The sequence below is a fragment of the Pholcus phalangioides genome, unplaced genomic scaffold, assembly GCF_987345545.1.
Source record: "Pholcus phalangioides strain wild (caught in Gottingen) unplaced genomic scaffold, Ppha-v1.0 ptg000009l_1, whole genome shotgun sequence".
Lineage (NCBI taxonomy): Eukaryota > Metazoa > Arthropoda > Arachnida > Araneae > Pholcidae > Pholcus > Pholcus phalangioides.
This window is the reverse complement of record NW_028301602.1, coordinates 35,154,722-35,443,079: the sequence shown is the minus strand read 5'-3', so window position 1 is coordinate 35,443,079 and position 288,358 is coordinate 35,154,722. Positions and strand designations below refer to the sequence as shown.

General features: G+C 36.0%; 2 protein-coding genes and 5 non-coding genes across 7 annotated transcripts; 4 read left to right on the top strand and 3 right to left on the bottom strand.

Annotated features, from left to right (window-relative positions):
* Nucleotides 1-56,942: 56,942 nt before the first annotated feature.
* On the bottom strand, nt 56,943-242,611 carry LOC149082971 (tyrosine-protein kinase receptor-like). The gene is made up of 30 exons (XM_089236778.1): nt 241,043-242,611; nt 188,043-188,253; nt 171,506-171,639; nt 169,467-169,595; nt 169,193-169,348; nt 168,919-169,049; nt 166,651-166,823; nt 165,769-165,860; nt 165,623-165,664; nt 164,106-164,144; nt 162,863-163,022; nt 158,239-158,395; nt 156,794-156,808; nt 150,093-150,281; nt 146,449-146,605; nt 146,040-146,213; nt 136,075-136,326; nt 130,885-130,983; nt 119,400-119,595; nt 118,442-118,529; nt 114,046-114,110; nt 112,061-112,190; nt 110,139-110,236; nt 107,120-107,212; nt 76,143-76,244; nt 67,921-68,055; nt 66,954-67,044; nt 66,689-66,799; nt 62,291-62,662; nt 56,943-58,560 (listed from the first exon to the last, which is right to left on the bottom strand). Exons 1-30 carry the CDS (start codon nt 241,260-241,262, stop codon nt 58,144-58,146), a joined length of 4,428 nt encoding a protein of 1,475 aa, XP_089092904.1. The 5' UTR covers nt 241,263-242,611; the 3' UTR covers nt 56,943-58,143.
* On the top strand, nt 137,655-137,726 carry TRNAH-GUG (transfer RNA histidin (anticodon GUG)). Its single transcript has one exon. It is a non-coding gene; the product is annotated as a tRNA-His (tRNA).
* Nucleotides 140,715-140,786, top strand: TRNAH-GUG (transfer RNA histidin (anticodon GUG)). Its single transcript has one exon. It is a non-coding gene; the product is annotated as a tRNA-His (tRNA).
* TRNAH-GUG (transfer RNA histidin (anticodon GUG)) lies at nt 198,521-198,592 on the bottom strand. Its single transcript has one exon. It is a non-coding gene; the product is annotated as a tRNA-His (tRNA).
* Nucleotides 212,212-212,283, top strand: TRNAH-GUG (transfer RNA histidin (anticodon GUG)). The gene has a single exon. It is a non-coding gene; the product is annotated as a tRNA-His (tRNA).
* Nucleotides 214,157-214,228, top strand: TRNAH-GUG (transfer RNA histidin (anticodon GUG)). Its single transcript has one exon. It is a non-coding gene; the product is annotated as a tRNA-His (tRNA).
* Nucleotides 242,612-266,235: 23,624 nt separating the features above from the next.
* Nucleotides 266,236-284,078, bottom strand: LOC149082970 (CB1 cannabinoid receptor-interacting protein 1-like). Its single transcript, XM_089236018.1, has 4 exons — nt 283,881-284,078; nt 279,978-280,075; nt 271,305-271,455; nt 266,236-266,495 (listed from the first exon to the last, which is right to left on the bottom strand). The coding sequence occupies exons 1-4, from the start codon at nt 283,956-283,958 to the stop codon at nt 266,331-266,333; spliced, it is 492 nt and encodes a 163-aa protein (XP_089092144.1). The 5' UTR covers nt 283,959-284,078; the 3' UTR covers nt 266,236-266,330.
* Nucleotides 284,079-288,358: the final 4,280 nt, after the last annotated feature.

The following is a 288,358-nucleotide window of genomic DNA, read 5'->3' as shown; positions in this document are numbered from 1 at the left end:
GGTCAGATTTTTCGCGGGTCTCTCAATAGTGAATTTCTTGTGAAAATGCAAAAAAATGATCAGAATCGTCTCAGGCCACCAGACCAGAGCCCTGTCAGCCGCCCCACCTTTATGGGAGCCATAAAGCCAGTGTTCCTAACCGATTCATGGATTATAATTTGTTTATTAGAAGAATTGTCTCTTAAGATGAATCGAAACGATGAGAGAAAAAAAATTATATATAATTTTGATGCCGTGTCAAAACTTTTTCTTTCGACTTTCGAACATGACAAGCGTCGTTGTTGAATTCGATAAATTTCCCTACATATTAATCACTTTTATCGGTGATTATGCATAGCACCTAATCGTCGTTGGCAAATTTAGTAAGTACTAAAATATTAAAACTGAAAAAATTATCACTTTTACCGGTGATTACGCATAATACTCAAGCGATGCGTCATTGGTAAACATTAGAAATCGTACTATATATGCATTATATATAGTACCATACATGATAACTCATACATGTGTGTTATATCGGGAATACTATCGTAAAATTTGTTATCATTATATTGGGGTCCGACAATATATTTATCACACATACTAGACTCATTTGGAATTTTTTCATATTTATCTAATTCACCAATTACGCTAGGGTATTATGCATAATCACAGATAAAGCCAATAAATTTTAAGCATTTATCAATTACCAAATTTACCAACGACACTTGAGTATTATGCATATTCACGGGTAAAAGTGATACATTTATCCAACTCACCGAAACGATTGGTGATATGCAATTATATTATTATAATAACCGGTTATTATGCATACCAACAGATTATTATGTATAATAACCGATTTTACCGATTTACCGTAATGTATGTATTTAATTTATCAGACTGATAAGTTTTTGAAGGAAATGGAGCTGAGAGAGGACGGACAAAATTTAGACAAAATCAATCTTTGGCTTTACATTATCACCGAAGAAATCGGATATCTCGTGCGTATATTACTTCTGGGTACCCACCATTGGGTATTCTTTCCAAATTACGCTTTCATGGGTCCATGGACAGTAATCGAATTATTTCTGCTACGTTTTCTCCCTTCTTTATATATATATATACATGTATGTATGCTCTGTTTTTATTTCTCCTATGGCTTCAGATAGAAACCAAGGAAGCGAAAAATTTTCTGGGTGGCTGATGAAAGCAAAAGATTTTTCTGTACATTGAGAGGGAGAAAAAAAATTCTATTCCCGGTCATTGAAACCGAACATTTCATTGGAATTTTAAATGAATGCGATTCATTTTTGCTTTCGCACGTGTATCTCATGCTAACAAATCTTTCAGATCATGGATAGCAAATCTTCCAGGTTTTTCAATGATAATACCAATCTTGAGAGGAAAACATAAAATAATTTCACCGCACTATATGCTCATGAGCAGAGCCTGAATTATAATATACTGAAAAAAAGTTGATAAATATGCTCTAAAAATACGCAAATATGCACTTGAAAATGTCAAAATATACATTTAAAATGTCAAATATACATTTAAAATGTCAAATATACATTTAAAATGTCAAATATACATTTAAAATGTCAAATATACATTTAAAATGTCAAATATACATTTAAAATGTCAAATATACATTTAAAATGTCAAATATACATTTAAAATGTCAAATATACATTTAAAATGTCAAATATACATTTAAAATGTCAAATATACATTTAAAATGTCAAATATTCATTAAAAAACTCAAAATATCCACTAAAAATCTCAAAGAAGTTAAAAATTCCAAAATGAGCCCAAAAAAATCAGAAAATATACGTTAAAGAAAATCAACATTCAAGGAAAAGCAGATATGTTTAAAAAAAATGCATATTTTACATTTCTTAGTGAATAAAGATATCCCCACATATGTATATTCATGCATATGTGAATAACTTCTACATATTTTTTATATAAGCATTTTTAATTTCTAGTTGGTCATAGCAAAACGAAATACCAGTAACAACAGAATTTATAAGGTATTTCTGAAAAAAAAAATTGAACACTTTTGACACATATCTAGAAATAGCGTTACAGTAAAACGGTTGATATTTGAAAATTATTGCAAACATCTCTATTAATTCACTACAGCCCACCTGCGGAAAAAAAACCAATGCCATGAAAATATTATAAGCAATATTCATTCGAAAAATTATAAAAAAAATAATAATTGATCTTTATTAAACCTTCAAAAATACGCACGTATTCTGAAAATTCTTTCATTTTCTGCATCTATCTGCATTAATGCTACAAAAAGACCAAAATATGCAAACGCATGTATGCATATGCCTTTGCATGTGATCCTGGCTCTACCCATGAAATTTGAGTACATGATAATAAAAGATGGATTAGATTACGTTAGAAGAAATAACTGAAATGCTATGAGCTTTGACTTAACTGGAAGGATCGAAAATATAATTAACCCTTTTCGGAGAATGTTTTTCAATTATGGAGTGTTTTCTATATGAGAATTTTTGTAAGAATCAATGGTTGATGCTTCTTCTATGTTTGAAGTGAACTTAATTTTATCTTTTAAGAAGTATCTTAATTTTCACCATGAAGTGTTCCATATTGAAATATTTGCATTTTAGTTACTAATATTTCAATATGAAACACTTAATGGTGGAAATCAAGATAATTCTCAAAAGATCAAATTGAATTCACTTCAAACAAAGAAGTATTAATCACAGTAATTAAAATGCATCTCTCTGAGACATGCGAAGTGGGGTGTGCTCGGTCCTTGAATGTTTCGTAACTTAAATGCATATTATATATATTCACAAAAACACTATATTTATCCCTAGACCCCGGATTATGCAAATGCATATGTGAATGTGCATACGGACAGCTTAATGGACAGTAATGTGAGTTCTGATAAAAACTTGTCATATAAAAATTTCCAATGTGATTTCAGTGAAATTTATCAATGAAAAGCACGGTAGAAAACACTAATATATTTTGATCATAACAATATGATTTTTCTGTATTATCAGAAAGATGCACACACAGAAAAATCTGTGAAAAGTAGATCTTATAGTAATAACAATGATTCTGTACTTAGAACTGAGAAAATACATCAAAATGCCTCATTCACTGGAGACATATTGTAACGAAATAAATCTTCATCAACAACAAATAAAGTACATTTTGTGTCTTAAAAACTTAAGTTCTGAATTAAACAAAAAATAATTGCAAGGAACCTTCTGGAAAGAACTTATGTTAATTTGTTTAAACCCACTTAATGTAATAATCGATGAAAAATCTTCCCAACTCGAGAAAATCGAAATTTTCTTCTAGTAAATGTCTAATGAATAAAATTCGAGAAATTGTAACAAATTCGTATTTGTCATTAAATAAGAAATTTACTTCTTTTGGCGGTATTTTATTTTTCTTTTGGGTAAATCAGAGGCAATGAAATATTAATTTAAATATGTATGAGATCAAAGAATTTGTAGAAGAAATTATCTCAAAACACAAATTTTTTATGTATAAGGAGTTTTTTAATTTATATAATATTTTCTCCAAAAATTTCTTTAAAAATTTCTTTCTCATTAGAAAGATAGTCTGGGTGGCGGTCAATGAAACCTAACATTTCACTAGAAATATTAAAAATAATTTCGCTGCCTTTGAATGAAGTATTTATTATTCGCACCAATTGGTTAATAAAATCAAATGAAATTTTGTTTCTAAATATTTTCTAAAATTCCAATAATTATATTTAATAAAAAAAGCTTTTCTTTCTTTTATCAAAGATTTAATACAATTATCATTAAACATTCGCAGTTTTCAACGCTGCTAAATGATGTACAAATCACAGTAATTTTTGAAAATTTCGGGTTTAAGAAATTAATCACTTAATGAACATTAGTCAACGAAAATGTTAAAACAAAAAATTGATCGCGGAAATACCCTCCAAGATTGAAGAAATTCTTCGTGAAGAATTAAGACAAGACACATGATAAAATAAATTCAAGCGTTTGTTAAGGCTTACAAATGAACTTTTAATTCGTCTTCAATGGATTAATTACGAAACTTTCCGTTGGATAATAAATTTTTAAATAATTTATCATGATGCCTTACACTTTTCTCGAATGTTCTGGTATTCCCTAAGCGAAAAGATGATGATAATCAAGCAATGAGTTCGAAAATAATTAATAGTAGCCAGTGACGTCAAGATATGCAAATGGTATAAAAGCATATAGGTCCTTTTTACAACCTTTTTGACTTATTTATCACCTGATATTAATGTTGCATAATGAGTAATAAATTCGACGATAACGCCATCACGGTCGCAAGTTCAAACCCGGGGAAGAATATCGGTAAGGTATTTTCCCTAACGAGCTTGAGGTGATTGCCGATAGATGGCACTTTCATTTTTCATCCCAACTCATTAAGGCTAGCCAGTAAATTGCAGCATAGCGATATGGCCGTAGTTGGTGAAGTAGTTGTTGCACGGTATCGGTCGCTATATAACGCATGTTAATTATAACGAGCGTTGACTGCATAAATGTATTTTATTTGATAATTTTAAGGAACTAACATAAAATAATTTTATAATTGAGAATAATAATTCATATTTCTGGAAAGTGAAGAATTTACAAAAACAATTTCTTCCCCAAACGCGACTTTAGGTTTTAGTTGTAATAAATATCCCTACAGTTTTTATTGCATGTTCTTGGTGTATATATAGGGTGATGCCTTGAAGTGGTGAAAAAGTTAGAGGGGTGATATTAGGCATCAAGAGGAACAGAAATTGCAATAGAGCATGGTATCGCAAACTACGTTTACTTGGTGAAAATCACAAGTCGAGTGTGACAAAAAAACCACTATAATGAGTAGGGAAAAAAACATTTAATATATTTGACAGCATGATTACAACACAGCCTGTGATGTAGAAAATAGAATACAATAATAAGTACTTATTACTTAATTATTATTATACCCTGTATTATTATTAGTACATCCCTCTGAATTTGTCGTCACTTCAAGGCAAAACCCTGTATATCTGTTCACGCTCTGATATTTATCCTCATGTTTATGCTCATACATGCACGCTCACATATATACACATATATCAATGAAATATATCTTTATAACACATATGAAATACAACATATCCATGAAAAAATGATAATATTCAAGCAATGAGTTTTGATGAGAGCAATTAATAGCTGATCATGTCGAGTGATACAAATGCAATAAAAGTACAGTATAGGCCTATTGTAAAAATAAGTAATGGATATTATATGCAACCTAATTAAACGTATTTATCACCTGATATTAATTCCACACAATAAGTAATATAAATGTATTTTATTTTAGAAATATTATATAGTACATTCAGGTAATATGGAATGAATTTTTATTTATTTATTATTATTATTTTTTATTATTGCAATTTCAAACATAATAGAAGCCTGAAACTTGTTTCTATAAAATTCAGTTTCTTTTCTTTACATTGACAAGTGTGTCGTATTTAAGAATAAATATTATATTCGAGAAAAAAAGACATTAAAAAATAATAATTTTTGTCATGTAATATAAAATAGTCTGATAATATTGAATAGGAGATTCAAAATGAAGAAAACAAATTTGAATAGATTAAAAACAACATTTAACGAGTCCATGACAATAAAAAATGAAAATTTCATCGTATGTTTCTTGTAGTTGATGTCATAGTCCTATTTACACAGTAATAATAGGGATAGTTATTGCAATTAACAAAATGCGATATCAGACACACAAAAAGTTGTTTATTTAAAAAGATAGAATAAAATTAGTATTTTCTGGAAAGAAGTAGTCACACACACACACACACACACACACACACACACACACACACACACACACACCATGTGTGAAAAAATACAAGAACCCGAAAGCGCAAAGAAAAAAACCAGTAATTACGATAAAATATGAATATACTGCCCATAAAAAATTATGGTTGATCTAAGTATGGAATGTAATATATAAAATGAATTAGAGCCAAAATAATTAAAATAAAATTATCATACACTACACAACAGAAGCAGAGAGCGAGCACAACATAAAAATCAAGTAATTGAATATTGAACTGAAATGCAAATTCGAAAAAAAATTGAAATGATTTATGTGTTATTGAAAAAAATGGAAAAAAAAAATTTTCGCTTCGGTATAAATTTATATAAATTTGATTTTAAATGAATATTTTTTTTATAATTGATAATTAAAATTTACAACATTTCTAGAAAGTGCGAAATGCAAATATAATTTATAAGAGTATCGAAGAAAAGATTTATTCTTCAAATGTGACTTAAGGTTTTTGGTTGTTATAAATATCTGTATTGTTTTTTTATTGCATGTCTGGGTGTATATATATCTTTTCATGTTCTCATATTTATCCGCATGCTTATACATGCACACTCATACTCACATCTATGTAATAGGTATGAGATGGTAGAGATTACAAGCGTGGGAGTTAAGCGATCGACCAATCGGTGAACACATCTCCAGTGACGTCAACCTGATCTAACTCCCACGCCCATCTGCAGTGGATGGAAATCCTCTGCATACTTTGCCTCTCTTCTTCGGAGATATTCCTTCAAGTTTGCCTTCTCTTTTTCTACGAGCAAAAGAATTGCCGCTTTGTGAGTTTCATAAAGGCGTGGGAGGCGAAAGACCATCAACAACTTCCAAAGGAATGGGTGCCTTTTTCATTTTCATTATATCGCTGACATGAATTATTTAGATACCTCTCTCGCATTTACACGTCATACCTCGAATAACTTATACGTAGCACGGATCCTATAAGTCGAGTTGGAATTCCTCTATATCTTTTCTTTCTTTATCCACTTAAATCAATTGCATCATCATTGAACCAAAAAAAAAAAGTTTTCGGAAGAAAAATAAAAATTGTGTATATTGTGCATCGATTTTAAAAGTTTTAAAATCTTTAACTGTAAGACTTGTCACGAATTAAGGGATGTCACCTATTTTAACGTGGTGAAAGCAGAAATGTAAGTAGAAATGTAACTACAAATATTAATTAACAATTGATTTGTTTCAAATTCCTTACACATTTTTGAATTTTTATGCCAGGGGTGGCCAACTTCTCACTTTTCAAGGGCTGACATAATGGTCAGCTGCATCTTCGCGGGCCGCACCAGGAACAACACTCCGGTGTATAAGCCGCACCAGTAAAATGACCCAGAAAACTCGCAGATTCGTGTCCGCCATAAGTGTTATGGTAAGAAACGGGCAACTTGTCATTAAAATTTTACCCTGGGCTCCACTTCATAAATTGACACATATCCATTGTTTACTGGATCCCAGCGAGTAAATGCATAAATGCATAAAAAAATTACTGCTTCTTTTGCAAATTATAGTCCATCCAATTGCTTCCGCAGTTTCAATTTTAGAAGCAAAACATTTTTTCTGCCATTATTTTCATCCCTTAGGGGTCATTCAAGTATTACGTCAGCATCGAGGGGGGCAGGGGTTTCGGATTTGCTGATTTTTGATGACAAGGGGGGGGGGTTTGAAGGTTGCTTACGTCATCAACCACCTTACAAGGGGGGGGGAGGGGGTCAAAAATTACTAAAAATTTGCTTACGTAATACTTGAATGGCCCCTGACGGGGGGGGGATCAGTGTTTTGCTAACTTTTGCTGATAACGGGGGTGGGGTGGGAGTCAAAAATGGCTGAAAATCTGCTTACGTAATAATTGAATGGCCTCTTACTCCTGATTTAGCAACCGGTGGAGCCGCACGGGTCAAATAGACGCTCAAGGAATTGATTCACGCACCGGTAGAGTTCGAATGAAGTTTTGGTATTGGGATGAAAAACGTGCCAAAAGCCAGATGGATAATTTTTACTATCCCACGCGTAAACCCACGGGATAATTAACTCAAGGAAAAATGGACTTGCTTCCTATGGACTAGGCAGACTATCTGTAGATTCGATAGGATGTGTGCACACGCACCATTATCTGGCACTCCTGTATGTCCATGAGATTATACGGAACGATATTTGCGATGCACGTATTCTTATTTCTTGAGTTACCTTCTTGGACAGATTATCGGTATTTTTGTTTGAGAAAGTGTTAGTCTGCTTTAACATGGAATGCCACCAACCTGCTAAGTCGAAATTATGAGTACATATTCTATCTCTATATTAGAGATTTCTATGTTTTCGACACAAAAAAAAAGAATAATCGTGTCTGGGTGTGAAACTGCCTTGTTCAACGGCACAATATGAACCTAATCATCCCATATGATCACATTTTTACTCTTTGGTATCAGGGTCTGCGTAGCCGAGTCGGTTTACAAATACGGAGGCCATGAAAAGGCAACTTTGCCCAATTAGGTGTCGGAAGGAAATGGGATAAAAATAACCATAACAAACTTTAGGGGCGATTCGTGTGTACGAAAAGGCAGTGTGATGAGTATATAGCTAATTACTATCGTAACTACATATAATTAGGAAGCCAATTGACGTAAATAATCTGTTAATTAGATCTGCCGTGGAAAATATTGGCTTAAATAATTATAAGAAAATCAATTTACTACACAGTGATTTTACCCAGTTGTGGGAAGCACAAAATCACCTAACGGGCAGAATGCTGCCAGCTGTAGGCCACCTCTGGTATATGCTACTCTACGCTAGTATAAAGTTTTACATAACTCTAATATGCATTGGAAACAGCTTGCGTTTATGATCAAATAGCATAACATCAATGTAATTGAATAAGAATTGATGCAAAATAAAGGAAGCAGTTTATTTCATGACATGAAGCAAAAAATTGGGATTTCGTTGACTGAACGTTTGCTGAAATTAAATTTTAAAGATAAATTTTTTTAGATTTTTGAGTTTAAAATTTAAAATTTTACTTCAAGTAAGACTAAGTGAATGAAATTTCAATCTGGTGCTTTATTTTAAGAACTGAACAGTTTCCTTTATTTTGAATCAATTTTTATTGAATTACGTTGATGTCATGCTATTTTATCATGCGCGCAGGAAGTTTTTAATGCATTTCTTTGAAAATTTGCAAGAGATTTGTAAAACTTTATACTGACACATAGCATAACTTATAAAATGGAAAATATGTGTGAACAATTTGAAATAACTCAGTGGTTAAAGAGTATTGTTAATGCTATACCTACTAGAGCATATTTTCCCAACCTTTTTTGTCCCATCGCTCCCTTCTTTAGAATTTCTTTTCTTCCATCGCCCCCCAACGCAATCTAAACCATAGGATCATATGTTATACTCGTAGCTTCTACCACCCCCTGGAACATTCCAACGCCCACGTTGGGAATCACTGTACTAGAGCATAGTTTTTCACCTGCTGAAAGGTATGAGACCCCTTAAGATAGCGAATCAATGACGTTAATGCATAAATATGTTTTAGGGATAAAATATTTGATTTTTTTTTTCGGATGGTAAAGATATGATATATTTACATTAATTAAAGTTCAAACTATAATTATATTCATAGAAATTATTTTAATTATTACGCATATCAATGGTGTTCCAGAAGCCAGTTTAAATGCATTTGTTAGTTAAAATTAAGCACCGTATTACGGCGGGGCGGAAAGGATCCGGGGGGGGGTCATTCCCTACCTCCCCCACCCGAAATATTAGAAAGTGACTAATGTATATATTGGTCTCTCCGAAATAAATTAATGGCTACGGCCCGAGCGTTACGTTTCAATAATTACAATTCTGGAGGCTTCATGTGCTTGCGTTGATGTGGTCCCTACGTTCATTTTTATTTAAAAAAAAACGGAAATCGGTCACAGGAAATGACTACAACATTATCGCATGACATTCAAATATCGATACATATGTTATCGACAATAACATAGTTGTTTTCATCCTGGAATCGTCACTTACACTGAACAAAATTTATAAAAATGTTTTTTATATTTTAATTTCGACTGTCGTCTTAGAAAAACGGTATGTAAAATATTGAAACTGAGTCGAGAGATGAGAGATTTATCAGAATGAAATCGGAAACAAATGTTGATATTTAGAATTAGAATTTAGTGTTTCTTTTTGATTGTAGGCATTTTTTATAAGATTAAAATTTACAGACTTTTATAATGCACTTTGATGATGTATTGTGAAATTTCGGGGGGGGTGCATGGGGATAAATATTTATGAACCAAAAGACTAGCACTTTGTAGAGTAATTCGAGATTATTTTAATATGTAAGAGACGAGCGCTATCTTGACCATCAATAAAATGATAAAGATGTCATTAAGGTAATTTTTGAGGGTAATATTTTCTGATAGAGTATTAAGTTCCTTACATTTTGTATTACTTAGTAGTTTTTGATCGCATGGTGTTATCAACGTGATTGATCTGAAATTGATTAGGTCACATAATAATTGATTGAAAATTGAAATATAGTTGGATACATTTAACGTGTGAATGATGATTCAGAATTTGATGAATGCGAATGCCCAGATTTATGATAGAGGCTCGAGGTATTGGGAAATACGTGAATTATGTTTTTCATTTCTTCCTTTTTCATTTGTTAGATCGTCATTTCCGACACACAATACATATCATATCCCAAGAGGCAAGCAGTGTCCAATGCTGGGGGTTAAATTATAAGAACTTAAGAAAACTGTTACACACATTTAATGAAACAAAGATACAAAAATAAAAACGGAAAATAATCACAATATAAATTCGAGTTGAATTAGTAGAAGAAAAAAAAGTTAATAAAAACATCATGAAATTATCAAAAATAATTATGATATGTCTGTTATGTTGAAAAAATATATACATGGGGTGGTTGGCTATCGGAGTGCTTCTTAAATTAGATATCAAAACGCAAATTAGTAGGTAAAGCGGTTATGATAATATGCGAAAATAAATTTCAATATCATTTATTGTGAAAATGTATTTCTTGAGTTTTCTTTTGAAATGGGACAGCTTTGCGATGATTTGTATTTCACACGGTATTGAATTGAAAAATCTAGGTGCTAGGAAAAAATAAAATGTTCGTGTAAAATATCTTTGTGTATATGTGGCATATTTTAAATACGATTTGGTCTACGGGGATTTACTGAGATGCGCATGGGGAAATGGTATCGTTTTTTGTACAAAGTTATTGCAGTTTTGAATAAATATAATTGTCGAACTTTTAAAACGTCATTATTTTGGAAGAGAGTTTGAGACGGGGTGTTATAGTCATTTATATATTAATCGAATTATTATTATTTTTTTTTGTAGGTTAGTTATAGGACGAATATTGTTATTGTAATCAAGCGTAAATGCAAAGGCCGTATAAAATATGTGATTGAAACCACGAAAAATATAAATTTTTAATGAATGCTCTACTAACGTGATTTTTGAGATGATAAAACTTGAAAATCATGTACCTCAATTTATTATGCAAATGTTTTATGTGTGATTTCCATTTTAAATTATTATCGATGTACAAATCAATATATTTAATGCTTTTTATGTTCTCGATACAACTACATAAACAGGTGGTAAGATCACATTGGTTAATATGGAATTTCAATTGAATAGGGCCAAAAGAATAATCTCGTAGGGAAAATTCCATGCATTTATTCTCTTCAACATTAATTTCCATATCATTCTTTATGAACCAGTTCCGAATATTTGAAAGATCGCCATTAATTTTTCCTTTCAATACCTCTATTGGATCATTAATTGCATACATAACCACTATATCATCGGCAAAACAAGCAATTTTACGAAAAATATTAATATCAAAGAAGTCATTAATGAATATTTGAAACCAATAGGAGGAGGGGCTAAAAAAAGACCCCTACACAATTACAGCAGAGTAAATTCGAGTATGAGAAGTTAAGCCGAAGTTTCGATCAGATTTAAAAGAAAGAAAAACACATCTAACGTATTGTTTTATTTCAAGGTCCATTGGAACAATGGGATGCTTTTGAGTTTAATTTATGAAGCCTTTACCAACCTCGTTAAAAATGCTATTGGAGATCGGAAGGTTTCAAGTAACATTGAAGATAGACTTTCATGATGAAAGTGCTCCAAAAAGAATTTCCACGAGGATGTCAGGGGAGAAGCTACTATTTTTAGCTACATTCTGCGACTCGTATTCCGACGGTATACACGAGTACTGTTACAGATATAATTGAAGGATATATGCCCATTGTACCACCATTATTGCCGAGCTATATACTGTAGTTACAATGTCTACTGCCGCCGGAAAAGCATTAAGCAATGTCTCTGAATGATATTCGAGCACCGTGGATCTACCTCCACATTTATGTGTATGCTTAAAAAATGTTTTAGAGATTTTCGCAAATTTTCGCTGCGGGAGGGGGATGTCCTGTAGAAAGTCTGGCTTCGGAAAACGCTTAAGACCCAATCCTAATGGCCCCCGCACCGTGATATAGGGGCTACATTAAGTAACATACAGGGTGTTTGCACGAAGGAATGACACGATTTAAAAAAAATTATATTTTCAAAACTATTTCGCATCTGTGATACATAAAAATGAAGAGAAAAAACATTTAAAGGTTTTTTAAACATGGGCTCAATAGATGACAGCAGTTCTGTAGGACACAGTGTCAGAAATTAAAAATAGTGACAATGAGAGGAAAAAAGTTTTGTGTATTAGAATATGCAGGGGTGTTCCCGCTACTTCTGTGTAGCGTGCATTTAAAAATTTGTAACTGAAAAAAAGCAAAAGAATGAATCAGTCAATTTCGGTCATTGCGTTTTACGGAAGTGCTGCCGTCTATTTAGCGAAAGTTAAAAAAACACGAATGTTTTTATTTTTATGTATCTCAGATTATATTATGTGCAATAGTTTTGAAAATACAAATTTTTTAAACTCGTATCATTCATTTACGCAAACCCTGTATGTCTGGCATCCCATTCCGTTTTGACATCCACATGCGGTAAATGTTTCCATGTTTAACATATTGAAGATAAAAAAAATAAAACAAGAAAATCAATGTACGGAACACAGATGACAGTACGGGCAAGCATTAAGTCCGATAGCATAAACACGTTAGGGCCACGAATATCCACAAACACCCACAACGCGTTCGTGCATGTAACCGGTTCGTTATAAATTCCGCAGGGGAATGTGTACCAAGTGAATGTATACGATCAAGTAGTAGTAAATGCTAACATGCTGACACAATATGGCTATAATATCAGAGACAGGTTTTTTAGTTTTTTTATAATAAAAAATTTAATTGTGTACTTAGAAAAAAATGTATAATTATCATGAAAAATATGTATGTAGTAAAGTAATGCTACAGTATCAGTTCAATAAATATCATACGTTCATGTTTTCAGCATTTGTTATATTAATCAGGTATAAAGTTTTTTGTATCAGCTCCATTCCAAGTTAGGAATGATATTACTTAAGTGCCACGTCACTTTATCCTTTGAGGGACGCTTTTTATTTTATTCTGTATTTAATAAAATAATTTGATAAATGAAATGTCTGGGCCTTATGATGGGGTAAGATGGTGAGAAATTATTTCTTGCGTATCCCCGAGAGGGACAGTAAGTAATGGTAGAGAGATTTATAAAATTAAAAAAAATAATAAAAAAGTTCAATTTTTGACCACCAGGTGAAAAGGTGGCACTTTTTTTTTTATTGAATTTTCCTTTTCTCCCCATGAACCACATAGCGTATATACCAAGTTTAAATGGAATATGACTTCCAGAACGGGCGCTGCATAGTTCTGAGCAGCGTCAGTCTACTGAAACTACTTAGACCTATGTAATGCCCGCTCTGGTGGACGTATTACATTGAAACTTGGTATATACGCTATATAGACCATGGAAAAAAATGGAAATCCAATAAAAGAACGCCGTTTATTCACCCGGTAGAAAAAATAAACTATTTTTTAATGCATAAATCTCTTTCTATGGTCTCATTAAGATATCCTAAATATTGGGTTGCATTCGGATAAGCAAGTTTGAAAAAAATTACTCAGAGTACGGGAAGTTTAAGTATAATCACCCTGTACTTTTTAAAAAATGAAAATTTTCTAAAACTTTTAGGTTCTTAAAAAAATTAATGACAAATCTTTTTTTTCCGATTGTTTATTCTGATTCTATTTCGTAGGATTTTGTATGAACACAAAAAAAATAATAATAAAAAAATACAGAAATGCTATCTAGAAATTATTTAATAAAATTTGCGTATACAAAAGTCTTTCATATTATTCATTTTTTTAAACTTACTTTTGCAAATCATCAAATTTCTGAAAACATGCGGCATCCTTCTGATAAGATCACAGTTGCAGTTTACAAGTGTTACACATACATGTAGTAATTGTTCAGTGGGGATTTTTTTCTTTGGTACTACGAAAGGCATATTCTTATGATGTACACTTTACTGGTACGTGGGTGATACGTTTTGTCCTTTTCTTCAAAAAGGGGGAAGAAAATAAACCTTCCAAAAAACACATAATTCAGTCTCCTCACTTGCAAGCGTTTGATATTATGGCCTTACAACAAAAAAATGTCACAATTCTTAGCTCTTAGTAGGCGGGGGTTTACGCATGAAATCACGTAAAACTTTTTGATTTTAGCAAATAAGGGATATGTAACTGATAAATTTATAAGTTCTGTCCAGGTTATTGAACACATTTTTTGCGATTAAATGAAAAAAAAATCACATTTTTTTCATCTTCCTGTAGCTAAAATTTGTCGATAAGAAGGAAAAGTAAATAATTTTGTGTTGCCATGTAACAGCTTTATTGAATCTTAGAGAACATATATTTCCAAATCAACCACTCCTAAACCACTACCAGACAAAGGAAAAAAATAATTGAACAGGTGGTTTCGTATCAAAACCTCCACCCCTCAAGGGGTTAAGCACGAAAAAACTGCACTGTAAAGTCTTGTTACTTGGATAGCGATCCCTGCGATTGAGACGATGCAAGCAAAAACAGACGTGCACCTTTTTGTCACGTAATAAATAATTGGCTAAAACTTTTTTTTTTTGTCTCAAAACAATCCTAACATGAAACTTTCGCATAAAGTTAGGTTAAAGAGTGTAAAGGAACAAAAATGTGATAGTAACCGGTGAAATTGCTTCGCTTGAGGAACAAAACAATCAACCAGCAAAAGAGAGAAAACTACGGAAACGCCACGTACGGAATGAGAAATCTTGGATTTGTATCTCTCCTTCGTAAATGAAAAATTTTCTCATTTCATTGACATAGTACCAGTCAAAATAAATTATGCAGGAATTTAAGGTATCACTATAGCATTGTTATCATGTATGTTTCATCTTGTTCAGTTTACTCAGAAAAATGACGTTATGCGCATAAAACATGAAAATTATTTAGAAAAAGTTTAAAAATATTAGCAATAACGTTACGTGATACATTATAAAAAGTGAACATAGAACTTAATTTGATAAAATTTGATCTGAAATGATGCTAATCTCCACACTTTAACGTAAAATGGCTGATGACTGATAGTTAACGGTAATAAACTATCATGCAAATACAGAAGTTTTTATTTTTCTGGATTATTTTATTTATTCATTTTAGTTTGTTTTTTCTTTATTTACAAATTTTTTTCGATCAAAAATGAATGAAAAACAGGAGAATTTTTGAAAACATTATTTTTCCCCTTTTTAATTAGAGTTAGTCTTAAAGAGAAATTACTTTCAAGAACTTCTCAGTATGTTGGTTTCTTAGCATCTATCATATTCTTGCAAAGAAACTAGACAAACGGAAACGATTGAAAGAGGTGTCATAATGTCTCATTCCAGACATATAATCCCACCAAACCATAATCCCACGAGGTCATGTTGACAGTTATCGTAAGACTGTATTAACATTAAGATACTAAGAAACCTATACGGTTTGAGACTGGCTGATGCGAAGATGAATCCAGGAAAGAAAATTTGACTGCATCTGCGGGAAATCGAACCATTTCAGAACACAGTCGAATGTGCTAGACAATTTCGCTACTAAAGCAACGAGAATTTTTCTTTCCTTAGAGCAGTCGTTCTGAAAATTTTGCCATTCGCGACTCCGTAGCCTTATTCGCGGTTCATCTCCGGCTTCCCAAAATAGTTTAGCATTCATAAAACAATCCCTTCAAAAACCTAAATAGGCGCACACTTCAGTATTTTCAGATCGTCGCGACGCCCCTGACAAGGGTGACGCACACTCTTAAAAAAAACCACTGATTTTTCTAACAGCTGGCTGATAAGATGAATTTAGAAAAGAAAGAAAATTAATCTGCTCTTTGCGGGGAATCGAACCCACATCCTCTCACTTGTCGGGTGAATGTGCACTAAACTACAAGGGCAACGAATCTCAGTTTTTCCTTAGAGTTCGTGTGCACTGAACGGGATCGTACATGGACGGTCGGACCTATCTCAGACCAAAGCTCGCAATTGCTGACACTCCCACCAGATGGCAACTTATCTGAGGATGATTCCACTCTCTGATGATTCCACTATCCGTACAAAGGTTTTCTAACCGCTGGCTGATGCGAAGATGAATTTAAGAAAGAAAGAAACAATTCCACTGCCCTTTCCTAAATTCATCTTCGCATGAGCCAGCTTTTAAAAACCTTCACATGTTTAATATTCAAATTTTTATAATGCAATAAATTACCATGAGTAATTTTATAATTTCTAATTCCATAGAAATTTCAAGTCACAACTTGAACTTATAATTAAAAATATCACGATTGAAAAGTCTATTATATTATTTGCACGTGTCTGAGTCCGATTAAATGCCAGTTTAAAAGGTCACAGTGAGTGGCAGAAAACGGAAGATGTACTAGATTTTAATTTCCTATTTTAAAGTTCGCAACCATAGAAACACCTTGACAGTGGCATTTACTTTCGGAATGTTTAAATTTAAATGCGTTGCTGTTTTCATTCTTTCCCGTTCAGTTCTTAAATATCCGGACCATCGTAATTAAGTCACAAAAATTCCATATTAGGGAAAAAAGAAGAAGAGATGACATTTTTGTCGCTTGGCAACACGCTAAACACAAAAAGCAACCAAATATTCATTTACATCAGCATGTCAAAAGAAACGAAAGACAGGAATCTTTTGTATTTTTAGATTAAGGAGTTCATCATAAAAACCAAAAAGGAAAAAAGTTGTGCCGCTTCATTAAAATGCATAGAAAAGAGAAATTGGAGGAAAAATAAGAATTGCTCTAAATATATGTTTGTTCCCTTCTTGTTATTTTTTCCTGCAATTTAAAAGAGAAATACGAATAAGAATGAGTAGTTAATGGGAAATTTTACGCCACCGTTGCAACATTGGTGGTTTGCATGAATAACTGAAGGGTTTTCTTTTACTATTATCTTGACGTTGTTCGTGGAAACTCTTGAGATATACAGATATTTTTTTGCACGGAATCTTTTGAATGGTGGCTATTTTATGACTTTTTTTTTATGATTATGTTTTTCTATTGAAGAAATATCAAATATGCATATACTCAATTGTGCAATGTCAGGACAGCATTCACTAGTCCAAGAAAACTTAAAAAGAGTCACATTATCCAATTCATCAATACAGGATAGATAAACTAACTACAAATCGCAACTTCATCATTAATATTTATGTAGGATCCATAAATATATGGGTCTAATATTCGGAGAGATATTAGAATTCAAAATAGAGAGAAAAGTTGGGAAAGAACAGAATAAATAAGAGAAAGAAGCATTGTCAGTTAGTCTCTGCTGTTTCTTGCTAACTTTCCTCCGATTTTATATATAATATCTCAATGAATATTGCACTTAGAAACGTGGAAGTAGTTTGTCTCTGGAGAGACAGGAAAACCACTTACTTTCTAATGAGGTTTTAGAGACAGAATGGCCGTATAATTTTCATTTTATATCACTAATACCTATACAACTCCTTGTAACATTAATGACGTATCTCAGTTCTACACGTTATTTGGATAATTTTTCTAACTGGAAGTATGCTTTTAGGATCAATGGTTTGCTAATAAAATGTGGCTAGGGGAATTAAGTGATCACTTTGTATACAATGAAATAAATCCTATATATCTTATACAAAATACGTATAACATATCACGAAAACCTAATAATAATCGAGGAATGAGTTTGAAAACAATTGATAACTAATCACTATACAAATAAAAGTGCTGCATAGGTCTCCTGCACAATCTGAGTCTTATCGAATTGCAGGAGGATCAGCATCACATTTCCGGTGAATGTAACAAAATTTTGTTTCCAAGCTTTATCTTAGCATTAAAACTGATAATGTTTCCTTTATTGATGTGTTATAGTCTGAGAAATTTCATGATCTGTTTACGAAACATTTTCCGAAATCTTTAAAATCCTTTTAGAGAAGATCTAGTTTCATTTGCATATTAGAATTTATGATATTTTAGATATTTACTATTATACACTTTTCAAATTGAAATTAAAGTTAATTTAACCCTTTATATCCAACATTATGAAGAGTAGAATAAGAAGAAAATTATATGAAATTAAAATAAAAGTATAAATGTAATGATAATAATAAATAGCTATCATGTAAATTATTTTGAAGGTCATTTTAGTTCTAATTAAAGACAAAAAAAAAATCAAATTTCCGAATTTCGACGTATTTTTTTGGCACCTAATGGGTGCCATTGTAAAAGAGGGAATCTAATTGAAAATTAATCATCTACTTTTGGGCACCTCTAGAACCATCTTTAAATTCATGTCACATAAATAAGAAAATTTCATCATAATCAACGAATCAGTGTCATCATATATCAACTGCAATATTCTCATGATGAACGGACATGTCAATCATTATTCAATTATTTTTAGCATGATGCTCTATATAGATCAACTAAAGGCTATACAATAAGATTAATGATGTTACACGAGAATAAAGCAAAATAGAAGAAAATTATAAGAATTAAACTACTTTCCCGTGAAGATTAGAGTTAATTATTCCAAAGAGTGGAATTTTCGCTGAATCATTCGAAACGCTGCATTAATTGAACAAAGGAGGATATATTATGAGGATTATCATAACTTTATATTTTAAGTTAATCGAAAACAAGGAACAATAGAACTTTTTTGTGCGGAAAATGAATTTATTCGAGCGCAGTTAAATGAAAAGTTCCTAAATATCTTACTACCCAGGCGGGGTAGTTAATTTTAAATCATGTAAAAAAATCTATATGAATATTCAGAAGTGGAAAAACTCATTCATTATCTTGGTTTTGTTTGTAATTTCTTTCCAATTTCGTGAGCTTCATTCTATTCATTATTTTCTGCATGGTAAGTGGAAAGCATACTTGACAAGATTTAGGCTTGAGTTTGATAAAACATGCATATAGGTTATATGATCGTTCATAAATTTCAAGGAAAAATTGGAAGGAAATTATTTATTATAACTAAGCGTAGAGAAGTTTCAAGTGGTGAGAAATAAAACTTTTCTCTGTTCCCGTATTATTGTAAAACGCAAGTACAGTAGAACCTCAATTTTCTGAACAACTCGGTCAACCTTTTCAACCTAACTAATTTTCTATAGTCAATGATGCTCAACAGTTGGTATTTTCTTGGAATTTGAATCCTCTTTTCTCCCATTTCGATAGCTTCGCTCTATTGTACTTGTATTTCACTTCCAAGCAATTGTACATACCGTACCTGTGAGCTATAGATGTAACTAAGGGCGGATCCGCGTACAGTTTATGTAGTTATAAACGATTGACAAGCAAACAAACGTGTGAATGGGAGCAGATTTTTAGCTGTCATCTTTTTTTTTTGTCTCTGACGAATTCACCTAAAATTGAATTTAATTCTTTGCATCATCGAATTAGTTTCGAAATCGATTTTCCGAACTTTTCACTTTTCCGAACACCCTTCGGTCCCGATGTGTTCGGATAATCGAGGTTCTACTGTATTTGGGTTAATCAGTACGCTTATCATTGATTTGAGTTCATGTAATTCCGGAAAAGATTTTTATTGAACAATTTTTTTGATTTCAAGTATAAAAATCAAAGGTTTTAAAGTGCTATAAATTTCTTCTCAGCATGTGGAGTTCCGCAATTTGAATGAGATTCCCGTGAGATATATTTCAACTTGAAACATGAAAAAAATTGTATTTTAAACCTTGAAATCAGTTTAAAGCCTAAAAATAAAACAATGGTTACGTGAAAAATTATACATATAAATGCTGAAGAAAATGACTACATTAAAAAAAAGACTACGAAAAAAACTTTGTTAATTTTGTAGCTTGAAATTTCTATTATAGGGAAGAATATGGATACATTAAAAGGTCTAAGAAGAAATGAACCAATTTTATCACATTTCTCAACATACGATCTGATTCTCCTTTAAAACTAGATATACACTTGATGTAAACATTTCTATATTTTTGATCTTATATATTTTAAATAGTATAATTCATTAATTATATTATTTTTTTTGATAGTGGATTGTACATTTAATTAAGAAAAATTTATAAGAGATGCAAGAAAAAAGTATAAGGCTGTTGAATACTAAAAAAAAGATAGATAAAGAATAAATATTAAAAAATAAGATGAGTAATATATATGATAATAAATAACTCGAGACATAATTTAATTGGTTACAAGGGGGAAAAAAATGCTGTTTTTTGTTGTACGTACGTCATTGCATCAGAACATGGTACGCTGCTGCCACCTGCGCAGCTTTTTCTGATATAGAAGTTTTTACTATTTCGAAGATCAATAATATTTATACTTATGTTTATTAGGTACGCTAATTTCCGATTATGTACGCATTCATACCTCATTGTATAATTAACACAAATCTAAAAGAAAATTTTCAAATTACCTGTCATCAGATGAAATAGTTAGCTTTAAAAAGTCTCAAAAGGCAACGAAAAAAAACAACCAGATAACTGAATTCTTTAGTTGTGTTATTTTGACTAGAAAGCACAATTTAACTACCAAACAAAAATATCAGAATCTATAACCCTTTCAGACCCGAGCATTCACTTTTTGGAATTTTTAATTTTCTTTTTTGAATTTTTGATACTCAAAAAATACATTAAAACATAAATATGAGCAAATTTTCATTTTTTCAATTTTTTGTCTTCAAATTTTCAATTTTTCTGTAGAGAAACAAAAAATTCACTTCGTTCAAATTTTTTTCAGCCAAATGATGCAAGGTATAATTATATTAACATACAGTTTTTCCAGGATTTGATGTAATGAGTTACACTTTCAAATCTCCTGGAAGCGATCTTAAAAACACTCTAGAAGTTCAACTTCAAGTGCTGCCCTCTGTTGAAAGCCCCCAAAGATAATATTCACCATAGTACTATCTCAAAACTTACACAATCCTTCAAAAGTTAGGGCTTAACTTCCTGAGTTCAAAAGAAAAAAAATTCTACAGTGAGAAAAAGCAACCCACACATTTTTGGCACCAGGGTCTGAAAGGGTTTATATTTCATTATCATTAATAACTTATTAAATACTTGAAAATCATGAACCTACACGCTATTATACGTACTTAAATATTCATACTTAGCATTTTCAATGTTACTTTATCACTCAAAAAAGCACTTGAGGGATAGAAGGGAAGCAATTATGGCCATTGTCTGATTATAAAATGTTATTCCTCGTTATATCACGAAATAATCTCATGGAAATAAATCAACATAACATTTTTGGGTTTTAAAAAACACGAAGGTCAAACGAGATGTGTTGGAAACTAAAACAAGGGTTTATGAAGGTTTTTCTCTAATTATGACGCTAGTTAAAATGATGCAGAGTCGTTATAGTTATTATCAGTAATTAAATCTATTACCTGCGTTAAACGCTACCATTTAGTCTCGCCTGGTTTTGGCCACAATTTCCTTACTTTAAGAAAGTTTTTAGTGATATATAACTACTTCCTCTTTTCAAACTTCCGTAATATGAAGAAGAGCGTTCATTTATCATAATATTGGAAAGCGAAAGTTCACAAGACTTTTTTAATGATCGATTTTTAATGATTTAATGGTAATTTTAATGATTCAGATTTTTTGAGTGGCGTTCTTGTCCAAATTTTTTGAAAATGATATTTTAGTTGAAATTGCTTGAAATGATATTTTAGTTGAAATTGCTTGAAATGATATTTTAGTTGAAATTGCTTGAAATGATATTTTAGTTGAAATTGCTTGAAATGATATTTTAGTTGAAATTGCTTGAAATGATATTTTAGTTGAAATTGCTTGAAATGATATTTTAGTTGAAATTGCTTGAAATGATATTTTAGTTGAAATTGCTTGAAATGATATTTTAGTTGAAATTTCTTGAACCATTTTAGTTGAGATTGCTTTTGAATAAAGATTTTTTGAATGTGACATTTTTGTTGAGATTTTTTGAATGTGACATTTTAGTCGAGATTTTTTGAATGACATTTTAGTCGAGATTTTTTGAATGTCATTTTAGTCGAGATTTTTTGAATGCCATTTTAATCGAGATTTTCGAATCACATTTTAGTCGAGATTTTTGAATGCCATTTTAGTCGAGATTTTTGAATGCCATTTTAGTCGAGATTTTTGAATGCCATTTTAGTCGAGATTTTTGAATGCCATTTTAGTCGAGATTTTTGAATGCCATTTTAGTCGAGATTTTTGAATACCATTTTCGTTTGAAAATGCAATTTTTTGAATGAGCTTGAAAATGCGAGTCCTTGAATGACATTTCAGCTTCAAAATGCGATCTTGAAATGACAGTTTAGTACAGATTTTTTAAGGATATTTTCGATGAGTGCTTTCGAACGATATTTTAGTCTGGAAAGGAGATTTTTGGAATGCTATTAGAATTCAAAAATGTGATTTTTCATCAGTGATATTTGTATTTTACAAGCGCTTAGAATAAATACAATAATAACTCTATATCCCACACATATGTACGGTAAAGGAAGTGAGTGAAGCACTATACATAATAAAAAAAACCCGATTCAGTTTTTTTTTTCCCGAATGAATACGAGCATTCTTTAGTATATTAATATTGAATGCTGATTTTACTTTACGCTGAATTCTTATTTTTGGAACGAATGTCCATAGCTTTTGAGCGAATTTTAGTCAGCTGCTTGAATTTTTGAATGCATTTATTGGAAAATTTAAAAGCGTGGTTCGAAGAAATCAGATTGATATTAATTAGGTTGATAATAAATATGATATATTTTTTACTAATTTTCTAGGGATGTACGCAATAATATGATTGAAATAAAATTGAAAATAAATGACATTATTTTTTGTGTTTCTTAAATTATTTTACAAATACTAACGCAAAGGCTTTCTAGAAGAAAATGCCCATTGAGTTTTTCATATAAGAAAATGACCGTACAGTATATGGTTTTGAAAATCAGAATAAAAACATCTTATAAATTCACATTTAAAATCCACGAAATTCCGCGAATAATAATGCTGTATTTGCACATTTTTTTAAAAAAACTAAAAATAATCAAATAATCAGATTTTTTCAAGTATTTCAACAACAACAAAAAAATATTCTGTGAAGTCATAATTTCTTAAAAATTCAAATTGACTTGTCAATGCAATTAATTCATTATCGGCAATCTAGGTCCCATGCATATTTGATTATATACGACAAATAAATGATCAAAACACATTATAGCTATTTCTACACTGTTTTTGGTATTCCAGAAAGTACATATTTTAATGCCATTTCAATTCAAAATACTTTTCTATCTAGAAAGGGTTGACTCCTTGTCGGTGTCATTTTTTAAGAGCTCTTGAAATTATATGTGTTGAGAAAATTATAAAATCGCACAGAATTGAGAAAATCGGAGATGAAATTCATGGTAAAACTATTCAACTTTGCTGAGCAAGATTTAATCTGCTTATAAATAACATTAAAATCACGGCAAATTGTATATTTGACTCTAAATTAACCATTTCAGCCGATTAAAAATCCACTCTAATTAATTTAACTGCTTTGATGATGACGCATTGTTTCGATTAAAAATATGCTAACACAACTGCATCAATTTACATCAAGATTTTCTAAATTTTTCTTTTTTCAATACGTTTTTATGGGAGTGCCCTCTAGAGGGTTAAAATAAGAATTAAATGTATTAATATTTTTCTTGCAAACGTTTAAAAATTTGGCATTCATTATAAGAACAAAAAAAAGAAGGTTGAAAAAGTTATGTCACATGTTTGCTCTCGAAACTACGCCATCATCAAACGGATGTAGAAAATCAATACAAAATGAATATGCAGATTTGATTAATCATATTTGATAGTGCATTCCAGTATGGTTGTTGTCAAGCAATACGCGTATATGAAGCTATAAATTCCCCGAATGAACTTGATTGAAAAGATTTATTTATAACTGTCAGTTAGATATTTATAGCCGTTAAGCATGACATGTGAATAATGATATTAATTGTTTAAGTATTTTTACCTGGTTCTTTTTGCGTGCTCCCGTGAAGCTGAGAGCATCTTTCTTGTACCCGGAGTAGCCCGGTACAGCATTGGGGTATGACGAGGAGGTAGCCACGGTGGCACTACAGTTGGGCGGGAGGGATAAGAGCAAGTGTCGAAATTCCAAAACCAACACACAAAACAATTTTTTTCCCAAACAACACCGAGCACACAAAACAAGATCGCTTTTTTTCGCGTCCCGCGGGACGAGAATCCGGTGTTTGCTGGACTGTCCAGGGACAGAGGACAGATTTATTTATTTATTTTTCTTCCCTTCAGGAATTTCTCGAAGAAAGTTTCTTGTGTCCAGAAATATATATAAGCCGACCGAACTTTTCCGGAATGTGATGGGAACCGATCAGCGTCGAGATAAGTTATGAAAGGTTCGGCTGGATGATGCTCTGGGTAGAATCTTGCACCCGGATGCGCTTGCGTTTCGGACGCCTTATTGCGTCACCGGTTACTATGGCGATGCTAAAACATCTCATCTCATCTCTCTCTTTTGCTCTTTATTTTCTTGCTCTTCGATATCTTTCCTCCAGGAGCAGAGGAGATAAATAAATAAATAAATAAAATGATGGAGAGAAGATTCATAGCTTGATTCTACTTTCCGCGATTTTTGAGCGCTCCGCACAAAAAAACTATGGTTTTGATGTTGTTATGGAAATTATGAACAGAAAAATAAGAATAAAAATGACCCGACACACACCATAATAAAAAGAAAAATAAGATTACATTTTTCGGGTGGTTTCAAACTTTTTATCTGTTAATAGATATATCCACCTGTTGGATTTTATAGAGAGGATTCGACGCATTGCAAATGCGCAATGAAAATGAGCAATCGATATTTGGAATTTTAACATGTGTACAGTTTTTCCTTTTGCTGTATTTTATCCAAAAAAAAAATCTGGCTGTTTTCTGATTTTTTCAAATGGAAAACTGGAAAAAAAAGCTATATCAGGGTTTTCTAACTTTTTGTGTTCCACGAACCCTTTACTCTAAAGAAGCGAAGGCCAGGGCCTCTTCTGTCAATAAGATGAATGCCAACGGACCCGAGTACAGAATAATATTCAGCGCATAATAATGTGAAAACAGTAATATAGAGAGACGATGACAACTTACATTGGGAAAGATATATTTCTTCTTCCCGGTTGTTATGTCGATACGAAAGTTAGGAATGAAAAGTTAGGTGACTATCCCGGAATGCAAGAGGACCCGGATTCGATTCCCTGAGGAGACAGCTAACTTCTCTTTCCAGAAGGTTCGTATCGGCATAACAACCAGAAAAATCTCTTTTCCCAAGTAAATTTAATCCTCCGATTTACCCCTAGAAAGACGTATTGAAAAAAAGTATTTCAATACAGAAATGGCTGTAAATGGGTGCTGTTAGCATATTTTTAATTAATTTAGTGGATTTTTTTATTAGCTAAAATGGTTAATTAAGGGTTAAATATGCAGTTTGCCTTCATTTCAATGTTATCTATAAACAGATAAAATCCTGCTTAGTTGAATAGTTTTTACCTTGAGGATTTTATTTCCAATTTCCCTCAATGTCATGTAATTTTATAATTCTCTGAACATGTTAATACAAATACAAGGCCACAACAGGCAAAATGTTCCACGAGCTGGCTGAGTTACTAAAATTTGACTCTAAAAAAATGACACCAACAAGGAGAATCAACTCTTTCTAGTTAAAAAAAAAAGAAGAAGAAAGTACTCGTATAGCCGTATTCTGTACTGAAATGAAAGGTCAGGATTACACTATAAAAGTTTTCTAAAAGTTCTTTTATAAAATTGGAAAAATTCAACCAGTAAGATTATTAGTTGCATTTGCTTGAATGTAACCTATAAGCTTATTGCTAGGATATTTGGAGTTTTATAAAAAGGATTTTATGAAGCTTTTATAGTGTAATCCCGGCCTAAAAGATGTACTCCCTAAAATATCAAAAAAATTGAGAAAATAACATGAGTATGATGGTTTTTTTTACCATGCATATTCAAATACACGCGGGACCGTAGAATATAAATTGTTTTCTTATGCAAGCTCATGTGGACCTCTTAAAACCTCTTCAAGCATCCCTGGTTAAGAACCACTGTTCCATATGAATCATAGAAAAGAAAAGACGCAACGAAAACCCTAGCAAAAACATTACAGTGCTTTAGATTAACTAATTTTCTAAGTTTCTAGTATAGCAATAAACGTCGAATACCTAGAATATTGCCGAAAGATTTTCTACTTTTCTCAATACACCTTGAATAATTTTCACACAAATTGAAAAAGTTTTGGTTTTTTTTTTAAATTCTTGAAATTTATTCCTTGACTATTTATTTTCATACATTGAAAGTTATTTTTTACTTTGAAAGTTAATGAAATGAAATAAAAATTTCCTACTCGTCGTTATTCCCAGGTTCCTAAGTTGCGATGTTTTGCTTGCCGCGATTTTATTGTGGTAATGATAGGTAGTCTAACTTAATGCTAGAATTAAGGAAGTTTAACATCTATTTGGTTCAAACATGCGAGAAAAGTTTTTTAGGAAAAAGAGCAGCGTGATCAGCTGCCGTGTCTGTAGCCGTTGATCAAAAACGATGTGGAAAAAATCAATCGCGCTTCATTCATGTCGAACTGCAGATGATTGTAAAGATTAATTACAAATTTTGATTCGTTCATTTGATCATTTTTGTCACACCACGGTCATTTTCTGCACACGAGGGCTAATTAGACTGGGGCCTACAGTTTATTGCCGGTTCCGAACGACAGGCTTGTTTTTTTATACTCATCGAGAGGTTGGTGCGCTAACCCCTCAACGGGGGACTCCCTGCGGTAGAAATTTTTTCTGCGGTCAAATCGCCGTTAAATTTTTTTTTTTTTGATCAGTTATGACGCATTTCAGAAGTAGGTAGTGTACGCAAAACACAGTACTTCTGCCTTTATGAATGGAAATTTCAATCATTTTTAATTCACGGTGCTGAAATCACGACACCAAACTTCATAAAACGCTTTTTCACGCTTCTTTGAACTTTTTATGCAAAAAGATTCTTAAAGTCACGAATTTCTGAAGTTTGAATAATTTTTTTTTTGAGTGCACATAGCCATTGTGAGAAAACAAGTTTTTAATATCTGAAGATTCAGTTCAAAACGTCAGACAACCACTTTTACTCAAGAAATCATGAAATCAACACGCTGTGTGCGACTTCTTTCATGAAAGCACACTTTCACTAAGATGAATTTGATGATGATTTTTTTCACTGGATTATTGCTGATTAAGTAACTATAATATTATATGTATTCACGACGAAACATTCAAATTCGATTTGTGAATGTTTTCTCAGAATTATAATGCACGATTTTTTCTCAGAAATATTAATGAATGGTTTTCTAAGAATAATTATTCACTAAAATGATATTTTCAGTTCACCGTATCTACCTAAATCCGACATTGTATTTATAGCATGTAGAATAACCGGCAGCGCAAAGTTTTAATGAAAAATATTCCCCATTGATATCCTCCTACATTTTTTTTTGTAGCTCTTTTAATCCATCTTTTAATTTCTCAATTTCTCTAAGAATTTATTAGAAGCTCTTAAGACCCTTTCATCAATGAACTTTTTTAAAAACATCAATTGTAACACAAAAAATTTAGTTCTCATGAAAGCACCTTTTTATTCTAACCCCTTTACACTTCTAGCGAACCATTTTACTTAGTGATTCATTTATTCTATCGTCTATTTTGGCAGAGACTGTTGGACATTTTGCGGATGAATTCCGATATTTTAAAAAAATTGAGGCTTGAAAAAACGTAAAGATTGCAGGTCTGACCTTGGAAACTTTTTTTTTTCTAATATTAAGAATGGTTTTAGGTCTCGTGATTTTGCTTCCTTATAGGGCGCGGTAGCCCAGGTCGATAAGATACTCGCCTAAAGTACCAAAGGATGTTTAGAGGTGTCGCGAGTTCGATACACGGTTCGTTCTTGTCAGTAAACTTTCCTAACACACAGGGGTACAACAGAAACGGAGACATGACCGCAGAACAAGATTGCTACCGTAGCGAGTTCCCATCAGGGGGTTTGCGCCCCAACCTCTCGATGAGTATAAAAAAAAACAAGCCTGCCGTTCAGAATCGGCAATAAACTATAGGTCCCGGTGTAATTAGCCCTCGTGTGCAGGAAATGACCATGGTGTGACAAAAATGATCATATGCTTCCTTATATGAATGCTTATTCTTAGGGCTCGGATTTTTTTCTGACCTAAAAATCTTGGAAATATGCAAGTATTTCTGACGTGAAAACATTAAAATATGACCTTAAAATTTTACCCATTAATTTTATGCCTTCTTTTTCAGTTAACGTTTCATCTCTTATTAAATTAACCTCCCACACTCACGCACGCAGTGTAAATGCAAGTGCATCAATATTTACCTAGTTTAAAAAATTCAAATGATTTCACTGCTAAACAACAATTTCTTAATAAACATAACATAACTTAATAACATCCTTAAATAAATTTGAAAGTTTTTAGAATATAGTGGGACTGCTGATTCCGAATCTGGCATTGGTTTTATCAGACTGGCTCTAGTTTTCGAAACAAGGCGTTATAAATAAGTACAGTAAATCATTGGTAAAGATATTTCAGTGATTTTAGAGTAATGTCGGGACTCTTATTTCGAATTTGGCATTCATTTTGTCAGATTAGCTCCAGTTTTTAGATGAAGTGAAAATTAAATTTGAATTGTAATACATAAGCAACATACAAATGACATTGTTGAGAGTACACATTATCTCCAAAACTGGAGCTAATTCGGCAAAACCAATGCCACATTCAAAATCGGTGCCCTAAAATCACTGAAATATCTTTGCCCATGATTTACTGTATTTATTTATAACGCCCAGTTTCCACGTGATTTGTACGCTGATTGTTTGTATTAGCATTTAAATTTAATTTTCACTTTTGAATGCTTCCATTTTCATCTGGCTGATGCTTTGTCATCTACAGATGTCTCTGGCTTTACGCGATTAATTGATTCCACAAATCCCGTAAGATGAAATCGCTTAACGCTAGTTAAGTTTAACGTGTGTATGATATGGACAGGGCTTTGCTTCAGCAGGATAAGAAAAAATAAACCAAACTTTCTACAGCAAAATAAAATTTTTTGAATGCATTTATTATCCAAACCTATAAATAAATCTTGTCAATTTTAGATATACGAATTTATTTTATTAATACTTTTTGCTTCTGTCTTCACTACTCTATATTGCTTCTAGTGAGAGTGTGGATATTTTATTTCCCGAATAACCCGATATGATAGGCTGATAACATTTTTAATGAAAGCAGTCAAGATTCAGCTGGCAAGGAACATTCTTCTTCTCTTTATAAAAACTTCGGAAGCAAAGATAGAGAATTATGAGCATTCCCTGCAAATATGTGACAATTATAGATTTATTGGGATCGATTGCAATTAAAATCCTGATGGTGTTGCTGATGTGTTACCAAAAGATGCTCATTACTGGGATCCGGCGAGATGGATTTCATCGTTTCTTCCATACAAGGTCTCGTTTACATCAACAAATCTAATGGATTTTGTTATTTTAATTACGTCATATTCCTAATTTGCAAGCCCATTTTCAGGTTTAAAACCAAACTATAGGCCAAATTTTGCTGATTGTTTCTAAAACTAACTTTTCAAACTCGCGTTATAGTGAAATCGCGTAAAGCGGGGGATGCCTGCATTTAACTCCACCATATCTTCGGATCTCATCGTTTTATCTTATTTGGAAACGCCTTCTCGAATGTTTAACATGCCACGAAATCATGTCAGAAAGTTTGTTGCCCATCTGTTGTTCTGTCTTACAGAGACATGTCCAGCCCACTTTCATTTAAACCGTTTTATTTTCTCCATGAACCTTTGCTTCTTGTCCGTATGATTTGTTTTCTATCTAGTCTTGTAATGCCTGACATATATCTTTCGAAGATCTTTTGCGGTCTCTTCAGTGTTTTGCTTGTAAGCATCTATGTTTACGCTCCATAAACCATTGGTGGTGTACCAGGTTGGATACTTTTTTCGGTTTAGTGGCACATGATGCTTTTCAAAATTACACTATTTTCACTGAAAATACTCCAACCAATCATGATTATTCCATCTATTTCGTTCCTGATATTATAGTCCAGAGCTATTTATTGCCTCAGTTGAACGTAGCATTGTATTTCTACCGTCTCTGAGGTGCTGAATAAAATATTTCCCTCAAGACAAAACTGTTGAAAATAATTTTTTGCATGTCTAAGTCCATTTTCTAACCTAGTTTAATATAAGTTCTTCTAATTCGTCAGGATTACTGCTGAGTAAGTAATTACGGTATTATGTATTCAAAATATTACATTGGAATTTAAATTGCGAATGATTTTCTCAGAATAACTCTGAGAAAATCATTAATTATTATTATTAATGATTAATAATAATAATTAAATCAGGAAATCATAAGAAGAAAGTTCTTTACCTACCGAGCCTGGGGTGACCACCGATATATAGATGGCGCCTTTATTTCCCACCCAACTCCACTGGTTGGAAATTGCCGTGTGGCGATATATGACCGGAGTTGGTGTGCGGCAAAGTAGTCTGTACCAGTTCTTGCGTGTGTGTGTGTGTATATATTATGTAAATTCACAATGTAACATTCGAATTGCGAATGTTTTCTCGGAATAGTTATGTACTGAAATGGTATTTTCAGTTCACCTTATATCTACTCCATATAATCCATCTCTATACCTCCGTATAATCCATCATTTCATTTACATAGGAATGCATATTAATATAACGGTATCATGATATTTTTAACTTGAATTAACTGTTAACGAATGGTTTCCATGAAAAATATTTTCTCGACGAAATATTCTCTTAGAATAAAATTTTTTATCTTCCAATAAGTACTTTTAATAATTATTTTTTAAGCATTTACTAGAAGTTCTTACGTCTCTTTCATCAATGAAATTTTCAAAAATATCAAAGGTAACACAAAAAATTGTTTTGGAAATTATCTAATTTAAAAAAAAAAAAGCGAACAAAAATAAAGTTTGATATTTATTTCGGCAGGAAAAACACTTCAGCTTTTTTCGCAAATATTTGAGGTTTTATACAGAGAGAAGAAAGAAAGAGAGAGAGAGAGAGAGAGAGAGAGAGGGGAAGAGTTTTTTTCCAAAAATAATCTTGTTATGTACACATGAAAATGTCGAAAAATTAAAGGGAATGGGAAAAAAATGAGCCAAAAAAAAAATATTTTGAAACATGAAAATCTGCAGGAGACGAAAAAAAATAAAAATAATTTCTGTTTTTTTCGGGTAGATTCCGAAAGCTAATTCAATACCAGTTCACCAGTTCTTGTATCATTTCTTCCTAAAAACCTGGATTATTGCTGATTAAGTAACTATAGTATTATACGTATTCAAGATGCAACATTCAAATTCGATTTGTGAATGTTTTCTCAGAATTATAATGAACGTTTTTTTCTCAGAAATATTAATGAATGGTTTTCTAAGAATAATTATTCACTAAAATGATACTTTCAGTTCACCGTATCTACCTAAATCCAACATTCTATTTATAGCATGCAGAATAACCGTCAGCGCAAAGTTTTAATGAAAAATATTCCCCATTGATATCCTCCTACATTTTTTTTGTATCTCTTTTAATCCATCTTTTAATTTCTCAATTTCTCTAAGAATTTATTAGAAGCTCTTAAGACCCTTTCATCAATGAACTTTTTTTAAAAACATCAATTGTAACACAAAATTTTTTTTTGGGAACTATTTAATTTAAAAGCAAATGGAATTATAGTTTGACATTTACTTCTCGAAGGAAAAACACTTCATCTTTTCACAAACATTTAGGGTTTTAGAAAGAGAGGAACGAAGAAAAACTTGATATTTTATGTAATAATCTTGTTATATATTGGTCTACACAGTAAAATGTCAAAAGTTGAAGGGAGAGGGAGTAGAAAAAAAATGAGTGAAAAAAGAAAAATGTCGAAACATATGGTAACCTGCAAAAGACAAAGGAAAAGAACAATTTTCTTAGGTCGATTTCGAAGCTAACTGAATGCTAGTTCACCAGTTCTTGTATTATTTTTTATAATTCATCTGGATTATTGCTGATTAAGTAACTCTAGCATTGTACAGGGTGCATAGATAATAGGGCGCATGACATTTTACTGGCGAACCGCTGATCATAGAGACATACTTCCAATTACAAAAAGTATCCAAATAACGTGTAGTACTCAAAATAGTTTACCCGCATTTACGTATTATATATAATGCTGGTTTTTTTTCCCAACTTTCCTCCGTTTTCTGAATTTGAATATGTCAGCGAGTATTGTACTTTGAAACGGGGAATGTTGTTTTTTGTTGGCATCGTGAGACAGGGCAACAGTAATTGGGTCTTTAAGCGCAGAGAATCCGTATAAAAAGTTAACTGTTCAACTCCTTGCAACATGAATGACATATCTGACTACTACATGATGTTTGGATAGGGTGACCAGATGAGGTACCTGCGAAATCGGGGTGATCCCGATTGTTGTTAAAAATCCGAAAATTTTTGTTAAAAACCAGAACATCCATTAATAATAACCGAGACAAAACTGGGAAATTTTCAAAACTCTCATTTGGTGAGCATTACAGTGTAAAACTTCAAACTAACAATGTATTACGAAAATATTATTACACTACTTCTACACAGAGGCACAAAAACGAGTAAAATATCGGGATGGAAGCCATGATTGTCAGACGTCCCGTATATATGTGATAGAAGGGCGTATGCCATGAAGGGTGAGATGAGTTACGTTATATACTATATAGTAAATTAGACACTTGGAGGAAGGCAAGTGCTCTTAGTATCACATTATAACCTCTATGCTTCTACGAACAGTCGACCCTCGGTTTACGAACTTACTACATGTAATCCGTTACGGAAGTCAGTTGGTAAACCGAATTCTTGAGAAACCGGAATAGTTTTTTCCCCATAGGACTCTCAATGTAAATTTGATTAATTCACTCCAAGGACTCCGAATATTTTTAGCGTGAATTTTCACAGCAGTGCTTTGCGCTCAAGTGCATAACGTAAAATCGATTGAAATCATTTGATTTACCCTGAAAACGCTTTTCCCTAGAAGCGACAATCTCAAACTTAGGAGATAACGGGCTTATATCCCATATCGGAGAAAAATCGGGGCCATGTCTGGTTTCCTCTAACACAGTAAAATCTGTCTTTTGTGGACACTGGCGGAGAAAAAAAATTGTCCGTAGAAAGGGGGAGTCCGTTAAGAGGAGTTTTACTGTGTGTGTATCATCTATAATCTCAGTGTCGACGTTCTCGAAATTTCTGCCCGCAAAGCAATCTGGCCACAATTCCATCAAAACTGAATTCATATTTCTGCTGCCAATCGGTATAATCGATGTAATCAAAAGTTATATTGGAAAAATATTGTGAGAATCATTGTATATTTCATTGCGCAAGAAAAAAACGGGTTAAGCAGGCGTCCCGAAAGCCGTTTTCGGGACAGGGAGAAAAACAGAAAAAAACCGGGATATCTGGCTGCAATATGTGTAAATACTTCTAATTGGAAGTGTGCGTCTAGGATCAACGTTTCGACAGTAAAATATCGTACGCCCCGTTACCTATGCACCCTGTATGTATTCACAATGTAATATTGAAATTCGAATTGTGAGAATGTTTTCTCAGTATTATAATAAACGATTTGCTCAGAATCATTAATTAGTGTTTTTTCTCAGAACTATTAATGAATGAGATTTTCTAAGAATGTTCACTAAAACGATACTTTCAGTTCCGCGTTTCTTTTCCATCATTTCATATGTACCACGTAAAATAACCATTAACGAAGAGTTTAATGAAAAAATATTCCCCAACAATTTTTCTCCACGATATCCTCCTACAACATCAGTTTCCATTTTTTAATCGAGAGTTTTTAATTTTTTCAGAACATTTATAGAAGCTCTGTCCCTTTCATCAATGAACTTTTTTTGAAAAACACCAAGGGTAACAAAAAAAAATTGTTTTGGAAACTGTCTAATTTGAAAAACAAATAAAATTAAAGTTTGACATTTACTTCTGAAAAGAAAAGCACTTCAGCTTTTTCCCAAATATTTGGGGTTTTTATAGAGAGAGGGGGAAAAAAACCTTAATATTTTTATGTAATAATCTTGTTACACACACACACACACACACACACACGCACGCACATACACGCGTCAAAAAGTAAAGGAAACGGGAGTGGAAGAAAATAAGCGAAAAAAATAAGAGAAATGTCGTAACATGAAAAGTGAAATAATGAACAGGAAGAGAAGGAAGAAAAGACATCATCATTATAAGGGAAAATTTTTTTATTTTTGAAGGAAAAATCTTGTTATCTATTCAGATAAAATTCTATTAATAGCTTCAAGAAAATGATGACATTTCATGATATATAATGAAGGGCACAGGTTATGGCTACCGTATGCATTCTTTGAAGGATATCGAGATAACCTCTTAGTAAAAGAGAAGAAGAAGCAAAAACTAATAATCATTTATATTTGCTCAACGTAGATTCGCATCTGAAATACAATTCCTGCGGGGATTTCCTTGAAAAATAGAAAAACAAATATTAGGATTTTGGTATATATCAGTGACACGATGATTTCCATTCCGATCTCGTCTATTTCGTATTTATTTGCGATGCGGTGTTATGACATATGAGGCAGTATGTGTAACTTACCTCCGCTGTCTTATAAGAATTATTTCAATTATATATTTATTTATATTATAACGTATCGGGAAATTGAAATGCGGATGATATTATTGCTAAATATGTACATTGTGCATGAATGGAAACTTCGTTCATTTGATCGTCGGTGTTTCTGAGCTTCGGAAACCGAAAAATAGTTATTAATTTTTAATCAAAAAATATAACTCAAGGATGGAATTTTGTTGGATCGAAATTCTTAGAAACTGAATTTATTTTTGGTCTCCTTCGGGTTCGATTCCCGGAGGAGACAAATCACTCTTCTGTCCGAATATAAGTTTCGGCATAACATCCAGAAAATTCAATTTCTAAGTACGTAATTCAAGGAGTGTTTTACTCTTTTTCTTTTAGTAATAGATTAACATTACATTTTAAATTTGATTTATTGAAATGATATGCATTGTGAATTATCTAAGAAATAATATGCAACGTAACCGAATTTAAATATTATGCAGCGTAACTTTATTAAAATATGCATTTTAAATTTAATTTATTGGAATAATATGCACGCATAGTTATTACACATGGTAAGTATTTTAAGATACTTTGTGTGCGTGCGTGTGTGTGTGCAATAAAAGTTTTGATAAAATCATATGCATAGGGGCATATTATCAAAATCATATTCAATAGTGAGTTAATTTTAAATTTATTTATCGAAACACAATATCCATATTAAGTTCTTTAAAAAATAATATCCAACACAATTTTTTATAAATTTGATTTGTAAATTTATTTAAATAATATGCATAGTGAATTTAGCAAAATCATATTCATTATAAGTTCTTTTGAAATACCATATGCATCTGAAATTTCTATTAAAATACATTCATTTTGAATTTATTGGAATAATGTACATAGTGTATTTATCAAAATCATAGTATATATATAACTTTTATTCAATATACTATGCAGTACAATTTTTTTCTATTTAAATAAGCATCAAAAATTTAATAATATAATTTTCACAGATTTACCAAAATTATGTCCATAGTAAATTCTTTTTAAAAACTATTCAACATGAATTTTAATATGCATAGTATATTTACGAAAGTTAAACAATAGTTTATTATTTTTTAGATGCTATGCGATATAAATTTTTATCGAAATATTAACCCCAATTTCTTTTAAACAACATGAATACTTTATTTATGAAAAAAAAAAATGTGTATATAATATATAGAGTAAGTTGTTTTTAAAATGCTATGAAACACAAATGCTTTATTGAAATACGGATTGATTATGCAACCAAAAATTTTTTTATGAAAATATATATTGTAAATTTATTGAATATTATATGGACAGCAAGAGAGAGAATGGGTAAATCTCCAAAAATTTACATTTTTGGTTGCGCATGTAACTTAAAGTAATAGATACCAGAATCAATGTTTCATATGCCCGAAAAATATTATTTTTGGATTTACTCACTTGAAAAAATTTAAAAATATATTGACTTATTTGCATAAAAAAATATTGAATGCAAATTATTCAAATAATTTAAATTTTGAGAGGAATACGAAAGTTTTAAAAAAGAATCTACTCAATAGGTGGGAATCTGAAATTGGTCAAATCGCTAATTGTAATTTTTCACGCTATTAGTGTCGGATATGATGTCACCAAGTTGTAATTCACCTCGCTCAAGCCAGGGCCACACTCATGTTAAGGCTGCCCAATACGTACACGGAGAAGTGTCGTGGCCACTCTACTATTGGTAAATAATTGTCAAATGTTGGAGGCTTTGAACTTTGAAGGACCGGACACACCCCACTTCACATCTCTCAGAGAGATATCTAAGTGTTCCCGAAGGGTGGGTGTGTCCGGAAATTTTATTAAATAACGAGTAACATAGAGATAGGATTTAGGGAAATCGGGCCCAATAACGATGATTAATTTAGAAATCTCGCATATAACATCCGACGATGATTAATTTAGAAATCTCGCATATAACATCCGTCGATCGTCTCTTGGCACCAGGAGCGTCCTTGAGGTTCGGCGAGTGTCTTCTGTTACCTAGTATGTCGACATTCCGCTCATGTTTACATAGCCAGTTCAGATTCTTGCTCTGCAGCTTACGCTGCTGAGGGCACTGGACTTCCAGACGTCATAGTCTTCGTCCTCGTTTAGATGAAAGGTCTTCATTCCTCTATTCATGCCCAAATGTTGGAGGCTGGAATGTATTAGAAAGGTAGTCAAACAGAATGACCAGTACCTTCCAGCTTCCAACATAAGTCAAAGGCAGCGCTTTCCTTCCCGATCTTCCGATCCGTCTGGCGACATGTGGTCAAGGAGCGCCGACTGTCACTTCACGGATAGTGTTCTGGAAGTAAATAGTCACCAAAGAAGGAGGAAGATGGAGGAAGTGTTTAATATGTCACCAGGGATAGGGATGATATTCTGTACGGATCTGATCTGCCACTCTTCGCTCTGAGGATATAAGGATACAGATTCCAGAGTAAGATCACTACAGGCGAACTGGGCCAGGGTGTAGCCAGCCCTAGTCGCTTCTTTGAATCAGGGGAACGCGAATATTGGAAGCAAATATTTGCCAATGACTTTTGGGCCAGGCTTGACAAGAGTGTGGCCCTGGCTTTATACGTAGAATCATAACCTAGTTTATGGTTACGGGGCCGGACGACAGACGCGGGTTCAAGATAGAGTGGGCCAGGTTATGCGACTAAGAAACCGGGACAAATCCTAGTGTAACTGGGATATAACACAAATTCACTGATGAAAACCACGACATTTTGAAAAAAATTTTCAGAGATCATTACAGTGTCAAATTGTAAGGCAGTGGATTTTGAGATGTCATCCCAGTATAAGGCAATGGATTTTGGGATGTCATCCCAGTGTAAGGCAATGGATGAAATTATCTATTAGCACTAAACCTTTGAACCTGTACGGTTTAGTGTAGTGTTCTTCAATCTTTGTCTTGTTGTAGACCGCTGAAATTAAGTGCACACATTTTCACGAACTGGCATAAATGAAAGAAGCAATTTGCGAATCGGTGGAAAACAAATCGGGGAATAAATTCCTATTTCCTTCTGACTAAATACATTTAATATTTTTATTTTGAATTTTTTATTTTTGAAATATATGGCATCCATATTTATTATGGGCATCTTTTTTTCTCCGTGTCCGGAAAATTCACCGCCAGCAATTCACCGACAACAATTCACCGCCGGAAAATTCACCGACTGACAATTCACCGCTAGGAAAATTCACCGACCGACAATTCACCGCCATGCAATTCACCACTAGGAAAATTCACCGCTAGGAAAATTCACCAACCGACAATTCACCGCCATGCAATTCACCACTAGGAAAATTCACCGCTAGGAAAATTCGCCGACTAGCAATTCACCGACAACAGTTCAATGTGAGGGAGTGAGCGATTGAGTTACTGAGTGAGTGACTGAGTGACCGAGTGAGTAAATGATTGAGTGGCCGAGTGAGTGAATGAGTGACCGAGTGAATGAGTGACCCAGTGAGTGACTGAGTGACCGAGTAAGTAAGTGATTGAGTGACCGAGTAAGTGAGTGATTGAGTGACCCAGTGAGTGACTGAGTGACCCAGTGAGTGACTGAGTGACCGAGTCAGTGATTGAGTGACCGAGTAAGTAAGTGATTGAGTGACCGAGTGAGTGAGTGACCCAGTGAGTGACTGAGTGACCGAGTCAGTGATTGAGTGACCGAGTAAGTAAGTGATTGAGTGACCGAGTGAGTGAGTGACCCAGTGAGTGACTGAGTGACCGAGTAAGTAAGTGATTGAGTGACCGAGTGAGTGACTGAGTGAGTGACTGAGTGACCGAGTAAGTAAGTGATTGAGTGACCGAGTGAGTGAGTGACCCAGTGAGTGACTGAGTGACCGAGTAAGTGATTGAGTGACCCAGTGAGTGACTGAGTGACCGAGTAAGTAAGTGATTGAGTGACCGTGTGAGTGAGTGACCCAGTGAGTGACTGAGTGACCGAGTAAGTAAGTGATTGAGTGACCGTGTGAGTGAGTGACCCAGTGAGTGACTGAGTGACCGAGTAAGTGATTGAAGGACCCAGTGAGTGACTGAGTGACCGAGTAAGTAAGTGATTGAGTGACCGAGTGAGTGAGTGATCCAGTAGTGACTGAGTGGCCCAGTGAGTGACTGAGTGACCGAGTAAGTGATTGAGCGAGCGAGTAAATTGGTTAGTGAGTGAGGGAGTGAGTGAATGGTCAATAAGTGAGTGAATGGTCAGTAAGTGAGTGAATGGTCAGTAAGTGAGTGAGGGTGTGAGTGAATTGGTAAGTCAGGGAGTGAGTGAATGGTCAGTAGGTGAGTGAGGGAGTGAGTGAATTGGTAAGTGAGGGAGTGAGTGAATTGGTAAGTCAGGGAGTGAGTGAATGGTCAGTAGGTGAGTGAGGGAGTGAGTGAATTGGTAAGTGAGGGAGTGAGTGAATTGGTAAGTCAGGGAGTGAGTGAATGGTCAGTAGGTGAGTGAGGGAGTGAGTGAATTGGTTAGTTAGTTAGTTTTTAACCTAGTAGTGTCACAAATGATTAAAAAATCAGATTGTTCCGATAACGAATTTATGATGAAGTATAGATTTGAAGACACTTGGATCGGGCGTCCTCTTCGTCGTCAGCCGCGCTTTGACATCGACATTTGGAACTGCTTTCAAGGAACGCGTAACGATTTACCAACAATTTTATAGAAGGATGGCATCGAGCGTTCCAACAGCAATTATCTGCTCACCACCCAGATATATGGAAGTTCATCGGTGCCATAAAAAGAGAACAGAGTTTGAATGAAGTTCGGATGGAGCAAATTGTAAGTGGACAAAACCATCACATTAGGAGAAAGAAATACCGGGACTCTGCGCAGAGATTAACATACCCCCTGTGAGTGGCCACGAAAATTTTTAATTTTTATCAATTTTAAAACGAATAAAATCCAGGGCCCACATCCAGTAACGGGGACCCAATACGCAGATATTTAGTGGGGCACCCATACACTGGATTTATCTCGGACTTCCGCTGTTGAAAATTCTACAATGTTAAACGACAGAAAAGAATGAGATTCATCCAAAATGAAACGAGACCCCTGACTCGGAAGCCAATCGGGCATCCCCCTGTGAGGGCCACTGCAAATATTAATTTTACCAACGAATAAAATCCAGCCCCTCCCCCCTCACGCAATTACCCTTGACCGAATTCGCAAATTTTATGGGGTCCCAGACTGGATATACCTTGGGCTTCCACTATCGCAAGGACCCCTGGAAATGAAACCTTTTAACTTCCCCATGAAGGTATATGTGCAATCCCCCGGGTACCCCGACCCTGTGTGTTGGGAGCACTGGTGATACATGTATATTTTACGTATACATACCTCTCGGCATGACCCCCACGAGGGCAGGGCTGGCAGGGGCAGGAACGTTTCTTATCGCTTTTTGATATTTTCACACTATAAATTAAGCACAGAGGGGCCCGTGAAAAAGCTGGTTTGGGGGCCGCCATCTATTTCAGCTTAGGGGACCTGCTGTAGGATGTGGGAAACTCGGGGTATATGCACATTACTTGGTCCCGATGTGTCAAATGGGTCCCGATATATCCAAGAGTTAAATGAAAACTTGATCCCAAAATCGTAACCGACTTCCGTAACACAAAAACGTAACAGATTTCCATCACTCAAAAAATCACCGACTCCCGTAATAAAAAAATCGTCACTAATTTCCGTTGCATAGGAAGTATATATATACGTATATAGTAAATATAGAGTACATATAGATACGCACTAAGGCGGGATTCCTGAAAGTTCATCACGTGAAATCGCGGGTAACAGCTAGTTCATCATAAAAAAAAATCCATTGGTTACTGATGATCAGCGATGTTTTTTATAATATCAAAGTGATAACAGGAGATGATTTTAAGCATTTTTAGGAAGTTGATTCATCGCGTATCCACTTACTTTATTATCTTTTAATTCTGTTATTATCTCTTTTAACATTTCATTAGAAGTTTCTGAGTAAAACAGAGTTAATGGAATTTTGTTGAATATACTATCTTGTATTGGGCAACAGCAATTTGTCATTTATACAAATACAAGGCCACAACAGGCAAAACGCCCAGCGAGAAAAAGATGCCCACAATAAATATGGATGTCATATATTTCAAAAATACAGCAACCCGAATCCGTATCATCTGAATTTCTTCTCATAAAGTCAGTATTTAAACTTTCCGCCATGTCTTTATGATATGGCACTTATTCACTCAATAGATCACTCACTTACTAGATCGCTCACTCACTTAGCAGCTCGCTCGCTCGCTCGCTCACGGACTGACTTACTCGCTCATTGAATCAGTAACCCACTCGGTCACTCAGGGCCGTATTCACCGACATGGTTTAAACAGTAGTCACAATTTTTGGATAAGAGATCACCATAGATTGGTTAAAAACCTGAATTTAACCAATCCGTGTCGATCTCTTATCCAAAAATTGTGTGTGTGTGTGACTACAGTTTAAACCATGTCGGTGAATACGGCCATCAGTCACTCACTGGGTCACTCAGTCACTCATTCACTCACTGGGTGACTCAGTCACTCACTCACTCACTGGATCACTCACTCACTCAGTAACTCAATCGCTCATTCCCTCGCTAACTGACTCGCATCGAACTGTCTTCGGTGAATTGCATGGCGGTGAATTGTTGGTCGGTGAATTTTCCTAGCGGTGAATTGCATGGCGGTGAATTGTTGGTCGGTGAATTTTCCTAGTGGTAAATTGCATGGCGGTGAATTGTTGGTCGGTGAATTTTCCTAGCGGTGAATTGCATGGCGGTGAATTGTTGGGCGGTGAATTTTCCTAGCGGTGAATTGCATGGCGGTGAATTGTTGGTCGGTGAATTTTCCTAGCGGTGAATTGTTGTCGGTGAATTTTCCGGCGGTGAATTGTTGGCGGTGAATTTTCCGTAAACCCTTTTTCTCAGCCACCTCGTTGAGCATTTTGTCTGTTGTGGCGTTGTATTTGTATAAGTTACTTTGTTATTATGATTACGAAAAACCGCTTTAATTTAGAAACCTCTGCTTTCACCTATTGAATGAAAACAAAACTATATCTGTTTTAATTTTAAAAATTAAATTGCTGCATGTTTTTAAACCAATATGCAGAATTAAAATGAACAACATGTGATATGAAACTTCAGCAAACCTAAATACATAGTAACCGATATTTTGGAGCATGAGATTTCACCACTATGCAGCATAAGTATAAAGAATATATCGGAGAATAATTTCCTATATATATATATGCAATTTATTAATGCGTTCATTTTTCTGCTGCACATCGATTTAAAATGAACAACCATTTTATTTGAAGAAACATAATAGGTAGTTTTGTATTTAGCCAATAGGTAGCAGCAAGCTTCACAGAGTTCAAGCAGTAATGAATTTTGCCCTTCCACTCACACACACAAATTACAGTTACGGGAACCCCCCTCATCCCGATATTTGCTATAATTTTTGCTTTTTTTTTTCTTAAAAATAATCTGATTTTATTGAATCTTCGATTAGCGGTGAAAAGAACCAAGACAAACAACTGTCCATTTAAAGCAGTGCATTTATTGTTGGAAAACCAGGGCGTCTGACCAACCTAGTCTAGGATGAATCTAATTATTTTTTCGAAAGAGATTTAGTAAAGAGTTAAATAAACCTAGAAAAACTCCATAAAAAAAATCCTGGACTGGGGAACTGCCAGATTCCAGCCTATGAGCCCAGTTGCAGTATATTAGGGCCCATGTGTCCACACCATGCTGTAAAATGTTAGGACCGTAAAAATAGATCAAAATACGTTGACTACATATTTGCATCATGGCTGCCAAAGAAAGCATTTCTGTGGAATTTCACATATGTGTGTAGGAACCACTTGCATCATCGTCGATGAAAAAAATAAAAAAAACCGAACGTTTTTAAATTTTCTATGTATTTTTGTACAAGCCCACGTCGGAAGCGTGATCGACAAAAATACATGCCCGGTCGAAATTTTTACATGCTGCATCTCGGGCGATATTTGTCCAGCCTTGATGCATGGTGCATTTTTTAGAATCAATTTCCTAGTACTTTCTTTTGAAAATACTATGCAATACATTTTTATTAAAAATGCATTAATACCAGCTGATTTGAGTGGGGGTGAAGGGAATGCTTCCTTTTTTTTTTTTTTTTTTTAAATAAATCAACATTTTTTTTTTATCGATTTGTTTTCAATCTTCTTCAGGTAAAGAAATTTCTCGGAAAAAAAAAATAAGGAAACTGAAGAATGTTTCGGATTTTTTTTCTCTTTTTTCAGCTTCTTCTAGCTGTTTGAAAAATTCACAGTTGAATAAGATAGAAAAGAATCTCCTGCGTGTTGTTCATTCATCAATGCCAAAATAGTAAGTCGGATTCTCATGGGAGAGTTGGAACAAAACGCAAGACGTATATTTCCTGTTGGTGTTTCTGGAATTTTTTCTTTTTTTAACTTTTATATATAGTCATTTGTGAACAAAAACATTCGGGGCCTGAATTCCCAAATGAGCAGCTTCTCATAGCATTAAAAATAATTCCTTTTCCGATAAAAAAGATTAAAGTGACTCGTGAAATTAATTTTTAATAGAAAATTCTATGATAGTGAGCAAATAGAGCGATTTCACGTCAACCAATTGCTATTCTTCAAATCATTTTTTTCTCCTCCATAAATCAACAAAGTTTAATTAGTTATTTCAACATTGGATAAATTCTAACCTCCTCTATTGGATAAGTTCTATTTCAGAAAAAGAACGTTGTTCAAAATTTATCCTGACACTATAATCTCAGTGAGAGACAGAAAAAAAAAAACATTTATGTTTCTTTTCCGCTGTTTATAAGGTTAACCTTTTAACGGTCAATGTTCCCAATCGGGAACATCGTTGTTATATTAATCAGAAAAAAAATATTTTCTATTCGTGAAAGCACTTATTTTTTTCCCATGAAAGTGTGAGATAACAACCTTAATTTACAAAACAAAAAATTCAATCATTTCAACACATATGCTATCAATTTAATTTTTTTTAATTACCTATTTTTAAAGAAGAATAAAATTTAATTTTTTTTATGTAGCTTCTATGCACATGGGTATGTTCAGAAAACATACGGGGACATGTTTTTTCATCAATTTTTTTATTGTTATGTCTAAACTGATGGATCAGAAGGGGGAAATAAAAGGCAAAAATTATAATAATCAATATCAATCTAAATCTGAATTCGGCCGGTAAAAAGTTAAATAATTCAGAATGTGCTGTATAAAGTGTAGGTAGAGAAATGACTGTGAGATGAATAAAAATGATCGAATGAATCGGAATTTAGACGTTTTGGTACCTTAGCTTGTATGTGCAAGCAAAGCACCAGGACCAGATGATATCTATCCCAGGGTCCTCAGGGAATGTGCTAATTAATTGTTGGGGCCAGAAGCACAGATATACAGGAGTAGTGTTGCTGAGGGGTATCGTCCCAAGGGATTGGAAACTTGCTAATGTGGTTCCGATATTTAAGAAGGGTAGTAGAGAAGCGGTGTTCAGTTACCGTCAAGTGAGTTTGACGAGCTCCATCTCGAAAATTTTGGAAATTATCATCAAAAGGCAGTTTGTGAAGGGGATAAACGAGAATAATGTATTGTCGGATAACCAGCATGGGTTCAGGAAGGGAAAGTCACGTGTAAATAACCTCCTTTGCTTCTACGATCACGTGACTAAGGCTTTGGGTAAAAGCAAAAATGTAGATGTTGTTTACCTTGATTTCCAGAAGGCATTCGATCGGGTCCAACATGGTAAGCTCTTGAAGCGTTTTCACGAGATTGGCATTGGAGGCAACTCGCTGAATTGGATAGAATCGTGGTTAAGAGATAGGTCGCAACGAGTTATGGTGAACGGGGAATTCTCTGGTTGGACAGGCGTCACAAGTGGAGTTCCTCAAGGAAGTTTCCTTGGCCCCATACTTTTTTCACTTTTTATCGATAAACTCGATCAGGGTATCGATGGGATTACTAGCAAATTCGCAGATGATGTGAAGCTAATGGGGTTAATCGGGAATCAATGCGATAGGCAGTTGCTCCAGACCAACTTAAACAAGATTGCAGCATGGGCAAATAAATGGAGCATGACGTTTAGCGTTGATAAGTGCATGGTCGCTCATTTTGGTTCGAACAACCCACGGGTTTCTTACGAGTTGAATGGTGTCACTATCCCGGATGCAACTAGGGTCACCGATTTGGGAATTCTCATTGACGAGCGGCTTAGGATTTCTGAACATCGTTCAGCGGTGGTCAAAAAAGCGAATAGAATGCTCGGTTTCATTTTCAAAAAGATCTCTTCGCGTTCTCCTAAAAGCATTCTTCCGCTTTTTCGAGGCTTAGTTCGTCCTGGATTGGAGTATGCTGTAAGGTTTTGGAGACCATACCTACAGATGGACATAGACTTGGTTGAAGGGGTGCAGAGAAGAGCTACGCGTGTCCTTATTGGCACACGGGACTTGAGTTATGAAGAGAGACTTCATTTTTTGAATATGTTTACATTGGAGGAGATATCGAAGATGATCGAAGTGTTCAAAAATTACAATGGGATGGATAGGATGGACCATGAACTTTTAGTACACCACCAATCGACTGCTTTTACAAGGGGACTTCAGTATCGATTGGTGAAAGACAATGCAAGGTTATGGTGTCGCAGGTAATTTTTCTCTAATAGGGTTGTTAATAAATGGAATAGCTTACCCCCGGAGGTAGGTTAACGAATTAGTAGGTTCGTATTAGTTAACGACGTAGGTTCTAACGAATCGGCACACGTTTAAAAAGAAATACGATAAACATGTTGGGGTAAATCGAGAAGCTATACATACTTAGATTAAGACAACCATAAGTATTCTTTATGGGCATTGTATAATATTTTATCACGTGTATATATTGTTTTTAATTTTTGTTAATTGCATTTTTAATTGGGTTGCTGTATTTTAGAAATATATGACATCCATATTTTTATGGGCATCTTTTTTTCAGCCACCTCGTTGGGCATTTTGCCTGTTGTGGCGTTTTATTTGTATTTGTGTTTATCTTCCTAGATTTCGTTATATTATAATAATAGTATCGATACTGCTCCAACGAGGTAGCTACTACTACTGATACTTAACCGTACATGCACCTCGTACACATTCCTCTTCGGAATTTCTAACGAATCGGCACATGCCGGAATGTGTGTTCTGAGTGGGTGGATCGAAAGGGGTAGAAAAAAAAACATTTTTTTCGAAATTGCTTTTGGCATGGGGTGGGAAAGTGGTGTCTTGGGTGTATTAGTCTGCATAATTGTTTTTATTGAAATCCATTCATATCTTCCGGTGCCCCAAGCGCCCCAAAAATAGTTGAAAATTGGCATTTTAATAAAAATTTATAAAAAAGAATTTTTTTCCAAATTACTTTTGGCGTGGGGTAGGAAAGTTGTGTCTTGGATATATATATATATATATGTTGCATAATTTTTTTATTGAAATCTATTCATATCTTCTGGTGTGGCCAAGCGCCCCAAAAATAGTTAAAAATTGGCATTTTCATAAAATTTAGAAAAAAAATTTGAAATTACTTTTGACGTGGGGTGGGAATGTTCGGTCTTGGGAATATTAGTTTGCATAATTTTTTTATTGAAATCCATTCACATCTTCTGGCGGTCCAAGTGCCCCAAAAATAGTTAAAAATTCACTTTTCTGAAAATGTATTAAAAATTGTAAATTAATGAAAAATGATTATAAATTTTGCAGAGTATTCAGGTATTAAAGTATAAACTTATAAATGATAATAATTTTATAATAATACATGAAGTATAAATTTAAAAATCGAAGCAATAAATCATAAAACTTATAAAAGTTAAGTTGAACTTATATAATGGCTTTTTTAATTACATTAATTTTAAGATTTACATATTTCTAAATGTTGTAATGCTTTTGGTATTGAAATTTTTGATATGGCTTCTTGATTTTATCCTATTGAATATGAAGCCGTGTCTCTTCTCTTCTCCACACACACATTCCAACGCCTCAGGCACTAGGCGAATGCATGGCATGAATATGTTCACCATTCCTTCCAACTTTAAATGTACTAAATAATTTTACACATTTAATAATAAACAATAAATTATTTTTCATTCTCTGCCTACGCTATTTTCCTTGTGAAATCGATTATTTAACTCATTTTTCATTTTTTATTCAAAATTTGCATAAAAATCGATTTTTGGCAAATATTTAAGTGTCTTGGGGCACGGAAGAAATTAATTGACGTTAAAAAATTTTTGCATTAATGCTAGTATGCTTAAAAGACAACTTTTGCACCAAAGTCGATTCTTTTATCCACATTTTGATTTTTCGATCCACCCTAACCACGGTCGTCTTAAGAGCATCATGGGCCCCCGGGTTAAGTGATTTTTCTGAGGCCCTACCTGCCAAATTCTCGAAAATTTCAAAGGGTTCTGATTTTTATGAGGCCCTCTACTCTTGAGGCCCCCGGGCCGTGCTCGGGTGGGCCCATGCGTTAAGACAGCACTGACCCTATTGTATTTTTGTTGTCGAGCTGCGCTTGTTTGAAGTTTGTGCTGCCATATGTCACCTATTTTCTGAAGTAAAGTTGAAAATGCATGAGTTTTCCTCTTATAAGAGTATCGTGTTATACAACGAGATGATTGTGAAAAAAACCAGGAAAAAGAACAATTATTGTGCAAGAATAAGAGTTGATCAATGTGAATAAAGTTATTCAATTAGTAAATTTTCAAAATTACCTAATTTAACAGAAGTTGAAAGTAAACAAATTACTTCAAGTTGGTTACAACTACTAGCTTTTTGATAGCTAGCTACTTTTGTAAATTCGCATTTAGCGCATTAAGGGTTTTTTTTAAAATTATATTTTCTTAAATTTTAATCATTACACTTGCATTAAGGTCGAATCTTGTCTTTCAAATGTCTGATTATTTACAATATCGAGTCATCAAAGTGTCAAAACCAAAAAGAAAGTATCCTTCAAGGCATAATAACACAATGTTCTTTAAATTTCTTTAAACTGTGTACCGATGAAAACAATTGAAAAATATCACGGAAAGGTGGAAATGGGTAAAAAAACTTGAGCACCTGCAAAAAAAAGTAGATAAATAGCAGAAATAATTTGACGAACGGCAAAAAAACAACATAAATAGGAAAAATCTAGTGGTCCGAAAAATATATAAATAAGAGAAACAGTTTGTGGAGCGGCGAAAAATGTATTTAAATAGGAGAAACAGTGGAGCACAGGAAAAAATAAATAGAAGAAATTCTGTAGCTTACCAGCCGGCAAAAATATATAAAAAGAAGAAATAGTTTGCGGGTCAGCAAAAAAAAAGTTTCAGACCAAAAAGACACATACTGTATATGGGGGTAATAAATTTGTGGACCACTAAAAAACAGGCATAAACAGAAGAATTTGCGAACAGGCAAAAAATAAAGTTATGTGGTGAACATTGTATTTTATTTTGGTTAAATCTAAAATTATGAACAGCTACATGAATTAGGCTAAACTGTTCACGGACCAGCTGTTGAAGAACACCGACAAAAACATATTCAGTATGGAATGCATTGTTCAGAATATTAAATCGAGAAAAGAGCTAGTCTTATCATATTAAATTATTTAATAAATTTATTATAATTTAACAAATTTCACGATTAGAATCTGAGTTGAAAAATTTAGTTAACAAGACACATATTCACGTCCCATAAAATAATAATACATTTCCCTTCTTTCTATACCTCAAATGATTTTCTTCCTTATTTTGGGAAATGTTCTTTATCACGAACAATGAATCTGAACAGAAATCGTTTAAGAACGATCATAAAAGATAATGTGTTGGGGTAAAATGGGAAAAATGATCATATATAGATCTTTCATTTACTTTCGGAATCACCTGTTCGCAGTTTTTCGTTTAACGCCAAAGCCGTAAATGAAAGAATTACCATGAAATCATTTTCCTGAATCATTCGTTATGCTGCGATATTCACAGCAATTTTCTCACGCATTTCCACTGAAAGAGATTAAAACATCATCTGTCAGAGTAATCGATATCGGATATTTTCTTTTTAAATCGATCCAACGCTACCAAAAAGGAAAAACGTTCCTTTTCTTTCTATAAATACATTCGAATTTATTTATTTATTTGAGGGGTGAAGCCTATCCAAACATATCCATATTGATTTCTTTAAGGACAATACCAATTGTTTGGTTTTTCTATTTGAATAGCAAAAACAAAAATATTTTCCTCTTGACCTATTTCCGGGTGTAAACATCCATTTGTCTTCTGAAAAAATCGAAGAATAAAACCATTTTTTTATGGTTTTTGTAAAAAAAGAAAACTACTTTTTTTATGAAAAATTTTCGAAAAACAATTCATTATATTTACTTTAATAGTTTGATAATAATTTGTTTGTCTTAACAATTGATATTAATGATAAGAAATATTTGTAAAGATATATATATATATATATATTGCTCTTCATTAATCAAAAATGAATAGTTATTGAAAATCTTTGTAGTATTTTGATAATTTTTAACGGATAGTTGAATGGTTTAGGCCGGTATTACACTATAAAAGTTTGATAAAAGTCCTTTTATAAAACTTGAAAAATGCAGCCAATAAGGTCAACGGTTGCATTTTCTAGAATGTAACCAATAATCTTATTGGTTAGATTTTTCAACTTTTATAAAAGGGATTTTATCAAACTTTTACAGTGTAATACCGGCCTTAGTCTGATTTTTATTAAATGTTTCATGTCATTATCAATAACCAACAGTTTTCCGAAAATATGCAACGTTTAATTTTAGTTATTACACCAGATATTTCACATATCTCTATCCTGTTGCCGACAATATACCGGATTTTTGTTATTAAAGTTCCCGTACTCTCAGTAGTTTCTCTCATAAAATACTCATCCGAATACAGCCAAATTTTCAGGTTATCTTAATGAGACCATGGGAGAGAGATTTATGGATGAAAAACACAGTTCATTTGTTGACCATCAGGTGGAAAGTGGTGCTTTTTTATCGCACTTCGCTTTTTTCTCTTGGTTCATACAGTGTATATACTAAGTTTCAATGGAATGGTCCATCAGAATGGGCGTTACATAGGTCTTTCAAAGAAAGTGTCCCAAGGTGACGTCTTCAAAAAGTTTTGAAAAAAATTACCCCACTAATTTTACTCTTTTAAATACGTACAAAAAAATATAAAACTCCAGTGGAATAATTACAGTTAAAAAAAAGTTGTAATTATTAATATTTTTTGTTACACCAACAGAGAATTTAAAAACCCACAACCCTAGTGTGTTTGAGTGACGTCATCCTCAAATAACATGATCACGTACAGCACAAACAAACAAAAAAAGAGAACAAAAAGAGAAATAACCAGTTTCTAGAACAGAGAAGCTATGGAAAAAAAGGAAAAAAAAGTGAAAAGAAGTTTTTTTTATAGATATTTCCAAGAAGCGCAACAGGCGATGAGTAGCCAACCGTTATCATTTTTAATAATTTTATGCGGCTTTAATTATTGCATTCCGATATTTTGTTTTTATGTGTTTCGATGTGAGACGAATGTGCTTAAATATTTTCGTAATTTTTTGAGGACGTCTCTTTGAGGAAATTTCCTTGTGAGTAGTTTCAGTATACTGACACTGCTCAGACCTATGTTGCACCCGTTCTGGTGGACGTATTCCATTCAAACTTGGTATACACGCTACATGAACCATGGGGGGAATAAATAAATCACTCTCCATGGACTCATTAACATATTCTGAAAATTTGGGTGCATTCGGATAAGCAGGTTTTGAAAAAAGAACTACTTGGAGTATGGGAACTTCAATTATAATCCTTTCAGACCCTGGTGCTACAAACGTGGTGGTTGGTTTTTCTCACTGTAGATTTTTTTTTTCAACCTCGAGGTGTTAAGCCCTGACTTAAAGGATTGTGTCTGTTTTGTGTTAGAAATATGATGAATATGAGCTTTGGGAGGTTTCATTAGAGGGCAGCACTTAAGGTTGAATAAAGTGTGTTTTCAAGAAAGTGCGATGTTTTACATAAAATTTAGCAGCAAAACTGGAAAAAAAACTGTATATGAATATAAATGTACTCATATTATCTTGGCTGAAAAAAATTGAATGAGGTGAATTATATCTTTACTTATTCACTCCAAAATTTTACAAAAAAATTTTGAAAATTAAAAAAAATATTTGCTGTCATTCATGTTTTTTTCAATGTATTATTTGAATATCTAGAATGCAAAAACATCTTGAAAATTCCCAAAAATCCATACTCGTGTAGCAAGCCAAAAATCAAGTGTTTCTCTGCACAACTGTAATTATCATAATAATTTCAGAATTATGGAAAAAAAGTATTTTTTAAATATCTATTCATTAAAATTCATAACAAATGAAAAATAATTCCAGAATTATTGAAAGGAATATTTCCAGATCTAATGGAAACTCATATTTAATATTTTAAAAAAATCAAGATTATAGAAAATTTATATTTGGTGAAATTTTTTTTTGAGAATTTTAAAGAAAATTCATATTTGTTCAAAAAATAATTAATTTCAGAACAGATAGAGAAATTGATATTTAATGAAAAAATGATTTCTGAGCCAATGAAACTCATATTAAATGCAAAGGTAATTTCAGAATTGATGGAAATTCATTATTTAATGGAAAAATAGTATTCAAAATTATTTCTTTTTTTCTGCTCCAACTGGGAACCACTAAACAGCCACGTTCTGAGAGACATGTACTCAGTGTTGTCTTTGAGATTTTATTACGAAGTTATGTCCTGCAAGTCCTAATTCTCCCTTTATCTCATTTCATGAACGTTCTCTTTCTTGCCTTTTTTCTCCGATTTTTGAATTCAAATACCTCATTGAATATCACGGTTAAAACATGGGATTATTTTTTGTTAGACTCAGAAGAGGTAGGGAAACAAACAACTTTCTAATTGGAAGTTAGGGAACAGGGGGACCTACAAAAGTTTACGTATCTTTATTTTGCAACACGCTGTATTTGCACTGCATATCTGAACATATTTTGCGCATTTTTCCCGTTGAGGAGAGTTTAACATTATGATGAGGAGTTTAACATTAGAAATATCATTGTAAAGGAATGTATCGTTACATCGAGTATCGTTGTAGCGAGATTTCACTGCATTTCTTTTTGTATTAAATTTTCAATTGAAAGTACGCTTAGTTGAATAACTTTTTTAAATTAATAAGTTCTCGTGAAAATGCTTGTTAATTTGTTGAGATATGTACGTACATTGGCAATATTATCATTATCTGTGGGGGAACATGGCCAAGAGGTAGTTTCTTTGGAGTGAGACAGGCGGCTTTTTTCTCAGTCCAATATATCAAGGCAACAGTTATTTTCTAGATATTGTGCCGAGATGAACTTGGAAAGGAAAGTAATCTGGTCTTCACCGGGGCTAGAATCCAGGCTCTCTTGCGAACCGAGCGAGCATGCTACCATCTAGAAATGAATTACCTTTTGGGTTTGGTAATAAATTGAATAATCGACGTTAGATATACCCAAAATTCCAAAACGAACACGGCCATACGTCTTTCGGAACTATATGAAGTTCCGAAATGCGTATAGCTGTGTTCGTTTTGGAATTTTGGGTATATCTAACACGTCGATTATTCAATTTACTATGTTACCATCTAAGCCACTGGAGGAAAAATTATTAATTGAATATAATTGATCAAAAATTACAGGAAGCCACGACTCTGCTTTCTTTATTTCACGCACCTTGGCGTGAGGCGCTGAAATTGAAATTTGGTGTTTTTGAAACATAAATTATTTGTTTCATAAACACCAAAAAACAATAGAATTTCCTATAGTTATATAATTTCTTTTCTCCTATTCAACTAAGCTTTCCCGAAAGATTTTCAACTGTATCCCCCGTATCTCATATGTTGCCTAAGGAAAAGTACTCAGTAGCCAAAAAAAAAAAAAACGTTTCTCAAAACAACTGGCTATAAATATTTAGTAATAGAAAAGTCTAAAATAAATTTCTAATTATTAAGACTCCAAATTAGTGAGATTTAGAACCTAATGAGGGATTTACTTGCGTGTTGTAAGAAGTATGTGTGTGATGTTCCAAAGTAATTGCTCTGTCTAGCATGCGACGTGGAGATGTTAAAATAATTAGTCGCAAAAATATTTTTAGAAGAATAAAAAAACAGCAAAAGATATATAAGCAGTTTAGAAGAATAATTATTTCAAAATAACAATGAAAGACAAGAAGTTGTTTTTTGCTTTGATGCCATTTATTATGTAACAATCAATAAAGTTTCACTCACAAAAAACAGAAACAAAAACAACAAATAAAAATGAGGAAACAACAAAACGCAAATGACAACAAATTGCGATTCACACATTACTCTTCTTGTTTTTTTTTTTCTCCTTTGGTCAAGGATTTCAACATTTAATACACAAATTTATATAGTATGTATATAATATTCTCATCATTTCTACAAACTATATTTTCTTTGGCACAAAGTACTGGAAAAAATGTTTTTCTTTCTTAAATATTTCCAAATTAAACTTAAAACAACACGTTTTAAATATTGATAAAAAAACATAAAATATAACTATGATAATAATATTGTTTTGTATATTGTCCGTAGTTTTCTTGATTTGTTTAAGAATTTTCAAGAACTGCTGATTCAACAGTACAGAATGATATACCAGTTTCGTTGTGTGTTTAGAGTGGTGATAGATCGTTGATATAGAAAGTCTCAGGTTGAATTTTCTCTCAGTCATTAAATATTTCGGAATTTTTATCATGATTATTATTTTGATGACTTTTCTAATAAATCTAGAATTATCTTCTTTAAAAAAAGTGTTTTATAAATTTTATAATTCACATTGAAGAAAAAAACTTGATGTGATAATTACTTATATTTCAGTCTGGGTCTGATTTCTGTTTGGGCTGTTGGACATTCCTCCAGAGATCCCAGAATTAAATATATACGCTGACTGTGACAGAAAATCTTTGACCCCCAGTAACAGAAAACCAGGTCCTCTAAGATATGCTTTTCCTAAGCCCCCCTCAAGTAAAACTAAAGCTCTTCTTAAACTCTAGAAATATCTGCAAAATTTATTAATAGAATAGACTTTATTTTAGATTGTAATCAAGTTTTTCAACTGATGCTTAAATGATACCCATAAGATTTACCATATGTATTCGCGTATAGCAGGACGTTTTTATTCAATTTTCACTGCTTTAAAACCCTATATGTGCGAAGGAATATCTGACAAAACGTATCACTAAAAGAAAAAAAAAATGCGACTGAAAAACTAAGAGATTAATTTAAGAAATAACTCTAGAACAAATGATTATTCTGGCTAATTGAAAACGATAATTCGGGATTGAATGAAAATTCAGTATTGATTGAAAATTCAGTATTGATTGAAAATTCAGTATTGATGAAAATATCTAAGTGAGAATCGGGGTGTAATATAATTGAAAAAAAATTAATTTTTAAAATAATCGAAATTTGATGAATGAAAACGAACGAGAGAAATAGTTCTATGGGTAATGAAAATTCAGAATATATGAAAGACATAATTTCAGAATTTGTGGAACTTTTCAATACTTGTTTGTAAAACCATTATTTAGTGCCCCCAGAATTTATTTATTTATACAATATTGTAGGCCGAGGTCTATACATACAATCTGTAAGTTATTTAGCAATCCCTCTCCCCTATAAAATAATACCCCGACTTACGTCACCCTGCATTTACGTCGTGTAACTTAAAAATCCTGTCATTATCCGTAAATAAATGAAATAAGAGGAGGAAATAAATCATTCCTCGTTCTATATGCGAGTAAATACGGTATTTCGGAAGCATGAATCCATAACACACTCGAATACTTTTATATTTCCAATTAGATTATGAAATTGATAGATTTCTGTAATTTTCATCATCATGTGAAAAACAAATGAGTGTTGCGAATCTTTAAGCTGATGAAATTGGCATACCCATGTGATATTAAATCTATTTCTCAAACTTCAACGATTGAATATGAATCAAAATTTAATTTTATACTAATTTTTTTGTTTAAAGTTACACATTTATTGACGTTTTACGTGTAATTTTTTTCTTGAAAATGTTTCTTTTCTGTACACATATAAACGTAGGCCAATACAACGCAGTGCCTATCTAGAAATCAAGAATAACAGCGCCATCCAGTGGTCAAAGTTTATCCTAAATTCCTTGTGATTAGATAATCCGGTAAACACTAAAAATTTCTGAAGATTGAAAAGAAACGGAAAAATCGATTAAAATTTTTTTACCGATATATACAAACAGGTTTTAGAAACAATGTTCGTAATTCACAATTGGAATAAATCTAAAATTTTGATTAAAATAATCCAAAAAAATATAAATAAATTTCCGAAAACACACCAGAATATTCTACTGTGTAGAGACTATTTTTTCAATGTTATATTAATGATCAATTATTATATTTTCATGCATATACATAAACAATGAAAAAATCATATATGTACTGCAATTATCTTTCTGGTATTCTGGAAATTCGAACGAAATCCGATAAAAAAAAAATGAAAATTCTAATTAAATAGAAAATTGAGAAGCAAAATTACACAAAAAATTTGAATGAAATCAAATAAAAACATTTAAACTGAACAAAAAAAATTGATTTATACCTTGATAAAAATTTTAAAGAAATTAAGAAAAATATAAAAATTCAAATGAAGTAAAAAATGAGAATTCGAATCAATTAAAAATTCAAGTTGTATTGAAAATAAATTCAATTACACCGAAAATTGAAAATTTCAATTGAATTAAAAATTACAAATGATTCAAAAAAATCTCTAGGTGCTTTTATCAATTAAAAACAATCTTATATATTTCCCCGTTTTACTGTTTTATTTAAAAAAAAAACACAAATTGTGAATAGTCTACAAGTTGAAACTTCAACATCAATTAATTATTCTCTAAATGAACATGACAAGTCACGATTGAAACACCCAACATGCTAAGACAATGCGAGGTCTTACGTATAAATGAATAAATTTCATTTTCATGAGAGGAAAAAAAAAAAAACCAAAATTAAAAAAATATATAAAATATTATTATTTTTAAAATAAAAGACTAAAACTCCATAAATTGAAGCAATAAATATTTTTTGTACAGCATTAAACGTAATTAAAACCTGTTAAGAAAATCGAATAGACACAACAACAATTCACAAACTGTGCGGTTTCAAATTTTTAACAAGCATGACTCCGGATATTATTTGTACAGCAAACAGCGCTGCTGTTAAACGAAAAAAATTATATTCAAATAAATTATAATTTAAAATAAAAAGCATTACGAAGGGTATATAAGAACACAACAAACACTACAACAACGACGATGAAGACGACAACATTTCAATAATAAACACACTTTTTGTCTGTATGTACAAATTACAACTCATGAGAGAGAGAGAGAAAGTTAAGTGCAATATCTTTATCAGAAGCTCGTTCCGTCCAAAAAAGAAACCAGAAAAAAACGTTCCATGGACAATTATTTTTTTCCCCCTCTCTTTTTATGTAATACTTCGAAAAATATTTTACATCCTCGTCATTTTTTCCAATTCAAATTTTATGCATAAACTAATTCAAAATAAAACAATTTTAAATTCAGAGAAGAAATTGTCTGTTTCCGAAACAGTTTTTTTGAAACATTCCAAGTTTTTTCTCCGTGTCTTTATCTTCTCATTATTACATTTCTTCACCGGGAAACGTAACATATACGTGCTGTGTATATATGTGTGTATATATTTCAAGAGAGATCCATTCTGAATATAGTCTGTATAGTACAAAGCATTCCCCCAAAAGAAAAAAATCGACAACTTTTCCATTGTCTTTCTAAAAATAGCACCGTTCTCAAAATAGACATTTTTTTTTGTTTGTTTTTCTCAGATATCTTTCGCTATACGGCGGGTCTCAGTAGACAATACCATCTTCTTCGATATTATCAATTACATATTATTTCCATTATGGATCCAATTACGAATATTTTGAGCAAATAACATCCTTTCCATCTGTTAAATGGGAAGAAATGAATGAAGCAAAATCAAAGAAATAACACCAGAAAATTTTTTTTATGTACATTTTTTTCGATAAAAAATTATTATAAGATCAAAAACAAAGGGAAAACTCTAAGAAATTCCTCTTCGTTTCCATAATTATGCTCATCTTTAGAGAGTTTTTTTTTCCCGGGAAAATCCCGTTTTTTAATGGTATGATCCTATAAGAGAACAACTGTACATAACCTTTTTGGCATACGAGTATTTATTTATAATTCGCAATTGTTGTATTGCGCGATTTTTTTTTTTAAACAAATAGTTTACAGCCACATGATACCACATGAACATGCAACAACGATATTACCTTCCATCAATGAATGGCTAAATAGGTTTTAAACTATGAAGTTGTTAATATTATTTTAATAATTGGTGCGAATTGCCCCTTCTAAGGGAGTTTTCCCCCTCCAATTCCGTACACAAAATTGGTACAATAACGATCTATTTGGTTCCTCAAGAGGTACATATATAGAGTATACGCGTGTGTAACGTAAATAATAAGGGTAATTAATTTTGCGCATCAACTACATTTTTTTGGTTGGTTAATTGATCGGTAATTTCGGTACTTTTGTCATGTTTGGAGTGTCCGATAATGTTTATTTCAAGTTTTTATATGTATACGCATTATATACGTCGTCGGCGTATTAAATTAGTCCATCGGAATGTGTAAAGTGCGGAAAAAAAGAAAGCTCTGGAGAGAATTTTTTTTTTTTTTATGTATTATATAGCTGCTGCCATTTTTGCGTGTTTGTATATGTGTGTGTGGTTTACGCCACTGGGTTGACTCCCCCGTAGCCGTCTACGGCTCCTACTAAGTTGTTTCGGTTCTGTATGTTTTCATCCATCATCCTCGTGGTGTTGCTGCTGCTGCTGTCACCGGTGTTGTAGTTGACGTCGACGTTGATGTAACGTCTGGGGTTGTTGTCACCGGCCTGTTGTGCCAGAGCCGAAGCATCCAGCGGGAGACTAGACTGGCCGTCGGGTGACGACGAGCGCTGCGGTACGCCACTGCTGCTGCTGCACGACGTCGTCGTCGTCTCGTTATCGTTAACGATCTCCGGAGCCATCGGTAAATTATCGACGGAGTGGATGCTGGATTTCCTGGTAGCTTCTTGGCGTCTCGGTCCGTTCGGGGTCGCTGTTTTGGTGCTCGTCGGAGACGCTTCTTCCGCTTTATCTGGTACCTTTGTTTTTGAGAAAATTTGGGAGAGAAAACAACATTTACATAGAATTTGATATAAATACTGTTTCTTCATTTTTTCTTTCATAAGAACTGTAATTAATTAAAAAAAAAATTGAAATAATGAAACTTGATTTCCTTATTTCATTCATTTCATTTGCAATCGTTTTACTTGCACAGACAGTATAGGAAGTGTGGGCAATATGGAAGAACATTCTTATTTTTTCCGGTTACTTCTAATTGAAACATGATAGAAAAACCCGAAACCTGTATTTTGAAAGAACTTATTTTCTTGTCTTTAGATTGACAAGTAGATCGTATTTAAAAATGAGTATTATAACTAAGAAAAAAGTCATTAAAATTATTTTCGTTTGGTTATGTAAAATAATCGGGTAATAAGGAATAGGGGTGTTCAAAATGAAGGAAAAACTAATTTTAAAATTGATCAAAAAAAAGATCTGATGAGTCTATGACAATGAAGAATGAAAATCCAACATATGTTTTTGTAGTCGATGATGAGAGGGGAGTGTCATAGTCTATTTACAAGTCACACAAATGAAATCTTCCTTGTATGCTCTAAAAATGTCAGGATGATCCCATAGAGAACAGAGTGCACATTATTTCTATAGAATTTTACTCTTCTGCGTTCCTAAACTTTCCCCCTCGAAAACGTATTCTAGCCTAACTCAGATGATGTTTTTTTATGTTTCATATATTAACCTACAACACACCATCTTTAAAAACGTAGCGTCCCATTTAACTGGAAGAATTTCTGGCTAAAAAATTAGCACAGTCAAATATAATGCCGAACTTTTGATGTGCATCGTCGTGCTTAGTTTCAAATTATTCGGCACATTTCTAATAATTAATGAACAGTTTTGTAAACTTGCTGAAGTAAGTTTCCAGAAGAAAAAACAAATGCCCTACTATAGAAGCCGTAGTAATGGTGACGACCGAGCGACATTTACTCTATAGAATCATTGGGTATTTTGAAGTACTAGTTCATCCCCGGTATTACACCAGTTGGCAGCCATCCCTGAAGGTGGAGAAAACCTGGTATATATATTCCATATTATCTGACTCTTCCATAATTCCCCACTCTTCCTATATATGTGTTCACGGTAATTTCAGTTAATTAAGAAAATCAAAATTTTCACTATTTCATTGCTTTTTCTCGCGGAAGGGGACAAGCTTGTGTCACTCAAGTTAGAAAGTTAGCCCTTTATTAAATAAAGATATATAAGGTGGAAACTGGCAATCTTATATTATCCAAGTAATCTTGACATTTTAAATTACTCAAGGGAGTTAACATTTCAGTATTACTCACGTAAGTTGATTATTTTTGCTTCCCGTAACTTGATAATTTTGATTCTTAATAATTTTTCTATTATATGTCACTTTTGTTATAAGTTATTTAAAAGAACGTACTATGATTATTCTATTTTCTGATTTTTCAACTTGAAAGTTGTATTAAAAACGTTATTTATCATGAAAAAAAGCAAGATACAGTCGGTCTCGCTTATAACAAACACGAATATTACAAATTTTTGCATATAACGACGTTTTCCCATGTCCCGTGAATTTCGCATTGATTCCCGTGAATTTGATTAACCATGCTATTTTGACTGCGTACACTGATTTCAGCAAAGTACGCTTATAACGAATTTTCAGAGAAGAATTTCGGCGAATTTCTTTGCAATCTTATGTAATTTTTCTTATCGGTAAATTTACCTCTGTGCAATGTGTAGGTACAACTAATAATGCCCCCCTTTAAATTCCCTGGCATTCGATATAGCGTTTTTGTGAGCACTGTGAATCCTCCTCTATCTCAAGCTTCACTTTTTTTTAAACTTTTCTCTGTTAAATCTCGTTTTGCTCGCAGAAAACATTGTTAGAAAGAAAAGACTGAGGTTATATTCCCAAAAATCGAACTTCCCCAAAACACATTCAGTGCGTATTTACCAATCTTTAGCTAGATTCGGACATTATTTGTGACGAGTGGATTTTTGTGGATTTCTAGCCTCAAAAACGCTGTGCGTTACTTCAAAAATCGAAGCTGCACAGTTGCTTGAAAGCCAAAAAAGGGAGATATCAAAGCGATTCACGATTCCTCGAAGTTTGCTATCAATGATTTTGAAGAGTAAAGGGGAATCGAAGGAAAAGGTATTCGGCTGGTACTGAAAATCTACGAGGAGAGATTCAAAGAGGAAGTCTTTAAATGGTTCGAAAATAAATAATGAAAAAGTTCCAGAAACTAGACTCTTGGCAGAAGGAAAAGCGTTATATCTTGCTTGTTTATTAGGAAAATATTATTTTAACCGGAAATGCTCAACGTCCATGTCATTATCATGAAGGGGAAAAACCTCAATTTTCATTTATGTATTTGCTTACATAAAATTTTGACTCTTTGTATCCTGACGGTACTTGAAAATACAGCTTTAGCTTTATATATATATATAATCACTACCTTATATCTTCGTAATATGGCCACTTTTACTGACGGTATCTACAAGAACACGATGAGTGTAGTTCCGACAGCAGGCAATGGATGGCAGCTAAAGGCAGAAATCCTTTTCTTTTTTTTTTGCTGTGATAATTTTATCTTTGCCATGTAGCATCAGGAAGAAGTTTTGCAGCAGAGCTGATTTGCGCGTAGTTTATTTGAATGAATTTAGTGACTAATTACCAGTTTGTTTTGGTGCTATTATTCTTTATTCTCTTCTATACTGTACAGGTAAGCATTCCGTACATTTTATTTGAAAATTATTATTTTATTTCCTATCATAGGGAAGATTATTATAAATTTTCTATCACATGAAGAAGACTATCATAGGGAGAGCCAAAGAAGAGAAGGAAGAGTAAAGGCTGAAACACAATACACACACACACTGACGTGACGTGATTATCATGTAATGTCAGAGAAGTTGGGATTTCTGATTCGTGGAAAACTTGTGACGTGGAAATTATGTTACGTGCAATTACCACTTCACAGAATTTAAACGAATCAGAATTCACAATGTTTCCGACATTACGTGAAATCACGTCACGTCACAGCAGTGTGTTTCAGCTTTTACTTTTCTATGTCCAAAGACATCAGGAAACAAAATTTGGGAGCTCATTGGCCTACATTTGTTCAAGAGAAGGGAAGATGTGAAATGTGCTCCATTAGAGAGGTACAGTCCAAACGTCACTCAAAATGTTCATTTCGAAGTGTATTTCTCTGTTGTAATGAAAAAAAAACTGTTTTTTTTTTCAGAAGTATCATCTCGAGTAGTGTAAATATATGTGTTTGAATTTTTTTCCCTTACATTTTATCCATATTTCAATTGGCATTTCTGAGTATCAGCTGCATAATTAATCACTATATAAAACACTGTAAAAAATATTTTACTCTTTCCTTGGGTTATTTTGCGCTGAAATTTATCTAATTATGTGAAAATACAATTAAAAAGTTACTGATAAATTAATTCAGGATATAAAGGGGGACCTCTTCTGATTAATTTAATGTCTATTCATTTCAAGAATGCTCAGCATTTAAATTGTGTTTCATTTCGCTCAAACGCATAATTCGTTGATACGGATATAATGAAGTTCGCTCATAACGAACAGTTTCGCTATTTTTTCCGACTCCGTTATAAGCGTGTTCGACTGTATGTTGATGTAACTGGTGGCTTTATAGCTCTTTTTCGTAGTTGTTGTTACGTGAGAATAGCTTTGTGTTACGTGACACTCACCTGAGTGTAACCACCGGATTTTGTCTTGAATATTCCGCTGGTCGATGGTTTGGGTCCGTTCGGTTCGAGTTGTTGTTGTTGCTGCTGCTGCTGCTTTTCATTAACAGCATTTGTTTGTTTCTTGGTTGCGTTCTGTTTCGAGTCGCTGTTCATGAAATTCGTTTCCCAAGTCGATGGTGGTTTCGAGGACGGCGAGGCGATGTCGCCGTTTCGACGGTCTGTCATCTCGAGAAGCTGGTCAGCCGATCCGAGACTCGGACTCGATTGCAAGTCGGAGCGCTCCGTGGTCAAGCTGTAAGTGGAATGCGGCGTTGGAATCATGTAATCTTCTGACCCTGGTGAGAGTAAAGAACTCGGGTCCGGCCGTTGAACCTGCGGAGGAAATGGATGTTATTCTCTCTGCAGTGGTGCTGCATTTAGGGCATTTGACATTTTCACTTCTAAATAAGGGAGACAGATGACAGCACCAGTAAAACACGAAACGAGCATATTTTTGATAGCATAAATACGTTAGAGTCTCGCTTGTACACACACAACGCGTAAACAATTCATTAAAAAAATTCCAGAGAATATTTACGTGGTGCATGTACGGTTGAGTAGTAGTGCTGGCGCTGTATTGTGCATTATTTATGGAATGATCCTCGTATATTGGTTGACATGATATTTTTTCATTGTGAAGGAGGGGGAAATTACAAACAAAGTTCACATTCCTAGATGTATAAGAGTTTATCAGGCAACATTTGATAGTAATATTTTTTATGTAAAAAAAATTATTTTCTTAGAGAAACGAATTTCCGTTTTTTTTTTCTAATTCTTTTTTTCAGCTACTATGCACGTGGTTAGCACTGACAGTTGTATTAATTTAAATTTCAATAGAAATTGTAATTCGCCGTAATAATTTGTAATAATCCTTCAAAAAGTTCGAAGATACGAATTTCACTTTTTTGAAAAAAAAACTTGTTCATCACATAATCCACACATGCAAATATCATTTACAAGTAATGCCCCATTTTAGGGAATGGAAGAAGTATTTGGTCACATGTTTTTTTACAGAGAAAAATATGTGTGTTGATTGTTCCACAGGAATTTGATTTTTCTTTGTTTATTAAATCATCGTTGAGTATTCGTATAAATACACTCATGTCCATAAAATAAGGATAATTCAGAATCACACGGAAATCGAAATCTAAAGTAAAAATTTCACCTGTAGAATTATCACACACATCTGCAAGAATGATATGCAAATTTCAGGAAGCCACCAGATGATGCCGATAGTACGTCACAATGACGAGAGTGTAAGAGGGGGGGGGGTATATAAGGAATGGTGGCAAAGAAGTAAAATTGTTCCCAAGAGTTCTGTAAGGCGCTCAGTGCCATAAGCGAATAGTTATGACACAGAGGACGCATGTGGATGATTTTTTACGTGATAGAATTATCGGCCGCCTGGAATGTGGGCGTACTCAGATGGAAGTATCCGAGGAACTTGGAATTGCCCAAAGTGTCATCTCTAGGCTTTGGCAACGATTCCAAGATAACGGAAATGTCAGTAGACGTTACAGTACAGGTCGCCCCCGAGTTACAACGCCGAATGAAGACCGGTATTTGGCAGTAACTGCCAAAAGAAGCAGACGGAGCACAGCATCCGACCTGTCTCGTCAGCTATCTGCAGCCACGGGTACCACAGTTTCAAGGCAAACCGTGTACAGACGTTTGGGAGATATTGGTCTATACGCTCGCAGGCCTGTCAGATGTGTTCCACTCACGGCAACTCACTGTCGGCAGCGATTAGCCTGGAGTAGAGAACATGCAATGTGGACATCGTCACAGTGGGCTTGTGTGATGTTTTCCGACGAGTCCAGATTTAGCTTGCAGTCTGATTCACGTCGGACTTTCATATGGAGAATGCCAGGTACCCGTTACCACCAAGACAACATCATGGAACGACACCGTTACGGTGGTGCAACATTGCTCGTTTCGGGTGGAATTATACTGGGTTCCAGAACAGATCTGCATGTTCAAACCGGAACCATGAAAGCCCAAATTTATCGGGACATCATTCTGGAACAACATGTACGTTTGTTTAGGGGTGCCATGGGCGCAGAATTTGTGTTTATGGATGACAACGCCCGTCCTCACCGAGCAAACATCGTAAACGAATGCCTTGAATCTGAGGATATAACCCGTATGGAATGGCCAGCATTCTCACCTGACTTGAATCCGGTACAGCATGTGTGGGCATGCTTGGCCGACGAGTTGCAGCCCGTCAACCACCTCCTACATGTGTACCGGAACTTCGGAGAGCATTGCTTGCTGAGTGGAGTGATCTTCCCCAAGATCAGATCGATAATTTGATACTCAGCATGCCTAGGCGTTGTACGGACTGTATTTCATCACATGGGAGACATACAATGTATTAACCATCATGCCAACCATGTAATAGTAAGTTTTTGTAAAAGAGATATTTTTTACAATTGCTCCAGGGAGCAAAAATCGTAGTTTTTATGAATGGTATCATACATACACCATCGTTTTTGTTCTTTATCTTTTGTTTAATAAATGGGCTTTAAGAATAAGTAACGTTTGTTTTGTTTCTGAATATTTATTTGCCGGAACTGGCATTATCCTTAAGTTATGGACATGAGTGTATATATTTTCTTAAATACTATATTTCTCTCTCAACCTCTCAGAGGAAAAAAAACGCGCGCAGAAAACGGGCAGCGGTACTTAATCCACATCAAGAAATCGAGATATTTTTCTAACGTATAAAAGTTTATTAAAGTGAAGAATGTATTGCTGTATTGTTGAAAAAAATGTTTCATATACGCAAGATTTTTCAGCCTCACAGTATCAAAGTTGGCTAGTTATTTGGCGGAACGCAGTTGAAATCGACGTCCCTCATGATATTTTGCTATCTTCTTAACCAATATCTACTTGCTGACTCCTCTAGTGCAGTAGTTCTCAACCATTCGAAGCCTGCGGCCCAGTTGATTTGATTCTGTTAATAGAGTGTACATTAGATCAGTGGTTTTGACCTATGGTCCGGGACCCCCGCGGGGTCCATGGGTACCCTGTAAGGGGTCCGCGAATCACTTTCATTTACTATTATTACATGAAGGATACATAGTATTACGAAATTTAATTTATTACGTCATTTTTTACGATATTCAAATTCATAAAAACAATACACATGGGATTTTATGGAGAGGTCGCGTGGAAATTGATCTTCTCTTCAGGGAAGGGGAAGTTCGTGGTGCCTAGACCTTCACATCATAAAGGTTGGAAAACACTGCACTAGAGATTAATGAGAAGTAAATGAGAAAAATTGAAAATAGCGAGTCACTCACTGTTCACTTTGACCAATGTCAGTTTCCGGTTGAGAAACACTGCTCTAGTAGAACTACAAATGTAAGCTTTGTAATTACGCAACTTTGACGGGGGATACTACTATGATAGTGATAGTGATAGGAACCGAGAGACACCCAGGCTCTGTCACACTCGGTGATATAGGCACATTGTCCCTGGGGACTCGGATGCCTCCGGGGAACCTAACCATTTATTGAGCTTGAGAAAGATATATTACATACATGGGCAGGTGCCATTACGCACCTCGCCAGTAAAAAAGTATAAAATTTATGATCGATTTTGAATGAAATCAATCATGAAATGGTGATTCATGTAAATAAATCACAATTATAAATCACAGGTTATTATAAATCATGAAATCACCATAATAATCGTCATATAATCGAGGATAGTTCTTGATAAAATTTGATTCTCTTCAGGGATTTTTATTGAATCAGTAACTATATCACATCAATGAAAGCTGTCAATCTGCTGCTGGGTTGATCTAATCGCTGCACCGTGGGGTTTGATTTGGTCCAAAGTCATTCGTGAGTAATTGCTGCCTGTATCCAGTTTTTCGATAAGCCCGCGTGGATCAAACTATTCTCGACTACTCAGGCTCCTCTTCTCTAAACAGATGTACGAGATCGCTGTCTGGGTGTAGTTGACGTCGGATTCTAGTGGATCTCCTAACTGGCATAGGTGACTCTCTAATTGGTTCTGACTCCTGGACTGTAGCTCTGATATCCTCAGGGTGCTACTATAGAAAGCGGACCAGTTTACGTATTTTACTTTTCGAATCTTCCCGCTTCAGGATGCACTCAAGCCAAAGTATTCGCAGATGTTCAGCTGGCTCTCTGAAGTGGAAAGCCGTTGTATAGGGCATAGAGTTGCGTAGTGAAGAGGCGTGCCTATGGCCGAACATGCACATTTATCACTGGGGATTGATTTGAACCTATGAAGGTTAGCCGGAAACGGACCATGGCCCGTTACGAACATTAAATACGTTTCATTTGCGTTTTGGGATACTACTATGGGTTGATGAAAGCTTTTTACCTGTAAGCAAGCGCTGTTTTCTTCATCGCTAGGTCTCATTACGGTAGCGTCTCTTTCCATCGATGGCGGCCGATTGAACACTGGCAGAGGAGCATTTATAACATCAGGATCCTAAAACAAACAGAACATAGTCCGCCATTTACAGTGAAATCGCATTTAAATGTCACACCAGGATCACTTGATTCATCAAACAACCTAAGCATTTGCATTTCCCTTCTCAAAATATCACCGAAATATGGCCCAACCAATTGAGCGTTAAACTTACTTGCAAACAGTATCCAAGTCTCTCGATTATAGTTATAAAATTTGGTCTCTCGTTCGGTATCGGGTGCCAGCATTGCATCATGATGTGATACCTGGAAGAAGCCATTAAAAAAAAAAGGTGCAGAATTATTAATGAAATTTGCGTTTTGACAGGAAACGCCCAAGACAAAACTGCGGTCAAACTCGGTTATAAAAATTTAATGACCCCCTGGTTATAACGTCAATAATTAGCGATCTGGGCTAATCCCCATACAGAAAAATGTTAATGAATCTTGTTTATAACTTCGATGAAATGCCACAAACTCGGATATAACAACACATTTTTCATTTTCTGGCGTTTTTAACAAGTTCGGGGCTCCGAAGTGCCTCCGGTGCTTGTACATGGGACATTACTGTATCCGTATTTTCCCGCAATTTCGCCTTTTCCGACTCTTTCCATTGAAAAAAATATCCCGTTTTCTCTCGGTTTTTTTTTTTCGACGAAATTTATTTTAATTACTAACCTTTACTAGAATCAGAGATGAAGATATTTTGCACAATTCTACTTGCGTAAAAATTAACATGACTATAAACATTCACCCAACTTATTTATCATGTTAATTTTCTCCCCGTGAAATGCAGTTTAAATCACTTTCTAGTACAGTATTTCTCGCCAAAGATTGTTCGTTAGTCATGTTTGGCGATTTCTCTGACTGACAATAATGCTTTTCTGCTAGAATTAGTGATTTCTCGTATCTCAGACCCCAATTACTCGTTTTCTATCTATCAAATATGGTCACAAATCATAATGAAATTCAGCAATACAGTTTTTCACAGCCTATGATTGCATCCGATTTCATTTTATGCCAAAGAAAGGGCCCGAAATCGACCATTTCGATTATAACGACAAAAATTCACGGAATCTCTGATGCCGTTACAATCAAGTTTGAGCATATTACGAAATATAAATGAGCATAATATCAACTTACACAGGACTCGGGCAGTTTGTCGGCGGTTCGAGTCGTCCTCCTGAAGTTATCAACTGCATAACCTCTTGGTTACCACGTCCAGGATACGGCATATATCCCATCGAAATTACTTCCCAAAGTAATACTCCGAAAGACCTACGATGAAAGAGAAACATCTTCAAAGAAATATCTTGAAACCAACATTTACGACCTGCCATTAAATTTTTAATCAGTGCGACAAGTGCGTAATGAACACGTGAATACGAAGACGCGCATTCACATTTAACACATCTTCCATGTATTCATTGGTGAATAACTTATTCGTAGAAATTCAAACCACCACCCCCACTCCTTGAATTTCTAGTAAATATCCATTCGCCTCCCGGTAACGGATTCTTAATTGCCATTTCCCCGGCTGCTGACACAGTTAATGAAGCCACGCACTTTCCTAGTCGACGTCCAGAGTTAACACTTGACTTCACCTGGTTCAATTTATCTGTGCCAAAATGCTTTTCCGTATGATGGGAGGGGGGGGGGGTTCAGGGTAAATAACATACATCGAAAGTGCGTAAGATGATTAACCCTCTCTCTGTCTCTCTTTCCCGGATGTAATCTCCATATCTCCCATCGTGTAAAACTCATACGCCCTGAGGCAGTAAATATTTTGACCGTCTTCAGTCTGCGTGTTGGACAACAGAGTTCAATTTATCAGCTCTGTAACTTCCGTCCGTGCAATGTTCGAATTCCATCGATCAACAAACGCGATCTCATTAATTATTTCGGAATTGGAGCATTAATTTCGGAGAAATAGCAGATGACCGAACACACATTCGGCTATAACGCCGTGGTTGTAACGACACCTCGTTTATGGCATCAATAATTAGCGGCCCAATGATTCCCGTAGATCTTTTCGATTCTCATAGAGCAGCTCAACCTTTTCAGTTCTTGGGCCAGAGATACACGGTATTTCTGCCCAGAGCCGCCCTTGGAGGTGTGTGACAGATGTTTTCACACCGGCCCCGCATATTGAGGGACCCCCCGAACTTATGATAATAATTTTTTTTATCAATTCTGGAATTATTTCTTTCAGAAATATCGAAATTTTCATCAATACTGAAGTTATTTCTTTTTTTAAAAAAACTCGATTTGCCCGTATTTTTTTTTATGTAGGAGATATGATCAGCCTACGCATTTATCGAGTTGTGATATGTTGATACTCGATAATTTTCTCGCCAAGTTGACATATTTTTTCAGTGATAATTATGTCCACGTCAGTTATGGAAACCCATTAAACCGCAGTCATGATGTGGGGTAATCAGTTTTTGTCTCCAAAACTTGGCGGAAAAAACTATATGGTTATATAATTATTTTCGTAGGTTTTTCTATCAAATTTCACTTTTTTCTCTCTCGTCACATGGAGCTAATTCAATACAGCTGCTATATATATATATATAGACATGTATCACGCGTTGGCGATTCAAAAAAAAAAAAAAAAAGGATTTGGCTCCTACCGGGCTAAATTAATTTTTTCCAATCATGTTGTTTTAATGATCGGAAATCAGCAAAACCACATGATCTAAATTCGTACAGAGATTATCCGAGCTGAATTAATTCGCCAAAATTGTTTTGATGACCAATGAGCAATTTCAGAAACGGCTGTCCGTCTGGAAAAAATTCAAAATGCCAATTTCAAAATTTTTAGAGTTTTTTTCTTAGTTTGATGACTATTGCAACACTGTGTTCAGTTGGAATGAATCGAAATTGTGTACCATTCGATATGAATGATAGAAATACGAACTGAAACATGAACGATGTATCTGAGTTTTTCTAATTGGAAGTACGCCTCTAGGATCAACAGTTCGCCAGTAAAATGCGGCAGGGGAAACTAAGTAATCATCATTGTAAATATTGATTATCAAGTTGCAATTTGTAGTACTTTTTTACGGATCCAGTATAGATTAATTGGATAATTCGAACTTTTTTTGCTGTCCCCTTGGGCTACGAATTAACAAAGTTCGACTACTACACCGTACATGCACCTCGTGCACATTCCTCTACGGGATTTCCAACGAATTGGTATACGCCGGAATGTGCGCGTACTTGTAGTGAACCTAACGTGAAGTTTGTTTCTGCTTTTTTTTTTTTAAATCATGTTCGACTATAGTATATGATTGCATCCGCCATCAACGGAACTTTGATTATCGAGTCTAGACGTGCCAAGGACGCTATAATATCAATTTAGTTTTCGATTCTTAGATCATGATTTATCATAATTATTCCGTTGATTTATATACTCCTGTAATTGGACTTGTTATTCTGTTATACAAATTTATATAGATATATATACACATATGCATATTTAATAAAATTCCGGATGCACCCATCTTTCGGGAACGCTTCGATATCTCCTTGAGATGAGAAGCCGGGTGTGTCCTGTCCTTCAATGTTCAATATGATTGCACCTGATTATATTTTTGATACCTAAATGGTTTTAAAATCGCCAACCTTGGTTATAACGATAAAATGTCATGAAATCTTCGATGCCGTTATAACCGAGTTAAACAGTAGGCCTATTTACATTCCACTTTTGTACTGAGAATTCTGAAATATCCGTCCGATTTATAGAAGGAAAAAAGTAACAATAAAATGTTTTATTATATTTTCCCCGAAAAGAGTAAGTTATCCTCACTTATTCTTACGCTATTTGCGTTGTATTTATCGAAGATCTTTCGACCAACCTTGGGAGTTCTTTAGATGAAGAGGATTATAGTTTCCTGAAATAGCGGAGAATTGGATTTCCGTGACTTGAATATACGACTCGAATTTTCTCTTTTCATATTTCTTTGTTTCCCCCCCTTAGGACTTGAGGAACATGGATGGTCGTCTAGGTCACTAATTCGATTTTCAAGACGTTTCCCGAGATTAATACCATCTAAATGGGTTAAATCGTGTCAAATGGAACAGGTAATGGAACTAAAAACCTTTCAGTCAGAATCGATAGTTATTAAGCTGAGAGAGCAGTTCGATGATGAGACAATTGACAACGCGTCCACGTACCGGATGGGATTATTTATCAATTCATTTACTGTACGGTGAGGAACAAAAAAAAAAAATTATATGCTACGGATAATGTCGAAGTCTGGAAGATTCCGGATTGGGGTAAGCTTCGGACACTGGGACAAACACGCTCCCTATATCTCAATACTTTTCGAATAACTTTAAATGAAACTTTTTATGATAAATAAAATGAATTTAAAACGGATGAAAGACTGTATTTTTTGCATCGATGAGATAGAAATTCGAATTTTTATTGGGAAAAGCAACGTTTTCTCTTATCATTTTTTACCTGCGCGGAACTTTTCCTCTGTGCGGGCCTGATACTATGCCTTGTTATACACCAGCGGCGTATTAAGTGATTTTTCGTGCATGCTCGTGCACGCTCTCACCTTATAGAGAGAGAACATTGTTAAAAAAAACAACTATTGCATGCGTTTGACTTGTGAAAATTCGCATATTCGGGGCATATTTTAAAATTTGAAGCATACATTTTATTCGTTAACTGTATGGTGTGGTTAATAATTATAAGGTTTTATTGGGCAGTTTTTTCTTTCTCTCTATCTCTCTTTCTTTTCTTTTTTAAATACACAGGTTATTAAATACAAGTATATTTTAATATGTGATTTGATCTGAGAACATTCTGCACACGACTGTTTCGAGCACCAAAAATATGGTGCTGTACCCCACTTCTATCGAGGATCATAAAATTACGCGAAACTATACCTCACAAGGAAAGGATGGCAGCGTTTCACCCTCAAAAGATTATGAAAAGTTTTAATGAAATTCATCTCACCCAGAAACAGATAAAAAATAAAAATTAAAAAAAATCCCCCCCCGGCAGCGGTGTGCAATCATTAAAGCCGCAGAAAATTATTAAAACTGACAACAGTTGGCAGCTCATCGCCTCTCGTGCTTCTTGACGATATCTATAGAAAAAACTTCTTTTCATTTTCTTTTCCTTTCTTCCCTCCAGCTTCTCTGTTTTAGAAAACCCATTATTTCCATTTTCTTCTTCTTTTTCTGTCTGTGTTGTATTTGATCACTTGTCATTTGAATGACGTCACTTTAACACTCCAGGGCTGCGGGATTTTTAAATTCATTCTTGGTCTCCATTGACGTTCCGAATATTTATTATTTGCATTTTTTGAGTGACCCACAATAATTCCCCCCTGATTTTTATAAATTTTTGTCCATTTAAAGTGAGTAGAATCAGTGGTAGTTTTTTAAAAGTTTTTGACGACGTTACCTTGGGACTCTTTCCTTGTCAGTGTTTTGAATTTTGTGTTTTTACGTCGTAGCACATATAAAATTGTAGTTGAACTTTTCCCGCGGTACACTGGCATCAAGACATTTACAAATTCACAATTTAAATGATTTAATTACAATAATTAATAATTAATATAAACACAACAACCTATCACTATTTTCAGTAAAAAGATGATGAAAATTCTGAAAATAAAACTTCTACTCATCTTACCGGTCAATCAGTTATCTGAGCTTTCGAGAAAACATCGAAATATCACGTGTTACTATCACTCTGGACACATCATAGGACGTAGTTGCTAATAGCAGAAACTTCGGGCATCCACTTTGATTTCGGAATTCAAGGGCAAAGAAGTTCCTCTGAAGGTTAGAAATTAGAACCTCCCACGCAAATTTTAATTTTCGTAAAAGTACAATAGTTACGAACGATATTGAGAAGACACCAACGAATAAGGCAAATACACGAAAAATAATTAAAATGATATTAATATAATAATAAATAATAATATAAATAATATTTCGTGTATTGGCCTTATTCGTTGGTGTCTTCTCAATATTCTTGGGCAAAGTTGACCAACTCTTCTAAGTTGCGAACGACCTCAAAGTAATTATTTGTGATACAAGCGTTTTTGAGATTCCTCCGTATGTTATGGCCGAGAATAATTTCGCAGCAGGCCGGGACGCATCTCCAAAAATGTACATGCCTGACCGGCAGAAGTTTGTCATGGGACAAGTTTGTCGCATGAGCTTAGAATCACCCTGTATAAGTTATTTCGTATCTACTTATACTGAGAAAATACTATAAAAATTTTAATTATTAAAATGGTTATAATATTATAACCATTGTGTTATTCAAGTTGTGAAACATCTCGTGTGTACTAATGAATAAATAGACATAATGTACATGAATATGACCTACTACGAACTCGGCAAAGCTGTCGCAAAACGTCTCGAATTATTCCTCTGTCTAGCAGCAAATTCTACGATAACACGAGCTGTCCTCATCCCTGTGGCCGCTGACCCAACTCGACGCGTTCCTCATACAACTCCCAACAAAAGCTGGAGTTAGGTTCGGAAGTCATTGCCGCAGCTGTTATTGTGCGACCCGAATGCACAATCCATTAACGATAAGCCTTAATATGCGGGGATTTGCAAACTACTGCAGTATTAGATATTTCACACAAACATAGTGTCTCTCTCTACTGACGTGGGTTTCCATTCAAGCCCTCGAGATAAAGCTCGAATCTTCCTGTTTGAAAGCACCGAGTTAGTACTACGATAACACCTCTTTCTTTTGAAAATTACATCAAAGATCCAAGTTGACTCTAGTTACGGGGGCGGAACATTTGACAGCGAATATAATTCGCCTCGAGCCATTATTTGGCGATAATATCATCATAAACACTATCAGTTTACAAACGTTCCCAAGGTCAAATTTGATTTCACGGAGTCGTAGACTATCTTAGGAATGAAGGATTCAAAACTCATTAATTTTCGAGTGGATTTATTTTGATCGGTGATTCGGAATATTTTCTATTTGAACACGGATTTATTTTTTGCCTTGTAACTCATGAGTTTTCTTGGAAATTCGTGGCTTCATTACATCCTTATCCGGCCGTAGTAACGACTATAAAACACCCTACGACGTTTCTCAAAAGAATCCGAAAACTTCAAAGGATTCTTTGGGACTAGGAATTTCCAACGCTAAAAGTAAACACGAGAGGCAAAATGTTTTATTTACGTAGACGAAATTCCGATACATTCTTATGTATAAGACCTAGTTCGGAGAATCTGTTTATGAATTGGCATTGCGCCTCATGAAAAAAGGGCTTCCTTTGATGTTTTCGCCAAATCATACAGAGCGTGTTTGAATCACTTTTATCCTTTTATGCACACTTTTGCCAACAGTTCAAATATTTCAACAATTTATATGCAGTTATTCCGTGAGAAAAGTCACTTCCCTTAGATCGACATTCGCTGTGCACAAAACTCGTGTCACACGATTGCTTAACATAGTACTTACGCACACGCTTTTTTTGCAACAAATTTCAGTGACTTGCAGTTGAACTATCAGAAATAAATCTCAAAAAACTGGTATCATCGTTTTCACGTGGGAAATGAAGGAAAATAAAGTGAGAGAAGAACAGAGTTTTCTGTTTTTTCACGTCTCCACACAGCTAATCTTTCTCTAGGCATGCCATACCATACGTTTTTTTAAATCGTCAAACCGCATCGACGAACAGAAGATTAAAAAGATGATGCTGAGGTCAGGGGGAAAAAAAGACAATTCGATTTTTCAGGACTGCCGATAAAGCATCCCAGAGGAAGGGAGAGAGAGAGAGAGTTCGAATGTATTTCCTTCATTTATACAGGGCCGTGCTATTTCGTCCCTGATCGTCAAGGGGTTAATAATTGAAAGTTTACATCATCTAGTAGTACGTGGTTTCCTAAAATTTATTGTTCCATCACCCTCTTCTTCAATTTCTTTGTCTGATTCCCCCCCCCCCCCAACTGAAGGCAACCTATAAGATCCTTTCTGAACTTATAGTTCCAACTACCCTCCTGGACAATCACCCATCACCTCCAGTGGGTGGTATATACAGCGTAGTCCAACCCCTTGGGGTAAAAGGCGTATATCCCTCTTGGGACAGAGCCTGGGTCACGACAACTGGTCCTACAGTGGGTGGTATTGCCCACTTTGAGGAAAAACTGGCCTAGTACAGTCGACGTTCGATTTTACGAGAACCTCCAATTTACCAACACGCTCTTTTCTTACGAACTAGTCCACTGTCTCGAACAGCATTCTATAGAGCTAATGTTAAAATCCGCTCCATTTTATGAACTCTCATTTCTATCAACTCTATGTTTCACGAACTTCGTTTTTCTCTCGCTATTTTTTTTTTTCGACTACGAATGTATTTTATTTGTGACCGAAGACTATGTAGATTTCGGTTCTTTACAGTCCTTTTGCAATCAAAAGGATTGAAGTTATTTTCCTGACTTATTAATTTCATAATTTTATGATTAAAAATATAAATATTCATCTCTCACATTTGTTATTTCTAACGTTTTTTTCCACGAAATACATTTTAGTCCACTGCAGGTTTGAGTAGCGCTTCATTTCCCACCATTTGCAGTTTTTCAGTGATTTCAGTGTCAAATTGGCATTTTTGCTTAATTTTGGCATCCTGTTTGGTGAAAATAGCTGATTTCACATATTTTCCCGTGTTTGTAATACAATATCTCCGTATTTTGTTTTTCAAAGAAATGGGGTCAATTAATATGGCAGGATGTTAATATTGGCTAACCACATTTCATCGAGAAAAATACGGGACGTCAGTGAGGAACTTGCGAAATGTTGACGAAATTGTCATTTATAGCTAAATCCTGACGTCCCCAAGAAAAGTATAGTTTGTCGGGAGATAAAAGGCGAAACTACAGAAAATTTGCAGTGAAATAAAATTTTGTTTAAAGAAAAGAAGTAAATCATGACGGATATAAGTTTAATATTTTTATGAACCAATTTCCGCCACGATGTGTTAGTTAAAATAACTAATCAAAAAATTTCATCGAAAAAACGGGACATACAATCAAATAAAAAGAAGCCAAAAATACGGGTCATATAGCCACTCTATGCCTAAACATTTTCATAATTCATTTCACTAATGAACTTTGACGTTCACTTTTTTACATGCTTTCCTGGTTGAATTCTTTTCAGATTTTTCCGCACCAGAGACGCCTTGCGGACATTGTCAGTCTTCTAAATTCTCCCTAATCCTTTCGTTAAGATGTCCCCACTGTTGTTAAGCTGTCTGATGAATAATTACTGCTGCAGGGCATCTCAGAGCATCGAAGTTACGTTACGTCACTGAAAAATATCTTATTCAGTATTTGATAAAACGAAAATAGAAACTAATGCTTACCATACATCGGTTTTCGAGGTGAATATACCGTCCAGGAAAGCTTCAGGTGGCATCCATTTCACTGGGAGCATAGCTTTTCCGCCTTTTCTGTAATAATCAGACCTAAGAGAAAATTAGCTAAATTTTAACGGAAAACACATCGACGTTCGTATATAACATCCGAATAAAACTGCACTCGAACGGTATTTAAATCTGACCGCGTTTCGACTAACTCTCTATGGTACGGTATATATTTGAATATACCTTTGTAAATATACCGTCAAAAGACCCATAAATTATACTGATTTATTCCCTCTCTTTTTTCCTTTTTTGTACGTATATTAAAAAGTATATCTTTTTGCGCTGCATGTTGTTGCATACACAGTGACCAAAAAATTTGGAACACACCTCACTCAAATTAGCACGTGCGCTGACGCAATAAGAGCTATATCATAAGACACGTAATATATATATACATATATGTGTGTGTGTGTGTGTGTGTGTGTGAAGAATCTAGTGATATGAAGATATATAGAGTAAAGAAATAGCTAAAACCGCTTTTTTAAATGGCAAAAGCGCTAATGCTGCCCACTTGTTCTGTATCTATATATTTTCAAACATTGTATTTCTTCAATATTTTTTACTCATTTCTATTCCATTTTTTTTCTCGTCCAGTGTGTTTTTGAGAAGGCAGGCGTCGGGGAACAAAGGTTGTCATTTTTAGTGGGATCAGGCATAGCCACCCTTCAGAAACGCCTACCATTTTTCGAACCATATATGAGGTCCCTCCTCGATGACGACCCACTGCATAGGTTTTATTTCAATCTTGCATAAATTCCATTTCGCATTTTTTTAAATAATTACCTTTTGTTTGTATATATCACACAATATACATATATATATATATCGCAACACATTATACATTCAAGACAAGTGTATATGTCACGGTAAAAGTGATAAATCCGGTTATTATGTATAATCGTGGAACATTTTGGTAAGTTTGATAAGTTTCTCTAAATTTATCAATTTCACAGGCGGCTATTTACAGCATCCAAGCGTCGTTGGTAAATTTAATAAGTAATAATCACGGCAATTATGCATAATACCCAAGCATCGCGTCCTTAGTAAGCATGATAAATCGTACTATATGATATAAGCCTACATGATATCATGTAGGGTATATCATATAGTATGAATATTGCATCATTACATCGGGGTACGATCGTAAAATTTTCTATCATCATATTGGAGTACGATCGTAAAATTTGGTATCATTATATAGAGGTCAGATTATATTCATTACACATACTAGATTCATTTGGATTTTTTTTAGTATTTATCAAGCTCACCAAATACACTAAGGTAATACGCATAATCACAGATAAAGGCAATAAATTTCGAGTATTTATCAGACTTACAAATACTTGGTTATTATGCTATTATACATATTCTCCAGTAAAAGTGATAAATTTATCAAACTTACCAAGATGTTTGGTAAGTATGCATAATTACCGGTTATTATGTATAATAACCGATTTATATAAATATATCACATTTATCATAGTATATCACCATCAAAGAAGAGAGAAGACAAAAAAAGAGGAAACAGAAAGCACAAAATGACAAACATGACGGTAATACATACACTACGACCGCCAAGGAACAATAATCATTACATTCAGTACATAATAATGTAAAAAAGTCAATTGTAATCTCCCCCAAAAACTCACAGACCCCTCTGAAACCTCTCTAACAACTCCTATCCTAGACACAAATCAGCTGTACGTGTCATAATTTTGTCTTAATTAAGAATAACAGAGCTAAGCACAAAAATCGTCAGATTTCCGACTCAAGCACAATCTGTTGTCCAAATCTTAAGTTGGAAACTGCAATTATGTGAAGGGGATTTATTTATTTATTTTCTCTAGATGCATTCAAAAAAAACATACGAGAAAAATGAATGATATTTATTTTATTCAACTCTTCACAAAAAAGCCTCGAAATTCGCCATTTTTATTTTTTCAATACACATTTCCACTTGCAAATTTCCTATTCTGGTAATGCCATATTCAAATTAATTTCCTCATTTCCTTAAAAATATATATATATATAAAACATGGTGATTTTCTCATTTTATTCCCCCCGTGAGCTTTATTCCAGATTCGTGTATTCATTGTTATTCTAATGTTCAAAACGCAATAAAGAACGGGAAAAAGTCGGTAAATGAATTCCGGAAAACCCTTCAAAAACGCATAATAAGCAGGAAGGAGGAAGGGGAGGGTGTGAAAGAGCACTTTTTCATTTGCAAAACATCATCGATCTTTTTTTTTTGTCGTCGTCGACGACTTATGAAATGCAATCCTTTACAAAAGATCTCGCGAGAGTATGTGAGAGAGAGATAGGATTTATGTATTTGTATCTTTTTTTTTTTATCCGCTATTTTGAGATAGATTCTGGCATTCCTAGGCACCATCAAGATTTGTTCGGAATTGAGCACGGTCATGCATACATATGAGGAGTCGGAATGGATTCTGACTTTTCACTTAAAATACGGATATCCCACCGCCATCGTAAATTCACGTTCCGAAACGAAATTCCAAGTCGTGTTCGATGGTTTATGAAGGACTTCGTTCTAGTTGCGTTTGCATTTCACGTAGTCGCCAAAGAATTATATCGATCTGGAATTATCGTAATAAATTTTATAACTTATAAGATAATCATAATAATACGAATACGCAGCTGCTTTTTTTTATTGTTATGTCGTCTTTTATGTTCGAATTTATTGGGATGCGGAATGTTCTGCAAAGAGCGTACAATGTCCAACATGTGTGCATATGGGGGCACACGTGCATTCTCGTCACGAAGTTTTCTTTTTATGAGGAATAAAAAGTTAGTTTGAGTGGTGACCTTTATTACCCTTGAGGTCATTTATTGCCATTTTGCCCACCGAAGGGTAGCGTCTTAGGATTTGTCATGGAAGAAGGTTCCAGCTGGCATTTTATTAATCGTGAATATTTGGCTTCAAATGAGATTCGTAGCTGAATCGGATGAAAAGTTAGCCACATTGACACGACGTTGGCGACATTGGTGGACAGACTCGTTCAGAAATTGGAGAATAGAAACGAATTTAGTGAGATTTGAGAATGGAAAACGATTTGGTGAAATTTCAGAACAGAAAATAATCTGGTTAATTGAAGAATATAAACCGATTTCGCGAGAAGAATGGGAACAAATTTGATGAGATTTCAGAATGGAAACCGATTTCGAGAGACTAATGAATAAAATCTATTCTGAAGAGATTGTAAAGTGGAAACCAATTTGGGGAGATTTTAGAATAGAAACCAATTTGGTAAGATTTGAGAATGAAAACCAATTTTGCGAGATTGTGGGCTGGATACCAAATTGATTAGATTGCAGCATAGGTACCAATTCGATGAGGTTGAAAAGTGGAAACCTATTTGGCGAGATTTTAGAATAGAAAATAATTTGATTAGTTGGAGAATGGAACCCGATTTCGCGAGACTGATGAATAGAAACCAATTTGAAGAGATTGTAGTTTGGAAACCAATTTAGTAGCGAGATTGGAGATAGAAACCGATTTGGTAAGATTGGTGAACAGATACTCACTTTTCACCGAATGAAATTTTTCTTCGCGATTTGACGCAATGGCGACCGGCAGCAGGAATCCATGTCCAAAAACCTAACTATTATGCGTTTTTCGGGTACTGGTGTGCGTGACAAGTCTTCCGTGGGTGCTGCCATCTATCATCCGAATAACAATAATAATGGATGCATTTTTTTTTAATACTAGGATTTTGCTGCTCAATGTGACGAGCTCAGCTTCAGCAGACCAACAAAGAACGACATTAGCAATCGATGCTCGCTAAGCCACCACCTCTCGCATGCTTCATCGATCACAAACCGGTATATCGACATCGGGGTCAATTTATCACCGTTTTACTCCGTTTTCAAGGGTAAGTTACGAAGGAAATGTGCATGTGTACCTAATAGTCTACATGCGTCTAACGTCTTGTCAGTGAAGCTAGTGATGCCATTTAAATTTCGAATTGTGTGCGAAGTGTAATGTTGACTATTCATATTGTTGTACAGTATGTGGAGGGACAACAAGGAAGATCGGCTCGAATTTGAAAACTACAAAGAACTAACTTCAGTCATCTATAGTGGGAAGCTAGCAACAATCCGTCATGGGGAGGGGGGAGGGGGTTGGAATCTACCTTATTATTTGCACCAGAAAAGTGCCGTGAAACTAATCCTGGATGGGAGCTCAACTTGAGAGGAGGAGGAAGCCTATGAAGGCTTTCATGAATGGAATTCATTCCTTGATTAAAAAAACTCTAACAAAGCTTAGATCATTTACTTATTTGGTTTCATTCGGAAGTTCAAAGCATACATTTTCGAATGAGAAAAGAAAAAATTAATCCCGTCCACGCTCAAAATTCATAAATCAGATGGATTTAATATATTGTATTAAACTTCTAATAGAGATTATTCTCGAAAGTAAGATAAACAATACATCTCCTTGTTTTTCTTTTGAGAAAAATGTATAACGCATCGATGATTTATGATGGTTTATAACGAAATTGCTGCTGCTCCGTAAACAAAGAATCAGCTCGATCATTCATTCGCTGTATACCTGTAACATGTATACACTTGGATCGATGATATTCTCCTGAGAGGAGGGTTTCATTTTTCGAGAGTGCGCCGAACTTATAGTAGTACTTGTGAGAGACTCTTGATGATGCCATGATCCAGAAAATCTATCGATTTGGCATCGATTTCCACCGAAATTCTCCAGTTTTTCGTACCTCCCTCTTTCTTTCTTTCTAACAACATCTCTCTTATGATGTTTGAAGAAAAACGCTACGAACGTTTGCGGATAATATACAAGAATAAGTGATGAAAATTTGAGTTCTTTTGAATTATAATTACGGCTTTCCGCAAAATGAATTACATTTTTTTTGTGATTACTGAACATGATGTTCATGTCAAAAGTGTTCAAGCATTCAACAATACATCCTGCTGCTACTTGTCGTACACGGAAATCATAAAAAAATTCCTCTGGAAAATTTCTTACGAATTGGTACATGCTGGAATGCAAGTTCTGAGTATAAACGTGATCCTAACAAATTTAAGTTTCCATAGTCATGAGTTTTCTTGTTCTAAACGTGTTGCCATCTGTCTTCCGTATTTTGAAGTGAAAATGGCAAGTACTATAATTTTCATATTATGTAAATATAACGTTGAAGATCTGCGCTGCTTACTTTCTGCGTAGAGACTTATCCAATGGGAGAAAGGCTCGCATTTGCGACTCGGGCGGTGAGATTCGATCAATTTCCGGCGGCTGCAAAACTGAAAAAATCAGTGTAATCGGTCTTACTCCTAAATGCCTATATTTCGAGAATTATGCGATTCAGATAAGCGTTGATAGTGTGTGTGGTCCGATTTTTTTTTAGACAAAACCAACGATAATTCATGGGAATGCTCCTTGAAGTTCGAGTACTAGAATGATTACACTGTTATACCATGAAAACACGTTAGAGTTTGGCCACTTTGCAAGACTGAGTTAATTCACCCTGTTTGGAGTGAATTCATTCTAATATATTTACCTTATGTTAGTTATCTATAGTCTTATTTAAAAGGGAAATAAGAATAACTGGGGGGTATATTTAAGAACCAAGAACATGATAGACACGTTATTCCCAGGAGATCTTTACGATCTGTCCAGGGAATTTGTCAATGTGTTAGTAGCCATCCATGCCCGAACCGGGATTCAAACCCAGACTTCCACAGTCCGAAGCTAGTTCCCTAACCACTGAACTGCCAGGTGGTAAGTTCATTGAAAAACCATTTTAAGTAAACATTATTTAGTCTCTAGGCTATACAAAAAAACGACATTCGTCATACTGGATATGTGGGTGTGAACAAGATAGAGAGAGAGAGAGAGGGAGAGAGACGCATACGTCTAAAGTAATAAAAATTATTCCATCATTTGTTCATGGTATCGTTCCCAATTTATACCCTGCACTCTTTCATCCAATTAAAGTAAATAAATCCCCGCCCCCGCCAAAAAAATGTGCTTATTTTCCATTAAAATCCACTTTTTTTTCCGAATTCAAAGCTGTTTAAACATGAAAAAACTGTTTTTTAATAATTACAAGCCAACATCGAGGGAAAATAAAGTGGAAACAAATACGTTTTTTGTTCGATATCATTTTTGTAGAGCCTTTAATCCCTGTTTCATTTCATTAACTTCTCTCATGACAAGTTGATAATATTGTTTGGTATGTAATGAGTTTTTCCTAGAGAAGTAAATGAGGAAAAATGGGAACAAATAATTTATAAAATAAAAGGCGACGAAAGAAGGCACGTCATAGGGAGTGTAAACATTAATTTATTTTCTGTATAGATATTCAGGTGGAAATTTCTCTTTATGAATGTCAAATTACGTGATAGCTTATGTGACAGGTGAAAAATTAAAGAAAAATGCATATTTGGGCACATTGGTTTTGTAAAAATAATGAATATATACAGAAGTTTTTTTTGTTTTTTGTCATAACTGCCACGATATTTGACAGAAAAATTCTTTTTATAAATAGATATATAAATAATCCTAATGATATAAAAAATCCTAATGATATAAATAATTAGTTTCATAAATAGATCATGAAATTACTAATATTATAAGAACATATATATGAGAGACTTGATGAAAGAAATTTGATAGCACTACGGTATTCACTGCATTTCATGCTGAAATTTTTCCGTATATAGATTCACTAGTAATAATTTAACCTACTGCTTCGTATGCAGCGTAGGGTCAGCAAATTTGTATCGGCAATTCCATGCTGATTTTACGGCAGTCACCTGTTCACTTCATAGGTGAGTCACCCATGGATGTCATTGGAGTCATCACCTATCGACGTCATTAAAAAGTCACCCTTGGATGTCATTGGAGTCGTCACCTATCGACGTCATTAGAAAGTCACCCATGGGTGTCATTGGAGTCGTCATCTATGGATGTCATTGGAGTCGTCATCTATGGATGTCATTGGAGTCGTCATCTATGGATGTCATTGGAGTCGTCATCTATGGATGTCATTGGAGTCGTCATCTATGGATGTCATTGGAGTCGTCATCTATGGATGTCATTGGAGTCGTCATCTATGGATGTCATTGGAGTCGTCATCTATGGATGTCATTGGAGTCGTCATCTATGGATGTCATTGGAGTCGTCACGTAGCGACGTCATCTGAACGTCACCTCTGCACATCATAGAAGAGTCATCTATGGACGTCATTAAAACGCCACAGAATGGACGTCATAGAATCTTCACTATTGGACTATTATTTATTTCTTAATATAACTTGACATTATTTCTTTCAATAAATTTTGAAATTATTTACTTCGAAAAGTCTTTAAATTTTTTTGTTTCTATAAGTCTTAAAATTATTTCTTACAATCTTGAAATTATTCAATTTTCAATTATGCCTCAATATAATTCTCAGTGTTTGTGTCGTCTGATCGCTTAAACAAATCATTTTTTTTTTTTTAAATTGATCGTCTTTTAATGTTTTTAGCCATTGTTTAAAAATAGTCAGCGGGCCACGATAAAAAAGCTCCACATGTGGCCTGTGGGCCATACGTTAAAGGCCTCCGGCCTACAGAAAGCTTCCGTTAAACTTCATAGGACCGTTTATACTAGGAGGTATGGACCCATACCTTTGTCGTATTTTTTCAAGAATAATAATTATGTAAATAATGGTCTTCGCGTAATGAGAGTGTTTCGGAGTATTAAAATAAAATATATTAGTTTTTCCTGGAAGTTCAGTGTTGTGTGTATAGCTACACGAAGAAACAGAAATAGATCATCACTCATTTCCAGGAACAGGGGGGAGGGAGAGATGCAATAGCTTTCACAAACCACTGTGTAATAGGGTCATTTGATACAGTTAAAGATTACATAATTAGCTATTCATCAGTGTTAATGAGCTCTTTTTGTTTTTTGATTGCCTTTTCGTGCCGTGATTATTCCTTTTTTGTTACAGAAATGATACACGAAGTTGATTTATTGGAAAACCATTAACCTTGATCTTTTAACCCATATATTTCAGTTTAGTTTGAGCTAAACAGAAAGGTCACATCGTTGTTTTCCATTTTTGATCTCATCTTTCATTTACATAGCTATGCAAAACAGAAAGGGATCGAGACAGGCTCGAAAAGCCATTGAAATAGGCTTGAAATATTAATAAATATCACTTAAAAAAATGTCAATTGAAACTGGTTCCTTTTTAGCATTTTTTAGATTTTCTTTTTAACACTAGAGTGCACGAAAATTTCGAAACACCTAAAGGTCCTAGAACGGTGGGTAGCTGTCATTTTGACCGCAATATAGGGGGGAAAATCCAATCTAAATTATTTTTCTTTTTTACCGAAACTTCTTGAAACATTATCTATTCAGTATCTGCAATAAGACCTTGTCAATGTACCAATTTTTTTGAAATTTTGGATGAAAGGTCTTGTAATGACAAAGGCTGTCGTGCTACTTTAAAAAGAGATTAGACTACGGGGGTTTTTTTTAGCTTTTGCAATTCGTGGCACCATTTCCGCTTGGCAGTCCGCTGACAAGGTTTGAAATATAATACGCTTGAGGGATTTTCGAAGAGATTGCATGTGAAAAAACTGTGAGCAAGGTAAAATGCATACATAAGACAGCTTTTCGGTATGAATTCGGTATGAAAACATCAACGACACTCATTAGTAGAACAATAAAATTTCATAATTTCTGGCAGGAATTTCCTTTGTCCGCCATTTTAATTTTGTATGTAAATGGTACTCAAGACCTTTATTTTCTCTGCTTGCCAACTGTGTAATTATATTTTTGCTCCGTTGAAAACATTATATGTTAATGACTCCCCACATGATACAGCAGGGCCCCCATGCTGGGATCTTTGGTGGGGGCCATTGGAATATATATACAGGATGATTCAGAAAAGATGGGAAAAACTTTAAGAGGTGACAGTACACACCAATACAAACAATTGTCATCAAAGAATGCATGGGTCTAACATGAAACGCATACGCTTTATCACGTTTCGAAACGGCAGCTCCGCAAACGTTAAAACGACATTCCTGTTGAAATTTATCGGGAGAAAACTAACACCACACACATGCATGCAAATATAACCTAGGGAAGAAGAAGAAACTGTAAGCAGGCATGCATTTTACACCCTGTGAAATGCATGTCTGCGTTTTCAGTATTACTAAAGTGCGCCATTATCCCGTATCCAGCGCGCCTACCAACTGTTGGTGGTTGAATGGTTTTTCACGCTGGAATAGCTTCACGGAACTTTCGTCCTTGCCTTTTATTAACTGTGACGCAGATTTACATACGGTTTCTTTTTCTTTCCAGGTTACATTTGCATGCACGCGGTGTTCTTTTTCTCCCGATAAATTTCAACAGGAATGCCGTTTTAACGTTTGTGGAGCGGCCGTTTCGAAACGCACTGGGGCGTTTGCGTTTCATGTCAGACCCCGCATTCTTTGATGACAATTGCTTGTATTGGTGTGCTAACACTCCCTTAAAGCTTTTCTTATCTTTTCTGAATCACCCTGTATATCCTTTGTAGTGAATTTATTGTGTGAAGAAACAAAAAATGGTAAGGATCGTCTATTCCCTGGGTAAAACCGTAAAAAATGAAGATTCCTCATTTCGACATCGTAACAGCAAATGCAGTGCGGTAAAACTGCAAAGATCCATTGGAACGCTTAATGAATTGAATAACGTACGACGACGAGCTTCAAAAGTGTACCTTTGAATGGTGCATATTGGTACTGGAGAGAAGCAAAACCCTATGATAGTAGAACATCTGTTTTCGCTCTCTTTCTTTCCCCTTGATATTAATGTTCGCATAAAAAGACGCCATTTTTCAGCCTTCAATAAACTCAACAAAAACTCTTCATAATTCTCTTCGCGCCAATATTAGGCAACAGGAACCTTCCAGAACAAGCTTTACGATTCTTGCGAGATCTTTACACTTCTCTTGGCCCAATGATATCGAGAAATCACTGGACCTGCCGCCAGACATGCCAAGTTTGTCGTTAATTTGGCGAGATTTGCAAAGATATGCCTAATTTTTATTTTTTATGTAAGATAATGACTATTCGCAGATGGGTATGACACAATAAGTGATAAATAAGAACTATTCACATAATTTTCATAACAATAGTACTGAATTTTACAATTAATATCTTCTGAATATTTAATGATTGAATATCTGAACAATTCATTCATTTTATATTCATAATGATTTATCTTGAATAATTATGAATATTTAATATATTGATATAAAGATTAAATGCCAATATTTTTTTGCCCTAAATCAGCAAAGTACTCTCGAACACTTGCGAAAACATTCTCATAGAAATATATATATATATAATATATATAAGTTTCCTGATTGGACCGAATAGATACAGAATAAAAATGATTCAGTGAAATTTCTATCATGTCCTAATTTTTCTCCGCGCACACACACTATTGATAATTTAATATATATTGTAGAATGTAGTAGAAATTTGGAGTTTTTTGTGCAGTGATTTGTATTGGTACCATTGTCAATACCAACATTGTCCAATTTATCGTCAGGAACAGAACACTGGCCGTTTAGTAGTATAGAGATAATATCTCAAGATCGTTCCTTGCGCAGCAGTAATGATAGATGATTTAGATTTCGTTGTCTATAATCACAGACCTCATCAAGTTCTCCTGTAGAAAACTCCCCGAATCCCCCTAGAGAGGTCCAACCAGAGGAGTAATCAACAATCACAAACTACACCAAGATTGTGTGGGACATTCTAGGAAGACTAATTGCGTACCAATTACCACCTCCATAGATGGCCCAAATGGTGGAAATTTCTCCTTTTGCAGGAGTTGGAACAATATCTCTCAATCCCTCTCATTGAAACCATCATCAATTCCATGTCTCGCAGTTGTGGATAATTGCTGTATACCAGAGGAAATAAATTACCCGATTCGGTGAGTTATCAGTCAAAAAATGACTTTATACAGTGTTCTCAAGTCCTAGGCCTTTATTTCATCAACCGTTCGTCGTAGAGGTATGGTTCTGATTTAAAAAATGCTCAAAATATATTCAGGAATCACCCTGTATCAGTTTCTAGAGTAAAAAAAAAAAAATCTACATTTTTATACGGTGCCCCTCCCTGTCTTCTTACATTCAATTAAAAAGTTGCAGCCCTGTCTCTTCTGAGTCCAATAAAAAAAATTTTTTTTACGTTTCTAAGTGCAATCTTCACTGAAGTATTGGCATTAAAAAAATCGGAGAAAATGTGGGAAAGAACAGCAACTCTTTTCCTTGATTTATGCTGTTCTTACCGCACTTTTCTCTGATTTTCAATTCAAATATCTCCGCGAATATGACAATCAGAACGCTGGGATTTTTTTGTTGGCCTCAAAAAAAATAGGGCAACAACTTTATAATTGGAAATTGGAGGACAGAAGGGGCTATACAAAAAAAAAATTTATTTGATTTTTTCCACTTTGTGAAACACTATATTTTTACTCTTGAAACTGGCACAAAAAGATTTATGAGCAACCAACTTGCCTTGGTAAAATCTAGGTTTTACCACTCTTCGGGCTTTTACCGTAACATGTACATGTCACTTTCCACTCCTGTATACGAGATTTAAAAAAACAAAACAAAATTTAAAAATGTGTTTAGATAGTGCTATCTTCATTTAACTTTGTTTATCTCGTAGCTGATGCCCTCTATAGTAAGAGTGCTGAAAATTACGAGTTTTTAATTCAAATATATCGACGAATATTTCACTTGAAAACATAAGTTTCTTGTTTAACTCATTAAATGCAGAAGTTAAATGCATTTAATGAGTTAAACAAGAAATTTATGCTGAAGCTTATATTTTAATGCGCATATAACTCTCAATGAGAAATCCATCATGCTTTTTGAATCCTTTTTCCTACTTGGAAGTACAGGGTGTTCGATAAATTCTTAAATAGTTTGAAAATTCATAAAAATTTGAAAGAATTTTTTTTTTATGCAGTTTGCGTAAAATTTATTCTCACAAAGGTTTTTTTATACAGAAAAAAAATTCCAAAAGAGAGCGCTGCATGAAAGCAAATCGCTGTTAATATGTAAATGAGAGTCCTGTAAAACGTAGGGTGTACAATTAACAGCTTATTTGTGAACTTTTCTGTTACTGACGCTTACGTGAGGTTCTCATTGTGATGTTGACATTGGTGGGTGTGCTATCGGTAAAATTGTTTTACCTCAGCCCCGAACCCTGTACTACTATGTTTGTAGTTCATATTTCATCGTAACGGTTCAATTCATAAATATAACCAAATGCTTCCTTGTTTTTCTCAGCAATCAGTTACTATCAATTGAGTTCAAAGATATAATTAATCATGAAAATCGACGAATTCTTCGCTTGTTTTCACAAATTGTTTACTTAAAGCTTTTTAGTTTTCAAACAATCTTGGCACGAGTTTTAAATTTGCTCGAAAAAGAAAATTGATAATTACGGGATTTTGTTCTAAGCGGAAAAGGAATTCACCAAACTTCAAATAATACCTTTAAAAATTAATTTCGTTAATGCTGTAAGAATTAAAGACGAGCGAGACTTTAAGACCTCATTATAAATCGAAAAAATATATATATATTTAAATTTCCTAGAAATAATTCCCATTTTAATTCCAATTCGTTAATAATTCCAAATAACAGAAACCCACGCTTTATAAATATTCGAATGCAATTATCGGTGTTTCCAAAACCAGGGAGAGAAAACAAGGAAAATGGCAAAGTGCATTTTGATTAGTATTTTGCCGTGGAAAATTTTCGATTCTCCGAGGCTGATAGATAATTAATTCTGATCTAAAATTACTTTATCGATAATTGGATTTTACTGCTTCAGACCGTGCTCTGAGCTACCAGTGAGAAACGTGCTCTGAGTGACCAATCACAAGCATGCTCTGAGGAACAAGAGAAACACCGCTCTCTGTGATCTAAGAAACGAGCTCTGAGCGACCAAGATAAATATCGCCACACTACGATCCAACAAAGAAAAACGTGCTCTGTGAGACCATGGTATTTATCATCGTGCACTCTACATGGTCAATATAACTATCATCGTGCTCTGAGCAACCAAGATGAACATCGTCGTTCTCTGAGCGACCAAGACAAATATCGTTGTGCTCTGACCAAGCAAAGAAAAACATGCTTTTCAGTTTTCAGCCTGGCACGTGTTTAGATCTGCTCGCGAAAAAGAAATCTGATAATTGATGGATTTTTTTTTGTTCAAAGCGGAAAAGAATTCACCAACCTTCAAATAAAATCGTATATAATTAGGGGAAAACCCCAATTTATTTCAATTTCCAAGAAATAATTTTCATCATTTCAGTTTGTTAATAATTCGAAATAACAAAAACCTAGAAACCTGTGTTTTAATGCTTTTATGAACATTCAAATGCTCGTTCTAGTGTTTTTGAAACGAAAAGGGGAGAAACAGAGGACAAAAAAATTATATTGTTTAATATCTTGCCGGAGAAATTTTTTTCATTCTCAAAAGCTGAAAACCAATTGATTCTGATGTAAAATTAAATAATCGATAATTTTTGTCCAATAATTGGATTTTACTGCCCCACACAGGGCTCTGACCGACCAGGTAGAAACAAACTCTGCGCGAACGTTCTCTGAGCGACAAAGGAGAATCATACTCTGTGTGACTGTGCTCTGAGCGACATAGAAAAATATCGTCGTACAAAGAAAAACGTGATCTGAGCGAACAAAGAAAGTGTGCTATGCAAAGAAACCATGCTCTGTGCAACCAAGATAATCATTGTCGTATTCGGAGAGAGCAAAGAAAAACGCGCGTGATCTGAGCGAACAAAGAAAAAAGTGCTCTGTGCAAACTAAGGAAAACCATGCTCTGTGCAACCAAGGGAAACCTTGTTCTCTGCGACCGAAGAGAAACGTGCTCTGAGCGAGCAAACAAAAAAGTGCTCTGTGTGACTAAGAAAAAACCAAGCCTGAACAAGATATTTATACTATCGTGCTCTGAGCGACCAATACAAATATCGTAGTGCTCTAACCGGACAAAGAAAAACACGCTTTTCAGTTTTTACCTTGACACGTGTTATAGATCTGCTTACAAAAAAAATAAATCTGATAATTGAAGGTTATTTTTAAGCGGAAAAGAATTCACCAACCTTCAAAGAGAAGCTCCTTTAAGAATTAATTCCGCTAATGCAAGAATTAAATACGAGTGATTTTAAGAATCCATTAGTAATTGAAAAAAAAAAAACCACTCTATTTCAATTTCCAAGAAATAATTCCAATTTTTAATTCCAATTCGCTAATAATTCAAAATAACAGAAACCCGTGTTCTAATGCCTTTATAAATATCCCAATGTATCCCATATTCGGTGTTTTCAAAACTAGAACGAGAGAAACCAGTGGATGGCAAAGTGCACTAATTAATCCCTTTAAAGGGGAATTCTTAGAATCCCGGAAGCTGATAACCAATTAATTCCTATCTAAAATTAGATTATCGATAACTTGTCTGATAATTGGATTTTTCCGCCTACACTGGAACGAGTCGCCAGATTATAAAGCACGAGATTCGCCCGAATGAACTTATAATTGAATATGAGCCTGGATCCCGTGGAAGAAGATTTCAGGGACCAAACGAAACAATTCGGAAAACAAACTGAAAGCAAAAGTTATTTATCCTGTTAATGAATCAAAAATCACTGCAACAGAGAAAAGAGGGTTTTCTACTCGGATTATTGTGACTAGGATTGACAACTCTCGCAATACTAGTCACATCCTACACTCGAGGGAACCGTCTTATAAAAATAGTAATTATATATACTACACTAAGTAAAATGGAAATATTAGATGCGTCTTACTGTATATATCTTTTGCGTGTACGTTTATGCGCATTTTTCGAGCCTCGAGCACTAGGAAAGATAAACAGCAGTTCACTGCTCTCCTCCGCGAGATTAAGCGGAATTCCGCGAAAAACACTGCGTTCTATTTTAGGGAGTAGCGCTAAGCTTTATTGATTCGGAATTTCGCCATACATTTAAAATACGCACGCTATTCATATGAGTACTTAGAGATAATGTTATTACTTTATAACGGTATTTCCACACACAAGCACGTCACTTCCATTAGTTGATGGGAGGAGTAGGAGGATTAAAGGGTAAGTACTTCGTTCGATACGGCACGAGTGCGTACAAATGTCAGTCATTGTATATAATAATAACTATCTTAAATAATATATAGTACAGCGTTTCTCAACCTTTCTCAACCCAAGTACCAGTAAAATGTCTGAAACAATTCGACGGACCACTTGTGCCCCGTTTATAATTAATTATGATAATTATATCTGTAAATACAAATATTCATCTTACATATTTTTCAGGTATAACGTTTTTTTCTCAAATGATTTTAACTAAGCAGGGGATTTTGTCAACTAAGTAGCAACGTTTTTGATGGCAATTGGCAACGGCAACGCCCCGTATTTTTACCGTATTTAAGATCCCACAATTCCCCTTATTCTTCTCAATGAAATACGGTCACCTAGTCGTTTGAATGAATGGACAAATAATAAATTCTTGTTCACTGCGATTTGTAGCAGCCCTTTATTTCCCCCACCTTCCATCCATTTAGCAGTAATTAGCCAACTTGTAAATTGCATCTTTTGACCACAATCAGTTATATCCCATGTTTAGGATCACAATTTTTCGCATTTTCCTTGTTCATGTTGATTGAACATAATAATATGAAGGTGCAATTTTTTTATTTGAACCCATATGGGTATTATTAATATCACAATTAAAACAAATGAATGATTTTTCATTCAGTATGATCGAGTTTTCAAGTTTACCGGTGGACTACTTATGCCGTCACCGTGGGCCATAGGTTGATAAACGCTAATATAGTAGAATCAACTACAGTAGAACCTCGATAACTCGACCTGTGGATAACTTGACGTTTATTATTCTCATGGTTGGCATAATACTAAGTATTTATACACTTTTATATTTATACTAATTAATACTACTTATATTTATACTAAGTTTTATACAGTCTCTCTATCCTCCAGTTTCCAACTGGAAAGTTTTTGCCCTGTATCTCCTGAGGCCAAGGAAAAAAAATTCTGCAATAAATTCTGTCTATTCTGCAATAGTCGTTAACATATTTGAATTCAAAAATTAGAGAAAAGGCATGAAAGAACAGCGGAAACTAGCGGACAACGCACCTTTCCCCTTATTTATGCTGTCCTTTCCCCTGTATTTTCATTCTCAAAACTGGTACAAGGTAATTTTTGAATGTCTTTTGAGCATTTTCCAAATTAAAACTACTCCTCTACAACAGACGGTTGATTAGATAAAAGTCGCATTAGCACTTACAGGACACCCTATATACTTCAAAATACCAACACCCAACAACGTATGTAATGGATATAACGGTGGTTAAAAATTTGGTGTTACTTTTCCGTTAGCAGTCAAAATGTTATAACGAAGGGAAAGAGTTGCAGATAGAAATACAACATGAACAATCTTTTTTTTTTTTCATAAGATACAATGATGACAAAAAACGATGTGACCGTGCTGTGAGTGACGAAGGAGAAATGCTCTTTGTGCGATCAAGATGAATATCGTCAGGCTCTGACTAACCAAGAAGAATATCGCCGTGCTCTGTGCGAAGAAACATAAACGTGCATAAAGGTTGCAGTGAAAAATTCCACTATAACTTCGAGATTAAAAAAAAAATGGAAGAACACTGACAAGGGAAGGGTCCCAAGGCGACGTCTTCAAAAAGTTTTGAAAAAATTGCCACCGTTTCTACTCCTTTAAATATGCACAAAAATATTTTTTAAAAAATCTGGCGGAATTATTATGGGTCACTCAAAACACCTGTAAATGTTGATATCTTGAATGCCAAAAGAGGCCAAGAATGAAATCCCGCAAACCCAGAGTCAGAAAGACGTCATTCGAACACATGAATCAGGTACAGTACAGAAGAAGTGGGGGGGGGGGGAGGAAACAGTTTCTCTAGAAGTGAGAAGCTTGGGGAGAAAAGGGGAGGGAAAAACTAGAGTTAGAGTGTACGAGAGAGAATGAAAAGCGTTTTTTTTTATAGATTATCGCCAAAAAAAGCGAGAGGTGATGAGTAGGCAACTTTTGTCATATTTAATAATTTTTTGCGACACAACGCCGTTTATTTCTTTGTTTTTATGTGTTTCTGGGTGAGGTGAATGTACTTAAATTGTTTCATACACCAATGAAGCCGACACCTTGGGACCCTTTTCCTTTACAAGATAAATATCATCGTACTATGAGTGACCAATATGAATATTGTCGGACTCTGAGCGTACAATAAAAAACGTGCTCTGTGCGAGCAAGATAGAAATCACGTGCTCTGATCATAGATCATTGAAAATTTGGTTTGGCAGAGCACGACTAGATTTATGTTGGATGCACAGAGCGGGGTTCACTCGGAGCACGAAACCGGAAAAAACGGAAAGATGAAAAATTATTTTAAAGGGAAGAAAGCTCATAATTTTTCAACTTTTTTTCAGAGATGATCGACATGATGAGATATAATAACATCTGGGAAAAACAAAAACTATTAAAAAAAATTATCAACATTTTTTCAGTAAATCTTTTTCCCCATCATTCGTGTAAGAAAGTTTAAAAAAATATCAAAACCACAACTCCCCTAATGTTAAAGAATAAACGTTTGCCATTTTATGTAGTCTTTTACTTTTCAATATGGGTTATAATCTGAAAAAAAAAATTAGCGTTTCGTCGTTTCGTAGTCCTAAACTTATCAAATTAGCCGCCGTCAAAATGATGAGACAACTACCTATCTTGGCCGTTTATGGAGAGTTTTTATCTTGGCCAACAACGAGTATACTTGACTGTAATAAAGTCATCTACTCATCTTAAACTATATTTTTTCTCAGTGGGTAATTGAAAAGCTAATTCACCAATCAAATGATTAAAATTTTGTATTTAGATAATTATATTATATTTTTACTGACTTATAGCTAAATAGCTAGGACATAAATACATATGATGGACATTTGTGTGTTTATCAATTAAATTTTAAATGCGATGTGATGTAATTCATCTAAGCTTATTCGCAGAAATTTTCTAAATATTTTATAACTACCTTAAACTAAAAAAAAAGCTCTTTATTAAATCTGAATAATTTCTTTTGTACTATGATTGACCTGTTTACATCGATCATAAATTTTTTCATAAGATGTAAAAATCGAAAAAATATCTATTATTTATATATTTGTTTTAACTAAAAATAAACTATATATTTTTTGAAAATATTATCTTTTAATCTCACGAGAAAACATTTATTCAAACGAAAACACATCGCAATCAAGGAATAATGCATTTATCTTGTTTACATGGTTTCGACGAAAACATCAATCCGTATTTCAAATAAGCGATAAACAACGCGTTTGAAAGACTAATCTCTCACGCAAAGCTAATGGATCCAAACGGAGACTTCCATCAAAACTTCTCTCGAATTGAAATTTGAAACTCCTCACTCTATCCAAAATTTTTATAAATGTCAAATTTTTTACCCATCCCGGAACCCGTTTTTGAACGGATCTCGAGTTTCATTTGTTACCTCAATCGAAATGATAAATGGTTGCTCTTGAGATATAGCAATACATAAATTTCGACTCTTTTCTAAAAAACAAGAATTTCCATTTACAAAATAAGAAATATGTAGCCATAGAGATCGGAAAAATAATAACAGTAATGGTAAAAATCGGTATGGATTTTAAGGATTTTATTTACAAACCCGCACGAAATATTCATTTAAAAGACTGAAACTGTTTGTATCTGACGCTTGTAAACAAACTGTTTTGTTTCATGCTTGAATTGTTCGTCCGAAAGAACCACCATGAATTTTTCATTTTTAAAAATTTGGAAGAAAAAATACAAAAAAAAAATATATAAGTTTTCTTCTCTCTCTTAGAGCGCGAGAAAGGATAAAGTCTTAGAGACGATAAGTTTTGATTTATGACTGAAGTCAAAATTGCTTTTGGGTCCACCCTTACCCATAAGAAACAGCTGCGGTGTGCTGTAGGATACTTATGCGTGCGTGTGTGTATGGTATAAAATATGGAGAAGTTCTCTTTCCAATATATATATTTTTAAATAAATTTATATTTGATTGGTTTATGAAGGAGAAACGCAACGCAAAAAATATATAGAAAAGTCGGTATTTTCATGTCCGCTTAAACAAAGACCTTTTCAGTAGAGGTTGTTTGTTCGTGAGTTGTATCGGATAGTTTCTGTGCTGTCATAACTGCATATATCCGATGCAGTATTTTTCTTTTTATTTCTCAAACACCAAGGTTACAAGATTTCAAACTCGAAATTGTTCCCATTAAGGTAAAAATGGGAGAAACGATTGACTCTAAGAAGTTTGTCAAACTCTTATCCTGCTCATATCTCTTCATTGAGATAGAGCGGTGGGTGGTGATCTGGTTAGGAGGAGGTCAAACTACTATCACTGAAACAATAAGTTGGCAATTCAGGGTCCAAAACGTGACGATGGATGGGTCTTTAGAAAATTAGGAAGGAACCGACGTCAGTAAGGCTGAATCAGGATATTTTGCCGATTATTTTAAATATACCACCGATTCTCGCCAAATGCCATCAATTCACGATCAAGATATACATTTGGTCGAAAACGCCTCTACTATAAGTGAGCGTGGCTTATAACTAACTTCCGGATATAACAAATGAAACTTTTGATTCTTTTTCGATACGATGTATTGTTATTCGATCTGATGTTGCAAAGTAAATCTTCGGTTAGTTGAATTTCGTCATTACGGGGTTTGACTATATATAGTAGTTTTAAATACAAATTTTTACAGATTCCCCTCGCTCGATCTTGAGGCATTTCTGTGGTACCCCGAACGTTTGCTGTAAATGTACATTCCATGTTCGAAGTCCATCGTATTCATTTATACACACACACACACACACACTTCGCACATAGCTCAGACATCAACAGCGTTGCCAACTTAGTTATTTTCTAACTAGATCTGGTCTATTTTCCCATTTAGCAGGAGAAAAATACCATTCTAGTTGCAAAGCAAAGTAAGTTACGTAATTAATATATTACTGACAAAAAAAAATTCTCTACATTTTTTAATTATGATTTTGGATTTTAAAAATTCTAGTTCAATTTTTTTAATGTTGGCAACACTGGATAATGGCGACTTCACGAAGACACGGAAATGGACAGTAAAATATACGTATGAAAAAAAATGGAAGTGCCTTTTTCTCTCTCAAAGGAGCTGAATTGTTGTGAGGTGAGAAGGAATGTGCTTTAATTTATGTGAAAAAAATGTTCAGCCGTATCGATAATAAAAACCAAAGAGAGGACTCGAATGGAAGTTAATGCAATGCTTCATATCTCAGAAACAACGCTGAAGCAACGCATGGAATTTTTTTTAAGTTGAAGAAGTTGATGCAATATGATGAAAAAGTGAACGATGTCGATGATATATGATGCTAATGTAACTATATGAATAAGATGCATAATACGTTGCAATTAGGAAGTAGAAGAATACGAGTGGAGAACTTTTGCCAAAGATTGCTCCAAAAGATTTGAGTTCGGATAAATTATGTTGCCTTGAACATTGATGAGAGAGTTTGATTTCTATTCCGTTTTCCTATTGCGAAAATTTTTTTACAGAAGGGAATTCGTATAAATATTGCTCAAAATAGAAAATTGTTTTCGATGGGACTCCTGCTGTCACTTATTAAATAAAAAACAAAATTATATGTTATAAATTGTTCAAGTAAATTGAATGTTGATTTTAAACCAGTGTGTAGCATGGAAATGAGCTCAATATGTGAAATAATACAATATTTTTTTTTATTTTTATGCTGCATAGTTATATAAATTTCATGCACCAAAATATTGATAAAAATTTTTTTTTTAATCTCTTGCAAAATAATTCTGCAAAAAACATAAAATAAACAGTAACCAGTATTTTGACGCAAAAAAATTGGTCTTCAGCATTTAAAATAAATAAATATATGTATATTACCGTACCATACACTGTTTATTTTCGTGCTGCATGCCAGTGTTTCAAAATCAATGAGGCTTTTTTGAATAGACGTAATAATCATCATCAGCATCACTTTGAGGGATAAACACAGGATGTTCCCCCACAGAAATCAATGTTAAAATTGCCGATTTTACCGTAGAAATGAAGAAATTAGTGGGGTTTTCCGCCATATCAACAATTTTAAAAATTGAATTGAAATTTCGATTTTAGAAATATTGAGTTCGATTAGAGATACGAAGCCCAGAAAATTAAATATAAAACAATTAGCCGGACCTACTTTTGAGATGGGTAATCATACAATAACATCGATTTCTACTTTTTATTTATATCTTCTTAAGCACGAAAATGAAAATTAATGTCTCCGTGTCTTAATGATATCCAACTGCATCAATGCATATAGTTTAGAATATTTTGAGATTAATTAAGGGCTCATAAATTACATTGAAGAAATTCCGCGGCTTTAATCAAGCATTTTTTGAAGCAAAAGCAGGCAGATCGATAAGTTGAAGAAAATTTTCGAATCACCTAGCACCCATCAAAAAGAAAAAAAACCGATTCATTTCTACTTTTCTTTAATTTAGATTTGTTTCTTTCATGAGTCGCCATATTGGTTACTTTGTCCACGGTTTGTATGTCCCTCAAGAAAGAGGGAAATATTACGTGATCCAAAAAGCCTCATAACTACTTTTACTTTTAAGAAAACAGGTACAGTAAAACCTCTGTTTTACGGGCACCAACGGGACAAAAAAATTGTCCGTAAGACAGTTAATCAGGGGTTTGAAATGCGTACTTTTATTGCACAAGAGAGGAAATATTATTTGGCCGTGAAAGAGGAGGTTGTCCGTTAATAAAGGGTTTTGTTGTCGTTTTATTTTTATTCAATAGGTGGCACGCAGGAGCCCCAGCGTAACGCTGTTTTTCGGATTTATAATAACAGTATTGAGGATTACAATAGATAATAAATATGAAATGTAATAAGTCAGCGGTGTCAAGAAATTTTCCTCATATTATTATTTCTTTTTTTTGGTTCATAAAATATTTCTCCCATTAATGCCGGTTCGAAAAATTGTTCACTTAATTTTACCGGTCTGCGGTAGTCTGACAAAAATGGTCACAATAAACAATTTCATTTGTACTACAAGCAATATGCGTCCAAGAGTGACTTCTTTCCTTCTTATACATTTTGCGCCATCTTCAAATGCTTATCGTCTCTATTTGCTCTAATGAAACTTTTTTATTTTTTCCATGTACGTCATTCAATTCTTATATGATATGGATTCGTTACTTAGAAACGAAATATTAAGATCTCTCTTAGCTTGGAATTACAAAAAGAAAGTTTTTAATATGTGAATGCTTTTATATCTCAAGCTTTGAACACGTTTGTTTGCGTGAAGAAAAAAATTTGATCTCAGAGAGACATTTCAATCTATACATTCCAAAGTCTATTTCCATCTCTTGAAAGTGGAATGATCTCGTTCAGTCTTGCTGAGGAGAAATTATTTTGATTATTGGACCGAAAATTTGTCCTAAACGGAACTCTTGAAAGTTTTTTAACAACTGAAGCGAAGATGAATTTAGGTAAAAGGGAAAGTTCAACTGCCCTTGCGGGGAATCGAACCCACGTCCTCTCACTCTCCGTGTGAGCGCCGTAGACAACTAGACTACAAAGGCAACGAATATCTAAATCTTTCCTTAGAGTTTGAATGTTATTTCTTCCAGAAAAAATACAACCTACGATGAAGATTTCTTTCAATATGAAATATGTAAAGATTTGTGGTGATGCACGTGCTCTAGTAACAAAATTACGAGGGTATTCGTTTGTGATTATTGGATATCCCTTCTCGCAGGTCATATTAATGCGAACCAGCGTATTGATGATATTGTTTCAAAAGCATCAAAAAATATCGGTTTTATAATCCGATAAAAGTAAATTTCTTCAAAATCCGGAAACATTTCTGCTTTAAAATTCTTATGTCAAGTCTGTTCTAGAATATTGTTCCATAATTTTCTTTATTATTCATTAAATAATATTAGGATTGAACGCGTGCAAAATAGGCTTTTGCGCTTTGTCGATTAAAAAAAATTTCACATTTTTTATATTCGTTGTTGCTTGGGACCATCGAATCGATTCCGACTCTTTGTGACTCTATAGAAGCTAGCATAGCTCTCCAAGCTGGTCTATCATTCACAGCATGTCTCAATTGTGCTAGCTTCATTTCGGTGCTTCCCAACACCTCTTCTGTCCATCTGGAGCTCGCTCTGCCTCTTCTTCGTTTTCCTTCCATTCCTCCAAGCATCATTTTTTCTAGTGAGCCTTCTGTACGCATTATATGACCAAAGTGAGATAGTTTCTGTTTTGTGACTTTTACTTCTAGAGAGTGGTCAGCTTTGACTTGCTCCGATAACTTATATTTGCATCCCAACCGAAATACCCAGATCTGCTTTCAACTACGAATCACTTGAAGTCTCCCCTCAGAATGCATTGATCACCTTTTTGTGGGAAAATTCTGCTCTTCGACTTGGCTGTACCAATCATTTTAGCTCAAATCAGTTTTCACTGGAATGACATGAATTTTCGAAAAACCGCAATTTCTTTTATGTCCCACCATGCTAAACAAACTTATTGAGAAATTCTCCGCCTTTTCGCTTACTCCGGTGTGGAAGTTCTCGTGCGTTTTTTCGAGATGATACTTCCCCCGCCCCCTAGAAGTGAACCTGAAAATTATGTACATAATATTTTGTTTATTATTGTTATTATTCCTTTTTTTTTATTGTTATTATTTCTTATTGTTATTATTATTTGTGCATTATTCCTTGCTTGTTTGTATTGTGACATGCTGTTTATGCTCATTTTTTTATTCACTTCATTGTAATTGGCATATGCCTGTTGTGTGAGATAAAAAATAAATAAATCAAAATCCACTAGTTACGCATTCCTTCACATGTCATCCAGTTCTTTGATTTTATAGTAAGAAATTAAATATCCAGACATTTCAACTTGGAATTATAAGAAAAGTTGTTAATGTGAATACGTCAATCATAATCGTCTTCGCCGTCGTTGGGAACGGACGTGCTATTATCGCGCTCCGCTCACCGACCAATAGAAGAAGTTTTATCCGAAACCGTTGCCGGGGGATTACCGAAGGATTATCCGTCACGCCAGTGCGCCATTTTGTGTCTTTCTTTGTCTTTTTCTTCGTTCTCGTGAGTTTTACTTAGCGTGTTGTTTATTTTTGGGTCATATTCTGCGGTGATTTTCTTTTTTTTTTTAGCGCACGTTGGATTGTGAGATAAGTGGTTTTTTTTTTATTATATTGCTCTCATTTTTTTTAAATTTTCGTTGTGTATTTTCGATCGACTTATATTTATTTTTCTCGTTCGCATTTCATTTTCATTGTTTTTTCGCCAGGTTCGCTCGCTTCTTTGATATAAGTTCGTAGGTTTTTGGACGTTAGTGTTAGCAAACAGTGTATACTTTTTCCCGGGTACTCTCAATAACTTTGTTTTCCTTCCATTTGGGCCTATTGTTGTAGTGTTAGTGTTTTGGGATAGTTAGCTAATTCTAATAAGTATAAATTGTACTTCGTAGCTTAATACTTTTTTTAGAGGGTGTTGTATTCTTTATATACATATTTATTTTTTTCTTCGTGATTTAGTGCTGAGCATTCTACTTTACGTAATTTTTTCGTATAGTCTCTTACGTATATTTTGCATAGTAATGTATTTCACATTATTTTAATTTCCAGTTAACGTTTCTCATTTTCCTATTGTTAAGTATTATTATCTAGCTTTAGCAATAGTGTTAGTATGCCTCGACCTCGACTAGTGTTGTGTAGAGCTTGCGACGGGAGGTTTCCCTGGTCTAGGGGTATAGTAGCTGATAGTTTCAATTGTAAAGGGTGCTTGGATAGAAAAAGGCTGGAACTCGAGGTCGAAGCTTTACGGGAAAAAGTTAGGGTGCTAGAGGGCCCGGTTATAACGGACCCTCTGGTCGTCGAGCCACCTGTTGATGAAGAAGCAATCTCCACGAACAACGACATTTTAGAGCGCGAATGGGTGGTCGTGGATGAGGTAGAGGGGGATAGTGATAGGGGTTTAATCATCGGCGATTCTATGGTTAGGGAACTTGGGAACCGAGTGTGTAGGGATTTTCGGGGTTTCAAGCGCTGTTGTCTTCCTGGGGGGAAGATTGGCAACGTTCGAGACGTTTTTCATCGCCGAAAGTTGCCCTTGCGGGTGATTCTGTGGGTGGGAACAAATCAGGTAGGAGCGAATATTAGTGCGTCTCTGTCAGAATACCGGGATTTACTATTATCCGCTAGGGAGGGGGGTTCAGATGTGGCAGTGATTCCAGTGCTGCCAAGGGGTAGTAGGGGATATAGGAGTAGGATCCACCAATTCAATATAGGCCTGAAGGACATTTGCTCCTCACTTGGGGTCACGTTCTTGGAGCTTCCCACATTTACCGATAGGTGGTTTCGTTCGGATGGGATCCATCTAAATAAGAGAGGGGTCTGGGAGGTTTACGATAGTCTTAGGTCAGGTTTTTTACTCCCAGACCACGTAGTCGGGAATGCGGGTTAGTTAATGATAATCACAACAGTACTGACGGGGAATTACCCACCTCTGACTTGGATGGCTTCTCGATTGACAACAAACCACCGGGCAAATTAAAATGTGTGTTAATAAATGCCAGGAGCTTGGGTAACAAGAAAGATTTTTTAGAAACTATGATAGTTGTGGAGGACTTGGATCTTATAGCCATTACAGAATCTTGGGCAAACGATGGGGATGAATCTTTCTTACACATCTCCGGATACGATACTTTTTTGAGAAATAGATCTGATAGGAAAGGGGGTGGAGTGTTGATATACGTGAAATCATGTTTGAAGGCTAGAGAGTGTAACGTGCAGAGAAGTGATATTGAAACCATATGGGTTGAACTTGAGAACAAAAGACGTCATAAGCTTATTGTTGGGGTTTGTTACAATCCACCGAATAGGGATCAAAATTATATCGCCAAAATGCATGATGAAATTTCCTACATGTGTAAGCGAAAGAGGGTTCTCATACTAGGGGATTTCAATTACCCGGGTATTGATTGGGAGAACCTTTCATCTGGAAATCAGTATGAAAGAGACTTTCTTAAGTTGGTGCTCGAAAATTTTTTGTATCAGCATGTATCAGAAGCCACTAGGGGTACTGCTATTTTGGATTTAGTTCTTACTAGTTCTGAGGATCTAGTTGAACATGTTTCGGTGGGGGAAGAGTTTTCTTCCAGTGATCATCGTATCGTCAGATTTCTCTGTAACTTTTCCTCGGGTAAGGTTGATAACAAAAGACTGGTTCCTTGTTTTCGGAGAACTAACTTTGATGTTTTGCGAAGAAGGTTAGCGGAAGTTTTCAAAGACCGGTTGGAATCAGTAGGGGTGGTAAGTCAATGGGAAGAATTTAGTACGAAGCTGTCCTCTGTTTTGCACGACGTCATACCCTTTGTTCGAAAAAAGCGTGTTTGTACATCACACCCTCTATGGTTCACGGATAGCGTGCGGAACCTTTATCTTGAAAAGAAAAGAGCATTCAGAGAGTATAAAAGTGGACGAGGTGACCTATCATTGTTTACTGATAAAAGAAGACTGTTGAAGAAAGCGATAAGGGATAGTAAAAAGCAAGTTGAATCTAGGTTGGCAGATAACATTGGCTCTGACCCAAAATCATTTTTTCGATACGTCAATAATGGATGTAAGGGGACAGTTGGCCCCCTCTCGATAGGAGGCTCAAAAGTAGAGAGCAATGTAGGCATGTGTAGTGCTTTCAATGACTTTTTCGCGTCGGTGTTTAATGGAGATAATGATATTCGATATACGGGTGTTGCATGGGGTAATAAAACGCTCAACGATATTCAAGTGGAAGACGTGGAGGTCCTAAATCTTCTAAGAAATGTATGTGCAAGCAAAGCACCAGGACCAGATGATATCTATCCCAGGGTTCTCAGGGAAGGTGCTAATGAATTGTTGGGGCCAGTCGCACAGATATACAGGAGTAGTGTTGCTGAGGGTATCGTCCCGAGAGATTGGAAACTGGCTAACGTTGTTCCGATATTTAAGAAGGGTAGTAGAGAAGTGGTGTCTAATTATCGTCCAGTGAGTTTGACGAGCTCCCTCTCGAAAATTTTGGAAATTATCATCAAAAGGCAGTTTGTGAAGTGGATAGCCGAGAATAATGTATTGTCGGATAATCAGCATGGATTCAGGAAGGGGAAGTCATGTGTAACTAACCTCCTTTGCTTCTATGATTACGTGACTAAGGCTTTGGGTAAGAGCAAAAATGTCGACGTTGTTTACCTTGATTTCCAGAAGGCATTCGATCGGGTCCAACATGGCAAACTCTTGAAGCGTTTACACGAGATTGGAATAGGGGGCAACTTGCTGAATTGGATAGAATCGTGGTTAAGAGATAGGTCGCAACGAGTTATGGTGAACGGGGAATTCTCTGGTTGGACAGACGTCACAAGTGGAGTTCCTCAGGGAAGTGTCCTTGGCCCCATACTTTTTTCACTTTTTATCGACAAACTCGATCAGGGTATCGATGGAATTACTAGCAAATTCGCAGATGATGTGAAGCTAATGGGGGTAATCGGAAATGAAAGCGATAGGGAGTTGCTCCAGACCAACTTAAACAAGATTGCAGCATGGGCAAATGAATGGAGCATGACGTTTAGCGTAGGTAAGTGCATGGTCGCTCATTTTGGTTCGAACAACCCACGGTTCTCTTACGAGTTGAATGGTGTCACTATCCCGGATGCAACTAGAGTCACCGATTTGGGAATTCTCATTGACGAGCGACTTAAGTTTTCTGAACATTGTTCAGCGGTTGTCAAAAAATCGAATAGAATGCTTGGTCTCATTTTCAAAAAGGTCTCTTCGCGTTCTCCTAAAGTCATTCTTCCGCTTTTTCGAGGCTTAGTTCGTCCTGGACTGGAGTATGCTGTAAGGTTTTGGAGACCATACCTACAGAGGGACATAGACTTGGTTGAAGGGGTGCAGAGAAGAGCTACGCGTGTCCTTATTGGCACACAGGGCTTGAGTTATGAAGAAAGACTTCATTTTTTGAATATGTTTACATTGGATGAACGCAGGTGTCGAGGAGATATGATCGAAGTGTTCAAAATTTTCAATGGGATGGATAGGATGGACCATGAACTTTTAGTACACCGCCAATCGACTGCTTTTACAAGGGGACACCAGTGTCGATTGGTGAGGGACAATGCAAGGTTATGGTGTCGCAGGGAATTTTTCTCCAATAGGATTGTTAATAAATGGAATAGCTTACCCCCGGAGGTAGTAAATTGTAACACAATTGACACGTTTAAAAAGAAATACGATAAACATGTTGGGGTAAATCGAGAAGCTATCCATTCTTAGAATAAGACAACCATAAGTATTCTTTATGGGCATTGTATAATATTTTATCATGTGTATATATTGTTTGTAATTTGTGTTAATTGCATTTTTAATTGGGTTGCTGTATTTTTGAAACATATGACATCCATATTTTTATGGGCATCTTTTTATCAGCCACCTCGTTGGGCATTTTGCCTGTTGTGGCGTTGTATTTGTATTTGTATTTGTATTTGAATGCTTTTATCTCAAGCTTTGATCACGTTTGTTCGTGCGAAGGAAAAGAAAACTGATCAGACATTTCAGTCTGTACATTCTAGAGTCTATAAATCTGTTTCCGTCTCTTTAAAGTGTCTTGTCAGTCTTGCTGAAGAGAAATTCTTTTGATTATTGGATTGAAAATTCCTACACTACGGAACGTTATCTCTTCCGGGGAAAAATACAAATTTCATTGGTTTTTATTTCTATTTCTTTACGGAGAAATCATCAAGACAAAGTAGAGAAAAGTCGATCATTCATACGAAGTAAAAAACAAAGTAGCTGCAATGGAATGAAATAGAGACATATGGAGTCCGTAATTGTACAAACAATCTTCGATCCCCGGATTTTTATATATTTTTATTTTCTGCTCTTGTCGGTGCTTTTTCCAAGAACTGTTGAAAGCATTCGCTGAGAGAATGATGGCGTCTCTTATGTCTCCTTTCTGAAGACCGAGAGAGAGAAATTCACTTAAAATACTTTGAGCAAACAGATTAATTTTATGAAATGGGAACGTCCCGATCCCTTCTGGGATAATTTATTTAGAGATTTGACTTTTAGAATTTTTTTTCTGTCCCTCCTTTTTATTTTAAATTAATGTTTACTGGAGTCCTTAAGAGCGTGTGTCCCGTTCATTTCTCGTCCCTGAGTGGAGAAAGGATTTGTATATGCACGATAATATCGCTTGTATTTTGGTGGAATCGCAGTTTCTTTTTAAGCGAGCGAAATTTATTGCAATGAATAAGTAATTAAGGTAAGAGTTTGTTCGTGAGCAGTCTTCAGATTTTTTTTTGAAAGATTCACTTTTGTTGTGGATCAAAGGATTCTCGGAAAGAAGAAAAATTAATGTAAATGGTCTTTCAAATTCAAAAAACAGTGATTTTTACTATTTAAATATTTATATGTATGCAGAGAGGGCTGATCTGAAGAAGGTTAAGGACTCCCTTCTTATCAGTATGTTAAGTAGCGGTATTAGCTGATCTCTCCGTAAAAAGAGTCTCGCCACAACCGCCAGAACGGTACAAATATTCAATCATTACAATTCTCTCACAGGTAGAAATATACATGGTAGCACTGAAAAATTATTAGACAAGACACTAGATACGCACTCAGACTGGTAGGTACACATTCTCACTTCCGTTACAATTCATTCGGTAGTAAATTGCTCATGGCGATAGACCGGAGTTGCTTTTGATGTCGTTTTAGCTCAGTTACCAGTCCATTAAAAAGCGATACGTGTCCATTGAACGGTGATTACAAATTCTACGAACAAATCTTGCGAGTCAGTACTAATTCTCATGGCAGCGGTGTTGTCTCTCTCGCAATTGGCAATGGCTGTCTACGGTATTAAAAGCAAGTACTACTACTCACATACAGTGAAACTCCTATATAATACTCGAGGGATCGAAGAAACGTATTGTTATATAAATAATTTACAGTCGAATCCCGCTATAACGAACTCTAAACGAATGAAGAAATCACTTCGTTACAACGGAATTTCGTTACAAAGGAATTGCAAATTTTACGAATTTTACGAAGCTCTAAAGTATACGCGTGCAATACTCGAAAAAATAGTGCTTGAAAGATTTCGCGCATCCAAAAGTACATACAAATTAACATTCGTTAAAAAAAATTTCGTTGTAGTGGAATTTGACTCCAGGAAAAAAAAATACTTATTTACTTTCCAGACAATAAAATAAATCAGTGAATCTAATAAAAAGAAAGGAAGAGGCTTCGGGGTTCCGCCATAGAAATTACTTTATATACTAAGAAGGGCACGAAAAAAGTGATAATTTTTTTTGCGAACCGTATATTTAAATATACTCGGGAATCTTGCGTAACCGCCGCTTCTTGAATCTGATACCGGAAAAAAATTCTTTAATTTAACACTTTTTGCGTGGGTGAATTCCAGTTCTAAGACGCGAAAGAATGTTTCACCGATTTCTTGGGCGTTATTGCCAACACTGTAAGGTTTCTGTATACGTTCTCGTTAATTTTTATTCTTATCTTTTTTTTCTTTTGCGATTAATTGAATCGTGCACCATTTTCCAAAACACTCCAGTGTTAAGGTGTAGGATTGTAATAATTTCACGCTCCTGTTTGCAATAAGAGAGATCGTAACAACATTGAATCACGTACGTAGTAATCACGTACCTGTAAATATCTCTAGCCATTCCAAAATCGGCAATTTTCACGATCCGGTTGACATCTTTAGTTGTTAGAAGACAGTTCCTTGCAGCAATGTCACTACAAATGTAAATATTAAAGAAAAAAAAAAGACACCAAAACAACATCAATTTTACTAGACTTACCAAAATACAGTAAACATAAATTGCATCAATTGCAAAAACTCAACAGCATTTGAATACATTTTCTATCAGAGCATCAATCTAAGCCCTGTTTGGATAAAATTTCGTCCCTGAAATACATGTAGCAACCCAATCAAGCATGTGAATGATATCACATGCCCCCAAGAATCAACATTCCAACCTTTCTATGGTTCATCCCGTAAAAACGTACTGGAATTTTTTTTTTTTTTACATATGCAGGTGTTGGCATATTTTTAATTGATACAGTACACAACATGACAATTTAATCAGTTATAGTGGATTAATCAGCTAAAATGGTTAATGAATGGTAAAAAAATGGTTTGCTTTTATTTTAGTGTTATCAATGAACTGATAATATCTTGCTAAGTGAAGTTGGAGAGATATTTCCTCTAATTTTATTTTTTCCACCTATTTAATAATTGCATTTCCATAATATTTTAGGAACTTTATCTACAAGGGGGTTAAATAATTCCTCTTGCTGCATTATACTGGTGAACCGTTGATCCTAGAGGAATACCTCCAATTAGAAAACAGTTATCTAAATAAAGAGAGTGTGTAGTACTCTCTCAAATACATCATTGATGTTGCAAGTGGTTGGATAGTTATCAAAATATAAAAGTTAACATTTTAATGCGGACACCGCTATCTTCAAGAACTCAATTAGAAGATTGTTACCTTGCCTCTACTGAGGCCAACAATAAACTCCACGATTCTAAATGCAATATTCACGGAGATATTTGAATTAAAAAATTGACGAAAAGTTAGAAAAAATGCTTAAATGAGAGGGAAAAAAGCGTTTTTCGTGAGTTTATGCTGTTCTTTTCCAACTTTTCTCCGATTTTTGAAATCGAATATCTCAGCGAGTATTGCACGTAGAAACGGGGAATTTTTTTTCGTTAACCTCAGGTGAGACCAGGCAATGAATTTTTAATTAACCTAATTTTCTAATTGGGTTTTTGAGGTGAGGGTGTCATTCTAAAATGTTTTTTTTTTTTTAAATTTCAATAACTGTACAATCCCTTGCAGTATGAATAAGCATCTGAGTTCTACAATTGGAAGTATAATATATACTGAAAAACTGGCTAATTTTGTAGACATACTGATTTTTTTGGAAAAATCTCATCTCTGCCACTACCGCGACTCGAACCCGGGTCCATCGAAGGTCAATCGAGTGCTCTACCGGCTAGGGACCCGGATTCGTGTCCCGGTAGCGGTGGAGATGAAATTTTTCAACAAAAAAAAATCAGTACCTACAAAATTAGCCAGTTTTTCAGTATATCTTGTAATAACAAGTGAAGAGTACATCTTTCTCTAAATATGTGTCCATATCATCCGGTGGTCTGATGCCATTTACGAGCCATTACTAGCTGATTGCTGTCACCGGCCATTGCACGGTAAGCATATATGTATGGGCTCCATTAGTTAAATGCTTTGTCTGTCACCATAGTTAGTTGGTAGGGGAGTCGACTGGCATTGGAAGGGTCTCGGCTAGCGGCAGTGACTACAAAATCAGCCAGTTTTTCCGTATATCTCGTAAAAAAAGTCTCGCCACAGAGAGCAACAGGCCTACAACGATACAATTATCCAATCATTACACTTCATTCATAATTAGGAAAACTAGTGGCAGATGGCACCACTACACATAACAAACATTACACAGAAACAAACTTCACGTCCGGTTTCACTACACGTACATTCCGGCATGTACCAGTTCGTTAGGGGTTCCGCAGAGGAACATAGACAAGGTGCACGTATGGTTTAGTAGTAGTAGTAGTATTTATCTTGTATTAAGAAGTGGAGAGTACATTTTTCCCTGCATTGTAAGTATTCTTCTAGGATCCGGTTCACCAGTAAACTGTGGCAAAAAGAATTATGGAATAATTGGCAGTTTTTTCGACGTTTAACCTTTTTAAGGCGAGAATCGGTGACGATAAGGCGCCTCGCATTTTTCCGTATTCAAGATCTCATTTTTTCACATTTTTCCAAATTAAATATGGTCAAAACCTTCAAAAATTCCCCTTAAAATACGAGACACATAGTCTTTTCCCCCATAGTCTTTTTATCTAATATGAAATTCGATAAGCTTCTCGTGGTGCCCCCTAGTCAAAATTAACCTACAACATCGTTGACACGTCTATTAGCATCAGTAGCAAGGAGTAACAGAAATTAAGCAAAATAAATTCCATTTTTAACGGAAAATGGAACCAAACTCGTAAACACTGATTTATTCTAATATATCTGACATCTTTTTTTTTTATGAACAATAATAATTATTATTTCCGAAAGAAGAAAAAATACCGGTATTTTGTTTGTTTCGCGCTCCGTCGCGTGATAATCTAATTATCTCCAATCGCATCTCATTTATTCAATGCTTAGAAGAAGAAAAAATGCTAATAATGAGATGGCGTTTCTCTCTGAATGGGGAGCAAATGGCTCGGAGTAATTTCCACTCATAACTTGGGAAATGATTCGATTCAATATTTGTGGTGTTTATTTATTCTCACAAATGGCTTTTCATTATTTCTCCCCCCATGATCTTTTGTTCGGAGCTTTCTTTAACTTTTTTTTCGGGATAAAAAACGGGAAAGGAAACATATAATCGCTCGGGGCAACAAACATTTTGCCATGATTAAAAATACTCTAACAAAATAGTTAATTGACTGGGAGGTTATTGCGTGTGAGGTCTCGAGTACGACATTAATGACCATTCCAATGGGACATTTTCTTGATAACTAACTACGTTGAACCCGAGTTTTTTGTTGGGTTTTTTTTTTTTTCCAAAGTGCTGATTACGAGCTGTACCATAATTTTCTCGTTTTATAAAATAGCTTATTTCCAATTACCGATGGATGAAATGATTATCCTCCAAATACTGGCATCCCTTCGCAACGTCCATCGCAAGTTTCAGCAAGTCGGAGATGGTCAAAGGTGTCGGACGTTGCTGTAAAACGATAAACGATGAGATATGAGTTATAGGTGGCAACATGAGATCAATGGATATACGAGGGCTATTTTCTGTAAGTAAGGATTATTTGGTGAGATTTAATTACAATAATGTTGGACGGGAGCAGTGTTAAGGGGACAACCTTCGCATGCAAATTCCATCGTAGGTTAAAACTGATGTCCCCGGAGCCTGCGTGGTTCATCGTGCACATTCTCCTGGCGTTCCTTGAACAGTCTCATCTATTAATGAACATCGCTATTACCAGTAATGGCCCATTACTCCTGAAATTTTATTTTATGCTATACACCTGACAGATCTTTTAACAACAAGTATCCCATTCAAAAACCTTGCCGTCTCACATAGGCGTACGCAGGTCTTTCTCGGAGGTGGGAGGGAGGGAGGGAGGGATTTCCATCATTGCTTTCTCTTCCGTGAGGTGGGGAGGGGACGCTCACTGCAAAATAACACTTTAATCTCGGCTCCCCCCTCCCCCCACTCGCATACACCAACTGCTATCACACATGGTGTCTGGACCATACTCGAAAGGATCGGCAAACTTTTTTGGCTGAGGGTCAAAAATCAACAAAATGTGTGCATTAATAAGACGTTTTGAGCACACACACACACACATATACTTTATATGCCCGAATATATTTTATTATTTTCGGAAATCAAGTGGGCACTTTAAATTATGAAATGGGATACTCGGTGACCCACGGATCATAGGTTGCAGAGGCCTGCTCTATACCATAGTTTCCCAAACCTTTCGTTTCATCGCCTCCCCCCCCCCCCCACACTTTCAAAAAAATGTTCTTCTCATCCCCCCCCCAACTCAAGTCAATCTATAGGATACTGTACTAAACCTTACGCTTCTACCCCCCCCCCCCGGTCCTTTCATACCGCCCCCCAGGAGGCAGTATTGCCCACTCTGGGAAACACAGCTCTATGAGTATATAGAGGTGTATAGTTAGAGATTTTTTTTTTTTTGTTGCGGGGAATATAAGCAGAATTGAGCACCTCCGTATGTTTGAGTACTTAACTGACATTTCTAGAAGTTCTCTGGTTGTTTTCATCTGGAGATGTTTTTCGGTCTTCAGACTTTTGCAAAAACAAAGAGAGCAAAATTTAGAAATCTTTGCCGAAGTTGCATTATTCGGAAACATTTCTTGATGATGATAAATACCAGATTTGGAGAGGCATCGAGTTTATATATAAACATACGATGACCTTTTAGCCAGTTTTTGGCTGTTTGGTTTTTATGAAATGAGTTACCATATAGTAGCATTCTTGCTTTCGCAAGAGGGCCAAAGTTCGAATCCCGGCGTTGACCAAATAGATGACTTCTCTTTCCAAGTTCCCCTCGGCATAAAATCCAGAAAATATCTGTTTCCTTGAAATATTGGGCTGCGAAAACAAAAAAAACGCCGTCTAAAACCCACACCCACACCTTCGAGATTATTCAAAATGGCGTCAACGTGTAAAAATAATGGTGGACACTGCTCCTATCCAAAAATGAAAAGGTGCGTGTTTTAGAGAGATATTTCTAAACGCTTCTTACTTGAAAAATAGCCATCGTATGTGAACAGTAAAACCCTTCTTAACGGACACTCTTCATATGCAGTTACCCCTCTTTTACAGCCAAATAATAATTTCACCTTATATAATAAAAGTAAAAGCACTTCAAATCCCTGATTAACGATCACTCCTCTTTTACGGACGAATTTTCTTTGTACCGCCCATGACGGGAGGACCGCATAAGAGAAGAAGTTTTACTGCGTTTAAACGTTTATAGGAACATTAGAATATAATTTTAATAATTACCGGTTTTGGCCGATGCTCTCTCAGGAAAGATTTGAGATCACCTCCAGGTAAAAGCTCCAACACGATAAAACGGGGCATTTTCTCGAAACAAACACCGACGAAAGTCACTATATTCGGATGGTTGAACTTACTAAAATATAATAATAATAATAACAATAATAAATCAAAAAAAATTTCCATCTACGCAATCGAAATAAACCCTCCAGGGACATAAAAACTTCAGAAATTAATTTTTTAAAAAAAGACACAGGACATTTCGTAGAATTAATGCGATGAATTCGATCCGTTACTCGGATAAGGAAAAGGTGTTTTTTTTTACAAGATGATGCTCGAAAGGGATTGAATTCTAGTAATTATCGTCTCGATCATAAGCGGAAAAGTTACTCGAATAATCATTTAAAAATTCTTATGTATTATATACAGTATACATATATATTTTTTTTTAAATAGCTTCGTACTGACGTCAAGCGTACTGAAGTATTTCGCAGATAATCTGTAGCTCCATAAACTATTTCCGGATCTTTAATTTGAAATTTAATCCTCTGTTTTTTTTCTGATCAGCAATCGCTGTTGCAGCCGTAGGAGAGAGATAGAGAGGGGAGATGAAGTGATTGCGAGAGATGGAGAGATACAGAGAGGGATAAGAATGTGTAAGAATGGAGCGAGTTCTCGGGATAATTCCAGAAAAAACAGAGAAATCGGACATTCTCGCTCACATTGGAACCGAAAAATCCCTTTCACGGAAAAATCACTACATTTCAGATAATGATTATCATTATTTAATTAATTATTTTCCGCGGATATATGCAGAATTTATTTTTTGCTGCATTTTCCCGTGTTTTTTTTCCCCCTTCTCATCCAGTAAATCTAATCATTTTTAAATTATGGAAAACTATTATATTAGTTTTTAAATATTCCATGTTCGATTTTTTTTTCACTGCAGGGAAATTAAATTAGATATCTGATACTCATTACAAATGAAATATTTATACGAAAAATTCGTATTCTCGGATATAATTACATGGGTTTTTAGATTAAACAAAATGGTTATTAAGAAGTCACCAACGAAGTCACCATACGAAAAATACAAAAAAATATATTTATTTTTCATATTTGTTGAAATTAGATTTGTATTTTTCGCATGTATTTGTGTTATTCGTCGATGACTTTTTAAGGCAACTGACTACGTGTGGGGTACTTTTTTCGGAAACTTTGTGACTTTCACAAAACAAGTGGGGTTTGAATCAAAATACTGTATGAAGTAAGGAAATCCAGTGAAATTTCTGAAATATCTCTAAAACCTTTTGAGATATTCTAAATTGCGTCCTCGAAATTGGCTCATTTTCAGTACTTACGCTAGACATTGTACACTGGAAACCAAGCAATTTATTTGATTAGTTTTGATACTGTATGTTTCTATGACTGTTATCTGTGCAATAAACTAAAAGTTTTAAGACATACAAAATATATTCTCTGAGATATGGCAGTTTTCGTGAAACAATACGTGAATTTTCACGAAAAGTTCAATTTTTTTCATTCAAATAGCTATAAAATAATAAATTCTAAACACATGGCCGAGATCCTAGTTCATTGTACAGGTAACGTCATCTGGAGTACTGTTGAAAAGTTTCATGAGGATATCATGCATATTTTTTTAGAAATTTGGTTTCGCGTGGAATGAAGTAACGAAAAAAATGTATCTTCAAGAAACGCGTTTAAATATTGTTTGTTGCCTTCGAAATCGTTGTTTCAGATGATTTAAATCAGCCATAACTTTATTGTTACTTATTTCATGTACAGGAATAAAATAGTTTTGAATTCTGTGTAAAACATTCTTCCAAATGAATTTACGCCATTTTGGAAAAAATCGTCATTTGAACGTAATCAGTTGCCTTAATATTCTTGCGCGAAGCTAATCTATTCCTACTACTATATATTCTAGAAACCTTGAATCTACTCTTCCATGAAAAAAATAGTTCTCTTACCTCATGATTAGGGCCTCCAGTGAGAAATCGTTCTCTGCCAGGTTGGTGGAACATTCTGGTAATGTCTGTTTGGAATTGAGATTGGTGTTAGATAAATATCCTAGGTTAAGCTAAATGTACAGGGTTTCCCATAAATTTTGTGAATAGTTTAAAAATTGAAGGAAATCAGTATATTTGAATGCGGTTTGCGGAAAAACGCATTCTCCTGAAAGGGGGAATTTTTTGTATCAAAGAAGAATATAGTTAAAATTTCTGTCGATAGAGGTTCCACGTTACTCGCAGTGTTTTGGGGGCATTTTCTTTCTAATGAATTTCGGCTTTTAGTTGAATTAAGAATAGAAAATACATGCAATTGCGCCAGAAAGTGAAAACATTGGCAGGTGAAATGGGGGAAGAATCTCACCATTCTTCTTCAACTTTGGAAAGAGCATCGCCAAAAAACAAAGGCATATCATTCTCTCCTTCGTCACTCCTTGCGACCGATAAAGTGACGTTTATTTTTCTCCTATATTCGTATCAATGTAAGGTTTGTTAATATGCGACTTGAACATTTTTCAGATCCCTTCTGTGTCCCCAACGTTCGTACAGTTTCAGTTGGCGATTCTTGACTGAGGTAAAACAACTTCACCAATAGTTCTTTATCAATCAATGTAAACATCACAATGAGAATTTTAATGCAAGCGCCAGTGACACAAAAAATTCATAACTGAGCAGTTGATCGTACAACCTGCATTTTATAGAACTCCGATTTGCATATTTTCAGTGGTTTGCTTTCGTGCAAGACCCTCTATCGACGAAAATTTAAACTAATTTTTTTCCTGCACAAAAACAACCCGTTTCACGAGAACAACTTTTTCTCAAGCAACATTTACATTTACCAATTCCTTCGATTTTTTATGAATTTTTACACTATTTATCAATTCATGGGACACCCTGTATGTATGTGTACAGAGTATTTCACGAACAATACCATGAGAGAAAAAATTCTGTACTTGAAGTAAAATATGAAGAAAATAATATGGAGTGAAATTTGATAGTTTTACTCACTGATCAAACCGAAATCCGTAGGAATGTGAAAATTAAAATGTTTTTATACTCCTTCCTAATTGTGAAACTGCCAATTAGGGAAATTTGCGAATCTCCAGTCATAACGAAACCAATTATAAATATTAACATTAATTTAAACCACAAATAATAAACCATAACATTTAAAATAACTAATTTAATTTAATTGAAATAATTAGTGATTATGATATTGGGAAACCTCGGGTATCATATTTAAGAAAAATAAATTGGGAAAAGATATTTTTGCTATTTTAAAAAAAATCATTTCTTTTTATGGTCATGGGAAAAAAATTCTAGGCCGAAAATTAGGATAAAATTTCCATAAATTTCATTTGTGAAAAGCCATAAAAAATTTAATTTCTTATCAATTTTCTAAAGTTTCAAATTTTTTAAAAATACTATGACAAACTCATTGAACCTTTTAATTTCCAAAAATGTTTATTCCGTTCGAAAATTTGGATAAAAATTAATTTAAAAAATTTCTTTTTAACAAAGCATTGCGCAAATGCAACCTCAGTGAAAAATGGGTTATGCGTTGATGTAAAGTCTAAAAAGAAGTATTCATATAGCCGTTAACAGTTTTACACAAATTAAGAATTTTCATCTCGGCGAGATTTTTATCGCCTTTTTTGTCAAAAAAAAGAAACAACTTCGAAATTTAACTTTTTCTTTTAATATATGGTCGTACCTTACAGTTTTTTTCCCCCCATGGAATTATTGGTTTACGGGGGATGAAATTATCACAGTTAAATTTCGTTCTGTAAGTGGTTCATTTTTCTTTTCCTCTTCCAATTACAGAACCAACCATATTGTTTATTCGGACATTCTTCGTGAAAAGCCCTGTTTGTGATGACATTCATTAGTTAGAAATTTAAAAGAATTATCAGATTTTCAGTATCAATCAAAAGCCGGAAAAGTTGCATAAATAAAAAAATATCGAAAATTTTCTTCTAACATTAAACGATGCGTTGTCACAAACTCTGCTAAATTTTTCTCTCTGCTTTCGATTTTTGCTCAGTAATATCAAAATTGAATCAAATTAACGCAAATCGAGTGTTGTATGCTCAATTATACTCTCAGCGGGTCTTTGAGTTTTCAAGCTGTCTTAGACGGCCAAACTTCCCCAAAGTTCTATACTGCCTTATTAGACGCATGCATAATGCCAGGTTTTAGCAACCAAATATTCCGCGGTGATCCACAATGGTGGCTTTATATTGCATCGGGTGATCAAAAAAGTCACAAATGGTGGAGGGTGTAGAAAATCTGTTTAGACATTGCATTGTGTATCCAGATAACTTTCGAAGACAAACCGCACTCGCATTTAAACTCATTGAAAGTCTATCACAAATGATTTCACATTCGGAAATAATTGTGTAGGTGTCTCAGACTACTTCCGCCAGTCAAGACCCACGATTTAGACAATAAATTCAAAAGAAATCCGAAAAATTAAAGCGTGACTTATAGCTTGCTTACACCTACTCATCGATCATAACACTAAAATTTGTCCTTGAAGGTTGAAGACGGAGAAAACTTTAAAAAATAATAATAAAAATTGAATGTTTTCACGAATTATCACCCGGAAAAATGCCGACGCGTCTTGACATTTGCATTTCTCCGAAGTTCAAAACAATCGAATCCATCGAGTGGGTGAATGATAAATTGCGGGCGTCAGACATCACAAACACGCATTCATCGCCATAAACCCAGAGGAATCGCATCTCTGGAGAAAACTAATTACCATAGCTTAATTGTGCCCTAATTAAGCGACTCGAATCACGACCAGAAGTGGGATGGGCAGAAGCGGGCAAATTAATCTATCGCCGGAGACACCAGTCCTCTGTCATCGACATTTCCTCAGATGCTTTTGTTATGCCCACATCGATTCTCCTTATTTCCGATATAAATACTCAGAAAAATCAATACATTAACTACGTAGATATCGATTTTATATGAATTTCAAATTTGAATAAACAATTATCTCTTATGGTAAGCCATATGGAGAAAGTCGATTATAATCCAATTCCAATTAAAAAATCTACAATGAATTCTATAATGGCGAATGCGTTCGCGATTCATTGAAACAGTATGAAAAAATTTAAGGTCATGTTGAAAGTTTTCTAAGTTTTCCGTTAGGTTACGTATTTCAGCACTTGTCGCTTTTTATTTGAATATTAACGTGGAGGCGTGTCTGGTTTTTCTGCCCCTTTTTACCATGTTAAACTAAACATTTTGTGGAAACCTTTGCCTACTGAAAGCAGGGCCACCTTTACCAGACGCAGGGCCACTCAACTCGGCAGTAGCATCTCAGCAGGTTGACCAACACCATCTTTCAAACCAGACTCTGTCCCTTCCGGGATGTAAGCCTTTTACCCGTGTGGGTTGGGTCGTGCTGGGGAAAAATAGTTGCATGTCAGAAGTGGGATGCCAGATGGACCAACATCATAAACTCATGGTCACCAAATAAACTATTGCTCTCAAATTATTGAAGGTTTTCCACCCGAATTCTGAAATTATGTTTTTCTAGAGTTCTGGAATTATTTCTCTCGGTAATTTTTAACAATTTATTTTATCAGTGCCGAAAATATTTATTTTTTCCAAATTTTAATTAGTTCTGGGGAATTACTTCTTTCAATAAATTTGGAGTTTCGTCATTTTCTGAATTATCGTAGAGAGTTCAGAAATTATTTTTTCCTAATTTAAAATTTTCGTCAATGCTGAGTTTCCCTTCATTTCAATGATTATTTTCACTTTTGTATAGGAATTACATTGGAGTCGGCGTACCAAACCGAATTTCATGGGAAAACTCGGGAATATTTTACAACTTTCATAATATTGACCGTATATTACACCAGTGTTTCCCAACTGTGGTCCGTGGACACCCGGTGGATCCGTGAGCACTTAGTAAGGGGTGATCTTTGCTATCATTGCAATGAATGACACATTTTGTACCGTGGAATTACAATTTGTTCAATTTTTATGGTATGCAAATTATAAAAAAAAAAAATACATTTTGCATTTTATAGAGGGTGGTGGTGTCAAATTGTCCGCCTTTCTGAAATTACAGGCGGTCCGAGGAGCATTTATGTCTACTACGAGGGGTCCACAGAGTATTGGCCTTCACTACATGGAATCCACGTTATATAAAAAGGTTGGGATACATTGCATCGCACCATCTCACTTTAATTCGTTCAACTCCTATCAACAGTTTTTACATGGGAAGTTTATCAGTGATGTAGAGCTGTTGGAAGTCAAATAAATTGGTTTTGCCTTCAAACCAGTTCATTTATACAAAGATAGAATTTTGAAACTGCTCAAATTACTATAAACTTACTTTCACTGCAACTGGTACTTCAGAATGGTCTGATGGGTTCGTGAGATAACCCTGATAGACTTCACCGAAAGCACCTTGACCTAATGCTCTGAAAAATTTCACATAATCAAATAAAAAGTTCATTGCATCATATTTATTACATTTTAACATAAGTGAAGTACGCGGTGTCTGTAACTGAAGTTCTGTTTCATGCTGTCTACAGCTATAAATATCTATCAGAGAAAGTGCTATGAAACTTACGAAGCGTCGTAATGACGAAATAAAGAAATTAATCGAGAGAGAGGAAACAAAGCAACAATTCCTATATTGAGTACTATTGTCTTTTTGCCAGTGTTTCTCAACCTATGGTCCGTGGGCCAAAGGTGGTCAAAAATTCTCCACATTCCCTTTATCACGGCATTCCGAAAATGCCATGGTCTTCTACAGAACAATTACGGCTGTTGGACAAAAGGAAATGAGAATACAAAAGGAAACTGGGATAAAATTTTCAGTTCGAGAATGCAACTGCGTCCCGACTTACGGATATTTCGTGTTACGAACTGAAGTACTTGGCGCTCTTGTTGAATCACAAAGGGGGGGGGTGTATTTGACAAAAAAATTCTTTTATCAGAACGTCTCTCTTTTCATCATCACGGCTTCACTTCCAGAATCATGGATATGCATAGGTTATAAAATGTATTAATTTACCAGGTTTGAAACACTTTTGCGTAAAAACATTTATAGTTCTTGCTTGTAAAAAAAACATGAAGACCCATAGATGAGAAGAAAGACCCAGTATACCTCCCCATCCCCCTCAGATTTGATCCTAAATTAACACGATTCCGACTTACGGACGATGCTCGAATGGAGACCATTTCCGTTAATCGGAGAACAGCTATCTAGTTATGTATATTCTTGATCGCATATGTATATACATTTTATTTAGGAGAGCTATTTCAAACAAACTGAATCGACTCACTTCACTAGAGTCAAGTGCTCCCTCGGTATTTCTCGCAGGTCCTGCGCCGAGCAAGTGCTACCGCCGAATTCGTAATTCGGATTATATTCCGTGACCATGCCTCCGGCGTTCCTCAGCCTACTCAGCTGAACTTCTGGGTTGTTAAGTGGCTCGTGGCTGAGATCCCTGTAATTCCTGTCTTTTCGGATGTAAACTCCTAGTTAGTCGACAAGATACAAGAGAAGAAAAATGAAAACTCAAGTTTTTCTATACATATCATTCAAATGTCAAATTTCAAAAAAAGTTAATTCTAATAATTTAATTTTCTGACGCCAACCTGGATACCGAGTTTGATTGGCAGGGGGAAAAAATTGAATTGGCTTCGGGGGAAATATTCTTTTGATGCAGAGGTGAAACGACGAAAAAGAAATTCTGGTATTAATATTTCTTTTTAAAAAGCGACTTTTATCTCAAAATAGCTCCATTTACGTCAGGAGTGAGCAGAGAACGTGCTCTCTTCATACGGATTGGTAAAATTATTTTTACTTTTCAAACTGGAAATTTCTGGAACTGCGTCACGAGTTTTCTTGGAGATTTATTTATTTTTTTGATGCCTTTATTTATTTATTTTTATACATAGAAAAGAAAACGAGTATCTTTGACTTTCTCCACGCGATGAACTGAATATAGATTCGAAAGTGAAGATTATCTTTCAATTTTTTCGATTCCGTAGTTTGGCATTTTCCATGGGAATTTTTGAAAATTCATATATATCCCTTACATACAATTTTATTTCAACTTTAATTGAAATACCTGGTGATTCTTGAGTTTCGTATGTATTTGGAGCATTTAAAGAAGAATAATGGAGAGATAAAAATATTTATTATTATATTATTATTGTTTTTTATTTATTTATATAATTAAACCATGAAAGACAAGGTATGAGTCGATATTCTTAGAATACGCGCTGTTGAGAATCATTGTAATCAAATATATATTGCGAAATTCACTATTGAAGTATGGAATTGAATTAATATATAAGTGTATATATCTCGAGCATTATGAAACATTTTTGAAGTAATAAATTGCGTCTTTGCTTTGAATGTAATATGATAACCAAAGTGAAATTCAAGTCTCGTTGAAGCTGAGGGACCTATTGAGTGAAAAGTATTGCCCATGGGTCGTTTTTTTTTGTCCATTTCTGGCATTTTTTGAGCAGTAAAAAGCTTTAAAATTGTTTATTTTCAGAATATGTAAAAATAAGGAAGGATTGATCGAAGATTTTTTAGATTGGTATTAGGGACGTATGGGATTTTAAAAATCCTGTCATAATTATCACTATTTTATGATTTCCTGTCTTATGAATATAATAGAAGAAATATACCAAACACAACAATTATAAAGAAACAATGCCCCGGTGTTTATTTTTTCATTGTTGGAGAAATCACTGTTTAGTAGCCTTAGAGTAATAATGGCTTAACAATCCGGAAGATAATTTTTGAAATTGAGAAACGATTTTTTTTAGCAATTTTGAATATTTTTTGATCGCTGTGAAAGTTTTAAATCAACCTATCGCTTATACATGTATATATATGTACATATATATCGCTTATATGTGGGGTCCTGTTTCGGATGCGAATTTTGCGGAGATTAAGTCGATTGTTGGCAGTATTGACAACAGAACTCCAATACTGCTTCGTCAGCGAATGGAAAATTGATTTTACATTCCTGTGTATGCTCTCGGAGCAAACAAACAATCTTTGACCGATATTCATCAAACGTAGCATTATTGATATGGACACCACTTTGAAATTTATACGGCATCAATAGTTTTTCAGCTGCAACAATGGTTTTCGGAATGTTTACTTGGGTTACGATGGTTCCAACAATGCAGAGACTAATTATCTCTTTGCAACGGTGTGTTCTTCTTTGATGGTTTTCAAATATAGAGAAGACCTGGGTATTTATTATTATTGTCATTAATAGTTGGCGCGAAGTAAAGAGCATTACCAAGTCTTTTCAGGTAAGTACACACTGTTCTACCTAAGTAAAAAACCGTAATGAAGAACAGAGCTCAAGGCTCGATACTTCGCGCCAACTTTCAACGCCAATAATAAATACCCGAAAATACTCAGTGTTACTCAAGTTTATTATGTATCGAAAAAAATGATAGTTGACACACATTTTATTTATATTATTTTATTATACATTTATACTGTATATTTACAATAAATATTATACTTATTACTCTTTACTAAGTATTCATAATTTATAATTAGTATTATATAGTATTATTAGTATTATTAGTATTTTGGGTATTTATTACTACGGCCTGCAGCATTTAAGAATTCACGCATAATGTAACACCCAAATTAATGTAACGACATGTTTACTTCCAAATTTGAGAAACAGATGGCAGCATCTCTCAAATGCATAACAAGCATTCCTCAGAAACAAATTTCACGTTACATACAGAACACTTACACGGCACATTCCGACGTGTACCAATTCGTTAGAAGTTCCTCGGAAGAATATTTACGAATTGCATGTATGGTGTAGTAGTAGTAGTAGTTTATTATTTACCAATTTCGTATTGCAAACCAAATTTATCCAGAAACACGCTTATTTGAGGAAAAAAAGTTTTCCTATATAAACTTCATTGGTTTAAAACCAGTCTTCTTGTTTCTTTGGTAATTACCTTGAGATATCAAGATAATGATAGAAATTCTCATTCAAAAAAAAAATACATGATATTCTTCTTGAAATACGATATTGTGTTTTAAAAAAATTTTGTATAAGTTTTCATGACATAATTTTCATCTTGTTTTAATACCGACACGTGTAACACCATGAAAATACTTCTCTCATGAATGAAAAAACTCCAGTAAAATGAAACCTTCAAAAAAACCGCAATTTTCCGGAGATATCGTGATCTTGTTTAAAACTCGTGCCATCTACTCGGGAAGACATTAATGGCAAGATTAATCTCCGTGAAACGTTCCCACGAATACCGTATATTCTTTCTCTTCTAAAAAGACTTTGAAAGTTGTTGTTGTTGGTGTTTTTTAATCACGAAAGTAGAAAATTAAACAATTTGTTTTTTCCACGTGTATTTTTCAAGGAAAAACCAAATTCTTGGTAAAATAGAAAATTCTAAAACAAGAGAAGACGAGAATTCTTGTAAAATTGTTCTTGAGAGAAGTCTTCTCTTTGTATATAATTTTTTTTTAATGTAACTCTGACAATGGCTTTTCAAGGAAATAGCACAACGTTTCTCCCTATTTTATGTGCGATAATTTGTCTCTTCTTTTCTTAACATTTCACGCTTCTAATTAAGAGCGAAGTGAATTCATTTATCACTTTGTTTTTTTGCTGTTTTTTATTTTATTTACTTTTTTGGCATTTCCCAAGAGTCCATTTACTTTGAAATTCATTCACTGGTACGTCTAGTTAATTGGCCATCTTCCTCTCAACCTGGTATATCATCCACTCAAGAAAACGCTCTCGCTACTTTTTTTTTTTTCTGTCTTGAAACTGCGTTAATACGTTCTGGTATGTTCTAAAACGAAAATAAAGTGTGCGTGTGTCGTTTATTTTTATTTTTATAACGCGATGAGATATTTACTTGTTTCCTAGCAAATTGCTCTTTATTAGATACCGAAAGAAAAAGGGAAACAACTCGTATACAAAGATATCAACTCGAGATTATTTTGGATCTTATAAATTTGTCCTTGACAGGAAATAATTTTTGAGCTTAAAATTAGATACTTTATAGGTGCTAAATTTCAGATTTTTATATTGCACACATTTTTCAAATTATTGGACATTTTCTTAAATATTTAAAAATCCAAATGAAGATTGTTTAACAATCCTTAAGGTAATATTAACTTAATCCCGAAAAAAAATACAGAAACACATTCAAAATTGATGGTACATTTCCCTTTCGATGCTTTTGTTAAATAGGAATCACTTTGTATGTTTTTAGAATCTCTCCGCTAGATGACGTAATAAACAAGGTGCGTTCTATAACAACTTAGATTAAAATGATAAAAAAAACTAAGAAACATAGGTACAGCAAAAAAAAATTATTTATTCTTTTCAAAATGTCTTCCCTGAGATGATAAGGAATGGTCCTGTGGGGAATCGGTCAAAGCCGTCCACGGAGAGAAGGTCGTCAAGGATACATAGTTAGTTGGTTTTGGAACGAAGAGACGATAAAAATTGAGGAGGGCCAAAAATCGATCACAAACCGATTCCCCCACTGTCCCTTCGTTCAATTCACTTTTTAAAGCAATTAGAGAAGGCATTGTCTAGAAGTTGCTTGAGTGAATCCAGCTCAGCTGAAATAACTAACAATTCTTCCACTTCTCCTTCAAAGTCGGAAACACTCAGAATTCGCAAGGTGTAAGATCCGGACTGGAAGAAGATTGTGGTATGACTTTAATATTGCATAAACAATAATGTGGTTATAAATGCATTACTCGGACGAATATAGTGCCCATTCCAATAAAGGTATTTTGATGAAACTTGGTACATATAGGATTGTGCCATGGTACAGTACCATTGTAGGCCTGTTGCTCTTTGCGGCGAAACTTTTTGACGGAGAGCCGATCTTCACGTTACAAAAATCTAGCCACATAGAGCAACAATCCTACAATAATACAAATATTCAATCATTACACTTCACCCACAATCGAAATGTAAATGGCAGCACAAAAAAAAGAAAAAAAAATTCACGCACAGCACTAGATACGCACTCAGACTGTTAGGTAACCACACACACACACACACTTCCGGCACAACTAAATCGGTAGCAAATTGCCCACAGCGGTAAACCGGAGTTGGGCTCGGTTAAAAAGAAAGAAAACGGTACATATAGGATACATGTACCATAGGAGAGGGGGGAAAGAAGATTCAATATAAAAATAGTTCAATTTTTGACCACCAGATTAAAAAATGGCACTTTTAGATCACAGTTATTTTTTACCATGTTCTAAATAATGCATATACAAAGTTTCAATGAAATACCTCAACCACAACGGGCGCTACATAGGTCGGAATAGTGTATCAGTATAACTAAAATGACACTACTCCGACCTATGTAGCTCCCGTTGTGGTGGACGTATTTCACTGAAACTTGATACATACGTTATTCACACCATAGGAAAAAGATAACTGCTATAAAAAAAGTGCCAATTTTTTTACCTGGTGGTCAAAAATCGAACTATTTTTTTTTTATTTAATCCTTTTTATCCCCATGGTAAACATATACTATTAGGCAAGTTTCTTTAATAGTAGATGACTGCCTAATAATACTCGAAAAAAATTCTCAACGAATAACGCATAAGGAAGATTTCTTTTATTTTTGCCTTATTTGTTGGGGATTTTTTGAGTATACCAAGTTTCTCTCATCAAAATACCACCATCAGAATGAACGCTACATACGTCTGAGTAGTGTCAGTTTATTTATAACCACCCTGTATTATGTTTCAGTTCTGAAAATGTGGCAACACATATCGTAGAATTATCGTCTTGAACTGGTAGAAATCTCAGTTTTGCAGTGTTCACTGAGACAGCTTAAAGAATAGAGCTTTCACTACTTGCTTTAAAAAGTGGATTGAACGATGGGGGCCCATTAGATATCATCTGAGGGACGACATTTTGAAAAATAATAAGTTAATTTTCGCTGAAACCTACGTATATTTCTTGATTTTCTTTTTCTTATGATTTTATTTTATGAGTTCCCACCTAGAAAATTAAGATGAGTACAGTGTCCGTGCAAGGGTGTTTCGTGAGGATTTGAGAACTTTCGTGTTTCAATCCGCGGTCAGCTGCCAGACTACTACTTCACCAAACACCAACTCTGGCCATATCGCTATATTGCAATTTACTGCCATTAGTGAGATGGGTTAGAAGTGAAGGTGCTGTCTATCGGTGGTCGCCTCGAGTTCGCCTCGTTAGGGAAAATATCTTATCGATATCCTCCCTTGGGTTTGAACCCGGGACCCTGACGACATCCTTCACGATGGTAGACGAGCATCTTACCACCAAGCCACTCGGGCAGCAACCATACTGTCACTTTGACCTCCAACATGATCGTAACATAACATTAAAATTCCAACAGTTACCGTCTTCACTTCAAAATATCAGAGACAGATGGCAGAAGCAGCAAGAACACGAAATAAGCACAACTTTGACAACATAAATAACAGTAGGGGGGGGGGTCACACACACGCTCAGAACACGCATTCTAGCATGTACCGATTCGTTAGAAATTCCGAAGTAGAATGTGTACAAGGTGCATGTTCGATTGAGTGGAGGTGGTAGTAGTAGTAGTCTGTCCACAGAAATTGAATGTCAATCTGTTTGAAAAAAAGTCTCTCCCCAGAGAGCAGGTAAATCTTCAACACTACACTTACGTAACAGTTAGAAGGAATGAGGTCGTTAGAGGCAACACTTCCTTCACAATTCAAACATAATTAAACGTTTATTATGCAACTAACGCAACGGAATCTACAAGAACGTATTATATCGATATGAGCGGACCGCGTGGTGGTCTGGTTTGAGCGGCAAACGCAAATCCAGTTCCTCCATCGCGCAGGCGCGCTCTTCTCCCTATTGCGAGGACAGCGCCATCCCGTGGTGGACGCTGTCACAACAAAATTAAAACGCCTCTGCAATTTTCATTTTAAAACATGAAACAGCAGATGGCACCACACCACCACTAAAACACGCATAACTCTGACGACATAAATACGTTAAGGCCCCGCATGTACACACACACTTAACAAGTTACTGCACACAACCAATTATTTAGAAATTTCTCAGAGGAATATGTACGTAGTACATGTTCGGTTAAGTATTAGTAGTCTATCCACGGCTACTTTTTCACAAATAAGGACTACTTTACCATATACACCACACAACTCCGGTCATATATCGCCATGCTTCAATTTTCAACCAGTAGAGTTGGGTGGGAAATGAAGGCGCCATTTATCGTTGGTCGCCCCAGGCTCGGATGGTAAAGAACTTGCTTCTGATCTTGTGGCTGGATTGGTCCCATGAACCTTGACGACGCCAAACTTCATAGTGGAAGACGAGCATTTTACAACTGCGCCACTAAGGCACACACAAATAAGGGCTGGGAAATTTGGTTTTGCTTGTTTGGATCACGAACAAGAGCTAGTTTATTTTCTCCAGATAGTTTTTTTTTCTTCAATTTTTCAGAAGTAACCGATTTTGGTGATGGTGTGGCGACAGCGTCCACCACTGGATGGCTCTTTTCTCTACTACAGCGCCATCCAGTGGTGGACGCTGTCGCCACAATGGTGAAAATTAGGAATTAAAAAAAATGTCCTTTGTGTGTGTGTGTGTGTGTAGAGAGAGGGAAAACAAATGTAGTGATCGATGCCTGGAAGAAAAGTCATTTCTGCGAATCGACAGGCTGTCTTCCTCATAAATGACAATCAGAATTGAGGTTGAGCATGTTCTCCAAAAGGTCGTAAGTTGGAATTCGAGTAATATACATTTTACGGGACGGAGACCCGATACGCGAACTTGAAGCCATATTCACATTTATGGTGAATGATTGGATTTGTCTTAACCCTTTCAGTGGTTTTTATGTTTCACGGATCCGCGTTTTTACTGCCTAAATATTCCGCTGGGGGAATTTCCAATGAATTGTGGAGCGTGCCATAATGTTGTTAGCCATGTATGTGTTCTGTACCAAACGGATAGTGTTTGTTTCTGAGTTATGCTTGTTAGGTGTTGCCATCCCTTTTCCGAATCCGGCAGTAAACACATAAACAGGTTATTGTATCTGTTGTGTTGTTATGCGTGAATTTTAAATATCGTAGGCCTGATTGTGTGTATGTGTGCTCGCTATGGAGAGATCTTTTTAGATGGAGATCGCGGCGCTTACATTCACGCCTTGCAGTTGAAAAACCATAGAAAATAAACGTTTCAGTCGACCATTACTGTGCCGTCAGTGAGGTTCGAACGTGGATCCTGGCGAGGTGAGTCCATCACGGTGCTTATACGACTGCATAGCGGATTTCTTTTAGTGCTGCATAATAGATGGTTGTGTCATTTTGTTTAAAAAATGATGAATCTGCGAGTCGACGGGGCCGGCCACTTCATGAATTGGCGAACAGTTTTGGTGAGTCCGAATTGCAGAACTGATTCGAAGTTTGGTTGGCCATTTTGCGAAGTGGCCGGAGATCCCTGGCCAAAGATCGATGTGCTGATGTAAGACAGTCAAGTAGGAGCCAAATCTATTTTTTAATTGTCAACGTGTGATACGTGTCCATACATAGCAGCGGCATTGGATTAACTCCATGTGAGAGTAAAAAAAAAAAGTGAAATTTTAGAGAAAAGATATAAACTTAGTTATATGGACACATGTAGTTTCTTCTGCCAAACTTTGGAGAGAGAGAAATGATTGCCGCATCGTGAATGCGGTTTTATGGGTTTCCACAACTAACGTGGGCATAACTATCACGAAAAAATACGCCAACTTGACGAGGATCCCGGATCGTTTCTTTTGTTATCGATCTTTGGCGAGAGAGATCACAGGCCACTTTGTGAACTGGCCGGCCAATGTCCGAATTTTGGACATTGACCGGGTAAATATTTATCATAATTGGCCAATTTGCGAAGTGGCCGGCCTTGTCACGAATTGACCAATTTTGGGCTTTGGCAGTGGCATATACGTGCTTGAAGGGAGGGAGGAATACTTTGGAAAAATGTAGAATTCTCTCCAGTATTGAAATGAGTTAGCTGCTGAAATCCCCCTGGTGGGGAATGCGGAATAATATGATTTAGATTTTTCTCGAAGACTAACACTCACTCTTAATGTTAGGGTCACAAACTAGTTATGTATATAGAGGGTGCATAGGTAACTGCACGCACGGCATTTCACTGGCGAACCGTTGATCCTGGTGGCATACTTGCAAAAAAAATACTCGAATAACGTGCAAAACCCAGATACGTCGGTCATGTTGCAAGGACTGTTGTTAAAATATAAAAATTAGCTTTTTACACGGACATCCTGTCCTCAAAAACCCAATTAAAAAGTTTTTCCCCTGTCTGTCCTGAGGCCAACCAAAAAAAAACTCACACTCCTGTAAGTGCAATATTCGCAGAGATACTTGAATTCAAAAATCGATGAAAAGGTGGGAAATAACAGCAAACACTAACGGATAACGTTTCTTCTATTATTTATGCTGTTCTATCCTATGCATTTTCTATATACTCCACCTTGTATATAGGTACAAATGTGTTCAACCTTTAGGAAAGTGCGGGCCACTTTACTCGTTTGGAAACGTATCGTGGGCCAGTGAATCAAGTGATCTCTGGAACAGCACCGCTAGTTATTTAAGTGATCAGTCAATGTGCCGCGGGAGGTTCGAGTGATCTGGAACTGTGTCGCAGCTCACTGAAAAACTCTGGAATTGTGATCGGTGACCTCCAAATATGCCGTGGGTGATTTAAGTGATGTTAGAATGTGCCGCGGGTCTATAAAGTTATCTGACATTGCACTGCGAGTCACTCAAGTGATTAGAAAATATGCCGCGGGCCAATAAAGTTTTCTGGAAGTGTGCCGCAGGTCACTTAAAGTAATCTGTAAATATCCCACGGGTCGCTCAAGTAAATGAGAATGTGCTGCAGGTCACTTAAGTGATGTGGAACTGCACCGCGGGTCACTTGAATGATTTGGAAATGTGCCGCCGACCACATGAGTGATTGTGATTTGAAAATGTGACACTTGATTCATTTTCACAAAATTAGGTTTTAGGTCGCGGGCCACATCAAATTACTCGGAGGGCCACATTCGCCCGCGGGCCATGGGTTAAACATGTATGATTTAGTGAGCATATAATCCGAATATTTTCGTTTCATGAAATAAACAACCGCCCTTGTGCTTTCTGTTCGTGCTATAATGCTTACACACACATATATTGTCGGGGAGGGAACAAGAGTTTTAATACCCAATGGTTGTACGCATACAAATTCATGCCAACATTACTCATGAATGTTGAAATTTCTGTTGTGATTTCCATCCACTCGTCTTATGTCGACGCATAACCGAAATTGTTATTGATGGTAAATTCGAAGCGGAATATATGCAAATTGGAAGCGTCAGGAGAGAATATGAAATGCGTATTGTGCCGTACGTGATGTGCATTGTTAATGTATCGTAGGGAATAATGTCCTGGCGAAATGCTTCAATCAGTGGCGTTCTATATATTCGCACACATCTCATCAGGAGAAACATGAATAGCTGAAAACTTAATGATCATGCTCTAAAATAACGATTATATACAACTTAAAGTAATAATCTGTATTCCTAGAAATCACCTGCGGAATGATTTAATGATTTATCTCAAATTACCCTACTAATACTACTTAACTGTACATGTGGAGTTTCTAACGAACGGTACGTGCCGGAATGTATGTTCGGAACGTACGTGTGGAATAAACGTATTATGTTGTCAGAGTTGCGTTTGGTTTCGCGTTCTTGTTGGTGTCGCCATCTTGCTTCCATATTTTGAAGTGAAAATGATTGTTGAATTTACGTTGAAGCAGGGCCGTCTTAAGCGCATCACGGGCCCCCGGCCAAGGGATTTTTCTAGGCCCTACCTGGCACATACTCGAAAATTTTAACCGGTTCTAATTTTTGTGAGGCCCCTTTTCTCTTGAGGTGCCCGGGTGGGCCCATGCGTTAAGACGGCACTGCGTTGAAGGTCTGCCTGCTATGTACGGAGAGACTTTTCAAATGGCTGACCGGCTCGCATTCGCGCCTCAAAGTTAGAAGAGCGCAGAAAATCGACTTCAGCCGACCACCACTGCGCCGCCAACGCAATCACATGGATATACTACAGTAGGAGGTACATGCACCTCGTACACACATTCCACTGCGAAATTTTCAACGTATCGGTACATGGTGGAATGTTTGTCCTGAGTGTATTATGTGTGGCCTCACGTATTTATGTTTCCAGAATTGAGCTCGTCTGTTTTCTGCTGGTGCTGCCACCTGTGTTCCACATTTTGAAGTAAAGCGTGCAAATGCTTTGAATCTTGATGTGTTACTTAAGTATCGTATCGCAGTTCTGGGCTCTCTGCAGAGAGACTTTCTTAAATGAGAGATCGGCTAGAGAGCGTTTACGCCTTGTATTCCTGGAAAATCGCATAAAACCAATCTTCAGGATACGGATATAACAATTCTTACACGGATATAACAATTTTTAATGCGCGCAAAATCCCACGATGATAAACATTTCGACGTCATTGGTCTGATTATATATATAAAAAATAATGCATAATATCCAAACGAAAATTGCCGAAAACGAAAAAAGAAACAAAAGGGGAGAAAATAATAATTTTTTATTTAAAAAATAAAGTAATATTTTGTTGTATATATAATATCTCGCGGCGTTTTTGATTAACTATTGGAACGAGTTGTTAACAGATTCGCCGCTACACATCCATTTAAAGAAGAACTTACGTCCGAAATGAGCGGCGAGCCCTGCGATGGCGAAAACTATTAACGATCCCACGGCGATCATGATCCACACATGGATGGGTAGCGTGTCCATTCCGTGACCTAACACATCAAAATATAAATTCAAATAATCAAGACAACATAAAACACGTATAATACAGTCCAATCCTGTTATAACGAACTCCAAGCGACCGGAGAAATCACTTCGTTGTATAACGAAATTTCGTTATGAAGGAATTCAACGTTTCTCCATTGTTCCTATGTAAACTCATCTTGGGGTATTAGAAAAGTGTTCGTTTTGAAACGAGATTTTCGCTATAACGGTATTCGTTAAAACGGGATTCGACTGTATAAGGAATTTATTCAAATAGGAACTATATTGGATAAGGTACAATGATGGAAATTGGCGGTAAAGTGGAATGAACCACACAGTATTTGTAATATTCAGTTAGCTTCTAGGAGAACGGTCTCTCGAGGAATTTTTCTTTCGTACTTGTATTTTTCAGCAAAAATGTAAATGGTACGATAGTTGCTCATGGGCGGAGATACGGGGGACGACGACATTGCCAACCCCCTCATGGGAAGGTGGAGCCCAATGATCCAATGTATATGCGTATATATGAATTGATATCATCATCATCATAATGCCCCCCCCCCTCCCCAGCCTTTCACGTCTATCTTCGCCTATGTAGCTACTCGTACAAGGTTATAAGGAGCTTTTACTTTATATGGAGACGTTAGGTTTCTGGTCGTGTCGCTACCTATTGCGCCTTTTACATTTCGACTACTTCTGGAAGTGGGAGTATTGGCCTAATATCGAGCTTTTGGTGTCAATTTCTTCTTTTCTTATGATTTTCATCTACCATTCTAGTACATTTATGATATTTCGTTAGTTAAAGTAGGAATTAAGATGGTTACACTCCCTTCCCCTGTTTTTCGTGTGCTAAGGCAAGTGGAACTCAATGCATTTACACTAGCCCCGTACCTATTTACATTGGCTGTGGTACGAATATCAGGAAAAGAAAGAAAAAACGATAAAGCTTCTTATCACTAGCTACTTCTATGGACTCAAAAGATGAGTCTCGAAATGTAGGGAGAACGAAACTACGTAGACGTAGTGTCGAAAAACATTTCAGACGTAAAGGTTGGTGACTGGTTCTCGTCAAATTCACAAATGAAAAGTCAATAAAGATGTTTGCGTTCGGCAATTTCAATTAAATAAAGTTAGAACTCGTCAAGAAGCCAAATTTGAAAAAGAATCATTACCACGGCTACCTTTAAATGGCCCAAAGTTGAAAAGTTAGAGTATCATTAGAGGTGATGAAGTTCTGTCCTTTCCTTCACATCCCGAGTTTGACAGTCAGACAAACAAATTCGCATTTCTTTTCTCATTTGTCTCATATATTATGTCGGTAAATATTTATTGAGGGCGAGGGGGAAGATTTTAATAATGTTAGTTTATTCCATACCGAAGTTGTTAATTAACATTGCGAGTTTTCTGCATAGTAAGGTTTATTAACTAGCTTTGTATAGCGGTTTGGACTCTTTATGGTATAAATGAATTTTTTACTTTTATTTTTAAACTTCTTTCATTCATGAATCATCATTTCACGAATGATTTTACAGCACAATCAGTCTCAGGTTCCATTTGCCTAATTGAGGGGGAAAGTGAAACCAGCGCCCCAATAAAAAATATAATTAATCTAAAAAAAAAGACGTCGAAGAAAATGAGGTTAAAGCACTAGCTCTAGAAATCTGTGGTCATATTTTAAGAAGTTTCGTCGACTTCTCCAAAGTAAATGCTGGTTCGAATTTGAACTAATGAAAAAAAAAAGTGGTTCCACTTAGCTCAGTGTACTTTAAAATTTTTTTTTTGGAGCAGCACGCACTGCACTAGTGATTTCACGCATGCGCAGTTATCTACTAGCAATCCTTGTACACGAACAGAAGCCATTTTGAGTCACGTCAGTAATGGAAATGTTCGAGAAGATCGAGCTGCCTACTGCTACGCTACCTATGAAATAAGGTTCGAACTCTCTTCCTGACCGTAAGAAATGCGACCTGCAGTTTTATTGTCAGACCTCAGACCTGTGCAGTGTGTGGTCCGAGTGCTATAAACGATGGTGACGTTCTCAACTAGCTGAGACGGTTTATGAAAAGCTGACAGGAAGCGCATGACGAATCACACTGAAGCCAGACATCCAGGGTCGCAACTAGATACTTTGTCAGCCGGGGCAATAACTTATTTTGGCACCTCGTGTAAAAGAGAAGGAGAAGTTAGACGGAGAATTTTGCGCCCCCTCTAGTCCAGCGCCTAAAGCACCAGACTTGACAGCTCCCCCTCCCTATTTCTGGTGCTGCGGAAATCTATTATCACCGAAGATTATGCGTTAGACACCATGATTTCCTGAATCAGTCACACCCACTTGAGAATCTTAGCATGCAAATACTAACAATGCATTCCCTGCTCTGTCTCCATTTAATACTAGCTCGTTATTCTGAGGCTGAGGGACGTGGACGATGCAAGAAAAAATCTGGGGGTGTGCAAACACGGGAACACGAATAACGGATCTTAAGCCAGGTTTTCCTAGGAGCAGGTTCTTCTGCGCCGCGTGAACAGAATAGGGCCGTTTCGCGTCGACAGAAACGTGTGTCCACATTTTGCACAGTAAAACAAGGCAGACCGAAAGGAGCGGGGGGGGGGAGAGAAGAAGACATAACAAAAGTAAACAGAAGATCGGCGAAACGCGCGGCACTCGACGCATTTGTGTCCTCTAGAAGCAGTAGGTCAATCACACCCGACGTAAAGCGCTGGCACGAGGCGTGTTGCGCTGTGTATGAAAACAAAATCGTACCGCTTTTCTTATTGTTGAATGGCCGGCGTGTCGCGCTGGGCTATTCACGTTGCACTCGGCACAGAAAACCCGGCTTTATTGTACAGGTGGCGGTTGTCAGTTCAATCTTCTGAAACATTTCTATCAAGCGATAAAGAAACGCAATGATTACCGACGTAATTCAATACGGCATCTATTTATCTGAAGGGAAAACCACATACGTGTTCATAGTGAGAAAGCGCTATGGCCACAGTTGGGGGGAGGGGTGGTACACGTAAATCCGCCAAAAAAAACCACATTTTTCAATTCTTAAAATACAGTAAAATCTCACGTTTGCGTACACCGGTGGGACAAAAAAAAATTCGTCCATAAAAGAGGAGTGATCAGGAGTTTCAAATGCGTATCCCTTACTAGGTGAAATTATTATTTGGCCGTAAAATAGGGGTGACCGCATCTGAGGGGGCGTTCGTTAGAAGAGGGGTTTTACTGTACTATAAAATTTTGTGCGTCTAACTTCGTACAAGTTTTCATTCTACCTGCACCAGAAGTATTTACAAAATATTTTAATATAAACCGCTGGCAGGCATTATATATGGGCTATATAAAAATGTTTTCCATTAAAATGCTCTTTTCTTAAAACTGTCTTTTGTCAGATAAGGAACATTTTTTCAAACGCTACTTGCTCAAATGTTCTTCAAATTTTGTGTGTCTCTCAAAAATGTGATGTTGCATATTTTAACGAGAGGATTTCTCTTAAAAATTATTTGTAAAAAGCTTATGGCACAAAATAGGGTAAATCTTGGTGATTTTTGAAAAAACGTTGCACGTTGTTTTGAAGTTGAAACTCTCGAAGGAAAAAAATTACCAAAAATCCTAAAAGCTCTCGTTAAATTGTATAGAAATATCTAGAGAATTTGAGGGAATAAAATTGATGCCTTTTAAACTGGCAGAGAATAGAAAAGTTTTAAATAGTCCGTTTTTTTTTTTGAAGGGAGGGGACTTTTCTCCCATAGGAATGTATGAGAGAGATACCAAAATCCTGCACCAACTCAGGGCTATATAGTAAGGGCTGTTTCATCCCTTTGGAGTCACGCTTGCCGCCTTGGGTCAGTAGGCGTGGTTTCGGAGCTACCGCGTGACGTCACTACTCAACACTTATTTTTAGCAGACGACATCAACACACGAGAAACGTGCTCTTTTTTACATTTTAGTTGCTTATTTTACTGTTTTAAGTGAGCGATCTCTCGTTCATGGTACTGTTATAGTGTCACAAATATGCTCGTGTGGTATTTTTCTTCAAATATATGAGCTAAAATATGGATAAATTCCGAGAAATAGTTGGTAAGTAATAATGTCTTTGATGTTAGAATTCAAAATGATAACTGTAATAACTTTCATATTAGATTTTTTTGGAATATTTGATTCTCATGTTTTATGTCGCAGTTGTATTGAAATCATAAAGTCCAATTCTTCTAAAAGCTACACATAATTCAAATGAAAACAAAAAGATAGCCAAATATTATTATAAAGTTCAAAAGATAATTGAAATTATGCGTCTCGAGTTGGTTTTTAATCAACCCAATGAAAAATCAGCTAACATACGTGATTCGACTGAAATGAGTGAATTCGACAAAAATATTCCCAGTGGAAGTTACTACACAAGAAAATGCAAATTTTCTTAATTTAAATTTTGAAATAGTTGAATAAAAAAATCAAACCAACGAATAGGCAAATACCAATGGCAATACTCGAAAAGATAATTCTGGAAATAATTCCAGTGGAATGAATGCAGCTATCGTAATTTACGGGGAAGCAAAGCGGGCGCACTTGGTTCTTCTTGAGAAATGACGTCACGCATGGCGTCAACGGGTACCGACTCCAACCATCACCTCCTAGAGATAGAAGGCCTCTGCAGTGTTTGCCATAAACGTCATTCATACTACCTAGCACGTTTGCCACACAGCATCGCATTTCGTTTCTTCTTATTTTGGCGTCGAATCTTCCTGAGTGCCTCACAAAAGCCGCATAGTGATTGGATGTGGGGAATAGAAATCGCCAATTCTGAGCTCGATCATTTCTTTTCCTCACAACATTGATACTGGCATGAGCAGGGAATTTTTTTCCCCTGAATATTCTGAGGGAAAATAGACTACTTACTGACGTCACAGGCAGAGTGCGGAGGCCTTCTATTTCTAGGAGGTTATGCTCCAACGCGTCATGAAACAGCCCTTATTATATAGCCCTGGCACCAACCTCCTTAAAGTTCGGATCGTAGTGTAATCAAATGCTAATAAGTCACTTAAACATAGTTACAAGCTGGAATGAAAGTAAAGTTCTAAATTGGCGATAGCTTGCTTACCGTTGCAACTGTATCCGTCCATGCTGAGTTCACGATCTTCAGGACAAATACAGACGTATTCCCGTCCTTCCAGATCCAAAAGTAGGCAGAGGTACGAACATCCACAGCCCGGCTGAGCTGGAACTATCGTCACTGAACCGTGCCCCTCGTTCTCTCCGGGTTTGACCAGAGGACGTTTGGCGTTGACGGACAAGAAGGACGTCCCGCCGTACCCGTTGTACTGTGGCCCATCTACAAGAGCTGCGTCTCCGCCTACAAAGAAATGGTTTATTCTCATACAGTACTGCATTTTTACAACAAGCGTACGAACAAAGTTGGAAACACGCTGCAATAATATACAGGGTGGGCCAAAAGCCCGCGTAACACGTTCTGAAAATTAATGTTAAATCAACCAATTGGCGTGTGAGAGTGTTGTTTGCAGTAAAATGCTTGTCATTGTGAAAACTTCTTTTCTTAGAGAACAAAATAGATACGATCGAACCTCGTTACAGTGAAACCGGCCTATAAAGAATTGGGGGGGGGGAGCAAGTGGCAAGATGCTTATTCACCACCTTGAAGATGACAGTCACGTCCTCGGTTTCGATGCCAGAAAACGGCAACAGAAAGGAGTCATTCAAGTATTACGTAAGCAGATTTTCAGCCATTTTTGACCCCACCCCCTTGTCAGCAAAAGTCAGCAAAACACTGACCCCCCTCCCTCCCCCTGTCAGCAAAATTTCGTCAGCACTGCCCCCTACCTACCCAAATTTTTTGCGTAGGCAAAAAATTTGCTTACGTATTACTTGAACGGCCCCTAAATAATTCGGGGAACCCGGAGCCGAAACACTTTTTTTTCAGGCCTATGCTTTCATTTTGGCTACATAATTCGAGATTTCAAATTCGGCATTCAATAGGTATACTTAGTTACAGAATTGAAAGAAATGCTGAAAAACACCTTAATGAAAGAAATGAATGATCGAATATTTGTCCCGTTGTAGGGTAGTTATTCCTTGTGGCGAAACGTTGGGGACCACAGACAAAACCAACTCCAACCGCCCACCGCTGTTTCGCCAAAGGAGTTTAAACCTGCATCCCCACGATAAGAGTCTATCACGATGACAAGCATTACAATGCAAATTGTACTTTCATTAACTACATTAATTGGCTGATTTTACGTTTTAAAAAAAAGTGTAATGACCAACCTTGTATGCCAAAATGTATTCTCATTCAGCTCAGTAGAAAAAATAGTGTATAAAAAAATTCCACTCAAAAATGTCTACGTCATTTTACCCCAAATAGTGTGACGCGAAACATCAGCATGTCGCGAGATCTGTCACTGAGATGCCACTTACCAAAAACAGGGTTTCCGGTCATTAACTAAAGTCATTTTAAAAGCTATAAATATGAGCTAAGAGCATATAAGAAATAGTAATTAGTTCTCCAACAAGTGGTGCTACCTAGCGTTAAAGTTTAGAATTTATTATGATATAATAGGGAAAAAAAATTAAGAACGCGTAATATGGTTGAATAGACACCAGCTAATTTCATGCATGAAAAGCAAACTTTTCATGCCATTCGTTATTAGGTACCGCAACGACAGCGCCGTGATCGTATAGTGGTTAGTACATTGCGTTGTGGCCGCAATAACCCAGGTTCGAATCCTGGTCACGGCAAGTCTGCCCACTTTTTAAGGATTCGTGGGACGCCTTTTTTGTTTAAACAGGAATGCCCCCCCAAAATAAGTGGCCCATTTGAAGGTAAATGATAGTATATTTGCATTGTTAACAGCTTTTTTTTTTTATCCTCCGTCTGCATTTACAGGGTCAGTAAATCTCAACAGAACTGCGTGTTTTTAGATGTTATGCGGGAAATCTCCTGTACAGATATTGCATATAGCATTCATATGATGCATATAGCGTCTTATTCAGTCACTTCACTGAACTAAAGAAAAGGAAGTTACAAATTTCGGTCCCCAGACATGTTCAGATACTGCAGATATTATGAAGGGTGCATAGCAAACGGGGGGGGGGAGGGGTTTATGGCATTTTCTAGATATGGTGCTTGGATACTTCATTCACGTTTCAAAGGGTGATGTTGCATAGTTATCAAAATAAAAAAAAATTAACTTTTTATATACACAGTTCCCATGTGCCCCAAAATCCAAGAAAGTCTGTCCTGATGCCAACAAAAAAAAAATAATAATTCATTTTTCTAAGTGCAATATTCACTGGGATATTCGAAAAACTGAGGAAATTTAGGGGGGGGGGGGAAACAGCGTTAAATGCTGGTAAAACGGGTTTTCCCCTATTTTTAACGCTGTTTTCCCCAACTTTCCTCCGTTTTTTGAATTCGAATATCTCAGTGAATATTGCACTTCGAAACATGAAACTTTTTTTTATTGACATCAGGACAGACAGGGCAACAACATTCTTGTTGGATTTTGGGGCTCATGGGAACTGTGTATAAAAAGGTAATTTTTTTTATTTTAATAACTGGCAACCCCTTGAAATATGAATGATATCTGAGTACTACACGTTGTTTGGAAACTTTTTCTAATTGGAAGTATACCTCTAAGATCAATGGTGCACTAGTAAAATGCCATTCCCCCCCCCCCACCCCGTTTACTATGCACCGTGTATTTGAGTTTTCCGGGTGTTCTGCACGCCCTATTTCGGCCTTTATTTCATCAACCGATTGTCTTAAAGGTATGGGTTTCAATTTAAAGAAATGCTCAAAATTATGTTCAGGAATCACACTGTACCAATATCAAGAGTGTAAATATAGTCTTGTCGAAGGGCAAGGGGGACCGTATAAAATGTATATTTTTCATTTTACGACACACTATTTCTACTCTCGAAACTGGTTTAGGGTGGTTCTTGGACACATTCTGAGCATTTTATAAATTAGAACCATAGCTCTACGATGAACAGTTGATGAGATATAAAGGATAAATCAGGACCTGCAGGACATCCTGTATATTGAATATTTACTTGAATCGAAAGTATGGTAGGATCACAACATTTAGGTGCCACTAAAATGCCTCGAAATCACTAAGGGTTGTGCCATGAATCATTTTAAACTCAATTTTAGAACCTGAAGATGCCTCAAAACGTAAGTTTGTGAATGTAATCTTTTATCCTTGATAAGACTTGGAGTTTTACTGTGAGAAAGACAAAGTTTTTTTTTTATAAATGACTGCCCGTATCGGATTCATTCATATCGAAATGAATGTGCATTCACATACCAAAAAAAGGCCCAGAATCATTCCGAACATGGCGAGGCTCTGACAGCTGTTACTGAGCTGCTACATTCTTGAGTAAAGGGATGGAAACAAAATATATATCCTTATTTTCATAAAATGGTAAGTGGGAAACCGTGTCTTTATAAATGCGTTGCCATTTCAAGCCATTGATTTACTATGAACGGTGTGTAGGATAGCGAAAAGGCTTTTCCGACAGAACAAATTGTAAACGGAAAGAGCTAGAGTCGTGAAATGCCGATTACGATACAGCAAAGTGATCAAGACCAACCAGAGGCAGTAAAAAAAACCAATTCTGGACAAAGGATAAAATTGCAATTCAGTGGTGATAATAATTGGCAATAAAGCCTACTACTACGACTTTACGGAACACTTCGGTCACATGGCCATTCGGCAATTTACAACCGATCGAGTTTGTTCGAAAATCTTTCTCTCTTAAGTCATGATATACAGGGTGGTCCAAAAGTCAGTTAACATGTGAAAGTTAATAATAATTCATGGAATAATGTATGAAGAGGGATTTAAAATTGACGTACATGCTGGAAACGACGAGTGGGATTTCATTGAAACTAAAAAAAAAATTAATTACACAATGGCCAACAGATGAAGTTGAAAAAATCGATTTATGTGATTAATACTTCTAACAGATGCATTATAATGTCAATTGGCTTTTGTTATCGGATGAAGCGCCATTTGATTGAACGCACCATCCGATGAAGCGCTACACACATTAACCCTTTCAGACCCTGTTGCCACAAATGTGTGGGTTGCTTTTTCCTCGGTGTAGAATTTTGTCTTTTGACCTCAGCGAGGTAAGCCCTGAATTGTGAGATTGTGTAAGTTTTGAGTAAGAAATGCTTTGAATATGAAAACATATTGGGGGGCTTTCATCAGAGGACAGCACTTAAAATTGAATTTTCAGGGAGGGTTTCTAAGACCGCTTCCAGGAGAAAGTGCTTCCGGAAAAAGTGTGATTTATTACATGAAGTTTAGCAATAAAATTCTGGAAAGAATTTGTATATGACGATGAACATTCCCTGAATCATCTTGGCTGGAAAAAAAATTTGAACAAAGGGAATTATTTCCGCCCCAAAAATAATCGAAAATCTGCAAAAACGTAGATTTGCTGACATTTATGCTTTTAATGCATTTTTTGGGTATCAAAAATAAAATAAAAACCGAAAATTTCAAAAAAAAAGGAGCTATAAATATGGAGCTAAGAGCATATAAAAAATAATAATTAGTTCTCCAGCAAGTGGTGCTACCTAGTGTTAAAGTTTAGAATTTATTATGATAGTATTGGAAAAGAATTAAGAACGTATGCTTGAATAGACACCAGCTAATTTCATGCATGAAAAGCAAACTTTTCATGCCATTCGTTATTAGGTGCCGCAACGACAGCGCCGTGATCGTATAGTGGTTAGTACATTGCGTTGTGGCCGCAATAACCCAGGTTCGAATCCTGGTCACGGCAAGTCTGCCCCCTTTTTAAGGATTCGTGGGACGCCTTTTTTGTTTAAACAGGAATGCCCCCCAAAATAAGTGGCCCATTTGAAGGTAAATGATAGTACATTTGCATCGTTAACAGCTTTTTTTTTTTCATCCTCCGTTCGCTGTATTTACAGGGTCAGTAACTATCCTGTGCAGATATTGTATATAGCATCCATGTAATGCATATAGCGTCTTATTCAGTCACTTCACTGAACTAAAGAAAAGGAAGTTACAAATTTTGCTGGCGTCACCGGAGGTCCCCATACATGTTCAGATACTTCAGATATTATAAAGGGTGCATAGCATCTTACTGGATAGTGCTGGGATACTTCATTCACGTTTCAAAAGGTTGCATAGTTATTAAAATGCAATAAGTGCAATATTCACTGGGATATTCGAAAAACTGAGGAAATTTGGGGGAAGAACAACGTTAAATGCTGATAAAACGGGTTTTCCGTATTTTTAACGCTGTTTTTCCCAACTTTTCTCCGTTTTTCGAATACGAATATCTCGGTGAATAATAGCCGGTTATTATTTATATTTAAAAATCATTTTGGTAAGTTTGATATATTTCCTTAAATTAATCATTTTTACCAGTGATTATGCATAATACCCAAGCGTCGTGCCGTTGCTAAACATGATAAATCGTACTATATGATGTACTACACATGATAAATCGTACTATATGATGTACTACACATGATAAATCGTACTATATGATGTACTACACATGATAAATCGTACTATATGATGTACTACACATGATAAATCGTACTATATGATGTACTACACATGATAAATCGTACTATATGATGTACTACACATGATAAATCGTACTATATGATGTACTACACATGATAAATCGTACTATATGATGTACTACACATGATAATTCATACATTCGTTGTATCATTATAACGGGATAGTATCGCAAAGTTTATCATTATAACGGGATAGTATCGCAAAGTTTATCATTATAACGGGATAGTATCGCAAAGTTTATCATTATATCGGGGTCCGACTATATATTCTTCACGCATACCAGACTCATTCGGAATTTTTTTCGCATTTATCAAATTCACCAATTACGGTTATTATGCGTTATCAACAACACCAGTTATGGTTATTATGCTTAATCACAGATAAAGTCGAAAAACTGTAAACATTTATCAAATTTGCCAACGACGCTTCGTTGAAGAGACACTTCATTTTTTAAATATGTTTGCATTGGAAGAACGCAGGTATCGGGAAATATGATCGAAGTGTTCAAAATTTTCAACATGATCGATAGGATGGACCATGAACTTTTAGTACACCGCCAATCGACTGCTTTTACAAGGGGACACCAGTATCGATTGGTGAGGGACAATTCTAAGTTATGGTGTCGGGGGGAATTTTTCTCTAACAGGGTTGTTGATAAATGGAATAGCTTACCCCCGGGGGTAGTAAATTCTAACACCATTGTGACACGTTTAAAAAGAAGCACGATAAACATGTTAGAGTAAATCGAGAAGCTATCCATTCTTAGAATAAGACAACCATAATTTTTTTATGGGGATTTTACATGGTGGACAAAAAGTCCGTAAAAAGTTTAAAAATTCATAAAAACTGGAAAAATAACCAAAATAAAAACGGTTCACAGGGTTAGCATCGCTAGGTCACGGGAATTTTTTTGAGATGGGAAAAAAACCCCTCAAAAACAGCCGATAGGTGGCGCTGACGTATACAAGTCTCGGGAAAACGATAAGATTACGTCAAGTTAAATACAAGTTGGTAACACACAATAATGGTGTCAAAGTAATAGCATGTGCATGCGACAATATATGATCCAGGACGAGTTTAGGCTAACTAAATGTAAATCAGTGACGTGTGCTAAACTTCGTGTACGGAATGGGTGAAATGTATCTGAAGTCTCCCACAGGATTTGAAACAGCATCTGCAGAAATTGATTTGACACCTCCTACTGAACACTTTCCAAAAGATCTTCAGAGCTACTAAGGTTGCTCACATTGAACATTATTAACATGTAAATAAACTTGAGGAGTTTGACCTCTTCAGTGTAACTTAATCACGCGTTTTTCTCTAAGTATAAGCAGTTACTTTTGGATGCCATTCGCACTGACACCCTGTATGTATCTCTAAACTTAACGAATGGAAATTCCATTCTAACTTATTATTATGGACAGTAATTGTCCGTAAATTCAATTCTATCGCGCTTCCTAAAGCAGAATAAGCGATTCAATAATTCCCTCTTTTGTTGCAGAATACCAAAATTATAAAGGGCATAAAAGTGTCGCCATTATTCCTCGAAATATAATTTAAGATTCAATTATTGTCTTAGAGTGGCTTAATTCGGAATTGAAATTCGAAGAAAGGCCAAGTGTGTTGCTATCTCCCCCCCCCCCTCCCCCACCTTCAGGCGAAATTCCAAAGAAACCGAATAGTTTTCTCGTGAACGGTGAGAAACAAAATTAATTAATTCTCGAGTTTAGTAATTGCTTTGATTAAAATCGTTCCATTAAATTTCGGTATTATTATTATTAAATGCCATCTAGTAAACATGATTATTTCGAGCTTGAATTTATGGGCCATATAGTGCCCCTTATTTTTAATTTATAGATGCCCTTGGAAATTCCCGAAAGAAGTAAACATAATTTTGTTTTAGGCAACAAGAATGTGTAACATAGCATTTTTCCTCTTAACATAGGCATAGTTGCCGTTGTTCGTTGGTGTGAAGTACCGAGCACGAGGCCCTTATCTTCTACATCATTGTTTCGTTTTTTCCTAACATATTTAAACCTTTAACCTACACTCGGACAGATATAGCTTAGCTAGCTATTTTTAGGTACAATTTTTATTCTACGAAAACATATACAGTAAAACCTGTCTTTAACGGGAAAAAATCGCGATCCCGTGATTTCAATGCTACACAATAAAAAAACTGTGATACACAATATATTTTATAGTGATACACAGTAAATAACCTGGATTAAATGGAACCTGTCTAACGCAGAAACAGATAGGAAAAGTGTACCCTTTAACGGAAAAATTCACACAAACACTGTAGGTGTTTGACGACCAATAGACCAAATTGGATCACACAAAATGTTAAAGTGATCCACCTAAACTTTTCACCAAATCTATGGTTGCAAATGTGAGTTCTACATTATCCACCCTAAGACTAGCAAAAACCGTTTCTTCACTTGTAGGCTTTTCTACGGGAGAAAAATCGGTGTAAAGGTTAAATTTCCACATGATATGCAAGAATCTCACAAAATTGCATGCAAGCTGTGTACATTCCGTGATCGCAAGGCTGAGCAGGGCAAGAATTAATTAGAGAGAGATAGGTGGTGGGGAGGGGGGCAACTGCCATGGTGACAAAATTTAAGGAGGTGCAAAATTTTAAGGTGTGAACAAAAACACTATCATAGTTATCGAATTAAACAGTGGTAGGGGGTGTGAAAATCATGTTGCTATTTCCAGTTACGGACCTGATGCTGAGGATATTACATAAACAGACAATAATATGCAAACTTAACCTGACACCCTGATTGAAAATTCTTGCTCTAAGCTGGAATCGTTGACGGGCCCCCTTTACAGTGAATTTATCTTACAGGAGATATGGAAGTATTCCTCTAAGAGAGAGGAATTTATAGCGAAAGAAAAATAAATAAATAGAAAATATAGAGACATATGTGTCCCGGAGACGCGTAATTACAATCCCTTACTTTCTTAGTAACACAGGAAGCAATAGCATTAACGAAAAATGAAAGCATTTTTTTATTGAATCAGTAAATGGTAGCTGTTATTATTGTCTTCTCGATTTAAGTGAACTGCATTTGAATCAGAAACAAAAATGGAAACAATTTTCATTAATTCATTAAATGACAGCAAAAAAAGTTTGGAGGAGTTTCAGACAAGAAATCGAACACACAACCTTCGGTCTGTGAACCTCGTACTATAACCATTACTCCCACGGTGGATGTCGGAATCAAGCACAATCAAATGTATCTATTGCTAAACGTCGCCAGCAAAAAAATTTCACCATGAGTGACGTAATAGTGCATCACTTATTTCGGCCAATCACGATGCGCTAAATTTCTACAATGCAGCTAGAAATGTAGGGATTGTTTATAAGGATTTATTTATTTTACTTATTTATTTACTTATTTATTATTTTATTGTTTTAAGGATTATTTTTAGTTTGTATTTGTCCCGGACTCCAGGGTTGGAGCCCTGTCAGCTATGTCCTTGTAAGGTCCACGATGTTTGCAAATACGTGACCAGAGCGCTCATATTGAAATGCGGTAGTTTTTACGGAAATCCTAATAAACTCATTAATTTTATACTGTTTGCGTCTCATTTTAAATGTTATATGAAGGTTTTTATAATACACAGTGCCATCTGTGTATAAAACTTTTAACTGTATTTTGCATTTATGCTCCCTTACTTCCCCCCCCCTCCTCCCTTATACGCCAAGAGTGCACAACTTTTTCAGTCCATCGACTAGCAGATATACGGTAATACTGCCGCTCGTAGGCCAGAAACTTTTGTGAATACGATAAGCATATGAGAAGTGTTTTAGGAGGCATTCCCGTAATTTTGTATGGTTAGTTGGCCACCCGAACTTTTCATTAAAAAAAAAATGCCCATTTTTTCCCTATTTTCAAAAAAGCTTAGCTGGATTATCGAAATCAGAAATTTAGATTTTTGTTCATAACTTTCTATAAATTAATGTCTTTGGCAATATTTTTGGCTGTGATTGGCAACTTCACTTGCCCTTGATCTTTTTTTCTTTTGGCTGTAATTGTCAACCTTACCTACCTTTGACATTTCTTTCGGCAACATTCAGAGATATTTCAATTCAAAAATTGGAGGAAAATTGGGGAAAAAGTCACTTTTTTTTTGGTGCAGTTTGACCAAATTGGTCCTTGCGCCAATAAGTTCAAAACCAAATCCAATGCAAGTTGGGAAAGAACAGTATGAACGATGGAAAGAAGCGTTGCTCGTTAGTTTTTGCTGTTCTTTCGCACCTTTCCTCAAATTTTTGATATCAAATCAACGTTCACCAGTAAAATGCGGCAAGGGGAATTAAGGACAGGAATTAAAGGATTACCCTGTATAGTTCTGGTTATATAATGAACTTTAACTGTATTTTTTTATTTGTAATCATTGAATAAATTGAGTAACATTTCAAAACTATAATTTTTTGTAAATATGACAAAACAGGGCTTACCTCTGTAGCCTCCACCTCCACCGCCGGCTGCGCAGGCTCCTCCTCCACCTCCAAAGCCACCGTGGGTGTACCAGATGCTAGCCTGCTCACACACTTGACCACCGTGGCCACCTTCACGGAGTGACTGGCCTGAGCTTGGATAGTTCGTGGTGTCTTCCCACCCGCCACCTCCACCTATTAACGGTTTGAAAAAACACAAAAATAACACATATACACTTTTAGGTGATGAAGATTCTGTTGTTAGCTATGAATCATGGTTGTTATCGGGGGAAAAAGAATTTAAAAAGTTCTAAGGAATTATCTTCATAGCTAATTATTTATCTAAGAGACGAGACGTGTTCTAGTTTTTTTTCCCCTCCCCTCTATTTGTTCCGATATCGTTGCTCGTGATTAATTAATTGGCTCTTACCTGCGGCAGAACTGGAGAAGCCATTGATGGGAGCGAGAGAGTTGTTGATGCCAAGGCCGTGGGGGCTAATCTCCAAGGAACTGTCATCTTCTGGAACCGCCGATAAACCTCCTCCACCTCCGGCTATCATAACTGGCACCTTGGTCTCGAGCAGTATCTGAAGGATAGGTTTCTGTTAGCCAATGGACCTTATAATGGGAAATTTTCTCAAAAATGTATAGAAAATAGTAAATCCCTCACTATTGGAAATATTTTCTTCCTCTTTTTTTTCATGCTAAGAATTTTATTTATTTATATTTATTTCCTTCAATACTGCTTGGCCGAGGCCTATGCAAGGGAAAGCGGTGAAGTTTGAGACGGTTGATATTACAAAAGAAATCGGAAACTGTTGTGTAATCAATAATGTTTGGTTGTTCCAATCGGTTATTGTTCGAGGAAAGAAACTAAATTTGAAACAATCTGTAGACAGGCCCGTCATTTGGGGGGGGGGGAGGGTAGGGGGCCGTTGCCATTAACCATTCCCATGAATTGAAACCCATCTTTGCATCTACAGACACATGAGCCCCCGTCATTTCAACTTTTTCCGGGGGGGGGGGCAAAAAGCATGTACTAAAGGTACGCAAAAGGAATTACGTCTAACTTTTAAACAATTCTTTTTTCATGAATGATGGTCTTGTAGGCTATCAAACCGTTATTGAGTATGGTAAGAACTTTTAAAAATAATAAGAAAATCTATTCAAACCCAAAGTCCTCTGGGTCGCGAAGCTGATCTTGTTGTTGGTTTTGGGTCGCGGCTGAAAAATATCAAGAATTCCTCTGCCCTAGCCAATAATCAGACTGAACGTTATTGAATGCATTATACTTTGCGAATAACCGTGAGATACCGATACCACGATATTCTTCTGAACATAGGCGGGGATAAACTTGAAAGTCTGGTGGGGGGAGGGGGGCGCCGTACCTTGGCCCATGCTTCTGAACTTAGGAACGCCGATTTTAAACGAGTTTCATGGGATCTGGAAATAACGTCTAGTTTTGAAGAACCAGAAGCTATGCAAGAAGCCATGAAACACATAAGTTACCCCCAGAGCTCCTGGTCGAAATCTTTACTTATTTCACTAAGTCTGAAGGACACGAAAGTTTGTTGAAAACGTCGTGCTCGTTTACAAGGATTGGATGAATCTATCTTCGTCGGGTGGCTTTGGAACGTCGTCCACGACACCTGTTTTCTGGAGAAGGACCTGCAAGATTTGCTCAAGCTTGGCGAGAAATTCCTCTAAGTTTCAATCCGAAGTCTTCGGATTATTAATGAGCGTGGTCACTAATATGGTCACTAACTTGATCACTATTATGGTCACTCACCCAATCACTAATACGGTCACTCACCCAATCACTTGTCATTCACGCAGTCAGTAACTTACTTGGTCGCTCACTCTGTCATTCATATGGTCAGGGTAGGTGAAATTTCCAGATCCCGATAATTCTAAAGGTTTATGGAAACTAACGACATTTTTTACCCCGGACGGGCCAACTGAGTAGGTGAGTGATCGTATGAGTGAACCAGCGAATGGGTGAATGAACGAGTGAGTGGTTGATAGTCAGTGACCGTTTCAGTGACCAAGTGGGTCAGTGACAATAGAATGACGGAGTGAATATGGTTTTATTTTCTCTCATTAGTTCTGAAATGTTTTCTAAAAGTTTTATAAATTTTGAGATTATATCTTTCACCGATTCTGGAACACATTTTTTTCATTGGGGTTGTCTTTTTCTACGTAAAACGCATTTTTCTATGTAAGTCAGGGGTGCAAAACCTTTTTTCAGTCCGTGGTCCAGACAGGCGGTATTTCTGGCACTTGCAGACCAGAAACTTATAAGTGAAGGAGGTGACCATATGATCCGTATTTTACGGGGCATTCCCGTAATTTTGGAAGTCTCAACTTTCTTATTTCAAGGAAACCAACTAGAATTTTCGAAATGAGAAGTTATTACCATTTTTATGACTTAGAAATTGTATTTTGATAAATATGACCCTAAAACTATCTTAATTAATTATAGTCATATGAATATATTCATTTCATGTATTTCATCAAACATGTAGTTTTGGTGAAGCCCGTTTTCACCAACGGTGACTTGCAGTAGCCCTTCGTTTGCGTCATTAGCTATTTTTCAGAGATTTTAGTGATAGCTGACAACTTTACTTGTCCTTGACAATTTTTTAGGCTTTAATTGGCAACTTTACTTGACTTGGACTATTTTTTAGCTGTAATTGACAGCAATAAACTTCGATGGCTACACGTGGCCCACGGGTCATGCGTTGAAGGCTTTTGGTGTAGAGTTTAGATGGGTCCAGATGACGCACTGCGAGACCTTTCACCCATCACGCCGACTTGTAGCTTCCAAACTTTGAAAGATAGGAGCAGCACTTCTCAAACACATAACACACATTCCTCAACAATCAATTTTGCGTTAGGTATACTACGTATTCAGCACATTTCTACATGCATCAGTTCATTGTAAGTTCTCAGAGAAATGTTTATGAGTAACTTGTGTGGTGCACAGTACCCGTCATGGAAATGATGGAATGATAGTAGAATAGAATGGTATCCAAATGAGCAAGGCCTCCCTTACTAGATGCGGGGCCCGATGCGAAAATAATTGCGGGGCCAGATCCATTACAACAATTTCGAAACTACAAAAATTTTTAGCCTCCCTCCCTCCAACTTTGCCCGTATTTTATATACAGTCGAATCTCATATTAACGAACACCGTTATAGCGAAAATCTCGTTTTAACGAACCCTTTTCTAATCCCTCAGGTAAGTTTGCATAGGAACATTGTAAAGAACTGTAATTCCTTTATAACGAAATTTCGTTTTAACGAATTGATTTCTTCGGTCTCTTGGAGTTCATTATAACATGATTCGACTGTATTTTATCGGGAAGGGTACAGATCGGTTATTTCAGAATACAATATAAACACAAATGCCACAACAGACAAAATACCCAATGAAGTGGCTGAAAAAAGATGCCTATAAAAAATATGAATGTCGAATATAGATCTAAACTATATCAAAAAAGTAATACACAAAATAATTATACAGTATTGCTGAGAAATATCCAAACAGGAAATTTAAAATACACAAATAAATGTAAATTAACACAGCAATTGATAATTCAGCTATTAAGGTGATTTTAAACTAATGAAAACTTTAAACTTGATGAAAGGTAACTCCAGCATTGATAAGAGAAATAATAAGAGAAATAACTCCAGAACTGATGAAAGATAACTCCAGCATTGATAAGAGAAGTGACTCCAGAACTGATGAAAGATAACTCCAGCATTGATAAGAGAAATAACTCCAGAATTGATAAGAGAAATAACTCCAGCATTGATAAGAGAAATAACTCCAGAACTGATGAAAACACAGAATTAACGGAAGAAAAAAAATTCCAGAAAATTGATAAAAATTCAGAATTAATGTAAGGAACAATTTCAGAATTGGTGAAAGCCCCCAATAATTTACCGTGAGTGCGGGTGCCCCCCTCGTAGAGCGGGGCCCGCTGTGACTTCACCTGCCGCACATCCCTAAGGGGTGACTGCGAATGAGGGAAGATAACATTAATTACATAAAAAGTCATTTTTACTCACTTTGAAGATGTAAGTAGCTCCTCCCCCTCCTCCGCCTCCTCCCCACTTCTCCTTGTCGTACATTCGACGAACTCCTGAAATTGAAGAAACGTCTTTTCTTCGGTCTCTTGGGGAGTCCGTGTCTCTTCTCTCTGGATATCTTACAACAATGTCCCGTTTGAACTTTAGCTGCTCACAAGCCGTTCGCATCTAAATATTTACATACACAAAATGACAAAAAAAATATAGATATATTATACTATATTTTCTCCCCCGCATTGGTTGGTATGCCGAAAAAAAATCGAGATTCAACAAGGATCACATAATACATTCAGAAGATCGATATCAATCTAGATCAGAGTAAGACCGAAGTAAAGCTTCTCGCGGAACCCTTGATATAAGGGGTTAAAAAAAAAAAAATTTCCCTTTACTGCGTCAGTTCAGATTAACTGTTCAGAGATGTTTTTTTTCCTCTTTGTCTTTGAAAATGATTACTTTCACTATTTTGTAGAGTTACAAACGAGAACTCTCGGTACTTTTTTTTTTTGACACATGGGCCTAATCAGTATACCTCCTAGAGATAGAAGGCCTCCGCAGTCTGCTTGTGACGTCAGTAAGTAGTCAATTTTCCCTCGGGGCGTGGTAGCCCAGGTCGATAAGGTACTCACCTAAAGTACCAAAGGATGTTTAGAGGTGTCGCGAGTTTGATACCCTTGTCAGAAAACTTTCCTGACACAGGGGTACAACAAAAACGGCGACATGACCGCAGAAAATATTTTTGCCGCAGGGAGTCCCCCATCGAGGGGTTAGCGCACCAACCTCTCGATGAGTATAAAAAACAATCCTGCCGTTCGGAATCGGCAATAAATTGTAGGTCCCGGTCTAATTAGCCCTCGTGTGTGGAAAATGACCGCGGTGTGATAAAAATGATCAGATGAACCATTTTTCCCTCTCAGAAAACATTAAAGAAAAACAATTCCCTGCTCGTGCCAGTATCATCGTTGTGAAGAAAAGAAATGATCGTGCTCAGAATTGGCGATTTCTATGCCCCACAACCAATCACTATGTGGTATTTGTGAGTCAATCAGGAAGATTCTTCACCAAAATAAGAAGAAACGAAATAGGAGCTGTGTTTCAAAATGTGGCAAACTTGCTGGGTAGTCTGAATGACGTTTATGGCTAACAGTACAGAGGCCTTCTACCTCTAGGAGGTGTGGCTTAATCCGGAAGCCTCGAATGTTTAGGAGGGGTGTCTTGATTATTTGAGATCTGGCAATATGATTTTCAAGAGAAAGTATGTAGACTGGTAGGCTGTGAATTTCAACCAGATAGGGGCACTCAAACAACACTCGAACGAGATGCCCTTGATGCTCTTAATACAGCCCCAAAGTCGAGCGTTGGCAATAGGTTGGAGCCCTGTGTGCCCTGTATTGTGAAAATATTCAAGAATTAAGAGATTTGATTATAACCTTCCCCAAAGTACCCGTACAAGAACTCTGATTAAAAACTGAAAAAATCATGATGGAAATCATTGACTCTGTATATACTGCACTTTAGTGGTTCTCATACTTTGTTACTCTCGACTACCTCGCCCAATTCATGATTCATCCGTGGCTCTCTCCAGAATAATTTGGCAGTTATTTTCCCTTATAAAAGAACCACTTCAAGCATAAATAGGCGCACAAATCAATATTTCTAGCTCGCCACGACACCCCTAACAAAGGTTGGCGATGCACACTTTGAGAAACATTGTTGTATACTTATTTTCAATATTTTCTAAAAGGCGCATTAAAATTGATATAATAAGTATGTATTTACTGTGCGTGCGTGCGTGTGTGTGTGTGTGCGCGCGCCATAAATAATTGTGCCAGATCTTATCGTGGAAGCCCCTATATACAATTAAGGTTGCCGTACTCGGATGGGACTAATGCGTTAAGATGGCCCTGGGTGTCTCGTACACGTAAATTCTGCTAATCAAGAATTCCTCACTCTCAAGAATATCACCAGTGGATAAAAAATTTCCAAAAAATAACATTGTTTTTATAATTTACTAGCTGATACCCGGCGACGTTGCCCGCCCCGTAAAAAATTTATATATGTATAGCTTATTAATTATTTCTTACTCAAAAAAATTTCTGCATCAAGTAAGAAAAAATTACTTTTATTTTTAAATATTTTAATTAAAATCTTCAGGCAATCGCTTGTGGATACACAATATTTTTGTTTGTCCATCTGGTGTGTAGATGTACAAATTTTTGCTATTACCAACACGTGAACAGGTGACAAAAAGGTGTCCGTGTGAAAAACAAGGCTCAAGTAAGTTGATACCTGCCACTGCTAACGACTGGCCTTGTACTTTGTTGATTGTCATGGCAAAAGCTAAACGAATCGGGAACTGTAATCGCTTGAAAGTGAATGGCATTTCTTCGGTGATGATTGGGATACGTGGAATGAAGACTTCTTTTTCTTTGTAACATCCAGTTAGAATCGTTGCTTCAATGATGCAATTGTGCAATTTCTTCACGCGGAGTCTGTTGCCATAGCAGAGTATCGGTGTCTCCAAATTTCTTAAAAGCATTATAGGTGCTCCGACTTTGAGGGTCAAATTGTGTGGTGGCACACCCGGAATATCCAAAGGAGTTCAGAAATTCTGCAGGATACAGAACTAAATGTCTGCGCTGTGTCTGTGACAGTGTCAACCGATTTGTAAGATGTGGAGTCTCCCGGAATAATTTTTAGGATTTTTTCGTTGATCTTGTTCACACTGTCATTTTTCGGTGCCAGAATCGCTCTCAGAAAGCCACTCATGGTTTTGGTCATTTTGTCGAATTTTTGGGAAGACTTTGTCTGCAAGTTCTTGAACTGAGTTTAACAACTGGCAAAATCCATTTGGGAACGTAATCGGTCCAGTGCTTGGGTGTACTGGTTGGTCAACTGATGTGAAAATGATAGCAGTGCTGAGTCATTTTGCAGTTGAACTCACATGTTGGTGGATAATGATAATTTTTTAACTTTGTGCCAGAGTGTTGATGATTTGAGGCAAGCATTGAGTTCATCAGTTGGCGTTGAACATTTTTATTCCCAGTTTTGTCAGCGTAGTTGTTGTTCTCTGTTGTTAGCGACGTCATACGTCCAGATTGTGCAGCGAATATTATTCAAACGCTTACGCATTTTTTAAATTGAAACTATACCTATACGATGGGCGGTTGATGAGATAAAGGCCGCATTATCACTTACAGGATTACAGGACAACCTGTATATGGGCTAGCAGAAATATCCGGCGCTTCCCGGGTTTTCTGCAATTAAATTGGAAAAGTGACAAACCGTTATAAAGGAATAAACTGTTATAATGACAGAATTAAAGGTGTGACAAACCATTGTAAAGGCATATATTCACGTCTGAAACGCATTGTTGGAAACCACGGTAACCAAAGTAAACGTTCCGAAAGTGATTGTTGAGGCCCCCAAAACCATTGTTGCCCGACAGTTTTTTGCCCATTTCGGGCATTTGCCCAGCTCTGACGAACTTTTAAAGTAGCCTACGGTTCAATCCCGGACCTGTTTGGTATATATGCAAAATCTGGCGACGATCGGTCTAAAACTGTAGATTTGTATAAAGAGCATACATACATACTTTCACATTTATATATAAGACTAGCTGATACCCGGCGACGCTGCCCGCCCCGTAAAAAAATTATATACGAATAGCTTATTAATTATTTCTTACTAAAAAAAATTTCTGCATCAAGTAAGAAAAAATTACTTTTATTTTTTAAATATTTTAATTAAAAACTTGAGGCAATCGCTTGTGGATACACAATATTTTTGTCTTTTTCCATCTGGTGTGTAGATGTACAAATTTTTGCTATTACCAACACGCGAACAGGTGACGAAAAGGTGTCCGTGTGAAAAAGAGGGCTCAAGTAAGTTGATACCTGCCACTGCTAACGACTGGCCTTGCGCTTTGTTGATTGTCATGGCAAAAGCTAAATGAATCGGGAACTGTGATCGCTTGAAAGTGAATGGCATTTCTTCGGTGATAATTGGGATACGTGGAACGAAGACGTCTTCTCTCCTTTGGCATATCCAGTTAGAATCGTCGCTTCAATGATGCAATTGTGCAGTTTCTTCACGCAGAGTCTGGTGCCATTGCAGAGTCTCGGTGTGTCCAAATTTCTTAAAAGCATTATAGGTGCTCCGACTTTGAGGGTCAAATTGTGTGGTGGCACACCCGGAATATCCAAAGGAGTTCAGAAATTCTGCAGGATATAGAACTAAATGTCTGTGCCGTGTCTGTGACAGTGTCAACCGATTTGTAAGATGTGGAGTCTCCTGGAATAATTTTTAGGATTTTTTCGTTGATCTTGTTCACGCTGTCATTTTTCGGTGCCAGAATCGCTCTCAGAAAGCCACTCATGGTTTTGGTCATTTTGTTGAATTTTTGGGAAGACTTTGTCTGCAAGTTCTTGAACTGAGTTTAACAACTGGCAAAATCCATTTGGGAACGTAATCGGTCCAGTGCTTGGGTCTACTGGTTGGTCAACTGATGTGAAAATGATAGCAGTGTTGAGTCATTTTGCAGTTGAACTCGCATGTTGGTGGATAATGATAATTTTTTAACTTCGTGCCAGAGTGCTGATGATTTGAGGCAAGAATTGAGTTCATCAGCTGGCGTTGAACATTTTTATTCTGAGTTTTGTCGTCGTAGTTGTTGTTCTCTGTTGTTAGCGACGTCATACGTCCAGCTTGTGCAGCGAATATTATTCAAACGCCTTTTACGCATTTTTTAAATTGAAACTATACCTATACGATGGGCGGTTGATGAGATAAAGGCCGCATTATCACTTACAGGATTACAGGACAACCTGTATATGGGCTAGCAGAAATATCCGGCGCTTCCCGGGTTTTCTGCAATTAAATTGGAAAAGTGACAAACCGTTATAAAGGAATAAACTGTTATAATGACAGAATTAAAGGTGTGACAAACCATTGTAAAGGCATATATTCCCGTCTGAAACGCATTGTTGGAAACCACGGTAACAAAAGTAAACGTTCCGAGAAAGTAATTGTTGAGGCCCCAATACCATTGTTGCCCGACAGTTTTTTGCCCATTTCGGGCATTTGCCCAGCTCTGACGAAGTTTTAAAGCAGCCTACGGCTCAATCCCGGACCTGTTTGGTATATATGCAAAATCTGGCGACAATCGGTCTAAAACTGTAGATTTGTATAAAGAGCATACATACATACATACATACATACATACATACTTTCACATTTATATATAAGATAAATTTCCCGATGAAAGAAAGAATGGCATTGCATTCATGAACTGCCGGAGATTATGGTTCGAAAATTCGAAGTGACAAAAATACCTCGCAGTCTTCTAATTTTTCAATTAAGATCGTCTAATTTATGAGAACAAATATTCTTAGTGTTCCACATGTTGCAACAAAACAACTAAACGATTAATGGTAGCTAAAGTAAACGTGAGATTCGAGCTATCTCTACCGTAGCTCGTAAAACACGGAGTAACCTGAAATGCAGAGAACAGACAAGCTTCAAATCAGTGAATTCAACCGATCCCCTAAAGCCCAGAAATTCAAGAATTTATTCTGAAACTGTGATTCGAATTTTCCAGCATGCGAAGAAATACGGATATTCCCGGTATGTTGGTCTCCCTCGATGTTCCCCGGCATGCCAGCTAATAAGGGGGAATACAGCCTATAGATACAAAACAAAAGGAAGCAAAATTCCACAGAAATTTTTGATTGTGTTGCTGGAGAACTTTGACGAGCTCTTTCTTTTCCTTTTGCTAATCGCGGCCAAAGCATTGTGAAGATTTCGGACACCAAACGTTTCTGTTAAGCCATTTACTGTCCCATCTCAGCTAGAACATAACCTCCTTTCCCACAATCTCGTCGATTTCCTACTTGATCACGTGCTTTTCAATGAACAGGCATTTTAACCAGGAAGTGAAGTAGGAGTTGGGGAGTGCACGAGCATGAAGAGTATTATGCAGCTCTGGGTCAAGAATCCACAGAACTAAACGCAGAAAATCAAAATCATTGACGCCAAGCTTGATCCGAGCAGCCAAAAAAAGTCTACGGACACTTCAGACAATCCTCAAACTAGATTTTTTTTTTTCCTGCATAACTACTAAAGCATCTAAACAAGAAAGATGAAATCTGTAGCAAGCAAATTTTGACTTAAATATGCAAAGTTTAATCTTCTTAAAGCTCCTCTCCCTCACTGTGTGTGTGTGTGTGTGTGTGTGTGTGTGTGTGTGTGTGTGTGAAAATCACGCGCGCACACGCGTCACGATTCTGTGACGTGGGAATTCTACATCAGAATTCACAATATCTCTGATATGACGCGAAATCACATCACGTCAATGTAGTGTGTTTCGGGCTTTAGAAAAAGTCATCAAGTAGCAGTTCGAGGAGGTCCTGGGGAAAGACAATTATTTTACTGGCGTAGCAGTGAGTTTGGTATCTCAAATATTCATTAGGATTTTGGCACGATCCAGCAAAAATAAACGAAAGCGTGTGTTCGATCAACTTTAAAAAAAAAAAAAAAGTCGCAAGAAATGCTTTCACAACACATAAAAAAACTTCTCAATCACATTGATTTATCTTCGTTTGAAATGATTTTGCTACAATAAATACTTATTATAAAAATAGGAAACAAAGTAACGTAGAATATATAGAAAAAGATGGACTTACATATAATATTTTCCCCTGAGAGTTGCAACAAACATAGAAAAATACAAAGAAAACACGAATTATATAAGCGATTATGCATAATATATGGCGATCATATGTGAACAGAAAAAAATTAACAAAGAAAATACGAAATTTAAAGAAAAATCCCAGATATCATCCGTAGCATCATGTGAAAGTTTGTTTATATATTTGCATTTTTATGTTTCATACTTTCGCGGAAATTCATTCATTTCATTAAAGTTTTTGGGGATGATATATTGTATATATATATATATATATATATATCCGTATATATATATATTTTTTTTTTGCAACCTATTTTTGCAGCTTGAAAGAAAGTCTTGAAGCTCATTGAATAGAAAGCTTGAAATGAAAAAAGAAAGAAAAAAAACATAATACCCTTTTTGAACAGGCGGGCTTGATCATTCACTGGATTTATAATTAATTGTTATTATTATTTGATTAATTATAGTTATACTTATTGATTATTAAACAATTAGCAAAGAATGACATGTTAAATGTACGTACATGAACAAAACGAATAAAATAAAGTAAGGCTGGAATTAAAATATAAAAGTTTGATAAAAGATCTTTTACAAAACTTGAAAAAACAACAACTAATAAACCTATTGGTTACGGTTCACTCGGATGTAACAGATGCGGTTATTGGTTGCATTTCTCTTCAAAGAGCTTTTATCAAAGAGCTTTTACAAAACTTTCATAGTGTAATCCCGTCCTCAGAGCTGAATAGTTTTGACGTGAATACTTCTTTTAAATCATCTGCCATTACTGGACGGATTCGCAAAAAGTTGCGTAACGAAATACTTTCAAACGCTTGTTATCTAAGGCTGGGATTACACTATAAAAGTTTCATAAAAGTTCATTTATAAAACTCGAAAAATACAACCAATAAGGTGATGGATTGCATTCGCTAGAATGTTACCAATGCTCTTATTTTTTGCATTTTTAAAATTTTATAAAAATACTTTTATCAAACTTCTATAGTGTAATCCCGGCCTACGGAAATATTCAGAATATATCAGGGTTTTTGATGTCTGCGGGTAAATCTTTTTAAGAAAAGCACAACGATTCCACGCTGGTTTAAATATCTCTTCCGGTCTGGGAACTAGATTCGCGTCCCTTTTTCGCAACGAAACTGTTTTACGATATATCTCGAGAAGTTCGCAACGCAAATAGATGACATCGGTATCTTCTGATACCTATTCTGAAGAGAAATTCGATGATATAAATTTCATTATATCAGTAACTATCCCGCGATTCAAGGCACAAAGATCGTATTCACGTCAAAACTCTAGACCGCGTCTATAAGACATATCCTACCCCAACTTTTTTTTTCTGTATTTATCCTTATTTTTCTGGTGTGTGTTCGTTGATGGACAACAAGTACGAAAAGTAAAAATATGATCGCTAAAAATGTTACTCACACTTTCTGGAGAGCAAGCGTCTGCTCCTTTCTGGCCAACAAGCAAAAATATTTCTTCATCTTTGAACCAATAAAATGTAGCTCGCAAAAACGATCCTAGACTGGTTTCATCCCGGCTTGCCCTTCCTGATCCGCCACCAGCACCATTAGCAAAGACCCTGAGCATCAACAGAAAAAAGCTTTTATTAAGGTTATTCAGACCGAAAAGAAAAAGAAAATCATGAAGTTTTTTTCAAACGTTGGAGAAACATTGATTCATCATTCCCTCCTTTCTATATGTTCATCTTTGATCCAGATGAAACATCGAATTTGGGACGAAAATCACCGATTTTGTACCTAATAGTAGTTTTAAACCATCTCGTAACTGTAACATCGCAGAGTGAATGATGATGTTTAGAAATATTCCCTTGAAGAAACGTCAAAGTTAAATCGTTTGCTACTTCACGATTTACTTCTTTTTTCGAGAAGATTCTTAAACGGAATTAAATTGACGGTAGTGATCGTTGACAAATATGTTTAATATACGATACCGTACTTTTCTTACGAGTCTTGCAAATATTTTTCGAAACGATATGTCAGATAAATGATTTCGTCGTTTAATTTTGGTTCAAAGTCTGGACATTATTTCTATTTTTTAAGTTTTTAAGTAATCACAATCCCACTAAACAGAAAGTAACTGATAAGGCTTTCGTTTAGTCATCACTTGAAAGATAGTTTATTGAGGAAATGAGCCGTCACATCGTTGTGTGTGTGTGTGTGGGTTGTTTTCCTCTTAACGTTTCTCCAATGATAATGTTTGACCTCATCAGTTATTATCCATATTGCGTAACTGAATATCATTTGTAGTTATGTTTTTTCTTCGGTATTTTTGTAGATAATTGATTTTGTTGATTATCTTTTAATCTTGCGCACCATTTAGTAGAAGGTAAATGGAGTGTTTTGTATAATCGAAGATGTCTGATAATCGGGGGGGGGTCTACCGTAAATAAGAAACACTTTATTTTCTTGTATATAATAAAACATTGATGGTTTAAAAAATAGTTTTTTTCACCAACTGCAACATTTGTGTGAATACAAGTATGGATATGTTTCTCGCTTTGTGGATTTATTTTTGGAAGATATACCGAAAATGGGAAAAACTTTTGTTAAAACATTGATATTGGAAAGATATAAAGGTTGGATAAGTGTTAGTTTGTAAAAAACTGAATTTTTGCATTTCTCTCTGAAACCATTTGTTAAATTAAATAACTCCTTAATATAAAAAATTACTAAACATTTTTGGCATAATGTAAAAAATTAATGGATCACCAAGTTTTTGTGGAAGAGTAAATAATAATTCTTCACCTGATAAAAATCACAAATAGCGAGCAACAAAAAAGACAAATACACGGAAGAATACGAACAATTTATAATTCATTTCAACACACTGCGGTTGCCATCTTGTGAGGAAAAATATAACCACTATCATGCTGACCGGTTATCCCACTTGTATTGGTTACCAAATCTTAACTCCCAGTAGTTGCTCAGCTGACAAAAAATATGTATCTGCTCTACTCAAACGTCGGGGTCATAATGAAGCTGAACACTTTCAACCAATTTTTAGTTCAGTTTATAGATCATGGAAAAGTAAAACTATATATTTTTAGGAAACAACTATAACTCTGAGCCTAGAGAATAATCATCAATTTTTCAAGCTTTAGCGATTCATCAACAAAAACATCTCAGAACTGGTTCTATCTACCTCGTGCACGTAAATTCCGCGAAATCCGAAGAATTCTGGGCAAAACAAATCAGTCTTCCGTATATATAATATTTCCGGTTCAAACAATTCCTCCAAAATTTTCTTTTTTCCTGCAAATTTAATGAAAGCATTTTGCATTCAAAAACACTCTTGGTTCCTCGTAGTTGCGTACACCTTCGTTCGTTCATTGAATGTCTAGGAACGCACGCATCTCTGCATGCAGTTGTTTCTCGGAATTTGACTAGACGAACTGAAAAATTGCATGGAATTCTTGTTTTATATGTGTGTGCGTGGAATTCAGCTTATCTGAATTCTAAATCCCCCCCCCCCCAAACTGTGAATAAATTCTCCGTCTTTTAGTTATTTAGTTAAGAAAGAGAGAGGGAAAGAAATTGTTATTCACGCACCATTAACATGGAACGTTTCATTCAAGATCTCATTAGTAGATCTGGTCCGCTACAGCGCGGTTAATTTATGCTCGGATGTAGGCGTCGCTAATTACGAATTTCTTCATTATGCTTTAACGGCTAAAATATATGGAACCTTTCTCCATGGGTTCTTCTGCGGCGATTTCCATTTACTTTTTTTTTATTATTTACCCACAGCTTGGCACTTTAATTGAATTTGCATAGTCTAATTATTTAGTTAGTTGCTCGGCACGTTAAGCAAAAAAAAAAACTAATGAAGTTATTTTTAATTATGTGGCTGAAGTTCTCTAAGTTTAATTATAAATTATATCTACTCATTCATGGCTTAAAAATAAAAAATATATGTATATTTTAGATTTATAGCAATACGCATTGCATTATTATACTCACTTATTGGTTCTGGAATGTATCTAGAACAGTAGTTCTTCACCAGGAGTGCACGTACCCCTGAAGGTGTGGTTTAGTAAACGGTTAAGAACCGTCGATCTAGAGCAGGGGTGACTAACAGCTGGCCTGCGGGCCGCATGCGACCTGTGAGGTGATTTTGTGCGACCCCAGACCAGTGTTATCCGGAAAAATAATTTTGAAGAGTAATTTTTCTCTTCAAAATTTTAAGGGATAGTTTGTAAAAAAAAAGGGGGTATTTTTTTCCTACGTAAAAACAAAGGAATATCTTTATTAAAAAATTACCTAAAAAATTTTGAGGGAGCATTTTCACTCCTCAACAAAATTTGGAGGAGTAAAAGTAAATTTTTATGAGTGAATAACGCATCTGGATGCGTACTGGCGAACACTGCTCCCCCGACTTGGTAAAAATACTGATTATTAGATTCATTTTCTGATCATTATTTGAGCTATTGGTTTCAGCAGCTGAATTTATTATCAACAGACTATTTACTTTCATCATCTCTAACGACGATAGTAATTTGCTATGTTCTCATCATACTGCTTTTTTAAATACATAAAAATCTCAAAATCTCGTAAAAATCAAAAATTCAACTGCCATGTGAGAATACGGTTTGCAATAAAATTTATGACCAGAATTAAAATTTTATTTGGCAACAAAAACAAATCAGTTCAAATTTTTAGAGGTAGGAGGGTTGAGCTGCGTGCTCTCTCATATTCTGAGCATACTCTGTCAGTAAAAAAACAGCAGGTTTTTTTTGCCCTCCCCCCCCGATAATATTGATTAAATGGTGAATTCTGCGCCTGCCTGTACCTCTGCATTGTGGCCCTGCATAAGGGACATTTTTATAAGAGCTCTTGTAAATTGAGCTGGTTTTAAGTGGTTAATTTATTCTTAAATTGAACCTTATTTAAGCTGTCTAAATCATTCCACTTCAACGTGGGAATCAGCTGCTTCAGTTTCATCACAGTTTCGTTGAGAAGATCAAAACGGCATACGAGTAACAGGATAAAAATACATATGAGACACCTATCGACAAAATTTCTAAATTTATTTAAACGTTATATTTTTCTTATGAGATTCCAATTTACTGCATGGATTTTAGCATATTTGTTCGATTTAAGTAATAAAATAAAAAACAATTCAGTGACTTTCGGTTCACCTTGCAGTTGTGTGTTTGGGTTCCGTAAAACACTTATAACCATCAAGGGTTCCGCACTAATTTAAAGTTTGGAAACCTCTGATCTAGAGTCACATAATTCATACAAATATAATTTTTTCTGAACGTTCAAGACAAATTAAATACAAAAAAATTCTTTTGTTTTTAAATCCTCAAATAGGCACGGCAGAAATCACTAAACACCACCTAAAAATTCCACACACACACATACATTATATATATATATATTTCTTTTTTTTTTAAAACAAGTAAGATGATTTTCAGCAGTTCCAAAGTAAGGTAGATTGGAAAATGCATTCCACATCCAAAAATCAGATTTGCAAAACATTTGTGCTTGCCATTGAGGTAAACTAAAAAGTTTTTAAGAAAGCGAGATATCTCGTCAATGCCGGTGAAAGGGTTGAAAAATATCACTGCTCATCCAGAAGAATTTATATTTTTGCACAATTCTAGTATCAGCTACGAATCAAAACGACCAAAATGCAATTATGAAAATCAATTTTCCGCAGACTCTTTCTTCTCCGTCAGACGAAAAGTCTCGAGATTTGTATATAAGTAACCATCGGGCATTGCATAATTTCAGTTTGTCTAGACAGGTAATGGATATATGTATATGAATGTTTCTCCGATTAAAAGAATACAATCGGTCTTGCAATATTTCAGCGAGGTAGGGAGTATAAAGCTGCTCTGGTGGATAATCAAATTCGTGATACTTCAATAGTATATTGGTTTTCTCTACCGGAATGGATATGAAATGGATCAAATATGGAAAAATTGAACAAAACTACCGAACCTACGTATCTTTTCAACCGATGTGGTGAATACATCGTGGTTATAATTCGAAAAAGATTTTGTAACTAGACTACTTACGTGTACATTCCATCTGCCGGTACGACCCATTTTTGGATGCCTCTCATGGTTGCTTCAGTGCCCACCGTGACCTTGGTCGTTGTGTTGCGATAAGCGTGGTTACAAAGAGTCTCGTCGGGTCCGAGACGTCCGACGCCACCGCAGGTTCCAAATACGTAAACTGATAATTCATACAAGCACCAAAATATCACATTATGACTGAGTAGGAGAAATATGTAATGTCTTTATTGTTTCAAATTTTTTCAGCATTCAATATTACTCTGATTCCTTTTCCTTCAAATTTTTGATAACTTTTATAAACACTTTATTTTTATCAGAAGTTCTGGGTCTCCACAGAGCCGTAGTCCAGGCGGAATCGAAAAAAGACGTTTCGTCTAGTGAAGTGATCTCCTCGGCTTAAGTGACGTGAAATCATTTCCCATCACTGTGGTGTGTTTCAGTCTTTAATGCCGGCTGTTGCTTGTCGCATGTTACTGCTTCCATTGGACGACCAGCCTTGAGTGTAGGCGTGGTGGTAAGATTATCGTCTACCACACTGTGCCGTCACGGTCTTAGGTTCAAACCCCGAGAAGAATATAGATAAGACATTTTCCCTAACGAGCTCGAGGCGACTACCAATAAATGGCGCCTTCATTTCCATCCCAACTCTCTCAATTATGCCATTAAATTGCAATATTGCGATATGGACAGAGTTGGTGTTTGGTGAAGCAGCTTTGAGTGTAGAGCTGCAAACCAATCTGCTTTACAGCTTAAATCGCGGCACCTATGAATACTACCACAACTCCGCGTTCGGCTGCAGTCGTATCTGATAAACCAAGGAGATCACTTTGTCGGCGAAGATGTCTACCATAGGTGCAAAGAAAACGTCTGGCTTGGCCCTTTCCTCTCAGTAAACACCCTGTAAAATGCCATATCTTTTTAATGAAGTAGGCTTTCTTCCGATTTTCGGCAGGTCCAAACTAATTGATACAAGGGAAAGTGTTTCATTGGGAAATCAGCTTTAAAAAATATCTGTTGTTGCCAATGCTAAAATGAGAGGCTTATAAGGAGACGAGATATCTCGTCAATGCCACTAAGAGGGTTGATTTCACCTGGACTACGTTTCTATAGCATAGAAGCTTATTCCAATGAAAACCGATGGAAAAACCTACATACTTTATTTTTAATTAATTCTTAGACTTTTGCTACGCATTTATAATTTTTTAATTCTAACAAGACATTTTAAAGTAATTATAAAACTTACTTCGCGGTTTTTTCTTCTCTGGCTCTTTCGTCGATAGATCTGAAATCGATGAAATTGATTTATTCTTTTTTAGTTAATAATAAATTTCATTTCCAGGCGACTGCAAATGAATGAAGTACAGTACTATATCTTAAATTTACGTGCATTAAGAAAATTTTATTTTCTGCGTCTTATGAGAATCTTCTGATAACCGTATTCAGAGAAATGATACGTATACGACACACATTACTATTTCGCTGAATTTATAAATTTGGATGCGTGGTTTGTGATTCTGGAATAGTCAGAAAAAGCTAGCTTGCCATGCATGACGAGGTCAAGAAATTAGTCTAGAATCGGCCATAAAGTGCTCTTGTTCTGATGCTGGGCACAAACGGTGCTCTATTCCAGGGGTTCACAATCTCCGGTTCACGGAAGGTATTCCATTAGAAAAGTATCAATACATTCATACATGGCATCTCAAATTATCGCAAATTTTTTTTTAAAAGCATGCCAAAATGTCAATTATAGCAAAAAGAATTGTCGAAGGCAAGTAAAGTTTTCAATTATCGGTGAAATAAAAGAGAAATCTTCAATGGCTATAGTGATAAACGGCTCCTATGCAATTGTCAATTCTTTTGATGTTCTCTACGTCCCCTTAAATTCTGTATCTCTATTTATGGAACATCCTGTATACTCTAAAAATATCTGAAGGTCCTTAGCCTCTTTTGGTTTGATACCATCCTGTTCTATTCACCTGTAAAGGAGTTTTTTTAGGTAAGCTACCTCTCTCGCTTGGAGAAGACAGACTTGTTGCTTGGACGCACAGAAAGTGGATGAATTATCGTCCCACATCATCACGGTTCGTGAAGATCTTCCAGGAATTGCACGAACCTGAAAGGAGGTTACCGATGGAAAAATGTCTGCAACACATGCTTGATGCGGCTGAAGTTCCCACCCCAGTTCTCAGAATTCGTTACAGATCATTATTGCAAGTCTTTCTGCTTGGGGGTGAGTTCCATGGGACACACACACACACTTTAACTCCCAATTTTTCACTTGGATAAGTTGATGGAGGTGCATGACTATGCTAGTATAAATAAGCTCTCCTTCTAATTTTTGAGTGGAATCCACTAAATGTTCTCAGAACTTCCGCACTGATAGTTGATAGGATCCTCCTTCTCTTGGATGGCAACGGGATTAACACTCATTTCTCACGGCACTATTGGATGCTACCACTCAGAAACTCGTGCGATCAAGCATAAATTTATATGTTTATTTTCACATTCGTTTTAAATAGAAGTTGAAAAATAATAGAGATTCCAAGGGTTGGTCCATTATATACCTTAAAATTCACAGATGAAATGCTAATATTTAATGAGGACTTGACTAAAATGGGGTTCTATATATATTTATCGTATTTTTTCTTTCTTTCCAAACTTAATGAAAAATAAACAAACTTTACTTACTAATTAAAAATGTGATTATTCTAATGGAGATTAATGGCTAGTCTAAAAACAAGAAAGAGGAGAAAAACTCACCTAATGGTGGTGGCAAAGTGAACGTTTCGTTTTCAGGGACACCTGAAATTTTAGATTCAATAAAATTTATGCTATATACTATAGGCCTATATCTTATTTCAAAAACATTCGGTAGATTTTTCTTTTGTAACGGTTTTTACTCTTACCTATTCCAAAACATTCAGGACTGAGTGTGACGTCATCGATGGCAATGTCGCTGTGTCCGACTCCTCTTGTAGCACTGAATTGGAAATAAAATCTAGGAGAAAAGAGGAAATATATGGAAAATTTATATAATCGAATGAGAATCGAAAAAAAAAACCGGCATATACACAACGTAAGAGTTATCTGACTGCTCTTATCCGCTGGATGCTTACGTTTACGGAAATATAAATTTGGAAGCGCATGAGGTGATTACATTATTATTATTATTATTTTTTTTTTTTTTTTTTTTTTGATAAAAGCACTCTTACAAGATTCTTCGAAAGACTTTATTTTTGGAGATGATGATTACAAGGTAGAAAACTTATCTCTGCCTCCACAGGAACTCGAACTCCGGTCTCTCGTTTGCCAGATGAGTGCTCTAGCCATCTGGGTGACCTATGCCATTCAAGAGCTATTAATTGATTGCTGCCATCGTCCATGTACGGTGCCTTTCAACATATAGTATATACGCTCCAAGGGAGAAATATTCTATCGGTTTTCATAGCTTAGTTCGTAGAGCACTCGTCTGACAAACGAGAGACTGGGGTTCAAGTCCCCCGTAGAGTCAGAGATGCATTTTCTTCCTTGTAATCATCATCTCCGAAAATAAAAGTCTTTCGAGGAATCTTGCATTAACTATTAGAGAGTACATTTTTCTACATAAAAGAGCTCTTTTGAGAAATTGACAAAGAAAATTACATTTTCAGATTTAAATCTCAACTTGCTGAGCAAAATTTTCTCTAAACACAAATGCGGTGGATAAGTGAAGAAATGTGGTGAATTAAGAAAAAAGATTCGAAGGGGATAGAGACAGTTAAAAGGTGAAAAAAAAAAAATCTACTAACTTGTGCGTGATGTTCGGAAGAGAAATCACTTCTGGTAACCAGCGATCTCCCTTGTTACCGTAACTTCTCCACATTTCGGTGGGTCTAGGCTTAGGTATCGCTGGATCGATCTCCAGACTGTACAGCCTCAGTTCCCCGATGTTGTTCCCGTATTTGTGATAGAAGAATCTGATCTGCATACCGAGAGAGAAGATCAAAAGGAAAATCCCGTATTATAGGTATGAATTAATCATTACTTCGTGAACTAAGCACATAGTACAGATTTTCTCTACATATAACAGAGTATTTCACAAAAGAAAGTGTCCACGAAATAAAAATTCGACGGTTGATTCTAAAATTAAAATGAAATGTTAATGTTATTAATTCATGTTAGCGAAGAAATGAGGAACTTCAGATAGGAGATGAATATAAAAATTAAAATTTTATACAGCTTCAAATAAAATACATTAATTAATAGAATTTGCGCTTCTCTTCACTGTTATGAAAGAAATTTGCTTCCTATCGTTTGGATGGAAATTCTTCGGAATATCGGCGACTGAAACTCTTGATTTTTTTTTTGCGTCTTTTTGCAGCCTTAGAAATTTGTTATTAAAGAAATTGGCAATTTTATTATTTATTACTATTTCATTTTTTCTGCGATTTTCCAACTTCAAGGCGTGAAAGCCAGGTCAGTCTCCCCGTGAAAAAGTCTCTCCGCAAACACAGCAGGTAGACCTTCAACGTGATACTTACATGAGGTAAAAATTCGAGCATTTACCATCTTCACTTCGAAATATGTAAGACAGATGGCAGCACTAGAGTGAGAACACGGAACAAGCACGATATGGATACGTTACGCCCACGCATATATAGGGTGTCCCTCCTAAGTTCGTAAATAATTTAAAAATTCATAAAAATTGAAATAATTTGTATGTTTGAATGCGGTTTGTGAAAAAGTTATCCTAATGAAGGAGGACTTTATTTTTGTTAGAGAAAGAATAGTTCAAATCGTATCGATAGAGGGCACTCCATAAAAGATAATCGCTGGAAATATGCGAATCAGACTCCTATAAATTGCAGGGGTTTACGATTAATAACTCATTTCTGGATTTTTCTATTACTGGCGTTTCCATAAGGTTTTCATTGTGATGTTGACATTGATGGATGAAGCGCTATTGGTGAAGTCGTTTTACCTCCGCCACGAATAGCCAGCGGAGGCTTCGCCAATGTTTCGGACGCACAAGAGATTGAAGAAATGGAATTCTGTGATTTACTTTGGGGCCGTTCAAGTATTACGTAAGCAAATTTTTAGCCATTTTTGACCCCCCCCCCCTGTTAGCAGAAGTCAGCAAAACGCTGATTCCCTCCCTCCTCCCCTTGTAACCAAAATTTCGTCATTAGCTCTGCCCCTCTGAATCCTCACTCATATTTTCATGAAGGGTGGTTGATGACGTAAGCATTATCCAAACACCCCCGTCATCAAAAGTCAGCAAATCGGAAACCCCCTCCCCCCATCGATAATGACGTAATGCTTGACTTGAACGGCCCCTTTCGTACAGTGCCTTCTATCGACAAAAATTTCAACTTAAATTTTTATCTGAAACGAACACCCCCACCAGAGAGTAACTGTTTCACGAATCACATTCAAATATACCTATTCTTTCAATCTTTATGAATTTTCAAACTATTTACGAATTTATTGGACACCCCCTTTACATACACTCACGTAACACGTTCCAACAGGTATCGATTCGTTAGAAATTGCGCAGGGGAATGTGTACGAGTTGATTGAACGGTTAAATTGCCATAGTTATTTCAGCACGTTAAACTAGAATGGATAATTTTCATCACCGATGTCTCATCAAATTTTCATTAAAATATTACGAAGCAACGTTTCTTCCGTATAAATAGACAGACACGCAAGCATTTTACCACTTGATATTTTTTCATTAGAGTCAATACAAAAATTTTAATTTTTATATTCTGCGCAACCCCCAATAGGAAGGTGTCACTTTTGCAGCTTAGTTTCCCATTTTTAACTGATATTTCATATTTTCCTCATATATTATGATATTATGATATTTATGATATTTCATATTTTCCTCATATATTATGATATTATGATATTTATGATATTTCATATTTTCCTCAGAGAATATCCTTTCGGATATTCTCTGTGAAACATTCAGTGAATGCTTACCATTAATTCTTGAAAAGTTGGATGACATTGAATCACAAGTTTCTAACTCGGTTTTAAATGTACTGGAAGTATAACTAATGGTATCGTACCTGGCAGCTGTTGTAGTACCTGGAATGTGTATTGCCGTGATAGACAGGGGGTGGATCAAATACAGCGCTGGTGAGGTATGTTTGTCTACCAAAAGCACGGCCGGATGGAAACTTGGCCATCATGTAAACGCCTAAATCCAATACATAAAAAAAAACACGATTCGTTTTAGTAACATGGTGCAGAGTTGCCAATCCGAAAATATCGAATTATTAAATGCAAAAAACGAGAAATTCGCGTGCAAATTGAAGTGGCATTACACGTAATCGAACGTACCAGTTTTATTCTGATAAGTGTGGTCGAATGAAGGTCCTGTCCTCTGGTTTGGCGAATCTCCACTGTGTCTAATCCAGACACTGTTATCAGATTCTGTACTGTTCCAGCCACAGTTGTCCGATTCAAACGTGCAGTAAGCGCTACGTGGCATTTTATCTAAAAAATAATCAAGTATAAATATACAATTTTATTATTCATAATAATCAAGAAATTATTCTTTTCAGATCAAAGGGGGAACCTGCAGATTTTCTGAAATTTTGAGTCAACTACTCACCGCAGTTTTGTTGTTCATCCTCACCGTCAACACAGTCTTCGACGGTGTCACAGACCTGTTTGGCCTCTTTGCATATGAGGTCCGAACACTGGAATTGGAGACCTACGCAGTTGATGGTTGGTCGTGTGACTGTGGATGAATAAAATAATCGATACACCGACATTAATGACAATCAATGATTCAAGAATCGTTATAGCAATAAGAAGGTTGAGGAGGTCAGTGCACGAAAATTTATCAAAACATGCATTTTTTTAATTTTTGTATATTTGAATACGTACTTTGAATTTTTGTATATTTAAATATTTTGAACTTGGGTATGTTTCAATAGTTTGAATTTTTCAAAATACTTCGAATTTTTGTACATTTAAATACACTGATTTTTTTTTGCTTCTAACTGCATTAAAAATATTTCTATCTGCACTAAAAGTCTTTTTAACATATATTTTAGTATATGTTGCAAGCAGTGTTTATTTTGTCAAGGTTTTTCGTTAAAGTGTTTTCTGTTTAAAACTGTTTTTTTCTCAGATGAAGAACATTAATTCAAACACTTTTATTTTGCTGTGGTTATGCCGCTGTGGTGGTCGAGTGGTTATAGTGACGGACTCGCGATGCGAGGATCCGGGTTCGAACCCCACAGTGGCGGTCGGTTGAAGTTGGTTTTCTGTGGTTCCCAACTTCAAGGCGCAAATGCGAGCCGATCTCCCCGTTAAAAAGTCTCGCCACAGAGAGCAACAGTCCTACAACGATAAATCATTCAATCATAACACTTCACTCATAGTTAGAAAAACTGATGGCAGATGGCAGCACTACACATAACAAGCATTACACAGAAACAAAAAAAACTTTACGTCAGGTTGCACTACACGTACACGCACATTCCCGCATGTACCAATTCATTGGGGGTTCCGGGGGGGGGGATCTATGAGGGTCTTAAGTCAGCCACCTCGTTGGGCAATTTGCCTGTTGTGGCGTTGTACTTGTACTTGTACTTGTAATATCTTGAAACTTCACATGTTTTTTTATACTGTGATGCTACCTGTTTTAAGGCGAGGATTTATTACTGAAATGATTACAAACAAATAAATTCATATCATAAAATATAGGTAAATTTCGATGATTTTTGGAAAAGTGCATGTTGATGAAGTTTAATGATTACAAAAAAATTCATCGGCAGTTAGGATCCTAGAAGCCTTCATTGGATTCTATGAAATTATTCTCAAAATTTATGAAAAAAATTAAATTAAGGAACCAAAGTGAATAGAAAGTTTTAAAATGTTCTTTTAAAGATTGATGATTTTTCTCATTGCAAAGCATGGGAAGCCAAGTTCGTGCATCAATCCCATTAACACTTCGATTTAAATTATAACAGTGACCATCGAAAAGAAGTTTCATAATTGAAGTAGAAAAATATGTATATATTCATCCCAAAATAGTACGATCAATAGATTTGATCATTGTCAATAAATAATCAGCAGAAATTGACGTCAGACACGCGATTATAAGTTCTAAAAAAATGTTTTAGTTTCAGAATAAGTATTATATGCAATACTTCAATGATAATAGAATTTATATCGAAACTTGATAAAGAAATAGTTCTAAGAAAGAGTAAAAAACTTGTGCGGAAAGATTAACATGATTAATCAAGTTAAGAATAACGACCGAAAATATCGACTGCAGTTATCATTAGGGAACATCGAAAACAACTGATCAATATTTCAAGTTCGTCACTAACAAGCACATGTTTTATTTTATTAACGTTAACATAATTTTATTTTTTTTAAAGACACCATTTAAAAATACTATTATCACATTTTGATAATTATTGGAGCCATGAAAAAATATCTGTAATTATTTCTTCACACGCATGAGCATTTCCCGTGAATCCGTATAATAACCGATCATGAATATACCTCGTAGATATACGAGTGGAAAAATCATTTACTCCGCGTATAGTTTCGAATAAATTATAACGTGCAAGGAAAATTTCGGTTCGACAAATTGATTAAATACGTAAATAATATGAAAATCAAGAAACTTACTCTCGTAGCATCCGACGGTTCTGAGTTTGTCGATAGCAACATGTGAAGGAAGGGCCGTGTTCTGGTTTATTATCTCGATTATGATGTTGAAAGGTTGGCTTTGCTCGCCGATCCTTTCGCGATGTTTCTCCCAGCTGCAATCAAATTCAAGCAATTACTTCTAAAAACTTAACTGAAAAAATAAAGACATTGAATTACGAACTGTCATATTCATAAATGCAGAGAAGTGATTACGAAACAGTTCTCCGCCAACGCAGGGGGGCCGCCCTTACCAGATGCGGGGCCCAGGTGCGAAAATAATAGCGAGGCACAAAAATATTTAGGACCCCCGCCCGATTTTATATACAACTGTATTTGGAAGGGGAAGACAATCGGCATCCATTATTTCAGAATATAAATGAATGCTAAGAAATTTCCATACAGAATATTTCAAACACACAAATAAATATAAACTGACACAAAAACTGCTGAAAATTCCGCACTGAAGGTGATTTTAAACTGAGAGAAACAATTCCCGAAAGTAATGATAATTTTAGACTTGATGAATTAAAAACAGTTGAAAGAAATAATTCCATCATCAATGAAAAGTCAGAATTAACAGAAGACTTAAATTCCAGAATTGATGAAAATTCAAAATGAAAAGAAAATAAAGTGGGGAAAAAAAATTCCAGAGAAGTGATGAGAATTCAAAATGAACGTATGAAATAATTCCAGAATTGATGAGAATTGACAATTAACTCTGATAAAATAATTCAAGAATTGACGAAAATCAGTATTAATGCAAGAGATTATTTCAGAATTTATGAAAATTCAGAATTGATGCAAGAAATAATTTCATTATTGGTGAAAGCCTCCACATTAATCCCGTATCTGTGCAGCAGCACCTGCTTCACACCCCAAGGTCAGCTCTGCGCCGAAGATTTATTGGTGCTTCGTGAAAATATTAGTGCGTGAATGCCAAAATGTTAACCTTAATATATTCATCTTGGAGCTCTTTAACTGATATATTGTCCAAAATGTCATTTAGTCCATGGGCAGCTGCTTTTGCGTCTTCTAATCTCTATTCACGAAGGTTTCTCTTGATTTGGCAAAAAAAAAAAGTAAAAATTTGTAGGAAATAGTTTTGGCCCGCTTTTCTCACAGTGCAAAAAAGCAGCACTCGTAAGCTTTCTTGGTGTGGGATCGCCGTACGTAGTATGAAATTATTTGCTTCGCAACTTTTTAACATCTTTCTTTGATTTTTGATTTCCACGGACCTCTCTCTGTAGAGAACAAGCAACCTACAACATGATACCACACTTACGTAACAACAACTTACCAAGGGTTAATAACTCATCAATAAGCAGCAAAATATCGAATCTTGATCGCGCCTGACTCAAGTACATTAATATTTTTCAATATATTCATAAGAAATTGTCCTTAACCAAGTGCGTTCTTCATTAACTAATTGCCGTTGCACGACCTGGTTGTTGAAATTTTTTGTCTATCTTGCTCAGATTTCAAGATAACACAAAAGTTCTTGAATTTTCCACCAGACGGCGTTCTAACCTTTCTTATCGTTTGGCACGTACTCGTATTGTGACACCACTACGCTATTTTTATGATTCTACCTGCCATATTTCAGGAGTTATTCGAGATTAGGTGAAATTTACAATGTTCATCGCTTTTACTCCCGGGCATCCCAAAAATGATTCTCAATGACAGAAATGATCATGAGAGGCTGCGCATAAGTAATCGTATACGAAATCTTCAAGTGGTCATAACTTTTGAATAGATGAAGATAGTATACCTAAACACACTTCTTCACGCTCTAAGTTCGACATGCGCCACAAGATAATTACAAACAACTCTTGAAAATTATTTTTTAAAACATAAGCGCGGGTAGGCTAATCCATACAGTAATAATTACTAAATATTGTCTTGGGAGAATGGTAAATTATACAGGGTGATTCAGAAAGATTCACTTGATTTTCTTTTATTACCGACGCGGAGTTATAAATAGTGCATGAATAGAAAGATAAAATATTTGTGGGGTTTTTTTTTTTGAGTGTTTCAGTATAACTTCCTTTAGTCACACGTATTAACTCAAGTCAATATGAAAAATTTCAAAAACACGTTCTAATGGAAGTTAGGTGCAAAAATTGCCCACCTTCATATTCTCTTACATGTGAAGGAGGAATTTCAGTCATTTAAGCTCATCATTTAGCTCTTTGTAAATTTCTATAGCTTGTAACACATTTTTTCCTCAACACACGCCAGACTCATGAACACTGAACGGTGATTATCGTCTGACATCACGCAAACGAAAGAACACGGAAAACTTTCTGCTAACTAGAGACCATTTCGATTTTTCACTAAAAAAGTTCCATAAACGATACACCAGCATCATTAATTTTTTATAATTAAAAACCACTTAGACATTTTCCCTTTAAATTCCTATACAATGGAATTTGGTTAATTCGAATTTTGGATAATTCGAACTTTTTACGAACTCTTGAGATTTCTATCAAATTTAATGTTATAATTTCTTGTATAAATTTTTTTTTCGAATTTTTTGTATAATTCAAAGTTGGAGAGAAAAAATCATGATTTTTGTATTCGCAAATTTACTTGGGAAAAATTCCGCCCGAAGTCAGACTCTCTCGATCAAGTTGTTAAACAAAAATTCTTAACGATTACTTTGAAAAATTCTGTTTTTCTCTGCTCTGTTTTTGATAATTTGAACATTGTTCAGCTAGAGTGCATCGAGAATGTATACCACTTAATATCGATTATGGTTTTGAATCTATGAGATGAAGGTACACCATTCAGAATTTGAATCATTTTGTCGTCGTTAAGAGTACGAAAATTATCGGAAAGTTCAGATTGTAATACATTAATGAAAATATACTTCCTTGATATCATAAGAATGATAAGCAAAATTTGGGGAAACAATTTCGTAACAGATAGTCATGAATTGTTTCTGTAAATGAAGCTTTGAGCATGGTCAGAAAAATTCTTTAGACATGCTGATTACAGTAATGGAATAATGTAACAGTTAAGATCAAAATTATTATATTTATAAATTATTGAAATTTATGAAAAAAGTTGCGTAACTGATGACAAAATTTTAACAATTTATAATTATTATCTTATGAAAATGTTAATGATTAAGTTGTAATTCGTAGTCATTTCACGGATCCGGGATAGATTATTTGGATAATACGAACTTTGGATAATTCGAACTTTTCTCTGAAAAAATTTGGACTTTGAATTAAAAAATTTCGACTGTACGAGTTATCGTTCTGTGTTTCTAATTTTAAAATCGAATAATTCTTTCTCAATCACCCTGCATAACAGTTAATTGGTGATTTTTTTTTATCCATATGACGTCATTTTTCATTGCATCATTATAGTCTCCTTTTTACCTGGTTTATGTTTACACAATGACGGTAATTTGATTAAAACATCATTTAAGGAATTCGGAATAAAATTTAAAAAAATAATAACCATCGGTATTTTTCCCATCAAAATACGACGTATTTAATAACATTCTCTTTTAAAGATCTAAGAAAATGACGAATAAAAATTAATTTGAGATTATTACTATTAAGTAATAAAAAAAAAATTGAATAATTACGAATCTCGCGTAATCGCAAAGGCGATATATTTCGAGTTGATTAAACGTCATTTTCTCTCTTCTTTAAGCAGATGTTTGTGAAATATAACAGTGATTTCGATTTCGTTTGTCGAACACGTACAATAATTAATCTTTCGACTAATTATATGTATTTTCTTCCCCCCACCCCTCCCCACTTCGTGAAAGAGTGCCTTTATCTCATTTCCTAGCTTTTCAATTAAACAACATAAACGATTTTCCGCGAAATACAAAATAAATATATGGCCTCTCTCTCTCTCCTTTCATCTCGAGCAGAAAATAAAAAAAAGGGCTGTAATTGTGGTTCCGTAATCGATTTTCCCAGTTTTGTCCACTAACGGAAAGATGCCATCAATTTATTTTTCGGTTTTTCTGAGAATTTATGAGGCTTCATAATTGAAGTTTTTGAAGTAACAAACCGGATCTTTATAATGCATTTTTCTGCTTTATAAAATATTCCGAATGGTTAGGAAAATTGCTCTAGAAATTTTAAATATTTAATTCATTTTTATTAAGACCTACAGAGTGGTAAATTGTTTAAGACCTTATCAATGTCCATAGGAAATGAACGCCGTTATAAAGTTTTGTGTACGTGGAAAAATTTACACACATCTCAAAATCGGTGACTGGCTTTATTATGTCTGAATGCTATAAACAATGTTCTTAACCCTTTTTGCTAAGGATGCTCAGCGTCCGGTCCACGGGCCGAATGCGGCCCGCAAAATGGTTCTATCCGGTCCGCGAAAAGTTTTCTGGTAGTATCAAAAGTATCAATACGATAATTTTTTTGGATAAATGCGTAGCCTGATCGTATTTCCTTCATAAATATACGGGATATAAGTAATTATCACAAAACAATTGTCAAATGCAAGTAATGTTGTCATCTATCACTAAAGTTGGTGGAAAATCGCCAGTGGGGGAGATAGAAGGCTACTACAAGGAGCATTGGGTAAAACATTCGCTAAAAAATGGGATAGGCTGTGCCATAGACATGGCCGCAAGTTTTGACGTGAATACGTTTTCTGTGCCTTGAATCGCGTGGTAGGTACTGGTTATCTTCGTCTTTGGAATAGCTACCAAACGATACCAATTTCGTCTATTTTCGTAATGAACTGTCGAGATATAGCGAAAAACAATTTGCTACGAAAAAGGGCAGTGGGCTCTTATTCGGCCTTACCCAGACGGGAAAAGGTATTCAAATCGGAGTAATATCATTGGATATTTGTCTTTGCAATGTGTATCTGACGATACCATTGCTTTTGACTTGCGTAGTGTATTTCCTGCCAAAATGAGAGGGTTTTAAGGCGTAGGACGCCTTGTGTGTAAAACATTTGTAGCCGGCTCAAGGAGGGTGGAAAAAGTTCTCCGTTCGATGTGATGTCTAATCGCTTAAAAATACGGCATGGGGGACAGCTATTGGCTGTAGCGGTAATACTGACGTCACACTTTTCATTAATCGCGGATGATGAGTCGGCCGGAGTTTATCCAGTGGCTATATTGAGGAGGCTGGATATCTCGTAATTGCTCAAATACAAAGCATCAAGTTTGGAGAGATATCTCGTAATTGCCACCGAGAGAGTTTATGCACATTTTTAAGTACCTTTAATTGCAATCACGCATTTCCGTTTGGACATGTGGTAAACGTGTAATGGCAAAATGAGACAACTGTTTGTCTTTCCCACATGTGTGCTATTGGTCAAGTAAAAACTGTGCTATTTGGTCAAGAATTTGAAGAGCGCTTAAAAAATGGGCTAACCTGAAACAGGGTGTCTCCTTTTTCCCAATTACCTCTCGGTGAGCGTGCGTGTTTCCTCATTTGCATATTATAAATGATGAGATTATGCATATGAATTTAGTAATTAAATAAAGAAGCAGAATAAAAGGAATCGGGATTTTAAAAAAAAAAGAACCCTTTAATAGCGTATTTTGTCTGTGGTCTTGCATAATTATCAAAGAAACGGATAATACAAAAAGCTTTCCTGTGAGACAATTGAACGATTAGTTTTGTTAGCCATTCATATTCATGGATCCTTGTACGGAGACAATGATTTGTTTTGGTTCGCTGTTGCTATGATTCATACGTTAATCATGACACTCACGGATTTATTGCGTGCGATTTCATTTATTTTAATGGAAATGATATTTGGTGTAAAGGTGTAGAAATCTATCTACACACATTGAATTTTTTTTGTGTGTGTGTCAGCCATTTTATTCTTTAAAAGATTTCTTTAATTTCATTGTACAGGATTGGATTGGATTTTAAATTTATTGGCGCAAGGACCAATTTGGTCAAACTGCGCCAAAACATGATATAAAAATAAGAAAAATGTCCTTTTGTCATGTCAAACTGTGCATGATAAAAAAGCAACATGAAACGTAAAACAATGATATAAATTGTAAAAACTATAATTTGCCCTATAAACCAATGGCTTTGATGAATTTAAAAATGCGAGATGCATCGCTATGGTCAGATAAAATGTCATGAAGTGAAAGATGACTGACCAAAAGCGGTCGTAAAATGATGACGATGATGTGAACGAGTAAAAGCATGACAAATGGTCAATGGACTTTGACAATGTGGGCACTCTGGTTGACTCTCTCGTAATAATAGATATGATTGTGTGAGGCGACTGTGTCCTATGCGTAACCGGGCAAGCAGAACTTCCTCTTTTCGGTTAGTTCTGCAGCTCGAACGCCAATGACCAAGTTTGGGCTTAATGGAATGTAGTTTATTATCTGCCTGGTTATTGCAATGATCCTGCCAGCAGCAATGCATCACTTCCTGGAGGATTGAGAAGTGGTCACTGGCAGAAACCAAAAGGTTAATGTCAATGTTAGTTGTTGTTCGAGCTGCAGTGTCTGCTTTCTCATTGCCCGGTATTCCAATATGACCTGGTACCCAGTAAAATTTTACTGTGAGTGAGGTAAATTTTCTGTGATGAGTGAGGTAAATTTTCTGTGATGAGTGAGGTAATGTAGTTCATGAAAAATGGCATGGATGAATGGGTGAGTGTTGAAAGTGAAGGAACACAGTGCTTGCAATGCGCTGAGAGAGTCACTATAAATGATGCATCGCCGGTGGCGTTTGCGTCGTGCATGACGTAGAGCCTGGAGGATTGCGTACAGTTCCGCCAAATAAATAGAGAATGTGTCGGGAAGTTTGAAAGATGTCTCCTCACAGCAGATGTAGGCACAACCGACATGGCCAGGGCTCTTGGAGCTGTCGGTATATATGGGGAAGTACCTGTTGTACCTACCCCTGTGTCATTGTATAGGATAGAATACGGAAATCAGTATTCGATTTATACTAACGTAATATGAGAGAAGAATGATGATAGTCTAAAACAATTTTTCCAACCTTTTTACAGCTGCGGACAAATAAAAGTAGGTGGACAATTTCTCGGGCCTAAGGAAATGGGAGGAAATAATTTGTGGACCACCAATAAATATTGTAATAATTTATTCATTGGCCAGCAATAAATAAATAAATGCGACAAGTAATTTGAGGACCGACAAGAACAAGCCAAAGCCTTCAAAAAATAAGCCTTTTCAACATACTGCTACTTTCAGCAAGTAACTTAAATTACAGCTCACGATATATTGTCGGCATCTTTCTGAACTCTTAAACGATATTCAACTGAAATTTTTCCTTGAAATTTTCATCTGGCAATGAAAATACTGAATCGATTTTTTCTGCTATTACACACTTGAATTTTTTTTTTCTTCTTAAAATACCCATATCTTTCATTGAATATTAAATTGTTTCACTTCTCAAATTTCATTACGGTGTGTTTCATGTATGATATCAAATTATCTGAAAATTTCGTAAAATTTAGTTGGAAACTTCTCATGCTATAACCAAAAAAAAAAAAAAAAACCATGCGAGCGACGAAAATCTGAATTTTTCAGAAGAAACTTTTATATCTTATACTATTGTCACATAAATGCTTACAAATATTGCAGAAAGCAAGTAAAATATTTTTTGAAAGTTGCAAATTATTCCCAGCTTTTCGTGTTACAAGGTTCCTCAAAAACATACTTTTTTTCATCATTTTCTTGTTTGTCCCAAAAATTCATTCGTGACTAACAACCGTTGGTTGCACATGTCCGAAATTACAGAAGATTTCTCCATTATTTTTCCAAGAAGTCCGAAAAATGTCTAAAATCCAGTCTCAACTGACTCAAGACTATATAGTACCAGGGCTATATAATAGGGTCGTTTCGTTACGCGCTGTACCAACACCCCCTATTGATGTTTGTCTATTGATAGTTAAGTCTAATAATGTCTAATCTAATACTTACCAACTATTTCTTAGATTTTATATATATAAAATCTAAGAAATAGTTAATTACATTTTTTAGCTTATAGATTATAAAAATAGCACACACGCGCATACTTTTGACTCTAAAGCAACATCATAAACGAGAGATCATTCCCTTAAAACACTAAAATAAGCAACCAAAATGTAAAAAATTAGCACATTTCCGTGTGATATTTTATCTGCCGAAAAGTGTTTGAGCAGTGGCGTCACGCAGTCGCTCCGAGACAACTCCTTCTAAGCTAAAGCGACAAGCGCCACTTTAAAAGCATGGAAACAGCCCTTTACTATGGAGAATCCTGATATAATATACCACTATCTTATTATTATAGCATGCATCTATATGCGCGTATAATCAATATCGTGAATGTTACAATTTTCGTTTCAACATAATTAATGTTATAATTAATGTTATATGATTGTTATAAAATTTGGACTTCGGTAGAAAATAATTTTTTAAATTTCCTTTAAAATTTTAAAGTTTTTTTCGTGGCACACCGGTTGAAAAACCCTGGGTCATAGCGATAATACTGGAGCCACACACTTGCTCAAAGATAGCAAATGAGTCAGCCCGGTGAGCCAATGAGCTCCAGTTTCCAACGTTGGCCAATGATTTAGATCCCTGGAGAGAGAGAGACTCTTGTTTTGGTTACCGCAAGTAAAAAAGCACACATCAATAGAGATACAATATTCTCAACACAAATTCTAAAAATATCCCTGGGAAAACACGAATTCGAGAGCAAACATGCTGAAAAAGAATTTGCCGTTATATCTGAGATCATTACATTTCATGGTCTCTAAAGCAAGCTACATTAACATTATTTTCCACGGAAATCAGCCGGAAAAATCACTTATTCACTATTCCGAGGTTTCGTAATAACAGAGTTTGACAGTATAAAACTGTCGATGAAAATATAAATAATGTGTTCACACTTTTTTTTTTTTCTTTTGATACTTTTCAGTCGTTGATGAAAATAGTCTTGGGCAATTCTTTCAAGGAAGGCATAAGGAATCCCGGGATTCATTTTTCGTGGATTTCACGCTCGGGATATTTCCTTTTCCTCCGTTGACGCCTCGGGGGAGGGGGTAAAAATGTCTTGCGAGCGAGAAAGAGAAATGCGCGTCTCTCCGGACGTATGGAAACACGTTTCTAAAAATAAAATACCTCATGCCACCCTATGCCGGAAGGCAGTTTTCATATTTCACACCAGAGATTTCACGAATCGCTTTACCTTGAATAAAACGGAATTGAAATCCTTCATCCTTTGGCATTCCGGAAAAAAAAAATAGCCTTCAGAGTTGAGGAGGAGGAGGGGGCAAGAATTTCTTTTATAGAAGGCAGAGAGTTTTTTTACAGCCATTCCTTTATTTCTAGTGAAAGGACAAATTCTATACACGTAATAGGAAGAGAAAACGTTTATGGATATCAGAATATGTATATATAGTGAAACTGACGTTATTCCCTCGAGTTGAGCAAAGAGTGCATGACTATTTGAATGAAACAATATACAGTCGAACCCCGTTATTGCGCTTCCCAACGTCACGCCAAACCCGCTTAGCGCTAGAAATTTTCATTGAACAAATCTTCCATTTCTAGACCTCACACGTGTAAAACCGTGATTCGATACAACGCCAAACTCATTATAGTGCCATTATTCGATGAAATAAATGGGGGTGTTAAATCGGGAGTTCGACTGTTGTCCCAGAACTCATCACCAAAATGAGAAGGACGAGTTATAATTTTGGCGAGAATTAATCTTGCGAAATAAGCAAGATGTTGTCAACACGCACATAAAATTGTTGAACTAACATTAGTACACGGCAAGACAAAAAAAATGTCAGTGGGACCTAGAGTCGCAAATGACTTGTGTGAAACGTATGTTAACATGGATTTTTAGACACTGACGCCCAATAAAGGTAAAAAAAAAGGATCTAAAGCAGGGGGGTGGCCAGCTTCTCACTATCCAAGGGCCAACATAATGGTTGGCTGCAGCGTCGCGGGCCACATCAGGAACAACACTTCGGCGTATAAGCCTAACTAGTGAAATGACCCAGAAAACTCGCAGAAGTAATATGGTGAAAAATGGGCAATCTAGGCATTAAATTTTTATGCTTCTTCAGAAATTGATACATAGTCATGGTTTTTCTGGTTCCCAGCTAGTAGATGCAATGCATCAAAGATTACGATTTCTTTTCCAAATTAGTCCATTCAACTGCATCCATAGTTTCAATTTTACTGACAAAACATTATATTCTGCCGTTATTTCTATCCCTTACTCTTGATTTGGCAACTGGTGGGGCCCCACGAGTTGAATGAACACTAGAGGAATTGATTCAAGTACCGTTAGACTTTGATAGGAGTTTTTTTCTTGGGATGAAAAGCGTGCCAAAAGGCAGTGGTGTGGATAGTATTGACTAGCATGGATAAACACGTGATGATATCAAGATAAAATGGACTAGCTTCGCATGGACTAGGCAGACTAACTGTAGTTGTGAAAGAATGCGCACACGCACATCATTACTTGGTGCTCCTGTATGTCCATGAGATAACACGGAACCAGATTTGCGATAAACGTAATATATTATTACTTGAATTTCCTCCTAGGAACAGAATATCGGTACTTTGGTTTGAGAAAGTGTTAGCCTGCTTCAACGTGGAATGTCACCAACCTGCTATGTCGAAATTGAAAACTGGTCACATTCACAATCACGATGCTCTTGCTCGCGAAGTCTCAGAAATCGACCACACTTCATAATATTCCAATGATTCTCCAAAATGTTCCTCCACGAGCATCGTGACACCTGAACTTGAAAGACAAGTCACATCCTCCTTTACATCCCCTTATGAAGATGTCAAAGTATCCTTATCGTGACACCGTAAAGGGCGACAAGTCTTGGCAATGTGAAGTGAGACTCGTTTTTCGAGACTTCGTGAACACGAGAATCATGACACTGGACCAGCTTTCGAGACTTCGTGATCACCGTGGCACTTTCCTTTTTTGCTTTCAAACCGAGCGCAACTCCGATCTATCGCCATGGGTAATTTACCCACGAACGAGTTACGCTGGAAGTGTGCAGGTGTGCAGGTTTAATCTGGGTGCGTTTATAGTACTGTGCATGAATTTTTTTTAGTACTGCCATCTTATTTTTAAAATTATGTGAGTTAAGTGTAATAATTGAATATTTGTACCATTGTAGGACTGATGCTCTTTGTGGCGAGACTTTAGAGCATCGTGACACTATAAATTGTGACAAGTCGCGACACTATGAAGTGCGACCCATTTTCGAGTCATCACGAGCACAAGAATCGTAACACTGCGATTTACGATACTGGACCACCACTACTAAACCATACATGCACCTCGTCCACATTCCTCTGCGGAACTTTAACGAATTACAAATTATGTGTGTGAACCTATGTGAAGTTTGTTTCTATGTAATGATTGTTATGCGTAGTGTGCTGTCATCTACCATCAATTTTTCTAATTATAAGTGAAGTGCAATGATTGAATAATTGTATTGTTGTAGAGGCCTGTGTTGCTCTCTGCGGTGAAACTGGCGACTGTGCACGATACTGGACTGCATACTGATACTCAAACCCTGAAGATACATATGTTACGGAAATATTATAAATTTGGTTATTGTGCATAATAACAAACCAAAACGGTGGGTAGTTATGCACTATAACCGAAAATAAAACCGGTTATATTGTAAATATTAACCAATTTGTCGTATTTACCGTAGCCATGTCTATATAAATACTAAGTGATACATCGTTTGGATAAATCCAAACAAGATCCATCAAGTCCAAACAAAACTCGCCAATGCATCATTGCGCTGAATCTCTCTCCCGGTGACATTTCCACCTAAAATACGACATCGGCGTAGTCGAATGTCACGTGACGCAGTCTTTTCTCGAGACAGATACACAAAATACACAAGCTCTTCAGGCACATAAAATACTCTGCACAAGACGCATACATATACACACACACACACACTCGAGACACAGACAACCGAGATAAGCCAAGATAAACTACGTCATGGTCTCTGAACAGTTGATAAACGTAACACAAAAAACCCCAAAGAGTTATCTTCATTTTTTTTATTAACAACCCCCTTCACAGAACTGCATAATATAATACAGTCCACGCAGATACAGCTTTGGAGAACCAAATTCCACAAGCATTTTCCGATATGTTAGAGCTTCTCCAAGAAAATCAAGAGAGAGAGATGGAATCTTTTTTATCCTTTTCTTTACCCACGCGGTAACGTTTTCTTTGTGTGTCCGTTTCGAGTCAGTACCATATAAAATTTCGTTACAAAAATCGGGGGAAATGAAAGATAATAGAGGGGATCCGTTTCTTTAAAGGAAAAAGGGCTTTTACGGAGACTTCCGAGAAATTTCTCCGCGAAAAACGTATTTGATATTTGTTTTTCTCCCTCAATAAAGGGATGAGGAAAAGAGGTTTTTTCTTTCTCCTGGATAAGAGCAGAAATTGGAGGAAAAAAGTATTGTAATGTTACCCAAAATGTGCTCTTTTAAGGATTACGCTCTATTTATTGCGCCTTTTTATTAAAAAAAAGAAAGAATTTATAGAAAAAGCGGTCGTTTTGAAGAACTTGCGTCGACATTTTAGCGTTCTTTTTTTTTTTTTTCTCTATTGATCAAAGGAAAAAAGTGTTTTCTGTTGTTTTTTTTTCATCGATGGATGCTCTTCAAAGCATGTACTGTATCAAATATCTTACCTGTTTAGATCGGTATTATGTATCTCGTAGTCTTTGGATGTGTGGCCGGATTTCAAAAAGTTAAATAAGGGACACGTGTTTCTGAACGAGTGGCTGACTTGAACGATAGGTGGCAGCACTTACTGGGGGGGGGGGGTAATTCAAGTAATACGTAAGCATTCGAGGGGGGGGGGAAGGAGGGTTCGCATTTGTTGACCCTTGATAACAAAGTGAAGGTTCCGGAGGATGATTACTCATACGAAAGCCACAGGTGCCGTGCCGTAACGTGGAGGCTGAGGATATTTCAGGACCCCCCCCCCCCCACTCCAATAAATTTTGTGAGGGGAGCTTGACCTCCCATCCCCCCCCCCCAATAATTAATGAACATGCAATTTACCGCACCTTTCCCTATCCTGCGTATGGAGTTGAGTCTCTCATAAACGGGACGACTGGAAACTTTCAGCCCCCCCCCCCCATGTCTTCATGTCGGTGCCTCTGACGTACGTTACAGGGGTATGAAAATATGAAATTAGGAAATGATCTAAGACGTCCAAAAATATGTATGTAAATTGGAAGTTTTTATCCTTCTGGTACTGGCAATCAGGTAAAGAGGTCCCAGGGCATCCCTTGTCGGGGGAGGGGGACCCTTATGATGCTGTTAAGTTTTACAGACATGTGTTGTATCAAGATCGGAGCCAGACGGGAGCAATGAAGATTACATGTCTCGGCTGGCAAACTTTTGGTGATGGCAAATTTAGGGGGGGGGGGGGAAAGGGGTTGTATTTTCAATTTTTTTTGTTGACCACCACACTGGTGGGCCGAAATTTTAAAGGCAGAAGTAAATCATTCACAGCAGTTTATTACCTTATTATGCAGCTCTGAGTGTATGTATTGTTTTGTTGTGTTGTCTTTCATTTGTATTGTATTTTTATTTTGTATTTTATGATACGGTGTCTGTCGCGTTGTTAAATAAATTTAAAAAAAGTGTTTCTCCAAAAATTTTTCCCGGTCTTGAAGGGTTAAAAATGTCAGGTTTTGCTCCGTATTTTCAGCAATGCCGGAAACCGTAACAATAGATAATGTGCATGACTATATCATAGGTACACGCAGAACAGGGGTGGGGTCTTCAACTTTTTCCATTATATTTTGAGTCAAATAAAAATTTTCCATGACGCCTCCGGGCCACCAAGGCATACCATGGTACTCCCCGTTATTGAACAAGTTTCCCAAAATTTTGAACACTTTTATTTACTCTGAAGTTATTTATTTTATTAATTCTAAAATTTGTCCCGATAATTCTGAAAAAAAAAATTATTTTTTCTTTAATTAATAACATGAATGTTTGTTAAGTATTTCACCCGCACGGTCAATCGAACTCGGTCTTTAAGGGTTAAGGGAACGGCGGGAAGACAAAAAAAATATGAAGAAGGCGGAACGTATGCTCACACATTTTGCCCAAAATCACCCGGCATATAAGTTTCAAAGAAATGGTCAAAAGATCTCATGTCGGTGATGGGGTAACATTCAAAAGATTTGACAGCTTGAAAGGACAAAATGATCGTCCTTCTAAAATTATGACGGAGGATGGAAGCGATTCTCAGGTAATATTGTAGATTAAAGGAAATATTTGAGAAAACTAGCAAAAAATCTATATAAAAAAAATTAGAGTAAAAAGATGTGCCCAAAAAATTGAAATGACACCAAAGGGTATCAATAACGCTTTCTTTTCAAGCTGTATGAAACTTCAGCAGCAAGAGTAGTTATTGATACACTTGGGTGTCAGTTAATGTTACAGTTCAGTGTTACAACGAGCTTCAATAGCCCTTAATGATAGAAAAACCTATCTTTTCTGTATATTGAAAAGTCAGACCATGATATCCAGACATTCAGAGATACATTACCATCAGTTATTGGGTTAGAGATGGACATAATGTATAGTACAGTACTGTATGTAGTGGAGACTGTTATACCTTGGCACATATTTTTTTTCAACTTTTTTTTTCTCAAGTAGTTTTTGCCGTAAAAATTTCACTAAACTCATTTTTTTTAACTGTATATTGTACGAAACATCATATAGTTTCATAAATTACCTTTTTTTCTTACTGTAATCATAAAATATGGATTTTTGAAAAGGCAAAAATAATACAAAGTACAACGAGGGGGTCTTGTACCTTGAAGCATGCACTGTTGCATCTTGAAACTGGGTAAAATTACCAGACAAAAACAACAAATTCACAACAAAAATAATACAATAAGTTTTTTTTAATATAAATCATGTATTAAAATATCAAAATCCTGGTGGAAATATGATTATTAATAATAACAAAATTAATATAAACAAAAGCAACAATAATGTGGAAATAGGAACGTATTAATGTAGATGAAATGCATAATTATTCCTTATTATACTTGTAGAACGGAAAATTCTATTTCTAAATCTTTAGTTCTGTCGATTCCTTTGATGCTAGGTAATTTCGTTAGAGGTAAAACATCCGTGATGTTAACATTTGCTGTAATAAAAACGAACATATTTCCTCACTTCTCCTAAGGAAATTCACATTTCGGTGAAAGTTTCTGTTTGACGCATCACATACTGTAAACTTTTATCTTTTTTCCTACAAATTCGACTAGGAAATAACCGAGGGTGAATGGAAGAGGAAGAAATGGATGTAGCTGGAGATAGGAAAGAAGTGTAGAACTAAAATTTAAAATTTAAATTGTATTTAAGGCAACTGACTACGTTCAAATGACGTTTTTTTCGAAAATTGTCCAAAATTGTTTTAAAATTTATTTGGAAAAGAATGTTTACACAGAATCCAAAACTATTTTATTCTTGTGCATGCAATAAGTAGGAACAAAGTAATGGCTGATTAAAATCATCTGGAACAATGGTTTCAAAGGCATCAAACAGTTTTTAAACGCGCTTTTTGAAGATTCCTCTTATTCCGTTACTTTATTCCACGCGGAACAAAATTTCTCAAAAAATATGCAAGCTATTCTCATGAAAATTTTCAACAGTGTTTCAGATAACGTTACCTGTGCAATAAACCATGATCTCGGACATGTGTTCAGAATTAAATATTTTACAGATGTTTGAATTAAAAAAATTGAATTTTTTTTGCTAAAATTTTTTCAATTAAAGTTTCACGAAAACTGCCATTATCTCATAGAATATTTTGTGTATCCCAAAACTTTTAGTTCATTACACACACAACAATCATAGCAACAATTATTAAAAAATTAGCGTAAGTTGAGTAGTCCGAGGGAACAAAGGAAAATTTCAAGTTTTATACTGTTCCAAGGTACACGTTGCTCTATTATTTGTGAAAAATATAACATTTTTTCATGATGCTTGGTATGATTGAGCAATTGGTACGATTTATCAGGAGAATGCATAGATTACATAATTAGTTAATATAATTCACTAAACTTGGAACGTTGAGAAGAACCACAGTAAAAATAACACAATTTTTGTTTTACCTTACGTGCATACTTGCAAATTCTCTGTCAATGCCATTGACAAAAAGCTGAAACCACGTTCAGTTGTAAGTTTATGTATTTCTAATCTCTTGTACTCCAAAAACATCAGCAAAGAAAACCAAATGCTGTCAAAACTATTTCAAGTGTTTCAAGGTAGGTTTACTATATCAATGTACAGCAGTTTCCTCTACCGAGGACGTCAAAAATGCTGATAATGATTTGGGAAAAACCATTTGTTCACATCACATGGTGTGAATTTTTTCCTCGGTCCATGAGAAAAATCGGGAAAATGTAGAAGAGAACTTTGAGGCTTAACAAAATCGCATCGTGAGATAAATTTTCCTATAAGCTACATAATTTATTAATGCCATACCTGTGCGCGCTGTTTCCGTCGAACACTTTCGTCTCCCACGTCGTATTCGTAGCTTTAATGATGATGTTGAACTTCGCCCTATCCATGTTGTACATGTGCAGAAACATTTCCAAATCACACGTGGGTTTTGTCAATGGCTCGAATAGAGGGCTGATTAGCTCGAGTTTCACGTATTGGTCGGCTGCCGGCGCACTGTAGTACAGAAACTGACCTGTAGATGGATTGAACAAAAATATTAATGGGCATGAACTACACATTAACTAGTATAAAAACAGTATCATTTATAAGAAAACAGATGTATGTAGTGTGAGCTTAAAATTGGTTGGTCCGTTCGGAGCAATTTGCATCCGTACCATACAAAGGGTTTTCAAAGATGCTGCAATAAAAATAATTACTGTACTTAAAAATTGTCTGATAGAGGGCGTTTCAAACCAGTTTTGCTACGAGTTTGCATCCACATTTAACCTTGGGGAGAGGGAACTGAAACCTCTCTTTTTAAAAGCCACTATTTCTACCTGGATAATTTTTGAGAAGAAATTACTGCTCAGTGATGTTCCGTGACTGCAGCCCTTGGTGCTCCAAAACTTAGTGGTATCCTATACGCCAGTGTTTCTTAACCCTTTTTTGCCCATGGCCCTCTTTGGAGCAAATTGTTTTTCTTGTGACCCTCCCCCCCTTTCCCTGTCTTTATCAGGATCCATCAAATTCATTTCTGAGTAAATTTACAGTGTACAAAATATTTTATAAAAATAAGGATGGACCTCCATTCATCTTTGTGAATGCTCTACCCGGTGTTAATAGTTGCACTTTTTCCCATCATATTTCACTTAGATACGTTATTCTGTCACAGTGGCCCTTTTAAGCACAGCTTCCCCCTTTCACTTGATTTTCAGCCGTGGACCTTCCTTAACCGCAATAGGGCAGTTTGTGAATCACTGCTACACGTAACAGACAGTGTCTCGATTCTCGTATCACACGGCAAGCCTCAAAGGGGTCTGGTCAACACCAGCTACAGTAGACACATACACAACACAATCTGCAGAAGCTGGTATTGATTGCTACACGCAAAAGATACAGAATATCAATTCTTCTATCAGGGCAATCCGCAAGGAGTCCGGTTGAGAATCGGCACGCAACAAAGGGAATGTCTCGATTCTGCTATCCCAGGGCCAATAGTGGGGTCCAGATGAGAATCGTTGCTACAAAGGCAGTGTCTTGATTCTAATTTCGCTGGGGGGGGGGGAGGGGATCTGGTTGAATATCAATGCTACACGCAGCAAAGGCGGTGTCATGATTCTTCTATCATAGGGCAAGCCGCAAGGGGGTTCGGAGGAGAATCGCTGCCACTCGTAACAAAAGCAATGTTTCATTATTCTATTCCATTGTCGCAAGGGGTGCGGCTTTCAAACCGATCACAACTCAAGTCTATCACCATCTATGGGCGATTTACTACCTAGTGAGTTGTGCCGGAAGTGTAACTGTGTGTGTGTACCTAACAGTCAGAGTGCATATGTAGTGTTGTGTTTGATTTTTCAGTGCCGCCATCTATATTTCAGAAGGGAAGTGAGTGATGTGTTAAAATTGAATTACATTTGTACTGTTTGTAGGTCTGTCGCTCTCTGTGTCGAAACTTTTTAAAGGGGAGATCGGCTCGCAATCGCAGCTTGAAGTTGGGAACCACAGAAAACCAACTTCAGCCGACCACCACTATAGCGACGGTGGGGTTCGAAACCGGAAAAAGGGGGGTGCGGCTGAAAATCACTGCCACACGTAGAAATTACGGTCTTGATTCTTCTATCCCAGGGCAAGCCGCAAGGGGTCCGGTTGAGATTCAACACTCAACAAAGGCAGTGTCTCGATTCTTCTATCTATGGCCAATAGATATATAGAATTTGCCTGAGGCCTCGAGTCCTTAGGGCCCCATGATAATGAGATCTGACATTCATTTTCGATAATAAGCTGTAAAATGGTAGGTAGTACTTCAAATCACATAGGGGCCTTCAAAATATACACTTTAATGGAGGGCTCACGATTCTTGACGGTCATGATTAGTGCAGACTTTTTTTTTGGAGTCCCGGGACCAGGAATACAGCATAACTTTTGGTAATTAATATTTTTTGCTGTACATACCGTGTATACATTACAAACGTTTAATAAATTACTTAAAAATTCAAATAATTATGTTGATCTTCGGGTCCCAGGCTAGAGGCTAGAGCCTTGCCTGACCCCTCCCCCCCCCCATTTTATTGGGACCTATGTAGGCGTCAATTAATCTACTTTATGAATGTTCTTCGAAAGAATTATACGTAAAATAGAAGCTCTGCTATAAGCAGTTACTCATTACTTTCTCTTCCTCGGCAATGATAGTCAATGGAAAGTTAATGTCAGCGGTCTCATTATGGCCTGTTTCTCTCTCTCTCTAGAAGCCATTGAAAAGAAAAAGTGCCTGAATGGGAAGGGTGGGGTGGGGGGGGGGGAATCACCTCCGCCTTATACTTAAAAGCAAATGTCCTAATCTGTTGGTTATCTTATACTCTTCACAAAAGAGGACGTCTTTTAAGATGGTAGAAGAAAAAAAGTAAATGAAGAGGCGTATTTTTACGAAAAAAAAATGACGAAATTCAGATGATAAAGTTCTAAGAGGCAGGTAATTTCTCGCTTGTGAATAAGCAGTTAGCGGCTACTAATTAGCGGCTTTTGTGCTTTTTCTCGACGACGAGGACGCGAAAACATTTTCCAGCGCCCTCTAGCGTCAGTCATCAACAAGCTCTCGTGTTTAAGCCCCTCACTCGACTATCACTAATACGGTTCTTCATCTCTTCTTAAGTGCTTGTGGTCTCATTATATTCTTAGCGGTTATCTCTTTGCCACGTGTCAAGTCTGATTTATAGCTTTGACGCCCTCCTCCCGTTATTACGCCGTCTTTTTTTTTCTTTTCTTTATTTTTTTGACCACGTGCATTTGCCGCCCCTGGGTTGTATTCCCTCCTGGTGATAATAATGATATGGATATGTTCCAGTTTCAAAATCATTTTGTATAGGTATAACGGGATACTTATAAAGTAGAACCCGTCCCGTCCAATGAATTCGCTAATAACTCTGCAGCTGATTTTTTTTTTTTTTTTTTGGTCTCAGAAGAGACAGGGCAACAACTTTCTAATTGGAAGTTAGAGAACATGGGGACCGTATAAAAATTTTGATTTTTGTTATTTTGTTACACACCGTATTTTCATTCTTAAAACTGGTACAGGGTAGTTTTTGAACGGCTTCGTGCATTTGAAAATATACCTCTACGACGGACGGTTGATGGGATAAAGGCCACATAAACACTTACAGGACAAACCTGTATAGTTTACAACAGCGTAGAGAATCCACATTTCAAATTTTTTTTTCATCGATAATGAAATCTTAAACAGAATGGAAGGAGGTTTTATTCATTTTTATGTAAAAAAGATGTCAGTTTTTTTGGGTGTTTTATTCACATCAGACGTTATATAAGAATCTTGGCCCTCACAGCTGTTTGCAGTGGCGGCCCCTCTAATGAAAAACGCTTACATGCTCGTAGTAACAAAGTTTAAATGCTGGAAAAATGAAAATGCGCATAGAATTGGCGAAGTTATTCCACAAAAATTTACTTTCAGACAACAATTTCCGAACTAATGACGAAGAATTATAGAACTAATGAGACAAATGATTTCATAATTATTGAAAGAAATGATTGCAGAATTATTAGTGAAAGAAAATTATTTCACAATTCATGAAAATTCATAATTAATGAAAAAACATTTACAGAATCATTGAAAGAAATTTTCTCCAGAATTAATGAAGGTTCGTGTCTGATGAAAAAATAATTTCAAAATTTTAATGAGAATTGATATTTAAAAAAGAAATATTTCAGGATAAAAATGGAAATTTATATTCAATGGAAGAAAGTTTCAGAATTTATATTTGATGAAAAAATTAAAAAACTAATGGAAATGCATATTTGGATGCAGAAATAATTTCAGAATTAATATATAACGAAAACATTTTCAGAATTAATGAAAAATATTTTAAGAATTTTAATGAAAAAATATTTTAAGAATTTTAATGAAAAAATATTTTAAGAATTTTAATGAAAAAATATTTTAAGAATATTAAAATTAAAAAATATTTTAACGAAAATTCATACTGCAAAAAAATATTTCCGGATTAATGTAAATTCGCATTCAATGAAAAAGTTTCAGAAACCCCTATTTGATTTTTAAAAAATTTAAAAATTAATGAAAATGCATATTTGATGGTAAATTAATGAAAAAATAATTTCAGAATTAATTAAATTCTTATTTAATGAAAAAATAATTTCAGAATTAATTAAATTCTTATTTAATGAAAAAATAATTTCAGAATTAATTAAATTCTTATTTAATGAAAAAATAATTTCAGAATTAACTAAATTCTTATTTAATGAAAAAATAATTTCAGAATTAATTAAATTCTTATTTAATGAAAAAATAATTTCAGAATTAACTAAATTCTTATTTAATGAAAAAAATAATTTCAAAAATAATTAAATTCATATTCAGTAAAAAAAATAAATGAATTAATGAAAACATTCTCCAGAATTAATGAAAATTCACAACAAAATTTAAAAAAAAAAATCTCAGAATGAATGCAATTTGCAAATACAGTCGAATCTCGTTTTAACGAACACGTTTCTAATCCCAAAAATAAGTTTACGTAGGAACAATGCAAAAAAACTGGAATTCCTTTATAACGAAATTTCGTTATAACGAAGTGATTTCTCCGGTCTCTTGGACTTCGTTATAACGGGATTCGACTGTACTATAGGATGAATATACAAGGACCCCCCCCCCCTTGTTTGACTCGAAGCCCGAGCCCACTGTGTTTATCAACATGCTACGCTATTACTTGTAGGCCTCATGGAAATATACAGTGCCCGAAAAGTTAAAGACCCCTGCATTAAGGTCATTTTATAACATTATAACATAGGGTTCAAGGGCCGCGGTTTGAGCATATCTGTATATGCCTCAAACTTTGTTGCATTCTTTTTGAAACACCCTCGCATATTTTTTTCATAGTCATACTCTTGTACGAATAAGTATTTAAGAAATGCACTGTTTCTAACACTAACTAAATAATGCAAAAATAATTAATACAATACTAACGTAACTGCTAAGCACATACGTATGTGGCATAAACAAAAGCCCTCCAAAAAGAAATTATAAATAATACTTTTCCTCACAAAGAGCGTGCGTGTGTGGTTTTTACTTAACATCCGTGAATTAATCATCCACGAGCAAAAAAATAGTAATTGCATTTTTATGCATTTCTCCCCCTCCACATTATTCTTATAGGGGGGGGGGAAGATCATGACTATAGGGAGGTCAAGGTCGGTGGTGGTGAGATGAAGGTCAATCAATCCACACGTTTTTCCCGGGAGCAGGTCCTGGAGCTTATCCTCCTCGTATCGATCCTGGATGTGCGCGCGGCTTCAACACAAAATCTCCACAAAAGAACACCGTCTCTCTTTTTCTAATATTATTATTATTGCACATTTTCGCCGACAAAAAATGAATGAATACTTAAAAAATACTGATTTTTTTTTTCCCCGTGATAATAAGTGCATTATTGAATAATTAATAAAGTGAATACTTTTTTATAGTGTTATTAGTGAGAAACACGATATGATGTGTTTATTGCTTGATAGCGTGTTTAGGCCACGTGCAAATTATTTGCGGAGTTTTTCCGCCTCCTTTTCTATTGCAGCACTAATCACAGTCACATTTGGTCGAAACGACCTCGGCTATAAAGTCAATAATTGGCTGCTTGGCTGATTCCTACATAGAAGTGGTTCTTAACCCTTTTTTCCATCCCGCGCCACCACGGAGATCCGATTCACCTTCCCGCTACCACCTTGAATAATGGGTTGTTTATTGGTTGATAATTTCGTTTTTTTGCTGTTAATTTAAATAATTAAATTGATTATTCATTAATTTATTGCTCTACAAAATTTTTAAACTTGAAAGATAATTTCAAAATTAATTTTTTGAAGGTAAAATGCACACAAGTATCAACGTACTACGCATGTGTCGATTCTTAATGGCTAATTTTTTGCTGCTTTCTCATAACAATATTTTGAAATTGGGGTTCTTTCTTTGTAAGTGGGGGAGGGGTTATCGGCATGCAACCTTTTCCAAGTCCCAAGCACTGCCTGTACCTATCATTAAAAGAAGAGCACCCCCTTACGGCAAGTTTGACATACGAATGCATGAAAGCAACATATCAATCCGTGAATGCAATTTCTACGAGGTATTTAAGTGGAACGTTGCTGAAGTGCTCTCGAGCACAAAATCAGGCACGAGCATCGAACACTCTAGGTACTTCAGGGAGCACTGTGATGCTCGCGAGCGACGGGTTGAAGATGCCTGCAGTAGAGTCTCGAAAGTTCGAGGTTTCCGATAATACGAGGTGCTGGAATTTTTCGAAATTCCTTCTCAAATCGCTTTACGTATTTCTTTTGTTTGATTCTTCCAACGAATTCGAGTAATTTGAGTTTTATGGGGATTTTGACCCCTAGACTGCGGACTTCAGTGGATCCCCTATGCTAGAATTTCCTGCAGTGAATTTATAGTTAAAAAAATAACAACATTCATATTGGGGGGGGGGGGGCGAGAAATATGACTGCCCCGGTCAGCTTCCCTCATAAAGAGACAATCCGTCTTGGCAGATCTAATCTTAATGAACTAAGCCAATGGTTCTCAAAGTGTGCGTCGAGGCTCTTATGGGCGTCAGCAACCACTGTCTAGGACGTCGCGATCAGGTGCATGACCTCCTATATAACAGGAGGTCGTGTCAGGTGGCGTAGTGCGGAGAACTTCAACCACTGACACACCGAGGGAAACATTTGTCGTTTTAGCCAGGCCCGTGGTTCATTGAGCTACACTTCACACCTATAATCACATGCATCATACGGACAATGCGTCCAAGACCCCTGGTGATGTTATTTTCCCTGTTCACTGCTTTTATTCTTTTCTAGACCATTCTGGGGAATAGCAGATAAACGATGATAAAGCCAAAGAATCAGCTGGTGGAAAAAATTTGAAAATTACTGAACATCAGCTAATGGCTTAATTATTGTTTATCCGCGGCTCCCCAAAATGGTCCAGAAAAGAATCAAAGCACTGAACAGGCAGAAATAACTACTATTGAATTAACAACAAAATAAAATAGAGTAAAGAGTAAGCACTGAGTGATATACGCAGGGCCGTCTTAAGAACAAATGCCCCCCCCCCTTCCCCGGGCCAACTGATATTTCTGAGGCCCTACTTGGTAAATTTTTGAAAATTTCAACGAGATTTGATTTGCATGAGGCCCTTTTCTTCTCTTTTGTGAAATCTCTCGTGGGCTCATGCACTGTGAATACGTAGGTCTAAGCTCCTTCCCCCACTCCTCCTAAAAGCCTATCTATATTGTTTTTTTTTTTTTGGTTTTTTTTTTGGATAATTAGAGTTTTCAGTAATCTGGGTTGGCCTCGGTCCAGTTTACCTTGGATTATCAAAATTCACACAGTGGTATATTACCACTGACATTCAAGTGATTTCTGGTTTTTGTTTTCGTCAGCGAAACTAAGTAAAAACCACATTTCGCAAAGGGTGATACACATTTCTGCGAGTGAAAAATCGAAAAACGAAGTGACAAAATGTCGGTACGTCTCACATTGTTCGAATAATTGAAAAATTTGATTTTTCTGTTATTTTGATCTTCCTGACCAATTAGTCAATTTGGATTTTTTTTTCCTGTATCTCGCATCCCCAAAAATGCTTTCCCGCACCCCTGGTTGAGGACCACCGCTATAGAAAACAATTGTTAAGGGATCTCGTGTCTTTTTACACGGACAAAAATTCTCAAAACTACATACTGTATTAGAAATATTAAAATATTATTTAACCATTGATTTATTTCAAATTTCTTACACATGTTAGCGATTGTTATATGTTATGTTATGCTATGCCAACACAATGTTTTACATTTCCCCAATACTCATGTTTTCTTGAATTTTCAATCATTAAGGGGAAAAAATGTATTGTTAACATCTTTCGCATGATAAAATCGCATGACATAATGTGATTGAATAAAAATTAATTCAAATTAAAGAAAACTATTCGTTTCATGGAATAAAGCAAAGAATTGAATCTTACCAAAAAAATATACATATAATTGAAAATTCAAAAATTTCAAATTCAAATTTTAATCAAATAATAGTTTATATTAAAAATACAAATAAAAATAATATATAAAACATTAAATATCAAACATTTGAAAAAAAAACAACAAATTTTCAACGCGATATACTTTAAAGACATGAAAATTCAATCGTTACCCTTTTCATCTTAAAATATGGAAGACAGATAACAGCACAAGTAAATACGTTAAAGTCACGCATTTACACACAACACGTTCCTCCATGTACCTATTCGTTAAAAATTCCCCAGAGGAATGTTTGCGGAGGTGCATGTGCGGCTACGTAATAGTGTTTTACCAAATGCACAAGGTGTTAATAATATATATGGTTTTTTTCTTAAGGTTTGAAAATTTGAAAAAACAATAAGTACTGAAGGAGGGTGTATGTAAAGCATCGATTGGCATAGCATACATATACAATCAAAAATATTTGCGCTAAATTAGAAATACATCAATTATTCAATAATATTTGAAATGATATTTCTACTAGAGCACAGTTTTCAGACTGTCTGTTGAAATCTGTGAGACCTCATAATGAGCCTTGTTTATTACGTCAATAAAAACGCAATGACCTCGGTTGTAACGACTCATTTTTCGTCTCTCGTTTATTTTGTACTAGCAAAAATACCCGGCGCTGCCCGGGTTCATTTCAATTCATTGAGGTTTGAAAAAGTAACAAACCATTATAAAGGAATGCACTATGGCAGCACCAAAGAAGGGGAAAAACATTGTAAAGGCATGCCCTGTTTGAAACGCATTGCAGGGAATCACGGTAACCAAAGTTAACATTCCGAAAGTCATTGTTAAGGTCGAGAAACAATTGTTGCCCGACGGTTTTTTGCCCATTTCGGGCATTTACCCAGCTCTGATGAACTTTTACAGTATCCTGCGATTCAATCCCGGTCCTGTTTGGTATATATGCAAAATTCGGCGACGATCGGTTTAAAATTGTGTAGATTTGTATAAACAACAAACATATATACAGACATACGAACGCGTTCACATTTGTATATAAGATTATTTATTTATCATGATTAGGGACACGTATACGAGACGTTCTTATAATTTTGTTTTTCCGACTTTTTTCATAAAAATATCCCGTTTTTCATTGAAGCTTACTTAATTTTTTTTAATACATTTCTACCTTTACTTAAATTGGGGGATGAAAATAATAATAATAAGCATATTTTATGGATTATATATAATAATGAACACGATTTATACAGGGTGATTCCAGAATTCCCCATGACGTTGATTATTATACTGGCGAACCGTTGATCCTTGAGGCGTACTTCCTATTAGGAAAAAGTATCCAAATAACGTGGAGAACTCAGGTACGTCATTCTTGTTCCAAGAAGTTGCATATAAGCATAAAAATTAACTTTTTATACAGACACCCTGTTCTCAAAAACACAGTTAGAAAGTTGTTACAATGTCTCTCTTGAGGCCAACAAGAAAAAAATGACACGTCTGGTAGTGCAATATTCGCTAAGATATTTAATTTCAAAAATCGAAGAAATGTTGGGGGGGAAAAAACAGCACGAGAACGAGGGAAAGAATTGTTGTCCGTTAATTTATGATGTTTACCTCCGCTCCCTAAACTTTTCTCCAATTTTTGAAATCAAACGTTTCAGCGATTATCGCACTTTGAAACGCATTTTTTTTTTCTTAGCCTCAACCACTTTCTTATTGGGTTTTTGAGGACAGGGTGTCTGTATAAAGAGTTAATTTCTGTATTTTAATAACTTTACCACACCTTGTATCATGAATGATGCATCTGAGTTCTACACGTTATTTTGATATTTTTCTAATTGGAAGTATGCATCTAGGATCAACGTTTCACCAGTAAAATTCTGCCAGAGGGTTAATGGGAAATTATCATGTATATATTCATCCTGTCTATAAATTTTTTGTTTTATTTCGTAAAATAAATTTCAATATACTGCAGACTCGCCGTAGCAGTTTATTTCCAACCGAAGCAACATTGACAATTTCTCCGACAACTAGCAAAATGTTCGGAAAGAACTGGTGATGTTTCGTATTATGATACATTACCTGTACTTTTTTCAATGAAATATGATCATCCTAATTATATTGAAACATTAACTTCGAGTATAGTTAGAAATATATCACTTCGGGTGACCACGTAAGTATTTTACCGTAATATTTCGGTCAAATATTAAATAGAAGTTCTTTCCATTTCGAGTTAAAACAACGAAAAAAATTCTCAAAAGTTGCCGTGACCAGGATTCGAACCTGGGTTATTGCGGCCACAACGCAATGTACTAACCACTATACGATCACGGCGATGCTTCAAACTAACTTAATATTGAAAAGTTAGCATGAGAAGATAAGGAAATGGATTATCGCGTGCATCGAAGCGAGCTGCGCTCTAGAACTCAAAGATGCGGCCGATATCGCGATTTTTTTTTTTCAATGCCGTTGCGATAAAAACTTTTATCAAGAACATACCCTATCACGATATACAGGGTGATTCCGTAATTCTCTTTGGCGCATTTACTTGAACCGCTGATCCTAGACGTCTACTTCAAATTACAAAAATTATCCAAATAACATGTAGAACTCTGATACGTCATTCATGTTGAGAGGGGGTTGCGTAGTTATTAAAATATAAAAAATAAAAATAACTTTTTATACACACACCCTGTCCTCAAAATCCCAATTAGGAAGTTTTTGCCCTTCCTTCCCTGAGGCAAAAACAAAAAAACAAACACATTTCATGTTTTTAAGTGCAATATATTCACTGAGATATTTGATTATAAAAAGCGAAGGAAAGTTGGGAAAGAACAGCAAAGCCTAACGGACAACAATTATTTCCCCCATTTTTATGCCGTTTTTCTCCAACATTCCTCCGATTTTTTAATTTTAATACCTCTGCGAATATTGCACTTCGAAACGGGGAAGTTTCTTTGTTGGCCTCAGGAAAGACAGGGCAGTAACTTTGCAATTGGGATTTTTTTTCATTTATTATATTTATTAATATTTCTTTCTTTCTCAAAGTGTGTTTACACCAGGGCCGTCTCTATTCTACCAAATATATGATATGTATAGGGCCGCAACTATGGGAGAGCAAGCACTTCTGGTGCCTCGGTAGAATAGAGACGGTCCCGGTTTACATTTATATATTTTTTATTGTGCATGAGCTCGATATTTAAAACATTTTGTTTTTCCGACTACACGAAAAATTCTTATTTCAATCAATATTTTATATATATTTCCATTTTCCTTGCAATACATTAAATGAGATAAAATTATTTTTAGATGAGCTTAATTTTTAGGATACTTTTAAAAAATAAATTAAAAAGGAAAAATATTATATTTAAATTATAAATAAATTATTTCCGATATTTTTGATAAAAATACAAGAAAATTCTTATTATAAAAATAATGAGGGAAATTTCATTAATCATATTGAGATATTAATTCATTTTTAAGATTATATTTCATTTGTTTTAATGCATTTTTTTTTAATTTCTAAGTTTTCATATTTTGTTTATTATCCCTGACTAAACTCCGAAAAGAAAAGGCATCGCCATTTGGCGTATTTTTTTGTGATAATTATGTCCACGTTAGAGCTATGGCAACCCATCATATCGCAGTCACGATGCAGTAAAAACTGTCAGTATATATTTATTTCTAATATGTCTCTCTTTTTTTTCCCCCCTCGGCACATGCAGCTAAGTCAATAGCCGCTATAGTGGCCGAGTGGTCATAGTGACAGACTCGCATCGCGAGAGCCTGAAACCAACCATGACCCCGCTCTGTCCTCATAGTGGATATAAGCTGGTTACCCAGAGGGTTTGGGCCATAGTGGAAGAGCGATGCAACATCCGGAGCACTAAGCACCGACAGACCACTAGTGAGCAAGAAGACAAAAAGTTGAGGTTACATGGGCAGGTGCGTACGCACGTCGCCAGCAGGCCACGAAGGGGGCCCACAAATAACTATGGACACATATATATAACAGAGATATATAAACATAATATACAAACATATAAACACTCATATGTATAATATATATACAAGGCAGGGACATTGTCCATTGACAGCAACGGGAATCAAGGAACTTCATTGTCTGTCAGAAGCCACGCACAAAGACACCGTGATACAACCCCAAAATATCTCATCTCATGCCAGAGGCTCATAATCTGAATCTGATGAAGGGTTGTTATCAGCTTGTGAGAGAACTGAAACATTCGTACTTTGGCACTGTTTCGTGGCTGTGATTTTTTCTTCGTTTGAAATGACGTATCTAATAACGCGCTTAATTCTTTCGATTCTGGAGTGTTTTCTCAGTAACTGTAGCTTCTAGGTGGTGTAATTCTGTGGCGTAGTAGAGCCAAAATGAAAGTCCTTGGTGTACTCGCATGCCGTAGCATAGTGAAAGACGGTTCCCTCCCCTCCACATTTACACATGCTAGAAAACCTACTCTTATGAAAACGATGAAGATAGGAGGGGAAGGGACCATGCTCTGAAAAAAAATAAAATAGTCTCTCTAGACCAGCCATAACTAGAGCATTTTACTTGTGGAAGAACTTCATAGATCTTACGACCTGTTTTCGTGTCATTTGACCATCGTGATTGCCATTTCTGTAACAAATCATTTCGCAACTTCTTCATCGCCCACGACTTCGGAAGAAGGATAGAGAAATCTGTTCCTGGTCTTTCGGTCGTTCTTTTGGCTAACCGATCAGCTGCTTCATTCCCAGTATTTCCTTTATGCGCTCTGATCCACGAGATATAGATATGTCTATTTGGCAGTAATCTCTCATTTTCCTAGCCATCATGTGGCTTGATAGAGGGTCTAGAACAGTGGTTCTCAACCTTTGCGAGCCCGCGGTCCGGTTTCGTTCATTTTTGTGAGTTGAAAGCTCAGTCAAACACACGACCAACAGAAAATGAATGACGGAAAAAGGAAACGGCTAATCACTCGCGGCCCGGTATGAATGATGTCAGGGCCCGGCGGTTGAGAAACACTGGTCTAGAACCGCATATAACGAAGAAAGTGAATCAGAAAAAATTTGTGTTTCTTTCTTGCTGGCGCTTGCCTGTTGGGTAGCTGTGAGCAGCGCAAACAACTCCGTCTGAAATACCGTATTTAGATCGTTGAGTTTATTGCTCCAGTTACTTATCTCCAAGTCATCCTGAAAGGTAACCACGGCCGAAGCCACTCCATGCCCAGTCTTGGAACCATCAGGGTAGACCTTATATTTAGCCTGTGAGTGTATTTCTCCTTTTAGGACAATGCGGCATTCCTCCACAGATTGTGAAGGATGCTGGGACCATCCTGTTATTCAATCATTATACTTCACTTATAGTTAGAAAACTTGATGGCAGATAGAAGCACTACACACAATAAGCATTACACAGAAACAAACTTCACGTCAGAGTCACTACACACACATTCCAACACATACCAATTCGTTAGAAGTTTTGCAGAGGAATATGGACGAGGTGCATGTGTGTATGGTTTAGTAGTAGTAGTAGTAGCTAATTCAATACAGCTACTGCATATGATCATGTGTCACACGTTGGCGATGGAAAGAAATGTATTTGGTGCCTACGGGACCGTATTACGTCAGCACGTTGAACTTTGGTCAGGGATCTCCGGTCACTTCGCGAATTGACCGCACTTTGGGCTTTGGCAGTAACATATACAAAGTAAGTGGTTTTTTAATAACTTTTCTTTTATGCATGAAAGTGTCAACGTTCAGTTTTGACGTGCAACCTGACTTCACTAACTGCACAAAACTCTGGATCTATCGCAATTTACTGTGTCGGAAGGAATTAGTTATCCTAAATCTTATCGTGCTTTCATGTAAGTGTAGTAAACATTACGTGTGTAGATGCTGCCATCTGTTTTCGAATTTCGAAACTGATCGTTTAATGATTAAGACCTAATATTCTCTCACTGATATTTTTCTCTTTCCAATTTCAGGTGTCTCCCATTTACGCCTAAGCAGCTTTACACTATTTGACAGATCGCAAAAGTAAAGTGGGAATGTAAACTTGATAAAAGAAGTACACTAATTGGGGGGGGGGGGGGAGGGGCACGGATGTGCACGAGATTGAGATTAAAAACGACAAGAATTGACGTAGGATTATTTGCTACGTTTTTTGCTACTTGGGTGCAAAAATGACATATTAACCGCCAACAACGAAGCCTGGATGAAACTTAACCACATCTGCCATATTTTATTTTATTAATTTATTTTTTTTTGCTGAACCGCAAATGCGACGACTGCATATGATGTGCATCTCCCGCCCTTCTTCCCATATCCCTTCCCCACTATAATCCCGTATATCTCAGGTCACGGCTTCCAGTGAGCATTCGTTACTGATTTCCACTTAAATATAAAAAAAAAACTTTTACCACGATACCGCAATAATGGCCCTCTCAGCTCAACGTAATGGAGAAAGGAATGGAAAATGGAATGAAATAGTTAGAAATGAAGGGGAAAACAACGTAGCAATAAGAAATAATAAATTTTTATCCCCGTTGACGTATGTTTCGGCACTTGTGGGTGCCGTTTACTAGGAAAAACAACAAGATTTGTACCGAACGGAAAACGTGGTTAGAATGAGTGACTGTTTTTGGAGTAAAAGTCGTTCACTCGGTTTGGTGTTTTATTTTAATTTTCGGCTTCGGAGGTGTTACGTTCTGTTGTTGGAGGAGTCGTATGATCAATTTACCTAATTCAAATATTATACAAATACAGATACAAGGCCACAACAAGCGAAATGCCCAACGAGGTGGCTGAGAAAAAGATGCCTATAACAAATATGGATGTCAAATATTTCAAAAATACAACAACCCAATTAAAAAAATGCAATAATAAAAACTAGGAACAATGTACACTGGTGTAAGAAATTAAGAGAATTTGCAGAATTGGTCGATTATCTCTACCGATTTTAATTAAATTTGATATGTACATACATTGATACAATACAAAACAAATAACCATTCAATAATTGTAATACACACGCATGATCGTGCGTAACACTCGTTGGAGTCGGAAGGTATGAAACAGCGGTTGCACAATAAACAAAAAAATGGGTTAATAGGGGGTATGGTCCCCTCTTACAGATATACAGGTCTCGCAGAGCGATTTCATACTTGAAATAAGGCAGTTTATCATTTCCTGTAGCAATTGGTCTCACTCGTTCAGCAACGCTGTTTTCATTCCCTGGATGGTTCCCGGAGGGGGGGTTGCGAGTTGCAATTGCCCTCCCCAGAGCGTCCCAGACATGCTCTATAGGGTTAAGGTCTGGAGATCTGGCTGGCCAATCCATCCGGCGAATATAGCCTCCCCACGATTCGCCACCTCATTCCATGATCTAAACGTTGGTGGTTACTCATTTTTACTGTTACAATTTGAAATTAACCGATTGCTGCAAAATAACACCAAGAAATTCGCCGAGGTGTGCTAGCGAACGAAATGCGTCAACTTACGCGCGCTTATAAAGCCTGTTTCTCTATTGGCTCCGCCTACACACACGTGTACGCTTACGTATTTGACGTACAAGATTTGCATTTTTGTCTAGAAGCAGTGGTTTTACATTCAGTCCAGTTCTTTTCATGAAATTCGATAAAATATGCAAATTCTCTAAATTTATTTCACCAGTGTATGTACACATGATAAAATACATATTATACAATGGCCATAAAAAATATTTATGGTTTACTTATTCTAAGTATGGATAAGGGGGGCCATTCAAGTATAACGTAAGCAGATTTTTAGCCATTTTTGACCCCCTCCACCCCCCGTCAGCAAAAGTCAGCAAAACACTGACACCCCCTTCCCCCGTTGTCAGCAAAATTTCGTCAGCAGCTTAGAATATTTCATATCTTCAAAAAGGGTGGTTGATGACGTAAGCAACCTTCAAACCCCCCCCCCTCCCCCCTTGCCATCCCCCAAATGTCAACAAATCCGAAACCCCCTCCCCTCCTCGATGCTGACGTAATGCTTGAATGACCCCTAACTTCTCGATTTGCCCCAACATGTTTATCGTATTTTACAATGTTATTCAGGTGTTTTCTCAAAATTGAAATTGTAGTACGGCAACGAAATAGAGGGTGCTGGTTTGTCACAAATCAAATTCGAAACGACTAAGACTGGCCATATTTCATAGAGAAAATTACTGGATACACCGGACATCACCAATTGACATTAACACAAAAATTAAAAATGCCAGCTGTGGTGAAAATAAACAGTTTGTCGTTGAAATTGCACAAAATATTCTAATGTGTGGGAGATGAAGGGCTGCTACTACTACTTGCCCATACATGCAGCTGCACAACCATACATTCTTTTGACGTGAAAATGTCTTTAAATTGATGCCGCGTGTGAGTGGGGAATCACGTCCGAATGAGCGGCAGTTTTTGTAGAACTAATTTCAAACTTCAATGACTCTATCAAAAATGGACACAGTACTGCTTGGTCTCATTTTAAAGAGGAAAGATGAAAATTTGCGCTAGTGCTATTTTGATATGTATATGGAAGTTTGACGTCAGGAACTGCGCACTCGCAAATCGAACCAACGATGTTCGAGTTTTCAGATTCACTACGTGTCTATAAATGTGATCATGTCTCAGAAATTATACTTATCCAATCCCAGTAAACCAAGTGTTGTTTTGAAGAGGAGTGTGTGCGCTATTACTCATTCTCTGAGGTTTGAGTTTGTATCTTGAACACTTAAACAGATACAAGGCTGTAAATTTAAAAAAAGTGTGAACATTTCTCTGGATTTTTCAAAATGTCACGATATATGAGTGCAAAGTACCTACAAAATAAGAAAAATCCGTCACGAATGCTTAGAACACAAAATGGTGAAGAGAATAACACCAAAAATAACTGTATCATTTCAGGCCTGTTGCTCTCTGTAGTGGGACTTTTTAACGGGGAAGTGGGTCCACATTCGCACCTCGAAGTTAGGAACCACAGAACACCAACTTGAGCCGACTACCACTGAGACGACGGTGGGTTCGATCCTTTCGTGTCTGTCACTATGATCACTCAACCATCACAGCAGCAGCGGTGCCACAAAATTACACTTGCACCGGGGCCGAGAACTAGTTTAAAGAACATTCTTTGATGTAAAAACGTCTTTAAAATCAATGCCGGGTCTGGTCATCAATTATTATTTGCATTATAATTATGACAAATCATATACTATAAATGTGATTGGCGTTTGTACGAAAATAACTACGACAGTGTCCGAAAACTGCCTAACGTTCTTTTTTTTTAATATAGAAAGAGTTGATTTCTTTTCGGTATCATTTTTTTGCGAATTGCTGAAATTTTACGTATTCAGAGACATAAAATCGCACAGAAAATTGAGGAGATTGAAAATAAAATTCAAAGTAAAAACTATTCAATTTTGCTAAGCAAGGTTTTATCTCTTTTTAAATAATTTTACCCTTGATCAACCACTTCAGCAAATTAAGAACCCACTTTTTAATTAAATACAAATGCAAATACATTGACACAACAGGCAAAATGCCCAACGAAGTGGCTGAGAAAAAGATGCCCATAAAAATATGGATGTCATATATTTCAAAAATACAGCAACCCAATTAAAAATGCAAATTACAAAAAATTTTAAACAATATATACACATGATAAAATATTATACAATGCCCATAAAGAATACTTATGGTTGTCTTATTCTAAGTATGGATAGCTTCTCGATTTACCCCAACATGTTTATCGAATGTAATTAATAAAATGATAGCGCTGATGTATTGTTTCAATTAAAAATATGCAATAACACCCATTTACATCCGTATTTTCTGAAAGTAATTTTTTTTTTCAGTTCTTTTTCATGAGGACGAACTATAGAAGATTGAACTTTATTTAACGAACAAAAAAAAGCGCCAAATATGACATGAGATAAATACATCATATTCATAGTCATAATGATCGTTATGTAATTTTGCAAGTTATGAAAATATTTATAAGAGAATCTTCATCAAAACGATTTCGGTAAATATTATCAAATGAAAGTGAGCATCATTAGAAAAATTGGACGTTTTTATCTAAACAAGAGAACGCTGGAACGTCTCGCACAATACGAGTTATGGAATAACCTCAGTTATACATTGATTCGAGGGTGGGGGGGATGGGGGGGGGGGAGGGGTGAAGTAATAAATTCATGATGACAATTTATCTTTTGAATGAAAATAAAGGTTCCCCCCCCCCCTCCATCCCCGAAATCGATTGAAATTGTGATGTTCAACGAACAATGGCCTTTCGCTCATGCTAAACTTAAATTGGATTAAAAAGACCAGAAAAGAGAAAAATCGTAATGTATAAAATGAAAGCGATGGCATCCGATGACGTCATCGAAGAAGGGGGAAGACTCGGAAAAAGAATGATGGATCTGCTCTAATTTCCTGACAAATGCACCAAAAAGAGCGGAATCTACAACAACAACAACACCACCGAAGCTGTAAATGAGGCACCAGTCAAGGCCGTTTCTACTAAAAGGGGAAAGAGGCAAAAAAAAAAAAAGGAAAGGAAAAAAACAAACCATATATTTTTTCCGCACTAAAATGTCCGAATGCTGTCTTCGCCTTGAATTGAGAAGGATGAATCCGGTTGTAGGAGAATAATAGCAATAAAAACGAAACCGGAAAAAAACCGAAACGATTTGACTGGTATTTTCTTAATTACGTACTAACATCATATCCGTTCGTTTCTCATCAACTTTGTTGACACAGTTTGAAGGGAAAGACACGAAATTAAGAGCTGTATGCGTTGAAATGTCTGGTTATTAACAGGTTTTCTTTTCCACCCTCGAAAAGACCTTCCGATAAATTATCATGTAAAAAACGTGTATACAGGCTGTCCCAAATTGTTTGCACAGTGGTATCTATCTGCAAGCGTTGACTTGAGAACCAGTTTTGATTGTTGCTCAAAATGTCTCAAGTTTCCAAAAGAATCGCGTATATGAAAAAATGTGAAAAACACCAACTTTTTATATATACCCTGAGTGAAGATTCTATATAAAAGTACCTTTAATTTGCCGTAAACGCGGGCTACTTTTGGAATCGGAACCCATGTTTGGCCTAAAATGATAAAATGATAAAACGTCCATTAGGGGTCATTCAAATATTACGTCAGCATCGAGGGGGGAGGGGTTTCGGATTTACTGTCTTTTGATGACAAGGTGGGGGGGGGGGGAGAACCACCCCTTTTTGAAGATATGAAATATTCTAAGCTGCTGACGAAATTTTGCTGATGGGGGGGAGGGGTTAGTGTTTTGCTGATTTTTGCTGACAGGGGGGAGAGGGGAGGGTCAAAAATGGCTGAAAATCTGCTTACGTAATACTTGAATGGCCCCCCTTAATAATTGTGGAATCGGATTTGTGGTTTTCGCTAAATAGTAGTACTGAGCAAGGCAAATGAGTGCATCGGGTAGCTCACGAATGGCCGACTAGGTAGCAACAATGGTGGTTTGTATGCTGTGACTGCACGTGGTTTTCCATATTTTTTGTAATTAAAAGTATGTTTCAAAAGCAGAGTGGTTCTTAACCCTTTTTCCATCCCGCACCTTCAGTGCGACGCGACTTACCATCCCGCAACCCCCTGCATAATGCGTTTTCTGTCTGTTAGAGAATTTAGTTTATCTGTAATTAATTACATTAATTATCCATTAATTAATTTCTATAAACTCTTACACTTATTATTGAATGTCGTTTTAGGCTATGGCTAATACTTAATTTTGGCTTCTTTTTTTAATGAAAATGAATTAAAAACGAAACCAAAAACATATTATTCGGTTCTTGGGAGGGGTAATTGTTCTTATTTCCCCAACCTTCGCTGGATCCACACCTGAGGGATGGCAAACACCTTCCCCTCATTCAGCAGTGAATTCAGCAGAGCCAGATATCTTCAGCTCTTCAGTTGTAAATGGAGTAGAAGCAGGCATTTTTAACTGTGAATGAAGAGGAGGGAAATATCTCCAGCTACGAATGGAGCGGACGCAAACTTCTTTAGCTCTTCAGCGGTTAATGAAGCGGAGACAGGCATCTTCAGCTGCGAATGGAACGAGAGCAGACATCTTAAGCTTTTCAGCTGTAAATTCAGTAGAGGCATGTATCTTCAGCTGCAAATAAATCGAGGCAGACATCTTCAGCTTCGAGTGGAGCGAAGGAGGACATCGTGAGCTGAAAATGGAATGAAGGCAATCATCTTCAGCTGCGAATGGAGCGTAGGCAGGTGGATTCAGGGTGATGTAATTGTTAATGGTATTGTTTTTTCGATTGAAACAGGAAATAAATCCGATTGCTAATCTAAAAAGAAACTTTTCAGACACAAATTTCGTTTCTACACACGAAAGTTATAATAAAGTGTCAAAATGTCCGTATGATTCATGTTTCTTGAAGAATAGAAAATTTCAATTTTTTTCACAATTTCAATTTTTTTGAACAATCAGTCAACACGTAATTTTTTTTTTCATCTCGCATCCTCAAATACGCTCTCCCACGTCTCCAGTTAAGAACTACTGTCCTAAAGTCAACGATTGTAAAGTTATCTGCTGTGCAAACAATTTGTTACACCCTGTATTAATGTTTAGAATTTCTCTTTTGTGAGCATGTTTTCTTCCTGGCGTCACGAATTACTGTTTTCAAATTCAATAAAATGGTCGGGACGGGTTGAGACTAAATTCCCACCCGTGCGAGACATCGTTTTTGCGCCCATCCCTGTGTTTAAACCGCACCAATACAACTACCCTAAAAACTTGCAGCTGTGTTTCCGCAGCTCGATGAAATGCATAAAACATCGCGCAGTTTCCTCTGTTGATCATTCTATTCAATACATTCACAGATTGACTTTTACAGACGAGAGAAACGTTCCCCCACACGCTATTATTTTTTCCCTTGAAATTTGATTCGGCACCCCTCCTAAAGAGGCGACCCTGGATATACAGGGTGATTATAATTGAATTTCCCGTACTCTTAGTAGTTTTTCTGAAAAACCGTTTATCCGAATACAGCAAAATTTTTTAGGACATCTTAATGAGACCATGGAAGAGAGAGAGATTTATGAAATAAAAAAAAATGTAATTCAATTTTCGACCACCAGGTGAAAAGTGTGGTGTTTTTTTATGGCATTTTACATTTTCCCATGGACGATATAGCGTATACAGGGTGATTCAGAAAAGATGGGGAAGAACTTCAAGAGGGTGATAGTACACACCAATACAAACAATTGTCATCAAAGAATGCATGGTCTAATACGAAACGCAAACGCCCCAGTGCGTTTCGAAACGGTCGCTCCGCAAACGTTAAAACGGCATTCCTGTTGGAATTTATCAGGGAAAAAAACACCATGCATGCAAATGTAACTTCGGGACCATTCAAGTGTATTACGTCAGATTCGATGGTGGGGAAGAGGTTTCCGATTTGCTGACTTTTGATGACAAGAGGGGGGGGGGGGTTTGGATGATGCTTACGTCATCAACCACCCCCTTTATGAAAATATGAATTTTTTTTTACTGACATCTTACTCGGTGTGCCAAAAACGAGAAAAACCTTTCGATAGTTTGTGGGCACTTTAAGTAATATTCCCTACCCATTGATAAGTGCCCTACAGAGCCACTTTAGTGATCTCTAACTGTTTCGCGGATCCAATTGATCTGGAAATGTGTCCGGGCCGCTTAAGCGCTCTGGAACTGTGCCACGCATCACTCATGTGATCCGCAATTATATACCGCGGATCACTTAAATAATCTGAGAATGTGCCACGGGTAACTTGAGTGACGTAGAACCGCACTGGGGGCCACTTAAGTGCTCTAAAACTACGTCCCATGTCACTCAAGGTTTCCCTAAATGTGTCACGGATCGCTTAAGTGTTCTGAAAATGTGCCACGGGCCGCTTAAATGCTATGTAAATGTACCACGGGATATTTAAGCGATCCGTAAATGTGCCGCTTAGTTCATTTTTACAAAGTTAGGTTTGAGGAGGGCAGCCCGCATCAGATAACCCCAAGGCCATATTTGGTCAGCAAGTCAAGGGACTTTACGCGATTTATCATTATATGTCTTAGGGGGGATCGCAATGAATTTATTAAAGATAAATTTTGAGTTCATAGCCTTCAAATAACAATGAAATTAACAGAAATTGATTATAATAACATATAAAAGTATTTTCTCCCGAAATTTTAATTTAAAAAAATATTTTTTTGCATTAGAAAATAAATTTTTGATCGTCGGGGGAGGGGGGCACGAGCCCCTCTATGCTCCCTCCCCTGTGTATGTCTCTGATCCCACCAATATGCGTTAGGATGCACAGCTGATGACGAAATTTTGCTGACAAGGGGGGATGTGTCAAAAATTACTAAAAATTTGCTTACGTAATACTTACACGGTTCCTTAGGGAAAAAGAAGAAACCGTATGCAAATCTGAGTCACAGTGAATCAAAGGCTCAGACTCAGTATTACAAAAGTGCCCCATTATCCCGTACGTTGCAACTATTAGAACGAGAGAGAGATTGCACACCGGGCTGGCGCCTTTTATTCACAGTGACGCAGTTTTGCATTACGGTTTCTTCTTCTTCCCCAAGTTACCTTTGGCATGCATACATGCTCTTTTTCTCCAGATAAATTTCAACTGGAATGTCGTTTTAACGTTTGTGGAGCGGCCGTTTCGAAACGCGCTAGTGCATTTGCGTTTCCTGTTAGACCATGCATTCTTTGATGACAATTGTTTGTATTGTTGTGTAATATAACCTCTTAAAGTTTTTCCCAAAAATGTTTGAGATCAATTTTACCAGTTTTTTTCAATTGATATTTACAGGGCCGCAATTATGGGAGACCAAGCACTTCTGGTGCCCCGGACGCTGGACTGGGGGAGGGGGTTTGGGGGGGGGCCACCGACTTCACCTTTTAACAGATCCTTACACGGGGAGCAAATATGAGTGTTTTCCCGACTAAGAAAATTTCTAATTGCGGCTCTGGATATTATCGTCCCGCGGATAAGTAATTTAGCTCTTATAAGGCCTGAAAAACCTGTGCATCCATGATCTATTCTAAATGGTCATTTTTAAAGCTATGTGATCACTGTAAAAGAAAGGGTGTCCTAATTCGGTCTTATCTCACAAACCGTTCATCGTAGAGGTATGGTTGTAATTAAAAAATTCTCAAAATGTGTTCAGAAACCCCTCTGTACCAGTTTCGAAAATGAAAATACAATGTGACATAAAATAAAAACATCTAAAGTTTCATACAGTGCCCCTGAATTTTGACTTCTGAAAAATTGTTGTCCTGTCTCTACTACAACGGTGTAACAAAACACTTCTATGTTTTTAAGTGCAATATTCACTGAGATGTTTGAATTCAAAAATCGGAGAAAAAAATTGGGAGGTGGGAACAGCATAAGTGAAGGAAAGAAGCGTTGTCCGTAAGTTTAAACTGTTCTTCTTCGACATTTCTGCAATTTTTGAATTCCAATGTGTCAGCGAATATTGCCCTTAGAGGCATGAAGTTATTTTTGTTGGCCTGAAGAGAAACAGAGCAACAACTTTCTAATTGGAAGTTCGAAGGCGAGGAGGTGCATAAAAAAATTTCAATTTTATTTTATGACGCACTATATTTTTACTCTCAAAACTGCTACAAAGTGCTTCCTGAACACATTTTGAGCATTTTTCAAATTATAACCATACTTCTACTATGAACAGTTCAAGAAGTTCGAATTAGGAATTACAGGACACCCTGTATGAAAAACGAGTAACATTCCCCGTCAAGTGGTGCTGCCTAGTACTAGAGTTTTGAATTTATTAAGAGTATAGGAAAAAAAATTAAAAAGAACGTAATATGTGTGCTTGAATAGACGCCAACCCATTTCATGCATGAAAAAGCTTTTTATGCCATTCGTTATTAGATGCCGCCAATAACAACGCCGTGATCGTATAGTGGTTAGTACATTGCGTTGTGGCCGCAATAACCCAGGTTCGAATCCTGGTCACGGCACGTTTCCTTGTTTTTTTTCAAGAATTCATGGGACCCCTTTTTTGTTTAAACAGGAGTGTCCCAAAATAAGAATCCCACTTTTTGAAGGTAAATGATAGTACATTTTCATCGTTAACAGCTCTGTTTTTATCCTACATTTTCTGCATTTAGAGAGCCAGTAAATATGAACAGAACTGTATTTTGTTTTCAGATGCTGCTGCAGGAAATCTCCCATATAGATATTGCCATCCATATAATGCATATAGCAATGAAAAAATAGCAAAAAAAAAAAATGCATATAATGTCTTGTTCAGTCACTTCACAGAACTAAAGAAAAAGAAGTTACAAATTTTTCCGTTTGATGGCACTGCAGGTCTCCCATGCATATACAGATACTGCAGACAGTATGAAGGGTGTCGTGAACGTTCTAATTCGGTCTTCATCTCATCAACCGTTCGTAGTAGAGGTATAGTTCTAATTTAGAAACACTCACACGAAATGTGTTCAGAAATCACCCTGCACTAGTTTTGAGAGTAAAAATACAGTAATTAATGATATAAAAAAAAAAAATCTAATTTTTATAAGGTTCAGTCAATAACTTCCAATAAGAAAGTTGTTGCCTTGTCTGTCTTGAAGCCAACAAAAACAATTCATGTTTGTAAGCGCAATATTCGCTGGGATATTTGAATTCCAAATAAAGAGAAAAAAATAATGGGAAATAGCATAGAGAGAGAGAGAAAATAACGGGCAACGCTCCTTTCCCCTCATTTATAGAATAATAATAATAATAATATTTATCTGCATACAGACCATTGGCCCGTTACAAAGACTGGCAACACCATGATTACACAAAAATACATCATAATTCAAGAGATCATAATAATCATAATTGTTAAAAAAAATGAAATGAAAGGAAAGGGGATTAATTTACATATCAACTTCAAATAAGAGTAAACATTGTTGTTAAAAAAATTGTGTATATCTAATGTAAAATTTCTATTCGATGAGTTAATATTTAATAATTGCAAAAATCAATTTTCATTATAATTAATAAATTCACAGTATGGCAAAAAATATATCTGTTACGGTAAACATGAAAAGGTGAACAATGAAATAGGATATATACGATATTGCCATTCAGTCCAGAATTACAAAGCGTATAGAGATCTCTTCGCAATCACTCAAAAAGGACGAAGTAGATCTCAGTCGGAAAAATGTGCGAATGACCCTAAAAAATTAAAATATGGATCGCGTAAAAATGAAAAAATTAAATGTTTATAATGTGGGAAATATGCGTTGAGTTTAGAATATGGTTATAATCGTTATGATAATCGAAAGTTACGAGATGATTTAAAATGAAAGGAATGGTACGTTTCATTTCTGGAATAGACAATGACCATACATAAGCATATGCGGATAAAGTATGTGTTCAACTTGAGAAACCCCCAATTAAAAGTGGTATTGTTATTTTTCTGATTTTTAAGGGCAATAAAACATTTTTCAGTTAGCTTGTTACCGCCAAGATTAAGAATGCCAACCCGTAAATTTAGAATTAAATTTATTAATGACCGTTTTAGAGTTGCTCGTCCAGTTTCGTATCGTATTATATAACCAAGTGTTTTTGATCTGAATCGGAAAATTCTCTTCAAAAAAGTTAAATGATTTTTTTTCAATCTCGTTAAGGTACCTGTGACTCCAAACGCCAGCACTGTTCTGAAAAATGAGTAATATTCTCTATCAAGTAGTGCTACCTAGCGTTAAAGTTTAGAATTTATTATGGATATAGGAAAAAAAAAATTAACAACGTAATATGCTTGAATAGACGCCAGCCCATTTCATGCATGAAAAAACAAACTTTTCATGCCATTCGTTATTAGATTCCGCCAATAACAACGCCGTGATCGTATAGTGGTTAGTACATTGCGTTGTGGCCGCAATAACCCAGGTTCGAATCCTGGTCACGGCAAGTCCCTTTTTAATTTTTTTTTTTCAGGATCCATGGCATGCCTTTTTATATGGTTTAAACAGGAGTGTCCCAAAATAACAATCCCACTTTTTGAAGGTAAATGATAGTACATTTTCATCATTAACAGCTTTTTATTTATCCTACATTTTCTGCATTTAGAGAGCCAGTAAATCTTAACAGAACTGTATTCTGCTTTCAGATGCTGCTGCTGCAGGAAATCTCCTGTATAGATATTGCATATAGCACCCATGTGATGCATATAGAGAGCGTCTCGTTCAGTCACTTCACAGAACTAAAGAATCTCATCAACCGTTCCTCGTACAGGTATAGTTCTAATTTAGAAACACTCAAAATGTGTTCATAAATCACCCTGTACCAGTTTTGAGAGTAAAAATACGGTAATTAATGAAATTTAAAAGAAATTTAATTTTTATATGGTTCAGTCAATAACTTCCAATAAGAAACTTGTTATCTTGTCTCTCTTGAAGCCAACAAAAAAAATAGATATTTGAATTCAAAATAAAGAAAAATGGAAAAGAACGGCATAAAATAACGCTCCTTTCCGTCATAATATATATTTAGAGTATTCTTTCACTAACTCTCCCCGTTTTCGAATTCAACTATCTCAGTGAATAGTTGAGACAGGACATGAGAATAGAGAGACAGGACAATAACTTTCTAATTAGAAGTTAAAGGACGGGGGCGGGAGGGTATACAAGTTTATATCTTTTATTTTGTGACATCCTGTATTTTCTGTCTCGAAACTGGTGCTGTGATCGATTCTTGAATACATTTTGAGAATTTTTAAAATTTTATTTATATATACCTCTATGACTAATACTTGATGCAATAAAGGCCGAATTAGGACTTACGGGACACCCTGCATTCATTGAAATTTCATATAACGGTTACCACTCTTTTACGACCAAAAAAATATCTTGCCCAAGAATTATATTATCTGCGAAAATTGCAAAATACTGTTTGTGGTAACTTTAATACAGTGAAATTACTCTCTGTGGACACGAACGGCACAAGAAAAAAATTCGGTCATAAAACGGGGGTGACCGTTAAGGGGGGGATTTCAATTTGACAAATTGTAATTTAGTTCTTCCATACTACTGCTGCTTGCTACTTAACAGTATATGCACCTCGTACAAACATTCCTCTGGAGAATTTCTAACGAACTGGCTACATGCAGGAACTTGTTGTGTGTCCATTTACGTTGCCATAACGTATCAATGTTGATACGGGTTATACTGAAGCTCCATATTTTTAACCGAGAATGTCAAATGTCTGAATTTCAATGTTACGTAAGTATCGCGTTGAAAGTCTGCCTGCACTCTCCCCAATAAAAGTACAGTGTGCAGCAAACCGCACATTTCTATATAAGTTAACCGTTCCCCCCACCCGTTATTCACATTCAAAGTTTTATAGAAATTTTCTTTACACGCTGTACAGTAAAACACCCCTTTTTTGCGGACCCCAACGGGACAAAAAAAAAGTATTTCGTAAAATAGAACGCATTTGGTGGTATTTTTATTGAAGGGTTTTTTTTGAAAAAACGTGATTATTTTTTAGACGTTAAAGAGGGGTGACCGTCAAGAGGGGTTTCACTGTACTTCAAAAACACAGATAAGTCATATTCTAATATGAGTACATAAATGATAAATACAGTGGACCCCCCATCTCCCATCAAAAGAGGGGTTTTACTCTATTTAATTTGGCTATTCGATGTATTAATCAAGTTGATTTTTGCCATTTAAACCACACAAAATAGACTGATATCTATCACATTTAGATTCATACAGTGTGAGAGAAGAAGCATGTACAGCATCACAATTTATTTATCCACAAACGCAATATACGCACGAAGAGTAAAGTAATTGGAAGAGAACCCAATTAAATTCCGTACACACACCTCTTCGAAATGCACTCGGTGCAGGTCGCTTCCGCGTTGTCGCTTGTTTAGGCACATCGAACCCTTTCCGGTCGCTAATTTTAGTTTTTGTTGATATTTTACGTCGTCCGCGCCTCGATTTCGTCCGAAATTAAATTTATAAGCTGATCTCCATAAGAGACGACCAGGAGTGTGTGTGTGTGTGAGTGAGTGAAAGCAGACTGATCATTCAGTTGCGCGGCTGGTCTCTGATTAGAACCGAGGCCCGGGAGATAGAATCCCGATAACTGATTACTTCGAATAAGAGTATTATGTGTACCATGTGTGTTAACCGACTCTTGTCTCTATAAATACTGCGATCGGTGGGGAGCACTCTCGATTATTGCTTGTCAAAGCGTGAGATTATGCTCGTGTTTGCTTTGTAGGTTCGGATTTTTCCCCCAAAACGAACATTTTACACGTGTAAAGGTGATGCAAAAGAAGTATTTTCCTCATTTAATTCCTAAAACGGCATACTCTTGAGAATTTCATTACGAGAAAAATATTATCAGACTTTCCTATTTAGGCCGCACCGATTTTCCGTGTGTGGAAAATTCGCCGAAATCAGTTCCACGTAATGATCGAGTATGTGAATGAGCGAAACCGAGTTTCACTAGCTCATCCTTGCTCACTCACGCAGAAAAAGTCACTCAGTCAATCACTGGGTAGATCATTCTACGTATATCACTCACTAGTTCGCACATTCCGTCCCTCGCTCACTATGCATATATATATAGATCCTTCAGCCTACCACTACTTTACCACACACCAACTCCGGTTATATATCGCCATACGGTAATTTCCAACTAGTGGAGTTGGGTGGGAAATGAAGACTCCATCTATCGGTAATCACCCCACGCTCGGTGGTCAAGAACTTGTTTCTGACGTTCTATGCCCGCATTCGAACCCATGGACCTTGATGGTAACTTTCATAGCGGATGACGAACATCTTACCACTCGGGCTCAGTCTACCGCTGGGTCACTCATCATGTCACTCGTTAGGTGGCCCCACTGACTATCTCAATCACTCCCTAGGCCACTCACTAGTTTGCTCACTCACCACCTCTAACCCCTCCGTCACTCACTCACTAACTAGTGGATCATTTACTGATTCACTCACCCTTTCGTTCCTCGCTCACTCACTGGCTCACTGATTCGTGTCGAACTGTTGTCGGTGAAATTTCAGTCGATGATTTGTTGGTCGGTGGATTTTCCTGCGGTGAACTTTCCGTAAACCCCCAGTTTTCGATACGAATATTCTTTTTTTAACCTAAGAGACTTCAGCCTTGACTTCCAGAATTACGGGTGTTTTATCATTGACGTCAAGGCTGAACTCCCTGAGGGTAAGAAAGAATATCCACAATGAGAAAGAAACAACCCCATCTGTGTTTGTTTGTATTGAGTCTGAAAGGGTTATAAAAAAGCATTGTACACCATAAATTTACAATAAAACCCCTCATAACGGACACCCTTCAGATGACTCCTCTTTTACAGCCAAATAAAAATTTCCCGTTGTATAATAAACGTATGCATTTCAAACCCCTGATTAACCGTCACCCCTTTTTAACCGACGAATTTTTTGTCCCGTCGGTGTCCGTCCGCAAAAGAGAGGTTTTACTGTAATTAGTAGAGATGTTTCGATTGTCATCGCAGGCGCGGATCAAGGACGATGTGTTGAGAGGAAGAATTTATTGTTTAGGTTGGTTGAATCGTCCCGTATTTTACGGGATAGATAAATTTTTCCATGTTTTGGCTCTTGTGAGGTATCTCCAGCGACTTGCCTATTAGTTCAAGTCGCTTCCAGTGGATGACCAGCCTTGAGGCTCCACATATACACTCACCCACTCGTTCCTGTATGTAACCAATTTGTTAGATATTCCCCCGGAGGAATGTTTACGAATCGCATGTACGGTTAAATAGTAGTTGTAGAAAGGGTTCCTGGACTTTGAAACATCCCTCAAAAACTCTCCTGGTTGCAAGTGGGCCCTGATTATGACAAGGAAATGCGACAAAAAACATAAGCAAGTCGACAGAATTCATAGGACATCTGTGGGAGAAAATAATGTTAGGAAACAGTTCCCTAGAGCAGGGGTTTCCAACTGGACAGTTTTTTTTAGGGTTCCACATGATCAAACGCCGTGGAACTCTTAAAAAACACGGATTACGGAGATAGCTTTCCAAGAAGAAAACTTTCTAGTTACTAATATTCGCAAAGCTGTTCTTTGTTTTGAATTTTAACGAAGTAGTGACAGTAAAAAAAAAATCCCAGACCACTAGAGACTGTGCAAGCATCTGAGTGGCCAAAGCAGTGTGCAAGTATGTGAGTGACAAAAAGAATGACCTGGAGATTGTGAAAGAATGTGAACGACCATAAAAGAGTGACTTTGACACGGAGGCATATTTACGGTGTGGAGGCGGGGAACTAAGCGGGCTGTGGTCCCGGGCGGCTAATTTGGAGGAATGAGTAGTCAAGAAAACTATGTTAGAATGGGTGAATGGCGGTAAAATTTGTATAGTGTCCACAGGCCACAAAACGATAAATCCGACTCCGGAGGGGGCCCCGAAAAGGGAAATGAGGATCTTGTCAATTGCTCGAATTTCCTCGTGGAAAAATGAGGCATTTGCCCAAGCAGTACCTGCTATTTATCATAGCACCTGATCCCATTATCGTGGAGTGCCCTATGCAGCAGAGAAGACCCTACCGGACGTTCTTGGCGGGGCCCATGCGTTAAGACATCCCTGGGGTAGTTTAATCAGGAAATATCTTTCTTCTAACAAACAAAATGAGTGAAACAGCACTCAGTGCTTGAAAATTAATAACTACCCTCCATTGAAAAGCACTGGAGGCGTGGTTCTGTTTTCGTTGGAAAATAATTGTTGTTCATTATTGGTGTGTAGTGGCGCCATCTTTTGTAAACATATGTAAAGGACATAGTAAAAGACGAATGAGCATGCACCCTCATGTCCAAGTTTAAGAATTTCTGTAACTCTGTTAACGGTTTCTCACGCATATTGAGTACGTAAACAATAAAATTAATATCGTTACATATTGGAACTCCTGCTGGCTTAGACAAGAATCGCAAAAAATAACATGCTACTTTAGTCAATTTGATTACAACATTTAGCGAGTTATTACTAATGTTATTTCATTTTGCACAAACATCAACTGTTGACGTTTCACAACAAATTTGGTAATTCAGTTTATATATTTAATATTCAAAAAATATTTACCAATATACTACTTACTAGAAAAAGTTAGAGGGCACATTTTTATGTAGGAATAATATTTCTCCGCGAGCATGTCGAGGCTCATCATGCCCCTCCCCCCAATCCTGGAGCAAAGATCCCCCCTCCTCAGACCGAGATCCTTAGTGAGTTTTCCTCCATGTATAGTATTCTTTGACGTATCAATAAATTTTGGTTTTACCGGAGATGCCCTGTTCCCCCCCCCCTCCGGGAGGGGGCAAAGTGCTTACGTTGCTTCTTGCGACAGAGCCTGGGCGTCTCGCGGTTTCTCCAGTTTCTCCAGTTCCATGTATAGTAAATTATAATATTTAAAAAATACCTTTTATGATATTTTAACCAATTTCTGTTATACGAAGTATGAAAGCTTGGATAACCAAGCGGAAATCAAGATGTAGTTCGGAAAGAAAATTCACATTCCTCTGTGGGAAAACGAACCACCAATCTCTCACTGTCCGGGTGAGTGTTCTAACCATTGAACTACAGAGGACAGACAGACATTTTCATTCCTTAGAGCATATGTATGTTATGTGGTTCGATTCCCCACAGGAATGTGAATTTTCTTTCCGAACTACATCTCGATCTCCGCTTGGTTATCCAGGCTTTCTTACTTCGTATGAACAGGGGAGAATGACATCGTTTCTCTCTCTACAATTTCTGTTAGTGTCTTTTCAAGGGTTGTAACTCAAAATATCTGGGGAAGGCAATTTTTGTACCTCCCAAGCCTTTTTCGACACTCCGAAAGTTGATCCTGCGTACGCTTCTGTCTATACACCGCCCCTGATTAAGAGAAGGTGGTGAGAAGCTGGTGTTTTGCCCTGTGGGCTATATAATGTTGTTGAGACGGCAGTATAGGGACACTTTTTTTTTGGGATAAATACTCAAAAATTTGTTTGAGTACCGTAGAACAGCCTGATTATCCTCAAGGGTTCCACTGAACAGCCTTATAACCATCAAGGGTTCCGCGAGAAACGCTTACGTTGGAAACCCCTACTCTAGAGTTTAGAAACCTCTAATTCTTAGTTAGAGGTTTCTAACCAGTATTCTGAGAGCGGCGGTGTCCCAAAAAGCCTTTGTGAGGTTCCGCGGTATCGGAAACTGTTAAAATTTTTTATCGGTTTTTCCAATACAAATATCTATGTTGGATAAGTATTCAAGCTTGTTAGGGTTCCGTAGACCTGTCCCATAATCAGGAAAGGTTCCGTGCAACATTCTTGAAACTATCAACGGTACCGCGCGTACAGAAACGTTGGAAACCCCTGATAACATGGAATCGCTGGTTTCCAGGAGAGATCAGGTACCTACGGTATTGAAAGTTGTGGAATTTTTTATTGCTTTTTCTACAAAAATATTTACATAAGAAAAAATGAGTGCGTGTGTTCATGTTGGTTGGGTTCCGTTGAACAGTATTGTAAGCATCGAGGGTTCCTCATGAACCAAAACGTGCGAAACCTCTGATCCCGAGCATAGAATTATTTCAAGGGATACGCAAAGGAATACATTCAAGGGATGAAGATTGATAAATCTACCTAAAACGATGAAAAAACTTAGACTTACTTTAAATACTAAGATATTCAGAGTAATATAATAACAATACCGTGTAGCAGCAGAAAAAAAATGCTAATAATAATAATAATAAATAATTTGTATTTCGGTTTCTTCTATTTTGATTTTGATGGATTTTGTACCCAATGAATGCAGAAAAATCTTCACCAATAGCGAGAAAAAAAGTAATTCAGTACAAAAATGTTTCCACGTATAAACAAATTAAAAACATTTCGATAAATCCATTTTCAAAATAATTAAATCGCTATTATTTTAGTTGAAGGGAAACGTTTTCTTTGAAGTTTAATGGGTAATTTGTTTTATTTTTAATTTTTAAAATAAATAAATCTGCTATGTTTTCTCGGAATGGACGTATCAAAGAAAAGAAAATTAGAGGGAAATAAGTAATATGCAAATTAATACGTCTTAAGTCATTTAAAAATGATTCCAACATGATTTTTTGAGTGTAATTGTATATCGAAGAATTTTCGGATTGATCACATCAAAAAAAAAAAAAAATGCAATACTTATTCGAAATAATCGACTTGTATATAATGGCGTGGGTAGGAAATGGTCTTTTGCACAGAAGAAAAAGGAGTAATGTAATACATAAGAACTCTGCGTTGGCGGAAGAACAAAGTGAAATGATTTTAAAAAGATTGAAAAACGCGTAGGTGCATAAAATATCAAAAAATGCCGTCTCTTTTAAATTATTTCCTACTTTATCAATCAATGAACTTTACGGTGAAGATTCATTACACGACATAAAATACAATTCGGAGAATTTGAAAAAAAAAAAATAATACTAAATAACACAATCATTTCTTCTATCCGAACGATGTAATAAAGTTGAAGTTCTGTTAAAAAAGGGATTTATATGGGGAATCATTTTTTCAAATCATCTTAAAGTATGAGATGAAGAGATTGTCTTTCCAAAAAAACGGTGATATTGATTATATTTTCTTTACGTATAAGGTTGATTGATTTTTGTGTGATTTGAAATTTCGAAATTTTTTTTTTTTTGGGGGGGGGGAGGTATTCTAGGGAAGTGGTTCTCAACCGGTGCTCCGTGGAGCGCTAGGGGCTCTGCGGCAGCTTGAGAAAAATTTAAAAAAAAAACCAGTATATATGAAAAAATATATATATAAATATTTTAAATAACATAAATGAATCAGTAACTTCGATGAATAAATATAAAATAGGCCTACGGGGCTCCGCCATAGAAATTGCAGATCAGAAAAGGCTCCGCGAGTCAAAAAAGGTTGAGAACCGCTGTTCTAGGGTCTCTTTCTGTTCTTCAAAATGAAGTATGAAGAGTTCAAAAGATGCATTTGTGTCGACAGGATTGTATCTTGTGTGTTGGTGATGCGAAGAGGCGAATTTATGGCTTTTCCGTCAGTGGGCTTCACAAATTTTGCCACCCTTTAACTATTCTAGTCCAATTTTCTTGACCACTCATTCATGAAACTGGACTCCTTGAACTTTTTTGTTTTCAAACCGAGTACACAACTCAGGTCTGTCACCATGGGCAATTTACTACCTGGTGAGTTGTGCCGGAAGTGTAAGTGTGTGTACCTAATAGTCTGAGTGCGTGTCTGGTGTTGTGTCTGATTTATAAGTGCTGTCATCCATATTTCAGAAGTGAAGTGGATAAAGTGTCATGATACAATACTTGTACTGTTTGTAGTCCCGTTGCTCTGTGGAGAGACTTTTTAACGGGGAAATTGGCTCGAAGTTGGGAACCATAGACAACCAACTTCAGCCGACCACCACTGTAGCGTGGAGGATTGCGAGTCCTTCACTATGACCACTTGACCACCACAGCGGCAGACTCCTTGAACTTTCTTTTCTTTTTTTCTTTCAAACCGAGCACAACTCAGGTCTATCGCCATAGGCAATTTGCTACCTAGTGAGTTGTGCCGGCATTGTAAGTGTATGTACCTAACAGTCTGAGTGCGTATCATCTATATCTCAGAAGTGAAGTGAGTGATGTGTAGTGACTGAATATTTGTACTGTTTGTAGGCCTGTTGCTCTCTGTGGTGAGACTTTTTAACGGGGAGATCGGGAACCGAGAAGTTGGGAACCACAGAAAACCAACTTCAGCCGACCACCACTGTGGCGACGGTGGGGCTCGAACCCGGCAGCACAACTCAGGTCTATCGCTATGGGCAGACTCCTTGAACTATCACCAGTTCAGCAACCCCCTCTCCCGTCTCTATTAGCAACTCTTTTGGCCACTCACATGGTTTCGACCTCTATATGTCCCTGGCTCACTGTAACATTTTTTGTTGCGCCCCTGCTTACACTTTCTCTAGGTTACTTTTTTTTTATCACTCCTCTGACCTGGTCCCCTCACCCTCTGGGTCACACTTTCAACCATTCACTGACCTAACACCTCGCTGTGGTACTCGTTCTTTTGCCTCCCTTCCCCCCTCCCGCTTGAACACTGTTTTGATCACTTCTATGCTTCTATACGCTCTAGGTAACTCCTTAGGTCACTTATTCACGTGTTCATCAAGTACTTCGTTACTTTCGATACCGCAACACTAAAGAAAATATCTCTCGGGACTTCGGAACACCGGTTGGAAATGAATGGTCGAGGCATACGTGGCTTAGTAGTAGGCCTTTTTCACGAATATGTTTACCATTCTCCTCCCCCGAACTTGACAGATCAACTGCCAGCAGGCGGAATCAGCATTTATTCAAATTTTGATAACACAAGGAGAGAGAGATAGTGATTTTTTCCTTCCCTTCAGGGTAGTATAGGACTATCATATAGTATCAAGTAGTACCATATGAACATAGTATAAATAATAGGAAAACTAGAGTATTTCTCTTCCTCTGTTTATTATTTTCGGAGTTAGAGAAAAAAAGCATTATCACCTGAACAAAATCGGAAACAAATGTTCTTCACAAAGGAAGTGTGGCATTTTACAGAGAGTAAAGGGATTTATTTACACTGGGTCAGTTACAATGCGGACCAGGGAAATTTTAAAAATCTTAGAAAGGATTAATGAAACTTTCATTAGTAAATAAACTCATCACGATGGGAAAAAAAACCAATTCTGATAAAGTCAGTACTAAAAGAATAAAACTATCATTTTTTCCACCCCCAGACATTTACATTGTGTATATTTTCCATTCGTTTTCTATTCCCCATTTTGTGTGTGTGTGTGCGTGCGTTGCATCTTTTGAAATTTAGCCTCCACAAATCTGATGAAGAGAAATCGATTTCCCAAGACGTGGGTCGATGTGGGATTTCTAATTCAATTGTCCTTTTTTTTTTTTTTTCCAGACGAACATCTGAAACTGAACTAAATGTATATTTTATACAAAGCATGTTCCTTTTTTATCCTGAAGTGGGGATAAAAAAAAAAAAAAATAGGAGAAGAGTCAAGCGTGTCAGTGCCATTCTCATCGATGTTTCCTCGTGTCAGTCGTAAACTTCTTTCCCAATCAGAAGCTTTCAAAGGACATTTCTTCGAGAAGAGAATTTCGGGTTGAATGCATTTGGCCGTAAGCCAACATCAAAACAACAACAGCAAAAAAGCAACATCTTCACGTTTTCTTTACATATATATATATACATGTATGTTTGTGCGCGTGGCTCTTTTGAAATGCAAAGATTCTTGACCTCCCACTCGTAGGAAAATAAGAAGATGGCTGAGGGAAAAACACACAAACACGAAGAAAATCTTTCTTCGTGAAAAAAAAAGATATTTTAACGTGAAATCAATTTTGTATTACTTTTTGAAATCTCCTATTACCATTTCATTAAATTCTGGAAAAAAAAATTGACTTCAAAGATGATTCGAATGATGGGAAATTAAAGTATTTCTATGTAAAAGTAGATTAAAAAAATTTTCAGTGAATGATGTGGGAATTCATTGGAATGATTCCGGGTAAGAAAAATATTATACGTTTTATGGATGTCATCGGAGAGAAAAGATATTAATTTGATTCTTAGGTTACAACGGAATGGAATTATTATTGAGAATGATTTCATGTCCTTGTGGCATCTTGTTATTCTTCTTATCCAGCATCAAGGGCATTACAGAGTGACTCGAATCAGACAATGAATTTGTCTTTATTAGTACTATTTTCAATGAAATTTTTATAATCAAGAAATTTTATAGTACGGAATGATAAATAATTCAATCATATATTCATCTACATTTAAATTGATATGAATTTTTTATAGAAAAATTTATGAATGAATAAACAGTTCGATGTCGAAGAAAAAATCAGAGGAAAAATAGTAATGATAAATACAAAAAATGAGCTCTCTGTTCGAATAACTGAATTTGTAACTTTGTGACTAATGGTCAAATTGGTACAAAATTTTACTGTGTGTGGGAAAAACCTCCAACAATTCAACGTCAAAAATTCACCGACACAACACAGGATTCACAGACAAAAAAAAAACTGTCCAACAGTCATCGTCGAAGGAGAATTTCACTGGAGGGAAAATTCAATGGCAAGAAAATGAAGACCATTGTCTAAGGGAAAAGTTCAACGGCAATGCCTATATGAACGAAAGAACTCTGCCACCGGCGTTATCCCGTTGCCGAGACCTCTTCCAGCCCAGCTTCATGGAACATCAAATTCAACGGCAGGAAAATTGATCAACAGCAGTTCAACATGACGTGTGTTCAAGAAAACGGGAGATTAAGTGAGTGATCAAGACATTTTATAATAACAGAGTGAGCAGCGGAGTGGCCGATGAAGGGAGTGAGTGAATAAATGGCTGAATGAAAGAGTGAGTGACCACCGAGTTAAGGATAGTTACTTATTCGCTCAGCTACTCAGTCACTTATTCGCTCAGCTCCTCGGTCACTTATTCGCTCAGTCATGCAGTCACCAATTCCCTCAATCGATCCAAAATTCGCGGAGAATTCGGGATTTTAGCTTCAGATAAGTTACCATCGGTTGACAAAAATGTCAGTAAATGAGAGAGCTATCAGCTGAGTTAGGTCTGGCTGTCCATGTACGTTCCCGTTCAGCGATTATAAGCCAGTTCGTTGCTTCTGTAGCGTATTGATCTAGAGCGTTCAATTCCCCGTAGAGGCATCGCATCCGCCAACAGGTAAAACCTTCTTAGTGATTTCCGCTACGAAAATACATACATGAAATGGATTCATGAAAAGTCCTTCAAATAACCCGATAGTCGGTTAATCGAGGCTCGGGTAATTGAGTTCCTATTGCACTGTCTTTCAAAGACATTATTGAACAAATAACGTCCCGTTTGGTATGAATAATGATTTTTTTCGTTTTTTGAAGAAATGGACTTAATATCAAAAAACGATTAGCCATTTATGTGATCTCATTAATCACATGACTCTAATGCACAATTGTATCCTTTTAGTACCACGGTAAAGGATACGGGCAATTCGCGACCCAGTCTTTCGATTGTTGATGTACATGCACAATGAACTCGAAGCTCCCGAGCCAAAAGAGTAAAGATGGATGTTGCGATGCTCGCATGTGTGTGTCTTTCTGTCTCTATTTCTTGATCTGATTCCAGAAAAATCGCGTCTACGCCATGTGCTGCTATCCAAGAAAACATAACAACACGTGAGCAAATCCGCCGAGTTTCACTCCTAGGAAAAAAAAAGAGGAGCTGCCAGAGTATATAAATATATTCGTGTGTGTGTGTACTCAGAGGCCTAAAAACCATCCTCCCCGAAGGTAAATGTCATGGGAAAAAAATATGGCGGAGTCTGGAGAAAAAACGTGCCAGAAAATACAAACGAAATACACGGAGGAAGCAGAGGAAAAACGTTTTTATACGCCATTGAGTCTTGTTGGTTGTCCTTGATTTATGGAAGCTAATATCCATCGACGCATAAAAATACAGTTCATAATGCATCTCAGAGAGTCATCTACACTTCCACGTTGAAGAGAAACTAATACGCATATTTATATGGTGAAAAAAAATGGGAAAACAAGGCGTTGATAAACGACCAGTAAAAGCTGTAAAAGAGCACGATTCAAGTTAACAGATACACCACACATAATATGCCACTCACAAAATCTGTATGTGATGTCTGTTTTACATCGAATATGCGTCATCTTATTGTTTTTTTTAATTGCGGCTCTCCTGCCACCAGCTGTGACATCTGATATTTTACGGATGGCAGGCAGATAATTTTGTGCCAACGACACATTTTTGCTGTGCTTGTCTGCAACAATACGGTTGCAGGAATACCCTCGAACTCAGTTATAACGAAACCTCGGCAAAACGTCAATGCAGTGCACGCCGCTTGATGTGATCAAATAGGGACTCGCGATTTTCGATAATAATAACCCACTGATAGCACTGCTCAACACTAATTTTGTTCCCAAAGATATTTCAGTGATTTTAGGGTAATTTTTTGGGGATGATTCCGAATATATGGCACTGGTTTCTTTAAATTAGCTCTAGTTGATGAGATAAAGTGAAAATTAAATTTCAATGGCGACGAGACAAAGTTCAAGAAAGAAGCAACGTACAAATCACATTGAAACTCTGTGCGTTATAAATAAATTATAGTAAATCATTGGTAAAGCTATTTTAGGGATTTTGGGGCGCTGATTGCGAATCTGCCTTGGTTTTGTCAAATTGGCTCGAGTTAATGAAAATTAAAGTGAAAATTAAATTTCAATAGAGCAATACATAAGCAGCGTGTGCAAATCACATTCTGCACGAAATCCAAATCATTCATATTCGTAATACTAATGCATAAAATCCACTGATGTCTGATAATAATATGACTAATATAATGTGTTGAATAAAATAAGAAAATAAATGAGAAACTGACAGTAAAAATTCCACGCAGAATTTAGTGGCTCCAGACTACTGTATATTGAAATGTTGAGAGTATACAATTTTATCTCAAAAATTAGAACTAATGCGGCAAAACCAACATCAGTTATGAAATCAGCAGCCCCAATGTACCCTAAAACCATTAAAATTTCTTTGGGAGCAAAAAAAAATTATATATATGCAGGGTGATTCAGAAAAGATGAGAAAAACTCTAAGAGGTGATAGTACACACCAATACAAACAATTGTCATCATGGTCTAACATGAAACGCAAACATGCTATCGCGTTTAAAACGGCCGCTCCGCAAACGTTAAAACTGCATTCCTGTTGAAATTTATCAGGGAAAAAAACACCATGCATGCAAACGTAACCTGGAGGAGAAGAAGAAAAAACCGTATGCAAATCTGCGTCACAGCGAAGAAAAGGCGTGGACACCAGCCCTGTGAAGTTACTCCAGCGTACAACCGTGTTCTAACAGTTGCAACGTACGGGATAATAGTGCGTTTGATTCACTGTGACGCAGATTTGCATACGGTTTCTTCTTCTTCTCCTCCAGGTTACATTTGCATGCACGGTGTTCTTTTTCCTCCTGATAAATTTCAACGGGAATGCCGTTTTAACGTTTGCACATCGGCCGTTTCGAAACGCGATAGCACGTTTGCGTTTCATGTCAGATCATGCATTCGTTGATGACAATTGCTTGTATTGGTGTGTAGTGTCACCTCTTAAGGTTTTCCCATCTTTTCTGAATCACCCTGTATATATATAACAAAAAAGTTACATATATATTTATTTATTTATTTATTATGTATTTTTTATATTATTTTTTTGCTGTGTAATTATATCCGATAAAATTCCTGTAGCTAGAACCATGACCATATGTCCCGTTTAGTCGAATAGGACGTATGGGGCCGTTCAGGTATTACGTCATCATCGATGGGGGGGGGGGGGAGGAGGGTTTCCAATTTGCTTACTTTTGATGACAAGGGGGGGAGGGGGGGCTTGGATAATGCTTACGTCATCAACCACCTTTTATTTATGGTGGAAAAAAGATAGAGAAACAAAGCGTTGTGTCCGATAAACGACCAGTAAAGCTGTAAAAGAGTAAACATATTAAAGTTTCCATATACAACTACATAACATGCCACTCAAAATCTATATGTGATGTTTCTTACTTCGAATATACGTCATATTGTTATCGTTTCGCTTTTTTTTTTTTAATTGCGGCTTTTTTGGCACCAGCTGCGGCGCATCTGATGTATTACGAATGGCGTCGAGATAATTTTGTACCAATGACACTTTCGCTGTGCTTGTCTGTAATGATAAGGTTGCAAAGATAGAGACGTCGGAAGCGTTTTAGATATGTGTGTGGGTGCTCGAGCACCAACTGCACCCCCCCCCCTCCGATGCCACTGTGCAAAGATACAGAACAGAACGGACCGAGCACGACCAGGCTCTGTCGCTTACGCGATATAAGCTCATTGTCCCGGATGGCGTGGTCGTGCCGGAGAAAATTCTGGGTTGCAAGGGAAAAAAAAAAATAATAATAATTTGGGTCCCTATCATTGGACCTAAAGGACCGCTTGTCATGTATGTGCATTCACATACTATTACAAAAAACATGTGCGAGGTCAGACATATACGAATATAATCAGGTAATACAGTGATTTCGGGGGCCCTATTTTAGGGCACTAAGAGAACCCTTTAACAATAATGACAGGAATAAATATACACACAACAGTGCGAGGCTGTACAAAATAAATAAGTAAAACTAAAAAATAAATCAGTGACCCAGATTTTTACCACTTTTCCGCGAAATCTTGATAATTTACGATTTTTAAAGTGAAAATAGGTATAAATTTTAGAAGACTAGATAAACTTTGCCTAAGAATACTAAGAAAAATCGAAAACGAATAAGCCAAATATACGGAAAACGCTAAAACTCTCCAAATGCATTTCGACGCGCAATGGGTGTCGCCTGCAGAAGAAAAATGCTAAATGCATTTACCAGAGCAAGCATGCATTTTGGTGCCCAAGTTTAATATTGAAGGAGAGGTTAAAAAGTGAAATTTGTGTCCTCCTGTGTCCGCCCGACGCCTGAGGCACGAGACCGAAGCCTCCGTAAGTTGCGGCCCCGGCTATAACACCAATAATTGGTAGTCCCGGCCAAAGGCGACTGCGTGGTTTTGCGGCCTGTGGGCTACACAAATTTTGCCGCACTTCTCCCATCCTAGTTTGATTTTCTTGACCTCTCATTCCTTATATTTGCCGCCGCGGGATACAGCCCGCTTGGCCCTCGCCCCTGTAAATACACCTCTGTCTCTAAGTTACTCTTTTAGTCACACACGCACACTTCCTTGGTCATCTACTGACCTGCTCCCTCGCTTTCTGGGCCCTTCCCATGCTCACACACACTGTCTAAGTCACTCTTTTGGTGTCTCACTGACCCGGTCCTTCGCTCTCTAGGACACTCTTTTGGCCACTCACGTGATTGCACCCCGTTGTAAATCTCTTTTTGGTCACTTACTGATCTAGTCCCTCACCTTAGGCATATCCATTATTTTTCTCCTCCTACGGGCTATATAAATTTTTCCACCCTTCTTCCATTCTATTTTCTTCATCAGTCACTCATCAAATTTGCCAGCCTGGGCTATAGCCCGCAAAGAATCCCCTACCCCGTAAAAACACCTCTAGCCCCGTCTGATTCCCACAGAGAATAATGTTTACGAGTCGTATAACGTCGATCAAAACGCAACGTTCTCTGATGTAACGATGCGTTTGTTTCATTTTTTTAAGGGCTTTTTCCAAAAAAAAAATTGAATCTCATCATATTGGAGAAAATATTTGTCTTTTGTTCAATACCTATAAAGAAATGTTTCATTTTGTTTGACGTTTCAACTTGCTTATTGGAATGATCCCATATACGGGACATTCCGGTATTTTGCCCGACACTTTTTATGAAAATGTCCCGTTTTTCAATGAAGCTCATTTTAACTCTCAAGCTTTCCTGAAGTTGGAGATAATTTGCTTATTTATGAATAATATTCTTATGCGGAGATGGACTTGAAAGTCTAGGGGGGGGGGGGGATAGCACGATGATTGCTGGGGGAGCCAATTCATATTCACGCAAATACATTAGATCAGTCGGCTTTACCTTTGATGCGGGGGGAGGCATTGTCTCCCCCATGCCCTACCGTATCTCCGCCCCATGATATTTCAAATTAATGTGAGTACAAATATGAATATGTAGTACTGTAGTACTTTATTCCCCATCAATAGTTATTTATACGCAGGGAATTGGCAATGTCACGAACAATAGACAATATTTTTGAACAGAAGTCTGACAGTCACGAATTTATAATCTTAATTTCCCCTTATTTTTTTCTATGAAATGTTCTTAATATGATCACTTCTATAACAATATAACTTGATGTATAGTATATGATTTCAACTGATTATATACATATTTTTTAATAGTACTTAATATATAGGCCTTCAAAATGTCAACCTCGCTTATACAACGACAAAAGTTCGTGGAATACGTTTCTATGTTAGCGGTTTCCAGTTAGTAGTGTCTGGACACCCCCGTCCCCAGGGATCCATGGGCTAGTTATAGAATTAAAAAAAATTAATTTTTAGTTGGGAAAATAAATAAATTAGAGTAAATTAAATATAGGAGTAGAAACATTGTTTTAGTTCTTTTACGGTCCAGTAGATGCCGCTGCTATCACACCTCATTTACTTGTGCTGGATAGAATGCCCTCCATTGGTCGAGAAAATTCTCATTGATAGATGGCTGTAGTTTCTGCTGCTATAAATGGGGGTCCATGGCAGACACCAAGATTTCTCGTGGTCCGCAACCGAAAGTGTTTGGGACCTGCTGTTCTATGTCATTACAAACGAGTTGGGCTGCATTTATCGAAAAATCTTACTTTTGAATTTCGGATATGGAAACAAATCGCGTGACCCACAAGTCTTCGAAGTACAAATATAATTTCACCAATGAATGATACAAAATTTTTATGTGAATGAATTCGAGAGCTCGTTTAATGTATTTCCATGAGAAGATTGATATCCATTAGTTGTGTTTAACCAGGGTCCATGGATCCCCTTTTGGGTCATTGGAGCTGTCCGTGAGCTGTTGCTGGAGCACACAGTTACCAACTCATTGTTTTTGCTGAACCTATACTAGATATTATTTTGTAAAGAAGTCAGGGACTTTGATTTTATTGGCACTAAGGGTGGGTTGAAAACCAAAAGTGTTAGAACTCTAACATACATGGACCACTGTAAAAAAAATGTGGAAATGATAGGTAAGGAGAGAAATGTATTAAAGTTTTCAACTTTAACACGTTCTACAACTGTTTGCGCCAAATTGTCTGGTTCTGTGTGCGTGTGTGTGTGTTTTACATGCTATGTAATACAGTTTCAGCTATCAGTGAAATTGTTAACTATTATTTTGTTTTTCAAAAATTAAAAAAAATATTGATTTAACAAGAATTTTACTGCAAACAATACGATTAAACATAAATTAATTAATTTTGTAATATTTTTAATATATGCGTTACTCATTTATTAACTTTTCAATTTATATATTTAAAATAATTAGTTACAATTCTGCTTTATTACTTATTTAATAAATTTCTAAAGCCGGTAGGAATTCTAGCACTTTTTGCGATGATGCCATCATACTCACCAGGCATAAGAAATCTAATAAATGCCGTGAAAATCTCGTCGAAGACGTTGAGGATTGGTGTGGCATCAACGCCATTGAACTGAACCACAACAAGTGCCAATTTATTTGGTTCACGAGAAAAACAGACCCAGGACATGCTCCTATTTACATCGGTGGCGCGGCCGTGGAACCAGTAAGGAAAGTGAAATACCTAAGGTGTATTCTGGACCGGCCAAGGACTTTTGCTCCGCAGATTGACTAGTCAGGAACAAGGCCGCCACCCAAGCCCTAGGCATGATCTCAAAAATGACATTTCCTCAAACTCGTCTCTCCTTAAAGAATAAAATCATGCTATATATAAATCTATACTTCGACCAATTATGACATATGCAGCTCCGGTCTGGGCCTGCGCAAGTTATAGCAACGTGCGAAAACTACAATCTCAGCAAAACAATATGCTGAAGTCTCTTGTGAGGGCACCTAAATTTATACGTGGAGCTGACATCAGGAAAGAGCTGGGTATACCCCTTATACTGGACTTCATCAAGGAGCTATCTACAACCCACTATGACAAACTACAGAACTCTGACTATAGCCATCTCAAAGAGATTGTGGATTACAACCCATTACAGAGAACAATATACCATAGGCCGAAAAGGGTATTGCACTCTGACTGGACACTACTGATAAAACAAATTATGTATCCTATTATTATTTTTGTTATAAATGTTTTCGAGAAAAAATGAAATAAAAAGGAATACAGAAAAAAAAAGAATAAATTTAAAAAATAGAAAAGAAAGAATAAATAGAAAAAAAAGATAAATTGGAATATATATATATATATATATATTGTGAATTTCATTTTCTATTGTTCTGTGTATAAGTCATCCTATTATATCCCGCTTTATCTACTTTGCCACTTGTATACTGTACTCATTCTCGTATCCGTATATGTTATCTCTATATCTTATATGTGTTATCATGGTTTCATTGCAGTATAAGTTAGCTGCCTAACTTGTTTCCTTGTAGCCATTTACGAAATGTATATAATATGTATACTCTCTGTCGAAGTGTCATATAATAGTATTACGATATACTTATAATAATATGTCTGTATTACAAGTAAACTGTATTTGTATTTTTGTACGAAATGTTCTTGTTAATTTACTCTTCCAGTCAATATTTACGTACATAAATATCTCATGCTCGTCATCATCAATCATCATCATCAACAACAATCATTTTCAATCCACTGCTGGATGAAGGTCTCCTCTAAATTTTTCCATTCCATGTCTGATGCTTTAGCCATCCAGTTGAATGATCCTGCCACTTTCCTGATCTCGTCAATCCATCTTGCGTGGGGACGCCTTCTTGGACGTTTAACACCACAGGGGTGCCAATCTAGAATACTTGTGGTCCATCTGTTGTCCTGTCTTCTTGCAATATGCCTAGCTCATTTCCATTTTAAACATTTAATTATTTTCCAAAAGCCCTTCATTTCCAACTCATAGGCAGTTTTTCAGCAATTTCAGAAATAGTTTGTGATTTCGATGACAAGGCAAAGCTTCTTACAGGTAGTTGGTGATGTCTCGTATTTTGCCTTTTAATATCCCAATTTTCCGTATTTTTCTCAATGAAGTATGGTCACTTAATCATGCTGAATGACTGTTTTTCATGAAACATGTTTTTGTTCACTGCGATTTTTAACAACCCTTTATTCCCCCGCAATTCTAGCAAATTTTTCCGAAACCGCACTTTTTTTCGTCCATATATCCCATATTTTCTCTCTTGATGAGATATAGTTACCCAAAGTATGAAGGCCAAATTTTTCATTTGAAACCAGAAGGATATTACTTACATCAATTAAAACAATTTAGTAATTTTTCATTCAATTAGAATTAAATTGTCAAGTCTGCCTAAGGACCACCTGGGCCATTGTCACCAGCTGCGCTTCGTGAAGGAGAAAAAGTTGAGAAAAGCTGCGTATATACAAAGTCGAAAATCTTCCAATGCAACATGAAATTTCTAAGGGGAACCTACTAAATTTTTCTGTGAATTTCTTTTTTTTGTCCACCAACACATGACGTTAAAAGTAATAGAATAATTAATATTGTAATAAAAATTTGCGTGTAAAAAAAGGTACACTGTCGAATACCGTTATATCGAAAAATCTCGTTTTAACGAACACTTTTCTAATCCCCAGGTAAGTTTACATAGGGACAATGCAAAAACCTCAAATTCTTTTATAACGAAATTTCGTTATAACGAAGTTATTTCTCCGGTCTCTTGAAGTTCGCTATAGCGGGATTCGACTGTATCTTGTAATCTTTGTATGACTAGATAAGTGTATATCATGCTTCCGATTCCAGTGACATCCATTTTCTTACCTACATATATATATAGGTTTGACTGGATACTGATTCTTTTACAGTTCAAGATGTTCGACGCATGTTGGTAAAATTATGACGTCAAATGCAACATCCACAAAGCACTGGTTAAAAACTGAGTTATTTTATTGTTCCTCAAAACAAACTGAAATGAGCGTCACTGTATGAAATTTTCTTGTTCTCAGAAAAAAATTGCAGTACTATAAAAATTGAAATTCACCATTCAGTTTCAGGAGAAATGAAATAAAATACCTCTTTGGGGCCGTTCAAGTATTACGTAAGCAAATTTTTAGCCATTTTTGATCCCCCCCCCCTTGTCAGCAAAAGCCAGCAAAACGCTGACCCCCCTCTCCCCCCTTGTCAGCAAAATTTCGTCATCAGCTCTGCCCCTCTGAATCCAACTCATATTTTCATAAAGGGTGGTTGATGACGTAAGCATTATCCAAACACCACCCTCCCCCCTTGTCACCAAAAGTCAGCAAATCGGAAACCCCCCCCCACATCGATGATGACGTAATACTGGAACGGCCCCTTTCGCGGACACTGACAGGACAAAAAAAAATTTCGACCGTCAAAAAGGGGTGACCGTAAATCGGGGGTTTGAAATGCATGCTTTTATTATAAAAGAGAAATTATTTATCCTTAAAGACGGGTGACCGTTAAAGGGGGTTTTATTGTATTTATCAAAACGGTTGAAGAATTTGATAACGACAGTTTCCTGACGCATACAAGTGAATAAACTTAGAATACATACACATACAAAGTTTGTTCAACAAAAATTATCCGAAAAATTCCTGTGTAAATTTTATCTCTTGAAGCCTTAAGGTCAATAAACTTCCTTTCATTACGCTGTTTAGCTACCACATCAAATTTTTTTTTTCGTACCCGCGTAGTGGGTATTATCATATTCCTGACTGACATGTTGTATTTACGAAACTTCTCTTGTTTCGTTATATTTTTACCTATAACGGGGGAAAAAAAAATGACACTATTCACACACGAAAAGAAGCGTCCCACGCGCTTTCTGTCTCTTCCCATCAAAGTCAAATTTCCGTTGCAATTTTCTCCTGGGGGGTGAAAATCATCTTATCTTTGAGCTTCTGTTAAAACTCGTGCAACTGACGCGTTATTTCTCACTTATTATTTTTTCCCCTCTATTTTTTGCAACAACTTTTATCTCAAACGCCAATCAGTAACGGAACTTGTAGCATAATGTAATTTATTTTCCTTTACATAATTTTCTTCCATAAATTCATAAAGCGATGACACAAAAAGGGAAATGAAAAAAAAAGATGCCCCAGATCCGGAGGATAGAACTTTGATGATACTAAACACGTACCGACATGTGGGAACTACGAGAAAAGGGCAAGGGGGACAGAATTCAGAAAAAGTGCAATTTGTGGAATATCTCATGCATAAATTCAATATATTGCCGCATTTTTGTTGACTTAAAGAAGATATACAGTACATCCCACCTATAACGTTTTTCAAAAACCGTCATGGAAAAAAAAAACGTTGTAAGCGCGAAAATGCTTCAAACGGAAAATCTTAATGAGAATTAATTGGAGTTGGGACCCCGAAAATTACTCGTACTAAGCGGGATCAGAAGCATACGGGGGGCGGGGCACGGGATTCACGTGTCTTCCTTTCCCAAATCATTCAAAATCTAGAAGAAAAAAATTTAATATTTTGGTAAAAATTAATTAATCTAAAGGAAATACCTTTAATACGCTATTTTAACCAATATCTGAAAGATCTTAGGATAGTAACTCAAAATTGCACTCGGGAAGAAACTTTTTGTGCCCTTTTCCAAGCCTTTTTGTGCCACCTCCAAATGCCGATCTTGCCTACGCCCCTGAGTGGGATCGACTGTATGTCACATCTTTAGTCGTCACGGCCATCTTGAGCCACGTTGGCAGCTTATTCCATGGGAGCCGGACTATCACGAACACTAGAAAAATCTGACGTTTCTGGTGCCAAAAAATATCATGCAAAATTTGACAGCCATTGCCACGTTATTATTCAGCTAAGAAATATATTACAAAAATTTACATGGACGTGTCAGGGGGAGAAACATGTGGATGAATGAAAATGACATTAGATTAAAAAAAAACGGCAAAAATTAATATCAGCTTTGGGAATACGCTTTAAACATTGCTGTATTTTTTTTAATACCGTGAAACCTCGCTACAAAGATATTCGATATATAGCGATAAATCCCTCCACTGCAATCGTTATCATTCTTTTGTCACCCGCTTCTCCCTTGTCTAATTCATGATTGAATTGCGGCTCCACAAATTTATAGTAGATATTTTCACTTATAAGAGAGCCACTTCAAGACATAAATAGGACACAAATCAATATACAGTCGAATCCCGTTGTAACGAACTCCAAGAGACCGGGGAAATCACTTCGCTATAACGAAATTTCGTTATAAAGGAATTTCAGGTTGTTTGCATTGTTCCTATGTAAACGTATTGGAGAGATTAGAAAAGTGTTCGTTAAAACGAGATTTTCGCAATAACGGTATTCGTTAAAACGGGATTCGACTGTATATACAGCTCGCCGCGATGACTCTAACAAAGGTTGGCGACGCACACTTTGAGAAACACTGCTCTACAACGATTTGGATTCGCTCTCGTAGTCTAATATTGAACTACTACTACTAAACCAAACATTCACCTCGTCCAAATTCCTCTCCGGAATTTCTAACGAATTGGTACATGTTGGAATGTGCGTGTGTGTTTTGTAAACCTAACGTGAAGTTTGTTATTGTGTAATGCCGGCTATATAGTGTTTTCTTTCTTTTCTTTCAAACCGCGCACACCTCAGGTCTATCACAATCTATGGGTGATTTACTACCTAGTGAATTGTCCCGGAAGTGTAAATGTGTGTGTACCTAACAATCTGAGTGCGTATGTAGCGTTGTGTTTGATTTTTCAGTGCTGCCATCTCTATTTCAGAAGTGAAGTGAGTGATGTGTTATGTGATTGAATTACATTTATACTGTTTGTAAGTCTGTTGCTCTCTGTGACGAGACTTTTTAAAGGGGAGATCGGCTCACATTCACGCCTTGAAGTTGGGAACCACAGAAAACCAACTTCAGCCGACCACCACCACCTCTATATAGTGCTGCCATCTGCCATCAATTTCGCGAACTATGGGTGAAGTGTAATGCTTGAATAGTTGCACCGTTGTAGGCCTCTTGCTCTCTGTGGCGAGACTTAATAACTGGGATAGACAACCTGCTATACATAGGGAAGGGTCTTCACACATAAACAAGAAACTTTCAAAAGCTGATACTTTGTACAAATTGTATTATCTCTCTATCCACAGATCTTCCTAGTATAAAGCATAAATGTATAAACTCAATATGTCCATACTTGATGTAGAAGTAACAAACATTTTAATCGGTATGAATTAGGGCCGGACCATGGACTGAAGACCGCCCAGGGGCAAATCCGAGTACAGAGAGTGTCAATCTTTCAACATATAATTATCTTATTTGAGAGTTCCTGAAGCTTGGATTCCCTCTATGGCCATTAAAGTAACTACGGCCCTGGTATGAATTACGTAGCTAAAATTTCTTGAAATGTCGAAAAAGTATGGTAACCAGTCTAGTCTACTTGGGGAGATGTTCAGCTGTGTCATCACTCCGTACTTTGATTTTAGATGACTGCCTCAATATTCTTTGAAATTCGATATTTTTACTCCGTCTAACAACAGACTTAAAAATATACTGAATATGATACAGTCGATCCCGCTTATAATGAAGTAGAACAAAACAGTGAAAATAATCGTTGTATGGGAACTTTATCCGTACTGGCTCGTAGATAAGCATTACGAAATTCACGGGAAATGGAAAAACTTCGTTTCATGCGGAAATTCGTAATATCCGTGTTCGTTCTAATCGAGATATTTGTAATTACAACGTATACACACGGTACGGTTTTAAAACGAAAAGTTTCTTTAATCACACCTTCGATAATTAAATCATGTCCCCCCCCCCCCCACAAAGGCAGGGCTGACAGGGCTCTAGTTCTGGGGCCCGGGGCAATTCTCATCATTTTTTGCTTTTTCACGCTGTAAATTAATTATAGAAGCGTCCGTGAAAGTCTGACCGAGAGGCCCGCAAACGATCCCAGCCTAGAGGCCCTGCTCCAGGATGTGGGGAGGGGCTACGAATTTTATTTTATTTCGTTAAAAACTGATTAGTTTCGAGATTATTTTACGAGATTTGAAAGTTGAAATAGTATATCGAATCATAATAGATTATTTATTCCGATAATATATTGAGCATTGTTATCTTTGTAAAATATTCTTTTATAAAATATGCTGAATTTTTTTTTCTTTTCATTCGCGGTAGCTATATTTAAAATTTTGTTTCCCAATGGCCATCTGGAAAAGCAGCTGGAAAGGGAGGAGGAAAAAGAGCAACATTTTCATTATGGTCTTGAAATGCTGTCGTTTATTGGGTAAAATGACTGGAAACGTTTGTGTTCTGTGTTCATTGTACATGAACTTACATAGTACATAGTTTTATTTCTTCAATTTTGAGTTGCTGTATTCATAATTGCCAATCATATTTGGTATGAGCATATACATACTACTCTACGTACTTTTTAACCTTATTTGCAACTCGTAAACATTCCCTTGGAGAATTTCTAAGGAATCGGTTACATGTAGAAACGTGTTACATGGTATATGTGTGGCCGTAACGTATTTATGTTGTCAGAGTTATGCTTGTTCCGTGTTATACCCGTACTGCCATCTGTTTTTCATAGGTTGAAGTGAAAATGACAAATACTTGAATTATCGTGTTATGTAAGTATCGTGTTGCAGGTAGGGCATACATTCTATCAGCCACCCCCTTTATGAAATTTTCCTTTCTGCATTAGTGCTATTTTGGCTAGATTTGACACGTCTTATGCCACGAAAGATTTCAGGCAAAAAGGCTCGGATCGTTTTCTCCGACTTTGAATGAATGGTAAGTTTTCGGAATTAAGTGTTGTCATCAGGATATCGATTTGCATTTAGAGTGTGGCGCAAAAGTTTTCTCCTTTGATGTGACCCCAAAAAAACAATTTCCATTTTTTTCAACGCGGTTCAAAAAAACCAAATGTACAAACACATTTTCTTTATATGTTAGATTACTGTATTATAGAAGCAAACTATCATGTTGTCTTGAAATCTGGAGAAATTCGCTGAAATGACGCGAATGAATATTTTAAACTTTAATTATGTATTTTTCAAATTAATTTTTCAGTCACGAATATATGATTGATACCTTGAAATATTCAACAAAAATGTTTCTGTTGGGATTTGTAACATAATTGGTTGATAATTTTAGAATATATACTTGTATATTAGGTCTCTATATATCTTATATTAAAAAAAAAGTTTTTGATATATTGTATTTGAATGCTCTGGAATTATGAAATGCTTTAATTATCCACGTGATTGATATTTTAGTTTTGACAATCATTATGCACGTATTTTGAATCCAAGTTGTCCCATAATCTGTCTTACAACTTCTCATTGAACTTTCATTAATTATCAAAATTTAAATTCTGCGCTATCATCTGGAGAAAATTTCTACAATTTTATATCCCCAATCGCTAATGCCACTAATTAATTTAAAACAAGTCATTCACCAACATCATAACGAGCATAACTTTATAAAATTAGAAAAATTCTAACTAGTGCTTAAAATTTTAGTGGATTCTATCGGATTTAAAAAAAAATTGTGTCACTCATTATTATGAAATCATTACATCAACAAAATTATTAAAAATATATTTCTAATCACTAAAATTTTGAATATAATTATCAATTCATTATAATGAGAAAAGGTGTCAAATTGTGCATATTTTGTATTTAATTTCAATTATCGGTTCATTGTAATTTTTTTTTTCTTCTTCCATTTCAAAATTTATGGCAAAATATGTTTTTCTTAATTTTTATTTATTTCGATGTCCACACTAATTTCATTTTCCGAATCATTTTTCTGACTCCTCAATAATTTTATACTTCTCATATTTTTTTATAACACGTATTTCTATTCTTTCATTAAATAAATAACATTTAATAATCAAAACACCGTCTGTTTACGAGAATAAAATCGAAAATCAAATGTTTCCATTGGCATTATTAACATGGTCAGCATTCAAAGACCAACATGAAAGTATAATTTTGGTGACATAGATCATAAAACTGACTTACCTGTGGTATTGTCGGAATTCTTGGTCGGTGCGGTATTTCCGAATAGCGATGAGTTTTCGGCTGATAAAAGGATGAAATCGTCAGACCAGGACCAACTGCAGTTCGGGTCCGAGAAATCACATTCGTAGGCGCGACAGGTGAGCATCGAGTTCAACATGACGAAATATGCCACCAAAAAAAACACCATCTTCGGTGAAACGAACGCAAGTTTGTCGTTCATTGTCTTTTTTTTTTTTTCCGGTCTTTTTCCTCTCTTGGTCACTTGTATTACACCGATATTCGGAAACGTGTGAGGATGTTATACGTGGATGGGTACATTGTCTCTTTTTTGTTTTTTCTTATTATTATCAAATTTTTCCTTGAATAATGTCTCCGATGGGAACGATTATAAAAATTTATATGATATTATATCTTAGTCTCGTCGTGCTTTTTGGATGGTAGTGTTGTGGGAATACTCTGATGCTGATCATCTTGTTCATCTCCTCTGTCGAAGCTTCTTTCGTCGGATCTTCCTTCTTCCACCGCATCATCACCATCCCTGAAGCTGATGTCACTGGTTGTCATGGATACCTGAAAGCCAGTGCTGCGGAAGAGATGGAATGTGGTGTTCAATCTCTCCTTCCCCCCTTGTTCGACTTACGTGAGTTGTCGGGTGTGTGTAATAATAATAATAAATTATCTTAATATTACAATTATCGCTACCAAATGCTGTTTTTCTTTTAACCTTCAAAATATCCAGAGAAAAAAAAATCTGGTAGGATGCAATCACACTGATTTTTTTTTTCCTTCTAATTTTTAGCACAGTCGGAAACAGTTCAAATATAGTCAACATTTGCTATGAAAATCATGTCGAAAAAATTTCCAATGTTCACATTCTTCTTAACCCCCAAATATGATTCACTTTTTAATAGATGTGAAGCAAATGGGAATGACTTGACAGCATTGTCTTCCACTTGTCGAACGGGTAAATCGCACGCTCTGCCAGAGACATATATTGCCACACGTTTATTTCGTTTCCCCCAGTCGAAAAAAAATTGCAAAATTCTTCAATCGACTGACGAAAATTGATTTCCCACACCGCACAAAAAATGTCAGTTCTCGCTTTCAATGAGAACGTGTTTTGTTTTTTGTTTTTCTTCGGCACACAATGTTAATTGTTTTCGTTAGCGTCACACACACACGCACGCACATACACAAAAACACACTCGAGAGCACGTAGTTATATATCACTCAGCTGGAGCTGGATGCCGTTTAGAAAAAGAACCAAAAAAAAAAAAAAGGATCTTGCGCAGGACCGACTGACTGCATGGGATTGCAGCTCTGTGTTCTGAGACATTTATCGAATGATCAGTGCACCTTTTTTTATGCAATGCTGCAAAATTGCAATCTTTTTTTTTTTCCACTTGAAATTCAATGTGCACAGTTGTGCAAAAAAGAGATGTATGTATAGAAAAAAAAAAAACCACGAGCACCACACACACAAACTAAAAATGATCGGCTCGTCCTCTTCCCCAATGGAGAACAAGAAGAAGCAGCAGCGCAGTGACGAGCGCCGTAGTACTAAAACACGGCAAGAGGATAGCGGGGCTGAAATTCCGTAGGACGGCGGAGGCGAAGATGTGTGTCGCCAGTGAGTAGCGCTAGATGGCGCTTCCGACGGATCTCTCCGGCTCGTTTTTAAAGACCGAAAGAAGTATGTGATTTATTTTCCACTTCCTTTTTTTTTTTTAAATTCGAGACTAACAAAATCGATAGAAATATTAAAATTGTGAATTTTATGAGTATAGGAAGTTTGCGTAGCATGGAATATACATTTTATTTTTTTCGATTATTCCAATTTAAAACATGGAAAACTGAAACATTCATAAAAAGTTTGGACTCTTATCTTTGCATTGACAAGTGAAAAGTATTTAAAAATAAATATATACTATATTATATTGTAGCACCTTCCTTAACCAGGACCGGACTTTGCCCGATGCGAAAGGTGCTGCCGCAAAATGGATAAAAATGATTTGATTACTTTTTAACAAATGACTAATTTGCGTTTTGATTTAAGAAGCAAAAGCAACAAAAATTTTCCAAGACGTAAAATTCAGACATCTAAGATCTCAAATTCAGACATCTAAGATCTCAAATTCAGACATCTAAGATCTCAAATTCAGACATCTAAGATCTCAAATTCAGACATCTAAAATTTACGCATCTAAGTCCTAAATTTTAGACATCTATGATCTCAAATTCAGGCATCTATGATCTCAAATTCAGACATCTAAGATCTCAAATTCAGACATCTAAGATCTCAAATTCAGACATCTAAAATTTACGCATCTAAGTCCTAAATTTTAGACATCTATGATCTCAAATTCAGGCATCTATGATCTAATGTTCAGACATAGAAGACTGAAATTCTCAGACATCCATGATCTAAAGTTCAGACATAGAAGACTGAAATTCTCAGACATAGAAGACTGAAATTCTCAGACATCCATGATCTAAAGTTCAGACATAGAAGACTGAAATTCTCAGACATAGAAGACTGAAATTCTCAGACATAGAAGACTGAAATTCTCAGACATAGAAGACTGAAATTCTCAGACATAGAAGACTGAAATTCTCAGACATAGAAGACTGAAATTCTCAGACATAGAAGACTGAAATTCTCAGACATCCATGATCTAAAATTCAGACATCGAACCCTCTGTCATAGGGTTCGCATGACAGAACCTGTTTTAGGAGCCGCGAAGCTATTTTTACACCGGGCTGCAAAATACTTACGCCCGTCCTTGCCCCTAATGGGCACTCACCGTTAACGGGCGCTTTTCTGATCCACGGGACCGTGGATTAGGGCATTCACTCTCCGTTAGCGTACATTCTCGATAGCGAACAGTAAAATCAAGCAAACTCTAATTTCCCCCCCCCCCCAAACTCTATATGTTTATTCATAATCAAGAATTTATCACATTCAACAGTGACTATGTATAATCCCAAGCTCGTGGTGGTAAAGATGACAATCCGTTAATTAATTACTTGATTAAGTATGTTCCAGAATGCCGATTCCGAATTGTAGTATTGGTTTTGTTTGCACATGCTGGTACGTGTGAAGAAAGCCAGCATTATTTACAAGACTAATAACGGTTTTTTCATGTTCTTATCTTCTTTCACACTTATTTTAATTTAATTCAATTTTTATTGCACAGTACGTGAGTGTACGTATCATGAACGGGTAAAAATAATTGATTGGTTTAATGAAGAGAAGAAAGGTTACAAATATTTCCGTATTTATAAAATGCCCATTTGGGAATTATGCATAATCGCAAGTAAATGTGAGAAATGTAGTAAAATTTCATCACACTTTCTTTATCGAGAAAATTGGTGATTATCCATAACCAACGGTGTTCATTTTTACACAGTAACATATAAATTACATTAAAATTTATAGGAACCAATTGCGACTGAAGCCAAACGTCAAATAAACGGCGTTCCATTGTACATCGCACCTCTCTATTAGCGGTCACTACCCGTTAGCGGACAAAATTTTTGTTCCCATGGGTTTATCGAGAAGTTCTGCTGTATGTCAGGAAAAAAGGGCATTTAAAAAATTCATTTTCGTCGAGTAATATGAGTAAAATAGATAAGTAATAGTGTAAAATAGGGAGGGGTTCAGAATAAAGAAAACTAACTAATTATAAAACTAACTATTATTGATCAAAAACTAGATTTAATTGGTTTATGACAATGAAAAATTACAATTTCATCGTTTTTTCGTTTTTTTTTTGTTTTTTTTTGTGGTTGATGATGCAGTGGTGTCGTAGTCCATTCACAAGTCACAAATACAATCTTCCAATTCTGACCCAAAACAGGGGGGGGGGGACACAGAGGACATTGCACACATAATTTCTAGCCCTTTCCTCTTCCCATCTCACTAAACTTTCTAACATGAAGAAATATTCTAGCCAACTCAGATAATACTTATAGCCTTCCATATTACCCGACGCATCATCTATGCAAAAATAGCATTCCATCTAACCAGAGAGAATCACTGGCTAAAAATAAGCACAGCAAACAATAAAACACTTGTGATGAACATTGTACTTAGTTTTAAATTATTTGATGCATTTTCAATACTTAATAAACACTTTTGAAAACTTGCCGGAGAAGTGGGAAAACAAACGTTTTTTTTTTCCAATAGGAGCCGTGATGATGATGATGACAAATGAGAGACACTGACTCTTGGGGCATCACGGGGCATTTTGAAGGGGTTTATCACTGTTCTGTTTGTCTGATGGCCAGGGCCGTTTTAAGAGCATCATAGGCCCCCAGGCCAAATGATTTCACTGAAGCTCGACCTGTTAAATTATCGAAAAATTCACCTACTTCTCATTTTTGTGAGGGCCCCTCTTCTCTTGAAGCACCCGGGCTGTGCCCGTGTGGGCCCATGCTTTAAGACGGCAGAACTGATGGCAGAAACAAACCCAGTATTTTTCAAATTACCTTATTACCTGACTATTCCACAATACCTGCTCTTCCTACAAAAACATATTGGTCGTGCCTATATAATTTTTAAGACACAATTCCCATTCAAGAGAAAGAAAACCGACGTAGGCATTTAGCAACCCTCTACAGCAGGGGTCTTAAACGCATGACCCGCGGAACCACGTGTGGCCCTCGAAACTTTTTTGCAGTGGCCCCGCCGAAGAAAAGGCTTACATAGTTGCAGAATTTATAGAAATGCTGTACAGAAAACCACAATGAAAAATTGTATTCCAGAATTGGTGAATGAATTCAAATTTGCTTTTAGAAAACATTAACTAATGGGAGAAATAATTTTAGTATTATATAGTGATTATTTCACAATTATTGAAAGAAATAATTTTAGATTTTTCGAAAGAAATTATATAATTATTGAAACAAATTACTTTAGAATTAATGTTAATTAATCAATAATGAAATGGATTAATTGATGAAAGAAAATAAATTTTAGAATTATGTACAGTGAAACCTCGCTACAACGACAAATCCCTCTACAACGATATTTTTTAAAGTGTTTGTTTGGAAATGTCTATAGTCTAATGTTAAACTGCTGCCTCCCTCGATATGACGATAACCCCTCTACAGAGATATTTTTTTCTTGGTCCGCAGAGTGTCGCTATATCGAAGTTTCACTGTAGCAATTATCCAAAAAATTAATTTCAGAGTTTGTGAAAGAAGTAATTCGTAGTTCATGAAAATTCATAATTAATGAAAAAAGAAAGAATTGTTAAATATTTTTCTAGAATTATTGAAAGAAACATTCTCAGAATTCATCAAGATTCATATTTAATAAAAGAAAATAATTTCAAAAAATAAATAAATTTCATATTCAATGAAAAAATTGTTTCAGAATATCAACAAAAATTGATTGTTGATGAAAAAGTTCTCAGAACTAATGAAGATTTATCTATATATATAAAATTGATTTTCTGTGTGTGTGTGTGTGTGTGTTCTCTATACAAATCTACAATTTTAGATCGATCGTCACCAAATTTTGCATATACCAAATGGGACCCGACTTGGACCACAGGCTACTTCAAAAGTTCGTCAGAGCAGGGCAAATGCCCGAAATGGGCGAAAAACTGTCGGGCAACAATGGTTTTTGGGCCTCAACAATCACTTTCGGAACGTTTACTTTGGTTACCGTGATTCCCTAGCAATGCGTTTCAGACGTGTATATGCCTTTATAATGGTTTGCCACTTCTTTAATGCTGCCGGTATTTTGTATAATAGTTTATTCCTTTATAATGGTTTGCCACTTTTTCGATCCTCCCAGTAATGAGAGCTTTTCGAATAGACGTCAGAATCAGCATCACTTTGAGGGTCAGGCAAAGGATGATCCCCATAGAAGTCAGTGTTAAAATTGCCGATTTTACTGTAGAAGTTTAATGGGGTTTTCCGCCACGTCAATAATTTTAAAAACTTTCTTGAATTCTAGATTTTTGAAATATTGAGTTCGCTTAGAGATGCGAAGCGAGAGATACCAGAAAATTAAATATGAAGTAATTAGCCGGACCTACTTTTGAGTTTAATATCCATACAATAACATTGATTTCAACCGTTTATCTTCTCAAGCATGAAAATCAATGTTCTCCGTATTGTCTTTTAATATTCAACTGCATGAATTCATATAGTTTAGGATGTTTTAAAATTAATTATGGGCCTGTAAAAGAAGAAATTTCACAGCTTTAATTAAGCACTTTTTGTAGCAGAAACATACAGATGGATAACTTGAAGTTCAGGGAGGGGGGGGGGGGGGTTGAAATACACCTATCGCCCCTTAAAAAGGGAGAAAAAATGTATTCATTTCTACCTTTATTTAAGCTAGATTTGTTTCTTTCATGAGTCACGCATCAAATCTCCATATTAGTTAACTTGAACACGGTTTATATGTTCCTCAAAGAAAGAGAGAGATATCACGTGATCCAAAAGGCCTCGTTAAAGAAAACCCGGGCAGCGCCGGGTATTATAGCTAGTATTTAATAAAAATAATAATTCTCCAGAATTAAGGGAAAGTTATATTTATAGTGAAGTTTTTTTCCAGAATTAATGAAAATTCAATTTCGATCGAAAATAATCTCAGACTAAAATAAAGTTCTTGAGTATTGAAGTACACAGGCCAGACTCCTGTTTGAATCGGAACACAAGGTTCCTTTGGACCCACACGTTAAGACGCGGCTGTGCGAATATACAAGGTGCATAGCGCAAACAGTTGGTATGCAATTTACTGGCGAACCACTGATCCTAGAGATATACTTCCAGTTGGACAAAGTTTCCGAATTACGTGTAGTACTCAGATATGTCATTCATGTTGCAAGGGGTTGTATTCTTATTAAAATAAACGTATTAGCATTTTGAACAGTCCCCGTGTGCCATAAAACCCAATTAGAAAGTTGTTGCCCTGTCTTTTGTGTTGCCAACCAAAAAAAAATTCCCATGTTCCTAAATGCAATGATTCGCTGAGATATTCGAATTCGAAAAACCAGGAAATTTGGAAGAAAAAAAAGTGTAAATGCTGGTAAAAACTGTTTTTCCCCCACTTCTCTTTGTTCTTCGAATTCGGTTATCTCTGAATATTGCACTTAGAAACATTAACTTTTTTTTGTTGGCATCAGGAGAAAAAGGGCAACAACTTTTTAACTGGGTTTTACGACACACGGGGGAATGTGTAAATTTTTTTTTTATTTTTATAACTATGGATGTACAGGTCTGAGCAGTGTCAGTATACTGAAACTACTTAGACCTATGTAGCACTCGTTCTGGAGTACGTATTCCATTGAAACTTGGTATATACGCTATACGGACCATGGGAAATGTAAAATGCAATAAAAATAAGCGCCACTTCTTCATCTGGTGGTCGAAAATTAAACTTTTTTTTATTTCGTTATCTCTCTCCCATGGTCTCGTTAAGATATCCTAAAAATTTGACTGTATTCGGATAAATAGTTATTTAACAAAAACTACTCATAGTAGTAGCAACGACAGAACTTTAATTGAAATCACCCTGTATATATATTCAGTCTATGGTGTAGCCCACATTCGGCAAAACCATAAATCCGCCTCTATGTCAAGGTGAAATCAATTTTTATATATCGTAGCGTTTATTCACAACAAAAAAGCGTGATGATAATCACGTCCAAATCCAATAACTTGAGAGCAACCATCAATCAATCAAACTCAAGTAATAGTATATCCACCGATAATAGAAGGGCATAATCGATATAATTATCGAATTTATTTTGTTACATAGAAATTAATCAACGGACGACAAGAAGGAAAAAAAGAAAAGTCGAGTGTGCATTGACGGTGACTGATGCACCTTTCAAAGATGGATTCATGGCTCCTTTTCACACACCTCAGTGAATATCGTGGCTTGGAGCCAAAAGTAATAGGAATAATAAAAAAATAGAGTAGTACTTATGTTGTGTCAGCACACGCCGTTCGTTAAGAGATGGCGGAAGACTCTATTTGAACATTAAAAAAGAAAATAAAAGAAAAAAGGTTTCGTGATCTCTCTCCTTGGAAATGGGAAAACTGCCAAAAAAGCATCATCTCACAAGCCAAAGGATCATGTTTATCGGAATGCTTTCTTTATGTTCGGCATTAAATGTTATATAAACCCGGTTATTATACATAGTAACCAGTTGTTATGCATAATCGCATAAGTGATGCGAATTCGTACTACAGTGGAACCTCTCCTAACGGACGCTTTTCTGATCCCCGGTCCCGTGAAATGGGGGGCTTTAATGTATTTCACTTCCCGTTAGCGGACAATCAAATCGAGTAAATTCTAATTTTTTTGCCAAACTCTAATTTATTAATTTTTGGTCATAAACCGAGAATTTATCATATTCAACAAAGATTATGTTTGATCCTAAGCTTGTATTGATAAATATGATAAATCGCTGTTAATTACTTAATTAATCCATATATATATAAAATTGGTGTGTGTGTGTGTGCGCGCACGTCCGTGCGTGTGTGTTTTGTATGCGTTCTTCTATACCATGGTCTCCCAAACTTTATGTTTCATCGCCCCCTTCTTCAGAAATTTTTTCCTCTCATCGCCCTCCAACTTAAGTAAGTCCATAGGATCCTATGTTGAATAAGTAGGTTCTATCGCCCCCTTGGACAATTTCATCGCCCACTAGGGGGCGATATTGCCCACTTTGAGAAACACTGTTCTATGCAAATCTACAATTTCAAACTGATCGACGCCAAACTTTGCATATACAACTTTGTATACCAAACTGGACCCGACTTGAACGATGGGCTACTTTAAAAGTTCGTCAGAGCTGGGCAAATGCCCGAAATGGGCAAAAAACTGCCAGACAACAATGGTTCATGGGCCTCAAAAATCACTTTCGGAATGTTTACTTTGGTTACCGTGGTTCCCTAGCAATTCATTTCAGACGTGCATATGCCTTTACAATGATTTGTAACTTTAATGCTGCCAGTATTATGTATAATAGTTTATTCCTTTATAATGGTTTGTCACTTTTCAATCCTCCCAGTAATTGAAGATAACCCGGGCAGCGCCAGGTATTAAAGCTTGTGTCTGCAATAAAAAAAAAGAATAGAACTATGTATCCAATTGCTTTGTTATGCACACTGTTGTTTCACCCATACACAAAATGTGCACAATAATTTTGAATGATGAGTGTTAGTTACTGTCCAAGAAAGTATTAAATAAAAAAATTATTTTTTCCATCCAGACAGAAGTTTTTAATGACTACTCTAATTGTTGAACCCTCAAATTAAGCAAAGGGAAAATTAATAAACCAAAGGGTCCACATATACCCCAAATAACCTGAAAAACGAATGGTTTTACAATTTCTGCCTTGCCAGAATCATTAATTACTACATTTGTATTTTTAGCCATATAGCCGATGATTCCCGCCTCAATTAAAATCAGTTACACGAATTGTTGATAGGTTTTGGTAAAAAAAGTAGGACGAAACCGATAAAGTATGACATTCTAACAAAAAAGTAGGATAAGTCCTAGCAATTTCAACCGAAGGGAGTTAGTTAAACTGATGTAATGACAGATTGTCGGAAAGAATAAAACTTTGCAACCAATGGCAAGTTATCCAGAAAAGTGGTTCATTTTCCTTGTCACTAGAGACCGCATTCCGAATTCGTTTAGTCATTCTAGCCTGTATCAACTTTGCTGTGCTTCAAAGTGAGTAAATGAAAGCAATGATGAATTTCACTGAAAACGAACAAATAAAAGTTTAATGAAGTTGTTTACGAGAATATTGGACGGTAGTGCACAATTGCAACAATGAAGAAATCGTTGCAAAAGATATAATTAAAAAAACACATTTGCAGCCAGGGTACGCAGATTTAAATCAGCTTGATTAAAATCACGATTTAAATCACTTGATTTTTTTTTAAATCATTGATTTAAGTCAAAAAATTTTAATTTTTTTTTCTTCTTTACGTAACTTCAATGATATTGAAGTAAAAATAACCTGGTATGGTGTGCTTGTTACTGATACGTGATAAAGGTTTTGATTAAAAGAAGTGTAGAAGATCTTTTTGGGGTAAATACAGACTTTATATATATAAACTTAATTCCTAGATACCGTGCAGAAATAAAACTGCTCTATTTCTAGATTTTGTGAGTGGAAAAAAATTTCAGAAAATATAGGGAGTTGACCTAAGCACTGAGCTAAACTGCACTAAGTATTTTCAGTGCATTACAAGGGTTTCCCTGATTAAAAAACAGAGGAATTATTTTTTGTTCAAAGCCTTGAATTCCATGCCCTAAATGTTGATTCAAAATAATAGATGTGTGTGTATTGTATATACCACCATAAATATCATTGGGCTTTTCACTTTATTTTGCATATTAAAATTTTTGAGTTTGCTCGTTTTTTACCAAAACCCATTACATCTGTGAAAGAATAAAAATGTGTAAACTACTAAGCAACATTATGCAAGAAACAATCTTGTCAATAGAATTTGTTTTACTTAGTTGATGCTGGCCCTTTGGTTGTGCATCGAGTGAATTGAGATGTCTACACCATATGTATGATACTGAGTTGCCAGTACTCATTCACTGTGGGGGGCTCATGGATACAAGCACTTTTCTCTATAAAAAAATTTTAATTTGGGCTTAATGACCTTTCATGTTGCATAAGCACAGATTTTTGGCGTTCGTATTTTTTGCTTGTAGTTCGTTCATTAAATGCTTAATTAAATTTGAGCAATTAAGAGATTTTCAGCAGGTGCAAACCAAGAGGTACACTGAAAAGTTTTCCATTAAAAAAATCTACTTTACAAAAGATCTGGGCTTGTCAGTGATAAAATACGAGGTTTTTTATGAAGACGTGATAACTCATAAATGCCGCTTAAAGGATCAAAGGCAATGCAATGTACAGGAACAAACAAAGGTAAAAAAAAATAAATAAAATCCGAATAAACAATGCGAGAGAGAGATCATAATAGCTTTTATTTCCATGAGAGAAATTACAAAAAAATAATTTCCATAAATTCCCTGCAGGAAAAGAAATATTATTAATGAATTCAATCGTGATTACACAAAAGCTATCGTGATTACGATAAATATTAGAAAGTGAATTCGAAACAAAAATGAGACGTGTATGTGTATAACAGCTTGATCGTATTACGAAAGAGCAACAGGAAAAATCAAATGATCCTGCGACCGGATAAATATAACGACAGATTTGACAACTCACATAATTTGATGAATGAGTGAATGAAAACGCGCATTTTATGCTACAAATACGTCAAAAATATGTGAAAAATAATTGATCTAGAAAAAATCTGACTAGAGGTGAGGTGAAAAATTTTTATCCGGGGATGGAATTCCTTCAGCACCATATACTAAATGTGCGTGAACATATAATTTACCTGGAGTGTAACATACACACGGGACATGTACTTTCATACAACAGATGCATAAAAAAATGACGTACAAATAATTATCTCCGTCATTAGATACTTTTACTAAAAAAAAATCAGATTCATCATAAGACTGGAAAAAAAGACGATATTACAGACTTTACACATTGAAATAGCATTATATACTAGAGTGAATAAATTGGGTAAAAATACAGTAAAAACCTGTCAGAAGAGGTGTCTTTTTCTGCCCGAAATATATTGAGAAATAAGATTTTCTGGATGTCATGCCAAAACGAATCTTTTGTAAGTTCTCCTCCGAAAATCGAACCCGGTTTCTATTGCATTCGGAACACACATCCTCCATTTCTTTATATCACGCATTAGTAACGTGAAGCGCCAAGTAGAGGCATTGCACTCTCCATTACGTAGGTGAATGTGTGTACGAGGTGCATATACGATTAAGTAGTAGTAGTAGTCTCCCTCGATTCCATTGGCAGCCGGCGTAATTTGGTTTTCTTCGGTTTTCCAAATTCGAGGTGAATGTGAGCCGGTCTCCCGTTTCAAAAAGCCTCTCCGCTGAGAGCAGGCAGCCCTACAACACGATACTGGCATAACATGAAAATTCAAGCATTTACCATCTTTACATCAAAATATGAAACACAGGTGGCGGCCCTAGCAAGAACACGAAACAAGCAAAAGTCTGACAACATACATATGCTGGGGGGCCATGCATATACATCTACTCACACACGTTCCGACATGTACCGATTCGTTAGAAATTCCGTAGAGGAATGTGTACGAGGTACATGTCTGGTTTAGTAGTAACTTCCCTTAACTGTAGCAATAGCCGGCCTAGGTGGCTATAGTTAAAAAGAGGTGCTTATTTTGGCCCGAAATAGCTGAGGCGGCCATTGCTGAAGTTAAGGGAGGCTGCGATGCCTCCACTCGGCGTTTCACGATAATAATGCGTGTTATAAGGAAATGAAGGTTGTGTCAGTGGTGGGTGCTTTGGTTAGCGCATTTGCCCCGGGTACGCACGAGGATCCGGGTTCGATGCTTGAAGAAGACACACACAACTCTTTCTTTTTAAAGATTCTAACATCCAGAAAATCCCATTTCTCAAAACCTAAGTTGGACACCTACCGTTCCATTAAAATCTGTTCAAGTTAGTGAAATGTCTAAGAAATAGAAGTATTGTGTATATTCTGTGTAACAGGATTATGGTTGATTTCCATTCAAAGCCGTCCAGTGTAGGGAGGTGCCCAAACTGACAGGTTTTGCTGTAACAATAAATGTGCAATAATGTTTGAAAACACTAAGGGCATTTCATGCCATCAAAAAAGAGGAGGCTTATTATTAGTGTTGTATTCTTATATAGCCCTAAAATACAGGTATAGATAGAAATGATCATTCTTTAAATGGGAACTACAGTAACTGCCAACTTATCAATATTGTCTACCAATGCTTGCAATACATTTCCCCCGAGCTTTTTACATTTAAAAAGTACAATAATAGAGAGGGTACTGTAATAATGCATGATATAGGAAAATACATAGTAAACGGAAAAAATGTGTAATCTAAAGCAGAACAAAGTGACACATGCTTTAAAATATGATTAAAGCACTGTCTACGTATCTAACGATATATGTAATTTGTGCTCTTGAAATAAATGAAGAAAAAAATTTTGAAGTAAATAACTGTGTTGAATGAAATCTATAATGAGTATACACACAATAAAAATTTCATGGCTGGAGAGCCATTTCTACTATTCAATTGTTTCTCTGAGCCATCAAGTTGGTAGCCAATGAAGTCATTGATTTTGTACTCAAATTTTGCAAAAGAACATTTAAAAATTTTCATTTGACGTTCCTATGGAATACTACTACTCGGTAAGGACTCCAGTATTTGAACAACATGGATTCCAGGTATCCAGATGAATTGCAATATGACTGATGGTCTGAAAATTTTAGTTATACACATAGATCTCTCCTATCCACTGAGATCATTCCTGCAGCTGTTCTTTATTTAGGGCCACAACTTGACAGATCAAATGAACATTGAATAGTTAGAAATGAGTTTAAACAACTCCTATTTAAAAACCAAATTTTTTGAAGATAAATCTTTACCATAAATTAATGAAGCAAATATACATTATGCCATTCATATCAAACCTGTTCATCAATCAACCAATATATGATTTTATAATTCGTCAATTCTTGCTAAATGTTCTAGAGAGCTTCTTTTTTTTTTGCTGCTCTATAGGTTCCCAAATTTGTTCTGAAATTACCCTTGAAGTGTGGAGCATATTTTGAATTTTTAATACAAATATGTGGTTTCTCGTTAACAATATCATGACTCATGTATTGAAAGAATCCAATATGAACCAACAAAGGCATTGTGTACCACGAAACTCACGTACAAGTGTCTTCCACAGCTTCAATATATTCCTTATGTATGTGATACAACCAGCTTCATCCCGTCTCTTGCACGATTGTTATTGATGCATTGTGTAGATGTTGCCTACCAGTCATTTCAGACTTGACGATACAATACATAATACCTATCAATGCAAGGGTTTAGACTTACCTGATCAGAAAGCAGGTGGTTCACAGGCACTGTTTAGTAGCCATTAACTGGTGAATGGATTTGATATGACAAGCGAGACAGTTTCCCAATTTCGAGTTGAAAATAATCAGAAACCTTTCTCCTTATTTAGATAATAAATGTGAGTTTTGTAAATCAGGTGAGGAACTGTAAATCAGATGTGTGTAATCTTTTCAGTATGCAGGCCCAGAGCCCCAACTAAGATAGAGCATGGGTCTGATGTCCTAGTCATAGGCCCAGGAATGGCACTAAGTTTACTATTTTTCTGTTAAAAGTTATGGAGAGGGAGCACTAAAATGAATACAGAGTAAATTTTTTGTTTCTAGTTACAGGCCTGACATGCAAAATGTATATCAATCGTGAGTTACAAACTGTTGAACCTAATGTGTTTTTTTTTTTATGAATACAAATCGTTGGCTGATTTGGCCCACACACCAGAGGTGGTGCACCTCAGTCGTAAACCAAATACTTTTAATGCATTAGTCTATTCAAAAATAATTTAGTGTAAATTTCAACATCATCAGGAAAAAAATACAACTCATAGAAAAAACAATTTAAATCCACACAGATCATTTGTTTTCTTATTTTCTTCCAAATTGAAATTCCATTAACAAACATATATGTATAACATTATTAAACAATATTTTTACATTACTAAACATTTTTTTTTCTTAACACTTTCTATAAACTAAACAATCATAACTAGTTAACTAACACAGTTTTATCACATAATCTCTGCTTGCTATAGAAACATCATTATATTCATATATATTTATATATTTTAATCTCACATCCATTATCTCCAAATATTCTAACATAGTTTGAATGCATCGATCACAATGAGATGTTTTGTGTAATATAACAATACAAACCTGCCTCTTTTTAATTTCCAACAATTTTTGTAACAAGGACATCAGTAGCTGCCGAAAGTATTTTTAACTTCTCTAATAAATGGACTTCTATTAAAGCTTCAAAATTCAATCAGAAAACAGAAAAAAATTATACAGTGATACCTTTGCAAACGATAATTCATTCCAGAATCACATTCATTATCCAAAACATGATTTTCCCATAGGTTTGTATTGAAAGTTGTTTATTTCATTCTAGGTTTGGCCTAAAATCTGAAGGTTCTAAATGTTTTTATTCTACACTATGTGCACATCCCAGTCAAGTTCGTAAGTCTTCCCCTACAAGATGTGATCAACTCATTTCTGAGTATCGACACATGCAAATGGAAAATATGAGCTGTTAGAATGTTCAGATTATTTAGCTTGATGCTAAGTCTTGCACCAAAAGCATGTGCACTGAAAACATTCGATTCCAAGCTCCTTTTTCTATGCATTTTTTTCTTGACTCAATTTTTTTATTTCATATGAAATGGCTCGAATACTGCTAAAAGGGAAGTGGAGGTACATATGTGAAAAGATTCTGAGGTGGACATAAATTAATCAGGATCGAGTGACATTAATGCTATTGAACATTGGTATGAAATTTCAATATGCAACATGACTGTGCTATGTTAGCATGTGCATCCATATAAAAAAATCTTTGTTAGCCTAGGCTACTACTGTTACTTGATCGTACATGCACTTCGTACACATTTTTTATTACCCAAGACTGAAAAATTTTTGTTAGCCAAACCAAAAAGTCATTTGCTAAGGTATTCACTGCATAATGGCTATCTAGCAATAAATCATTGCAAAATTATTCATTGAGTATACTGGAAAATATTTCTTGTCCGTAGATCAGCGAGTACTTATTTCAGGACAAAAATAGTCATTGTAATTTTGACTACTCAAGAGTTTTTCTACTTTAATCAAAAAAAAAAAAATTACTGGTGGATGGAAATTTTTTTTCTCTCAATTGGTCCTTGAAACAAAGTTATTGCTCAGTGAAAAAGTTCAATCTTGTACCTTCTAACAACAAACATGATATTTCCTAGATTCTAACAATTCTAAAGTTCGAGATGCTACTTTAACGACGTATGGCTCGAAAGTTGTGTTACATGACAAATAACAGCATACTCTTGTAATACATATAACCACAATACAATGTTTAACATATGTCATTTTAAAACCTATTTCTATGTTTACGATTAATGACATTTATCACTGTAGAAGATTATGTATACATTATGGATATGATATACAGTCAAACTCTGCAATAACAAACTTTGAAGGACCAACATCTTAAGTCTACTACATCCAATATAATGAACAAATATATGAATCATCTTGTGAAAAGTCTCACCAATCAAAAGTTGTCAATATAATTATCATAAGTTGGAAAAAATATATTAATTTCCTTGATCAACCAAGCGTGGATCCAGTGTGCCTCCCACAGAGCAAAAAATGATGGTTCTGTCAAGTAAAAAGTAGGAAGTATGTTCACAGTAAGATCTTTACTCCCATCAAGTCACCACTTGAAAAGGGGTGTAAATTTCTTCTGGGAGGGGAGTTAATTTTGATAGAGAACAATGTACCTATCCATTTTTTCACATTTCAAGTGGTGAGCCTGATACGCCCCCGCCCCCCAACTATGGCTTTGCTCTGACACATCATCCTCGCGCCTATCTTTTTGATTTAAATTGCAAGCACAGTATGTTATAATTAATGTAACTTCATACTATATCATTTTGTATTTTTATTGCATTGTTTAGTGATCTATATATAATTGGTTTTCTGTGTCTGGTCTAATTTTGCATATATACAAAACTGGGTCTGACTTGAATAATGGCTAATTTAAAAGTTTGTCAGAGCTGGGCCAATGCTCGAAAGAGGTGAAAACTGTTGGGCAACAATGACTTTTGAAATGTTTACTTTGGTTTTTTACCTAGGTTTCTCAACAATGCACTTCAGACATGTATATGCCTTTACAATGGTTTGTAACTTCGTTAATTCTCCCTGTACATTGAGAAAAAACCCAGGCAGCACTGAGTATTATAATTATTCTATACATATAAAATTTATTTTGTGTGTGAATCCTCTACACAAATCTATAATTTCAGACCATTCTTCGCCAAATTTTGGATACATACCAAACAGGACGAGACTTGACCAATATGCTTTAAAAGTTTCAGAGCTGGGCAAATTTTCGAAATTGGCAAAAATACTGCCAGGCAACAATGGTTCTTGGACCCTCAACACTTACTTTTGGAATGTTTACTTTGGTTACCGTCATTCCCTAACAATGTGTTTCAGACATGTATATGCTTTACTATGGTTAGTAATTTCTTTAATCCCACCAGTTTATGAAGACAACCCAAGCAGCGTTGGATATTATAGCTAGTTTGAAATAATCTTCATGCAACCATAATTTACACCATTTATGGCAAGCATAAATTATCATTTGTATCAAATACATGAAAAAATTATGTATTTGGTACAAACGTAATAGGCTTGTATCTATTAAGTTAGGTCTAGTATACATTAACTAGGAGAGTCGGGGAGGTCTACAATAGTGAACCCAATGAATAAACTTGTTTTTTTATCAGCTTACCTAGTTTTTTTTCTAGCCAGTTTAATCTCTGCTAACTCCCACCCACGTAATAAAAAAATTTCTGTCAAAAAATATCGCTCCTCAAGATGAGTTCATGTACGAGATACATAAATAATGACTGGATTTTATTTGGAAGACAGAATGTGAATGAAGATTTAAGAAAACACAGGTGTTGGAACGAAAGGTGATAGCATAGCTTTTTCTTAGTCCCATGAATAACTTCTCATTCTAAAAATTATTTATGTCGTCATGGCTGATTTTAATAGTCGAAGCATTTTTAAAAAAAAATTATGTTTTGTTTTTTTTAATATCAATGAAGTTTAATCTTTTAAATTAGAGAAGATATTTTCTTATTTTTTTCCCATAATTTTTGAAGTTCAGTACAGCTATAGAGAATAACATGGTATGTAAAAGAAATCAGATAGATCAAAAAAATTTTATCATTGCACCCTGAGGTCTGTTATAGTGATGTTCAACTGTATATATTCCAATAGGATTATTTATTACTGAAACCAACATCCTCACAAAATCAATATTCCGATATTAATAGGTTATCAGAAAAAAGAAAAAAAAAAGGGCATTATCCAAAATAAATTTGTTCATAATTAAGGAATATTTATCAGCAAAAATTAAAAAAAAAAAATATATATATATATATATATATGCTACTACAATGAAAGTATATTGTGAGTAAAGTGGTACTTTGGTTTACGAGTCATTTGCAAGACAAGCAAAAATTTCAAACAAATTTTGACTCAATATGTGAGCAATGATTTGCACTATGAACAAAATATACAGATTTTTGAAACATATTTTGACCAATATGCTTTAAAAGTTTCAGAGCTGGGCAAATTTTCGAAATGGGCAAAAATACTGCCAGGCGACAATGGTTCTTGGACCCTCAACACTTACTTTTGGAATGTTTACTAATTAAACAAGATATTCCTTTCAAAACGAGTAGCACATATACCAGACCCCTAGATGAGCATTATTCAATACGAGGCTTTGCATATCACCTTGTCTGTCAAGCATCACATGATTACAACCAAAAAGTTGATGGTTCACAATGCTGATAGTGAGGGGAAATAAACTTGGCCTTTAAATGAGATAACAAACTCTTAAAAAGTTTAAAAACCTCTTAATCTATAATGATGAAACCTTTCAATATGTTGTCTCACACTCTTGTTGAGTGCTAATTCAAGTGGAAATTCCAAGCGAAACCGATTGGTCTTTGTATCATTTTGGAAATACTAGAACCTTCAATATGAAATAAGTAAAAATACCAATTATTTGAAATAAATCAACCTAAATCTTTCCTTTGAAAAGGATTGTGACAGGCCTAAGAGAAACAGTTACGAATTAATTATTTGAGTATCCATTGTTTCCTGTGAGTAAAGATGAATTCGGTACACAGGTGATTGAGATAACAAGCACATTCAAAGGACAAATTATGCTCATAAACCAAACTTCCACTGTATTTAAAAGGGCTGAAAAAAAAAAAGTGTTAAAAAAACAGTTTTTGATAAAAGCAATAAATATGTTCAATGTTAGTTCATTGATGTGGGTGCAGTGCACAAATCACTCACAATAACAAGATTCTCATTATGAGTGGCACTGATCATATCAGGCTTTCATTGCATATATATCTGTATGCCATGGGTAAAGGACACTACATCCAATTTCGTTGATATTGGGATAATGCTATTAATTTGCAGTATTTTCCATTACACTACACAAACGTGTAGGACACGTCTTATTTCAATAAATAACAAAGATATTCACTTCATAAACTAAGTGAACTCAACAGAAAGCAATTAAGCTCTCCTGCAAAATTTATCTTTTGGCACACTGTGCCTTTTACCTCTGCCATATGACGAGATATATATACCTATATTTTTATGTTTTATTAAATTACAGCAAAAGAATGAGAAACCAGATTAAAACGTATACATATATATATAAATGTAATGATTCTTCATTCCCTGAAACATATCAAAATGAATATTTATAAGAGACAAACTAGGTGCATTTAAGAAATCAAAATATGTATTGATGTAAATGTGAAGCATGCAATTAAAATATTTGATCTAGAATTTCATGGGAAATAAATTACATGAATGTTACTCATACGTGTTCATTTTGCAGGGAAAACAACAAATTTGCGGAAAATTCTCAAAACAGTGCAAAGACATATAATTCTTTTCATTTAACTTGAATAATATATTTTCTTGTTATTTACAGCTATAAAAAAACTGAGGATCAAGCCTCTAGCACCGGGGAACTGTGATTGTATAAGACAGCACCAAATAATCATAAAAAATAAGGCTAATTATAGCTACTAGTTTTCACAAAGAAGCCAAGGAAAACTTCTGTTTGCGAAAAAAGAAAAACCATTAACACCAACAAACAAGTTTGACATAGATTCAACGTATCCAGCATATAACATATCGTTATTGCTTTGAAATTCTAAAATTCACATATTAGAAAAATGTGAGAAGAGGCGGCAGTGTTAGTTCTCGAACACTCATGTAGTTTCATTGATCAGATGGCAAATTGTGTGTCAAAGTGGTGCTTTACACATTTGTATGTATATATGCATGTACCATACAGTTACGCTCCATACACCTATTCCTGTTCATTGAAAGAAAAATTCTTCAAATTACAAAATATCAACTGCACAAACACCAATTACTACCAAATAACTAGGATGCAATATATATTGTCAGTAGTAGAATAATGCTTCACATGTAACTTCTTAACTCTCATGTATATATATATTTCGCATGTATGAAATATGTACATCAGACTGCTAATACATATTAAATGACAAAAAAATAATTTATACATTCAGTTCATGTCTTACATATCTGAAATAAAAATCATACTCATTTTGTTCGAACAGTACACTATAAATGGACCCATAAACTACTAAAATGAAACTGGAGAGGAATAGATTACACAGATTTGAAACATACGTCTTCCCTAAATATACTTAATTTCACGTTTTGCTAGTGCAAATTTCTTGACTATCAATAGAATATCAAAAAAAAAAAAATGAACCAGAAGAAATTTTCTTTTTAGCAAATGATACAACAGTTTTCATACATTCCCTTCTCTCAATCTCGATTAGGCTTTACCTACATGCGTGCTTCAATACCTGAATAATTAGCAAAAAGTGAGAAGGAAAAACCTAATTCGATTCCTAAATTGGCACTACAATATTTTGCAAATACTACTATACATATAAATTATATTGGCATTCTATACTGACAAAAAGACACAAACAAAACAATTCTAAATATTCATCAGCCCAGTCCTTGTTCTTTTGTTCCTTTAAAATATATAACTATGGCATTAAAAATATACATATATATAATCACTGAAAATTCAATGATATAAAACACGGCCACTCCTTTGACTCACAAACAACCACCATACTTTTGAGTTACAAATTAAAATATTTTGGCATTCTTGGAGTCTTCTGTTCTTTGGAAATATTAGATTTTCCTTTGTGATACTTGGAAATTTTTTTTCAAATTTACCTGATAATTATCATGATCATACTGTCATGTCACATTCAGAGATTAATAGCAATCAGTGAATTTAATAGTATTAGTGATAGAGAACAATTATGGCTGCCTGCAAATTAGCAGAATAAAAAGTATCTTGCATCTGCCTTCTTGACTTAAATCAATCTCTCTCAATTCATTTAGCAGTAGTGAATGGAATGTAAAACAAATTTTGATGCCATCCCAATAGCAATCACAGAAATATGTGTACCTAAATTTAAGAAATGAATGTACAACTTATTTATGTGAAGTAATCAAGGTACATCACACACTGCATTTTTAATATTTTCTTATTTTTTTGGTTATTGACAAATTTTGAGCAGTAACCATGTGAAAACTTGCATATCACAACTAACCTCATATTATTGTTATTCTTTTAATTGGCACTTTTTCTCAACTTAAGCTGACTGTGAATATTGTGTTTCAAATTAAACTACTCCATTTCTTACCTCAAATTAAATAATTATCGATGGCACAATTTCAAAGCAACTAGACCAGAGATTACAATTTGGATACAAGAAAATATATATGTACAGGAAGTCAGTATGACAAGCATGGATCTGACCTCAAGGCACTAGGCAGCACAATGACAGAAACACACTGGTCAGATATCACTGTCTTGATTGCTATCTACTATGCTATTAAATCTGTGATGTTTGGTCACAACATGATGTCTCCAAAAAAATCACTTTTTGATCTAAAAGTAAGTCATGCTAATTATAACTAATTAGAAGTGAGATAAATACACAAATATGTGTGTACAGCTAAACAACATGCTGGTGTATGATATTTTCATTTGTATTTGTGTGTATGCTTTTTGATATTTAAATGACAATGAAAATGCTTATATCTCAAAAATGTGATTTTGGAATTATCATGTTCTGACCAAACACCACAGAAATGTCTCATTGTACATTAACATGCTAGACCCTTTTTTTAACTTTTTCATTGGTTGTGGGAGTGGCCATATGTATATCATTAAAAAATTTTTTAGTACAGAGACCAGCTTCAGGGAAAAAGAAATAAATCATGTATACCACAAGTGAAATAATTTCTGACATGCAAAAAATCCAAAACTTTCCCAAAAGTTGGACTTTTAGAGGGTTTATAAGGCCCATTCAAATTTTAGCCTAAGATTCATTATTTTGAAAAATCTGGTCAAATTTACTCAAGGTACATACAAACAGAAGAATATTTGAAAAATATGTACAACAATGTAATTGGAAACACAGCATTAAAATACATTGGAAGCATATGAAAAAATAAATAAATAAGCTCACAAGGTTTTTTTTTTCCACAAAGACTAGACTCTTTAAAAGTGGCATCAGCTTTAAACATCATATGCTTTCTAATTCACAAATATCTGTATGAACGTATTTCACATTACATTAAAAATTAATATAATTGTAAAAAAAGAAAGGAACATTAAAAATAACAGTTCAAAAAATTTAATGAGGTTGAAAAAATGAGCTGAAAAAGTCAAAATGAGATTTTTGAGCAAAATTGATCTGAAGATGTATCTTTGACAGCATTGTTCAATATTTGTTCAAAATATTACACATTCAACATAAAATATATACAGAATTCAAATATAAATTATTTTGAATAACTCTAAACTACAGTGAAACCTCTCTAAAAATGTAAATCTCTCGGAAAATTAGCCTCTTTGAAAAGATGGCCTTCCCATATGTGGAGGAAAGAAAAAATTCCAATAAAAAAAAAATTGGCCTCATAGGAAAGTAGCCGGCCCAGCTATAGAGGCTTCACTGTAGAACAATTTTTGAGTACAATATAGAACCAACGCTTAAGGCATATAACATCATAAATAAAATAACATGAAACCCAATGCGTTTTGACATGCTAGCATTAATGCTTTTGTTACCTCGCAATTTGCCTAAAGTACAAGTTCTTCTTTACCGTGTCAGCATCAGGCAAAGGATTTGAATTTTATACAAATTTTCCAAACACCCAAACTATCTTTAAAAATGAACAAATGTAGTTTATTAGAACATTCTGCTAACAGCCAGGTATTTGTAATACCAAGAGATTTCAATGTTTCTTTGCATTTGTATACGCACATTTTTGTATAACCACAAATTCATTAACAATTAAATTTGGCAATGAATATTTAATAAATAATTCCACTTGGAAGGTCAATTACAAAACATAAAACAAACTGAACACTGCAACTTGATAATCATACACAGTGGAGCACATAAAAATAGTTTATAAAATGAAAACACCTGACTAATAAGATCGCAAGAAAACCCTAAATATGAAATGTAGAAAACAATCCCAAACAATCGTTATTTAGAAAGGAGAGGCATAATAGCAAACTTGAACTGCAAAAATTGTGAAAAAAAAAATTCGCAGGAATTCTGTAAATTAAAAAGTAATATGTCAAGGTGACATAACCCAATATATTCGCAATTGGCTAAAGCTCTTAAAACTCATGCGGACTCAAACATGATGTTTGAGCAAAAGTATGGCAACAGTATATATCACTATAGTCAAACACTATTGCATGTCCTTTTTTTTTTAAACAATTAGACATCAATCACTAGGAGTGACAAAACCAGTTTTTTTTTTTTTCAAAGATGGAATATGAAGAGGCTGCTCTCCTTTATAGGCACCTTAGTTAAAGCCAGAAGGAAATTCAAACACCAGAAATACTCTAAAATATTCTAAAAGCCAGAAAGAAACTCAAAACACTCAATATGCACAATATTACAGCATATGAAGAATTCCAAGTCTTATTACAGTAAACTGATGCAGTTTTTGAAACTTTAATTTCCACATATCTTCTGAATCAAGAATGTGCCTCTGTCACTATTATGACAGTGCAGAAGAATTCAGTGCAAACTAAAAGCTAATGATAGAGATCCAGAATCAATTGACTATTTTGCCTATTTTCCATGATACAATGACATTCTTAAACAGAAGTAGAATAGCATCATAATTTTGAATCTTTACATCAATTAATTTTTTATCCAATTAGCTCCAACTGATTTACATATACTATTTTGGCTATTGTTAATTGCTGTAAAAAGAAAGAAAAAAATCAATTAAAACAGTTATGGCAGGATCAATTAATTAAAGATCAATGATTATTGAATCCACAGGTTGAGAAACATTGAACCAGTTACTGCATGTATAAGACTCATCAACTTCACATGCATGTTCAGTAAAACTTTCATATGGAAGATTTATTTTCCAAAATCTCATTCATTGTTGAAAACACATCATTCTATCTTATCCTCTCAACAGCCTAATAGATTTTATTAGAAACAGGGACTAGCTCCAAAAATTCGGGCAATTTTCCAAAAAGACTGTTGAAAATATTCAGTCAAATGAAGTCAACACGTTAGTGAAAGCAAAGTTGACTAGAAAATGATCGTGGATCTCAATTCAAAATATAGCATGTCCACAATCAGGCATCACGAATATGTGGCGAAAAAAATTAAGCCCAATGTTTGTGATAAAATTTTAAGCTCTCACATGTTATAAATTTTCATAATTATGATAGTCAACTGTACAATTTTGCTCTGCGCCTACATTCATAAAGCAAACTGATGCTAGCAAACAACAAGACGATATAATAATTTAAGGGACCTACATTGAAAAATATTTGGCAAACAAGTAATATTTTCTTCCAAAAGAAAAAGTTCACATTCTATTTTACAAAGCATAGAATAATTTCAAATAAAAAACGTCAAAAGATCAGATGATCTTTTGTTATATAGTTACATCACTGACAAATTTAAAAATGTCACAAAACTTTATGAACAACAAGAGAATTCAATGAAACGATACATATATTTATAGATGGCAAAAAAGAAATAATAAACATGAATACATGATATTCTTGAAGCTTCCATATCAGAGGAAATATATATAAATTATGTAAAAAAAACAACATTCAAAAAATGTCATGGACATCTAGGCAAAAAACACAATTGCCTTGTAGAAAAGTTTTACACAAAGACTGGGACATTCTGAAAAATCTGAGAAAAACAGACAGCTATTCAAAAATACAAACATTGATCAAAAACTATCGTGTCATTTTTTTTAAACTCTTCTTTTGGTGCAAAAAAAATTATTTTAAATATTTCTATAGTGCAACTATCCAAAGAGTGTTACAAACCACAACTGTCACACACATTTGAAAGAGCTAAGCACCAAAAATCTAATTTGAATATCAAATTTCCAACAACAAAAAACTATCTATAGACTTCTTTGTCTATATCTACGAATGCCTGGTCTGACTTCTGGGAACATTCAAAGTCTATATGATGTAAAGCATTGCCCCATGTTGAATGACCCTTATCTTCTGCTTTATAGAACTTGATCTGCAATGCTATAGATAACACACCAACGTTTCTAATCTGAAACAGTAAAGACAATTACATAGATGAGAAAAATAACAGTATTTCAGGTACAGTTTTTCCACTATGTTTGATAATTATAACAAATATAGTGGCATAATCAATATCATATGTAATTTCATTTAAAAACAGTGAATAGTATACTGTATAAACACTGATTTGGAGCAGGAGTTGTCACACTATTGGTATATACTAAGATGATGTTTAATGATTATGATGTTTGATGTCTGTGATTATGATACTAAGATGATATTTAAGATGATAATAACCTTTTGAGTTTTTTGGGCCATGCTCTAAATACCAATGATTGCACTTTAAAACAAAGTTTATCATTTAAGGTGAAAAGAAAAAGTTAGCAAATCTTTTGATCCCTCTTTTTTTTGGTGACAAAAACTCTTGCAATCAAACAAAAATGGGGTATCTAAGTAATTATTAAATATTTCAATTACAGTCGTCCCTTGGTATTCATGGGTTATGTTCCGTAGGTCACCACGAATAACACAAACTATAAAGAGTTTTGTTTCTTAGGCATTCGAACACAGCACTTTCTGCATGACAGCTGTCTGATGAAGAGCTATATAGTAGCAGGTGAAGCTTCAGCAACGGCCGATAGAATTTCAAGTGATTTTTCCTTGATAATATTGTATCTGATTGTAGATTCATTGATGACATAATAATGGGGAAACCACAGTAATGAGGCTAACCATTGTCAATATTTTGAATTTTCCTTTGAAGTTTTTCACTTTCAAAAACATTTAAACAAGTCGTTTAAAAAAATTTCTAGAAGCACTAAAAGAGCCTTAAAGAGGGGTTTTTTAACATTTAAATTGACAAGTACAGTTTATATTTTGTTCTGATACAAGAATTGGCACTGTAACAGTTTTCCAGAAAACTGAAAAAGAAACTGTGAATATGAAATCCCTGAATACTGAGGATTGACTGCATGTTTGTTTGAATGGTATACAGGCCCACAACGGTATACTATTCAATCATTACACTTCATGCATAGTTGGAGAAATTAATGGCAGATGACAGCACTACACGTAACAAACATTATACAGAAACAAACTTCACGGAAGGTTCACTATACGCACACACATTACAACAGGTACCAATTTGTTAGAAGTTCCGCAGAGGAATATGGATGAGGTGCATGTCTGGTTTAGTAGTATGTTTGTTTGAAATCATATAGGTAGGACACCCTAGATGTATATAGGTTTGCATGTAACATGAGGCCAACCTTAGGTACCATACCTCCTTTCATAACACAAGTAAATTAACAGAGTGGACGTTTTAAAATGGGAAAAATTTCAGAACACGAGCGAAAAAACAGTTTTTCATAAGAAAAATTTTTTTTTTCAAAATTTTATTGTTAGTTTTATTCCTCTATGTCACATATATAAACGTGATTCCCAATTTTTTGAAAAAAAATTATGGATTTGTACAAGTTTCTTTGGTTAACTTTTTTTTTCAAATTGGGACAGCCATATTTTGAGGTTTTGCTACAAACAATGATTAAAAAAAATTAGATACCATTTGAAACAAATTAAGAAATGCCATATGACAGAGAATTGAATTAAAAATGAGAAAAAAGTTTAAATTACTATCATTGTGCTCTGAAATTCTGTAAAAAAATTATAAAGTCTCTGAGAGAAACAGTTTATACACTTTTTTGGGAATGACCCATATATACAATATAGATTCTGAAGTATCATTATAAATCTGTATTATTTTTGGCGATTTATCCAGCCCTACACCTTGCACATATTCAGGGTTGCACACACTGAGAAAAAAAAATAGATACCAAGCATTTCTTTCTGACAAAATTAATTCAAAATATTGTATTAATGACTTGTCCTGGACTTAGGGACCCTTTCCCAGGCTTGCGGACATGCTGATATAATTTTGCGCTGTCCTGACTTAGTTTATCAGTTATCATGGGTGTTGATTTAAAAACTTGGGTGTCAGTACCAGGGGCCTAGTGTCTGAGATTTGCTAAGCCCTGCACATAATCATTATATATTCATATTAGCTTATTTATCCTACGTATATAATGCATTATTCTATCTTGCATTAAGAATCAAATAAAAAACTGTCATTTTTATCTCGACCCATCTGCGGCACATATGGGTCGTTGTAGCACCATGCTTCTCGATGCTCACTCACTGCGAAGTTCTATTTTGATGATATGCCCGCAGATAAACTGTATATTTAGAAGGAAAGGGTTCTGCAAAGACCACTCAATTTGTGATGAAACTGCTGCATTACCCGGAGAGTAACTTACATCTGCGGCATGCTAAAAATGGTGGCCAACGACAAATAAACTTACAAATGCTGATTATACACTGTTCTGTCACGGTTTAAAATCTACTACTAAACCAGATATCCACATTCCTTTGCGGAACTTCTAAAAAATTGGCACATGTTGGAATGTGTGTGTGTGTGCATGTAGTGAACCTTCCGTGAAGTTTGTTTCTGTGTAATGTTTGTTATGTGTAGTACTGCCATCAATTTTTCTGACTATGCATGAAGTGTAATGATTGAAAAGTATACCGTTGTAGGCCTGTTGCTCTCTGCAGCGAAACTTTTTAACAGGGAGATCAGCTCACATTTTGTGCCTAAAACTTGGGAGCCACAGAAAACCCACTTCAGCCAACCACCACTGTGGCGACGGTGGGGTTTGAACAAGATGCGAGTTCGTCACTATGACCACTCGATCACCACAGCAGCTTTTAAGATCCACTACTGCACATACTTATAATTTGAGGCCGCACGGGCATAACAATGGCATAATTCTAGTGTCGCTTTCATGGCTGAAACTGATTGAACGTTTGTAACTATAGCCACACAAGAATGCAATGATCTATCAGTTGCTAATTATATGCATATATTGGGCTTGAACATCCTTGAATTTGAGACAATTTAACTACTGTTAGCAAGATTATCTAGTAATTACATCTATTTCTGCAGGAACGCAATCAGCATACAATTTTGATTTTTATTCACAATGGCCACCATGACACCAGATTATGGCACTGCGATTCTAGATTTTCCAATGCTAAAGTAGCTGATCTACTCATTGTAGATGCCTCTGTAAATGAAGACATTTCATCTGAATGAGGACAAACCCCATGGCGGCTAGACGTCCAGTTACCGCTGTAACATATCCCTAGACCCTGGCGGAGGTGGTCCTAAATTAATAACTTTTCTGTAACAATAACATTTACTGCTTTTGTGTCTCTCAGGATTGGTCCGATTGATTACACGCCATCAACTGGCGATCACCATTACCAATTTCAGATCGTGATATTTTTGATAATTCAAAAAATTATGTAAATTATTTGACCTTGAAGCCTGCTGGCTTGTTCGGAATGTGCGGCCAGGAGAATTTCCCATTAAATACTGAGTGTGTGCTGTCGCGATCGCTTTTTTCTCACAACTACTACTTACTCTACAGCTTAGGTAGTTTTATTGTTCTAGACTTAGGTCATAAGCTAACTTCTAAAAAAATGTTGTGAACTAAATAACCTACTCTGTTGTTCTCGGCTGGTCCGATTGAAGTGATCTCAACCAAATTTCAATTTTTCTAAAGAAAAATCTAAGTTTTGCAGTTCAGCTCTGATAAACGGCTGCAGCTCATAAACTTTCAAATGGTGAAACACCCCCAAGAGGTTTCAGTGTATTTTGCCTACTGACTGCTAATGTGACGCCCAGTTCTTCCCCACCTACCAACAACATCTGTGGTAGTTTGATCATCATGCAGGTCATCAATCATTTGAAGTTCTTCTAGAGGGGACAGATTGCCAATAACCCAAACTTCTGGACTCTGTTCCTTGCTTCATTCCTTCATCTTGGTTGGACTTGTGCTGTGTTTTTTTTCCTGAACTTACCTTCTGGGATCTCAAAAGAAGATTGAGTTCTCAGCTGATAATGGACTATCACAGGTGAGATAACAGTTTAACTGAACTATATCTTTGAACGAAGATCTCAATGAAATTAATTTGTCTTGAATCAAAATTAACTAAAAGTTTAAATTGTAAATGTAATATCGAAAAATATGTAATGAAATAAAGTAATTGAGGTGAACAAAAACTTGTTTGTATTTCCTTCTTGTTGTCTGCTTTAACTAAGGATATTTCGAACTGGGCATGTAATTCCCAAGGGAGGTTACACCACAACAATGTAAGCTGCAATGCAAGAACCTGGACAGGCTATGTAACCATGAGTGGAATGTCATCGTCCTAGGTTACCGTTGAACACCGGACACTCACTGAGCCTCAGAGATGCTCCCGGTGTCGAGGGATGATCTCCAAGTGTTGTATGCGAGATTTCTAGAGCAATCATTGTTATTGGGCCAGATTGAAATATAAATCTAAATTTTAGGCAAAGTTCATGATATTGTAATATGGATGATTTTTGAAGCCACTAATCAATTTACTTTTGTTACCTTTGTCAGAAGCGGTTCTATGATACTTATTTAATACAATATTCTGACACATCCATCCTTCAGGAACACTTCGATATCTCTCTGAGAAATGTGAAGTGGGGGTGTGTCCAGGGTTGTCTTAAGAACATCAGGCGCTCTGGGCCAAGCAATTTTTCTGAGGCCCTACCTGGAAAATTCTCAAAGAATTCAACTGCTTCTCGTTGTTCTGAGCTCCCACCCCTCTTTTCTTGAGGGCTCCAGGCCATGCCCAAGTTGGCCCATGTGTTAAGACAGCACTGATCAGTCTTTCAATGTCATTTTTATCAATGGTAATAAGCGGTTGACGATTTATGGTAACATCACAAGTCATTTAAAGAACTTACAGTTAACACCAAAGGGACTGCTTCACGCAGGCTGGACTTCGTGATGCATACACCAGTAGAAAACCATTCTAATGTATACACTGAAGAATTAGCATCTTTGTTTGTATCAACTGCATTCACCGGAACTGATGTTCCTTTGATAGAGGCTGATCTATAAAGAACAAAAGAAATGTCAACACATGATATATTGTTGTCATCATAACTATAGTCATGCCTTAGATTGTTTTGATGAGGGAAAGAAAACTGGCGTCACCAGAATGACAAATGCAGGGTTCCCAGCAAAATCCACTTGATCATTTCCCTGACTTTCCCTGACTCTCCCTGACCAAATTCAAAAATTTCCCTGACCAAATGCACGTACTCTGTCACACGCATATATAATTCTAAACCATCTAATATCAGTAAATCAGTGATTCCCAACGTGGGCGATGGAATGTCCCAGGGGGCGGTAGAAGCTACAGGTGTAATATAGGATCCTATGGGTTAGATTGTGTTGGGGGCGATGGGTGAAAAAAATTTCTGAAGGGTGGTGATGGGCCAAAAAAGATTAGGAAACTATGCTCTAAATTATAGTCGACCCCCCTCCCCCGTATTTGTGGGGGTTACATTCTGGGGGTGGGGAAAATATGGGAAATTGCAAATAACTGAAACCATAGATTTTTTGTTTATCTTGTTTATTGAACATCATGAGAAGAGCACGGTAACGCAAAATTATAAGGAAATATAAACAAGGGTGCAGTGATTGATTGTTGGTGATGTTTTTTGAAAGAACATTGTAATTTCTGTTTGCCGTTTCTTCTTCATATCATCAAGTATGTTGGAGTATGTTGACAAGACTTTCTCTACCAATCTTTCTACATGTGAAGAACGTAATATAGAGGGGATCTATATCATGAAAATCATCTGGTGGTGAGCCACAGCAGCAACTGGCTTACTTTTGCCAAGCATAGTCAATACATATATAATTTTTTTTTTTTTTTTTTTTGTATTTTCGGAGCATTATCAGTAGCACTAGACAAATGAGCCATCCTAAACAGGCACAACTCAAATTTTGTAAACAAAACATGTAAATGACGATTGCTGAGGAAAAAATCCAATAAAGGGAAAAAAACCACAAATACGGGAACCACGAATACGGGGTGGGGCAACTGTATATCATTTCACAGTAATACACCATTGAAAAGCACATTACAGACAGATGCTAATATTTTGCCGCCACCACCACTCCTTCCAAAATCAAACAGTGTATATGATCTTGTACACAACACTAGTTTCCTTGGAAATTTCACAGAGATAACTGACTGAATTCAAATCATTCTTCAACATATAAAGGTTAAGGGCCCTTTTACACGGAGCGGATGTGGACGCAGGTCTGGAAGAAGTTTTAACAATTGGTATATACAGAGCATTTCAGACGATGTGGAATGCACCCTCACCTTTGAAGTGTTCATGTGGGTTCGGATGGCATCCGCATGTGTCAAAACCTACGTGCGGGCTCCACATCCACACATACAAGTATCGTACATTAGGTTATTTGGAGCTATTCACACGACGCGGATGCGGGTCAAATTAGTCCACATCTTTGGCTACTTTTTCAAGATGATTTCGCATGGATTTTTTTAATTATTTGACATAAATATAAAAACACCATATGAAGGTCCCTGTGCATCAATAGGATGTACCCACATATATGTCTATCCCTCCATTTCCTTCTGAGATAAAGGAGATATAGCAACTTTAACTGCCTTTTGTCCATACTTTACAATTTTATATAATAAAACCTGCCAACAACTGAACTTTAATAACTTTTAAATTTAATTACAAATTTTAAATTTTTTCTTTTTAAATTTTTAAAATTATTTTAAAAATATAAATATTTAAAATTGTTTTAAATATTTATTTATTTTTAAAATATAAATATTTAAAATTGTTTTAAATATTTATTTATTTTTAAAACTAAATACTTTTATTAAACAACGTTATCCATGTACGGCGTTCACTCAGGGCTGGATTAACATGTTTGAAAGCCCTAAGCACTTGAATAGTTTTGGTGTGTGTGTCCCACCCCCAATACCTACATATATACGTTACATGATATTGAGTCTATAAACTTAAAAAAAAAAGTGACTAATCTAAGGATGGGATTTCACTCTAAAAGTTTTATGAAAGTTATTTTATAAAACTTGAAAAAAAGCAACCAATAAATTTATCGGTTACATTCGAGAAAATGCAACCAATCAGCTTATTGGTTGCATTTGTAAAAGAATAAAATTTTTATAGTGTAATCCGGGCTTAACACAGAATTGTGATGTGAATATTTCTAAGCACAGACATTTTGAAAGTCTTCACCCCTCCCCCTTTTTCTACTTGCAAAGTCTTTTGATATCTCCTGATTTTTTCTTTTTTGGAACATCATTGGATGTGTTTTTGGAATTTTATTTCATATTTTCTAAAAAGACAGATCTTAGATTTTTTTTCAAAACCTTTTGAAAATATTTTGAGATATGTTCTCCCATTGACTAATTGTGACGATCAAACTGAAAAGGCATCTTTATGTTAAGGTTAAACTATTAAGATTATTCTATGGGGCTCTAGATTAAACCAAAGAATAGCTCTAGGCTGCCTATGAGCACTGAATCAGGGGTGAAGGAGAAAAATAATTACAAAAATTGGGGAAAAAAAGTTTTTATGCACAAATTTCAAACTAAAGATTTTTTAGAACTTTAGTGCTCGTGTGAAAGGGCATGCGAATCTGGGATCTGGACCCACGTCCACTCAGTGTGAAATGGGCCTAAAGGTTCTCTACCCACAGGCAGGAAAAAAAACAAGAAAATAAAATGTTTTTTTCAGAAGAAATAGAAAAGAAGTTAAGCACTGATATATTGGCTTTGCTTTCAACAATGGAAAGGAGGGTCTCTCCACTTTAGATCCCTTCATCTATTTACTCAGAGGGCAGATTGTTTCTTGGCCAACATTGTAAAATCCCACTCTTAAACTGATAAGACATTTCTCTCAGTAGGGGATCTGGAGGAAAATGCTGATAAGGATTTTTTTTCCTCTCCCTGGGGGATCTGAAAAATAATCTTCCATGGAAAAAAGTGAAGGTAAACCATTTGAACGTAGATTTATCCTCTGATTTTTTCCCCTTCAAATTTCCCCTGACTTTTCCCAAGTATTTAGAATTTTCCCTGACTTTTGACAAATATTTCATATTTTCCCTGACTTTCCCTGACCGTTTTCCGATTCCCTGACTTTCCCTGATTCTCCCTGACTTTCCAGGTTGCTGGGAACCCTGAAATGGCATGTTACAAAAATGTTCAAAATGCTGAAAAATATTTGACCCATTTTGGACCATTGCTCTAACTAAAAATCAGATTCAAAAGACTAGGAGTGCACAACCATTTTAGTCTGCAGACTAGACACTCAGATTGATACTTCCTTTTACGAGCATGTTTTGCTCCCTACTATGCGAGCCACATTTGATCCCTCGGGGTGGAGGTTGGGCCCCATTTGAAACAGTTTTTCATGAGAAATGCCATACTTGTCTCCAAAGAAATCTGACCAGTACATAATTGATATATCTATACGGGGTAATTACTTGATTCCCCTCGTCACATTTTACTAGTAAACCGTTGATTCTAAAGCGTACTTCCAGTTAGAAAAATTATCCAAATAACGTTACACTGTTCTCAGATACAGTGGAACTTCATCACCACAAATGAGCTAATGGTTTTATATTTTGGTCTACACAAGTGCTGCTTAATTCTGGGTAATATTCTCCCCTGGAGTCTCTGGTCAGTGTGCCTCACTCGAAAAATCAGCACACATGCAAGCGTGACTGTTTTACAATATGAAACTAGAGGTAGCATTGTAACTATGCATATATGCACTTGAAGCTTTTTCAATTCTGCTTGAAGAAAACTGCGGGAAACCTCAGCAAATATTACACGTAATTTCTTTTGTTGGCCTCTGACAGGGAAACAACTTTCTAATTGGATTTTTGGGCACAAGGGAATAAAAAGTATAATAAGTTAATTTCTTTATTTTAATAACTATACAACCCCTGGTGATATGAATGAGTAATCTGAGTTCAACTGTTATTTGGGGTACCTTTTCTAATTGACAGTATGCTTCTAAGATTAGTCCACAAGTAAAATGCTACAAGGGAGAATCAAGTTTAAGGGGCCATTCAAGTATTACGTCAGCATCGATGTGGGAGGGGGTTTCTGATTTGCTGACGGAAGATCCCTTGAGTGACATGTGATATACAAGATATACAGAAGACTGGATGTTGTGAAGATATTTATTATTTGAGATATTAATTTTTTTTTTTTAAGGAAGGAAAAACTCATCTCTGGCTCTACCGGGAGTCGAACCCGGGTCTCTCGATTGCCGGACGAGTGCTCTGACCACTAAGCTACAGAGGAGATAGAGATTTTCCTTCGCTAGAGCATATATGTGGCGAACGGAACTGTGCAATGGACGGTGAACCGATCAGCTAATAGCTCACGGACGACGAGCCACCAGATGGCTATATATATGACATGAATGTCGCTCTCCACTTGTTAATACAAGATATACAGAAGACTGGATATTGTGAAGATATTTATTATTTGAGATGTTAATTTAAAAAAAAAAAAAAATTAACATCTCAAATAATAAATATCTTCACAACATCCAGTCTTCCGCATATCTTGTATTAACAAGTGGAGAGCGACATTCATGTCATATATATAGCCATCTGGTGGCCCGTCATCCATGAGCTATTAGCTGATTGGTTCACCGTCCATTGCACAGTTCTGTTCGCCACATATACGCTCTAGCGAAGGAAAATCTCTATCTCCTCTGTAGCTTAGTGGTCAGAGCACTCGTCCGGCAATCGAGAGACCCGGGTTCGACTCCCGGTAGAGCCAGAGATGAGTTTTTTTCCTTCCTTAAAAAAAAAAAAATTAATATCTCAAATAATAAATATCTTCACAACATCCAGTGTTCTGTATATCTTGTATATCACATGTCACTCAAGGGATCTCCAAATGTGCAGGGGTGGGAAGTGACTAAGTCCATTTCGGAGCAGCAAAATTCAGGATTCGGAGCAGTTTTGGAGCAGCACATTCAGGATTTGGAGCAATTTTGGAGCAGCAAATTCAGGATTTGGAGCAATTTTGGAGCAGCAAAATGTGGGATTCAGAGCAGATATTTATAAATTGGAGCAGTGCAGTAAAATTAACAAGAATATTTTCGTTAACAACCCTTTTCAAAATAAAACTGCACTGTCTTTTGCTATGAAACATCTCTTCATCAGCTTGATTTTTGTTTTTGGTGTTTTAGGCTTTTGACACCTTGTTTGAAAGAGCGGCTGTCATAAAATTTTTTTGCACCCGTCTATTTAGGATGATTTTTGCTTACTGAGGGCACTATTTGCTGCCTTGAACAGCAGCACTTCAAATGAGGTAAAAAAATTTTTATAAGTTTTTAATTTTTTTATACTTAGAAAGAAATTGTTGCAAAATGGGAGAAAATTTCGGAAGTATCAACTCGATGTTTGGCGATCCAGCACTCATTATCTGGCGAGATTGCCGATCTGACACTCGTTATTTGGCGAGATTGGCGATTTAATGCTCGTTATTCGGCACCATTGGCGATTTAACCCTCGTTATTCGGCAACATTGTCGATTTAGCGCTCGTTATTCGGCAACATTGTCGATTTAGCGCTCGTTATTCGCCAAAGTTTCTAAACTAACATTCGTAATTCGGCGGACATGCGCTTTTTACTCCCGGAATGACAATTTTTTTCACGAAACATCGGGATTTAACACAATGACAATCGACTACAGTAATTTCTGCTGCTTCCAGTGACGACTTTTTTTTTAAACGGAAACACTCGAATTTGCACTTTAAAGCTGAAAGGCATTGCAAACCATCTTCAGTTCCACGATCATGGACAATATCGGGATTTCGCAATGGAAAGCCTGATCAGGGGCCGATGGTTCAAGTATAGTGGAATAAAACACGCTCTTTTCGAAAAGAAACGTTTCGTGGCTAGCAGGAACAAAAAAACTTTTGGCGTCCTTTCCGAAATTCCGGGCAATTTGGCGCAGAAAAATGCGAAAATACGCTATTGGAGCAGGATGGTGCAAGATATTAGTTTTGGCGCAGTGCGGCGCAATTGGCGCAGAGTTCCCACCCCTGAATGTGTCACGAATCGCTAAAGTGTTCTGGAACTGTCCCGGGTCATTTGGTGATCTAAAATGTACCACAGGATGCTTAAATGCTCTGGAATTGTACCACGGGGCACTTAAGCGATCTGTAAATGTGGCACTTAGTTCATTTTACAAAATTATGTTTGAGGAGGGCAGGCCACATTAGATAACCCCCAGGGCCATATTTGGTCCGTGGGCCAAGGGCCTTTATGTGATTCATCATTAATATGGCTTAGAGGGTGAGTCACAATGAATTTATTAAAGATCAATTTTGAGTTCATAGCCTTCAAATAACAATGAAATGAACAGAAATTGATTATAATAACATATAAAGGTATTTTCTTCCGAAATTCCAATTTAAAAAAATTATTTTTTGCATTAAAAAAATAAATTTTTGATCACCGGGGGGGGGGGGGGGCCTGATGCTATGATCCCCATGTACGTCTCTGATCTAGAGGGGCACCGCTGATGACGAAATTTTGCTGACAAGGGGGAGGGGGTCAAAAATGGCTAAAAATTTGCTTATGTAATACTTGAATGGCCCCTAATCACCCTGTATATATAGTTCAATTTGTCAAGCCCTGGGTTTACGGCCAGATCAACTCATATGAAGGCCCTGAGCACTCAAATGATTTTGTTGCCCCCCCATCCCATTTATTGCATGGTCCTGGGTTTCATGACAATTAGTTGTGTTTAAAATTTTCGAGGAGCCATTATCAGTTTGATTATCATTTTTCATATGTAAAATGATAAGCAGATATTTTTTGGGGATTCAAAAAAATCATTCTTCCCTATGATGCTAAGGGCCAGAAAGTGCCATAGAAGCCTTATGACAATTTCATCTGGTTAAAATATTGGAGAGCAATTATGCGAATTGGTAGAAAGGTAGGGGGGTGGGGCTCAGAAAAATTTGTTTCGCCCGGGGGCCTATAATGCTGTAGAGATGGTTCTGGGCTTAATTTATGGAAACTGAGCGAAATCTCAATCCAAAAACTGAGCATTACTGAGTTCTTGTTCACAATTACTTGATTTCTATGCTTTTGTGTCATCCTTAATAATGTAACTAGAAACGACAATTTACTTAGACAATTGGCTGGGGGTCTATCTATTTAAGCATCCCCCTTCCCCGTAATTTTTAACAGAAATAGAGTAAACTTACCACCCTTACTGGTCCAACGCTCTGAGTACGTCCCCTACCCTCTCTTGAGCCCTGACCAACCTTTTGATAAAGATTTTCAACTGTTCAAAATTTTGGGTTTTTCTACTGGATGGTTGATGTTGGGGGGGGAAATGTGCATTGAAAAAATATAGCCTGATCATTTTTAATGGTGCCCCTTTCCTCCTGATGTCCTAAGCACATGCTTATTTTGCTTATCACATTAATTATCACAGAGCTTCTTTTGAAAGAAAAATCAATATGTCACATAATCTTAATCTATTTTTCCAATGGTTCAATTCAGTTGATATTCAACGAATGGGTGAGAAGTACTGTTATACAAGAGTTTTCATTATATATGGAATATATTAAACCAGGTGGTTGACAAATTCCAGGCATCAGGCCGCCATGGCGACTAAGAAATTGGTACTGTTGACTGAAATTTTCTATCAGCAATTACTAAATTGGAATCTGAAGGCAATAAAAACCAGCAGCTGGTCTAATAAAAAGAACCTTTTATCAGCTTGTCTGTCTAACAATACCAAAATCAGTCACTATGCCCCAGAAAAGTTGAAAAAATATTATTTTTCGCACGTCTTTCCATGGAAAAAATTTTTGATGCTTAAAAAAAGTGTTCTGGTATCTAGATATTTTTACAAATTGATATTTTGACAAATCATAAAAATATCTAAATCCTGCATGAGTCAATGATAGCGCACCATATTCACCATACACTGCCTTTGTTTGCCAATGCTCTTCGCAAACTCTTTTTACCACTAAAAAACAAATAACACCCTGTTGCTCTTTACTTGAAAATTCCACCCAATTCCACAGACACAGATGAAAAAAACAACCAATTCTTTGTTGGAAGATACTGTCAGCCCACCAACAGCACATAATCATGTGATTCCACACAACTACCCTGGGCAAGTCTGTTCTGCAGTTGGGTTTGCCTTCCTTACCTGCCGCTCTAATTTACACAAAGTTTCTTCGCCCCCCACACAAAAACAAATCAAATAATAACGAATGTTATATTTTCATTTGATCCATTCTTATAGGTTTTCTAATACAGAATTAACACTGCATATCTAAATCTCTCCGAGACCGTCTATCCTTTTGGGAAAGAGCGCAAACCATCCCAAGATGGTCTCTCTGGGCGGTCAGCGGTCATGTCTGTCTGTCTGCATATCAAAATATTTCCAAATCCTGAGTGATATTGCCATTCTGTGAATGTTCTAATAAAAGGCATTCTTAAAGTACCTCAAAATTTCACTGAGAATATTTCTAAAAAGTTTTTTTTTGTAAGATATACTTTACTCGAGAATTTTCGGCGGGCGAAACGTCAAAGTGAAGTTGTAATGTGTTTCTACGCAGAGCTTCAGAGTGCACATGCAATCAAATCTTTGGCCATCTTGCTGTAAAGAGATAAAAGAAAAAGAAACTGAAGATACTTTGGAAAAATACATAAACCATGAATAATAATCATTATTAAGTATTTTAAATAACATGAGGTAAATATTTGGGAGCATCTGGAATAGGCCCGGCTGCTTGAGTCTTACATGGAATAATATGATTTCTGTATAAATTCTGGGGAATATGACAAGTGTCACAAAATACTACGGGCACTTGCAGGGTTGACAAAAACCCAGTTTTTTGGGGTTTTTTTACGGCTTTATGATACTGGCGCACAAGGAAAGCAAGTTATGGGCCTATATAAATTTAATAGACCTAGTAATATATGGCAATTATTTATGTAATTACTATATCAGTAGTGATGCATTACAGAAAATTCTGGGGGGGGGGGCAAAATCATTTTACATCTTATTACGATAAATAGGTTTTTTTCAAGGGTTTTTCCCCTCTACTCCCCTAGAATCGAAATTGCATTAAATACATAGATTTATTAATGTATTTCTCTTTAGATAGTGTATGACAATGCAATAACACCATTAGAAAGCATAATGTTTGCAAATTAGTGCAGTTTTAAGGTATAGTTTTGGTGGGTTTTTTCACGTTGGGCAAAATCCCACATGGATGTTCAAGCACCCATGTGGGATTTTGCCCAACCTGGGCATCCCTTTGGATCATTTCATCATCGATCATTTTGGCATCCCCGGCTCTGGCCACTTCTTCTCAATTAGTTATTTTACGGCTGGTCATGGCTTCTTTTCTTTGAGAGTCCGAAGTGCTTACGTTGCTTCATGCGACAGAGTCTGGGTGTCTCGCGGTTTCTCCAGTTCTCTCTGAGAGTGAATTTTTCCTTATGATGATGTTCAGCAGTACCCAAATCACTGTAGAGCAGCAGAAAGTGGTTTCCAGGCCGTTTTTTTGTCCTTGCACAGATAGACACGAGCCAGCATTTTCCAATCACTGCCAGAGAGTTTGCGCTATTAAATCTATAGTGATCTGGTAAATAAAATAGATGTATGGGGCTCTTAGGGGCATCGCAGTGAACCAAGGGCGTAGCAGGGGGATTTTGGGGTCTTGTCTCCCCCCCCCACCCCCAAAATCTGAGAAAATCATAGAAAAAAGGGAAAAAGACAGCCAAATCTATTGTTCTACAACTTTGGTCCCCCCTCCCCCGAACGAAATTTCTGGCTACGTCCCTGCTAGTGAACTGTTGATATTAATGCGTACATGTTTAGTTTGTTAGATTATTCTGGGGCTAGGTGTTGTCTAAGGCAACGAAGCAACAATTCAAGAACTACTGCTCCAAACTGATCGCAACAAATGGCATCAAAGCGGGAGTTCTATGGGTGCTCTAGCATCCACGATAATTGTAAATTGTATCCAAGCACCACAGAGTTGATTCAGGAATCACAATTTCATACATAAAGCTCAAGACGAGCACCCACAAGTTTGAAACACTTCTGACACCCCCCCCCCAATCACAACCTCAATATATCGTTATTGTGGGGGGGGGGGGAATTCCTTGCTGTTGTGTTCTTTACCTACCCAAGGTAAGTGTGCGAGATTGGTTCGCTGTAGTTTTTTTCAACTTTGAGGAACGGGTGTGATACAGTCAAAAAATTGAAAACATCTCTCCATAGAGAGCAAGCAGACCTTCAAGATTATGCTTACATAATATAAAAATTCAGGCATTCAGCATTTTCACTTCAAAATATAGAATACAGACGGCAACACTTCTTGAATATCAAGCATGCATAACTCTTGCAATATAAATGCATTACGGCCACTCATACATTTAAAACTAAAGATCGATTAGTGATCGCCCCTCCCAAGAACAGAATATGGGGGAAATTTGTCTGTCCTGCAAAATGAGGGATGACCCAATGCAATAAATCGCCTCTCAGACACATCGCCCTGGATTTGCCCCATTCACAGCTGGAGATATCAACTTCCACTTCATTTGCAGCTGAATATGTGTACCTCAGCTTCATTTGCAGCTGAATAAATCAGCCTCAGCTTTATTAGTGGCTGAAGATATATGTCTCAGCTTCATTAGCAGTTGAAGAGATCTGCACCCGCTCCATTCACAGCTGAAGATGCCTGCCTTCACTCAAGCATGGATCCGGAGGGCAATCTATCGCCACCTCCCAAGAGACGGATAATATGGGAAAATTTATCTGTCCCATAACATACAGAAATGTCCAAAGAACTTTTACCCAATTTGCCCCTCCCAACACATCGTCCAGGATCTGTGCCTGCTCACACTAGTGCAGCGAAGTTGCTAAAACACAAAAAATCAGCTTCAGCAGATGATTTCAAACCAATGTTATACTGTAAGCAATAAAACTCTTAATCTGCGCAAGAACCTACTGCCCTCCCCATACAGGAAGAGGCTGACAGAGATCTTGTGTGAATGGCAGGAGCCATCTTAACACATGGACCTCTCCCAGGCAGGAGTGCAGAAGGGGATCATGAAAGTGAGATATAATTAAAATTGTCAAAAGACAACATTTCTTGCCAGGTAAGGATGGGAACCTCAGAAAAATAATGTAGCCGGGAGGGGGGGGGGGCGCTGCAGGATGTTCTTACAATGGCTCTGCAAACAGAAAGGCGTGGATCTAGAGCAGCGGTTCTCAACCTTTTTTTGGCTTGCAGAGCCCTTTCTAGTACATAATGTCTATGGCGGAGCCCTGTAGGAATATTTATTATTTCTCCATCAAAGTTACTGATTTGCTTTTATTATTCAAAAACATTTTTTTTTTCCAAATTTACAATTTTTTTATATTTTCCTTAAGCGGCCGCGAAGCCCCTGGAGAGTTCACACGGAGCCCCAAATGTTCCGTCCGCAGAGCACTGGTTGAGAACCACTGATCTAGGGGGTGATGTGTTGGGAGGGACAATTTCCTGTTTAGGTTCACTGAACCATGCCATATTTAACGGGATAAATAAATTTTATTCTTTTTTTTTTTTTGGCTCTTGAGAGGAGTAATTCCTCCCATCGCCCTGCCCCTTCTGCATCCACGCTTGTGCTGAGGCAGACATCTTCAGATGCAAATAAAACCTGGACATATATTTTCAGCTGCTTATATGCTTTATTCAGACATTTTTCAGCTACAAATGGACCCAAGACACATTCAGCTGCAAATAAAGCCAAAGTTATATTTCCAGCTACAAATCAGGTGGAAGAATGATTATCGTCAGCAGCGATTGAAATAGAAGCAAGCATCTTCAGCCTAGAATGAAGCACGGGCGGCATTTCCAGCTGCGAATAAAGTTGAGGCAGATTTATCCAGCTTTGAATGTGACAGATGCAAACATATTCGAACATAGAGTGGAGCAAAATCTTCAGCTGCAAATAAAACTAAAGCAGGCGCTGATCCAGGGTGTTGAATAGCCCTACATTTTATGGGGCAGATCAATTTTTCCCTCATTTTATGGCGATGGGAGAACAGGGCCGTCTTCAGAGCATCGTGGGCCCCCCCGGGCCAAGTTATTTTTCTGAGGCCAGACCAGGCAAATTCTTGAAAATTTCAACCAGATTTCATTTTTGTGAGGCCCGGGTGGGCCCATGCCTTAAGACGGCTCTGTGGGAGAAGGATCAGGTGTGATCTATATTTCGCCCTATAGATTTTAATAGAGGAGGCTCCCCGCTAAATATCACGGCCTACGAACCCCTCCCCCCTCCCGGCGTCAAGATTTGGGTCACTGCCAAGAATACCGTGTTCCAATTAATTAATTGAAAACAAATATCAATTATGTCGAAAGTGAAATCAAAACACAAATAATAATTAACGATGGTCATTTACTTGCCTTGTAATAGACTACGCCGTGCTCCGCTTCATCCTTTTTGATCGTCATGGTCAAGAGGAATTTCTCTCTATCATCCATAGTGGCACCCCGTAGTCTATTTTGACGATTAGAGGTAGAGAATCGCAGACCCGCGGCCCATCACGTCGGACATCACGTTCAAACTAAGCAGGAACTCCCTCTTCAATGACAAGATTACGGGACGACACACACCAAGGGACGACACTGGATGAAGACATCAACAGGGGGAGTGTATTTTTCGGCTGCTTGCTCCGCCCCGCTTGTCACATCCCTTGCTGATGATGATGATGATGATGGGTTTTTTCTTTTTAACCTCCCGGTTTTTTTTCGGGTGGGGGGAGGTGGTGGTCGAATTTTCTGCAAGTTTTTCAATGTTTATCAAGTTCTTTTGGCGAGTTGGCGATATCCCGTATTTTGATATCCAATTTCCCGGTATGTTTATTTGCAAAATATGGTCAGTAAAAATAAATGGTGAAAATTGTGCTCTTAATTTTAGGATCGATGGTCATCGATATCTGCAAATTATTTGAATCATCCAACTTTTGCTGCCATCTGTTGATGAAGCATTAAAGCTCACTATGAAAATGCAAAGACTGATTGAGATATAGGACTTATGCTGTCATCTAGTGAAGAATCAAAACACTATTTGGACTTAGGACTTGTGGAAAGTTTTTTCAATATTTAGTAAATAAATAGATGGCAGCGTGTACCTCATAGGATCAGAAAAACTAGGCTGACCATACCTTTTTAGACAAAATACAGGACATCTGGATAAGTCCATTATCGCAAGAAATTATATCAAAAGAATGGTGCTTTTTTATATATTTGCAATTGCCAACTATTGCTAAAAATAACTGAAAAATCGATAATGGTGTAAAACGAAGAAATACTGCTAATTGCAATGGTGTAGTAACATACAATAAAAATGTGTGCGGCAATTCTACGTAATCATACATTTAAACATGACATATATGTAAAATTAATATTCTTATTTAGGGGCCATTCAAGTATTACATAAGCATTGATTGTTGTGGGGGGGGGGAGTTTCGGGTTTCCAGACTTGATGACAAGGGGGAAAGGGGAGTATATTTATGCTTACGTCATCGGCCACCCTTCATAAAAATATAAAATTCCATCTTACTTGGCGTGCCAAAAACAAGAAAAATTTTTTCCTATAGTTTGTGGCAGGCCCGTAGCCAGAAATTTCGTTCGGGGGAACACTTTCGTTGGGGGGGGGGGGACCAAAGTGATTGAACAATATAATTGGCCATCTTTTTCTTTTTTTTCGGTTATTTTCTCACATTTCGGGGGAACCAGACCCCTTTAATCCCCCCCCCCTCCCTCCCCACGAGCCTTGGTTTCTGGGCACCTGAACTAGAATTCTTCATATTGATCACTCCCATTTTGGAGCCACGTTAGTGATCTCTGAATGTTCCCTAAATCTTTCAAGTGATCTGGAAATGTGTCCGTGCCACTCAAGCGTTATAGAAATGTGTTGCGTGTCACTCAAGCAGGGCCGTCTTAAGACTAAAATGGGCCCCCGGGCCAAGTGCTTTTTCTGAGGTCCTATGTGGGGAATTCTTGAAAATTTCAATCAGTTCTTGTTTTTGAGAGACCCTATTCCCTTGATGCCCCTTGGCCGTGCCCGGGTAGGCCCGCGTGTTAATTTCCCGTATTTCCCGTATATATTTTTACCAAAACCCGCAAGAATTTTTGGTAATTCTTTTCTGAAATCAAGGATGGAAATTACTGTTTCAACATACAAATTACATTATGATAATATGACTATATAATGAACGTTCATCTCATATTCTGTGTCTTACATTTTTTTAAATGGTTTTTCCCCTAGAATTCATTTTGCTGTAAATTGCAGTAATGCTTCATGTAGTGCTACTGGTGAGTTTTAAGCAACTTTAGCAATAATTAGTATATTTGCTCACCTTTGGCATCATTTTTTACTGCAATTAATGATTTCTCAGTATTTTTCTCGAGGAAATATGGTCAGTAGAACCATGTTTAAACTTCAATTAATACAGTGACGTCTACGGTTGGAAATTGATCATTCGAATCCTGTGAATTTTATTAGCTGATTATTTGAGGGGTGATTTATTCAAAATGCAGTTGTTTGTTTAAGCATGTAATGGAATTCATTGCAGTAAAAAATGGTCAAAAACATTATCCATGTCCAATGCCGTCAACGCACAGGCACACCCGGGCATGGCCCAGGGCATCAATAGAAGTGAGCGCCTCACAAAAATGAGATTCGAATAAATTTTCGAGAGTAAACACATGTAAATTTGCTAGGTAGGTCCTCAGAAAATCACTTGGCCTGCCCCTCCCTTCCCCTCATAATAATCTTGAGATGGTCCGGCGCATGTTTAGTAATGTTTTCACCTCGTGAAATCATCATTAAATTCGTTTCTTTGAGTCAAAATAGATCTTTCAACTGTTTTTTGATTCTTAAGCGTCGGGAAATATTTATCCAAGTACTTTTTTGTTTGTAGATTCCAATTAAGAGTAACAGGTACTGAATTGTTAATCCTGTTTTAACCCCCCCCCCCCGAGTGCATATCATGACCTCGGGGTCATTATATGTCAGTGGTTTTCAAACTTTTGTCACCCGCTGCTCTCGTGCTCAATTCACGGTTCATCTGTTGCTCCCTAGAATATTTTACTAGATATTTTCACTTGTAAAAGGGGAGCACTCCAAAGTATAAATAGTCACATGAATCAATTATTTCTAGCTCGTCGCGAGGCCCGAAAATGGTTGGCGACGCCCACTTTGAGAAACACTGTTCCATACACTTGTCAGCTGCACGGCCGCAGAATCTAGAGTGCTGGACCAGGAAAGGCATCGAGTTTACTCTTTTTCCTTTCAAAATCACCAGGGAAGGGGCGATAAATGGATGGCTCCAGGTGACAGAGTAAATTTTCGCTTCTAGTTGCGGCCCTGGTCAAGTGGGTCATAAAATGAGTCTCGGTACGATCATCTCCCCCCCCCCTTGGTATTTTTACCTTTTGATTTAGCTGAACTCAAAGGTGGATACAGCGATAGGGTGATCGCCCCCTTCCCGTTCGAGGAGCTTGTATCCACTGCATTACGTTGTACAAGAAAATGAAATTGAAGATGTGAAATGAAATGTTTACGAGGTGCGTATTCAGTGTGTAGTAGAATTAGTCTACCCCTATGCAGGTTGATCGTGGTATTATTCCACGGATCAACCCAAAAAAATGATTTCTTTGGTGTGCCTTATGCTACAATTTTCCACGGGCCCATCCGAAGAAAAATCATAAGGTGTGAACAAAAATAAATAAATAAATAAAATAACAATCAATTTACACCGGGCCCTATAAGCAGGGCCACAACTAGATGCTTGGTCACCCGGGGCAAGTGCTCACTTTGACGCCCCCTTGTAATGTTGGAGGAAAGGTTTCAGAATGAAATTTGAGCCCCCTCGAGTCTAGCGCCCGAGGGGAGCGTAACCCACCTGCTCCCCCATAGTTGTTGCCTACGAGGCCCAAATCCTGTCAGACAACTTCAACTATGAGGAGGCCATGCTTAACCCATATCCCTGAGTCGGTCCTATAGATTATAATCTTCGGTGGGGCCCCCTAGAGCTTTATCTATAAGTAGCCCCTTTTGAATGCCGTGTAAAAAAGAAAATACGATCGCGACGGGAGTAGAGTCCTTTAGCCGGTCCTGGTATGGATCGACCTAGGGGGGAATCACACCCAAGGAGGCACACTCTGCCTTATAGATCGAAGGAAAGCGGCGTGTCCTCAAACAATCTCAGTCCCCAAGCTCCGGTGACTCCGGAGAAAAGAAACAAAACATTTGATTTTCTTGTCGTCCTCCCCCCCCCCCCCCTCTCAGAAATGGAAAAATAATAATTCGGGAAACCTGAAAATAAGAACAAAATTGAGAAATCATGAAAATGTATCTGGGTGTCTAGTAACCTAATAAACAAGCAGTGGTTCTCAAAGCGTGCTTTCGCAAAGAGCTAGTAGGGGGTGATGCAGAAGGGGCAGGGCGGTTGTAGGAATTACTTCCCTCAAGAGCCAAAAAAATAAGAATGAAATTTATCTATCCGGTAAAATATATCATGGCTCAGTGAACCTCAGTAAATTGTCCCTCCTGACACATCACCCCCCTAGTGCTTTCGCTTTTGATCTCAGGGAGTTGAGCTAATAACCTCTAAAAAAAGAGCCCGCAAGGGCTAAACCCTTACTTAAAGGATTGTGTAAGTTTTTAGTTGGAAATATGGTGAATGTGAACTTTATGGAAGCTTTCATCAGAGGGCAGCAATTAAAGTTGAACTTTCCGGCACGTTAGGAAGAAGTGGGGGGGGGGGGAAGGAAAAATATAAAAGGAAAAAGTATAATATATATGCAGTCTTTTTTCAGAGTCCTCTTTTCACCCTCACCTACGTGTTCTCGTAGAGATACATATTGCATGCGAG

Bases quoted from the DNA above. Each gene is read 5' to 3' on its own strand.
- LOC149082970 (XM_089236018.1), bottom strand. From the start codon at position 283,958: ATGGATGATAGAGAGAAATTCCTCTTGACCATGACGATCAAAAAGGAT. The intron at 280,076-283,880 runs GCAAGTAAATGA...ATCTCTTTACAG, and splicing joins ACGGCGTAGTCTATTACAAG to CAAGATGGCCAAAGATTTGA. The intron at 271,456-279,977 runs GTAAAGTATATC...TGTTCTTTATAG, and splicing joins CGCCCGCCGAAAATTCTCGA to ATCAGCCTCTATCAAAGGAA.
- LOC149082971 (XM_089236778.1), bottom strand. From the start codon at position 241,262: ATGAACGACAAACTTGCGTTCGTTTCACCGAAGATGGTGTTTTTTTTG. The intron at 163,023-164,105 runs GTAAGTTTTATA...ATGAATTATCAG, and splicing joins AGAGAAGAAAAAACCGCGAA to TTTACGTATTTGGAACCTGC. The intron at 119,596-130,884 runs GTAAGTTCTTCT...TCGACTAACTAG, and splicing joins GCTCGCCGCTCATTTCGGAC to GAGTTTACATCCGAAAAGAC.